We start from the raw sequence: 237,775 nt of genomic DNA, 5'->3' as shown, positions 1-237,775 counted from the left end.
AACATCTCATGCCAGATTTGAAAACTCTCTATGTCCAAATGGGGACAGGTGACAAGTGGTGTTTGTCACGGGTATAATAAATGGAAGTACATCTATTTATGGCAAGAGAGTGCACCTTTAATACTTTTGTCTTGTGGATCTCAAACTTTTCAGTAGCATGAACTAGTTAATTCTAATAAAATTTTTCATAATTCAGAAGACAGAAATTTAGGTCAAAAGAACACAGACCAAACATCTCTGTTATCCCTGGAATAACAACTGGAATTTGTTCTCAACGGCAGTACAAGGCATCTCCTACTGCAGAGAGAAGCAAAACTCTTGCAGCAGCTTCCAAAGATAGAAGACAGAGCAACCCAAAAATCACTCCCATTTGTACTCTGGCCTGAGCTGTGCTAGTTCGAATATCAAGAGGTTTTAACAGGTTTTCTGACTTTCCTTTTCCATGTATACTCTGCTGAGGGATTTGCCAGGGCAGAATCTGAGATGATTAATTCTGTTTAAAGTCATGCAGGCAGTTCAGAATTATAGTCAGCTGCCTTTGCCATGCAAACTGCCAGCAGAAAGAAATCACAGAACATTTTTGTAACAAGGATCCATTTGATCAAAAGGGGTCTTAAGACATACTGTTATTCTCCATCAGCCACACCACATATACTCAAATACAAATAAAAGTAAAAAGGCTGAAAACATCCTGAGCTATGGACACTCTGCTGTGTGCCAGCACAAGGAGCCTTTGTTACAGGCAGAACAGTGCTCTCACAATGGAGTTTCTGCTTCCAGCTTCAGTTGCTACACTTCCAGAAAAATTACCCTTCAAAGGAAAACAAGACAAACCCACACACACTTCTAGTGGACACCAGCTCATGACCATGACACTAGTCCCAGGTGTCATCAGGTATGACAGTGGCCATCCTGTGCAGTGCCCTGTGGGCCTGCCATACACCTTCACTCCTGCTCCACTTGCCACTAGACACAGGGAGATGTTGCTGGGCACAGCCTTGCAGCAGGCAGGCTGGAAACCTCCACATGGACTTACTTACTCTGCTGCCTTGCCTGTAACAAATCCATGCAACAGATAGACAATTGTTTTACCTGAAACACAAAAAATAATGTGAGTAGTTGTATAAACAAGCACTATCATAGATTCACAGAATTGTCAGGGTTGGAAGGGACCTCAAGGATCATCTAGTTCTAACCCTACTGCCATAGGCAGGGACCCCACCACCACTATTCAATGTAAGTGGCTAGAGACGTAACTTGCAGACTACTGCAATTCATAGATGGTATTTATAATAAATAAGAAAATAACTGTAAGCAGTGAGATTAGTGGAGTCTGGTATTGAAGAATTGTAAATAGTAACTGGAGAATGTTTTCTCTGTGGGCCTTTATGATCATAACAAGATGGTATCATTGTATTCATGGGTAAGCAGCAGAGATGTCTACTACTGTAACACCTTATGTATTTACCATACAGCCAGATTCATGTTGGCAAAACAGTGGGAAAAGACCCTTCTATGTTGATAAACAGCATCAGGAGGGTGGGAAGTGGAAGTCACAGAAGAATATAAGCATTGACTGCACTTTCAAAACATCACAGAAACAAGCAAAGGACCTGCTACAGTACTCAATGTCAGCTGCCATTCACTGCCTTTGGAAGGCAGCTATATTCACCTGCTATCAGCATAAACATTTAAAATGTCCTTTTAGACATAAATTCTGGTTTTTAAGTCTGGACTAAGAAGTGATTGTTTGTTCTGAATCAACTAGCAACAAAGCCTTAAATGGTGCTCATAACAGAATCTGAAATCTGAGCCACAAATAGTTCAGATGTGTGACTGAGTGTGACTGGCATTCTGTGTAGGAAGAGCCTAGCACATTTTGAGTGATCTATGATTTATTAGATTCAGACTTACCAAAGGTTATATAAAACAATATTATAAATAGTTGTCTCATCCTGGCAATAATTTTGAAGTTCTTCCATTAAATTAAAAAAAAAAGTCTTTGTTTTTTGAAGGTCTGCATGAGTGACATGCCTGTAATGAGAGACAGCAGTATGTATCTGCAAGATCCTGAAGATAGGGAGGTTTGTGTCCTTTTTTTTTTTTTTTTTCCCCCTCATATGCTTCTTAATGCTCAGGTAGAAACAATAAAGCATACTCCAATTTCATCATATCCTTCCAAGTATTATAGGCTGTTGGATTGCATGTCCTGCAGCAAACTCTACACTGACTTTTATTACTTTAATTACTTTTTATTTTCTATAAAATACAATCTTCATGGCTCCCTTTTCCTTCTGACTGAGGAAATAAGGGCTTTCTTGTAAAAAAAAGTAAATAAATAAAAGAGAAGCCTAAAGGCTGCATTGCCTGACTACCTACCCGAGAAATGTTTAATAAGAACTAAAGCTATCTGTGGTCAGTATCCTGCTGCCCAGATTTCTTTAACATGAACATGGTTTCCTCTTCATCTTATGAAGGAGAAATGGTTTCTGGCTGAGCCTCCATAATACAGAGAGAATGCCTTCCTGTCTACACAAGGGATCAGTCTTGCTGGATCTGACCTAAGTCTTATGTACAAGTCAAAAGGTACACAGCAGCAGAAGGAGGATGAGCATATCTCAGGTAACATTTTGTGGCTGCAGGAGAAAAAGATGAGAACCAACTCCTCTGTCATGTTCTGTGCTTATACACTGAGCAGGTCTAATGGGATATCTACATCATACTGTATCTCCTGATGTCTGAACCTCATCAGAGATTACTGCTGTGGTGTTTGCTGAAGATGAGTAACTGTACTTCCCATACTAGTTATCACTAGTGTCACAGGTATAACAGCTCTGAAAAAAAACATGACTCTGAAATGCTAGCTATAGAAGTAACAGAGAGTGCTGATAGTGACATTCTGCATGACTCCTGTACAAAGCACCTTATGTTCTGCTGGAACCATATTTGCAGCCCCATGCTACTTCCTTCTGGTTGCTCCAAAAATGTTTCTAATTTTTCTAATAAGACTTTATTACTTAATGTCTTCCTGTACCTTGTGCACTCTTTGATTGTGGAGTTTATTAGCATTAGCCTGTAGAAGAAGCTACATTCAGTACCACCACAATTTTTGTTTACATTAGATTTGCATTTAATTTCCAGCTTCAGAATAAACTATTAGCAAAATGTGAACAGCAAAAAGGACGTTAGATTATAATATATGTCAGAGGTCAGCACCCTGTGCTGTATCTGGTACTTCATTTAGTAAAGGGAAAGACAAAGACAGCTTTACGCTTTTTGTGCATATTCCCCATATTGTGTGATTCTAGGTTCTAGCCTAGTTCTGACCACGGGGCATTAATGAGCCTGTTCTTGAGAAAAAACTTCTGTAGTTTTCTTCTCAGAGTTAGAAAGGTCATCCTTTGATAAGAGAATAAATTGAAAAGACTTTCCTAATAACTTTTTTTTTCTCCATGTCTAAATAGTAAGTCTTTCTATTGAAGACCAAGAACTGGTCAGTTATGAATTTAAAGTACATTCTCTCTATAGGACCCTCTCCTCATATGGCTTGAATTTCTAACTTTACAAACAGTAGCTGGTTCCCAGGGTATATACTAACAGTAATCACAGTCATTGCTAGCAACTTTGAATTGAAAGAGGATAAGAAATATGAGCTATTTTTAGAGGCAATAAGCCAGAGCTCTTCACTCTCAGAGAAAAGCCATTTTTAGGAGTAAGTGGCTGAGCTGGTTGAAATTCATCACTGTGGATGCCAGTCTGTGGATGCCCTTAAAGATTCCTGACTTTATAGTTTATTATATTTATTAAGCATTTAGTAGCTTTAAATGGTAAACTTTGGTGTAGAAGAGTGTTTATTTTATAGAGATTTAGTGTTACTTGGTGTTCAGTTATTCAATATTCAGTGGTCACCCTGCATGTCAGAAATTCTCTTCAAGAAAGAGAAAATGTCATGGCTAAAAATACAACTATTTTCCCAAAGAAAGAAATTATACCTGTAATTATAAAGTAAATAATTTTGAAATGTATAGAGGTAATTTCTCATTGTTTTGTCAAAACTGTTGTGTACAAACTTTACTGAATTTTGAGGTAGTCTCATGTATAATTGTTTAACTTAAAATATCTTTGAAGTCTTAGAAAGGACAGGATTTTCAAACAGATCCAAAACCCTAGGGTCCTAATCATAGGACGTTTTTGTAATCCACAGAGGTGTTTTAAAATCTCATTCATTGGTCCTAATTTTGTTGTTTTTCACAGTTCACAAGTAGTCTGTACACCTTTTCCTATAGCACTTTTCTACACACATACTTCAGAATTTTTGGGCAATCAGGCTGTGATAGTGACCTTATTCACAGAGGTCACTCACATTACAAATAGGTTGTTAAAGTTATTCAGACCACCTTAAGAATAAGGTACTATTTAAATGCAATATGAATAATATAGACAATGGAGATTGGAGTCAATACAGCTGACCAATATGATTGAGTATTGTTCCTTTATTGTTCCAGTATTGCAGGCCTATGGTGCGAGTATAGCACAGCAAAGTAAAGCATAGAAGTAGAAGGGAAAGGAAAGGTAGAAGTGCGTAGCAAGGGAACTTCTACAACTTATATAAACTTGGAGTGCCTTGTTGGCATGGCTTCATTGGTTCCCTATGAGTGACCACACATCGCATTATTATAGATTATTGGTCCAACTACTAATGACACTTGAGGTTTGTTGATGCAGGTGCATGTCCTGTTGTCCCAAGATAACTTTCTGTGTTTGTAGCTACCAGTGTCCTGTTTTAGTTACACGCTGCAGGCACAGCACTATTTTTCTACACTGCTAGCTGGCTCTACACTTATGGTGAGCATGGCCTACCACCATGTCAGGCTCTAGGCCTGCACTGCCAGATTGCTCACACTGCTCGTCACTGGCATTGCCACAGAATAATACTGTCTAAACCAAAGTGCTGATAAATTTCTAGCCTGAGGCAAGGGTTCCCTGAGCTTTTAATCTTTCCAGTATGTGGTGTTATACAACTGAAATTTGGATGTATGCGTTGAGTACTGAATTAGGTACTTGGTACTTTGTCTTCTAGTACATTAATACAATTTCCCAACAGGTTATACTGAGAGGAAAATAGGGCAGCTATGAACAGCACTGCAGAGCAACTTTTACTTAATAAGGTAATACTGAACAACTTTCATAAACACAAATATTGCTGAACAAAATGCTATCATGCACTGGGGGTTACTGGATGTAACAAAATCTGAATATTTATATTTCTATATGTAACAAATAAATAAAGCCCCTTCTCTTGTAGACTCAGCAAATTTTACTTCAGTCTTGCTAAAGATCACTAAAACTCATACTCTTCCCATGAGCCAGTAAGCATGCTGAAAACCCAGTAGATTATGAATTAAGCAAATACAGATAAAAGGAAAGGAGTATCAGGAAGTACAATCAGCAACAGCTCAAGCATGTGTGCAACCTCACTTTTAGAGCATGGCAGGGGAGAAAACATTTCTCTACTTACACTAGGTAAGAAACTTAGTCCTTTTGGCTGATTTCTTCTACTGTAATAAATATTGATGAGTACTTTATTGCTTCAATAACCTTTCTTGAAATGGTAATAAAGGTATTTAAGTCTACTTGGCATTCAGATCTTAAAGTTTAGTTATTTCTTAATATTTAAGTGGTTTGGTTTCAGAGAGGCAGGATTTGGGTGGACTCTGCAGTCCAGTGCAGGGTATGCAGCAGCCAACTCAAAACTATCATGACAGCCTGTCTATACCTATCCACCAAATCCTACTGGTCAGTCTATGTGGGTTTTAGGTCCTTTTAAGGTGAGCTCTTTGAGTTGCTATGTTTGTTCTCAGACTATACAGAAAAGGAACAGGTATTTGCAACATCACGTGCTTGCATCTTTCGGAAAAACTGTGGCAGTTCTATTACTTTTCAGGTTTTTAAAATTTGTATTTTGAGCTGGAGGAGAAAGCAGAATTTCTGCTAGTGAAATGAATATCAGAGGCTAGAGTTTTCCGAGATTTTTCAAATCTTTGATTTAACTGAATCAGAATTAAATTTGTAATGTTGACATAATTGAAACAACACTAAATGCAGAGCTGTGAGATTTTTGTGCTTTAGCATTTCACAAGGACTCTGCTAGTTTCACGTGATTTTGTAAAATAATTTGTTTTCATTCTTTTCCATAATTGGTGGTGGCTCTCTCTCCTACTGTATCCATAAAACATAACTGTATCCATAAAACAGTGTATCCTATAGCTGTAATCAGCAGCTGGAACCAGACTAGTGTTTGCCTTTTTATTGTAAAAGCAAATATTTTGCTTATAATTTGCTGCCCTATATTATGAATGCCTGTTTGGTAAGAATTTGGAATAAAATAAGGTTAAAAATTCTACAGAAAGCTAGAATTCTCAGGACTGGCAAGAAACGTTTGAGTTTTCTATATTTTGACATTGCAGCAAATTGTCCTAATGAATCTCCCTACTTAAAATTCATGAGCATACTAAGCATGTGCAGTCAGCAGTAGCATGCTTTTAAATCTTCCTTAGGCCCAGTCTGTTTTCATCGGCTTCTGTACCAACAAGGCCATCTGTTAACCCTTCGCGGAAATGTGTCCTTGTGCTCATTGGTTATTGTCACCAGCTGAAGTGTGAACTCTTTTCCTATAGCTCCCTCAACATCCTCACTAGCTTAAGGGAAGTCCTTTTCTGAGCTCCAGACTTCCTGGCCTGTTTAGAGTTTATCACTTAAATGTTGTGCTGTAATGGAAGTAAACAGCCTTCTCAGCTTTGCCTTCAGTTTACAGTAAAAGCTTTGTTATGTATTTCTCTGGTTTAGTTTCCACCCTGCTCTAAGTGTGTTTTGAGTTTAGCTCAAAGTTCTCTCACTGTGCCATGCTGCTGTCTGGCTGTGCCTCTGTCACCTGAAAGGTGGCATGTGTATGTCTCCATCCTCCCACCTACAGGCAGGCTGCAGGCTCTCCTCTGTAGCTGCCCATCTCAGGCCAGAGTTTGATAAACTCTAACTTCAACCTTGGATATCTCTGTTCTATAAAGTAGACATTAGAGGACAGACACAAGATGCTCTTAACAAAGCTGTTACCTCCTAGAGCCGGATGCAGCCCAGACCATAACTGAAAATGAACAGCATTTCTTTGCTTTTTGCAGAGAGCAGGACACAGATGCCAGTTTTAAACATTAGCAGAAGCTCAACAGCAGCAAAACAAAACAGAAAGCAAACAAACCCCCAAAAAGTCCTTCTGTTGTACTTGGTGAATACAACATTGTATTTGGGCTTAATCCAGATTATGTTTCAGAATGTTCACCCTTGAGTAGATTTCAAGTTTTTCCATTCTGCATATTCAGTATTATGCTTGATTTTTATCGGTGCCCACCATGCATTATTTTTCAATCACATTTTTAGGCTTCCCTAGCAGAGGATGCCTTCAAACATCACAAATGAACTAGAGTATCCTGAATACTGAGCCACTATACAATCTTTTGAAAAGATAATCTGTATTTCTAATTTCAGGTTTAAATGCAGAAGGAAAGATTTTTGTCTTTTGCTTTGCAAAAAACTCTTTAAGACTCTCCATTTAAGGAATCAAAAATTAATTTTCCAAAGTGTGCAAATTGTTTACTGTTTGTTGAAGTAAAGGGATCATACTAAATATGTTATTCTAATTTTTATGTATTATGTTATTAACAATAAATGCTGGCAACAATAATTTTAATATATATAGAAGGTATAACAAGGTTATATCCAATCATAAGGAAACTAAACAACCTAATAAGAGCATGATTACTTTTACTTTATTAAATCGATAAATAAGCTCAACTTATTGGTAATGGAAACAGGTTGCATGCAATTATTTTGCAAACAATTATAATATAGGAATTGTACTTCCTTTTTTTATTCTATTTACACATAAAAGAACATGCTTTCACTTGCCAATGAATTTTACATCTATTTTACAGGGAAGGGAAATTAGTTCACAGTGTTTTTGAAACATTAGATGTTTGTAAGTTATTCCAGTGAAAATTCACTTTATTTTTATTGATCTAGAGGTTTTCTGTCACTCAGAAAAAGAAGGAGGCTGCAAAAATATTAGCATAGAAGGAAAGAGAAACAGCAGTTTTGGTCACATTATTTATGAGCTCTGAAATAAGCTAAGCTTGATGTTGGCCAAACTTTAATTTTAGTATTTTTTAAAAGTTGCTATAAATGACAGTACTGTGGAAGCATCATGTAGATTTTGATTGCTTGGGTTTTGTTTTGTTTTGTTTTTTGTTTGATTTGGTTTTTAAAGAAGAATAAAGAATAAGTAGCTTTACAGTGGGAAAGCTGCAGTGGTAGAATCTCATGCACAGGAGAGAGGGTGAACTAATCAGCTTCATGTTGTATGCTCAGCTCCCTGATAGAGCAGCCACGTGATAATCCTTTCCTGCGCAGTACAGGAAGATAGCACTTTCAATATGGACCTCAATATGAGAAGTATAATGAAAATTCAGAGCCTGGCACTGATAATTAGGAAGCTAGAGGGACTGATTAATGAGGAAATGGCATTGATTAAAATTTGCATTTAGAGCAGTTTCTCAGAGAGCATCACAACTGCTGTACTAGTGTTAGACCAGCATTTTCAAAAGCAAGCACTAATGGGTTGCTGTAGTCCCCTGGCCTCCGGTAGTCAGCAGATTTTCTGAGCAGGTGTTTAACAAAGCCAAAGCCTGCTTGTGGTGGTTTTTGGCTATGCTTTTAAAATGTAGCTGCAGCACCCTTGTGCTAAATACTCCATGAGGAAGTGGTGGGGATATAGCTGAAGCAATAGGCACATTACTTTTGTGAAAACACTCAGCCAGCCACTTCCCTTTGTTTACAGCCAGGTGCTCCTGATTTAAACAGCTCAAAGGCATGCCAGACAGGAGTGAAGGGTCCTTGTAATTGTATAGTCACTACTGGTGATCCAGCAGTGGAACCTCTAATAAGAAAACAAAACAAAATAAAACTAGCTTTCTGCCATTTCTTTCACCAAAACCTCATTACAAAAAAAAAAAAACAAAATACAACCCACACAAAAAAAACCAAACCCACAACCCTAAATATGAATGGCACAACAATAGATGAAAACATGCAGAAAGAAGTGGGTTTTGAGAGGTTTGAGTGAAACCGGAGGATATTGCAATTCAAAGAGCAGTTGCATCAGCCACTGGCTGCAGAATCACATTCACTACTAAAGACACATGACAACCGAAAAGAGTAATATTGTGGAAAGGGGAGATACAGGTATGTAATTAAAGATAAATCCATATCCTCAAAATGAGGAGTGAAAGCCACTGAGAACTTTCCATGATTTTAACAAAAACTATTGAAAAGACAAAATTATCTACAAAAAGAATGAACTTGAGAAGGACCTGAAGATCTGTAGTCAGAGACATCTGAGAGTCCTAATAGTGTCACAGTAATACTGTATATGTTAATTAACCACCAGAACATTAAAAAAAAGGGGGGGGGGGGGGGGGAGGGAACAATAATTCATTTAGGGGACAGCCAGGCTTCTGACAGATTTATGCTGTACAAGTCATGCTCCCTTGGTTTCTCCTAGGATATCCTTATTTCCTTCCCCTGCCAATAAATACCTCCAATTCCTCCTGTTCCTACTCTTGTCTACTACCCTTGCAGTAGAAATGTTAAGACTAGGGTAAATAGAACACGAGTGGGAGTGCCTGGAACAAGGAGCATGAGAGAACATAAGTACCCACGTGCTGATGGCAGCCAGATCATCAGGATCCCATCGGATCTATGTGCAACTTCTAAGCATACCCAAGTTAAGAGACAAAGGAGAGTGAGTATAACCTGATGACTCATAGAGATGGGACAGGATGGAGAGGCTGACAACTGTCAGCTCCTACAGGGTGTATAAAAAGCATATTCAAAATCAGCACATAGAGCTCATTGAGAAGAATGTGGAAAGTGCTGAAAAACTCAGCATGCTAATCAGCTTAGCTAACAGAAGCAAGGAAATACTTGATATCCGCTACAAAAATAGAAAGGGATTATAGAGCCTTTACTTTGTTTTTCACTGCTTATTCCGTGAAGCAAGTAATTTGTGGTAGTGGAAATGAAGACGTTGCAAAGCATTATGAAGTAACCTTGGAGAAAAGGAGCTCAGCCTCAGCACACAAGTAGTCCTTTGCAGTGGGATGGGTCTTCACATTTTGATGTAGGACCAGAGGCAGCTGTGACTAAGGCATGAGCATATATATCATGACATGGACCACACATCAAGAATTTGTGCTGCTACTGCTGGGGAATATGCATTGCTTTTATTTTGAAATAGATTCATATATGTCACTGCTCTAGTGAAATACATACTTCAATAATAATTTTCAAATCTCTCAGGTTCTCATCATTTAACCATTGTTAATTATTTAGCAATTATGCTGATGAAAGGTTAAAAATGATCACAGAGGCACTTGTTCAGTCAGGAAAAGACGAAATGGTTTAAAATTAAATCCATGCAGTTGGTGCTTAATGTTAATGACATACTATTTTCATATTATTTGAAGTAACAGATGATTACTTAGAAACTTTGACATTGGAAAACAGGCAAGAAAAGTATAGTGATCTAAATAACAGACAGGTGTTCTCTGCTGTGAGATCACAGAATCACAGAAACATTCAGGTTGGGAAAAGCCCTCAGGATCATCAAGTCTAACTGATAACCCTACTCTAGAAGGTTCATCCCTAAACCATATCCCCAAGCACCACAAGCAAAGGACCTTTAAACCCATGAAGGGTTGGTGACTCAACCACCTCCCTGGGCAGCACGTTCCAATGCTTTACCACTCTTTCTGTGAAAAACTTTTTCCTAATGTCCAGTCTAAACCTACCCAATCACAGTTTGAGGCTGTTCCCTCTTGTTCTATCACTAATTATCTGTGAGAAGAGACCAGCACCAGACTCTTCACAGCGTCCTTTCAGGTAGTTGTGGACAGCAATGGTTTCCCCTCAGCCTCCTCTGTTTCAAGCTAAGCAGCCCCGGGCCCTTCAGTTGCTCTTCGTGGTAGAGGCATTTACAAAAATACAGCTTTACAAACTACTATCTTGATGACAACTGAAAACCAAAATGTGAGATTTATGTGTCAGTGTCCAAATATGAAGTAGGCAGAGACTACAGATAGGAGTGCTTAAACTTTACCTTTCTAAGAAAGAACAAGGTATGTTTGCACGTATTACTAATACAGTACAGTCATAAATATTGAAATGAAAAATAAAAGTTAAGCAAATCAGTTTAAAACCATACCTGAACTATCAGTACCTTTTGCTAAGCTGTATTTTTTCCTTCAATTCTTCAAAATGCAGCATGAAGAACTTTACGATGTCTGAGTGTCCTATCAGCCATTTCAGACTGCAAAAATAATAATGCAATCTATTTAATTTCTCCCACAAGCAATTACTGGTATCCAGAGTAGGCACAGGAACCTATATTTCATGCTTTCTTCCCTTATTTAAAGGAAACTTGAAAGAAATGAGATGAACTTCATGCCTCAAAATTAGACTCTAGAGCATTTCTGAGAAAGAGCTAAAAAGCATCTCAAAGCTGCCAGAGGTTCCTATGAAGAATATTCTGCCAAGCACCCATATTTAGATTGAGGAAGAGATATTATGTGTACCTTTATCAATGGAATAAGAATAGAATAGAATAGAATAGAATAGAATAGAATAGAATAGAATAGAATAGAATAGAATAGAATAGAATAGAATAGAATAGAATAGAATAGAATGGAACCAGATAGAATGAACCAGATTGGAAAAGACCTCCAAGATCACCCAATACCATCTAATCAACTAAACCATGGCACCAAGTGCTTCATCCAGTCTCTTCTTAAACACTTCCAGTGATGGTGACTCCTTGCAATGCCTGACTCCACAGGGAGGCAGGACAAATGCAGCATGCTCACACAAATTGATCTCAGGTTGTCAATCATTTGACGTTTTTCTGGTGCCTGATTCTAGATGCTATAAAGGTCTCACTGAAAGATGAGCTACTCTTTTGAGTATGGCAGAGGCATTTAACATAATGCTGTGTGCTGTAAACAACTGCAAGGCAACTGATGACTCTATATTTCTTATGAATAGATAGAGCACATATTCAGGCTATAATAAAAGGAGAGGTATCAGCACATATGATTTAAATATGAAAAAATGTGAAAATTCAGCGATGCCCTGCAGTAAGTGGAAGTACTTGGCAGCATATGGAACTGCTCACAGTTTTACAAGTATTTATTATGGCTAAATATTCAAATATTAGCTGCAAAATATTTCAGGAAATATTAAATTTATGAAGATAGGGGAATAGAACTATTCTGTCAGGCTCTTACTGACAGCAAAAAGGGCTGGGTTCAAACTTCAGGAGTTTCTAATAAACACCAGTGTAACTATATAACCTGACTGAAACTCAGAAATATGAAACTGAGATAATTATTCCCACTTGTAGATAGCAGATGATCTCAAATATTAGAACAGTATTTCAGTGAACAGGGTAACAGGGAGATAGGGTAGTACATAATACATAACCATTCCTCTCCAGAAGTACAAGTATATAATATATAAACCTTCTCTTTCAGCTCTTGTACTGGATTCTGTGGCTGTTCTCTCATTCAATAATAACAACTCAATCTTGCAGGTTGTGGCTAACAGGCTGAGGGATGTGTTGCTGGCACCACCCTGTATCCCATGTCAATCCTGGTCAGCAGGGGGAGTCGTGCTAAAATTCAAATAATCTTGGAGTAAATAAAGTCGAACCCAAATGGCCGGTGATTTGGGTTTACTAGATTGGACCGAAGCAGAAGGAAAATGGGAGGAAAAAGGAGAGGAAAAATTAGAGAGAGAGAGAAAGAGCTATCACCACCCTTGGTTGCCACGAGGTCCCATGGGCATAGTTCACATTCTTCGTGGCCCATGTGTATTCCAGCAGCATCTTCTGTGGTAGATGCAACAGAAGTTGTGGTCCTTTTACACCCTTTTTGGCAGGGGGAGGAGGTCTCTCCAAGTCACAAAGGGAGGTGTGCAAGAGTGAGGTGTGCACAGAGGGCTGTCTTGGCCTTTCGGTGGCGCTGCTACAATGGTTTTAAAGAGGGAATTCCTGCCACCGCAGAAATTCTCTTTTCATTGTCAAACCATCTGTCCAGTGAGCAGCCATATTCCAGAGCTATTAAGGCTACCACCCTGTCCATTTAAGACCAGGTATTGTCACACCTTGTTTGAGACACTGGAGTCATTAAGGGTTATTATCTCTACCCTGCCACATGCATTGTTTTGAGACAACAGAGGCATTAGCTTACCACAGTTGCCTACACTGCTGAGGAGCAAGGCCTCCAGCTCCTGAAGCGCCATGGGTCCAAAGCTGGTCATCATTAGCCTCTAGCCACTTACCTTGACTGTCCCGTGGTCCCAAAGTGCCTTTGCAGGTCCAGGCTCATGTGAATTATCACTGCAGCTCTGCTGATGGCACTTGCTCCTCCGTGCCCTCTGCTCCCAGCAACAGTAAAACACACAGGATTGTACACACAGGGTCTTTGCTACTCAAAGGAGACCTATGAAATAGACTTCCTATCCCACCTTGTCAGTCTATGACTTTTTCCCGCTGAATCACTTTTATGTGAGCTCATCTGCCGATATGTATGTTTAGTACCGCAGCTGCACAACTGCACTCACAATGTGATAGATCTGCTTATTACAAAAACAAGTGTCTCACCTGTAACACTGGCAGCAAACTGTATCTCAGAGCTGCCCCTTTGCTCCTCTTCTGCCATCAGATGTCAACAGAGGCCTCTTCTATTGAGAGGGTGGCTCTTCCCTTCAGGCCACAGGCATCAGGATTGCAGTTGTCTAAAAGAGAAAATTGTAGCCGCTCTTGCCGATTCTTTCTTGAAACAGCAAAAGAAGAGTGAAAATAAAGGTCTTCACTGAAACTTTATGCGAACACAAATTGTGGTGTAGATTAAGAAGTCGGTTTGGTCCTAGCAGTAGGTGGAGCTTATCATTACATTTCATTGCTTTTAATAGACTCTTTCTGCTGCATTTGTATGATCAGGGCCGTTCCGTTTAAGCTGAATTGTGTGTGTGTATTCTTCTGTGATTTAGAACATTCAGGACATCAGGGCATATATATGAACTGAACCATACTGCTTTGTTTTTCTTTTTTTCCCCAGTTGTTGCACTGGCCAAACAATGATCTGCTGCTGTTTCCAAGGCATCTATTCTCATTTCAAGAGGACAACTATGTTAGACACCCCAAAGTTCTTCAAAGTTCTGATATTTAAGTTCCTGTGCTGCTTCTCACAGTGTTCATCAACTGTGAATGCATCCATTTTGAGTGTCAGTAAGACCAAGGTCTTACTGACACTCAAAAATAGTCACTCATTTTAATTTTAGAAACCATTCCCCCTTGTGGGTTTAAAAAAAATGTGGCATGTTTTTTTGGGGGTTTGAGATATGACATCTCTAGAGTGGGAGCAATTATGTGTTATCTGGGAGATGTTCTATATTCATGATGTCTTGTAATAAGCACTGTTCTGGAAGCATCTAAAGCACGTACAAGTGCAACAGTATCTAGTGAGGTTCTTACATTATGGAATTTATCTAGATAAACCTGTGGTAGAAGTAATCTTACAAACTCCACACCAGCAGTACCTTCTGAGAGGCTCCAAGGGTGAGATAACATACTCCATTTATAACAGCATAGAAAGGAATGAGCTCATATTTCAAGGAAAATATAACCTTTTCTAGTCAAGTCACACCCTTTTTGGAGCTTTCTTAATTTAACCTAACTTGATGTCCATGTCTCTCTGAAGGTCCCCAAACCTCCCAGATTTGCACTGCTGGAAAGCAGGAGACCATCAAGGCAGTCAGTAATGCACTCCTCTTACCCAGACCCTCATGCTCCTCCTAACTAGATTAGAGAAGATGTAATAGTATCCTCTCAGCCCCAAATTACTTTCTAAATACAAACTGCTGGTCAGCAATGTGCAAAAGGTGATAAGTGTTGGCTTTTAAACTATTTTTGTTTCCCCACACTATTCTAACATTTTCTACTTGTCTCATAACATACAAAGGTTGGCAGTCTTCACAGTATTAATACTGGTCTAAACCATTTCAAATGCCCACAGGACTTCAGTTACTGTCCTTGCACTTCTGCAGTGATTAATGCTTTTGAAAACAGAGTCACACTGGTATGGCTGGGGCTGACATGCACATATCTATTTGTCTGGAGACAGCTGTAACCAAAGGCAGAAGCAGAATCACCAATGCTCTGCTGACTGCAGTCCCCAATCAGTGACAAAACTATCACAAGCTATACAATATAACATAGGGTTGAGAGCTGGCAACTGGTACTGCTAGCAATGAAATGCCTCTGTGCAAATCTGATTTTGGAGAATTCTGGAATATTTGAGTTTTGTGTTTTAAAACACCTCCTTGATATTGACATAATAAAAATCTGAAAGATAATTTGTTGGAAGCAGTTATTTGTATTGCTCCTTCTTTACCATCTATCTTTCTGCATTGGCCTCACATACATCTCATTGCTCAGATGGAAATTCATTTTCAGGTTGTTGAGAGGCCAAGTTCACTGAAATATTTTGAATTCACATATGCAAACACAGAAAATTCCAATTAGATTCCTTAGCTGTAACTGATAAATTATTACCACATTGATTAGGTTTTAAGGATGAACTCCTGATAAGCACAAGAAGTCCTCCTGAACATCTCTTCTACCACTTACCATTTGCTTGTAGTCTCCCTACAGCGTTCACAAATTGTCTGGCAAGTGCATTTCTGCAAACACATTTGCTTGTGGAATGACAGCCACAAGCAATTCAGATAACACTCAATTAGCAGGAGACTGCAAATAATGTGCTTGTCAGACACCTCCCAGTCCCACTCCCATTCTCTGAGTGTTCAGGCCAGGGAATATGGTTTTTCCTCCTGCGATTTGCATTTTCATTTGCTAAGTGTATTACAATGTCCTATTTATCTTGGACTGCAGCATGAAGATCTTTGTGCATCTTATTCCCTCCAGGAATTTATCAGGCAAGTATTTCCCCACGGCACCTCTTCGCTAAACAAAGACAAAAGATGCGTCCAATGCAAAAAAGTAGAGACTGTCCTCAGAGAAAGCCAAAATTCTTCTGAAGAATAATTAATTCAACGGAATGCCATTGCGTGTATGAACATGTGTTAGCAAGAAATAAAAGCTTCATATCATATAAGCTCTCTCTTAGCTGATTAGAATAACTGAAAAAAACCCCAAACAAACAAACAACCAGTTCAGTGTATTTCCGGGTTCTCATATACCTTTCATTCAGGCCCTACCCATAATTTCTGGGACCACTAAATTTATTCCCTAAGAGCCCTTAAAAATTACTCCCTACTTCTAAACACTGGATTCTTGGGGAGCTGAAGAGAGACATTTCTATTATCAGAGAACCACAGATTCAGTCTGAACACTGCCCTTAAGATAGTATTAGAAATAGTTCATTATTTTGCTTACTCACTTACTGGAAAGAGCATGCAGCAGGTATAGATGTTTGTAGTACCAAGAGTTCACAGACAGGCTTCAGACCCTTGGAAACACTGCCTGACCCTGTCCTTCAGTTTAGCCGACAGTGGCCATTTAAGCTTTGTTTAGTTCTGTAAACTCATGAACCTAATCCAAAATTGATATCACTCTCTTCAGCTTCTGGCAGAACCTTTGCTTTATTGAGCTGAACTGTACATTAAGTTCAGCTTTGCTATCCAGATCAGCTTTTAATTCACTTCCTGTTATGGTGGCTCAGTAGCATCAATGGGGAAATGCTGACTAGAAGGTTGATGCGAATTAAGCTTTTTGGGGGCTGACTTTTCCCTGTGTGCCAGTAACTAAAAGCAGAGAGTACTTTATTCTTTGTGGTTTTACCCAATCAGGAGTTCTGGGTAAATAGTTTATGCAGATGGGTTAGCTCTCTGCCCATTATTCTCCCTTTCACCAAGAGATGAGATTCCTCAAGATTTAAGGCATGGGGCTTAAATGATGTTTTATGAAATAATATTTTTCTGTTTGAGAATAATACACATCAGAAGGAAAAACAAGAAAAAATAAATAAATTACAGGAACTAAGATTCCCACAGCTGCATTCAAGTATTTTTAAAAATCTCATTACCCCTCCAGACTTACCACAATGTTGATGATACTGTGCAGAGGTGCAAAGTCCTTCAGTTGAATCATTCTGCTATCAGATGCTGTATGCTGTATGAAAATAAAGAAGTTTCTGTTGATTCAAGGTCAGGCAAGTTCCATCAATACTTATCTCGTACTGACTACTCCAGAAAGTGCCTCCAGGATTTAAACTGCTCTAATAAGTTCCATTTGAGTGCATTCTGCTCACTCTCCTCAAGCATATATATGTGCTTATGATGTTGAGAAAAAGCTCGAATTGTCAAAATCAAGTAACTATGAAGAGCCTATTTTGAAGCCAAGATAACCAGGACACAGGGTCCCTGAGAACAGAGAGCTCTAATTACTCTCTAAGTCAATTATTGTTGGCATCAGCTGTGGGCATTGCTTTTATAAGGTTTGGGTAGAAACTCTAGCGGTGATCACAGACATATTGATAAAAACAACCTAAAGTGGTTTAAACCAATATGAAAACCTACACCTCCCAGTCAAAGAAGCCCCCTACCCAAATAAGCCCCTTCCTCTCTCTGCACAGGGAGTGAATCTAAAAGTAGCTGTATCTTTAAGATGAAGCAAGAAGGAAACTAACCAGTGGCCAGTAAGTTAGCCTTTCATTAGGTGTAGCTAGTACATTTTACTGTATAAATATCTGCATGGAGTTACCACACAGCACCTTTTTCTGTGCAGAACTGGAACAGAACAAGTATCTTCACTCTGTGTGTTGACAAGTCTTTTCACACCATAGAAGAACCCAGATTTGGGACAATCTTTACTTTTCCTTTGCTTCAGCATTCCTACAAGACATGAGCCTGCTTCCTCAGTATCCTCCCCACTTTGGTCAAGAAGTAGAATCAGCTATGGTATCCTGGGTGGATAAAAACATACTGTCATCCCCACAGATTTGCATGCACTAGCAGTGTGCCAATGAAGAGAATTCTCCACATTTCTTTCACAAAAAAAAAAAAAAAAAAAAAAAAGTGATTCTGGTGATTCTGCTTAGTGTCCTTCTGTGTCACTTGATATTTTTTTGCCACCCTTATTTTTTCAATCCATTCTGGACTCTGGAGTTTCTTTCCTCAACATAAACCATGAGCTTTTAGTTGCAAGTGTTTCTTAAGCCCACTCATTCTAGGAATTTTGTGCCAGGGCACCAAGTCTTTTCTCAGCTGCTATGCTGCATACATTCTCTTTCCCACTTTACAAAAATACTGAGATTACTAGTTGCTTTGTCCAATCTTTAACTTTCCAACCCACTAACTCTGTAATAAAAAATATTTGAGAATCAGCTAAATGGAATCCAGAAGCAGGGTATATTTGATTAGGGCTGGCACTATGCAAATACAGCTGCCCTCATTCTGGACCACATCCAGACTGAGTCAAGTGGATTTACAGGCCCAGTTCAGCCTGATGATGTTTGTCCCATATTGTTTTGCACAATATATAGACATATCCTCCCTCACCTAGGCAGTACTGCAACTATAGCTGTGCATTATAGCCCTTTATTTGGACAGTAGACTCTTTTCCCTGCTCTACTTCCAGAGCTGCTCTTCTGTCATCTCAGTACAGTAGCTATCTTCATTTTCCCGTACTTTTAAAATCTGGACTGACTGTTATATCCAGGAGCATTCCCTTCAGGAAACTCCCAGCCTAGGTTCCTGGTCTTTGTTCTCTTCCTGCACAGGGTGAGTGCTGCATGGCATGGGACAGTTGGTGCCTCTTCCAATGGCAGCTGCATAGATCCTACTGGGTTGACTGCTGCCTGGTTCTTACTCTACTGTCAGCAATAGGGAATGATTTTTCTTAGAAATATTCTTCACTGAATTTATTAAAAATATTGAGTACCATTAGCTATTAGTCATGGCAGAAAGATGTACTTATGCATGGACCTGAGCCATAGAAATTAAGTAGGAATATGAGTTGCCCACTTAGCAGATTTATCATAACAGGAGCAATTTAATCCCTCTTAAGCAAAACTGGATTTAAGCCAGTTTAGCTAATACACAAAAGACTCTGTAGCTAATTAGCAGGTCTTTGTAGTATCCAGACCCAAATAAATATTAATGTGATGTCTTAAAGAATGAGCTTTATGTTGCTGAATCATACATTTATTAAGACAAGATTTGACCTTTTTAGAAATAACATGAGCAAACTTCACTCTCTGCAAACGTAGGCAAAACCCAATTTCCTGCAAGCCTAAAATGATTCAAATGCAACATCCTACACTTAATGGACACATTTCATTAAACTGAATACAAAACCCAAAGCAAACTGAACCCTCCTAACCTAGCTGCAATAAATTAAATATCCACAATATCCACATCTTGAAAATATATTAGTTTTGAATAACGTCAACAATTGCATCTCTTCTGTTCTTCCTGCAGTAAGAGGAATATATATATATATATAATTACTGATAAAAATCTACATGAAAATCCTGCTGTGGGTATAAAGTCAAACACACCCAAATGAGTAAATACTAAAATGAAATCTATCAGCAGAACAATTATGCACTGTCACATACGCATTCTGCTGGTTTCCTCCTAAATTAATGATCAATAGGATTTTAATTCTTACACTTGACACCCAACAGCACAGTTCTCTTACACAGAGGAGCAACAGATCATAGGGATACTATTAGCCCTCACATGGACCAGTCAGTAAACAGCCTCATACCACTCCATCTGCCTAACTGTGATGTGAAACTGGGTAGAACATGCTTGGTGTGGAGATTCCTGACTTTCAAGAGCCCAAGGGCATCTGCAGTGCTCCAAGAAATTAATTCAGAAAGGACAACTGTGTCAGTACAATAACATACACACTACCTGTGAGAAACTGTGCAAATTAATCAGGAGTCTTAATTTTGTGACAATAGCCATCAACATTATGTTCCCATAAAACCTTTAAAGCTGTGGAGTACTGTACTGGAAAAACCAAAGGGAGACTTGGCAGACTTCATGGACAAAAATAAAATATTTTGGCCTGCAATAAGACCCATGATGTACTTAAAACTGTTTACAGAAACTGAGAAAAATCAGAGTCCATTATCTTGCAGCTTCTGGCCTACCTTTATTTTTTTTTTTTTTTTTTGTTGGCATGAGTATGCAGTGAAAGAAATCTCTCCCACCTCTGCTGCAGCCAGGTGTGACAAGAATGCCTGCATGTCATATCTGATGTACGTATAAATCTCTGGGGAGAGGAGTGTTGACTGGCACTTCCAAAATAATCCATTCGAAAATAATCCCCTCCTCACAAAAACTTTCTATCAGATGATATAATGCATACATAGCTGTGATAATAAAAGGCATCTTTGATGAGTACATCATTCATTTCAATACCATGTTTATTTTACTTAAAGTTCTTTTACTTAAAAAGTGAAGGCCCCCATAGTAATCAGATATGCCTACTGCACATCAACAATGATACTGCTATTGTTACTTAGCAACCAGTAAAATGTTTCTATCCTGACAGAATTAAAAATAATAATAATAAAAAAAATCATGTAAAGGAATAAAAACTTTGGAAGCTGAGTTGAATAATAATAATAAAAAGGAAATACAACACTAACATTCAACATGCATAATAACATGGAGTTGTCTTTGCTGTGTGCAACAGCAGCTGTCGGACAGCATTAAGTCAACTTCTGCCATCAAAACCAACGATCAGTCCTAATTTGAATTTCCCTACCATTTAGGTGTATTGTCTACCATCCTATGACTTTACCTTCTTCTCTGTTTCATATTACAGGCAGAAAGAGGCAAAAAAAAAGAAAAAAAAAAAAAAGATTATGTTGACTTAAAGATTCTGTAGGTGAGCACTATCATTTGCACAGAGAAGAAAATGCAACCTCAGAGGAATTCACAGGGAGCAAACTTCTGCTCCTTGTATTCAGCAAAAGTAACCACAAATGTTTTGGGACCTTCTGCAGGATGAGAAACTTAGCTGCTACAGAAGAAAGCAGAGAGACACATCTGTGCCCTTCCATCCTAGCTGGGCAGTGGGCTTCTTGCACACTTAAAATCTGCTCAAATGGATGGAGAAGGCCTCTCCTTCCTCACTGCTCCCTACTAGCTCAGATATCAGTTAGAACTTTGAAAAATTACTTTTAAAAGGTGAAAATTTAATGTACATTCTGCCATGAAGCAAATGTAATGAAAATTCTATACTTCAACAAATCAAATATAACTTTTTGGCCCAACTTTTATGAATTAGGAAAGAACAAGTCATATTCTGAAGAAAATTACATACTTAATTACTGAAAGTAATGATGGTATGAATAAGCACTTAGATTCCCAGCAGGAATTAATTACATTTCTGGTAGTTTGAAAAATTTAGTATGGTTATTTTCTGTATAGGACAGCAGTGTTTCATCAGGATGCCATAATATTGTGTCCCTCATTTTTGGGACACATTACTTCTGGGCTTGGAGAGGGTAGTCCTTGAATTTTAACCAGCTTTCTTGGGTCCTTTCCAACCCAAATAATTCTATGATTCTGTGAATACATATTACTTTCCACAGCATTAAGAGTCTTACAGTACACCAGAGACCAACATTCACTTCTGTACTTAATTATTATATTGTTTTTATGTTACATTTCAGCAAACATACTGGCAGTAACAATTTAGTGAGCATTTTCTATGGAATCAAATGAATCAAATTTTCTAAAGAAGCATTTTCTTTAATGTTTTTCACTGAAATATTCTTTTGCCAATAAAATCCATGAAATTTACTGGGCTTTGAATTCACATTTGTTTGCAGGTTAGAATATTTCAGGACAAAATAGCCATCATAGGATGTCTTTTAATTTATTTGTATTTGTTATCCCTGTGCTTCTACAGCAAATATTCCATGGTACAATTGAAAGAAATTTGTGTATGTGTAGTGTTTAAAGTTTCTCAAGGGGATCACTTCCCTTTTAAAACACAATAGATATGGCTATATGAGTAATGCTGGTTTCAGGAGACCCAGAAAGACTTAGTATCATAGTATCAGTCAGGGTTGGAAGGGACCACAAGGATCATCTAGTTCCTTTGTGAAGGACATGGGGACATCATTAAGAGAGGATGAAGTACTAGAGCCACTTCTTTGTCTTAACTGCTATGTGAGGCAACTGATCTGAAGGACACTTATTTTGCAGGGTATGATTTCTTCTTCTTTTGTTTCCAAGTGTTCTGAAGTAAGGAAATATTTCATTGTGGCTGATGATGAGCAGTGTAAGAACTGGCTTCATCTCAGCTCTATACAACCAGTCCGATTTGCCTGTTCTTTCACACTCAGCAGAAGGAACCCTTTCTACTAAGAAGTATCCAGCATCAATGTCTGCTTGCTGATCTTGTCCCAGTCTGTCACTGCCAAAAGAGACTCTCATTGACTTTGGACTTCAAAAATTGCATGAAACCTCATGTTTCCATGAGGTGGAAAGTTCTGATTTACAGTAAGCAGAGGAGTGGAAGAGAGCTGCAAAAACTTAAATGAACATATGAGCATTTTAAGAGGCTTAAGAGTATCAATGCATACCCATCTTTTTATTCAATCTTTTGAACACTGTAGGCATTGTCACTGTGGCAGCATAGGTCTGAAAGGCTGTCCTCATGTTCTCTATAGCAATGGCAAACATGAAAGTAGTACTGTCAGACTGAACAGGGCAGGCTGAGTCCTTCACAATAGGCACAGCAGCTGAGAGATGATATTAGTGGTAATTTTAGTCCCATACAAGCCTCTAGATGCTTGAGAAATAGATCTTTCTTATGGTTGCATCTTTATTCATATCCCACACTTTCTATCCTTCCTACATAATCATATGAAGTTTTTTAACAGAATTTCTGCTTTCCCTCTTGTTACTTGCAGCTGTGTCAATGTTTTATGTAAATCCTGGAAGGCCTGAGATTCAATAAAATAGAAATAAGCTTTCATTCAAACAGGTAAATAAAGTACCAGCATTCTAGAGGGAACCCAGTGTTCTCCCTGGAATGTTGATGCACAGAGTGTGGTTTGAGTTCCAGGATGGTATTCAGCCAGTCATGTTTAAAGCCATGACTACCTACAGCTGGTTTTCCTTCATCCCTTTGAAGAGAGAAGTTCATTATTTGCATCTATATGCCTCACACCAAACCTTTAATTAAGGGATGGATGTCTTTTCCCCTTCAGTGATTCATCATGTTAGTGAGACTTAAAGAGCACATAACTCAGAGAACAGCTAAGCAGACCGACCTCTGTCAACAGAAAGGGATGAAAATGACCTTCAAAATAGCAGACCAGATTCATAATTACTTATGGCTGTGCTGAGGTGGCTATGCCACATGGCAGAGAATGTAGGACAATGTCTGGGTCCTCCTTTACTGAACAGGGCAGGTGGAGCGACCATCTGTACTAACTCCTGCTTATTAGGAATGCTGTTGCTTGTGAACCTGGCAACCTCTGATAATGGTCAGAATTGCAGGATAGCAGGAAAGTAAACTGAGCAGTGAGACTTCTACTGAGGTAATCGGGCCTCTCTGCAAAAATAGTCACTATTGGACTGTCAGGAGGAAGACAGATCTTCAGGCCTACCACCTACACAAACATCTGTAGGCAAGTAGCAGCCAAAGCTAATTTCTAGACTGGCTTCAAAACAGTCTCCCTCAGTCAAGCCAATCTATTTTTGGGCTGTTTACTTCTGAAGCCAAAAAGGCAAGATAATCAAAAGATATTCCAGGCTGGTAAATGCAAGTCACCAATTAAATGTACAAAAATGCAGCATATACATTCAACAGGAATGATGTGATTCCACCTTCATCAAATCAAGAAAAGGGAAGCTGCATGCAAATTATCACAATGAGAGATGTGCCCAAACAGTTTGACTTGGACCAAAACCTGGACAATAACTGAAGTGGGACTATTTCCCAAGAACCAGCATAAGGACATTTAAGGAGTATTAGCAGATGTCTTGTTTTATTTCTAACCAGCCCCAACTACACTTCAATACAGAAGAGTCTACAGGAACAGATTTTCCCTATGGCACAGAGGCTCAAGCAAGTGTCACAGAATCACAGAATCACCAAGGTTGGAAGAGACCTCAAAGATCATCAAGTCCAACCTGTCACCACAGACCTCATGATTAAACCATGGCACCAAGTGCCACATCCAGTCCCCTCTTGAACACCTCCAGGGATGGTGACTCCACCACCTCCCTGGGCAGCCCATTCCAATGGTGAATGACTCTCTCAGTGAAGAACTTTCTCCTCACCCCAAGCCTAAACTTCCCCTGGCACAGCTTGAGACTTTGTCCTCTTGTTCTGGTACTGGCTGCCTGGGAGAAGACACCAACCCCCTCCTGGCTACAACCACCCTTCAGGTAGTTGTAGAGGGCAATGAGGTCTCCCCTGAGCCTCCTCTTCTCCAAGCTAAACAATCCCAGCTCCCTCAGCCACTCCTCATAGGGCTTGTGCTCAAGGCCTCTCACCAGCCTTGTTGCCCTTCTCTGGACACGTTCAAGTGTCTCAATGTCCTTCTTAAACTGAGGGTCCCAGAACTGGACACAGTACTCAAGGTGTGGCCTAAGCAGTGCTGAGTACAGGAGCACAATGACTTCTCTGCTCCTGCTGGCCACACTGTTCTTTATGCAGGCCAGGTTGCCATTGGCCTTCTTGGCCACCTGGGCACACTGCCGGCCACAGAAATGCCTATTTTAAGTTTCAGTTTGCAAAAATTCTTTAGGACAACAGTCACTGCTTCCTCCTTATGTTGAGCTGGCACCAAACCAGACAAGTAAATATTCATGATGAAATAACAAGTCAACAAAGTCCCGCTTTTTAACCTTTGGTAGTAAATATGTTGCTCATTTTCAGTCTGATCACAATTAGAGTGAATAATACACTGTTATTTTATTCTCCTCAGGCCCAAGTGATAACTTTTTTGCTTTCCTGCAGCAGTGCCACAAGGTAAAAAGCATAAAAAGCAAGCTGACAACATATCACTGCTGTCTATGAAAGACACTACGCTGATCAAACTGTGATTCTGCCACAGGCAATGTGCCTGGGTGAAATATTAGAGATCTCATTTCAGTTCAGTACAAAGAAGCACAACTCATTCAACTACTCAACAAATATACATTATACAAAAGAACAAGCTCTACCTTGCTTAGATAAGATGCATCTTTAGAAGTAATAATGTTCTTGATGGAAAATTATGCCGCTCTGGTACCTCTAAATGAGGAGTCAATTGGAAAAGTGTCAAGGGAACAACAGAGATCTAGTCTTTGTAAAATGAGTTATTTGGATCAGTCTGACTGTGAAGTTTAATCCTAATCTTGAAAGGTGAAAGTGCCTCTTCAGAAGTGGAAAAATGAAATGGTAAATGCTAAAAATGGTTGTCCATTTCAGAGCAAGCAAAAAAGATCTTGTGACAAGTGAGTTAGGATTCACAAGGAGGGCATGACATTGCAGGTACAATTCTTTACTATTTTGTATCTTATAAAGCACAGTGCTAGAAAGCTTGGTGAGAAGGCTTTGTAAGCAAGTGAAAATAAGGTGCTGAGTCAGACAAAAAAAAAAAATCTATCCAGGCTGAAGATCATCAAGAGTCCTGTGTGTTAAAGTAACCTGAACAATAATGGAAAAAGACAAGGAGTGAATGACAGCTCAGAGGCACAAAAGTCAACTCAGTGAAAACAATGATAAGATGTGATTACTTCAGAAGCTGTAGCAAGGGCACTTATCACCAAAACCTGGGTGGGCAAGAGTAGGCAGATCTTTCATGTGGAAGAAAGATGTGATCTTGGTACAGCAGTTACATAGAGCGCAATTTCTATTAATTTCCATCCAGAGCCCCAAAAATAGTTTCTCACATCAATTTATTTGTCAAATGCCTAAGCTGTAGACTTTCTGTAGCAAGCTTACCTTTTCTGTGCACAAACAGTAATGAGCAGAGTAGAGGACTGATTGCTGACTACGATCACTTGAAATACGAATACTAGTATTAGATGGTGGTGGGGAAACTGAGAAGTGATCTAGTGTGGCATATAAAAGCTGATAATGGGTGCTTGAGCTTCACACAGTTTTGCTTTCCCAATGCTATGTCAAAAGTAAAAGTAAGAAATCTTGCTAGGCTGACATCGAAAACATTTTCAAGCATTTTCTTATATTGTTTGTGCTTAACTTAAGAAACAACATTTTTCTTTAAGATTGATTCATGTCAGTACATGCAAAGTACCTTAGGAGAGAGGCTGAAATGCTTTGTTATGGACACACAAAGACATCTTCTTACATAAAAGCATTTTGCCTGTAATCATTGCCCATGGAGCAACTTGTAGAGCTGGAGTAAGGTTAGGTTCTGATAGCCAGATATGAATATGTCCCTTCAGAGTTAAATTGAATGAAAAATATGCACCTGAGGTTTCAAAAAAATGAAATGTCAGGCACAAGATGTTTTTAATTGATTCAACTCCTTTTGCCTAGCACAATGATTTTCACTGTGACTGCGACAGAGCCAGTATTTTACAAAGTGCAGCTGACTTTAGGAAATCCTTTGGTTTGCAGCCAGGTGGGTATTCTGCTGAACCCCATGGTCATCTTAGAACTCTGCCAACTCCAGTAGCTACTCTTCTAGTGTCAGTTACTCTAAGCTTTTTTGTTGATATTCAAGGGAGGGTTAGTAAGTCCCCTGAGTTCAAGACAGCATTTTTGGTCAATGCAAGAACTGCGTAACATATATTTATTTTCTTTGCAAGACTGACACTTACAAGGTCTTCATTCAATTGAGTGGACTGATGATTTAAGCCTTCCATAGTGGATGAATCATAAGTCCTGAAATCCAGCTCAGTTTTAGTTTTACTATTATGACAGGCCTCTGCACTGAACAATCTATAAATCAAAGAATCTGACCGACAATACATCATAAATATATATTTCCCAATTTATGTTTCCCTATCCATCAGACAGACCTGGGACTGAGGCTGAAAAATGTATTTGCGACAATCCCTTCTAGCAGCTGCAAAATGAGCAATGGGGACATCTTGGGGTCTTTATTAATTTAGAGGTAGAGGGAAAGTGGGACTCCTTCTCTTAAAACTGTACCCTAGTGGCTTTCCTTAAACATTTCACAACATGAGCTAAGCAGCTGTTCTTGTCCTCTCTAGGGACAAAATAAAGATGACTTTTGTTATCTGTGTAACTTCTGTTTCAGTTAACAAGCTGTTCCTCTAAGTGAAGAGCTGCCCTCTGTGGTCAGTGTCTGTATCCCTGCATCAATTCTATGCTACTAGCTACATGGCAGGAAAATAAACAGAAAGGCTGAAAGAGGTTGATGGCCCTGGCAAACTGTTTGGCTGGGTAAAGCACTTCACAGCTGTTCATATTAACTCAGGTACTGTGAAGTCTTGAATTGTTGGGATTAAATGCATCGTCTAGCAAGAAGGACACAAGCCCTTCTTGTTCCGTGAACAGTTTGTTATACTTCAGTATCTTTCAAGCTGGAGCCTTCTGGCAAAAACGCAGCAAATATTTTACTCGGTGCTCTCATTTTCTATTTTTTGATGCAGTGTATTTTTAACAGCACTAATTATTGTTTGGCACTTGAAGTGTCCTCTATGAGTCAGGCTAAAAGTTAATATGCCCTAAATAATAATGGAGAAGCAGCCAATTAATAAAAATGCTGCAAAGCATTCTGCAATGCAACCATACCAGCAGCTGATATAGGATTTTGATGTAATTACTGGGCTAAGATGTCAAATAATTGAACAAACCTACAAATCAATGAACTGTGAACATACAGATGATTTAAACCTTGAATGGCAAGGGATCCTAAGATATCAGTCAACACATTGCTGTGAGTAGCTTTTGCAAAAGTTTGCTGAGAGGTGGTGAAATCTCCTCTATTGTATTTTTAAGAACAAAGCCTAGGCAGTCTATGCCAATGCTTACTCGCCCAAACTGTGAGAATTTTTTTCATAATGTCTAACTTGAATCTTCTTTCCTTGAATTTAAGGTGGTTGTTCCGTCTGCTCATTCAACATGAGAAACAAGCTATTTTGTTCTTTCCTGCTGCAGCCACACTTATGTACAAGCACATGTTGCATAGGGTCTGGTGAGGACTGCACCCTTCCCTTACATAGTACTGCATAAACTGCTGGTCTTACAGCTGCTGCAGTGAGCAGCAACAGGTCTGAATGGGGGCTGCATGACTTCTAGGGCTGTGAACAGCTAGCGCAACTCTGAGGGCTGATGTGTCTTTGCATATCCTATTTCTGCTATTGAAGCCAAGAAAACGGCTCTCATTTACCTTGTAAAAGAGGTCACTAAATTCCAGGATTGCTGTCACTGAGTCTTGATAAGGTATTTGCCTCGTATATCTCTTCTTTAAATTGGAAATGGATACTTAATTATCTCTTACTTGCATGAACAAATAACTAAATCTTGCTTTAGGCAGTGCTTAAATACAGACTTCACTTGCATGAAAACATTGATATTTTAATTCATCACTGTTTCCCCCCACCCCCCCTTTTTTTGTTTGTTTGTTGTTTGACCTATTTAAAACACATTGGAAGAACTGATATATTATTCAACCTGCAGGGGAGGAAGGGCTACCAAAAAGCCTCAAACTGGGGTTTTAAATTTGGGATATTGTCCCAGCAGTAGACATGTTATGGAAAGGTTGCTGGAGGAAGGAAATTTTTTAGTTTCCTGCTCGCTATCTTTTTTAGCTTAGAGTCCTGAAACTGAAGTATTTACTGATCTCTAATGGTGATATTGCAAAGGGAAAATGAGGATAATCTGATAGGAAAATGAGGCTCTGTGTGTCATTGTGTGCAAATTGTTAATACTGATACCTTCAGGTAATTGACTAGTCCTGAAGTTTTCAGAGATTGAAAACCAAGAGAAGATCAACTATTTAATTTCACTTGTTCTCTACAAATTATAAATTATTAGACTTTTAAGATTAATCTCAAACTGGTAAATCAGATGTGCCCTCCAAAATAATTGTAGCAGGCTAAATGCAGCCCCAGTGCTCCCATTATGTGGCACACAGTAGGAGATCCACATCTCCCTATCTATGCCATCTATTAGCAGCCATCACATGGGGACTGGAAACTAAACTGAAGCTGCTTGGGTGATTTCAGGGCTACTTCCATAAAGCAAATGGAACATAGCACACAAGCACATGACACACAACAGCTGAAAAACAAGGTGCCTAAAACTTTCTTAGTGAAAGAAATTGCTGAGTGAGATAGGGTAGAGATCTGAGGTATTTTCCAGGTCTGTAACAGTGGTGAAAAGCTTTTCTCAGGAACTCACCTGCAAGCTACTGGAGGAGTATGTTTGAGAATGAAACATACCAAAAATCACTAAACCCTTCCCTCAGGGAAAGGGCTTTCTCAGGGCTTTTATCTTGGAACAGAGATACTGGCATTTCACTTTAATAGCTTCATAGATCCAGTTTGCCAATAAGATAAATAAATAGCTAACATGCCCAACAGCCTATTGACAGTTCACGGAAGACACCTGTAGAGGATTATGGCTTTTTCTCCTGCTGATGTGGCCGGTCCCAGACAGTACTGGGTGGGGAGCACTGCTCAACAAATTCACCTGATGAATGTTTGTCTGGAACATGATATTTATTAACCTGAAGCTTGCATTCCTGGTTACTTCACATGAATGGTGGAAGTCACTTGAATGATATACAAGGAGATAACCTTACTGAACTAATTAATCTTATCCTATTGCTGTTTATAGCTGTTTTTAAATAGACAGTAACTGATCCCTTAGAGCCCATTATACCTCCTCTGTAGAGAGCACTTTGTAAAGATATGGAATACATTTCTCAGAGCTGGTTGTGCTTCTTAAAATAATACTGTAAGCTTCTCCATTTCATTCGCAACATTATTTTCCACTTCTTGCTGTCAGCCTCTAGTTCAAATTATGTTCCCCCTAGATCTCATTTTCCTTTAGTTTCAGTAGCGCTGGTTTCACTCATATGTGCCTTCTATTTCTGGCACATTATTCCAGTTTAGCCACTAGGTGTCACCAAAACGCACACCCTCACCGTGGCTCTCTGCTTACCGAAAGATTTGGGAATTCTAGAGGTAAAACAAACAAACAAATTTTTTCATTAGCTGCCAATAAATTGACATTTCTGATTTCCCCATACCTTTCCCTGTTTAGCCAGACTTTTGTATTACAGCAACAAGGTGCAAACAGCACGCTCCAAATGTTTGCACTGCAGGTGGTTGATATCAGCTTATCTTTGGATTCATTGACAGCTATTCTAAAGTCTGCCTGGATTTACAGTGCTTATCAGCATGCTTGGGAAAAGTATTTCTCCTTGCACCTTTCCTAGCTTTTCAACAAGCCATTAGAGCTCCCAATTACATAACATTTACAAGATGGGGGGAGGGGGGAAGGCACTAATTGAAAAGGCATCAGATAGGACATACCCATTTATTCCAGGTTTTCACTTTGAAAGCATTTAACACCCACTCCCATCCCTGGCAGAACGTGAAGAAATTTCTTTTTCAAAGTAAATATCTTCCATCCCTTCATCTCCAAATTTTCACTTTTTCAACAAAAATGTTAAAAGATTTTTCTACATATCACAGTCAAACTGCCCATTTCTGTATGCTGCCACTTGTCCAGCTCTCTACATTCATTTACTGCATACAAGTTTTCAGCTTTTTATAAATCATCTGAACTAGGAGCTTGAATATATTAGAGGTGCTTATCAGGGCTATTAATCAGATCCCTGATAAAAAAAAACACAAACATTATCTGTCAAGTGAAGAAATTTGTATAGACAGCCAGGCACCATAGGACTTGTATAAGGGAAAGCAAACCTGATCAAAGGTGTGCCAAGGCAGGACAACCACTGACACACCCTGTGGACTGTGCCATGCTGGCACCATCCTGCAGCCAGCCACTGCCTGCTCTGCTGAGCTGGTTTCAGCCAAATGCAGGGAGAGATTTACCCCTTCATTTTTTTAAATATCACTTCTTAGCAAATTACAGAGAGCATTTTTTACTGTTTTCAGTTAAAAAAAAAAAAAAAAAACAGATCAGTATCACCAAAGCTCCAGTACCTTTCAGAAAAGCAGATCAGCTCCAATACACAAAGACATTAATGTATTTTCAGGTTGGTCATTTTGTTTCAGCTCACAGAAGCCAAAACGTTTTAATTGATTTATCATTCCTGCAAGACCTAGGGTTTTTTTGAGTTTTACCTTTTGAGGTGGTTTAGCTGAACTGGATGCTACTTGATACCTTTTAGCTCAGGATTGGCTGGAACAGAATCCTTCTGGAATCCAAGGGAGATGATCCAATGTCTTCAATACACAGTTATTCTTAGGTGAGGCAGACAGGAGAGCCTCCTTCACTCAATTTCTTTGGGGATAGAAAGAAAACTGGTTAAAAAAGGATAAGGAGAGTCTTAGTCTAGAAACCCTCTACTTCTTTCTGCACCTGTGATGCCTAGAATCAGTACAGAGGAGGGAAGCACACCAGGGATGAAGATCCTCGGGTTTGTTTCAAGTACATACAGAAGTCTGAAACTCTGGTCTGTGCCTTTTCCTTGTGTGAGATGGCTACTTACCTGAAACTCAGGCTTCACAGGATTCCATAAACTGAACTTACTGTTAAATATAACCCTTAGATTTCACACAGGACGAGTTGTTATTAATATCCCATTTGTCTGACCTAGATTCAGACTGTAGATGTAGACTATGAAATGCCATGTTTAAATTTAACTTCTAAAGAAAAAATAATTAAATTGAAAAATCAATCACTTGGCAATTTCACATTCAGTTCATTTAAGGTCAGATGGTTGCTGTCTCAGAAAAGCTAAGTTATACTAGTTTAAGTTTTGTTAATGGACCAAGTTCAGAAGTGACGTGAAAATAGGCGTAATTACATACTGGCTAATGAGTATAATTGGCCTATAGCATACATATTACACCTTCTTTGGCTCACTTATTAGTTGGACTCAAGGCGACAAAGGGCAGGAATTGCCACCAGGGGTTCTGGGAGATTCAAAAGGTCATGGCTGAAGTGGACAAGTATAGGCTTCCTTCCTGCACAGGCAGGCACTCAAGGCCAGGACTTGGCAGAAGGCTAACAGATTGCTTCCAAAGGGTATTTCTTCTGCTACACAGGAGTCACTGTGTTAGATGTTATCTGTTGTAGGTGACTGACTTACAGTCCATTTGGCACCATTTCAACTATTCTTCACCTTTGTAATATTCTGAATCTAGACAAAACCCTAATCCAGCATGAAACCTGACATGTTAAACTTGTTTCAAATTTTAGTCCTCATCAGTCATCAACTCTGAGTTATGTTTTGAATTTCTATAGAAAATTTATAATAATCCAGCTGGAGTTCTTTGGCCTTACATCTGACTTGTTCTCCAGCTGGAGATGCTTTGGGCTTCCCTCTTCCCCCGTCCCCCCGCCAACTGTGATAATTTAATTCACGGGAACATTTCAACAGATTTTTGTAGCACTGAGAAGTTTAAAGATTATTGTAGCACTGAGAAGTATAAAGATTTTCTAACTGCATCATGATATATGCATCTCCATTGTTTAAAGACTTTAGCCTAATGTAGTTTGGCGCAAGATTAAGAGACAAAATTCCAGATTTAAAGATTTGTATCTTTGGGGCTTTCTAAAATTATTTTTATTTTATGGGGTCTAATTAAGTACAAAATTATTTGCCTATAAAAAAGGATTACTAGTATATTAATTGTAGCATGAAAAAAATTGGTTAACATTAACTTTTTTATGTGTCTCTTGTATATCTTTTAATATGTCTTTAAAAGTAATATGTCTTTAAGTGAAATATATCTATAGTATTCAATAATTTCATTGTATACTATATTTTTAAGTGCCTTGTTAGGTCCTGTGGCAAACAATTTTACTGACTTGTAATACTAAAGTCTTAAGTAATCAAATTATTTTAGGGAAGTAGTTTGGAAGGTACTTTAGAAAAGTATCTTTTCCTTTAAAGGATGTATTTCTGGTTAGTCTGTGTTTTTAGGAAAGCAATGTCGGCACAGTTGGCTCTCCTAATAAAATCATTCTTTGTGGCTGAGGCATATGGAACATACTTCAAAAAGGGCCTTGGTAGATTTGGTTTTAGAGACATACAGAACTTAAAGCTGTACTTCTAAAAAGAAAAAAAAAAAAAGGGGGGGGGGGGGGGGAAAGAAGCTATTTGCGAGTTTAACTGTGATCATCTTAGAAAAACAGCAGCTGGCCATAAGAAAATCCATCTTATCTGCATTACTTCACTCTGAGATGCAATGTAAATCATAGTATCATAGTATTAGTCAGGGTTGGAAGGGACCACAAGGATCATCTAGTTCCAACCCCCTGCCATGGGCAGGAACACCCCACACTACATCAGCCTGGCCAGAGCCTCATCCAGCCTGGGCTTAAACACCTCCAGGGACAGGGCCTCAACCACCTCCCTGGACAACCCATTCCAGGGCTTCACCACTCTGATGGTGAAGAACCTCCTCCTCACATCCAGGCTTCTGGGATTTCCTGCATGAACAGTGGTCAAAAAAGTTAGGCTTGATTTTCAGGTACCTCAGTGCTACCTGCACCCAGACAGGAAAGCTACAGCATCCAATATAAAAAGCAAAAATACCTAGTCCCTACTCAACACATAGCTTAGAGTTCCACTTTTATTCCTAAGGTCTTGCATTTCAAGGAAACACGAAGCATCAGAAACAACCAGAGATTATTATTTTTCATTTGCATATCCTCTAATATAAAGATCCTTGGTTTTGCTTTTCAACAGGCATTCCTACATGAGGGGCACAGCTGGCGAGACAGCTGCAGCAAGGTTGACTTCATGGAGGTTCCTGCAAGGATTCCGCTCAACAGAGACTTACAGATTTTAGCAGTTGTTCCCTGTTTCCTTCATTCCTGGCTCAGTGAGGAAAAAGGAAACTCCTTACATGAAATTCCTTTATGCTGAACTTCTATGGCACTTTTACCCACTGTATTCTTTTCTTCAAACAGGAGATTAAGCAAAGGAGGACAAAATATGGAACTGAGCTGTGTACCTCAGTCACTGGGATTCTTGTCACAGCCAAGATTGTATCTCCAAGTACAGATAGTACACAGATCAATAAAAGTAGGGAAGGAATCTTTGAAAATACAATTAATTACAAATCCAAGTTCTATCTCATTAAAAAGCTGGAGGATTTCTTTTAAATTAGCTGTATTTTGAGAATATTAAAGATTATTTTAAGTACATTTAAAGATATTTAAAAGAAAGAACTAATAAGCACAATCAATTAAAAAAAACAACAACCAAAACTACAACTAAAACCCCAAACAAACAACAACAAAAAAATTTCCCCCAAAAACCTTCTTTGCAAATTGGACTATTTCTAGTATAAACCTGCATTTAGCTCTTTCAGGTGTGAGAAGCACTATGGAGTTTTCCTTAGAGTCCTAGTATGAACACACTGTGGGAAATTCAGAAATACTTGGCATCAGCTCTCAATTCCTTTACATTGCTTACAGAGATATTTTTTATAGTACATATTTAACATCTATACTTTCAACCAGTGTCAAGAAGAAATATGTTTGTGCTGGGGAGTTGTAGTGTTCGGTTTTTGATTCCTTTATCTAAATTTAGAGACTCTGGTTAGAGTCTTCTTTTTCCAAGACTTAACTCTGAAAATAGTGTTCCAATACAGCAGAAACATTTTGTTTGTTTAGTTGTTTTAATGTTGCTAGAAACAAGAAGATCCTTCCCAGAAAATAGAGTGAAAAAAAAAATCCTAACAGTGGTACACACAGACAAAATATCACATCTTCTTAACAGTGCACAAGTAAGATGAGTTGGGCTTGTCTACTGTAATGAGGTTTGTCATATAAAAATAATTTTGAAAACTGGACTTTTGTGTTTACAGTACCTGTGCATACTTCTTAGAGATCAGCTTACAAACAGCTTGAGGTCCTCTACCATGAAAAGGCAGCCCTACCTGTGGGCTTGCTGCAGAGTTACAAGCTGCAGGGTATGTGCCAGAGGTCAGAGGAGACAAGAAGGTTTCCAAAATTTACGACCAGAGCACTTGGCAGATTGAAGAGAATGGCATCACCCCTTCTTCATTTCCATTATAAGGGAAAGCAAAGAACAGCAGTGTGATCTCTATTTTATTTTCTTAGCTCCTGCTTTTAATAATAGATGATGGGCAAGAGGCTAATTTCCCATTAGCATAGGGGCCTAACTGCCTGTTTCACAGACTATTTTGATTCAATCCTGGTAGACCTGCCCATGTTTTCCCCTCTTCTAAGAATCACTAGCTGTTTTCAAGGTCCTGATGTTTCTTTTCATCAACAGGCAATATAGAAACCTCCCTTTGTCTCAACTGTGTGTGAAAAAGGCACTCACAGAATTGAAAATTTTCTTATATTAAATGAAAGCAGGTCAGTGATCTGTTAAAATGCATCGTTGTGTGAACTGCTTATTGAAAGCATGCAGCTAAGCTTTGAGAAAAGGTGGGAGCAATCACTGCCTATCAGCCTTCCAAATACCAAACTACCAACCAAACCAAAACTTGATGATTTTCATCTTCTTCTCTGTCATGATAAGACAATACCTTTAACAATGTGGTGAAATAAATTCTAAAATGAAAGAGGATGATTGTAAATTTTAAAAAATTTATTTATTTTTATCTTCTTAGCAGAAACCTTGTTTGCTGTCTGAGGTCCACTTCTACTGAGCTTATCCTCTGGAAAACTCCTACGTGTATTTTGGAAGAATCACATACTTAGAGATGCGATCAAGGCAGGAATAAATTTTCCACATAGGATGTTTTAAATACTGTTTGATCATGTCAATATACTCTTGAGAGGACTGCTGTTTGTAAAGCACAAATGCTGTATTTGAATTCTATATTGTAGTCACTTCAGTGTTATTCCTGCTTCCTATTGAAGCATAGGAGCAGTTACTCCATTCAAACACTGTCATCAATACACTTGGTATTTCTATTAGCAGTGGAAGACAGCATCCAAAGATCAAATATATTAAGCCTCACGAACAGGTTTCAAGTCAGACTAAGAAAATGAAACAAACAAACAAAAAAACCCCAAAGCAACGAAAGGAATTTCTTCTTTATGCCCATATTAATATGTTGAGAAGCCAACATTTTGTCAATGATCTCAAGTTCTCAATCACTGCATCCTGAGGAACAACATGCAATAGCATTTTGTGTTTCTTTCCTATGCCAAGGTCAGACAATGCCAATGGATCAGGATGAGAGATGTCCTTTCACATAAAAAAGAGAATTTTGTTTGGTGCTTATCAACATTTTTATTGAAATATTGGAAATATCTGACAAGTTCTATTAAAGTTCATTATAAATGTTCTACATTATAACAGAAGTATGGAGCTTAATGTCTGCTTTAGAGTAAACACATGCAATGAGGATATGAAAAGAAAGAAGAAAATCATCACCATCAAGTTCCTTCTTTGCATTCTGGTAACTCTTTGACTTGGAACACTTGCCATTTCCAGAGATGTTGACAGTAACGTAAATGTGCCTTGTGGAAAAATGAATGAAACTTCTGAATTTACTGCACATTGTAGCTTTTTAAAGTCACACAATCAAATCCGGTAGTTAAAATTGTAGCCCCAGAGGAAAAAACCCCAAACACCACAACAAAAAACACAAACAAAAAAACCAACAACCCAACCAACCAAAAAACCCGAAAGGTTTTACTGTACAAATTTATTTTATAGGTGATCAAGCTATGACACACCAAAAGAGAGTTGCCAGTAAAATGAGTTAGAGTGGCCAGGTGAAGTTCCTTGCACTAAGTAGACTCCTCTCCTTAATGGCTCACTTCATAAGATATATCAAGCATCTCTGTCCCAGGGAAGGAGCGAAACATCAGCTCAAGGCATTCTGGAGGATTAATGTTTCAAGGCATGGAGAAGGATTACTATAGCCCTGGACTGAGGGGCAAATAGATGACAGGAGACAGATCTTGTATCCCTTTTATGAATGTCAGATATTCAGCAGCAAAGGAAATTAAAAATCAGTACACATTATAAGGTGTATTGTGTACCCTCCCAGGCTGTAGATATGCTGCAAATGGTGCTGTTCTGCGGAGTGGGTGGACTGTGGTCAGAAGAGGAGCACACCTCTATGTGGCCCCATCAGAAGTTACACAGACAAGAAAAAACAAGGATGGAGCCAGTGTGTTTGCTATCATATAAACCAAACTCTCATTAATCCCTTCACTCTGTTTGGCAGTGAGCAGGCTCACACTATTCGACCGTGTTGCGCCTCAGAGCAGCTCCAGTGAAGTCAAGCAGTGAAGAGCCATTTTTCATTCAAGCGCTGCAGAAAATGTCAGAGAACATTTTAAAATTCAAATTGCATGTGAAAACCTGATTTGGCACAGTTGAACATGAAAATTAGTTTTGAATTAAGCTACCACCTGCTTTCCTGAGGAGATAATATATCCCAAAAAGGAAGTGTTTGCAGGCATCACTGACCCTCTAAGGCAAGCATCATATCTGCCAGAAAATGTGCTTAGCACAGTGGAGGCTGACAGAGCTTAGACATATAAAATGAGAAGGGTAATGGTTATGTTGTCCTCTATCCGTAGACTTTCTTATGTGCTAAAATCTGACATCACAAAATCTGCCAGTTGTACTCTCTCTGTAGGTGTTGTGGTGTGGGTTCTTTGCTTTTTAATGGGTAGAAGGTAGGCTTTTGTTGCCACAAGTGAGCTTTAGGGAAGACATTGAAGGTGAACTGTTTGGTCACTGTATAGTTTAGGGAGCTGCTTTCAAGTTCAGGGGCAAAATTGAAAAATCTCACCAGCACTTGCTACAAAATTAAGGCAAACTTCACTCAGGAGATAGAGGAGAGACCTGACAGCTTGTTACTAGAACTGATACTTGAAAGGCTGATAGAGGGCTGCAAAAACAAGTGGCATGGTTTGATGTGGTCAAGGAAGGAGCTAGTGAGAAGATCAAAGAATCAGCTGATAATAATCAGAAGGCAAGGCAAGATGATGCTGCAATAGGTTCAGACAAGAGATGTTGAGAGCTTAGTTGGCAGAAATTGATCCCTAACCAGTGGCAAAACCCTCCCTCTTACAGCTGGAGGAGAATAAGTGTCTAAATGAAAAAGAAACTTGGGTGGATAGCTCGGGGGAGAAAGCTTAATCAAAAACTACATAGAATTGTCTGGTTGGAAAAGACCTTAAAGATTATTGAGTCCAACCCTGCACACAACTGATACACCATGTCCCTAAGTTCTTCATCCAAATGTCTTTAAAACACCTTCACAGATGATGACTCCCCCACTTCCCTGGGCAGCCTATTACAGTGTCCAATGATCTTTTTGGTGAAGAATTTTTTCCTAATATCCAATGTAAACCTTCCCTGGTGCAACTTGAGTCCATTTCCTTTCATCATATCACTTGCTACCTAGGATGCAGGTGTTGCCTGCATTTTGTGGCTTTGAGTCTGCCTGTTCCTCCCCTGACTCCGATAGGGAAAGCAGCCCTTTCCTCTAGGGCAGCTTAGGCCTTCTGTACAAGAGGTTTCTAAGTGGTTCCTGAACAACAACAACAAAAATACTGTTCAAATGCCTAGAGCTACCCAGACTCCTATAATGGGACTGATCTGATTCTGTCCCTTCACACAACACATTCAAATGTATTATGCTGATGAAATACATTTTACTATTGCATTCTTCAGTTCTATATAAGTCTTTAACATCCCCTTATGTCTCAAGGAATGAGACAAATAGTGGAAGGACTATTGACTGTATGAGTCCTGAAAAATTGTTGCCAAGGCATGAAGTCCACCTTTCAGTTTTGTTCCATTTTCACTTGGCTTGCACAATAAGCACAATATTTAGCCTACTTTTATTTCAAGGAGAGAAAGGAGTAATTTTGTTTGCACAATTGTATAGAACAGAATTTGGTTTCAGAGAGAAAAATGTTGTGTAGTGGATTTATTTCTGACAGCACATCTGTGGATCTGTGGATTTTGTTGGCCAGTTCTCCAGACACAGAAATGTCTCCACCTAAATTAACCCTACTTCTGAGAGCAGGGGCCCTTTTGGCAGTCAGCATCTTATCTGCATGAAGCAGTGGATGATCAAGTTCAGCCAGCAGTAGCCTTACTGTCTATTGACAGAGTACTTTATTCCTATTATAATTCACCTTCTTGATGCTGCTTTAATAGATCACCAACATTTCCATTAAACAGTCCATAATACTTGTCTAAAATGTATCACCAATTTTTGCACTGATCTTTTCTTTTGAAGTCATAGAGCTATGCAATCCAAAACCCAAACAGTCTATTGCTCTAAAACACATGTGCCCAGAGAGAAATGGAGAATAGGCATCGGCTCTGGTCCTTGATGAACTGATAGAAGTTGCTTTCCTGCGAATGCAGGATATGAACAAGATTGGTGAGTAGTTATTCAGCCACTGAATTGGTCTTCTCTTGGACTTGTTCCAATTTGTCAAAATCTCTCTTGTATCAGAGGCCCGAGACTGGACACGTTACCGCAGGTGCTGCTCCCGAAGTGCTGAACAGAGTCTGAGCTCAGTCCCTCGCCTGCTGGCCGCGGCTCTGTAAGGCAGCACAGTATTCACTTAGCGCTGCTGCCACAAGGGCGCACTGCTGGCTTGCCTGAAATTTGTCCACATGTATGTCCCCTCGCTCAGCCTGGGCCCCTTCCTGCAAAGCCATTTTCTAGCGAGCAGGCCCGCTCTGCAGTATCGCACCGGGTGGCTCATTCCCAGATGCTGGACTTGGTCTTTGAAGCCCATGAAGTTGCTGTCAAGTGATGTCTCCATCTGGCTGAGGTGCCTCCCAAAGGCAACCTTACTCTGCAGCATATTGCCTGGAATAGCAGCCCCTGATGTGGGATTAAAGCCTGCACACTTGCCAAGTGCTCTCCACCCCATTGTACAGGGCATTGGTGAGACCATTATGTACTACCAATCCAAGGAACACCATTCAAGCACCTGTCACAGATGGCAAATGGCTGCCCAAGGCTTGCAGCTCCGTGGCCCAGACATTCCTGCAGCCAACCTGTAGCTACCCAATCTATCCCTGCTGCTCCCATTTCCATGCCAGAGTTCTGTGAGAGACATTTTCAAAAGCCTGACAGAAGTCAATATTAAGAGAACCCACTGCGCCCTCTTCTTCTCACACACATTTCATCACAGAAAGCATTCAGAATGCTCAGGCATGCCTTTTGTAAACCAATTATGTTGGCCAATCCCAACCACAGTATCACACAGTATCACAGTATCACCCAGGTTGGAAAGGACCCCGAGGATCATCGAGTCCAACCTGACACCGCAGACCCCATGACTAGACCATGGCACCAAGTGCCACGTCCAATCTCCCCTTGAACGCCTCCAGGGTCGATGACTCAACCACCTCCCTGGGCAACCCATTCCAATGCCGAATGACTCGCTCGGTGAAGAACTTCCTCCTCACCTCGAGTCTGAACCTCCCCTGGCGCAGCTTGAGACTGTGTCCCCTTGTTCTGGTGCTGGTTGCCTGGGAGAAGAGGCCAACTCCCTCCTGGCTACAACCACCCTTCAGGTAGTTGTAGAGGGCAATAAGGTCACCCCTGAGCCTCCTCTTCTCCAGGCTAAACAATCCCAGCTCCCTCAGCCTCTCCTCATAGGGCTTGTGTTCAAGGCCTCTCACCAGCCTTGTTGCCCTTCTCTGGACACGCTCAAGTGTCTCAATGTCCTTCTTAAACTGAGGAGCCCAGAACTGGACACAGTACTCAAGGTGCGGCCTAACCAGAGCAGAGTACAGGGGCACTATGACCTCCCTGCTCCTGCTGGCCACACTATTCCTAATGCAGGCCAGAATGCTATTGGCCCTCCTGGCCACCTGAGCACACTGCTGGCTCATATTCAGGTGGCTGTCGATCAGCACACCCAGGTCCCTCTCTGTCTGGGAGCTCTCCAGCCACTCCGACCCCAGCCTATAGCTCTGCATGGGATTGCCATAGCCAAAGTGCAGCACTCGGCACTTGGACTTGTTGAAAGCCATCCCATTGGACTCTGCCCATCTTTCCAGTCGGTCGAGGTCCCTCTGCAGAGCCTTTCTACCCTCTAATTGACTAACATCTGCCCCTAACTTTGTGTCATCTGCAAACTTGCTGATGACTGACTCTACCCCTTCATCCAGATCATCAACGAATATGTTGAAGAGGACAGGGCCCAGCACTGATCCCTGGGGGACACCACTGGTGACTGGCCTCCAGCTGGATGCGGCACCGTTCACGACCACTCTCTGGGCCCGGCCCTCCAGCCAGTTCCTAACCCAGCACAGAGTGTAGTGGTCCAAGCCACGGGCTGACAGCTTAGTCAGCAGTTTGCTGTGGGGGACGGTGTCAAAGGCCTTGCTGAAGTCCAGGTAGACCACATCCACAGGCCTCCCCACATCCACCAGGCGGGTCACCTGATCATAGAAAGAGATCAGGTTGGAGAGGCAGGATCTGCCCTTCCTGAATCCATGTTGGCTGGACCTGAGCCCTTGGCCATCCTTCAGGTCACCTACTTGTTTTCATGGCCCAGATCCTCTTGCTTACAATTTTTGAAGACAATCATAAAATTGTCTCACTAGGGACATCCTTCAACTGCAGCCTTTCAAAGGCAACAAGCTTAATTTGGCCTCCTGCACTTCTGGTTCTTGTCAGGAATTAGTTCTTGCCATTCAGTATCTAACACAGTACTCTATAAATATAAATAAATATGAGTAAGAAACTAAACCAAATAGAAACATTTCTAAATCAGAGTCACTTGAATGCAAACCCATTATAACATCTAAGAATTCTAGATACTTATATATATATATATATATATATATATATATATATATTTTTACCTGAAAGGCTGTTCATTCCAAGAAACACTTGAGGATGTCCCTTGAAACAAAAATGGAAAGAAAAATAAATGGTTAAAAAAATACTAGCCACAGTACAAAAATCATGACCACTGTGACCAAAATGTGACAGCTGTGGAGATTTACTGTGCAAGCAAGCATGAACAAATATTATAGTATCTTCATTTATTCAAGGTGACACGTTCAAAAGATATACAGTGAGACTCACTGAATTATTGCCAGATACATGAAGGTAGCAAAATACTTCCAGCAGAGCTTAAGACAGCCATGTTCCCTTTCTCCAGACAAACGTGACAAATATTTTTTGCAAAATTTTTCTGAGTATAAAATTTATAGTCCACAGAGTAAGGGACTCAAATAATATTTACTTTTAAATGAAATAATCTCTTTCTTACCAAAGACATTTGTTAGTTTATAGTAGATTGAATCCAGCTCCTATCATAGGAGTTCAAGTGGTGATACGGACAAGGCAATGTGTGTTCCAACTTCTGTCTTCTTCCTTCTGCTATCTTACCAAAATTGGAGGGAAAGATTTTACTACCATTTTGACCTGCAGAAATGAGAGGCACACATACTGGTATACTACAGTGGTTATAGAAGAGCTTATTTCTATTATTTTTTCTTAATATATAGACTACTGGACCATGCATATTCAATATATTTATTCAAAATGGTAATTTAATTGCAAATATTATATTTCAGTACTAGTTCTTATAACATATCCATTAATTTCATAGCTAGCTGTCTGTAATGCTATTATATCTCTGAAGAAAACATTCTAGCATATCCAAAAAAGCAGCTGATAGCCTTTGTGCAAATGTGGTATCAATTTTTCCTTCTCACTTAGAGCTCATTTCTAAAACGTGAGATCCCAGCAGGCATAATGAGAGAGTTTGCCACTTACTGCGTAATTATAATCCAAAGAGACCTGCTTCCAGTCTCAGGTATGCTCCAGGTGGTTTTAAAGTTAATCCTTAATCTCCATTAAAGATGGCATAACCATTGTAGCATTTTGGTGGTGCAATAATAAAACCATAACCACTCACCTAGCTCTGCTCCTTCTTCCGCTCAATCTTGGATATAGTGAGTGTTTATCAGTCTTATTGCAGACCACCCCAATAAAGGCAGTAACAGGATGCATTGGTTTAAGATGACTGGCCCTACTAGAAGGGAGGAGGGATAACACTATCCCTTCTCCCCCCAACCAGTGGCACAGTGACAGCTAGATTGTATATTCTATGCCATGCTTACTGCATGATGGGGAGGGTTTGGCCAGGGCTTATGGGACTTGAAATACATTCCATAGCTTGTGGGGTTTACTGTTTTGGGGTTTTGTGGCTTTGGGGCAGGGATGCAGCCTTTTTGTTGTTCTTATTTCAGTTTTCATGGTTCAAATTCTGACGGTCTGCTGCATATGCTGGTCCCAGCCTCCAACACCCCTCCCTGCATCAGTGCTGGAGGAAGGAGCAGGGGTGCTTGTGAGAGTAGGCTGTATTGACTCAGGACACAGAATGTGGCTAGGAAAAGACATTAAAATACAAGGGAAGTAAACACAAGTTCTGCAGTTGTATTTTACTGCTACTCTAATGCTTTGTCTGCTCCTGAAGACTCCTTCAGCTAAATTTGTTTGTTCCTGTTTTTTTGTTGCTGTTGTTTTTCTGTACCAACCAATAAACACAAGAAGCATGTATATTTTTCATATTATTTTATTGAAAAGGTACATTTAAAAAAATACACAGACATCTTACTGTTATGGATTGCAGATAAAGGTGCTCTAAAATTTAATTCTATTTCTTTTTTTCCTTTCTTGTACCTGTTGTCTCCATTGTCACATAATGACTTCATTCCAAGTACTGCATATTGATATCACCTTTATAAAAGGGTTGGGGAGGTAAGAAGATAGGTAGGGCATTACTGCAATATATTCAGTAAACGGAGAATACAGTCAATTATAAATATATTATGTTCTGTACATTATTGCATTAGGGAGCCACAACATTATGCAGCATCATTACAAGGAAACTAGTTAGAAATGAAGAAAAAAGGTTGTTTACATACAAATACATGGATCCATTGCCTTCTGGAACAATGCACATGAGCTGTGGCAATGTGCAATTGAAAAGCGTTTTTTCTCTTTAAACATTGCTTAGCAACACCATTGAAGAAACAACAAAAATAAGTTAAATCAAAGTAGCAAACAAGTAGTAATCTTAAGTATATGTTATATGGCTTTCTATTTTAATTTCTCTAAATAAAGTGTGACACAAAAGAAGTAATTTAAAGCTTCAGCGCTGCGTTGCTTTCAAACATTTGCACAGAAACTAAAAATATTAAAATCAGACCTGTGATACATCTTTAGTACTACACAAGATACACCAGTACTGGGGCCTAGGACAGTACACAAACCCTGTCAACAGGAGCACACTGGGAAAAAAAAAAACAAGAACACCATTCATTTTTGAGATGTTATCCACAGTCAAGCATTTGGTTTATCTACCTTTTTCTTCACATTGGATTATATCCCATTGGTTTTCAGAGATGTATATACATAAGTGTTGAGCAAGGAAGACCCTAGTTTTCAAGTCTGTCAGGAAAATATTTTACGTTCCTTGATTCCAAGGTGCATCATACACATGGAAAATAAAAGTAAACCAACAGATGCATGAATCCTTAATGGTCTAAATTTTATGAGCAATTAAGTTTTTATCAAATCATTATTTGGATTTAAAAAAGACAGACAGAGATTCTGAGAAGGAGGGTTGTTTAGACTCCAAAATGCAGTACAGCCAATGATGAATTTTATGGTCAAGGTGTCACCTTGGATGGCGTTTCCAAAGAGAAAGACATTTTAAAATCTCAACCTATTTCCTGCTTTTCCTTTAACCTTTCTACTGGCCATAGTTATCTCTTTTTTACATCGATAAATTAATACGGTGCAAAAAGTATGGAGGCAGGTGTTGCCCGGATGGGACCGTGGCCTGGCCTGAGGAGAGCTGGTGGTATTGCAGGTGCCTGGAACAAGGAGGCAGAGGGACGGGGAGGAAGGGACAGAGCCGATGACACAGCTGCAGCCGCAGCAAGAGGAGATGAAAGGAAAGCAGGTGCCAGTGGCTTAATCATGTCCTTCTGGAATGCAAGCTTGGCCTGGAATACAACACACAAAAAAGTAACGTGAGGGAAAAAAATGAACCCTGACAAAGGCACACTGTTGTTTCCCATAGAAGTCTCATGTCAACTGCTCAGAAATTTTACCTGCATTGTCATCTTACTCCCAAGGCAATTAAAGCAACCCAATCATATATTTAAAGATACATAAACCCCTTGAGTGTAGAGGCAGTCACACTAATATTTAGAAGGAAGCATAATTTGCAAGTGAACAACATTAAATTATACAAATCCTAACTGTGGAAGAAATAATAAAGAAACATGATTAAGACTTCAATGTCACAAGTCAATTTTTCCACTTGCAAAAGAGTTGTAGAAAAATAGAGCTGTCAAGATAGAGAACTAGTACAGTCAGCTCTTTACCTACCGAGACAGAACTCCTCTTTTAAAAATAAAAATATGTTTTAAGATTAATACCATAAAGAATTCTTTCTGAAAGAATTATTACTCAGTTTATGATCTACAATTGCTGGTGCTTGTGGAGTGTGGTGAAGGCACATTATGCTCAGATACTGAATCTTGTCCCAGCATGTGGACAAATTCCCCCTCCTCCAGGAGGAAGACAAAAGCCAAGGCATTAGCCAGGCCAGCACGCACCCAGCACATGCAGTGCTCGTGCTGACACCAAGTATGGGCATAATTCTAGCTTCATGCTTTCTATAGGCTGAAGCCAGTTGTTTATGAGAGTGCCCACTGGTCAAGCCCAGCCTCAAGGAATCTATAAGTATCACCCCAGTTGGTAAACAAATTGCCCCCTCTTTTACTTTGTCTCTGTGCTTGCTCGAGAGAGCAACTGTCGAGCTGCAGCCTTTGCCATTGAGCTTATTGTTGTTAGCTTCTGTTATACATGCACGCATACTGGAAGCCTCTGCATCGTGAGCAGCATAGAGGGAGGACCTTAGCGACGCTGAGGAACCCAGCGTCGCTACAGTCACTCGTACCAACTGGGAGTGCCCACTGTGCCACCGGAGGACTGGACTGACCCCCGAGGGTCAGATCTGCCCAGTTTCCGGGGAGAAGTCCGCGTATGCCTAGCCCCGCCATAGCGGGAGAGGAGCCACCACGTGTGCCGCTCTGAGCCCTGTGAACTTCAGGGAGACTAAGGCATTGTTCGTGCCTATACTGCACCGAACCCAGGGCCACTCCGAGAGTCCCACTGTTCCTTTAAGCTCAGTAAACGAGAACCCGCCGCCTAACGCAGCCGCATTCTCTCCCCGAGGCTGTTTGCATCAGCCCCGAGAATCGCCGTGGTTGAGCCGACCCCGTAGCTTTGCCTGCTGCCGCGTCATCTGAGCCCGCCTACCGGCGACCGTCACCCCGCCCATCGTGCGAGCCAACTCGGGGCCGACCCCACGGGCCGACCCCGACTAGGACCGATCCCTGTTGTCCAGAGGGAATTGACCCAGTCCTGAAGGGAACCTGCTTCCGTGCTAAGCCCAGGTTCCACTGTTCCCTCTTCCCTGTTGTGAAGAGAGGAGACAGTAACCCAACGCCGCCGTCCCAACTCGACTAAGAACCAGTCCAGTGGCAACCGTCTGCAAGGACCCCCACCTTGCTACAAACAACAGCTACAGAATACCGTCCACGTGCTTTCCATCCATTAGCACTCAGTTCAAAGTATCCGCGTCTAGCAGAGTAACCGCTGACGCATAGAAAGATTGTAATATTGCTGTGTATGGCCAGAAGCCGCCCGCGTCCCGCCGAGTCGCCATCTAGTGGCCAAGCGGCGGAACCGCACCCTTCGTTATGTAAATATAGAAAGGGTCTATAGATAGTTCAGTTAAGTTCTAATCATAACACTAAGCCACTTGTGGAATGTATTTCACGAACATGTATATAAGTTGGTGATTCATCGGTTATTAATAGTTTGATAATTAATAAAAATAATATTTTCATAATTCCTATTTCATATTCATAAATTTAATAACCTCTTCACCACATAGTGAAAAAAAGCTAAGCAGACAGACATACACTACAGTCTCACTGAAAACTAATTGCACTAGAATCACATGTTTGTGGGAGCAAAGATATTCACATCTTCTCTTTATCGGTAGAGGTCTCTATGCAATAGATTATAAAATGATATATTACACAAGTGAAGAAGATGACTGTGTGCAGAACCTATTGAATGTGGAGACTTAGAGAAAGCCTGCAGCATTTTCATACATTCACAAAGACATATGAATATTTCAGGTTTTAAAGCCTTCTCACATGCCTACTGTACTTTTGTGCACACACATTTGCATCTCTCTCTAACCAATGAATTGTTTTTGTGCATAAGTGGCATGCACTTTTCCCTAACGAATGAAATACAGGCTGAGTCATGAGCACATAAACATACAATCTGTGCTGTGCTAGAGCCAGCCTGAACTCCAGCTGCAGATGAATGGCAGAACTAGCTTGGAGAATTCCTGGAAATGCAGGTGGGTGTGAAAGGGGAATGGCTGGGGCCATGAAGGCAGAAGAGGTGTTTTAAAAACTAGTGACAGACACAGCCTGAGCATGCAGATAGGAAATCAATTCTCCTAAACCCAAGAACTCTTTTGCACCAACAGAGTACATTCACACAGCACTGTGTTTTGCTGTATGCAGAGAACAAACCTTAGTATTTTTGCATCTTTTGTCCTTTTCCCTGACTGCATTCATCATAACTGAGAGTTATCTCAGATGCCCAGAACAGGCAGATATTGCAGTCTTCAAGAAGTGCACTGGCCCAGCAGTGCAAACATCTTTCCACAGGGCACACAGTTAATTCTTCATTCCACTGATTATTCCTTTCTTCCTAGCAGTAAATAACACTCACAGTGCTGTCTGCATGCCTTTGACTGGGCAGACAGAATACATAACTATCTCCAAATCTGATCCCCATGCAGGCTCAGCCTGTGGGGCTGAAACACTGCAAAAGCATCAGGTCTGTCACGTTCCTGTCTCAGTGCAGTGGAAGACCCCAAGGTCACAAATTCACATAGACAGCAATGAGAAATAAAAATACTTACTGCTAAAATACTTGGGCTGCGCTGCAGTTTGTTGTAAGGGCTATATTTAGGTTTCATAGGCTTCCCTGCAACTCTGTCCTTATGCCTTCGGCTGGAAATGTGCTGAAATAAATATCCTCACATTTAATTAGCTGTTTAAACATTCCTCAGTTTTGAGTTTGAAAATGATTTATCAGTAAGATATGCCTAAGCTCCTGTTTGTAAGATAAACTAGGTTCTTTAGAGAGAGCAAAGATGAGTTTTGCTAAATCAAATTTGAAGCATATCAAATAGAGAATCAGAAACTAATCAAATACAGTGAATTCTGTGATCCGAGACAGGCTCTGCAATTTATTGGTATTTTGGTTAGTATTTCCCTTTCCCACTTGAGGAGCTTTGAACCAGGCAGAGCTGTAATCACTAGGTCATAGGGATATTCAGAAGTAGGAGGTAAATTTCAGTCTTGCTGATGCTGTTCAACTGTATAAATAATTTAGTATTAGCAGAAGGAAGAACCAGTACCCAGGGATATGTCTGTACCACACAAGTTAATACTATCTTAGAGATAACTAAAAAAACAGGGGAGGAGAGGACACATCCACACTGCACAGCACCATCCAGTTAGATATTCCCACTTGGGCATCAGAAACAACATATCTCTATTGGCACAGCTCTGAACCCATTGCTAATTGGCTCAGATAGAGCAGAGCTGCATGTTCATACAGCTACACTGTTAACAATAAAGTTGCTCCACACAATTCAGACAAATCTATAGTATTACCCTCCTGCTAATTGTCTTAAACCAAGAGATCAAGTCACATTCTCCTCACATGGTATTAAAAATTAGCTCAGCAAACTGAAACAGCATCAAAAGAGGAATTCAGGAAACCTCAAACCAGAATTTCTTCCATTTGGGAGACCAAAGTTTGAAACTCTCTCCTGAGCTACAGCAAACTTTTAAAAGATCTGCTGTGTTGTTTATTGATACTGACATCTTGTCTACCTCTGCTTTACAGCTCTGAAGCCCATTTTTTCCCAGACAAAACAATTATGTGAACCTGACCTATGGTGAAGTATTAAGAAACAGTTGTGGGATGACAGGACAGAAATACTAAGTTCACTTTTGGCCAAAACATTACAATATTGCAATACAACTAAAACCAGCAAAGAAGCCTCAGATACATGCAAGCTACCTGTTTGAGCTGAATCTCTGAATTAACATGGACATCACAGATTTCACAATGAAACGTCTTGTTCTGCAGTCCTGAGCCTTTACTACCATTCTGCACCTTCAGCCGGGATCCAGGCCTAGGGTAAGACTTGATGGGGCCTGCACCATTTCGTGCCTCAACCATGGTCTTGTGCTTGGAGCCTAATGGGAAAGGAGTCACAGGTGAGTGAATGATCAGCAACATATAACCATGTCCATTAGCCTTAGACTTTTTGTAAGACATTTCTTTCCAAAAGTTGCCACAGACGGGGATTAATGATGACACTAGTTTTGTTCAGCATAGGTCCTACTTCCTTAATCTAAAGGGAAGCCAGACAATGGAAGAAATGTTTGTACAAAAAGGGAACAACAGGCATTCTGGACCACTGCCTCTCAATTTGAGGGCTGTGTGTGGCTAAGGGGTTTGCTGTCTGTTCTTCTACTATTCACCAGCATATAGTCGGTGAATCACAAAAAAGGGCGTTAGCCAGGAACCACAGCAATCACTTAAAACCTGCCTATGAGTAGTAATACAGCAAGTATCCCCTGATTTGGAAGAAATGGCTGCATTTTGGCCATTTCAGGAATGGATTATAGCTGTTAAAAACAGCTTTGATGGTTTGTTAATAAGATTTACATCACCAGCGCATCACAAAGCAGCCAGACCACATTACGGATTGCTGCTTGTGGCCTTTTCATAGTTTCATTCAGGGTTGGAAGGGACCACAAGGATCATCTAGTTCCAACCCCCCTGCCATGGGCAGGGACACCCCACACTAGATCAGGCTGGCCAGAGCCTCATCCAGCCTGCTCTTAAACACCCCCAGGGACGGGGCCTCGACCACCTCCCTGGACAACCCATTCCAGGGTCTCACCACTCTCATGGTGAAGAACCTCCTCCTCACATCTAGCCTGAATCTCCCCACCTCCAGCTTCATTCCATTCCCCCTAGTCCTATCACTACCTGAGATCCTGAGAAGTCCTTCCCCAGCCTTCCTGTAGGCCCCCTTCAGATACTGGAAGGCCACAATTAGGTCACCTCGGAGCCTTCTCTTCTCCAGACTGAACAACCCCAACTCCTTCAGTCTGTCCTCATAGGAGAGGTGCTCCAGCCCTCTGATCATCCTCGTGGCCCTTCTCTGGACACGTTCCAGCACCTCCACATCCCTCTTGTAATAGGGGCTCCAGAACTGGACACAGTACTCCAGGTGGGGTCTCACCAGGGCTGAGTAGAGGGGGAGGATCACCTCCCTCGACCTGCTGGCCACACTTCTCCTGATGCAGCCCAGGATCCGATTGGCTTTGCGGGCTGCAAGTGCACACTGAGAGCTCATGTTGAGCTTTTTGTCCACCAGCACCCCCAAGTCTCTCTCCTCAGGGCTACTTTCCAGCCAGTCACTGCCCAGCCTGTATTTGTGCCTGGGATTGCCTCGACCCAGATGCAGGACCCTGCACTTGCTCTTATTGATCTTCATGAGGTTGGCTTGTGCCCACCTCTCCAGCCTGTCAAGGTCCCTCTGGATGGCCTCCCTTCCCTCCAGCATGTCTGCTGCACCACACAGCTTGGTGTCATCAGCAAACTTGCTGAGGGTGCACTCAATGCCACTGTCCATGTCGCCCACAAAGATGTTGAACAAGGTCCCAGGACTGATCCCTGAGGGACTCCGCTTGTCACTGGCCTCCACTGGGACATGGAGCCATTGACAGCCACTCTTTGGGTGCGGCCATCAAGCCAGTTCCTTATCCATCTAGTGGTCCACCCATCAAACCCATGTGTCACCAGTTTGGAGACCAGGATGTGGTGCGGGACAGTGTCGAAGGCCTTGCTCACGTCCAGGTAAATGACATCAGTTGCTCGCCCTTCATCTATTAATTTTGTCACCTGCTCATAGAAGGCAACCAGGTTGGTCAGGCAGGATTTGCCCTTGGCAAAGCCATGCTGACTGTTCCAAATCACCTCTTCACTATTCTTCTGAGCGAGTAGTGACTCCAGGAGGATCTGCTCCATGATCTTTCCAGGCACAGAGGTGAGACTGACTGGCCTGTAGTTCCCTGGTTCCTCCTTCTTGCCCTTTTTGAAGATGGGGGCAATGTTTCCCCTTTTCCAGTCCGTGGGGACTTCACCAGATTGCCATGACTTTTGAAATATAATAGAGAGGGGTTCAGCAACCTCCTCTGCCAGTTCTCTCAGTACCCGTGGGGTGGAAGCCGCTTCTATTTGCCTATGGAGGGCCTCATCTGCTTGGATCTGCTGGTCAGGTGGCCTGTAGGAGACCCCCACAGTAATATCTCCTTCCCCTGTCCTGCCTTTAATTTTAACCCATACGCTCTCAACTAGCTCATCATCCCTCCCCAGTTGGAGCTCCACTGATTCCAACTGGCTATTGACATAAAGGGCAACACCTCCTCCTCTCCTTCCCTGCCTATCCTTCCTAAAGAGTTTATACCCATCTATCCCTACATTCCAGTCATGGGATTCATCCCACCAAGTTTCAGTAACAGCCACTATGTCGTGGCATCCCAGCAGCACAGTGGCCCTTAACTCATCCTGTTTGTTGCCCAAGCTGTGTGGATTCGCATAGAAGCACTTCAGCTGGGCTGGCCCTGTCCTCCTCTTGTGCCAAATCCCCTCGGTTTCCACAGAATGTCCTGGTGGATCATTTGTGGCTTGCCTCAGGGCAGCAAGTTTAGAGCCCTTACCAGCTCTCCTTCTCTACTGCTGGTGAGCTGCCCCTCTGTTTGTCACCAGCCAGCAGGAGACTATTAACACCTTCCCCCTTCAAATGTAGTTTAAAGCCCTATCAATGAGCCCTGCCAATTCCTGCCCCAGGATTCTTATCCCCATCTGGGACAAGTGTGTCCCATAAGTTGTTTTCATCTCAGGTGCCTTGAAAACCAATGCATGATTGTGGAACCCAAAGCCCTGTTGATGGCACCAGCCCCTGAGCCATGAATTGATCTGTCGGCCCTTCCTCAGTGTTTCCTCATCCATTGCTGACATTAGAGGGATGGCAGAGAACACGACTTGAGCCCCTGATCCCTTTAGCATTTGCCCTAAGGTTCTGAAGTCTTTTTTAATAGATTGTGAGCCTCTCATTGTTACATCGTCACTGCCCACCTGAAAGACCAGCAGTGGGTAGTAGTCTGAAGGACTCACGAGGTTGGGAATTCTATCTACAATGTCTTTTACTTGGGCACCAGGGAGGCAGCTGACCTCTCTATGAAATGGCTCTGCTCTGCATATTGGGCCCTCTGTTCCCCTCAGTAGGGAGTCTCCCATGACGATGACCCTACGAGGTTTCTTTTCTGGGTAAGTTTTGATGGCTGGCCTGAGGCAACCTGTCATTGGTGCAGCTTCTGACCTTCTTGAGTCCGCGACCTTACCAATGACCTGTTCCTCCTGCAGAGCCTCATACCTGTTCTGTAACTGCACTGGAGGCAGCGTGCTGCTCACAGGAGCAGACTTCCTTTGTTTGCATTTCTTCCGTCGGGCAGAGACCTGTTCCCATTGGCCCTGCTCATGTGGGTTACTACAGGGAGGTTGAGAGTCTTGCTGCTGGGAAGGTGTCAAACTCCCTGTTCCACTAAGTGTTACCCCCTGTTCTGGTTTCTGGTTTAAAGGGAGCATATCTAATCTGCAGTAATCAAAATATTCTAAGAACATCTAGGAAGCCCATCCTAAAATTATCATAAATATTAAACCACAAAAATTACTAAAAGTTGTGCCAGCAAAAAAACAGACACAAGAAATAGTGAGATGAAATATGAAAGAGATCTAAAACTGACATTTTAGAAAGTAAGTACTGTCACAGAAACCACTGTAATCATACTATTATCCTCACTATGGAGGTATTATGGAAACCGATTAGGTAATATGAACTGTAGGGATTTTGTCAGCTAAAAGCTTATGGAGTGCATGAAGGTCAGTTCAAAAACATTTACAGATAGCTTTAATAAAATATCAAATACCACACACGAGATTGCCAAACTTTTTTTAACTTGCCATTGTAAATTTTAACTGAAAGACTCTTCAGTGGAGTGTGACCACCACAGTATTGGAAAAACAGCTTATTACAGTGAATTTAAAAAATAATAACACCCAATTTCATGATATGCATACTTACCTGTATTGTGGGCTTCTAGTTGTGAGAGGGAATTCACAGCCACTTTGCATAATGAACAGTAAAGTAGTTTTTTGGCTTTTTCCTCTTCTGACTCAGAAACTGTGTTAGAGGATCCATTTGTGCTCTTGGAGGATGAAGCAGGTGTTACAGCTGCCACTGTGGCCACTCCAGGTTTGGGAAGAAAAGAACCCACTTCTGTACTGGACTGTTGATTTGCACTATTGGGTTTTGCTTTTCCTCTATCTTCTAAAAGAAGCAAAATATGTATGTCACAATATGCTGCACATAATAAGTAAATCAATCATACAGTAATAGTCCTGTGATTTTAGTGAACCTAACAGGGGCCTAATTCATCTAGTTTTATGCAGGACAGCAGCATCCTGAAAAAAACTAGTTAAAATCCTATGACAAAATGGTCAGAATTTGACAAAACAGGTGATTTTTAACTTGTTTTTAAGATTAGTAGTGAATATCATTGACTTCATCCAATTCATGGCAGCTGCTATTGCTGTCATGCTGCAGGTTTGGCCACCTGAAAGGAACAAAACAAAGCACCAAAGCAGCCAGAGTTAAGGACTGGAGAGAGGTCAGAAACATGTGAGGCTTTGCACTGGGATTTACAAATATATTTCTGAAAAGCAATGTATTTGGGTTAGGAATAGCTCAAGTTTCTCATAGTCACTAAGTGGATGCTGAAAGGCTCCAGCATTGTCACAACACATGATATTCCTCATTTTAGTTACTGAGAACTATGGCATTATAACACACATGTGAACACAGCTGCTAATATTTTTAGGTTTTTCCAAGAACAATACCTTATGCACGTGGAGATCAGATGGCTCTGATGTGCATGCAGTGTGTTACTATATTCACAAACATGAGTCAGTCATGTGTTCTCTTGTGAGACAGGCAGGTATTACTTCATTTTCCAGACAGTGATCACAAGGCAAGAGATTCAATGTTCCAGCTGTGCCTAGAGTGGAACTTTGTGCCAGACCTGGTACTCAGATACTTCTTTCCTGTAAGCTGTCTACAAGAGCTTATTGCATTTTAAGCTATTCAATTGTAGTCCTTGTGACCACAAGCCATACTAATTGCTGTCAGTAAGACAAGCTTACCTAAAAAGAACATGGGGTAGGAAGTGGATGGTACAATGGTATGAGCAACTCTAACAAAACAGACATAAGAAATTACTCCACAAATGACCTGTTGTCACTCTGAACAAGAATAAAATTTTACCATCTAACCAAGTACACTATCAACATAAAAGCAACTTCTTAAAAGCAGCTTATATACCATTTGAATTTTATGGCAGCCTTAAATAGTGTTGAATTGATCTGAAAAACTAGGTTCTATTTTGAGCACTTGCACTTTATGTTTACAGCCACCATCACTCTGCATAGCAGGCCGACGCTGTTCTACCAAGAATTTGGAAAACAGGATTGTAACTCCTACAACAAACACTTGAGAGTGCATAACAATGAACAGGCATCCTGAAACTGAAACCCACATTTGGTGGCATATTTCCTAGAAGTGCATTGCAGTGCAACAATTTCAGGATGTTAAAAACCAGGAGAAAGTAAATCCCAATAAAAGAATTATTATTTTAAAAATAGCAATAAAAATACATTGAGATTAGATTATGTGAACTGTATTAAACATTGAAAAATCAAGCACAAAGACTTCTATTAGAACCAAATTATTGACAAAACTGATTTCTGAAGGTATTTTGATTGATAAAGTATGACCAAAAAAATTGATGGCAAATCACTGTTCATAAACTAGTAAATATTTATGTTTCTATAATATTAAGTTACATCTGCAAAGTTCTAGAACACATTATATAACCTATGAGTCTTCACAATATACATTGTTTTAATAATCAGCATTTTCCAACATTCTGAATTAATGACTTTTCAGTAGGGAAAGTTCTCAGAGGTGATAATATCTACAAAGGAAACATGCTGAACTGCTGCCATTTGTGAATTTACGTTACAGGAAAGCAGACTTGTTATTCTATGCAGTATTCTATCAGACTGCAAAAGGTCTAACACCAGCATATATGTGAACCTGAGTTCAATACAGGAAGGCTCCTCAGTATTTTGCATTTCAGGTCTTACAAGAATTATGCATCTGCACAACTCCAAGCTGTATGTTACTCTAGTTTGGGGGCTTTTAATGTTGCTTCTCATGCATTTCTTTTAATGCACACATAAAGATTTGATGCTTTTGAAACACTTGCTGGAGACAGAAATCACCTCCTGTGAGAAAACGAGCTGGAGAGGGCCGACCAGCAGGAATGCCAGCTGATGTGTGCCAGGGCGCACCCCTGGCCTGAGAGACTGCCTCATGCAGCAAGTATACTGCTCACACTACTGCCTGCAGCTCCTGACCTCGCTGCTCAAACTGACTGCAATAAGAGGGAGAGCAGATTTTTATTTCCGTGTTTTGCTATCAAGCATCTGTGGAGTGAGATCCTGAGCAATGGAGTAAGAACCATTTTGCACAAACCACCAATGCCATCATAGAGTGATGATCTTCCACTGCTCAATTTAACAGATGACTGAAAAATGGCAGATTCCATTTCTCACTCTTCCTCAGACACCAGTTGATTTAATACATAATTTTAAAAAATAATCCCAAAATTGACTGTGTTTTTATTATGAATCATATAAAGCAAGTCTAGAGTATGTAGTTTGTAACAAACTAAGAAGAAAACTTTTAGAAAACTAGAGAGAAGTTACCAGCATCCAGCTGGGCTCAATTCTGCCAGTATTGCAGCTTTTGGAAACAACCTCAGTTCACAACATAATTCCATCATTTGGAAAGCTTCCTGACACAAATAAGCTCTTCATCCACGGCAATGTATAAGGAGAGACATACGCCCCTCTATGAATTAATGTTTCCTTCCACTACTCTCAATGCTTAATGCAGAACATCTTCAAAGATCATAATTGTAAGGTTATTATACAGTTTAACTCCCACAGAAAGTACACAGAGCTAAGTGCATATTTGTCACTGCAGTGGGGCCAGAACTGGGTTTTCTTGGCTTCTAAAATCAGAAAATTGCACTTCTCCAAATGGGCTTTTGATAACAGCTTATTGTTTTCAATCCACAGAATTCAAAACACCATTAGTTATAGTTTTATGTTCAAGACAGAAATGCCAAATGTTCAACTGTGCAAAGCACAGAAAATGCAAATCACATGTACATACAAAGCACAAAGCAGATCACTCTTTAATTTGTACTTGTAGCACAGAGCTAACAAATAAAAACTCCATGCAGAAATCAGAAATGTAACTGTTAATATGCCTGCATGCATATACAGACTTCCAAACGGCAATCACTAGATAAAATACATGTGGATGGTTAGATGCAGCTGCAGGACTGCAGTCCTCTTGTTATTTCTTAAGGCAAGTCTTACTGAGAATAGGCTTGAATTTGCTCCTGGGATGAACCCATGGAGCCCAACAGAGCCAGACAGGGGCCAAAAAAGTTCTCGAGTGAGTTCATGTTGCCCAGGACTAGGGACACACCGTCCTCTGCTGCATAGCTCAGAAGGGCACAGCTGGAAGCAGAAGACCATGGAGGTATCAACCTCCTCCCAGAAAGCTGTATCTGCTTCACCTGAATCAGGGTCAGGCTGCAATGCTCACACTCTAACTCATGGGCAAGAAGCTCATTTAAAATCTAACCCATACTGTTGCACTGTACCCACTATGCTCTTTTTCCATATAGAAAGGCCATATTTCATCTGTGTTAAACTCCTGTCTTTAAATTAAATCTCCCTTTTCCTGAAGACTCCTAGGAAGTAAATCAATAGTTCATTTCAAGTTCTTACTGCAGCCTGAATTTATTTTGAAATAGAGCCCAAGGAAAAAATAAAGCAAGCTAATTAAATATTGCTTTGGGCTCAGTACTATCAATGCTCTTGTTGCCTACTTACATTGTTTCAATTCTGCTTTGAAGTTGATTTCACATATTCCTGTTTGCTCTATGTTTGTGTCAGCACCATGTTAAAATTCAAGATTTATTTCATTAGTACTGCCTCATTTCAACTGTACATACCAAAGTCAGGACAGAGCACAATATTGCATCTGACAGGTTAAAATCTAACAGGTTCTAGCTTCCAAATGAAGTGATTTACTGACATTTGCAGGCCATGTGGTTCTCACTGTAGATGCTGTGACATAATCTATAGGACCTACCCATTAATGGTGGAATCCCCATCCAGCTAAGTGAATGGGGTTTTGTCCTAGCTCAAAATAGGGCCAAAAAATTACCATAACACTTCTCTCTCATGCTCAACCTGTATCTCTTCAGTTGTTGTTCTTTCCTGGTGAACAATTAGGTGTGAGCCCTGCCCCAGGTCATAGCCCAGAGATTAATGCAATCCATGCAGAAAGTGAAAAGAATGCATTTTTTAAATCCCCCTAACCATTCCATTTGATTATAATCCAGTATGGATTATAAAGTATATTTAAGACTCCACTTACTTTATTCTGTGATTTGTGGGAAGATTTGTGAAATATATAACACATATATATTTTTATATTATATATTTTTTTTTTATATATATATATTTGCACATTATACATTTGTATAATGTGCAGCTGAATGTTCAGCCCAGCTGAAGTGCTTCTATGCGAATGCACACAGCTTGGGCAACAAACAGGATGAGTTAAGGGCCACTGTGCTGCTGGGATGCCACGACATAGTGGCTGTTACTGAAACTTGGTGGGATGAATCCCATGATTGGAATGTAGGGATAGATGGGTATCACAGTATCACAGTGATAAGTATAAGCTCTTTAGGAAGGATAGGCAGGGAAGGAGAGGAGGAGATGTTGCCCTCTATGTCAATAGCCAGTTGGAATCAGTGGAGCTCCACCTGGGGAGGGATGATGAGCTGGTTGAGAGTGTATGGGTTAAAACTAAAGGCAAGACAGGGGAAGGAGATATTACTGTGTGCAGAACCAAGCAGATGAGGCCCTCCACAGGCAAATAGAAGTGGCTTCCAGGTCACAACCCCTGGTCCTCATGGGTGATTTCAACCACCCTGACATCTGCTGAAGGGACAACACAGCAAGGCACCAACAATCCAGGATGTTCCTGGACTGCATAGAAGACAACTTCCTCCTCCAAATGGTAGAGGAACCAACAAGAAATGGTGCTATGCTGGACCTTGTTCTCACCAACAGGGAAGGGCTGGTAACCAATGTGAGGCTCAGAGACAGCCCTGGCTGCAGTGACCATGAAGCAATTGAATTTAATATCCTCAGGGCAATCAGGAGGAAGTATTCCAAGCTCACGACCCTAGACTTTAGGCGTGCAGATTTTGATCGCTTCAGGGATCTGATAGCCAACATGTTGTGGGACAAAGCCCTGGAGGGAAAAGGGACCCAGGACAGCTGGTCAGTATTCAAGGACCACCTCCTCTGTGTCCAGGAGCTATGTATACCAACACAGAGAAAAGCAGGTAAGAATGCCAGGAGGCCTGCCTGGATGAGCAAGGAGCTACTGGACACACTGTTACTTAAAAAGAAACTCTACAGGAAGTGGAGAGAAGGACAGCTAGAACAGGGGGTGTATAAGGAAGCTGCCCGAGCAGCAAGAGACCTGGTTAGGAAAGCCAAAGCAGAGTTTGAATTGAATCTAGCCAGGGAGGTTAAAGGGAACACTAAGAACTTCTACAGGTATATTAATGGGATGAAGACGACTAGGGAAGGTGTGGGCCCCCTCAGAAAGGAAACTGGTGAAATGGTCACAAGTGATGAGGAAAAGGCTGAGGTACTCAATAACTTCTTTACCTCAGTCTTCACTGCAAGGGCCTCTAGCCACACTCCTGATGTTATGGAAGTCAAAGCCAGGGACGGGGAGGAAGAACTGCCCATTGTAAGTGCAGATCAGGTTCGTGATCACCTGAAGAACCTGAAAGTGTTCTAGTCCATGGGACCCAATGGGTTACACCCACGGGTACTGAGAGAACTGGCAGAGGAGGTTGCTAAACCCCTCTCTATTACATTTCAAAAGTCATGGCAGTCTGGTGAAGTCCCCACAGACTGGAAAAGGGGAAACATTGCCCCCATCTTCAAAAAGGGTAAGAAGGAGGAACCAGGGAACTACAGGCCAGTCAGTCTCACCTCTGTGCCTGGAAAGATCATGGAGCAGATCCTCCTGGAGTCACTACTTGCTCAGAAGAATAGTGAAGAGGTGATTGGGAACAGTCAGCATGGCTTTGCCAAGGGCAAATCCTGCCTGACCAACCTGGTTGCCTTCTATGAGCAGGTGACAAAATTAATAGATGAGGGGCGAGCAACTGATGTCATTTACCTGGACCTGAGCAAGGCCTTCGACACTGTCCCGCACCACATCCTGGTCTCCAAACTGGTGACACATGGGTTTGATGGGTGGACCACTAGATGGATAAGGAACTGGCTTGATGGCCACACCCAAAGAGTGGCTGTCAATGGCTCCATGTCCCAGTGGAGGCCAGTGACAAGCGGAGTCCCTCAGGGATCAGTCCTGGGACCTGTCTTGTTCAACATCTTTGTGGGTGCCATGGACAGTGGCATTGAGTGCACCCTCAGCAAGTTTGCTGATGACACCAAGTTGTGTGGTGCAGCAGACACGCTGGAGGGAAGGGAGGCCATCCAGAGGGACCTTGACAGGCTGGAGAGGTGGGCACAAGCCAACCTCATGAAGTTCAATAAGAGCAAGTGCAGGGTCCTGCATCTGGGTCGAGGCAATCCCAGGCACAAATACAGGCTGGGCAGTGACTGGCTGGAAAGCAGCCCTGAGGAGAGAGACTTGGGGGTGCTGGTGGACAAGAAGCTCAACATGAGCTCTCAGTGTGCACTTGCAGCCCGCAAAGCCAATCAGATCCTGGGCTGCATCAGGAGAAGTGTGGCCAGCAGGTCGAGGGAGGTGATCCTCCCCCTCTACTCAGCCCTGGTGAGACCCCACCTGGAGTACTGTGTCCAGTTCTGGAGCCCCTATTACAAGAGGGATATGGAGGTGCTGGAGCGTGTCCAGAGAAGGACCATGAGGATGATCAGAGGGCTGGAGCACCTCTCCTATGAGGACAGACTGAAGGAGTTGGGGCTGTTCAGTCTGGAGAAGAGAAGGCTCCAAGGTGACCTAATTGTGGCCTTCCAGTATCTGAAGGGGGCCTGCAGGAAGGCTGGGCAGGGACTTCTCAGGATCTCAGGTAGTGATAGGACTAGGGGGAATGGAATGAAGCTGGAGGTGGGGAGATTCAGGCTGGATGTGAAGAGGAGGTTCTTCACCATGACAGTGGTGAAGCACTGGAATGGGTTGTCCAGGGAGGTGGTTGAGGCCCTGTCCCTGGAGGTGTTTAAGAGCAGGCTGGATGAGGCTCTGTCCATCCTGATCTAGTGTGGGGTGTCCCTGCCCATGGCAGGGGGGTTGGAAGTAGAGGATCCTTGTGGTCCCTTCCAACCGTGACTGATACTATGACAGTACTACTATGGTATTGTAAAATGGTCTCTCTTACCATACTCAAATGTGCCTATAGGTATTGCTTTCTACAGCTAGGATATGTTATTATTTTTCTGAGTGAGAGCAATGGTTTTGGTGTAGAAGTTCTAATTTATATCTTGTGATGAAAGCATCCATTCTATTTTCAATAGAAAAGCCTGTAAAATAAGGTCTTTAATTTAAAATTGTGATTCTTAATAAAAATAATACCAATAAAAATTCTAAAACGTATGTATGTATCTAGAAACTGAAATGATAAAGATTTTTTATATCAATAATACTCATAGCTACTTATATCCTACAACATGTCTGTTTGCACAGATTTTATCACTGAAGATACACAAAGCATAAATTCGCAATAAACATCTGTTTCACAATAACTTGCTCAAACAGCAATTGAAATTAAAAGATTATCCAAGGTAAAGATGATACACGTGATACACTCGCAGGAGCACTTTCCAACACATATGCAAAAAGCTTTTGGATATGGAGCTCTGCTGTGATTTTAATAACCCTTGCAAAAGTGTACTTTTACATTTTCTGCCTGTATGTAATAAATAACTGTGATCTTAATGTGACACTAACAGAGGAAATATTATTTCAGTTACTGAAAAAATACATTTTGTGTGTGTGTGTGTTTGCTTGTGCATGTGGTAAGATCTACAGCTTTACATCTGCCTGCTCTTCTCTGCCAGAAACTGGGACTGTTACCAACAACTTGTGCCAAAGGCTGAGCACATGGACAGACAAGGATCTCAGGACAGAGAACAGCCTCCCAGAGCAGTGCTGGCTGTGATGGAGGTGGCTTCTCACTGGGAAGAGATGATGCTATCCTTACAGCCACCCACTGCCAGGTGTCAGCTTTGCACCTTTCCTTGTGCCAGATTCTTTCCTGCAACCCCAGCTGCAGGCACAGAACAGTTGCTATACACAAAATACTCAAAAACATAAAGGTGGCACAGCCATTGCAATATGTCCACTGCTGCTCTAGACAATCCTACACTGAAGCTCTTTGGAGACATTTGTTCGTTTTCTGTCCTAGAAATGGAGATTTGTTTTTATAGTTCTTTCACTTGCTTGCACAACAGAACATATTGCCAGCTTGGAAAAGAGCATAAAGGAAAAACTATTTCTGGCAGTATAGATATTTATTATTCTCCTTCATAAAGATAAGAAAATAGCAAATGCTTGTGTGCCTCCTGTTCTTGGGAAACCTAAAGGAAAGAGCCATATCATTTCCAGTGCAATTTCCAGCCTAAGCCAACATTAGGAGAAACAAAGTCATATACTGCGTAACTTGATCACTGCATGGTTATCAAGGCTACGCAGCCACTGAGTGGAACAGATGCATGGTTAGGTACAAATCCTTTTGTGCAACTGGCTGTGTTTACAGTGGTATGTTACAATAACTTATCACTAATGAAAGAAAACTGTTTAAAAACATAGACAGCTTAATGACCCTGAACACCTTCCAGTAATTTCTGACTATGACACTTCCTATGGTAACTAAAACCAAAAGCGACTTCTGAAATGGTTTATGTTTTATTTACGGGTTACTAGAAATGTTGTGCAAAGGTTGTCTTATGATAGCCTTGAATTCACGTAAGTTGAATCACAGTGAACTAATAGTAGTTTGAAGTGCTGATTTTGGAGAGTAAGTGAAACTTTGAGGTAAAGCAACCATACATCCCCAAGCCAGAAGAGCTATACTAAGTGACGTAGATTTTCGGTTTCTCCCTATAATTTCAGCAGCTCCAAATATGCCAATGAATATAGAGCTACATTAAACAATCTTTGCAGCATACAGCAATTACAGAATGGGAAGAGGAAATCAATCAGATTGTCAAGGTACTGTATAAATGCTCTTTCCCTGACTGACTGTGTAGCAAAGGTAAAATCAGTTGCATTAATTACAGCCATACACACGCCAAGAAATTTTGCTGAAAAGCTTATCATTGTAGCTAAGTTGGCATAAATAAAGAAAAAATTTTAAATGTGTTTATCAAAAAATTCTCACTTAAAAATTGATGCGTTGGATGCTTAGCACATCTGACATAGAACTAAGTGACACATTTCGCACTATACCTTTTTCTTCCTACACTATTTCATAAAATATGCTTATTGACAATGCTGAAAAGAGGCAAGTCAGCTGATATTACTAAAATCTATCATCTGTCCTTGTTGTTGTAATTTTTCTGCACACAGAACCCTAACGTGACCCCCACATAAACCCATTTTCAGTTTAAGAGAGAAGAACACAGCTGCCTATAGACAGGAATAAAGTCACAAAAGAGACAGCAACCAGCCACCAACACAGGCACCAGTGTGGTATGCAAATTTCTCACAGAGTTTTTTTCCATCACAGAGCAAGAAATTTTCAGAGATGAGAGTAACAGAAGTAAATTTGGCAGCTGTTTGCAGGAATGTCTTTGCAAATAGAATCACAAAAAGTGGGAAGTTGTTTGGGAAGCTGGTTGCAATGGCTGATGGGTAGTAAGGGCAAGTCAGCATCTTGAAAGTATGTTACAGAAGACATGAAAAGGTATGGAGATCTTTGAAAGTGAAGGGCATGAAGAATTTGGAGAGAGAAGAATCAGTAGCTTTAACTGCATCACAGAAACATTTTAACAAGTGTGCAGCATTTACAAACATGAAAGCAAAGAGATCACAGCCAAAGAGGTTACAAGTCTGGCTAAAAGTAATTAAGGGACATGTTAAGAAACCATGACAAAATAAAGTCATGTTAGGGAAAGCTTACATAGCCATACTAGACTTGAAGGTCTGCCTAAGCAAATCCTGGGTTATACACTGGGACATAAGCCTGATGCAGCTAGAGAGGACCCACAAGTCATCATATGGGAAACAATAGTTGCTGTATATTTCTTGACCCTGAAATATGATATGGAGGGATAAAAGTCAATAACCAAAGTAATAGAAGGATGAGAAGGGCCTCCCTTAATATATTAGCAGAAAAGCTACTGAATAGAAAGGCAGACAGCAGCTCCAGTAGGAAAATCAAGTTTCAAAACATGTGTGTCAGAAAATCCTATCTTCTTCTGGCTCACACCGATATAAAAGAATAAGGAACACACACAATTAATTATCATTTTTATGAAGAAAAAGATTAACACTATGAGTAATACATGTTATAAAGCCAATAACAGGAATGCAGTTAAGTCACCAATACTCACAATCCTAACAGCATTTGCAAGCACTCTCCTGCATCTCAGCGTCACTCAAAAACCTCACCAACAAAGAGCATTAGATTATTTCTTGACACTCATTAAGGCAGTTATCTAACTCTGATAAGGGATTTCAAAATGTTTTTTGGTTTATCACCACATTTGCTGAATAATGAGACTCTAAAGGCTGTCAGACAAATACCTATATTCTCACCAGTTGTGCAGTCTACTGAGAAATCAGGCTGAAAAACCCGTAGGGCTCTGTTCTAGAAAAATTCCACTGCAAACCTACATGCAAATCAGACAGCGCAGTGTATCTATTAACCCTTGGACTACCCTTAGTTTTGTAAAATCTCTTTCTTGTACTTCAGGCCTGTCTGAAAAACAGTTAGGTTTTATATAATGGAAGGTTGTTACATGAAATAAATCTGCTTGACACATTCTAAAGAAAACCAATTTTGTTTCTATACAAAGATGAGAAGCAAATGGAGGCTATAAAGCTTTTCATCTCAAACACAAATGTGCACTGAAATAAGCTACAACATATTTTCCCAAGATACTGAAGCTACATCAGGAAATGTCTAGATGGCCCTGCAATACTGAGTGAACTCTGTAGCTAGACTGATTATTTGATTAACTGCATCACTACTCTCCAACAGACTAAGCTGAAGTACCTTTTGCATTTCAGGAATATTGCTTGTTCAGCTACGGTACTACAGTGATGTTGATACTTAATTTCTTAGCTATTTTATTTCTGATTTGGTAGGTGAAAGACTCCAGGGACTTTTCTTACAAAGAAATCTGTCAGTTTTTCAGAGTACAAAAATATTTGCAAGTGATTAAAGATGCAATGTTACAAAGGTTTGTTTTTGAAATTTTGGATGGGTTTAGTTTTTATGAAAGCAGAATGGTTAAGAATTAGAAAATATTCAGAAGCATACACAGCCACAAATACTTTTGCTTTTGATTCAGGATCTCTTAACAATCCTGCATCAAAACTAACTCATCAACGTCCTGGTCTCACAGTTGCCTGCTATTCCCTAGCAACATGTATTTTTCCTTGCATTGATGCTACAAAACCAAAGATGAGTAAAAAGAACACCTACCTAAAAAAGCCCCAAATCAAACCACATTATTGAACATATGGAAATCGCTGTAGACCAGTGTGAATTATCAGAGGTCTAGGTCTTTTCCTTTACTTGAATATTTGCTGAGAAATACAGAATTAAGTCACCAGCAAGAAGGTTTTCTTCAATCCTATGTGTATGATTTCCGGGGGGGGGGGGGGGGCGGGGGGGGGGGGGAAGGGGTAAAAAATCTAGAACATTTATCTCATTGAGTGGCAAAACCAAAACATCCTGAAGGAAGGGCATTTGGCCTGGCCTGTTCTTTAACATTTGGAGATAAAATTCATTAAAAACCTGAGAGAAAAGGAAGAATTTTAAGTGATATTTTACAGAACTTTTAACTTTGGCACAACTGGACACAGACAAAACTTCATTCAGCTACCAACTGTATGAGTAATCACCAGCTTTCTGCTATTTATTCTCTGATTATATGAGAAAATGAAATGTCTGGCATCAAATGAATGGCCTTACTTCTTCAGCAATATATTTATTTAATAAGCTTTATGAAAGTATTAGGTACAGACAAAGCTATTCCTCCTGGGCTTGTTAAAAAACTGACAAACCAGCAGCTGTCTTTTTGGGGAATTTTCTATTTTAATGCATTTAAAGGTCTAACTTCAGATTTGTGTAAATAAAGAGAACTTCCACTGATTTGAATTTCTTAGTCATCTAAAAACAACCCCTGGGCTTGGTTCATGAATTAATATTTTCTTAGGCCAATAATGCTGTAATTCATCATCAAAATAATCATCTTAAAGTGATAGAAGGGGATATTTTATTTCTCTCATTTCCAATTTCTACAAAATCTCATTATATAACCCTCACTTTTTAGGATACTTATGGATAATCTTCCTAATGGAAAATCACAAAGCAGATGAGTGAAACTGGTATTTGTTTCAACTCTGTTTGACAGTTACTTTCTCCCTTCTCCATTTCCTTACCTGAAGACTCAAGAAGGACTCTTTCTTGTAATAGTATGTTACATAGTCATAGAATGCTTTGGGTTGGAACAGACCTTTGAAGAACATCTAATCCACCCCCTGCCCACCTCACACTATCAGAAGATGCTCTGCTAAAAAAATAAAATAAATGTTCCCATCTTTCTTATGGGCCACTTTTATGAATAGGAAGGGTTTAACAAGGTTTCCCTGGAGCGTTCTCTTCTCCAGATGAACAATCCCAACTTTCAGCCTTTCTTCGTAAGAGAGGTCTTACAATTCTGATAATTTTATCCCATCTGGAACCACTACAACAGGTCCATGTCTGCCTTGTGCTGAAGACTACACAGCTGAACAGAGCATTCCAGGTGAGGTCTTACTGGAGCCAAGTAGAGGTATGGAATCATCTCCCTCATCTGGCTGGCCATTCACCTACTGATGAAGCTCAGGATGTGATTTGTTTTTTAGGCTGTGAGCACACACTGTCATCTTATGATCAACTTTTCATCCACCGGTACTCCCAAGACCTTCTACACAGGGCTACTCTAAATCCCTTCATCCTTTTTCTTGTATTGATATTGGGGATTGCCCCAAGCCTTTGGAAGGACCATTATTGTAAAAACAATGATGAATAAAGAATTGTGTGGTACATAATAGTTCTGGTAGTTCCCTCTCTCCGGTATTATATCCTCTACTGGAATATACAGACATACATTTTCTAGTAATTTTTATTATGGCATACTAATCTTACTACCATTCAATTCTGGTCATCATCCTATTGAAAAAAAATCTTTGGATATTCAATGGGTACATCATTAGCAGAGCAAACAAACAAAGTAGATGCCTGACTACAACATATAAAAGAGGATCTGAAAGATTTGATGTAAATAAATGGATTCTTTCAATGACCACATACATCTAGCTAAAAAACAACCTAGTAGCTGAGAGCATCCCTGGCTCTGCTCCCACCATTCAGCAGCATTAGTAAAGCAAATCTTTCTTGGCCCAATGCCTATCTTACCTCTCCCCTAAGTAAGAAAAAAAAAAAACCTTTGCATAATTTAAAGAATGACAATTTAAAAAAATAAGCAATGAAATTCTAGATTTTAGACCCGGAACAAGTAAAAGTAATAGAGGTACACAGTTTTAATGGTACGGGACACATGAATGCCGAGGCACAGGGCGCAGCACCCAAATATAGTCTTACTTTGGCTTACAATACATTTCTGATGCAGAGGTTCTGCATAAATTACTGCAGAAGAAAACTTTTTTTTCCCCAAAAAACAAATCCTATTTCTCATATCTCTGATTGATATAATAACTGAAGAAAGAAAAGACTGACCTTTTCAAATTTGAACAGGAATTGCAACAGCTCATCAGTGTAATTGTGTCAGCCACAGAGTTTATTTTTCAGTTAATGGCACCTATAATCAGCTTTCAGTAAAAGAGCAGAATTTGATATGTGCTAGTTAGTGTTATTATAGACAGGGCAAAGAAACGTCTGAAGGCTGCCAGCATTTTATCAACACCAAAAAGTGCAGAACAACTGCTCTTCCATTGTGGTTGTACAGCATATATGGAAAAATGAGGCTTGAATATACACTTATTAAAAGTATGAACAGCAAGAGTGACAGGAAAGAAAGCATTTCAAGATGTAACCTATCATAATGACTTAATGGACTTTGATTTGTTAATTACTGTTTTGGCTAACCTTTTGTCCTAAGAGCATAAACCAAACAGCAACTTTCTGAGACAGCCATTGAAATAACCCACCATAAAATGCCCAGAAGCTATTTACTGCTAAATCAAATACAGACATTTAATGTCCGACTGGCAGTATATTTTACTGCTAATATAATATAATGCTGCTAATATAATGTTCATGCAAATACGTGCATCATGCTTGCAACACTGTATCTGGGATGAATTTATGAATTAATTTAATATTAATTCTGCTCTGCATTATCCACTATAAAAGCACTGTGGTCAATCAGCAAGTTCTGTACTATGCCTTAACCTCCATTTTCAGGGCAGTTTCAACAGGCAGCAATACTCTGACCCTCAGATGAAATATTGAATGAAAAGAGAACAAAACTTCCCAGACTGAGAGCGTTTAATGAAAAAAAAATCCTTGAAATGACCCTCCTTGTTGGCTGAATATGATTGAATTTACTACTTATCTGACCATAATGTAATGCTTTTATATTATAGAAATGTGCCTGTGTTTAGCAGGCACTATCTGAACACACATAAATGGATGCACAATTATTTTATAGAGTATGACTTCAGCAGCATTGTTTATGCCAGCATAAATGCAAAGAACTGAAAAGGCTCATCAGTACCTTTTGATGGAGGCCAGACATAACAACAAAGTTTTTTGAGGGGCATAAGACAGAAACTCTAAATATGGCTCACTGGCCTTGGGGGACAGCAAGCCAAACACTTCCTTGTTATATTCCTTTCCTAAAGCCTCTCTCTCTCTCTCCCTGCCCCACCTCCAAAATTCAACTGTCACAATAAATTTTGAGGACCTGGGCAAAATATAAAAAATAAATGCCCTAAAAACACCCTAAACTTTGAGGTTCCTGTTATGATATCTGTATAACAAATAACCTAGAATTCCTCAGAAGAATTCAGCTGTGGAGGCTGTGTGTCTCTACTTCCTAGCTATCTCTGAAGGGTTATCTTCAAAAAGTTTATTTGAGCTATGTAAACAAGCCATTCCTTTAACGTGAGTGGAAAACAAGGTGACAAATGAGAATAAATGTTATGGTGAACAGAGATTTTATCAAGAAAACTGGTATCATTTTTAGGATTACTCCAAGCATGGAGAAGCATACGGAAAAGCTTAGCATTTAAACACTGGCAGAAAGATTTTTAAAATAAGACATGAAAACAATATGACTAAGGGAGTGTCCTGATGGAGGACTTGCAAAATGCAAACTGATCCGTCTCTTGGGACATTACACCTCATTGGTAGCTGATGAATAAACAGCATTGGTAATTGGGACGCTGGAGAAATCCAACTCATCATCTTCCCAAGTAAATGTGGTTCAACATGCTGCACTCTACTTCAGGAACATAACGAAAAAATAGAGTTTTGTTGTCAATGCACCCACAGAAAGCTCTTGATGAACTGAACCCCCCCAGACAAGACATCACCATCAACTATTCTGTCTAATGAAGTTTGGAGTTTCCTGTCCTATCTAACAGCCCAACTAATTACCATATGCCTACATGACATCAAGTAGCATTTATTAGGTCCATCAACATGCCTAGGCTGTTTCAAAATGTGAACTAGCCAATTTGGTGTCAGACACTGTACTGCACTCTAAGATGACAATGCTCCTCAGATCAACCTCCAGCCAGTTTTAATTATACATCTGTAGTGACTGGAATAACTCTTACAAAGCCTGATTAGGATTGAGAAGCTGGCAAACAGCTTTCCAGTTGCATCCCTTTCCTGCTGTACTTGCCATACACATCAGTTCAGTATAGGATTGCTCATGTGCTGGAATATCATCACCATGATCCTGTGAATGGCTTGTTGAGCTGCCCTGAGACACAGCTACAGAATAGAGCAGTAAGAGGTGTCAAGATTTTAAACACGGTCTAGGTAGGCCTAGCTTGGTGCATAAGATTGCCTATTGCTGTTGTAGCTCAACAGAAAGGAGTTTTCATAGTGCATCCAAAGGGTTTCTCTACACCCACTAAATTTCAAGTAGCAGAGCCTTCTGCTCTCATTTGTACGAGGACTGAACTTGAAATGCCCGTACCTATCATTTCACAAACAGCTCTTCCTAGCACAAAGGAAACAGTGCGCATACTGAATGAATCAAAAGCAGAAAAAAAATATTAACTGGTCTTACTTTTATAAGCTGAAACATGATTTTGACTGTTTCGAGTAGTTTAAACAGTTGTATTTACTTCCTGACTTTTATATCAAAGCAAATAGCAAAGAAGGTGATACTACATCATCTGTCTGCTCCATTTTGAACTAATTGTTTTGATTTAGAAGTATGTTCAAAGAGCTCTCTCTGATTGATGTTTCAAGCCAGATATTATATACATTCCTAAAGGACTCGTCACTGTAAGCATCTAGACTATGCTAGCCTGGGATCACAGACACTGTCTTCTATTGCATTCCCAGCTATATTTAAAACACATTCTAAATACTCTGCACTCCTATGTACTGGTTGCTACCTCTGCCCTTTTCTAAAGCAAAGCCATACATTGTAAGGATCTCAAATGTGGGATGAAGATGTTTGGTGTGATGGTAATGATCCACAGGAAGACCCTGACCCTATACCAAAACTAGTACAAGTTCAACCATTATTTTAAGACTGAAATTGTGGATGAGGGGGATAGGAAATACATAACATCTGCTGGTTGCCTACTGAGCATAAAAATGAATTGTGCTATTGATGACTGATTGTTTAAAGTTAGGCTAACATCACTTACCTTAGGATAAGATGGTCTCAGAAAGAGGAATTAGTAAAGTTATGCTAATATTGTCTACCTAAAGATAAGAGTGTACTGAGATAAGTGGTTTGTGGGTAGCCTTTATCAAGGATGAAAGGCCAGAGATTCCCAAAACACTGGACCTGAATTCTTGACCTCATTATAGTGCAAAAAAACACATCTCCTAGATAAAGAAGCCCCTTACCCCAATAAAACCCTTTACCCTCTGTGTAGTGAATTTAAAGGCAGCTGTAGCTTTAAGATGAACCAAGAAAGAAACTAAGCAATGTGGGCAGCTCCAGTGAAGAGAATAATAAATGGCCACCAAGGCAGAAGCAAATTTATCAGAAGCAGCCTATTAGACCTACAGTTGGGCAACCCACAGTAGATGCTTTCTCCTGGATAACAAGTACTGTATTTCAGACTATCAGCAACTTCAGCAAATTCTCCTGTTTCATTTAGTAACACAACACTGACAGAACAGAAAAAGACTCAAGTAGCTCTGCTGCAATTCGTGTTACTGATCTTCCTCAGATTACTAATATGGAAAGAAAAAAAGCACCAATGAGCTGTGGAAGTCAGGAAATATCCATGCCATGAGGCTTCACCTCATTTCTGTAGTCGTTTTCCTGTTTGAGCAACATTGTCTTATTCAGAAAGGAAAAACTAAAAAAGGTTTCTTGTGCTTCAGCTAAATACAATCACCTCAGATTTGCCCCTCCAGCCACATCCATTATTATTGTTTTATGAACAACACTCACACTTTATCAGAGTAAATTTCACAAGTTTAAAAACACAAAAAACAAAGTAGATTTTGGTATACAGGGACACCACATTTCACAGATGTGAAAAGCACTTTGATAATATCAACACCAATTAATTCTGTACCAGAAGCATAGTAAATTAGAAAACACAAGTCACAGATCACTATCATGCAACCAGAGCCTCTCATACAAACACCAAAAAAGGAGAAAATAAAGAATGTATAGAACAAAAACTTTTCATTGACCTGATTTGTCAGAGATGTTGGCTGTGACTGGCGTGGTGCAGCAGCTTGTGTTAGCCTTTGCGCTGTCCTTGGAAGAACCAACTTTGGGTTTATTTTTCGTTGCCTCTAGTGCTTTGACCTTCTTGGCATGTTTACTTCCTTTGTAGTGGGCCTCGGCCTGGCTCTACAAAGGAGAACAAATCAGGCTCACTTTTTTCTGTACTTCTGTATAACATAACGGATGACAAGGCAGAAAAGTGACACTTTCAATAACAGGCACCATATTATATGACCTAGAAAATTTTAGTAGCTTTATATTAACAGCTTTCCCAGATGTAAGTTCTTATATATCCAAAAGACAGGATTTTAATGAATGGTACATGTTATCAGTATCTTTGAAAAAGAGGCTTCGAGGTTACATAAAATTCTTACTCCTAAAATAACTCTGTGCTTCCATGGTGCTTAAAAATTTAAAGCACTATACAAATGTAAACACATTCAGTTGAGAAAGATGCTATTCAACTTTCAGATACTGACCTTACTCTCTACTGCTTTTAGTTAAAAGAGGTACCATGATGTGGCTTCAAATAATCAATTTTTCCTTCTGTTTCAGCTAGAACAAAAGTATTTTCATCACCATACTAACAGCAATTGAAACAGGAATTAATGACATTATAATTTTGTTATCAAATCAAGGAAGAAGGGTTAAAATAAAGAAACACAAAATGTGTAAATTTCAGGAGTTCCAAGTAAAATATGGAAAAATAAATGCTCATCAGATTTGATTGTTTTATAAATTGCCTTAATAATTTTTTTTGGAACCTGAACAACGGAGAGGAACTTGGATAAAGTGCTTTATATATAATGTACTCTTCTTGGTCTGTCCAAACAGTACAGCAGAAATATGTACAGAAATACGTACTGAGATGTAATGTTTACTTCATCTTTGTCTTAAAATGAGCTTCAGAGGCTAGATCAGTGTTTATGAAGTTGCACAGCTAAAGTCAGACAAATAAATGCCTATTTTTTTGCAGTGATTTTGAGTCCCTATTATTGTTGCTGAGTCTACCTAACTAGCTGCCCTGACAAATCAGGTCACTATGTTAGGTGCAAAACTAAGATGCTACCTGCATAATACAAAGCCCATAGCTTTGAAATGTCACTTAATGGTTTTTTTCCTTTTTTTTCCTTCTTAGGAAATTTATTTACCAAAAAAATGAGTAAGAAACATAATTTTATACAAAATAAAGTCTATTTTCCTATCATTATGCTATTCAGCAATAGCTTTGCATTATTAGCATTTACAAATAAAATTAAAACAAGTATTTAAGATATAGGACTTGGTGCCTCTATTGAAGGTTACATATTAACTATAGAAAGTTAATATTGTAGTTTATTTCAAAGTAAAACACTCAAGAGAAAGCATGCTTCATGTAACCAGATGACCACACCTTGGCACCTGGCATATAGAAACATCAGTGCAAGTAAACTTTCAATATGTTCATGCAAAAACTCATTCTCTCTCTTAATCGAGTAGGATTATTTTATTTAGTTCACTGAGTCAAATGAAGCTAGCCATAAAACAAGTCACATGCTGTTTATAAAGAGCAACTAAAACATGTAAGACATTAGAATTCTATAAAGAATATTGCCATAACATGGAAAATAGTTTTAAGATCATCAGAAATATGCATTATAATACAGACACAGCATGTAATAAAAGTTTTGTCATAGCATAAGTGAAGAGTAGTCTAAAGAGTAGAAACAGCTGGACCAGACAGGAGAATAGACAGTATGTTAGAGCCCTCACAAAAATTGTGCACTGCTAAAACTGATGGAGATCTGCCACTAAAATAGGAATGGTTTGTATATACTGAAGCTTCTTAACTGATTATACACCCTGTGAAACACAGTGATTTCCACCTCAAAAGGACACTGTATGTGACATATTGTGGCTGCATCTTTTCTATTATGAGAGATTTCAGTAAACAAGCATTCAATTAGAAAAGCTGCCAGATGAGTTTTACTTTGAGCTCCTTTGAAATGGAGATTATTTATTAAAAAATTCTTTTCAAAACCAGTAAAGAGTCAAGTCATCAATTGCTTTTAAACTATTTCTTGATTTTAAAACCTTTGAAATATTAATACATGTACAAACACAATATAGAGATTATAAAGAAACAACTAAACAGCTATACCACTACTACTACATGCACTACTTAAAGGGACACTTGTCAACTTCTGTGTTGGACCTCTTCAGTTCTGCATGTGGGTAGAGAAGCAAAGATCCGTTCACTGTTATGTCAATGGGCTTCACACAGGCACAGGAGTTTCACCCTGTCTCGCTCCACCCTTGCTGTTTTGTTCATTTCTCTTAAGGTTGCTGTTGCAATGTGATGAACTAGAATGAGTGTTCAGTAAAATTAAATAAACTATCCACACATTATGGTGTACAAAAAAAGCAAAGCCAAAAATTGAGAGGTATATATAGCCTTTCTATTCCAATACTTTTAATCTTAAATAATAGGAAGCACGAGATTTTCTACTCAATCATTCTCAAGTTGATGATGTCCCTTTAAATATTTGAACTCTATGCTCTGCGCATATGTGTACTGTTGATAGGATCATATGCTGCCTGAGGCCAAAGCTATAACATGAGACATAAGTGCACTCAAGAGAAAGACTTAGCAAGTCAATTCCTTGATAATAAGCCTTTCTGCTGATATTTGCAATAATAATGCCTGCAATATCAGTAATAACCTACTACAGTCTTTGATTCCCTTCATTCAATCCCCATGTAGTGTACATGAGACCTGTTGAGAACAAACAAGCCCAGGCAGAATTAAAATTAGGATTTTCATAAACACAAGCAAAGCCTCATTGAAACATGTTGAACGGACTCATTTTGATTGAAGTTTTGTAATTATTATAACATTTTACTATCAAATTCATTGTTGTACATTAGATGTACATAGCAATACCTTTTGGCCTTATAAGCAGAGGTAGTGAAAACACCAGCCTTTTGCAAAACTGAACAACTTTGAGGAAAAAAAGAATTGTCTGGTCTTGATTTCAAAGTAGCTAGGCGTGGGGAAAAGTCTATCTTTGGCAAACTCTTTGACCGCTTCAGTCTGTCAGTGAGGTATACACCATTTATTTCTACACTAAATTTATTTATTTTCAACTTCCAGTGGGTGGATTTTGTTAAACTTTTGATTTTTAAGATCTTTCAACTATTCTCTCTTTTGTGAGTAGAAACACAGATAACATTTTCAAAATGAAGTTAGAGGAGTATTTTCTAACTCTTTCGATACACCTGGTGTTGCGAGTTTGCTTATAATCCTCTGTGGGATAAATCATTTGATTTGATTGCCTATTGGTAACTGAAATGCAGCATCAAAATGGAACCGTGTTCTGCGTAACCATGTTGCAAAGAACACTGGAGCTTTCTGGAGTCATGGCTATGTGAATCTGAAGTGGGAACATAAATTCTGATTGTTACTGATATTAATTATTCTGGTTATTAATGTTCTGATCTTTACTAACCCTAGTTTTATAATGTTTATGCAAGTACCACACTAATAGCAAATGTATTTGCTCCAAGTTCCATTTTAAATTGTTTCTGACACAAACACAGCAGTAAGCTCTGTAGACACAAGGTTTAAAAGTCACATGTATAAAAGAAAGATAATTTAACAGTTTTAACCTAAAACCCCAATAAAGTATAAAATGAAATTAAGAGTAACTATTTTTTGGGATGCAATATTTTAAATAGATACTGAACACACTTTCTGGATGTCATTAACATTAACTAAAGTAAGCAAAATGAAGTCATGTAAATTCCATATGACCAAAACAACATTTGAGAAAGTTTATGTTAGGAAAAGCCAAAATAAAGATATGTAACCTAAAGAAATTCTGTGCACTCATGTTTTCTGATGCTTTTTAATTGCATAATAACTTATTCCAGTGTACAGGGCTGCATTTAGTGTAGGTATTAACCAGTTCCATGTACCACAAATCAGTTTTATTAGAATATTTTTTTTATTTACAAAAAAAAAAAGAAGTTTAATTTATTGCTTAAATAGTCATAATTAAATGTCACCAGTGAACTTGGACATTTTCAAATGAAGCACTAATTTAGGGAAGACACTCTTTGAAAAACTGCAATAAGAAAATATTTTGTATGAAATAACTTCCTATCTAAAGAAAAACCCAATTTCCTCTTAGTTCTAAAACTGATAACGGTCTACCAGCTTCACATGCACACACTGAAACATTTTAAAGCGGAATCACCCTACTTGTTATAAAGTACAGAAAGTTGTCAAGCACTGGCTAGTAAGATATAATGAACAGGAAAAGCTTTAAGCTGCTGTAAATGTGACATTAGATACCGGAATGCAAAAAAAAACAACAAACAGCTTTGTACTGACAGGCCAGATTCTGCAAAAGCTTAAATGCATTTGCCTAGCATTACCCTTTGATCAACATATCTTTTGAAAACCATACATGTAAATCTTTGGAAGATCATGGCTTAGTGAAAAACTGCATTTTAAATCCAGTTGCAAATAATTAAGAATGTAACTGACAAATAAATATGCCCTTTTCTCCCATTGTTTTTATAAATTTGTAGACCTTAAAATGGTGCCAGGATGCTTCTCCTCTCTTTAAACAACCTAGATTTTTAGTTTTATTCATAGTCTTTAAGTAGTGAATAAAAAAATCCCAACCAACTAAACCTTATGATTTTTAAGAAAGCCTTATATGCTATAAGGAAGGATGACTTGGCTGTAACAAAGGACAAGTTTTTTCTCTCTTCAAAAGATATTTGAGACACACAAGTGATATAAATGTTACATTTGATTAAAATCCAAAGGTAATTGCTACTTTCAACTCCAAGTTATTAAGATTGAAATCTAAGTATCAGGATCTTAAACTGTACAACTACATACAATGTTAGTCTTACATACTAGATTGTATCTAATAAAACAACAATAAAAAACATCCTCTATACATAAATGTGTTTTTTAATAGAAATATTATATTATTACAAGCATATTATACTGCATAAAATACCTTCAGTAGCTTTATTTTTTATAAAATCTAGGTGCATATATACATATATATAGAGAGAGAGAACACCAGGAAACATTCAGATCATCCAGATACATAGATAGTGGTATTACCTTTAAGAAATTTTTGAAATTCAGGTAAGACTGCAGTACAAAAGATTACAGAAAATTATCCCTGTCAGGAGCAATGACTGACAGTGTATTTGAAATCAGCACTATTCATTTTGACAGTTCACAAGTGACTGAATTCTAGAATCTATTTGCTGTGTGAATGACTAATTAACTGAATTTATTAACCTACCAGATCCCTTCAATGACAATCTGATTCAGGTTTGACTAAGCCTAACAGTTCAGGATGTATGCACATGCAACGAAGATTTTTTTTTTGTTTAGATTTATTCAGGATTAGCTGAAGTAGCCCTTCAATAGGTCTTCAAGGAAATAAGACCATTGGGCCCTCAACACTTGGAGGGCTGAGCCTAGAGGGTGGTGGTGAGTGGTGCCACATCGAGCTGGCAGCCAGTCACTAGTGGTGTCCCCCAGGGATCAGTGCTGGGCCCCATCCTGTCCAATATCTTTACTGAAAGAGGATTAAGTCCATCATCAGTAAATTTGCAGATGACACCAAGCTGGGGGCAGGTGTTGATCTGTTAGAGGGTCAGAGAGCTCTGCAGAGGGACCTTGACAGGTTGGACAGATGGGCAGAGTCCAAGTGACATGAGATTTAACACAACTAAGTGCTGGGTTCTACACAATGGCCACAACAACCCCATGCAGTGCTACAGGCTGGGGGCAGAGTGGCTGGAGAGCGGCTACAGGCAGAAAGGGACCTGGGGGTACTGGTTGATAGTAGGCTGAACATGAGGCAGCAGTGTGCCCAGGTGGCCAAGAAGGCCAATGGCATCCTGGCCTGCATCAGGAATAGTGTGGCCAGCAGGAGCAGGGAGGTCATTCTGCCCCTCTATTCAGCACTGGCTAGGCCACACCTTGACTACTGTGTCCAGTTCTGGGCCCTTCAATTTAAGATATCGAAGGATACTGAGACACTTGAAAGAGTCTAGAGAAGGGCAATGAGACTGGTGAGAGGCCTCGAGCACAAGCCCTGTGAGGAGAGGCTGATGGAGCTGGGGTTGCTTAGCCTGGAGAAGAGGAGGCTCAGGGGAGACCTTATTTCCATCTACCACTAACTGAAGTTAGATGTGGAGGTGCTAGAACGTGTCCAGAGAAGGGCCACAGGGATGATCAGAGGGCTGGAGCACCTCTCCTATGAGGACAGACTGAAGGAGTTGGAGCTGTTCAGTCTGCAGAAGAGAAGGCTCCGAGGTGACCTAATTGTGGCCTTCCAGTATCTGAAGGGGGCCTACAGGAAGGCTGGGGAAGGACTTCTCAGGATCTCAGGTAGTGATAGGACTAGGGGGAATGGAATGAAGCTGGAGGTGGGGAGATTCAGGCTAGATGTGAGGAGGAGGTTCTTCACCATGAGAGTGGTGAAACCCTGGAATGGGTTGTCCAGGGAGGTGGTTGAGGCCCCGTCCCTGGGGGTGTTTAAGAGCAGGCTGGATGAGGTTCTGGCCAGCCTGATCTAGTATGGGGTGTCCCTGCCCATGGCAGGGGGGTTGGAACTAGATGATCCTTGTGGTCCCTTCCAACCCTGAATGAAACTATGACACTATGAAGGGAGGTTGTTGCCAGGTGTGGGTTGGTCTCTTCTCCCAGGCAACCTGTCACAGAACAAGAGGACACAGCCTCAAGCTGCACCAGGGGAGGTTTAAGCTGGATATTAGAAATAAATTGTTCACAGAAAGAGTGATTGGTCATTGGAATGGGCTGCCCGGGGAGGTAGTGGAGTCACTATCACTGAAAATGTTTAAGAGACTGGATGCGGCACTTAGTGCCATGGTTTAGTTGATTCGATAGTGTTGGGTGATAGGTTGGACTCGATGGTCTCGAAGGTCTTTTACAACCTGGTTAATTCTGTATTCTGCATAACTGCTGCCTCACTTATGCTGAATATTTGAATCTGCCACCATGTTATCCAGGCTGACAATTAAGGTATAAGATTAATTGTATTTCATCAGGAAGGAGAAATACAGAAATAAAGGGACACATTGAATTATCCACATGCAAAACCCAGGTTCATGACTTAAGCTCTGTAATACTAGGTGAGTGCCTTAACTAAACAGAACTTACCATGGTACACACATATCCTATTCTCCCTTTCTATTGGATCTTTTTAAAGCAAGAATTCTGCCCTGGATGGGAAGTCTTCTCAACAGCAATTTTATCCCCAATGCTATATTCACATAGATTCAATATAATGGTAGTCTCCAATGAAAAATATTTGTTGAAAAGACCACAAAAGCTTCTCTAGTAACAGTTTAATTACATAGGCTGGAAGACTTAACAGATATGTAATCATCCTGAAAACTTCTTTTCTGCTCTGGAATATCTGCAAAGCTAATTCTTTCCTGCATATCTTATTTTTTTTTTTCCTTCATAATATTAAGATAAAATACAAATAAATCTAACTTGTCCTACATGTAGTTGTAACATACACTGTAGAAAGACTATATCTGAACATCTGTATACCTGCCCACTTCTGTGCATTAAGTTGGTTCCAGTTCAAGTGGACATATAATAAATACAGAATTTTATAATTATTTCAGAATAGAATAGACCAGGTTGGAAGAGATCTTTGACATCATCAAGTCCAACCTATCATCTAACACTGTCTAATCAACTAAACCACAGCACCAAGCACCCCATCCAGTCTCTTTCTAAACACCTCCAGTGATGGTGACTCCACCACCTCCCTGGGCAGCCCATTCCAATGGCCAATACTTACAACATCCGCATAATATTCAGGTCTTTCTCCTAAATTATCAATATCTTGAGTTGCTAAGCTTATTTTGAAATCAATAGAACTTGTGTCTGAAAGATACAAATAATGACTAAGTAGTTCTGGAAGATAAGTAAGAATATGCTTGTAAAAGCATGGATCTAAGCAATGCCATGACTTCCACAGTTCCTGATAAATACAGAACTCCATTGCAGCTATATAGTAACAAGTACCAAAAAAAATAAATCATTGGTTTTACAGGTAAAGCTCTTACTGAGGAAGAAGCTAGGGCTAACCATAATTGCATTATACGAGGCAGTAAGGAGAAATGGTTTGATGAAGGGTGCAGGGTCCCTATGACAGCTCTCCTGACATGGGGGTGATGGCAGTGGTCTTATTACAGAGGGCATCTAATTGTGCAAGACTGGAAGAACACCAAGGTATTTACACCAATAATGTATTGTCATTTTAATTCACAGCAGGTCTTAAACTGCAAAGCTCCCTTTCTTAAGACAGTGAGAGGTCTACCAAATGTTTGAACATGTAGCTTACCGGTTAAAACTACATTGTAAGAGTATGCATATTTATGAAAAGACTACATAAATGCAGAAGAATTTATACTGGAATCATAACTCTAATAAAAATTACATGAAGTGAAAAATTAGGAGGAGGTGTTGAAAAATTTAGTTTTATCTCATTTGATGTTAATGATAGATGTAATAGAAGAAATTTGCAATACTGAGGTGTTCATACTTTTATTATACCAAAGCTATGCATTGTGTTTCAGTTCTGTTTTCAACAGATTTCTAAAATCAAATTGCTCTGAATGGTAAGGTAGATTACCTTTGAAAAGGACATAGAAAAATATAAAAGTTGTGAAGATCAGCTATGTCACAAGAAGTCAACCCATTTTTTAAATGTCTAAGCAAACTTAGTTAAAAGCTCTGTTAAATAGCTGTTATTTGAAAAGAACTTTCAGCACATTATAACCCTGTACCCTATAATCATGCAATATTTCTGTCATGTTGGAGCTAACAACTTTCATCATTTTGTCAGTTCTGTCTACAAAATAGAAAATTACCTTCATAAGTTCCTAAGATTTATGCTTTTAATTATGTCTTATCTGCTTCACTACCTTCCATATCCAAAGAATCAATATAAATAGTCTTATTTATAGGGAAAATGTAAACTATTTGACAAAAGACAATGACAGTTCTGTAGATTTTTATTTGATGCTATTGATTATTTTGCGTGTTATCTTTTTTGACAGCATGAATGATTCATTCAAATTTGCAAGCTTAACATTTGATAATACTTGTCTAAACTTCAAAAATATGCCTTCTGTTTTGATTTTTTTTTAAAGATGGTCACTACCATCACATAATTTTTATTAACTGTAAATGCATTCAACAATAATATGACCTTCATCATCTCTTCATGTTCTGCTGTAATGTCTGCCATTTCTGATCTGCCTACAAGGTGCTTTTACTTGATTTCCACGTCTTGGCTGGTGACACCAGAACGCACAATCAACTTACAGTCATTGCTCACAGAGCAACACACTCCACAAACATAAGTTTATTTCAATCTAATGATATCCTATCAACTAGATCGTACCTACCAGGCTGTATCACAATCAAAGACCTTTCTGCAAGAAACAATAAGTGTGCAGAGGGAAGCAGGGATTTCTTTTAGATGTGATCAACAGATGATGAACTCTATTCTTAAAGCAAAACCCAAACACTACCAAACAAAAAGAATTGATAAAACCCTATGTGAACTGCTGGCATAACATAATTGTGTTTGAAGCACAGACAGATCTGATGCTGACGAAAGGAACTGGAGCAGGACTGTCACTGTATAATACCTAAGCTCCAAAAACTCTGTGGACTACCAAAAAAACCCCCAACCAACACCACAAACATAACAAAACACCAACCAACAAACCAGACACCACCACCCCCCCAAAAAATCCCAACAAAACACAAAACAAAGAGGGAGAAGATCAAAGAAAAGTTACTTGAACATAAGGTGATGATTCATAGATGTGGAGGAAAAAAAGTCAGTTCTGCAGAATCCAAACAGGTATTCTTACAACTCTTTTTTCTCTTATGTCTGCATTCTACAGTGTCAGACATTGTAACAGAATATAACAGACATCTCATTGACAGTCTGGCCAAAGCTCCACAGCTGCTAGAGGGACACTTTGCCACACAGCAGCTGCAGGAGATGCTGCACATTCATCTGGTGGCCAGACAGAATAAGAAAGGACAAGCCAAGAGCAGGCAGTGAAGGATTCTAATGTTGGACAGAAATCAGCCATTTTCCCCCTTGCTCTATTGCTACTGGACCCTCTTACAGGGGCATAAGGATTTAGCAAACTGAAGCTGCCTCTTATTGCTGCTAGAATGTCTGTAATACAAATAATGAATATCAACAAGCCAGACCTATATAATAATGTGAAAACTTATTCAGCAAATCTTATCTGTACTCCACATAGATATACCATGGGTTTGGAAGGAATCCTAGAATTCTTAAAAGGAAAAAATATTTTATCCAAGGCTAAACTGAATCTTTCTCAGCAGATCTTGCTTCCTCTTGGTGGAATGCAGTTACATGCCTTGCTCTGGTGGTCTTTGAACAAGCATAAAGTCTGACTCACTATCACAATCTGTTCCAAGAAGAGGGTTCTTCCTCTACTGCTGCGTGGTCTCTGGTAGTAGCAAATGTAATGGAGATATTTATTACTTTTTTTTTTTTCTGAGCTGGATGGTTACAGAACACCGTAGCTTGAACTTTACTGACACACTAATTGCTGGACCAGTATACATACTGTTTCATCACCATGTATAAATGAAAAGATAAAATAGTGTCAATAGATAATTTGATACTAAGATGAAACATCTGTATTTATTCTAATATATTGGAGCAAATCCAACTGTAACTATTAATGGATGGTGTTACTTTGTTGTTGTTTATTTTTTAAAGAATATTTTCCCAGCAAAAATAAGGTCCCCTGCATACAAGAATAAAGTATAAGCAGGCTAAAGTAATACCCCACTTACTATTCTGATTAATTAGTCTCATCAGATACCAATCCTCATAATGCTATCCTTCCCAAATTGAAATTTCCAACATAATTTAACAGCAGCTGAATCCTGGTATCTACCATCATTAAAAATTGTTTGAGGGCAAAGTTCTTTCTCTGTTCCTTCCTCATTCTTTTATCATGTTGTGTCCCTTAAATTGTTGCTTATAATCTTGAGGTCAGTTAATTTTCTTGTATTTCTTTTAACACTATTTCTTCATTAAATCCTGCTTTGCAAAGCTAATCAGTGGGAATTCAGCCTAGAAACAGGCACCTAGTATATTTTGAGATGCTCTTAAGTGTCCTGCCTGACCTTCAGCTGCAGGTCCTCTGCCAGGTCAGTAAGATGGGTGTGCATGCCCCAGATGCTTAGGAAGCTTGGAAAACAAAACACTTAGGTTTAGGCACTCAGTTCCAGACTAAGTACCAGCTAGGGCTTCATAACTGCATAATGTGAAAAATATTGTTGAAGCACCCTCAGTGATCACTGTTGTCAGGTCAATACTGCTATTATAGATAAAATTCCCATTCAACAACCTTATAGTACAAACTATTATAACAATTGTAATTTGCTGTTACTTCACAAAGGTGACTGTATTTTTTTGTTTCTCAAGTCTTTGAGTGATCTCTTCTGTACTTGGCAAAACTTAGAAAAGGTGTTCAAGATGCTTCTCTAATAGTTCATTACAAAAACCCCACAACTTCCAAATTGACCAAACTGTGGCTAATGAATTCTAGAAAGTAACAGATTACAATGCCGAATGTCTGAGTATGAGTCACACCCCATAATTTCTCTGTTAATAAACAGATCAGGCTAAAATTAGACCAAATGTAGAGTCTTCATATTGTACTTTAAAAACTTGCTTTGTACTTTTAAACAGTGTTTTAAAATTACAGGAGACTAGGAGATCCTGAAAAATTCAGAGTTCAGGAAACAACCTACTTGAAACTTTCCTTCCATCCCTGATATCAGATTTTCTCTTCCAGCAGATAGCTGCAGATCTGTCTCTAAATCTAATGGCAAAACTCTCTCACCAAAGCAAAACCTGGAAATACACTAGCAGAGGAAAATAGAAACCTTTGCCATTTACAGTATTAATTTATTGGAAGATTTGACAACCATAGATTGACTGGTCTGAATCTTTTGGTCTATTGAGCCAGACCAGAGGGTATCCACAGGGTAAGGAAAACACTGCCGGCAACAACAATTTTCTTCTCACAGATAAATATCCATTGGTTACTCATGTCGCAGATAAAGCAGTACTAGAATCAGGTCAGAATCTTCAAACAGCATGCAATTAAACTTCAGTTATGAATATAAAAATAAGAAAAATATTTAACAGCTTACTTCTGTCATTTTTATTTCATTTGCTTGCATAATTTAGGTCAATCGAAGTTCAAAGGAACAAAATGCCCATCAACAAGGAGTACATCAGCCTTGCAGAGCCAATAAAAACTGCAAATGTGAAGTGGCTGTACTACAAATCTAATTCTGTAATGTATTATGCTCAAGCTTTTAATGCAGGTTGTCACAGTTTGATGCCATCTGAAAGGCTCTCCATACATTCTCAGGATGTTACATTGGTGGCTATGATTCACTGAGATTCAACAGTTACAAGGTTCACAAGTATCTGATTTCCTTTCCCCAAATCCACACACAGAATGGATTGTAAAGACCATTCCACCCTCTAAGCATAATTTCACACTGTAACAAGGAAAATAAAGAAGAATATAAGCTAAGTTCAAATTTTTATTTCTGTGTAGGAGTTCTTAATAAACGAAGAAAGAACTAGGAGACTCTGCAGAACTTAGTCAAAAGGATGTTATCACTACCAAAGTGAAATTACAATGCAGAGAAATATCTGAATAAAGTAAGTTCTCACTCAAGTGAAAAAAACCCAACACACACTCAGATAAATATCTTCTAAGGTGAATAGACTGAACCTGGAGGGAAGATTTAAAATCTTATGTAAGTTACCCAGGAAAAGCTGAATAATCCCATGAAAAAATAGCTAGCTTCTAAAATAGAAGTGCTATATTACGAAAACCCATTCTCCAAGTATTCCTGTATGTTGTGATTATGAAATATTTATGAAACACATATTTAAGTATTTTTTGGTACTAAAAGAACCTTAGCACATTCTAAAATCAAATTTCTAGTTTGTTTTTGAAAGTCCTGGTAAAGTAAATTTCTGTAGAAAGTAAGGATCTGAATTTATCACTAACAGTGACATACTCATGATGCTTCATCTTTTCTTACAACCATCCATCACAAAAGGACAATGATATATTCCAGTAACTAGAACTGAGCATATTGATCACATTTAGAAAGGAGCATATCACTGTATGAATACACCTGCCCCAGAAGAAGAAACAAAGCTATAATCCATCATGCTTTTGTGATGGCACTATTGAAAGCAGAATACAATATGCACTTTTTGTTCTACATTGTGAGTAAGTCTAGCTAGGAAAAATTGCTTGGTTGGCAGATATACAAAATATCATATTTCAGCTTTTATTTCTTTATGTTTATTTTGAGCCAATAGATTGTCATGCTGTCTGTGTGCCTGAAGTGCTGTTTTTTCACCTGAATGTCAGTGCAGACAAAGTGAGCAACTCCTCTAGTGACAGGCCCATCATCAGAGGGACCTTGACCTCAGCAGAGGAAAGAGTTCCCTCCCTTGTGCTGAAGTAATGTCATAAGCAAAAATCTCTCTGGATCTGGATCTTAACAACTGTATTTGTTCCTTGTTTAAATCAGTAAAAGGAGGTACTTGAACCAAATATGAGAGCAGAAAGATTTTTCTCACCTTAAAGAAGAAAGACAAGTAAACTAAATTTTAAGTAACCATTTTTAGTATCAGTTATCTAAATAGATATTCCCACTTCAAAGGAAGTTTAATAAGCTTGCCAAAAGAGACAGATTTAGACATCAATTTGAATGTAAGACAGCACTGCTTCAAAACTCTTACCAGCCTAGCTAAGAAAGCCAAACTGGGAAAATCACTTTACAAGACACTTTTCAAAGTGAGATGAGAGAGGCAGAGAAAATCAGAGTAATAGGCATAGGTGCCTTACTGAAAATCTTTAGGAGAACCGAGTACTCAAAGGCTTTCAGGTGGTGTCTGCAAACTATTTCTTACAATGAAAATATAACAGCAAAATATGTAATATTAACACATCACTTAAGAATTTGTTCTTAGACTCGAGATAAAATATCTGAGGTGTTTTTTTTCTTAGCTTAATGACACTCTCAACTAGTCTCCAAGAACACATATATATTTTTGAATTGTCAAAGGTTATCATTTTCTTAGGCATAGGGCTTTTTTTTAAAAGTCTTTAATCTTCAGGAAAATCATTAATTTGATATATATTTAAAATATATTAGTCAATGTACTCTTATGCAATATGTATGGTTTTTTAATTACATCTCAGAAAATAGTTTCCTTGAAATTTATCGTATTCCAAAAGACAGCTAGAAGTAAATGCACAGATTTATTCTAAATGAAAGTTACAGGAAGAGTGACTTTATTAAGAAATCTAAAAACATATTGTCAGCTGGAATGTATGAACAACAGAAAAAAGGCATTTCATCTGGAAGAATCATAAGGGTTGGAAAAGACCTCCAAGGTCATCAAGTCCAACTGCTAACCTAACATTGCCAAAAGAAGAGTGAGTGTGACATGGAGAACTTACAGGGAAGCTTTTCTGTCTGCTTCCCTGCCTTTACTTAAAAAAAAAAAAGAACATGTAAATATTTTTGCAGCATGTCTTGAAGGTTACTGGACTGTCAAATGGGATATTGTCAATGGATGATACTGTGCCAGATCCAGATACTTCTATGGGCTTCCACCTCTAAGCAAACAAAACAGCTCATCAGGCTAAGATTGCAGGCAGAACTGGAATGATTTGTTTGGGGGAAAAAAGGTTTAGATTAATTGATTAATTATACTGAATGTCAAAAAAAAATTAAAACAGCCAATACTTACATCAGAATTAAATCGAAGCTGGCAGACGTTACAGGAAATGACTTGCTTCTTCTTTGGGGGAATAGACACTCCAAATGTATGGTTTATGACTGCTTTTTGCACAGGATCCATCTGGAGAACAAACAATCCATTTACAACTTTTCAGGGCAATACAGTACAGAAGAAAATGAAAAATAGCATTTTCTACTAGAAGCTTTTTCTTTTGTTTTTAGATAAACAGGAAGAAATAGAATTTCAGCCCTCATAATAGTTATATTTAACACAGGTTAGGGAATTGGTAACATGTCAGAGCTTAAGAAGAAAGGGCAACTCCATTGTTGCTGTCAATCTCCCCCAACTCTGCACATCCTTGTGCTGCAGGGCCCCACTGTTGTATCTGGAGTGCAAAAAGCCTCCTGGACAGCTTACCCAATCACCTGCTGACTCAACAGATACATTCCATGTATTCTATTACAAGAAACAACTTTTTCCTCTTAACAAATCACTCTTGTTTTTCTCTGTTTTTCTGATCAGAGATATACATTAGCACTTATTTGTAAATATTCTGTCCCAGGGACCTCTTTGTAAGAGGCTGGTTCTATTCCATTAGAAACATCTGTTCCTGTGGAAAAAGGTCACAATCATCAAACTTTGTGCATAATGGATTAATGACAGATCCCATGGGAAGGCTAAGTTCAGAGGAGCACAGAGAGTGTTTGCACGAGGAAAGGATACTGAAGTTAACCACATTTAAGAAAACATTTTATCACTATGAAAAATGTGAGATAAGTGAAGCACTGAATATATCACTCCTACATTTGACTGAGTTTTTCAGAAACCAGGAACTAACTCCATCTTTGCTAAATACCAGTACTCCTGTTGGTCAGCAGTTTAGAATAGCCTCAAGATTGTACAGAGTTCTGCTATTAACACTGCAGGAGCTGGGGAATGGCACTGAATGTTAAGGAAACAGTTTATAACTGCTACTGCCTTGAGGCCTCAATTAAGCATAATACATAATTTTTCCTGATGTGTCATGGATACAGATTGAAATTAATTTCCTAACTCAAAAAGATCTGAACATTTTTCTAGTTCAAATAAAAGAGAATATCTGGTCTGATCTCACAGCTCTGAGCTGTAGGATAGACCAGATGACATTTGAGATCCCTTTCAACTTGAATTATCCTATGAGCATCTGTGCATGTATGGTCCTCCACCCTTATTTAAGATCAGAAATGGATTCTTAGGAGGATAGGGCAAAAATTGGCCTCTGTGAGAAAATATTAAGTGCTCATTTCCCAACCTTGTTTTTAAATCAGCTCAGGAGAAAGAAGTTCAATTTGCTATATTTTTGTGAAGCTTGCTTTGAAGTCACTGTGATATTTTTGCTACTTTACAGTGCTATCTGAAGAAACCAAATAAATCTGTTTAATCTTGGGTGGTACATGTCACGACTTTGACACTTAAGTGACTTACAAAAAGAAAAGTAAAATTTACAGATTCATTAGTTTAAGAATTGTAACAGTAAATTAGCTGCTTCCATGCTTTCTAAACCTGAGGATAAAGACTGTAATTTTATATTAGTACTCATTTAGGTTTCCAGAGAAACCTGCATTAACAAGTATTTTCTTTGGATATATGCACATGTGCAAATAGACAAATTCAGGAAAAAACATACTGCCTCATTTCTGCCTAGAAAGACATTCTTGGATAATCTATTACCTTATATTAAACACTTACAATTTTTTTGGACTATGGCTACATAGGCTTCTTGCTACATTCCTTCTAAACCATAGGCATGATTTTGTAAATGCCATTGCTAACAAATTTTCTGGAAAGACAATGTAATTTTTATCAGTTTTTGCCATTAAATACAGCATTTCATTGCTACAGAGATACAATATTAATATAATTACAAAAGTTAAAAACATCTTGCCTAGAATGAATTATTGAATTATTAAATGCCACAGTATTGTTACAATGAATGTGATAAAGTCTAAAAACCCCATAAAATATATATCTTTATTTCCTGTTTCCTGTGTTTCTAGAACAGAGTGACAGTCCAAAGTTTAAAAGCTTAAAATGTAACAACAGACAATAAAAATCTGCTCCTAACATGTATCATTTATTGCATCGCTCTGCATATCAAAATTCTACATGCAGACAAAATGGTTTCTGAGCATCTGTTTTATAATAGATGTATGCCAGTCACCGTGCATTATTACATTTATGATATGTATTAAAAGACTGCCATATCACTAGGGAACAGTTTTGATTATTTTTTTTTTACCTTAAAGGGAAGATAGGTTTTGTTTTTCAATCTTAGCTACTAATTTTTAGATCAGGTAATCCAGAACAAAAGAGTAATGCTGAAAAGTACCTCGACCATTTGAAGTATCTGAGACTGTGAAAAGGAACAGCAAGAATACCCAATAGAGTCTGAAGTCCAGTTTAAAAAAATAAAAAGGGAAAAAGCAGCAGCGACCAATGATTCTTTGGTGCATTCCAGATAACCATCCACAGCGCTAGCATTGGGCAATGCCGTTCAAAGCCATACAAGGCAGACTGCACACAAAGCCCCAGTTTCAAACAGATGTAACAGCACAAGGATAAAATCTGCACAAATAATACAGCTCACATTGTCTCTACGAAGTACCACTCAGGATCCCCAAGGGAATGGTTAAATTATCCTTCCCAAACAGGAGCCCCGCCTGTAGTCTGGTCATCATTAGAATTCAAGAAGTGCAACATTAACAATTAATGGGTTTTAAATATAGCAGAAACTGGAGTGGATTACAGCGCGATGGAAAAATGAAATAGCGTCTCTACTTAGAAGATGAATGCTGCAGGGTAAACTGATCTCAGATCACTACACAAAGTTACCCCCTTCATTTCAGGGAGGGAGGGAGGGAGGGAGTAGGAAAAAGGGAGAGAGTAATATGTTGCGGTATATATTCAGAAATGATGGAACATGCTTTGCCCAGTGAGGAGCACCAGTATTTAAAAAAACAGTTCTATTAAAAAAAACAAAACAAAAATCAGAGGCTAACAGTTACCATAAATGCAAATAAAAACCTGCATTCTGCTGTTTATGATACAGGAGGAATTAATACAACAATTCACAGTGTTTTGGTAGACATAACTAAATTTAACAACCTTTTATCATTGTTCTCCTATTTCAAAAGGGTTAATTAAAAGTTACATTTTAAAATGTCTTTCCAACAAATTAGAAGATGGTATCTCTATGCAACAGGTCTCCTTAAAACCACCCAAACTATCAAAGTGAGCAAGGATTAACAGAATCTGGACAGATTTCAGCAGTAATCTACTACTACCACTACTTGAATGTGTCCAGAGAAGGGCAACAAGACTGGTGAGAGGCCTTGAGCACAAGTCCTATGAGGAGAGGCTGAGGGAGCTGGGATTGTTTAGCCTGGAGAAGAGGAGGCTCAGGGGTGACCTCATTGCCCTCTACAACTACATAAAAGGTGGTTGTAGCCAGGAAGGGGTTGGTCTCTTCTCTCTAGCAGCCAGCACCAGAACAAGGGGACACAGTCTCAAGCTGGGCCAGGGGAAGTTTAGGCTTGAGGTGAGGAGAAAGTTTTTCACGGAGAGAGTTGTTAGTCATTGGAATGTGCTGCCCGGGGAGGTGGTGGAGTCATCGTCCCTGGAGGTGTTCAAGAGGGGACTGGACGTGGATCTTGGTGCCGTGGTTTAGTCATGAGGTCTGTGGTGACCTCTACCACATCCCAAGTTCACTGTTGCTCAGTCATTCTTTGCATGGAACCACAGGAGCCACATACAATACTCAGGGTGGACCAGTACTGAACTCTGAGCTGATGTGATGGAATCACTATTATAAAGCTGAGATCTCAGTCTCAGCTGTTAATGGCCAACTCACAGCATGTTACTTTATACGTGTAACTATTGTGTGTGCATTATTTTACATTTATCTAGATGGAACTTCACCAACTGCATGTTTGGCTGCTTAGTCTCATTAAGGTCTTTTACAATGTGCTGGTCTTTCTTTGGGTCACTCTTTGTACTCACTGTCGTTGTGAACTTTCATTAGCAAACTTTCTCAGCTCACTCAATCCGCAAATATCTTTCTGGCATGTCAGGATCCTCTTATACTCTTCTTATGGAGGTTTTTATTCATTTGCCTGGCAAATATATGTCACCCAAAAGATTATGTACTCCATGGAATGTGTTTTAAAAACTTGCATCACATCTTCTACCTTTCAGTCTTTAGATACAAAAGTAGTTTTATATGAGCTGTTACACATTATCATCAGTAATCCAACAATTTCATCCTTGAATTCTCTTGCAATTCTTTCTACGAAAACTCCACAGGCCCATGTCATGGTACTACAGATTCTTCTGGGACCTTCTGAGATCTGGACCAGACTACTACCAGACATCAAAACAGGCCTAAGGAGGAAATTAAAACCAAACCAAACTAAAACCACCAAAACCCCAAAAGCATCAGGAGAACTCCTTCAGTGAAACTGGAGTACTGGTTAATTTACAAGATCCCTTTACATACAGCTGATAGTACAAACATCAAATCGTGAGCCTTAAATAAATTGCATGGATCCTGTCAAGAGGTAAGCTGTTGCAAACAGAAAGGTTAGGTATCAAATCTAAGCCTTTCGTTTAAATGAGGAGACACTACACTGCTAAAGCTGGATTTTTTTGTGATGCTGGAAATCCAGAATATTTGGTATTAGGTTTTGATCAGCTGCAATCTCCAGTTTAAAAGCTTGGATAAATCCAGATGCTTACCTGGGTTGAAGCTTCTGGTACTTGCATAGTATCTGGGACTACATTACTGGTTACACATCTGAGCTAGGGCTAGTGCACTGGTTTACATTCACATTCTCTATCTAACGACCCAATTTCTAAGCTTTCATTCTTTTCTTGATCTGCTTATCTATTGAAATACGTTAAGGAAGTGTCACACGTGCTATTGCTACCACTCCAAACAAAAACCTATATCCAAAAGCTCTTTTTCTCCTAACAGCAGCATAACCTTACATCTGAAAAAGGTTTAAAACTGTTACTGGGAATGTATGTCCTTGGTTCAGATACTTCTCATAATAATGTAACTCTTGGTTCAATTCTAGAGTTGACTGCTAGATGAGCATTTGTAACTAGAATATTGCTAAGTGGGTATAAGAGATTTAACTGAGTATCACTTAACCACAGGGCATTAAGAGGCTTCTGGAAAAACGCTAAGAGTGGCTCTACAGCATACTGTGTTCTTTCATTTAGATAAAGCAAAATTTAAACCATATGTGGAATGAACTGAAAATATAAGCCACTGTTTCCCTCTGGCAATCAAAGGGACATATAACTTACCAGTGTCAGAGCAGCATCTAAACTAAGCTCTCCTTATTTGTGTAACATTATGATGATGACAAGGTAGGAAGGTGAACAGCAACAAACATGCTGTAGATTAGATCTTTTCAACATCCTTTTAGATGACAAGGCCTGCATGAACTCCTCCTGCATTTGAGTTCCAGTTGTCAGGAAAGCTGAGCACACTGCCACTGTGGAGAATGACCATATGCTGAAGTTTATCACAAATTCTGCCATATGTACACAGCCTCCTACCATAACTGTACATATTATGATGACTAAAAGAGTGGCAGAAGTAAATACACATACTCAATAGAGCACATATTTAAAATGCCCAGCATAAAATCAGAAACATTAACATTGTGATGCAACACTTGGCACACTTTGCCAATACAAACTAGCAACAATCTGTTCTTTCCACATTTGTGTTGCTTTTGTCCCATACGGAACATATTTCTCATTTGGTTAATGCTAAATGGAATTTACTATTCAAATCAATGCTATACTATTATACAACTCTTTGCTTATTTTGCATCACTAGGAACACCTGAGTCAGTTCTACCTGAATAATAAGGTTATAGTTATGTGGTTCTTAGGAACAAGGTGAACTTAGAAGTGTCAGGTTTATAGTTGGGCTCTGTGACCTTAAGGGTTTTTTCCAACCTAAATGATAAGATTTTTTATTTTTATTGTTTTTGTAGTAATGCCTGTCAATGCTCCCTCAATATTGTGCTTTCTTGACTAGCACAGAGCATGTCCCCACAGAGATGTGTCCCTGTATGCTGAGCCTGCAGTTCTATAAACACCACCTCCCCACACCTCTAGCTTAAGGCTCTTCACAACGTGTCGGAGTTTGAAAAAACCAAGCTGATGTAAATGGCCAATAACCAAATCAGGGGAGACCAAATGTGCAAATGTTTAATCAGAATAGAAAGAATAATTTATAAGATTATGGAGTTTTTGACCATAATCATGTGGTCTGAGGGTTGCTTTAATCACATTTTGTTGTTTAAAAGGCTCTCTTAATGCACATTTGCACAGAGCATGAAATGTGATCTCATTGAAAAGCTGCAACAAGTCCATGTCGTCTTCTTCTTTTTTTTTTTTTTTTTTGAATTCTGAGTAGATGTGCAGAAAGTCATAAGCATCGACTAAGAATTCAGACCAGAGGGACTAATATCTCCCTTCCCTTCCACATGGCTCCTAAATTACAACACTGCACTCTGAAGACAAATCTCTCTGAACGCAACTTCTCGCTGCATTTGTCTCGTCTTCTTGATCAATTTGGCAGCAACTTCCAGCCTCCCTGAGATAGCTGTGACCTCCACACACTGCTAGTAGTCAGCAAAATCAGCCTGAAGGTATTTTAAAATGAAACATAAATTTCGCTGTAATTCACTTGCCAACACGTCAGATATTGAAGCTATGCATGAAGAGTTGTTAAAATAACAGTGAGTACTTGAAAAATTAAAAAGGAAAGAGGCATCTTTGGAGTTCACATTTCTACTTCATTTTTAGTACACGACAACCAAAAGGGCATCCAGAGGTAGGAACAACCTTAAAAAAGTGAAATATTAACAAATCAGCTTCTCCATTTTTCTTTTACAGATTAAGTTTCAGCTAATTTTACTTTGTCAAGTTCCACGTGAATTCTGTTAGCAGAGTTGCAGGGCTGGAGTTCTGGATTTAGGAGACAAATTTTCTGTATTTGGTCATGAGCAATTAGGCTTCCCTCCCTACTCTTTTATGTCCAGTCCTGTGGCATAATGCAGAGCCACTGGGTATGCTACCCTCTTGTATGTTCCCCCTTTTAAAGTACAGCTTAGATAGAAAAATAAAGAATTATTCTCTCTGAGTGACTTTATTCACAATCACACAGAATACTGAAAGCAATATCTGCAGCAATTTACAGATTTGCTTTAGGTTGGAAGGAGCCATTAGATTTGATTTCCTGAAAAATTCACAACACAGTTTCATTCAGTGGAGAGTTTTGGCCTTTCCTACTATGAAGTCTGATAGTCTGCAAACAGAGCCTAAATTTTGGGGAAAAAACTCTCAACAGCTTGACCTAAAACTTCCAGCTAAGTTAATTTACATTGTAGGGAAGCAATGCTTACCATATCTGCTATAAACCACACAATCTAGTTGTGTTTCTCTACTACACGTCACCCTAATCCAGGCAGCCATACTCTGCATTCAGGTCAGCTCTTAACCTTCTCTCTGAGAAATCAAGTTCATTAAGCCTCTCATTTATAAAAACCTTGAATTTTTAACTCCTTTTCAGATTCTGAATATACCATCGAAACACTGGAATTAAAAGAATGATATGCTTTGTCTTTACCTACTTAATTACATCCTTTTTGTTTTAACAAGAATTGAATTAATATTATTTCCTCAGCATTAAGTTGGGAAACACAGTGTAATTCTTGACTGATATGCCCATTTACCCATCTTGTGTGCTAGAACAAATAAGTTCACCATCGCATGTCCTTCTTTATCTTTGGATGTGTTCTGACCCAGCCTAGGAGAGGAAGCTGGCTGAAACAGGACCAAATAGGAATCTTATGTTGAAGAAGACAATGCTTTCAGTAGAATTTTAACTTAGAAAGTATAATTTGCAAGACTTTGTCAGCCCAAGCAAAGCAGACCAAGGATGAACCCCAGCCTTCTGGACTAGAAGAGCTTTGTTTCTCCTAAACCAAGTCCAGACTGAAAAACATTCTGTACTGTCCAACTGAAATAAAAATCAGGGATTTGCTAACCTTTTGTTCTTCTGTCCTCTTCTGTCTTTGCAATTCTCTGGCTTAAATCAAGAAACTGATGACAAAAAGGTAAGTAACTATAATGTCTTCCTACCCTTCTTTTCTCCCTTAATAATGTGACATGATTAAGCTGAGAGATCAAATTAGAATTTGAGGAAACAACTTTTAATTATTTTTTACTATAATTTTTTCACCACTGAAAAAATTTCCTCTGCCCTTCTTCCCTTTATCCATGGATATATTTATTTCATGCAGGAATTTTTTTCTGGTTTAGTAAATCATAATTACAAAAGCCTTAGAAAAAGTGTTCTGCTAAAATTTCTGGTTTAGAAATTGTTGCATAAAAGATTTAAAATTAATATTTGATTCCTGTAGAAATATTTAACCCAAAGAAAGAAAGAATTGGTGAGCCATCACAGAAAATAAATAAATAAATTAAAAGAACCATTCTGAATCTAGTCTTAGTTTCTTATAAAGCTTATTCTCAAGTGAGGATATAAATACATAAAAGGATTGTGCTTGCAATGTGAACACCAACAATGGATTTAACCTCTATGGCTGAAAAAATGTCAAATTTTCTGCTCCAGACTAGTCTGGATATTTTTGTAGGTAAAATAAAGAAACAGAAAGCTGCAGAAAGTGTTTTGGGATAAAAGAGAATTCCTCCCCCAGGTATGTGGGAAATGAAGAAAAAATAAAGTATCTGAGTTGTTTGTTTGGTTGGTTTTTTTTTTACACTACTAAATTGAAACAGCAATCAGTAGCTTCTCTTTTAATCCATCCAGATTACTACTCTACCATAACAGAATTATAGAATTACAGAAACATTCAGGTTGGAAAAGACCCTGAGGATCACCAAGACCAACAGGCAACCCTACTCTGCAAAGTTCACCCCCTAAACCATATCCCCAGGCACCACATCCAAACTACCTTTAAACACACGCAGGGTTGGTGATTCAACCACCTACCTGGGCAGCACATTCCAATGCCTGACGACTTTTTTTTTTTTCCCCCTAATGTCCCAGCTGTAGATTGAGGCCATCCCCTTTTGTTCTATCACTTATTACCTTTGGGAAGAGACCAGCACCAGCCTCTCCACAAAGTCCTTTCAGATAGTTTTAAGGAGCGATGAGCCTCCTCTTTGGCTTTGTGTCTCACAAGTTCAACTATATATGAGCCACTTCGCTCAAGCCTTATGTTATTCATTTGTAAAATGGGGATTAAAATATTTGCAATCTCACAAAAAGGCTAGAAGGCCTAAATAACATGTTTACAACTCTACAAAATTACCTGATGGAAGATGCTACTTAACTGCTATTTAAGACTGCTACTATTCAGAACACTCTGCTGTGTTCAGCTGAACAAAAAGCACTACCAAAAAACATCATCTTGCCTGCAGATACAGCAAAAAATAAAAACATACTACAGTTTGAAGCTTGCTGAAAATCAAACCAATTACATAATCTGAGAGCAAAGCTCTTCTTGTAACATTACCTATTACCACCTGAGAGTCAAATAATAAGAATAGGTAAAATAATATGAAAAACTACATTTCAGTAGAAACCTGCCAAAGCCATCAAGTCTAGCGTTTGTAGGCAGAAAAGCTGCTGAAATAACACATAGGGTAAACAGGATTCCAAATTTTGCTTTCATCTTTGAGACAGTCCCTAGATATGAGCCTTTTCTTCTTGAGGGTCAGCTCTAAGTTTTACTGACAGTTTTCTTGCTCCCAGAATGTTCCAGAACATCAATATTACAAAGATGAATGGTATCACTTTAAGTACATTTGAATTTTCACTATACCTCTGAACTGTGCAAAGAGAGGTTAGGGACAAATTTCAGGGCCTTGATTAATTCTGTGAACAGGAAAGAATAAAGAGAAAAGAAATGTAGCCTTCTGAAATGACTTAGTGTCATTACCTTTCACTCATTGAAAATTCAAATCTAAAAAGAAGATAAATTACATGTGTACATATACATTTGAATATAAATATGTGCAATGGCTGAATATAACCAAGCAGCAAATCAGAACCAGAAATGTAAAACTATCCTAGCTGACAGTTGTCATCCATAGTATGTAAGGAATAACAGGCTCTTTACATTTAAAAATCAATGATGATGTTTCTAGTCTGGGTTTGGGTTGGTTGGTTGTTGTTTTTTTAAAAGCTTCTGATTAAAAAGTGCTGCATTCAGATATGAATCTCTAAGGGAATATTCCAGTTCTAGTTACACCTGTAATAAAACCTAGTGTAGCACTGAAGCCTTCTGGTTTTGCAGTGTAGTTTTGTGTTTTGTTTTCTTTAAATCTAAGTAAATGAGACAAAGCAAAATAGAAAACTGCCTCTTCTAATAAATGCACAAGGAAGAAATGCAATTCCCTTTCCCTCATGTTAACTGTGAGAGCAGACAGATGGAACATAGTGAAGACAGTCTGAAAGACACAGATCTTGAGATCAGCCTTACTCATCAGACACATGGAAAATAAAATTTCTCTAATGTTGCTCTGAAATTTGGCTCAGGACAAGACTTAGTTAGAAACTAGAAAAACCTTCAGAAGCACAGTAGTGCAGCATGTGTCTCATGTGCCTTAAACTATGATTTTACAACTGCAGGCTTTGAGGGGAGACATTTTGCTCACAATGTATTTGTAAAACATTATTCATCAGTCTAATGCCTAAAATATTTATGGTTCTACCCCTTCACCCAGTTTCCTTGTGTCATGAACATATTACTAAACTGTTAAGAAAGCAATTCAATGAAGATGAAGGCTTCTTAGCTTTGCCCTATGCTGATCAGTAAAAGAAATAAATACTGCTGACATCTTAGAGACTAACGCCAAGCTTTCTGTAAAAACAGATTAAACACACAGCCAAGGAATGTATTTCCTGCATACAACTCAGCAAATGGTAGGATTTCTATGCAGAAACTGTATTTCTATGAAAGAATTAGGCTGATGGCCTAATTAGTTATATGCACAATAACAGACGTATTGCAGCAATTTAGGATCCAGTTTTCAGGAGTGTGGATACTGAGCTCCTATATATCAAGAGGCAAAGGCTTCCACACCTGGTGACTTTTGTTTCTTACCAGTGCATGTCAATGTATTTTCTCCTTAGAGACAAGGTTTCCTATCTGAGTGATGACCTGAACTGAGAGAAGGCAGATAATGCATCCAGTTCTTCTTAAAGAAAATACAAAGCAACAGGAAACAGAATAGAATAGAATAGAATAGAATAGAATAGAATAGAATAGAATAGAATAGAATAGAATAGAATAGAATAGAATAGAATAGAATAGAATAGAATAGAATAGAATAGAATAGAATAGACCAGACCAGACCAGACCAGACCAGGTTGGAAAAACCCTTCGAGATCATCAAGTCCGCCTATCACCCAACTCCATTTTATCAACTAAACAATAATTAATGTTTGAAGAGATTCTCCCTGAAAGCCAGCCTGTTTTTTTTTCCCCTCCTTCCTGAGAATAATATGAATTAAAGGCTAGAAACCAGGAAGAAAAATACTTATTTAGGCTTACCAATTTAACAAATAGTTGGTCTTTGAAGAGATTTCTGACAGGAATTAAGGAACTGCATCTTTATATTAAACTATCACAAATTGTAAAATCTGTCAAAGACTGACAACTCCCTGCTTTTGGCAGCATTAAAAAAAAAAAAAAAAAAAAAAAACCCTTTCTCCCCTCCTTCCCCCCCCCATATTGAGCTCCTTACATCTTACCAGGTGTTTGCTTCAAGCTCAATCTTTTTTGAAAGCTTCAGGTGAAATGGCTCAAGTGTTTCGTGGGAAAATATACCACCTTGAGCAATTTTCAGGGCCTCCAAAGTCTAAGAAGAATTTTTCCAAAAACTGCTACCACAGTTGAAAGAGGTCTCTCCTGGTGTTGCATCAAAGCCATAGAAAGACAAGAAGGAATTCCTGGATTGGCGCAAAAAATGTAAGGACACGCACAAAAATAAGGGATTACAGGAGACTGAAAAGAAGAAGGGCTCTGTAGCCAGGTACTGTGAGAGGAAAGAGTCAGAGAAGAAATCAAAGACTAGTCACAGAGCAGAGGTCTGTGCTGGCCTTATTTGCGCTTTGCTGTGTGATTCCTGAACCTCTGCTTTCCTCATCTCTAAGTATCTGGGGAAAAAAAACACCAACTATTATTCTCTTTTATTCCATTTATAAAAGGTAACAGGCTGATTCCTCATGTAGTTTGGATGATTCTGCTATGATTTGGAAAACACAAACTATTTTATCCATAATAACTAAAAGTGAAATAGGAATGTTTCAAAGTGTTCAATGCAGGAATAGAAAGCAAACATAAAATGCTTTGACTATAAAAAGAGTATAAAATGTCCATAAAAAAAAAAAATTGTTGCCATTTCTTCAGGAACAAAAAAAACCAAACTCCAAAACCAAACAAAAAAAAAAATCCAACACAAAAAACACAACAAACCCCCCCAAACATACCCCACCACTCCCAACAAGAAAACCCTAAATGAAATATGATCTGCCCCACAAAACGCCTCTCCTTCTTATGTCAATTGCTTAGATTTCCTTCCTATGCTGTTAACTAGTGTAAAGTATAGTTCTTACAAAACTTCACCTGCTCACTGGAGCAGAAGGTTTCAGAGAGAGCACAGCAGAGCAAGTCACTTCCCTCCAAGCACTTCATGAAAGAGGAAATCAGAGCACATGGACTGATTGCTTAGATACAGGGGACCATAGATAAGAACTTGGCAGCATCCAGTTGGCTGCATCTGCAATTTGTTCCACTTGTGTGCAGTCCTGGGCTCCAGAGCATACTTTGGCATTGCAGCAGGGCATTAAGTGGCTGAATTCTGACCCTGTTAAGGAAAGAGAAAGCTCCTGACCTGTGGTGCTGTTAGAAATGCAGGAGAGGAAGTTGGCACACAGTGGCAAGTGAAGCTGGCAATATGAGTGCCTTGTGCTCTTATCTACAGACCTGCCCTTCTGCCTTAGCTGATTACTGGACACTTCAAATGAGAACTAGATAGGTGGCAAATAAAAATGAGAGGCATAATTGAAAATGCAGAAGAAGAAAAAGCAAATTAGTCTCTCACAGTAGTTGTCTTGGGGGAAGGCCAAGGATACTTTGTCCAGGCAGGGCTAATGCTGGAGAAGAGCCAGATTTCTAAGTTACTAGTCAGCTCCTCTTTTCCTTCCTCTACCCCACTCCAGCTGGCTCACTTTCACTGTCAGGCATAAAATACTTCTGGTTCACTTTAAAAGGGAACTGAGGTAACTAATATAAAGAATCAGCATAAACTTACTTGAAGACAAATAGATAATGAAGCAATAACTAGGTCACATTAACCCCTGTGTCCTCTAAATTATGAAGGTATGAATCAGGTATTTAGAAACCAATCATAGGCTAGTTAGGTGGAAAATATTTCACTACTGTTAAAGTTACAAGAGGTGCTATAATCTTTGATTACCCCTGAGGCCATAAACTCAGAAAGAAGCATATGATTACTTCGTACGATGAAAGAATCTGAGAAGTTGCTGATACTGCTTTTGTGGAGACTGACGGGTCACTGATTGTACCACTTCAACTAAATTTGAATCAGGTAGCACTGTTCTCACTTTGGGACAAGGCAGAAAGCATCAGAGTTTTGAGATTATTTTTTTTTAGGAGTATACATTCTTTATAAGGAGATATTTACATTAAAAGCACAATAGGGACCACAGTAATATTAGCTTTGATTTCCCTCTGACTTTATGCACTTGACTTTGAAGTGTTACAGATCTTTAAATGTAATCAATATGCAAGATGTTACATGTTAAGAAATCATTAGAGTCATTTTAGCATACTAAAAAAGATCTCAGCTTAAACAATGCCTGTTCATACAATTTCTGTTCCAAACTGGAAGTACCAATTTGGGAAGTTCCTATAATGCTGCCTCCCATTCTGCTATAAAGAGGAACTTTTCAAGTAATTCCAGCCAAGAATTTAATTCAAGCTATGCATTTCAGACAGAGGGTATGAGCAACTGATCAGGTGACCCATCTGGATGATGTGGGGAGGCCTGTGGATGTGGTCTACCTGGACTTCAGCAAGGCCTTTGATACCGTCCCCCACAGTAAATGCTGCCTAAGCTGTCAGCTCGAGGCTTGGACCACAACACTCTGTGCTGGGTTAGGAACTGACTGGAGGGCTGAGCCCAGAGTGTGGTGGTGAACGGTGCCACATCCAGCTGGCGGCCAGTCACCAGTGGCATCCCCCAGGGATCAGTGCTGGGCCCCATCCTCTTTAACATCTTCATTGATGATCTGGACGAGGGGATTGAGTCAGTCATCAGCAAATTTGCAGATGACACCAAGTTAGAGGGACCTCGACTGACTGGACAGATGGGTGGAGTCTAACAGGATGTCATTTAACAAGTCCAAGTGCCGGGTGCTGCACTTTGGCCACGGCAACCTCATGCAGAGCTACAGGCTGGGGTCAGAGTGGCTGGAGAGCTGCCAAACAGAGAGAGACCTGGGGGTGCTGATCGACAGCCACCTGAACATGAGCCAGCAGTGTGCCCAGGTGGCCAAGAGGGCCAATGGCAACCTGGCCTGCATTAAGAATAGTGTGGCCAGCAGGAGCAGAGAAGTCATTGTGCCCCTGTACTCTGCATTGGTTAGGCCACACCTTGAGTCCTGTGTCCAGTTCTGGGCCCCTCAGTTTAAGAAGGACATTGAGACACTTGAATGTGTCCAGAGATGGGCAACAAGGCTGGTGAGAGGCCTTGAGCACAAGCCCTATGAGGAGAGGCTGAGGGAGCTGGGGTTGCTTAGCCTGGAGAAGAGGAGGCTCAGGGGTGACCTCATTGCCCTCTACAACTACCTGAAGGGTGGTTGTAGCCAGGAGGGGGTTGGTCTCTTCTCCCAGGCAACCAGCACCAGAACAAGGGGACACAGTCTCAAGCTGCGCCAGGGGAAGTTCAGGCTTGAGGTGAGGAGAAAGTTCTTCACCGAGAGAGTCATTCGTCATTGGAATGGGCTGCCTGGGGAGGTGGTGGAGTCACCATCCCTGGAGGTGTTCAAGAGGAGATTGGACGTGGCACTTGGTGCCATGGTCTAGTCATGGGGTCTGTGGTGACAGGTTGGACTCGATGATCCTCGAGGTCTCTTTCAACCTTAGTGATACTGTGATCTGAGCAAGAGCTTTCAGAAGTTGATGCCAGGACAAATATGATATGATGCTGCAGTAATTATGAGATAGAGTTTGTCCTTCTGTGCAGCGGGGTCATGATCATGCCAGTTCTCTTCTGACAAAACTATTTGCTGGTGCTGTGAAAAGACCAAGGAAGAAGAGAGGACCTATTCTGCAATACCTCTTTGCTTGGAATCCTTCATTCTGCCCTTAGGAGATCCCTTTCTGGCTGATCTGTTGAAACAAAAAGGTATCCTTACTGAGAAACAAAGTCAAGTATCCAAGAAGTTAGTGCAATCACTCCCCACTTAATTTTTCCTCTATAATACACAAGTTATAAGGAAAAAGGACAAATTTAATTGGGGCACAAATTAAGTACTGTTCATACCTCCACAGCATTTTTAGAACTATAAATGTTTTTCAGAGAAACAGAAGACAGGCATTTTTAACTCACACAATTCTGTCAAGAAAATAGGATATACTTGGGGTAGGCATTTCTTTTTAAAAAATAAGGGTCTGCTCAGTGCTTCATTTGAATGTACCCCACATGGAGAGAAGCAAGTGATCAGAACACTTTCACAAATGAAATGGGAACGCTGATGTTTCATCTGGAGCATCACAGATGTTTTAAAAATTGAAGATGTCAGATTTAACTATATAAGAAAAGGCTTACCCTAGATTTTATATGTATTTCCATAAATAAGAGAAATTCTTTTGGAAACACTGTAGGTGGTGTTCCTTTAAACATGTTTGTAGTTCTTATTTTTCACCTTGGTTTTCCTGCTCTAGTAGTTACTGTAACAAGCTCCTATGCAGAAACTTTTTTTTTTTCCAGGCCACTGAATTTTATTTAGAAACCACCTCCTGGCAAGGTTGAGAAAAGATTTTCTACATCTGTCACTGAAAATGAACAGGTGCATCCAAAGTGGTTTTCTCTTGAGACCACATTTCTTTTCACTACCTTCACTGAACACATGCAAGCATGAAGAGCAGCCCTGGCACACACTGCTGGGTCCCCTTAGTCCTATTGAAAGGAAAGATTGAGCGCTGCACACTAGAGGTTTCACTGTCTGCAGTCCTTGACAATTCCACTTGTGAGTGAAGTACCTAGATTTCCTGAATGATCCATAAGGGAAATTATAGCTTTGTGGGGCAGGGTGGAGGGAAGGACAAAAACTCTTCCAATAGTCTGTTCCTGATCAAGATGAAAAACAAAGGCACTTTGGATGACATGTACCAGTCAACTGGATCTCGCTTCTATTCACTCAAACTTATCTTCTGGAAAAAAAGGCTTTTTGTAAACTTTTACATACTTCCCCCCACCACTACACAGTGAAAAAGAAAAAGAACCAAACACAGACGTACAACTTTACATTTGCAAAGGTTATGCTAAGTTAGAAAGAAAGCTGCTGTTCACTCTGCCTGTCAGGAGATAACCATGAACGATTTAGTTTTCCAATGAGCTTTACAGTCCATTGTAAAAGATTGTTAGGGAAAATCAATACCCGCAAGACAAATGGCAAAGTCTGTGAATCAGATATAGAGTAGTACTGAAGTGTTCCTCAAAAAACAGAGCCTGAACGTGGTGCTTGTGGTGCAGAGCAGCATGATTTTATATAACTATCATGAGTTCCAAGAGAGGAAGTAGACTGATCCTGCAATATGTGCTGATTACCCCAGTAATCTTTTTCAATAAAACCTGTAGAAATTTTGAGAGAAATGACAACTGTGAAGGACAAACAATTTGGGAATTAGACAACATTAGGAAGGTAACCCAGATAAATGTAAGGTAGTGTACATAGGCAAAAACAGTGTAAACACTCAAATTAATCTGTTTCTAAAAGCTACTGCAACTCAGAAATAATATTACCAGTAAACAAATAATGTTGGCTGACTCTACAACTACAGCATCCCTCAAGAAAAGGCTCTCTGAGTCTTATGCACAGTTCTTCGAAAAAGTTCACCTATAAAACCAGTGCAACTGGAAAGCAGATAAATCAGTAACAAATAACATTCCCGAATGTATCAGAAAGAGGTTGGAAAATTAATATGACTTGCTTGATGCCTACAAGGTGAGAATGACACTTTTTTTTTCCCTTAAAATTGTATTGAGGTTTAGTCTTACACTTTGACATGCCTGAAGTTTTAAGAATCTTTTTTAGCACACATGCACATTCATGTACCCTCCCAATCTATACACATGCACACCCCCATACCTTTTTCATAAACACATAATAATCACACATTTTGCAGTGAATTGGCATGATTTGTGGCTTATGCTGCAGCACAAGGCCTGTCAGCAAGATATATTTGCAAGTCATGAAAAAACCCCACAATTCTCTGGCTGTTTTAACTTCAAATAGAAGTGAATTTGTGAAAGGAAACTCTTGGCACCGGTTCAGCTGATCACTGTCTGGTGGTGACACTGCTTCCCATTTCACCTCCCCCACAACTCCAGTGACAAGTGTGATGCTGTACAGTTCAGGCAACGGTCACATAAGAAACAGATCATCCTCACTTACTTGGCAGAAGTGACCCAGAGCAGTTTCCTTCCTGTTGCTATTAGCTTACTGCTTGACTCATTCCATGCTGAATAACCTCTACACATGAAAATGTGAGTGGCAACATGTGAAAGATTGGTTTTGCTGTATCTAATGCATTTAATATAATTAAAGAAATGATAACATGTAATACCAAAAACGTATTTTGATAACATTCAGAATCACTTTATAAGCTGAACTACAGAAGCGGGTATTTTTGTTATTGCTGTCCCAATAAACATGGAGAACGACAGGAGCACTGAGCATTACTGTGACAACTTTTAAAAAAACAACAAAAACCCAAACAAAAAACACCAAGAGGCTTTAACACAAAAGTATCAGATTCACACTTTTCATGTTGCATGGTCATGCAATTTTAGACTTCATTGTTATTATACAGGATTAACAAAATTCTCCAGTTGCTTCACTGGCTGTTAATAGACTTAGCTTGATTTAGTGGAGGATCTAGGTCTGACCTGTTACACCTTTTTTTCCATTAGCTTTTGATTTTTCCTCTTTTATAGCACATGGAAATGCACAGGACCAGGCAAATGTTCAGAAATCATTCTATCGCTTGTCAAATCTCTATCATGGCTTTTTCTTTTTCTCCAGTCTGTGAACACCACCCTAACAGACCAAGTTAAAAACCCATCAACCTCATTCACAGTGAGAAGGCTGGGTACCACTCCAAGCCTTCCAAACAAGGGATCAGCAACCATCACAGCACAGTCCAAAAAGGCTCTCTAGATATGTGTCAGTGATGTATTGTTTTAAGGCAGCTTCAGTACCGGATGTGTAAAGCATACACTGGCTCAAAGCATACACTGCAACTAAATATGGAAACACTTTTACTTACTGTGTTAAAATTTGGGAAGAATCCAACAGCAGAGCTGCTGTCCATGGGGAAGGACATAAAGGGTTTGATATCCAGGGAAGGCTGCATCATCAAGGTAGGTGTGCGCACAAGGGTGGGAAGTGTAGTAGTGCCTGCCAAGAGCAAACAAAACCAGGAATTCATAGTATTCTCCTTTTTACATCACACACAGTATAGCTGACAGCTGCCAAGAAAAAAATAATACAGGGAGGTAATAAAGTGGCTCTGCACGAATTGATATCATTAAAAGAAATCCATTTCCACATGTTACAGATGAGGCAGAGCACTTCCCTATGGCCATGGACACTCAGATGCTGAAAAGGAGACATATGGTATGTAAATCACATTGGCAGGTAGAATAAATCGTTTCTAAAGACGAAAAGATTCTTCTGTGCCAAAAAGGCCAGGATGGGCACCATGAAATTCAGATATTTTGCAGTTCACGTAGTACAGCCAACACATACAAGCTAAAATTCTGAGGTTTGTTTCCAAAGAGTGAGCTCCATGGTTTTTTCCCCTCTTCTGACCTGACAGTATCTATCAGGTGCTTCAAAACCACCCTTTCACCTAACATTAAAAAAAAATGCCTCCTGTTTTACAGTACAAGGCATATGTTAGAAAACAGCCAATAATTAAATAATCAGCAAGCACATAAACAAACACAACTCTACATGCAATGCAAAGTAGCATTTTCTTAATTGGAGCCCAGACCTTTTTCTCCAGGCAAAAGCCTTCCAGAAATCTACATGCTGAAATACTTTCTGTAGACATCTGAGAATCACTCCCCAACAAGACCCCAAATGGGAGGACACAAATGTCCAAATATGCCACTTTAACTAGCTATCTACCCTATCCACATAATAGTATGCCTGGTAGATAGCTTCCAGCTATGCCTGTGGGAGTATTCTTTTTCATTAAATCATACAAAACTGGTTTAAAATAAAATTGCCCTCACTGAATTATGAAAAAAAAAAATAAAAATTCTCTGTTTCTCCTTCCTGGGTTTAGCAAATAATTCAACACTGAATGGAGCAAGCACTGGAACACGTTTCCCACAAGTCTAAAGGAGATTGAGTCACTCTGCCTCTCCTATCTCTGCCAGAATTTCCCCATAATTACCTTCTCCCACTCACTGGTGGCCAGCACATCAGGCAGGAGCTTAACAGTCCTCTCAGGAGTTTCTCTAGTCTCAAGCACAGCTGACACAATACCTCAGCTTTTACACATAGAAGTCATCTGAGCTTTTAAAACCAGTCAGGAATAAGGGCGGGGGGAGGGGAGGGGGTGGGGAGGAGGGGGGAGGGAGGAAGGAATGGGGCAAAAAAAAAAAGGGAATGTAAACAGGTAATTTTCCCTCTCTTCTCCCATCAAATCAAATCATTCACATCTACTTGCAAGATCCCAGGCAATTCACATGGGCTGCCTGAGCACCAGTCTTCCATTAAGGGATCTCCCTTTCTCCCTGCAAAGGACAGACAAAATTAAAAGCAGAGCAGAAATTTTCTCCCTTTTAATCTAATCATCCTGCCTCCAATTTTGAACCCATCTTACAGTATCCAAGAGGAAAGCTGAGCTCTTATGCCAGATGGGGCTGCACGAATTTTTTGAGATGACCAAACACTTATAACTAGCCCTGAGCTCACATTTTGTAGATTCTGGAGAGACAGTCATTTTGATCATAGCTGCAGCACAGCAAACGTTGTATTATGGTCTAGCAGATGAATAGCAGGCTATGATCTATTCTCTGTTTCTCTACAGGAAAAGTGTGATGATTACACAAAACCAGGTCATTGACAAATACAGAGGGAGAACTGCTTGAACACTATCCCAGCTGAGCTGCACAACTGGAAAAGAAAAATATGCTTTTGTAAAAGTAAGGTTTGTTTCTCATAAGCCCATGAAACTCATGGACAGTTGCACTTAATTAACTGTAAGTAAGCTTATACAAATGGAATCACAAAAGTCAAAAAGTTAAAGGCTAACCTGTCTATAGATTCTTTCTCAAAAAAATCAATAGGAAAACAGTGTATCAGAGGATTTATCCAAAGAAAATATTTTCAACTGAAAAAAAAAAAAAAGGGTGATTATTTCTTCTACAAGTGTAGATATACATAATTTAGATTTCAGAGTTGTATTCAAACATCAGCTATCTTCTATTCAATCGCTTAAAGCCCAGAGTGCCATCATCAATCTAACTTTGGCAAGTTGTTCTTTGAAGTCCTTACGCAATTAAAGATCCATGAAGTTAAAAAAGAGTTGTCCTCTCTTCACATACACATACTTCAGTGAAAACTATGTTTGCATATTTTAACTACATTTTCAAGAAAATTTGTAACAGAGTAGAGTTAAACTGTGACTGACATTTACAATCAGACTTAAACTAGGTTTCTGTCTTTAACATGGTATAGAAAGTATTCTGCATAAAAGTTTTAAAAAAATAAAACCCCCAGCATCCTCCTGCAAACAATGCAATCATCTTTGTACTCCTTGGCTGAGTACAGATCACTTCATGCAACAAAGACATTGGTAAGTGGCCACCAGTCTTGCAGCCCATGGTGTTTTGGCTGCCAGAGTAATATATAACCAGTAGACTACAATATATTTGGAGTCCATACAGAACAGAAAACATGCACACCTACCAGACTAATAAGAGGAGACATTAACAAGTTTTTCAGTTTATTACTTCTACTATTGCCAAATACCAGTGACCCTGTTTGACTGAAGCTTGATTTTCAGATTCACCTTTGAAATCCTCTGGAAGAATGATCTAATAAAAGATGACTGAAACTACAGGTAGAAGAATTTCAGGACAAAATCATCAAATCAAACAGAACAGAACACAATTTTACACTGGCATTGCTTCAAAAGGTCAAACAGATCCTCATCACCACTCCATCAAATCTGTATGCAGAACTGAACTAAGCAGGAATATGGGCGCAAGAAAGATGTAGCTGACAAGCTTCATTATCTTCATAAATTTAACAGATGCTTACCATTTAATTAACATTTTACTGACAACTTACCATGTCAAACATAGATTGTTTAAAATTACATGTAAATATTTTGCATAAATATAACTGATTTTTCTTGTAAATGCACTTGCTCATTTCAGCTTCATGATTTTAAAACAACACATTACCTTCAAAGCTTCAATTTCGACTCCTACAGCAAGTGTTACCTATGTACTGAAGATGCAAGCAGCAGATAAACTTTGCCAAAAGGCACAGATGTTCACTGGCCCTTTCTACCCTCCTCTAAAAGGAGGAAAATAGGTTTTCATCTCAGTAGATGATCCAAAATGTGTAAATTTGTCAAAAGTTTTACTTCCTTCTACATATATTGATCTTAAAAAAGAGTCCCTATGTAACAGGACCTGTTCCTCTTTAGCCATGTACACATGGCTTCATACAGATTGCAATGCACCAGAACACTGATGTTTTTGAAAAGATATGAAAGGTTGCAATCTTTACTCAAATTTGATCACCCTCTAACAACAAGAAGATGACACCTAATTAATAGATTGAGTAGTGAAAATGGGGGGGTTTGGGGGTGCAATTAGGAGGTCTTGTATTGGACACTCCTGCTGCAACATGGGGACTCAAATAGGCTCTGCCAACAACTCGAAAATACCCTTCTGTGGCTTCACATAAACTGTAGAAGACAAGATTGGCAATATCTCAACTTTGGCAGAGACAATCACAGAAAACCTTGGCCATGGTTAACATTCACTACTTGTATATGAGCACTATCCACTTCAGTCAAATCTAAGCACACAAATTATCCTCCTGAAGAATTATTTGTGAAAGTATTATTACTATGATTTTCTCCTTAAATGTTCTTTATTACTGAAAAACACACACAAAAGGTGTTATGTCTGCACATTAATTCCTCTGCTTTGGGTCAATAATAGACCACCACATGAAAACCTCAAATCCATCACAAAACTTACCTAAAATACATTTTGTAAGCAATTTTGGCATACTTAAAGAAAGTAATTACTTTTCAGACTTGAAAGCATGCTCTTCATTATAGAGAGCTACAGAGAAATCTAAAGCCATACTCAAGTCTTTCTCCTTTTTCTGTTACCTGAAGATGTTAGTGCAATGTTTTAATCCTACAGTTCAAGAATGCAATCCACAGCCAGCACTGATTGGGCCACACCTTGAGTAGTGTGGCCAGTTCTGGGCCCCTCAACTTAAGAAGGATATTGAGACACTTGAATGGGTCCAGAGAAGGACAACAAGGCTTGTGAGAGGTCTTGAGCACAAGCCCTATGAGGAGAGGCTGAGGGAGCTGGGGTTGTTTAGCCTGGAGAAAAGGAAGCTCAGGGGAGACCTTACTGCTCTCTACAACTACCTGAAGGGAGGTTGTAGACAGGTGGGGGTTGGACTCTTTTCCCAGGCAACCAGCAACAGAACAAGAGGACACAGTCTCAAGCTGCACCAGGGGAAGTTTAGGCTTGAGGTAAGGAGAAAGTTCTTCACAGAAAGAGTTATTGGCCATTGGAACAAGCTGCCCAGGGAGGTGGTGGAGTCAATGTCCCTAGAGGTGTTAAAAAAAGGATTGGATGTGGCACTTGACGCCATGGTTTAGTTAGTTGTGAGATGTTGGGTGATAGGTTGGACTTGATTATCACTGAGGTCTTTTCCAACCTTATTGATTCTATGATTCTATGAAGTGCAGTGGAAGAGTAACCAAAGTGAAATCAGGACTGAATAAAAACATGCAGCTGACAAATTTCTGCAAACTGAACGATCTATATCCACCTTATATTGCACGTGGTTGCCTTTGTTTTAACTTGTGCCATGGACAACATTTGGTAAAACTTCAAAGAGACTTTAAGTTGTTCACACCCACCACTAAAGATGCACTGCTATGAGGAAACTTTATTTTCCACACCTATGCTGAGTAGTCTCATCTGGCCAATATAACTGATAGGATGGGATATTTCTGAGCTTTCTCGTCCTTTAACATTTTCAGTGCAGTGTTTTTCAGACACTGCTTAAACCAACAGTATCCCTTCAAAAATGGATGACAAGTTATCCCTTTCCCTTTGCCCATGTTGGCTGAATTTTAGCCTTTGACCACACTGCACCGCCACTCTGCTTTACATCTTACACTGTCATCTTCATTTATAGCATTTTCCTTCAGAGCTCCAGAAGAGATAAAATGAAGCAGGATATATATAAAATAGCCCCCTGGAGAGATTCCGAGATAATTCAGCATGTATTCATCTGTAAGATTTTTCCAGGACCCTACTTTTTCAGTAGTTTATTATTTTGACAGTGGAAGCTTTCAACATATTCAGAAATATTTACTTCAGCATGCAGCTCAAAAAGTAGTTTTATAAACAGGTTAGAGCCAGAGGTAGTACCTAGGCTTTCATACTGAATAAAAATCTGTTCATCTCTATTGCCTATGCCTTGTAAAAAACATTTAAAAAAAAACCCAAACAACAAACTCATCACCAACAGAAAAACTCAACTTGCACAAGGCTTTCCTATACCTGCTTAATTTGCAGCTTTATGGGAAGACTGATAGAATGAAATTATGTTAATGAAAACTCCCATCTAACCACAGAAATGCACAACCACCAAAAAAAAAAAACCAAATAGCAGCTTTCTTCCCTTGTCTCTGATGCCTCCATTGCCCTAGATCTGCCTTTCCCCATAAATGACAGGTAAAAGAAATCAGTCAATTGCAACAACATTTTGTAGTTCAGGTATTTATAAGATATTACCCCCTGAGATATTTCCTAATACTTGATATAAATATTAGTCTCTTTTTCCTTCTATGATCAGTTTACATGGTTCAGAAACGTACTACTTTTGTTAAGTTACAACTATACATGGGTATTATCGCTAAGATAAACAATAATTGCTAAAAACAAGTTAAGGGCAAGTCAAATAATTCTGAGTTACTGAACAACAGCTGGTATATCAAAATGCTTAAGGAAAAACCTATTGTAGAAGTAGTCCATTAATAATATTCATAGAGGCAAATCCTAAAACATTCTCTTCTCAAATAAACAGTAATGTGAATAAATACAGCATTTTAGTAGATTTTTTTTCCCCAGGATTCACTCAGCAGAACAAGCATTGCTTCCCTATAATATGGTAGTATGATAAATGAGTCTTAAGATACCCATAGGGATTATAGTCTGTCAAAAGTAAAGTAGTCAAGGAGAAATAAGACCATTACTTCAACAGATTTTTCCCAAATGGCAAATTAACATGATCCTAAGAGATCTCTCACTATCTGGGCATCTTATTTTTAAAATAACTTGAAGCAGAAGCCTCACATATATGAGACATGGCACAGTCCCCAGCTGAACTGTGGGAACAATAGGAAACACGTTAAGAACTTCTCTGCCCCCAGGGTACCATACAAACTCAAGCACTAATGAATGAGGATGCAGGTCCTTCGGGAGCTGATATGATTATCTTCAGAGTTACTGATACACATGCATCTTTAAACACTTGGAGAGTACCCTGAATTCGTATCTCTTAAACGTTATTCAGGTATCAATGGAGCACTTAGACCTTTCATCAACTTATTAGTGGATTTAAAATGCACAAATCATACACATCCACCCACATTTGGCAACTAAAATTGGGTAAGTACTCAAAAAGGGTTTGCCCTTTTTTTTTTCCCCTCCTCAGAAGCCAAAGGAATGGAAACAAGAACTGGTGCAGAGCTTATGGATACTCAATGGCAGTAAGTAAGAACCACTCTGCACAGCACATGACAAGAGTTAAGAAAGCACCTGTTCACATCGAGCCTTCCACAGGAACACATGGAGAACATATGATATATCAAATAATTTGCACTCCATTCTGAGTCTTTTTTGCAGCAAATGTTTCAGCAACCCCAGAGACCTGATGCAACTTCAGTGCAACATACAAATTTTGTCAATATTGAACACTTAAGGTCTTCATGCTGAGGAATGATTTATCTGAAAAACACGCCAAACTATGAAAATAACTCTCTCCCTACAAAGTAAAGCATGATTTCCTGTATGCTGGAACATTAAGTTAGTATGTCCATTACTATCCATCTTGAAATAAGTGTTCTATGAAGGTGTGCTAACAGAAATACGTATTACAGAATACAGAATTAACCAGCTTGGAAAAGATCTTCGAGACCATCGAGCCCAACCTATCACCCAACACTATCTAATCAACTGAACCATGGCACTAAGTTCCTCATCCAGTCTCTTTTTAAACACTTCCAGTAACGACGACTCCACCACCTCCCTGGGCAGCCCATTCCAATGGCAAATCCCTCTTTCTGTGAAGAATTTCTTCCTGACATCCAGCCTAAACCTCCCCTGGTGCAACTTGAGACTGTGTCCTCTTGTTCTGTCACAGGTAGTCTGGGAGAAGAGACCAACTCCCACTTTCAGGTAGTTGTAGACAGCAATAAGGTCTCCCCTGAGCCTCCTCCAGCCTAAGCAACCCCAGCTCCCTCAGCCGTCCCTCATAGGGTTTGTGCTTCAAACCCCTCACCAGCTTTGTTGCCCTTCTCTGGATGCATTCTAGCAACTCAACATCTTTCTTAAATTGAGGAGCCCAGAACTGGACACAGTATTCAAGGTGTGGCCTAACAAGTGCTGAGTACAGGGGCATAATTGTTTTGTATAATATCAGATCACAGAATCACAGAATTGTCAGGGTTGAAAGGGACCTCAAAGATAACCAGTTCCAACGCCCCTGTCATGGGCACCTCACACTAGGTCAGGTTTCTCAGAACCCCATCCAGCCTTGTCTTAAAAACTTCCAGGGATAAGGCTTCCACCACCTCCAGTGTCCCACCACCCTCATGTGAAGTTACCATGAAATGAGGTATGTCTACATTTAAAGCACATGTAGGATTCCACCAAGAGGTCAATACCAAAAATTAATTGAAATTTAGTGCTGCTGAAACAAATGGAAGCTCCAGCATTTAATCAGTCTCAAAAAAAACAAAACAAAAAAAAAGGTCAATCATTACTTATTTAGCTAGTATTAATTATATATTGCTCATTTATTATCATGAATAAAGCTGCATATTGCATGTATTTCACATAAGAATACTAAAAATAATAACATAAATGTACTTATACTTGCATATAAGCAGATTTTTGTTAGATCAGACCATTCCTCATTGAAGCACTAGGGCTGACTCAAAACCTTAGGGGTGAATTGGAACTACTTCAGCTTCCCCGGATTGTTAATATTCTTCCATTTAATTATTTTCCTACTACTGGAGAGAGTCCTACTAGGGCTATGAGGATGATTAAGCAAACAGAACATCTCTCTTAAAAGAAAAGGCTGAGAGAACTGGGGCTATTTAGCCTGTAGAAGCCAAGGCTGAGAGGGGATCTGATCAGTATTTATAAATACATTATGGGTGGGTATCAAGAATAAAGTGCAAGTCTCTTTTCATTAGTGTCCAATGATAGGATGAGGGGCAATGGATGCAAATTGGAACACAGGCAGTTCAGCCTCAACATGAGGAAAAACTTCTTTACTGGGAGGGTGATGGTGGACTGGAATAAGCTACCCAGAGAGCCTGCGGAGTCTCCATCTAAAGACTTTCAAAGCATGCTGAGCTGAGATGATATGCTGTGAGCCTATCCTAGGTGATCCAGCTTTGGGAGGTAGGCTGGACTCTACGATCTCCAGAGGTCCCTTCCAACCCCTATCATTCTGTGATTTTCCATCTCCAATGTCTTCTGATTGAAGGTTGTTCATTAAAAAAAATAAAAATAATAAAATGGTGGACTACAGATCATAAACATTTTGCACATACTTGATATGAAGGCAACCATGGAAAAGTTCATATTGAAAAAACTCTATTATAATAATACTAATATTTAAAAGAATTGTGCACCACATTTAGTATATCAAAGTCATGGAGAACAAACAATGCTGTTTACCTGGTGACAGGCAGGGTAGAGGCATAACAATAGGAAACCATAATGTCAGTATTTTCGAGACAAATATAACAAAATATTAACCAAGAAAAAATCTCATTCTCCTTGCAGCTGTACACTATTTCTAATAGTTTGCAATAACAGCAGGAATCCCCATAGGTTTGGTATATAAGATACTATAACAGATGGAGCAGGAAGAGAAGTCCAAGAATCAGAACTGGAACAGATTATCTTGCATTCTCTTTAAATAATTGTGTTACAATTGTCTAATCATAACATTTGGAACCATCCCGTCCCTCTCTGGCTTTCAGAACGTGACCCACATTCCTGTCCTCTTTCTCCTTTAGCCACCACTCTTATATTCTTACAGCTGAGGAAGGACTTGCACAGCTGCACAAGATACAACCAAAATTTTACAGCAATTGTGCTACACTCTCCCACACATTTTCAGCAGGATTTATATTCCCAAGGAAAGTGAATTCCAGAATGCCTATACTAGTTTTAAAGCATGTTTGTTAGCACTGGCTCCTTGTCAAGTATAAGTAATTAAATAAATAATGGAACATCCTTCACTATATTTAGAAGAAACATGCTGGCTGCAGTACAACTGCAATTTGCTACTGTCTATAGATAGTATGGAAGTATTTGTCATTAGCTTCTCAAAAGAGCTAATTGTGTAGACTTCTAAAGCAACCGAGACAATTTGTTTGACTGGAAAGCAGTGGCATGTTACGGCTTAAAACCATCAAGCTCAGTAAGTTGGATTTATTCTAATCAAACAGTGACAACAATTAGTAAATGCAATGCTCCTGCCTGAATTAAAGTCAGCTTTCCAGTCTCTCCCAATTTTCTTTCCTCGGAAGCTCCTGGCTTGCTCAAAGCTCTCCCTCTGGTATCCTCTTCCTCAGTGAGCAGCTCTGCCCTTGCCTGTTTTTATCTGCTTTTAGGAAACACTGCTTTGGAGTTGTTTTTACTTTGAAGTTTTCAAAGTATGACGGAAAAAAAAATAAGAAGAAAAATAGTTGTCTTTTTCAGCTGTCTATTCTCTTGCCATCTGCACTGACTGAGTTCTTTCTGAATTCCTTAGGATCCTTTTTCTGTTGAGAAACCAGCTCCCCTCAACCCCTGCCTTTTCCAGACTCCCAATCCAGAAGTGCAGTGAGAGACAGCATTTGTTTGCCTTTCTGCTGCTACCTTTAACTAAAACATGACATCACCACATGCCAACTGAAGGCATAGTCTTGACCAGAGCACGGTGCAACTTCTATGCCAGTCACTGGAGTTTTCCATGCAGTCTCCATCCTTAGGTGCTGGGCATTGATCCTATGATTGTCCCAGGATGAATCACACCACTTCCTTCCCTCTTTGTTCAGGACTTTGATTTAACACCATGTTTCATTACAAATTGAAGCTTTCCTACTTAGGAACAGAAGAAGAAAAGAAAAAACAAAACAAAACAAATACAAACAAAACACACAAAAAAACCTCAACCCAATTTACACTACCTTAAAAGTTTCATAATTTGGGGAATGGGATTTGGCCACAGTTATCTTTTTGGAGAATCTGTTGTCACTTCACCTCCCATATGACCTGACATGTGCCAAAATCCAATTCTTATCCTGAATTCTGTCACTACTGAGTTCACCATCTAACCCCCAGTGAGCCTCAACACACACTTTCAGTAGGTACTGAGTTGCCATCCACTAAAGCCAAACAAGTCTATCACTGAGAATGCTGCTGGGTCACTGTCTCATTATTAGTTGGTCAAAACCATTATGCCTTAACTTTAAATTTGGGGAATTTGAATCTTCTAGTTGGCTTCCTGCTCCTTACTCCACTTCAACAGTCTGACACACCACCTTAGCAAGACTATGCACAAAGGTAATAGGGGTCTAGACCCATATGCATCCTCTCAGATGTGTCTAACCGTTTAACTACAGTAAGGAATTTCCGACTCTCTTAGAAATCATCATAGCTCAGAGAATTTCCTGCCTCATTTGCTTCCACCACATATTATGCCATCACCTCTAGAATTGCCCTAGCTACCTGAGTTGCTTCTGGTTTTCTTTGCATAAGTTCTTCTATTGGTATTGCTCCCTAAAAATCCTTTAGATAAAAGGTTGCAATAACAGCTAATCTAGGTTGCTGAAAGTGGCACATTGAAACTACCTGCAATGGATTCCAAGATCTCTGCTGAATGAAATTGAGTTTTTCTTTCAACAACAATTTTCCTTTTTTCACAACTTGCAAAAAGAAGTTTGAACACCCAGTCCACTTCCATTCTATCCAAAAGGTCACAATTTCAGTCATTAGCTCCTTAGGTGCAACCACCTTCATAGCTAGGTACATGCTTTTAGAAGAACCACCATCTTGATGTTGAGAAGAAACAATGAGACTGGTAGATTTAAAAACCATCAGATAGTCTATATTCCACGTCGAATTTAACTGCTCTGCCACAACACAGAGCACAAAGCATACAAGCATCCATTCAGAAGTGGTCAAACATGCAAAGATAGTGGGCAAATTTCCCACACGTGCAGTTTAAGTTCAAGTGATATAATCCTTTTTCTATGATTGGTTTAGTGAAGAATTTCCTAGATAGCTTAGAAGTAGTTAAAAACAAACAAACAAACAAAAACCCACCCAAAGAAACAAAAATAATAAACCCCAACCAAACCAACAAAAAAAAAAAAAAAAAGATGAAAAAAGCCTATTTCATAATTTCCTAGTTAATATGACAGAAGGTAAAGCTCCTCCTTCCCAAACTTCTCTAATTCTTCCTTGTGCTCTATCTGCTGCCTCTAACTAAAGCAACAAGAACATCTTCATAGGATTTCCTGGAGGAATTAAAATTTCTCCTGATCAGATGCCATACTGCATCTCCTTTTTGGAGCCCCCACTCATAAACACTACAGCAAGGGACAAGCCAGAGCTTTGTTTCTCAGTCTTTAGAAGTTATCAGTGCACCCTGCTGTACTGTACCTGGAAACACAAAAAGCAGAGACCTTACCCCAAGGAAGAAAAGAGCCAATCTGAGCACTGCTTATCAGTGTCTTACAGTATTCAGAAACTGTAGAGGGTTTGGCTATGACCACACAACCACAAATCATTTTAGCAAAGCAAAAGCACAATAAAACACAGACTAAATAGCTCTATAGAGGCTTCCCGCTGTTAATCAATACCATGATGCTTACCTTTGTCCCCAAGGTTACAAATCCACCTCCTCTGCAGCATTTAAACATAGACACAGCGTAAGACTCAGAAACAATCCATTCATTTCAAAATGGTGCTTTTGTGATGTTGGGTGCTACAAGACAAGGGGCAGCCAGCAAGCCTGAACAAATCTGAGCTGTTGTAATTGTTTGCTTGGTTTTAATTACCCTTGAGAAGAATGTTTGCAACTTGACTCCAGAGGCTGGGTGGCCTGTTATTGACATCACCTGATCAAATATAACCTAAAAGCGTAGTAAACTCCATTTTGGCGGCATTTTCCCTGGTACTCTTTTTAGAATTAAACTTGCAGGGATTACTAACTAGCCGATTGCTATAGAACTGCATATTAAATATCTTCTAGAAAGAAAAAAAAAAAAAAATATGTGTCTGCTTGAATTTTTTTATAAATTCATAAAAGGAGACCTTGGAGCACAGGATTACAGACAGTGTTGGGTCATGACACTCATAAGATCAAAGTCCACAAATCCTGGCTCTCCTGAACATTGCTTTACATACTCTCAAAATCAGGACTGATGAATAAGTAAGAATTTGAAAATTAATAAAACTGTAAGATATGCTATGTACCCTCTATTACATATGGAGGAATGAAGGCAAGAGATTTCAAATTAACAGATCTGCTAGCACAGCTCACCACACTCATGAACTTATTGAACATTAATTAAACACTGGTATCTGACTAGAAACCTTATTCTGCTTTTGGATGCAACAGTGCACTAGCCCTGCCAAGGCTGGACCATAAAGACTTTTTTGATGCTGTTAACGCTTTCAAAGACTGCATGACATGAACTTGAGTAACCTTATCCTCAGCTACACTGAGAGAAATCAAAAGAAAAAAGCAGTATATAACAGAATGTTGCTGTTAAAATTAAACTGAGATTGGACCAAACTAGATAATTTTGTAACAAAACATCAAACTGACTTTTAATAGGGCTTCAGCTAGCATAAACCTTTCAAAAAAAGAGGCCTCTCTCATTTAAAGAGACTAATTAATATCACTTTACTATGATTTAATACATTAAATAAATCTAATTAAAGATTAGATCAAATTAATCAAATGCTACACTGAAAACAAAGATAAATAAATAGAAGGTGAGAGTGGATGTAAGAAAAGCATGAAAGCATTTTAATGAAACATGCCAGGCAGCCATCATCTACTTTACATGACCACTCTGGGATCAGGCTGGGAAGCTTCCCCACTCCTGGCTTCCTTACAGTCTCCTTGAGCCAACTCAGGGAGTCAGACCAATTGGAAACAAACTGGCAACAAATCAACAAAAGAGAAATTTGCTTTCAACCAGACCAGTGAGCTGGTGGAACTGAATGCCAAGTCATGAAACAGTACTGATATGAGGGCAGCTGATGCTTGTCAATCTCATCAAGGCTCCCCAGAACTAGACCTCATCTTTCTGGCAGTGTAACAGAAAGATTTCATTCCTGTCCACTATGTTTCTGGTTGTATCTCCCAGGATGGTATCTCTTAGTTGATAACATGGCAGTGCTAACTTGTGTGCAGCTTGTGATACACAGCAATACTTCCCCACAGTCTCGAGCACTGAATCCTGTTTATGTGCAGCAGTGGTTATCACTCAGCTCCCATTTTCCTTCTGGCATAATTAATATGTCCCTTTATTCAAACAAATATAATATATTGGTTCTAAACTCAGTCTGATCTGTACTCTCTTTTTAAAATAGTGTGACCCTGTAAGGAAATCCTAGTGCCGTGGGACTTCGTCTTCTCTTCACAAGTGTTAAGAGCTGGTATTTCTTCCCATGCAAGTATCCTTTCATCACATTAGTCAGTGTTTTAAAGATTCTAGGTTCACTGAGACAATCTGACTTGTTCTTACAGCTCCTTATCACTTATACTGACAACTGTCACCTTAACACAATCAATCTTTCTAATGAAAAATCATGCAAAATTGGTACCGTGCAACCCAAAATTTTGGCTTCCTCTGACATTCACAGGATACCAACTCACCTTTTCCTTTGGCATTCTGAAGGTATTGTAAGTGCACTTACAGAAAGACTTCTTAGAGTTTGATGCATATTTCAGTTCCATTTTATTTATTAATTTTGTCCTACACTTTCAAGTTGTTTTTGTTTTCTTGGTCATCCTTAGTAATTCAATCTACTTTCCAGTTCTTGTGCTTGAGTCCATAAACAGTCTATAGTTGAGCCAAATTACCTTTGCTATCTTTCCTTTACCACAGGATAATTTGTCATCATGTTCTTGTTAGAGGCTCTTAAAGAGAAAACTTCCAAATCCTTGCAGTATGCTTGGTAAGAGAAATATCCTGATAAGGACATCTTAAAATCCAATCAACTCAATCTTTTTTAAATTTACTTCATCTACTGCTTGTTTGGTGTACTACAAGGTAGTAGCATTTTGCTGCATATCTTAAAAATCAGGCAAGATGGCTATTCTGTTACTATTTCTCATAAGGAGGAACTTCCTCTCACTTTTAATAAATACCTTTTGTCCTGTCTTAAAAATTAGTATGTCACTCTGATTTTAAATGCAATAATCAATACTTTATATTTAGTATCCTAAATGCCTATCATTCTGCACCCTAGGTCCTGCTTTCTATGCTTAAACTCCCAATCACTGGGCTTCAAATTAACATTTAAACATTTTTCGTAATTCTCTTGAGTGCCATGCACACTTAACCTCACTTCATACTCAGCAATTGATAAGACTGATTGAAAAGCAATATGTGTTGTTTACAGAAAACATAAAGTTTAAAATGTGGGTTTGTATCTCTAAGCTTTTCAAAACTTAACAGTGAGAGATAGAACTGCACAATTTAAAGAAATTCAGTTCTATTTATACCAGGTGGGAGGAACTGACAAAAGGCACTAAGAAAGGAAAACACTGTTATTACAAAGCCAAGTCTCCCTCCCTCTCAGAGCTAGTCACTGCAACAGGGAGATTGAAAACCCTGAAATACAACCCAGATTTGGAGAGAGAGAATTATTCATGTAAGTTTGAAGCCACAGATTAAGGCATTTTATTATAAGAGAATACTTTTAGAGACAGAGAAGTCTTAAGAAGACTGTATCTATAATATACACCCAAGTTTCCTTTTAAATTGCCTGTATTTGCAAAACTGAGGGATGCAAGACTGGAAGTACAATGTGTGATATACAAAACTCCAGCAAATGGTCCCAAACTTGCTTGTGCTACACTGGTGAAAATCTGTCATCATACCTTTTCAGACCACAGAATCACTAGGCTTAGCAGCAGTACAAGTGTGAAATCTGGTCAATTAACTTCAGCAGGAGGAGCTCTGTATAGAAACAACAGCTGCCAGGTCAGACACTACGGCTGGCCGTTTCTCAATGCAAAGCAATAGCAAGAGGAGGTACCATGGTATTTGTTAGCACAGCTTCAGATCATTGATACTTTATAAACAGAAACTGCTACATGCTCCTTCTTGTATAATAGTTCTGTACTGCTGCACAGAGAAACCCCGTGAAGAAAGATGTGTATGAACACCAAAAGGAAAGAGGCAATCAATTACGACATTACACAGATAGTATTTGCAGTGGTAGAACCACAGTGAACAAATTATGCAGAATGACTTGCAGTCCGGAGGCAGGATCAAGCTTAACCACTCCTCTACTATCATATATTCTAGACTACACACTGCAGTTCTCACTCCTTTTCTGTGCAAATGTCCTGACATGACCTTGCATAAATAGTCACTACAGTAGCACATGACATTTGTCAAAATAAGTTTTCAAAGATGGAGATAAAAGATTGGCTCCTTAGTGAAGATCAAGGCTTATATGTTCCTATGGATGGTCATGGTTTCACAGTCACACATGCATTCCCCAGTGGGTTTCAAATACGCTGTATATTTCTGCAATAGATGGAACCTTTCAGAGCTAAACTATGCTCCAGAATATGCTGACTGCCATATAACCTAAGGACTCTTACCAAGTCCCTAATCCAGGAGCCGAAGCTCCTTAAGCTGGTAATTAAGTAGGCAGGTCTGAATTTGTGTTTTATAATTCAGTCACCTAGAGAAGGAGCCCACATCTTTAACATCTTCCTCCACCTCCACTGGTGGTTAACTATGCCCTTGGAATTTCCATGTCATTTTTTCAGAATTTTTAAAACTGCTATGGAAGGGAGAAGAAAAGGAAAAAGAGGGAGAAAGGGGTGGGGGGAAAAGGAGGGAGAAAGGGGAGGAGGAAAGAAGGGGCGAGGCGGGGGGAAAGGAGGGAGAAAGGGGGAAAGCCAGAGTCACTCCAGTCTTCAAAAAGGGTTAGGAGTACACCTAAGCCATGAACAGCCAGTTTCTCCAGGAGGATGCTCTAGGAAACAATGTCAAATGCTTTACTGAAGTCTAGGTAAACATCCACAGCCTTTCCTTCATCCAGTAAGAAGGTTACCTTGGCTTGGAAGGAGATCAGGTTCATCAGCAGGACCTGCTCTTCATGAACCCATGCTGACTGGACCTGATCACATGGTTGTCCTGTATAGTATATGCCTACCAGAAAAGAAGATCAGTAAACTGAAATTACATTAACTCACTCCTTGATCAGGAAGAGGCATGATGGCTTTAGCTGCTTCCAAAGAGGGGAGGTGTGGGGTGTGTGGGAATCCTTAGGTTTTTGTTTTTTTAAAGTGTAGTCAGAGTCAAGAATAGCAGAAGAAAGAATTAATGCACTATTAATCCGCTTGCTGGTAGCAAAATGTTCACATTAGAGATAAAAATATACGTAAAATATTCTAAATTCACCACTTCCAAATGTGATATGTATTAAGGTCTGGGTTTTTTTAATATGTGATCCACTTCAGCACAAGTCTTGCAAAGAGATTTTCTCTCACAATTTTCTGCCAACACAGAAATTTAGACTTCTAAACATCTTTTTCTCAGGGCATGAACATCAAACATCTCCTTCTAAACACTTCTGAAAGTTACACAAAAAAGAGTCATGCAAAGTGAAATTTAATCTTCAGATGTCTTTTCTGTTATACAAGAACAGAAATGAATGGCATATCCTCTAAACACTTTATGGAATGCACATTTCTAATAGACTACCATGACTGATACCTTAATTAAAAAAAAAAAAAAACAAACAACAAAACAAACAAAAAAAATCCCAAGAATAAAACAAGAAGATAGGTTTGTCTTTAGACAACACTGAAGCCAGAACAGAGAAGAGCCATAAACATTTCCTTCTTCCCAGATCTAACAACATTGTTTGCAACAATGAACTCTAAAAGATACATCATTCTACAACAAAAAAATGGAATAAATTTCCAACATTGACTAAGAAGTAGTCATCTTACCTGCAGAACACTAGGTATCCATGCAGAAGAATAGGAAAAAAAAATAGACTTAAGATGGGAATTAGGAAAAAAAAATAAAACCACAAGAGCAGATAGATTCCAGTGTAGTAAAATTTAGAAAACTTCAACTGTTTTTGAGATTGGAAACCTCTCTACCTAGATTAACAGAGGTTTGGTCAAGATGAGACTTTCCTAGTATTTTTATTTATGTATGTGTATATCTAAACAAAAGAGCAGGGAAAAACTGTAAATCAATCTAAGACCACCTGGTCTTTATATGTTGGGCTAGATATAGATTATAGATTGATAAATCAATCCATCAGATAGCACTGCTGAGTTAAAATAAGAGTTAGAAAAAGACCTATAGAAAATAAAAGTACCTGGGCATTCTGTCTGAAAGGTTTTATTAAAGATGACCCTTGTCATGCAGTGAAAAGAAAAAAGAAGCATAACAAGTAAGAACATTTTATGTTTCCAAATAATATTTGAGTTGGAAGAATGAGAGTTTAACCTGCCAGAGTAGCAATTAAACTGAAGGTGAAAAAAGCTCAGCTCCCTCTTCTGCATAAAACCATCATGCATGAAGCCCAATAAGCTGGCTATAGCACGAGGAACAAAGCTGAAAGTATCGGTGTATCCCTTAGATGAAGCAAGGACATCAGTCTCTATTTGATAAATCTTGTTGTGTTGAGCAGCAGATACCTTTTAACTTGAAAACAACTTACAAATTGAAAAGAGACTGAGGAAAAGCGATGTAAGAAACAAGCTCTTGGAAGTCTACAAAACTCAAAGGTTAAATGCGGACACCCTAGGAACAACACATGACAGATGTAGAGGTAAGAGGTGGGGAAAGGGTATTTTAAAGACTTCTGAAGTAACGAATTCTGAAAGGTTTGGAGAATAGAGAAAACTGACATAAAAGGATCTAACTGAGAAAAATAGGTCTGAACATCAGTGAAATCTTGACACCAAGATTATTCTGAGTGATATTTAATGCTCATGACGGCAGCCTTTTTGAGCTGAACCAGACTGTGGGAAAAAATATCTCCAATGAGAATCTGGGAATCTCAACTCCACATGCATTTGTATAAAGGCTTACTAAAAAGGTGCTGTATGTACTAGAGAAGCAATCCCACATCGACAAACAGAGGACTGGATGACCAGCAGTGAGTACTATGACTGCAGTCTGATAAAGACAAACTGCAATAAGGTATTTATAGTCGGTATCAAACTTTTCTTTTATGAAGTTCAAACATGGCCTTGCTGGATTTCAAGGGGGCTATGTCTTTTAGAAATAGTTTTATTATTGGTCAAAAGAACACTAAAACAAAAGTTAACAGGAGAAAATAAAAGCATAAACATATGCTAAAAGCTAACATCAATGATGTCCCCAATGCAGTGTATTTTATAATGTCCATTCTACAGCACAAAAATGGGTCCTTCCTCCACAATCAAGGTTGTCAAAAGCTTAACATCATAACATGGAAATATATAGAAGTATTTATATATTTATTTGTATAGAGAAATATAAAGCTTTGACTTAAGAGACAAGAGCACTTATTTCTGTTTGAAATTTGCATTTCAATTTTTCCAGGTTACTTGCATATTTTATTTTTTTTTGCATTAGAAATGCAGAGAACAATAGAAGCACTTACAGAATCACTCTGATAGGAATTATGTACCAGTTCCTGTGGACTAACAAAGCAGAAGAACTTTTAACATTTACTCTTCTGACAAATCTAGTTGTTGACAACATTTTCGTAGTGCTTAATACAGTAGCAATTGCAAATTCTGGGAAAAGAAAGTTACTAAGATTCCCTCTCATTTGGCAAATGGAATTTTCCACTTCCTATAAAGTCTATTTTTGCTAAAGGAACTTGTACAGAGTTGTGCTATGACTGCACATGAAATGGAAAGTTCCACAGCTGTAATGAGACTGGGAACTTTTGTTCATGGAACACTTTTTTTACTATTAAACAAATGCATCATAGTCAATAGCAGCATTGTTTATCTTTGTCATAAATATAAGATTTATGATTTTATTTCTCAGTATAAGTTGTATCTGATTTAAAATTGTTATCTTCCATAATGCATTTCTGGTAAGTTTCATGACAAAACACCCCAAGCACAGCTGCTATTTGCCACAACCCCTACACCTACCATAACAGTTTGCTTGCATGCAACCCTCCACAAGCTGAATAGGCTAAAAGCAAAAACAGCTTTCATTTATAGATATTAGGATTCATGCAAGTTGCAACAAAGATATCTATATATCAAATAACTTAATTTTTATGGTGACAGCAACCTTCAGTCATTAGTTCTAGATACATAAAAGCATTCTGATTAAAAGCTGATCACTGAATCTTGAGTCAACTAATCTATCCACATGAGATCAAACAAGATCTTAAGCCTTAAATCTGTGTGACAGTTAAACTCCACATAATTTGAAAATCTCTTTACTATAAATATCACCCAGAACAGAGGGAAAAGAAGTAAAGGTATATAAAAAATGGCAGGAGAAGGGATTACTGCTGCATGGAATTTGGTGCATTTTCTGTGCACATATGTAGCTCAAAAAATCACATCTTTGAAAGAGATTTGAGTGAATGGCAAAGAGGTGTTCACTAGAAATTAGAAAAATCCATTCTATGACTCATTTAAAAGAGCGGTCAGCAAAATTAGATGATACTTGCAGAGTAAATAGCAAATAATTACAAGTGTCAAGATCTTGCTCATAGTCTGGAACTTGAGACAAAAAAACAGAGGAAAATAATTAGATGGTAGTTATTTGTTACGCAGACTAATTGATAGAGTTATAACAGCTACTTGGGCATTTTAAAGTTCATCCTTCAACAGCAACTAGATATTTAGAGATCTATTCTAATACAGTGAGAACAATACAGACATATGAGACATCTTTCCTGGAAATTCTGGGATCCCATTCCTCTAAATTTTGCTTACACTGCAAAAGGTACAGTTACAAAAGTATAAATATATATTTGCTTTGAAAAAAATGCCATTGGTGATAAATCACAGCAAAAAAAACTTGTATACAACTTCCAGTTTTCAGAAGAGCTTATAAGACTGGACTTAGGGACAATAATAGCTTTGCTGGTAGGTTGAGCAACTCAGGGAATCAGTGAGATTCACCACACAAAATTCACCAGAAGGGAAGTATGCCCCACAAGATTCAAGCAAAAGGAGTAAGACTGATATGAGATATAAAATTTCACTGTAAAACAAGGTACAAATTCAAGCCTCAAGGGATGCTGACACTGCTTGGCTTCAGACCAGCCTGGAGTTACCTGGTGGTCTTCAGTGTCATAGGAAACTATGACAGATGCACAGTCACATTTGGCACTATTACATATGGAACTGTCCTTCTCAGGAAAGCAAACAGGTGCAAAAAAGACTCCACCATTATGTTTTAACTACTCTGTGAAAAGAAGCCTATCAGTCTCAAGAGCTGCTGTTGTCCCATCCCATAAGAACAAAATTCATTACATGAAGCAACCTGGCAACTACTGCCCTACACTTCCAAGTGACCCATACCAATTAATATCCTCAAGCATGTTTGCCCAAGTTTATTTCACTTTCATTTAGATTTCCATCATTATATCTCACTTCTTTTACTGCTTTATGGTTATTGAATATATCTGATGAATGAGCAGGTGATGACTCTTTATTCTGATGTCCACCCTTCAAAAAATCCCAGTAAAAAATTACAGAAGTCTTGACATTTGTGAATTTCCCTGCAATGCCTTTCAGCTGACAGCCAAGCATATCCAAACAGGTTTCTTAGTTGCTTGTCCTGGCACCACACCAATGGGCTGAACAGGTAAAAATATTCAAGATGATTTATTCTTCCCCATCTGACTGGTATCTCCTCTCTTCACCATATGCCTACTATTGCCTTGAGCTCCCATCCTCACCCCATCCATGGTAGTTTGCTGTCCCAAGAGCCTGCTCTTGCAGGCCATTCCACTTTTCATCATTGCAGCTTAACACAAAAGTTCAAACACTCATCTGGAAGAGACTACTTGTAAAGAACCTTCATCAGTGCTAACTTACAAAGACAACTTCCTGAAGTGGTCTATATGGGTACCTGTTTGTATAAGCTTAAAAAATATATATGAGAAAATATCCAAGGCAAAAATTTTACTAGTTCATTGAAAGTAGCCCTGCAGTTTTCACAGGCAAGTTACAGAGCTGTTAACATCAAGCAGTAAATAACTTGAAACAACTCTCTTTTGAAACCTGCAGTTCCAGTCTTCACCACAGTAGTGGCTGTATCACTCCCTAAAGGACATCTGGTCTCAAACCATACAGCAGAAGAAGCTGTAAGTAAACAAACAATTTCTGTAACACCTCATCAAGTTTTAAGTTGCCACACAACAAGATGGCATATGATCAGATGAAGACTATGGAGGTTAGAGTTTCAGTTGAATTAACAGTTTTCAGAAAATCTAATATAATTTCAAACAGACAAAAAGTTGTTTTAATTACTTGAATAATTTGGGTTTATTACGGACATTTGGAACCAAAAGACTGCTCAGAAAGCTTTTGTACCTGAGAGAAATTAAAATAAATATGGAAATCAAGTGTCCAGCAGGTCTAGCGTGGTTCTCCTTCCCCTCAGGTGTGAGACCACACCTGGAATATTGTATCCAGTTTTGGACAACAGTTAAGGGAGACAGCGATCTACTGGAAAGTCCAGCAGAGACCTATGAGGGTGACTGGGGGACGTGAATATCTCTCCTGTGAAGAAAAACTGAGACCTGGGGCTGTTTAATCTTGAGAGGATGTGGTGTGTTGAAAATTTCCCCCAACATTAAATTTGCCAGACCAGATCAGTTGGAATCAAATTTTACACCCAATAGTGATTTGTTTACATTTTACTACTTTCTGCTCAAGATCTGTAAAAAATTTTTAAAGGCATAGCCTAAAACTACCGCAGACGAGAGGGCTGAAGGGGGATCTTATTAACCTCTATAAATATCTGACAAGTGGGTGTCAAGATGAAGGTGCCAGTCTCTTTTTGGTAGTGCCCAGTGATAGGACAAGGAACTATGGGTACAAGCTGGAACACAGGAGGTTCCACCTCGACATGAGGAGAAATGTCTTTATAGTGAGGGTAAAAAAAGCACTGGAACAGACTGCCCAGAGAGGTTATGGAGTCTCCTCTGGAGACTCCAAAACCCAGCTGGATGCATTCCTGTGCATCCTGCCCTAGATGATCCTGTTTTGGCAGGGATGCTGCAGTTAACTTCTAGAGGTCCCTTCCAGCCCCTAACTTTCTGCATTTCATAGTGTGAAAAAACTAAAATATTTGCATAAAACAAAACAAAGTACACTCATGTTGTCTTGATTTAGGATTGATACAAACAGGCAGAGTCATAAGCAGCTAAGGACCACATGAGAATCTGTCCACTCTTCTCTGAAGTCTAAAACAGACATCAGATGGTATCTCATGCTGTTGTCATTGAACAAACCTGATCTGTTTGGATACATTAAAAGAGGGTATGTGTGATGCTGCCAAGTCAGACACTGAAGAACAACAGCTCACAATCTCCATCCTCCATCTTTCTCATTGAAAAGGATTTGATAGCAGGTTAAATAGCCATAGAATCATAGAATCAATAAGGTCAAAAAAGACCTCAAAGATCATCAAGTCCAACCTGTCACCACAGACCTCATGACAACTAAACCATGGCACCAAGTGCCACGTCCAGTCCTCTCTTGAGCACCTCCAGGGTGGTGACTCCGCCACCTCCCTGGGCAGCACATTCCAATGGCTACAACTCTCGCGGTGAAGAACTTTCTCCTCACCTCAAGCCTAAACTTCCCCTGGTGCAGCTTGAGACTGTGTCCTCTTGTTCTGGTGCTGATTTCCAGGGAGAAGAGACCAACCTCCTCCTGGCTACAACCACCCTTGAGGTAGTTGTAGAGAGCAGTAAGGTCTGCCCTGAGCCTGCTTTTCTCCAGGCTAAACAATCCCAGCTCCCTCAGCCTCTCCTCATAGGGCTTGTGCTCAAGGCCTCTCACCAGCCTCATTGCCCTTCCCTGGACACGTTCAAGAGTCTCAATGTCCTTCTTAAACTGAGGGGCCCAGAACTGGACACAGGACTCAAGGTGTGACCTAAGCAGTGCTGAGTACAGGGTCACAATGACTTCCCTGCTCCTGCTGGCCACACTATTTCTGATGCAGACCAGGATGCCATTTGCCTTCTTAGCCACCTGGGTGCACTGCTGGCTCATGTTCAGCCAGTTGTCAACTAGTACCCCCAGGTCCCTTTCTGCCTGGCCACTCTCCAGCCACTCTGATCCCAGCCTGTAGCGCTGCATGGGGTTGCCATGGCCAAAGTGCAGCACCCGGCACTTGGACTTGTTGAATGACATCCCATTGGACTCTGCCCATCTGTCCAGCCTGTCAAGGTTCCTCTGCAGAGCCCTTCTACCCTCTAACAGATCAACACATACTAGCAACTTGGTGTCATCTACAAATTTACTGATGACTGACTCAATCCCCTCATCCAGATCATCAATAAAGATATTGAACAGGATGGGGCCAAGTACTGACCCCTGGGGGACACCACTAGTGACTGGCCGCCAGCTGGATGTGGCGCCATTCACCACCACTCACTCTCTGGGCTTGGCTCTCCAGCCGGTTCCTAACCCAGTGCACAGAGTGCTGCTGTCCAAGCCATGGGCTGACAGCTTGGCCAGGAGTTTGCTGTGGGGAATAGCATCAAAGGCCTTGCTGAAGTCCAGGTAGACTACATCCACAGCCTTCCCCACATCCACCAGGCAGGTCACCTGATCATAAAAGGAGATCAGGTTGGAGAGGCAGGACCTGCCCTTCCTAAATCCACGTTGGCTGGGCCTGATCCCTTGGGCACTGTTCAAGCGCGCAGTGATTGCCCCCAAGATGATCTGCTCCATAATCTTTCCTGGCACTGAGCTAAGGCTGACATGCCTGTAGTTTGCAGGTTCCTCCATCTGGCCCTTCTTGTGGATGGGCATCACATTGGCTAGTTTCCAGCCATCTGGGACCTCTCCAGTGAGCCAGGATTGGTGGAATATGATGGAGAGAGGTTTGGCCAGCTCATCTGCCAGCTCTCTCAGCACCCTAGTCAAGAACCCTTGATTTAAGAAATGAGGTGACACCTTTACAAAATACAGAGCACTAGTGTGATACATTAACTGGAGAAAGTAGTTAAATTAGCTCAAACTCAGCTAATTTAATATTCCAAAAGGTGTCTGGGTACATACTGCTTGACAGCATGCATACATGCATTTTAAGAGGCAGAATTCCCCCAGTACATCCAGCACCAATAGTTCAAAGAGATTTGTCAACTATCAGGCACAAATTATTTAAGATGATACTGTTTTATTTTCATTCACTCATTTGTCACTACTTTTAAGAATGGATTTCCTTATGCCTCAACAACATAAAAACTCCTTTGCATCCTGTCCTTCCTGCTTTGACATTAAGCATCCTTTTTTGAAATTGCTCTCCTCTCATAGCTGGTTTCCAGCGCTAGTCTCAGCAGCATTCAGTCCAATTTTCTCAAGGCTTTTTCCCCATGAACGATTTTCAATTTTACATGTCAGTAAAATATCCAAACCCTCACTACCACGGGGGTTAAGATCAAAACCTGGTGATAATTCCTCCCAATTCCCTTTTATTTTATTATTTGTAAGAAAAGCATTGCCTTCTTAACATGCTTCCTTTTTCAGATCAACACTGAAGCTAGAGGAGAACTTGAAGCCTTATCCCTTTTAGGAATTAACCCCACTTTTCTAACATGGCATTTGTTCTGTGCTCCATCAACAATCTGGGAAGAAAACTTGAGCTTCTCTCCAGGTGGCATATATCATATAGACAAGGAGTACATCTCTTTTCATGCAACTCATTCCAGTAGAGAAAGTAAACCACAGTTTCCTATTGAGTTTTAAAATGCTACTTCATGTATAATATATAAGATCTGTTAGTTACATCAGCTTTACTTTTTCTGGTATGTTTTCTGCTTTAAAATGTTGCATGCAATACTTCAGACACTGGTTCAGTATCTATTACTGTCTGTAAGTGACCCTGAACTAGCATCCATTTTGCTGCTATCAACAATCACTTGAGCATTACAGATTTTTTTGGCTGACAATATAACCTACTGCTTTGTTGTTACATTTAAAGTTGCCATGGAGACAAAAGAACAGCTGAATAGCAATCTTAATGCTTGAGAAAGGCTTGTTCCTTAGTAATAGGATGCTACTTGCCAGTATGGAGTCTTGGGGTTTAATGGAAGTTATTATAAATAGTAACTTCTGAATCAAAGCCTTCCTCAAAAAATATCCCAAAAGACAAGAAAAGAGATCTATGTTTCCTTCTGCCCACCCTAGTTCCACTGGTAACAAAAGCAGAGGAGACTTACCATACAGTCTTGTGGCACAAGAGATTAGCACAGAAGTTCCCTCTAGCTCCATATCCCGAAGGACATAACAGCTGCTTAGCCAAAAAGCTTACCTTATTTTCTCTCCATGTAGGTTGCAAATGACATCAAAATGGAAAGGAACAGGGAAGTTCCATATTTCATCTTCCTTACCAACTCAGGTAAAGTGTTGCTCCATCCACAGAAACTAGGAAAAAATCAAGGATCCTCTCCTTGATTTTTTCCTTGTAGCCATACAGATCTGCTTTTTCTCTAGCTCAAACCTTCCTACACAATGTGTAGACACTCAGACTAACAGCTGAATCCCACTGCCTGCTGCTCATAATCCATTAACTCACACTACAATCCAACTTGCAACTGACCGGAATGGAGGACGCCCAGCCCAGCCCAGCCCTGGGCTGCTTGGAACCTTTCAGATTCCAGTTCCAGGTGATTAATTCCTTCCATCTCACTGCAGCTACTGCTCCCCAATGTACAGTAAACATGGGATCAAAATTAGTATCACCTAAAGAGTTTTCTAAAATCCTGTTCATGGAAGTCAGAGAATTTCTGAAGATCATTATAAATAGTAGGCTATCCCTGGTTTGGTATAGTGGATGAGAGTCTTGTCCGCAAAGCCAACCGTTAGACAAAGCAAGCAGCTGTCAGGGACAGCTACAGGAATATTTTCCTATACAAGAGACTTATCTTCACCCTCCACTTGACACTGTTGCACTTCTCCCAACACCTCAGTGGCAGTAAGGACACAAAACTTATTCCTAGAGGTTGCTGCCTGATCCTTCTCTATCAGTAGATGCAACTTCAGCCCATTGATTTCCTGCCCCATGAGCTGATCCTAACTTTCCCATTGCCATAAGGAATAGGATAATACAGTAAGGAGTAAATATTCTAGCAAGGCAATGAGTGGTAGGAAATAAGGCACAAGAAGAGGAGGAAGACCAAGATAAAAATGGTTATTCCTGCTCCTCACCAGACCACTCCCTGCTGAAAAATTCCTGCATGCCCTTTCCCAGTCACTGAATTGTCTCTGCCCTCTTTGCCTTTGTTCCTCACATCCCCGACATCCCATTTGTGGGTCCTCTTACCTCTATAGAAACCTCTTGCAAACCCACAGCTTTCAACAACCCGCCCTCTGTGCCAAAACAGATTTTGTTGACACTTCAAAAGGAACACTTCACACTGAGGATCTTTTACTCATGCTGGACAAAATCTGCTTTTGCTAAGAAGCCTTGAATTGACTTTGGAGCTCACAGAAGCAAAATTATTAAATGTTAACATATGAAAGGACAAGCAGGCTGTGTGACAGTGGAGGTCTGTTTTCTAGCTTGGAAATTTCCAGCTGAGTAAGAACATTCTACTGATAAGCTGAAATTAAACACACAGATTGATCCTAGTTTTACAAATTCTCTGATCTACAGCAAAGGTGATTAAAGTGTAAATAAAATTATGGAAGAACACTACTTTTTTGTTCTTTTGAGCAAATAGCTTTCTATTACTTGAGAGAGGAGAGAGACTGAAGAAATAAGTTTTTATTACAGATATTTAATTCAGCATCTCAGTGCCCATAAGCCTCTTGCCCTCTCTCAGGAGTTTCATTATTCTAACCTCAGTTCTGCCTCAGCCACTCCTGCTCTAGACTTGCTCAATTACAGAGATTGCACAGCTTAAGTCAGTTGCCTGGGCAGGTGCCCAGCAAGACAGGAACTTGTTCCAAAACAAGTTGCATGGTTTAGTTGGTTGGGTGGTGTCGAATGATAGGTTGGACATGATGATCTTGAAGGTCTCTTCCAACCTGGTCTATTCTATTCTAAAAAGGCAAAATGTTCTCCTCTTACAGCATGTTATTCAGAAACATCAACAACCCATGACAGGGTGTAGTGGGTTTGGCTGAGCTGGAGTTAATTCTCAAAGCATCCTTCTAGTGCTGTGTTTTGCAGTACTGTAACATTATCAGTGTTTTGGCTGCTGCTGAACAAGCATCCAGGCTCTGTTTTTCCAACACTACCCTGCCCCAAGAGTACACTGAAGGGCAGGCAAGATCTTGGGAGGAGAAACAGCTGAGCCAACTGACCCAATCTGGCCAAAGGGGTATTCCATGCCATATCAACTCAGATACAAGAACGAAGCAAAAGAAGGAAGTACTGTGGCTATTTGTCCATGGCGTTTGTCCTCAAGCGGAACCAGTACATGTTGAAAGTCCTGCTACCCAAGACCGCAGCACTGTCTACTGAGGGGAAGTGGAGAATAACATCTCTTCACTTTCACTTCTGTGTGTGGTCTTTTGCTTCTGCCAATTATTATTATTAAATGGCTTCTGTCATGTAATTGGCTTCTCATATTTTCCCCTCTCTGCTGTCCAGCTAAGAAGGGGAGTGATAGAGCAGCTTTGGTGGGTATTTGGCCCCCAGCCAGTGCCAAACTGCCACACAGGGGTGCTTGACAACAGCATGCAACCCCTATGTTGAAAGAGCACCCACCAGGGCTAGCAGAGAGACTTGGGCATCATCACACCAAAACTGCAGTAGATGCTGGTTTCTTCAACTACAGAGAGAAAAATGCAGTCTGGCACATTATTTCTGACAGGTTGCCAAACCCAATTCCACACCTCTGTAAAAGGATGAAGGCAAAAGATAAATCTGCTAACAAAATTATGACATTTCTGACATCCTTGTGCCTCCACAGTCAAGCTCGAATGGAAGGGAAAGAAGTCCACGCACCATGAAATTAGCTAAAACTCAAAGGGAAAAGAAAAACAGCCTCAGCTCAGTCCCACTAGCTTTTTTTTATCAAACATGTTTGGAATTGTTCCCACCTTGGGAGAGAAAAACCTTCTCTGAAACACAGTTTAAAGATATGTGTGACAGGGAAGGAAATAAAAGGCTTCAACTGAAAAAGGTTATATGGAAAGACCATTTTATAGGAGGAAGACCTCTGGAAAAGACTGATCAATGAAAACAAAATTTCCAGATGGAACTCAAAAGGAAATAAAGCAAGAAACTGATAACTCCTAGATGAAGTTGTACTGGAAGATTAACATATATTCAGAAAGTATGAGGAATATGAAAGGGTATGCATTTCAAACTTAAGCTCATACAAGTTCCTTATGAGAGATGTTATACTAGCATCCACGTGAAGTCTAGCTTAATTCATTTAATGACAGCTGAGAAAAACCCAGCCACAGATGTCCCTCACACTAAGTATGGGTCTTTCTTCCACACAACAACTAGATTTAAAAAAAAATGAAAAAAAAAAAAATCAGGTTTGCTTAGGATTTAATTTCCTATATTTCCATTCTAAATATCCTAAAGAAGTACAATACCTAAATATATTGGAGGGTGAAGTAGCATACTCAGGCTACTCAAGTTCAAAGGAATACATGAATTTAAGATGAAGAGTAAATAGAGGTCAAACATGTAAAGTTTTAGGAAGGATCCAGTCAAATTATGAAAATGAAGAATTATAAGGAAACTGGCAAAGACACCCATAGATAATCTAGTAAATTCTAGCATTAAATAAAATAAACCTACAGACTTACCTGTTATCATGCTGGTTTGCCTTAGTACTTTCTTGTTGTGCCTTAGTCTGTGAGATGAGAGATTCCTTGGTGTTAAAGCAAGATGCAGGAAGCCTTTCCCTTAAGATGTTTGGAAGAAAGAAGCTACACTGATGGGCAGAGCAAGAAGCTCTGGGCAGAGCATGGTAAATCCATTACAGCCAACATGCCATGTCCTTGCAACATCTCAAATTAGGAAACCTTTGTTACCCTTCCAATAAATCCCTCTTTCATCCTTTTGCTTCTTGTGGTTGGAACAATCATTCCAGATGCAAGTTAATAGGAGTCAGTATCAGGTACTTCATTATGTATGTTCATGTTTCCTTAGTAAATTAATCCTTAGGGTATCAGGGTTCTAAAACTCTGATGAAAGGTCTTCAAATTCCCCTTGGATTTGTATTCATAATTGACAGTATTATATAATTTTTAAGTACCGAATGAGTCACAACCAGATATTAAATACTGACTTCGTAGCGACCTTGTTATGCTTCTTAATATTCTTACACTTTCCTCGCTCTAAGGGTCTAGGATTTCAATCCCTGAAATTTGGATTTACAAGAAGCAATTCCTCTCTGTCAAGTAGAAGTCTTTCCTTTGTTTAATTTTAAAAAGCAAAGACAGTGCTGAGATGCTCATTTGTGTTAGACTTGCATAACTACATCTCAAAGTACTTCTCAGACAGCTGTAACAGAAAGATTTCCCAAATCTTACAACTAGCCCTCCAACTACAAACCAAATAAATCCCTAGGTTTATGGATTCAGCATCTTAAACATATCTGAATGGATCTTGTCTATTTTGACCTAATATTAGAAAGTTTTTAGCATTTGCTTTGTGGTTTGTTTTCCTGCAGTAACCTCACCCACTCAGTCCACAAAAGCTGATCTTTTAATTCAAAGAACTATTCAGATCCCAGTGATGTCTCTTTGAAGCATCAAGACTAGGTTCTTAAGTAGCACTACAGTATAGTAAGCCTTTACTTTTAACTCAATTGGATTCCTGAAGAGGAAGAAAAAGATATATTTAGTAGCTTTTGTTTGCTTATTTGTTTTGCTATTATTCAGATGTAATAGGATCCCATCCATTTCATTATCTGATACTATTTCTCAAAGGCTAAACCTGGACAGGGACTCAAAGAGTAAAATGATCATGTTCATAATGTCCCAAAAGCAGACAGCTAAACCAGTAAACTGATACCACTTACAGCTGCTAGAAGCAAGCATTTGGCTTGATGACATTTCATGTAATCTAAAAAATGTTTCAAAGCATCGCATGTATGTAGAGTATGCCACTAAAATTTACCAAGGTTACTGGACACAAAAGAACTGCAATAACCAAATGGTGGAATCCTGAAAGTCATCTTTATGTACCCAGTGACCAGGTAGGAACCACTGGCTAACACCACTGCAGGGAAAGCACCACTCAAAAGGTATCTATGAGCTGACTAGTTACATACATTTTTGCAATATTTTATTGTGGTTAAGACCCTTAAACACAATGATAGAATGACATTCCTACTGCTATTACTAGGACCAATTTAAAAGGAAATTAGTGTCAGCATCCCTCACTGCCCCAAAAATGTTTCTGACATTAGTGTAAATGTAGAATGTCCCTTAGTTTGCTACAGTATAATTAGTAATGATTGAACAGAAGAAACTAATGATATTCCATGGCTTAATATTGGGAAAAGAAGTGTCCAAAACAAGCTATCCAAAAAGCAACAGGAGGGTGTCCCATGGGAATGGCAGGAAAGGCAATTATCTCTAGGCCTTCAAAAGGAAGATCAGAAAATAAAAAAACTAGTGACTGCATCTTATTTTCATGTTTCAATAACAGTTTCTCTTCTGTTCCAACTGCATTTTTAATATTAAAAATGTATGAAATGTATTTTAGTGGTGATAGTGACCATAATTTTAAAATTAAAGAGCATAAAGTCATAAAACAATCATGTAATATCAAACATACTACTGAGTATGTGCAGTGAAAAGCTGATTGATTTTGTTCAATAGCTGGAATTCTGCTTAAATGGAAACCACACATCACACCTCATGGACTCTTTCACAGTCAAGATGCAGAACCAAAATGAAAATGCCTCTCCTTTTAAGAGTTTACTTACATTTCCTCTAAATTGCACAAAGACCAGATTTTGTGGATTGCTGCAGATATTTCTATTCTCACTTATACTCTTGTCCATTAGATTAATTTCACCATCCTCCGAGGATTCACACGAGTGAAAAATAAAGACTGAGCAGCCAGCCACAAGACACTTTGACCTGAAGCATATGCCCCATGGCAGACTGACTTGCAGTGCATTATGCAATTGATAGGCAGAGGAGATGCTGATAAGCTTTTTGTTTTGAAGTGTGTCAGAAATATAATACACCACTTCAGAGGCCAACCCTTCACTCCCTTGCAGCGAGAACCAAAATTTCCAACAAAACCAGAATGATAAGCTAACAATTTAAGGGTGAAGAACACCACTCAGAGAATCTTGTAAAACCGGGTCACTCAGCTTTATAGCTCAGCACATACCATAAGCTATAAGAACATGGTGCAAGAGAGATATATACCCTAATCCTTCACCTGCAAGTATTCTTTGTATCTTTTACTGGCTGAACAGCTACCCTTTCAGTGCCATAAAAATCACACAACCATAGAAATTACTTTTTCCAGTTAAACTGTAGGATTGAATCTATCCTTATTCCACAATCTTTTCAAAAGCTTTAAACACTTTGAATTACTCTCTTTTCATGCCTATAGTGCCCTTAGTTTCCTATAGTTCTAAGCAAGACTGGATTAAAGTCTCTCTCTTCCCACTATGAGTGATATCCCTGCTCTGATCTTGACTGTCCCCTCTGTACTTTTTTTCTTCTATAATCTTCTGCTGTAATGCTCTCCCTTCCTGCTCTGATGTCTCTTCCTCCCTTCAGTTTCAAAACAGCACATTAGAAATAAAATGGCTGCAAGTATTTTGCACACAAAATTTTCCTTCTTGCCCTCAGCCACTGACTGACATTTGCCCATCACCCAAACCTTACAAAAATTTATCTCCCAAGTGGCCTTTCTTCCCAGGCATTCTAACTAACAAATCCTCCACTTACAGAGAAGCATTTTTACCAAATTATCTGTAGTTCTAGAGTTTTGGGACTACCAGGGAGAAAATAAACAGGCTTTTACATTAAACTAAATTAAGCTTCTTGGTTTTGCAAAAACATGGGGGGAGAGCACGCAGGGATTTAGGAAGAGCTTTAGCTATGGACATTACCTTTCAGAATGGATTCAGAAATTCCTATGAGGTTTTTTGCATTTAGTGCAAATCTGATGAGCTATGCAGTATACACAAGGATGTCCAAATTAAGATCTTTGAAATATTACTAGCTCTTTAGGACTTGCATCCTTTCTCTCTGTAAGTGAGTTAGTTCTGAAAGTTTGTAAGTGAATATCCTGCAGCTAGATTTATATTCACCCCTCAAAAGGGACAAAAATTCTGGTTCCTATTCAGCCATGTTTTTTGACAATTTATTCACATGTGAAGTACTTTGATTCTCTATCAGAGACAACCTCACCCACCCAGAAGAAAGGGTTGTGTTTTGGTTCTGCTGTGCTTCTACCCATCATTTCAGGAAGCCTGCACTAACTTCTCAAAGAACATTTCATAACTATTTTTAGACCTGTTGTTGACATTTAAGTTTTGAAGTTTCAGCTGTGACACCAAAACATCGTGACAGACATTAATATAGGATGTCTCAAACCACTAAAGAGCAGTTGTTAATATCAACAAACTGATTAATTTTTAGGTAGGCGACAAAGTGCATGAATCAACCTAAGGATAGCCCCAGAAGCTACTGTCAAACACAGTCTCTAACCTACCTGATCTTCTTAAATCCAATCTTAAAAAAGAGAGGATAAAATTTGGTTTTAGAAGCAAAGAAACTCCAGATTATTTTCAAGCACTTTAAAGGTGGAATGCCAGAATAGCACTTTAGACACTGTAGCTACTTTTCTGGGGTTAGGAATTAGCTGCCCTTTCTGAATTCCAGTTTGGCATCTAACCTTAAAATATTTGCTACCAAAGGAAAAAAAAAAACAATCTCTTTACAACAGACATCTCCTCCAGGGGCATGGGAATAGGCAGGACTTTCTCTTGACCATTCTCACTTTTTGCAGGTAGCACATGAGATTAGCCCTCATTCCTACCTACAGAATTTAGGGGACAAAAAAAAACATTTTTCTGAGTCCACACAAGGACATTGGAAAAGAGAGGAACCAAGAGATTTAGCTTCCTCTAATAAGGTCATGGATTCAGTAACTTCATGCTTGAACTGAAAATTGTCAGCTTTTATTGTCAGATAGTATTATTAGTCTTGCAGATCAAACAATAACAAGAAATAATGAGTATACTGTTCCCTGTCTCTTCTCTTTCTGGTTGCACTGAGGTCAGTTATGTTCTTGCTTCCCTTTACCTATCTGCCCACAATGAGGCAGAACTTCTTAATGGCACACAGGACAAAGAGAAATAAATGTCACAGCAAAGAATTACAGGAAGAAGTAAATAATAGAGAAAGAAGCTTTTTATCTATGCCAAAGTAAGCTATATCAGGATCAAATTTTTTCTCCTCAAATAATCTTCTTTAAAAGTCTCAAGAAAATGCTACTGAAAGACTGATCAAACTCCCAAAGATTAAAGAAGGGAAATCTGTTCCAAATATAACACGTTTCTAAGCAAACCCTTGTTTTAATTGCACATGTCCATATCTCAGCCAACAAGGTTCTGCAGAATTCAAGCCAAACCCATCCCCAACCGTACACATCCAACTCATAAGAAAGTTGTTGTTCAAATAGCTCCTACCTTCTTTTACCAGTTAAACCAAGTTTTCTAGGAAAGAGTACTGCTTGTCTCTATGATCATTGCCCTATTGATTACTGTGTAAATATTAGGCTTCCTGCTTGGGGAGAAACTACTGCAAAGTTTCTTTCACTCCTGTTTACATGCTTCAAACTTGTGCATGGTTTGGAACAAGGAAGTTTATGTAATGGTCCCAGAAAGTGCAGTACATCATGGCTCGTTTTAAATCAGGTATGAGTACATGACACAGATGAATTCACAAAACACTCCTTTCAACTGAAATTTGAGTAGTAACTCTTTTTTCCCCTGAAGGTTTAAGCAACTTTAAGAGATTAAATGATTGTATTTTCCTGGGGATTTTTTTAAAGCAGTACTGGATGGAAGAGTTTAAGATTAATCTTTCCTGAATTGATTCAACTACAAATACACCATCAACTGTAAGGATATTTAAATAAGTCATTCCAGAAGACCTCAATGTTCTCTACAGCAATAGAATACAATGATTTTAAACTTTGCTCAAAGTGTTTTAGCATTATAGCACCAAAAACCATCTTTTCCCCAAAGACCAAATTTTCAAGTACTGAACAATCCCAAACAAATAATCTGTTTGCAAAATGAAGAAACCTGTACATGCATCAGGGATATTCACCTACCTAAAAATGAACTTATGATACAAATTTTATTTGTGGTCTGCCCATTACCAATGCCCATCACTGAAATTCTTGTTTTTATCTCTCCTGCAGAGAAAGTTTAAAAATTAGTGTTATTAGGAAATATCATTGACAGTGGAGTACTTCTGTACTCCTGGATTACCTTTTTGCCAGACGGCTCTCACAAGTTCAGACATCCCCTTTCCAGTACTTTTTCTGACACACATAGCTGCCTTTTGCCCCTGTGACTCAGAGCCCTTTGTCTGCTTCCTCACTGCCTGCAGCATCAGTAGTAGTCACTGTCACAAGCAACAATGGTTAGGCATTTTTCCTCATCTGGCTACATTTGTGTTAATCTGCTTTTGCCAAAATTCATACCATCTTTGGTTCACAAACTTCCAAAATTTACTGGGTTTCCCCTCCAAAGAAATCTCTCTCAGCTTAAGAGAGCTGCAAGGTCTGCATAAAGCAGCTTTAACGAGTTAAAACTTGGTTTTGCTTGGTTGGGTTTGGGTTTTTGTGGGTTTGGTTGTTGACATTTTTCATACTACTGTTTTAATCACTGTCTGTCCTCAAAATGCTTGACACCAATTTCTAGACCCTTGCTTCCCTCTTTCAGCTTGCAAGATATTTTTCCAGTGTCAGCTTGGCTTTGCCATCCAGAGGCCAAGAGCAGCAGACAGACCATGCCTAGTAATGCCTATGACTTGTCTCCCAGGAGTAAAAAACAGCCCGAGTTTTGGTCTGACTGCACTGTCCAGCAGCTGTTTGCTGTGAACAACATAAAGCAGCCTGGGCCAGTCTATGAGCTGTCAGATGAGCCACACTGAAAACAACAAAGATAATTGTGAATCTAGACACTACCATGAAAATGGTAGCAAAGGGAATTATGACTAGTGATGTTTAACTAAGCACCCTGATGGCAACACAGAAGATTTGGACAGCTCCAAGCTCAGAAGGAGTTAATACATTTATAAATCCAGGATGCTGAAATCACATAAATGACCAACAGGGAAAACTCAAAGGCTAGATCTCTTGGACTTCTCTCTGTTAAAACCTTTCACAACATGTATTTCATCACAACACAGCAAATTATTATCATGACTGTGTCTGAACATTAAAAAACAACAAAGATCTACAAAAATCAGAGAACCTCTCTCTACCACAAAGAATTAAAAAATACGGTCATCAAACAAAACGTAGCATAATGTCACAGGGACATATGAAGAGAAAGAGAGCAAGGAATAAATGCTTATGAAATAGCTGTAGTCTTGAAGTACCTACAAACACGAAATCTGATTTTCTAAAATCTGAGCAATTTACTAAATTAAGCTAAATATTGCACTAATCCTAAATAATGCCCAATAGAAACATCTCCCTAGGCCATTTTAACACCTTTAGAAAGTTAAAATAAGGTGATAGTAACCAAAAATTATGGTCACTGGATGTATATTGTTTTCAGTTAAAAAGAGAGTTAAAAGAATTAATTTTAAAAGCAATGGAATGCTATGAAATGTAATTTGCCACAGCCTAAGGACTATCATACTTACACATAGTACAGTGGATTTTACAACACTGAATTCACAGCAAATAAGCATTCTACAAGTATTTATTTCAACATCTGACATTTCTCCAGTGAAGGTTGCCTTTTATGGAAAAAAATAACAAAAAAAAAACCAAAACCCAACCTCAAAACCAAATTTTACTACAAGAGAATAATCTAACTATAAACAGGACTTCTAGGACTGAAGGAGAGAATTTATGGTTTTGGTCTACCAAGGCATGTGAAAAAAAAATTCTGAATGCATGATGCACATTTTCAACATTGTAGATAAGCTGTACAGTACAATCTGCAATATATTAACATTCCAAAAGCTTAATAATTTGAAGTTGTTCTTTAAAACACACATGAAAACATCCTCTATTTCAAATGCTAATACTATTTATGGTTATTGAAACTATTATATAATATTAGTCAACAGGACTCAGCGGCATAATGCTAAAAGGAAATTAAAGACACAATAATCAAGGATTACATTTTCACAGTGAACCATCAGCATGATAACAAATAAGAAACAAATTAATTTTAATATTTAAGCAACATATTCCTCCTATGGGCTTACTAACAAGAATTTTCATTTATAGGCTTCCTTCAGAAAATGTCACGATTACCATCTGAACAGGAGGGAAAAAAGGATAAAGTTCAAATGCTGATTTTGGCATTTGTATTTCTCTGACGAGGTTTACATAAAGATAAAAAGTATCTAAAAAAACAGAGATCATAGGCATCTGCAGTACAAACATTTTCTAATTCAACTAGTCCATTCCTACAGCACAACGAATGAGTACTGCTTTCACTAATGGATTCCTATTAAACAAAAATCAGCAAAACAGTGCATGTATTTTTCCTTTCACACAGCTGGAGCAGGCATACAGCATTCCATTATAGAGCGAGTTAAAAGACAGATTTCAACCTCCACATGGAATTACTTACCTAAAAGCATGTTTCTCATCTACAGTTAGTTCTACAAAATAGCAAGTTCTGCACAATAGATCTAGCAAAGGGAACGTTCTCACAAGCTCCTTTTTGACTTGGTGCAAGTTTTGAGCAGGGCTTGAACCTGAGCTGCTGAGAAATATGCTCTGCCCCATAAAGCTGCTGGAACACTACTTCACTCTCATTGGTGAATGATACCTCTTCAGACTACGTAGAAGTGATGCAGAGACAGGTGGCAGCTGGTGCCACTTTAATTTGAGGCAATAAAACCATAAAAGAAAAAAAAAAATAAAATCACATCACAAAAAAATTTAAAGTTTGTATACTTCAATATATCTGCCCTGTAACTGTTTTTTAATGAGTTGCCTAACTTTAGCAAAGAGAGAATGTCCCTACAAAACTGCTTGGTATAGTGTTTACCAAGGAAAATCTAAATTCAAGTTTAACAAAGGCAAATGGCCTTTCTTTAGTGTCTGATTACATCACAACTGAACGATCTCCTCCAATAGAAAAGATTTCCACTAAAGAAATACCAGCAAGGAGCTGGGTATTTTTTTTCTGTGTGTGAGTTTTTTTAGTTGGTTGTTTTTGTTTGGGGTTTTTTGTTTGTTTGTTTTTATTTCAAACTTCACCTAGAATAAAAGCATTTAGAATGCTGCTGCTAGCATGGCAGTAGCTAGCTACTGTTCACTAAAATTCACCACAGACTGTTTTTCACAATTAAAGTTAACATCTGCTATGATGAGAAACACCACACAACCTTCTTCGAATTATAAAAGGAAACAGCACATCATCTGAAAGCTGTGATTCAAATAATAAATTTGTAATGGAAAGAAGTACCCACGCCTTGCATCCCCTCACTTTGCGATGTGCTCTAAGTCCACACACAAAAATAAAAAGAAAAAAAAATCCAAGGGTTTATCATCTGATGCAATTTGTAGTCACAGTAATGTTAGATAACTCCTCCTGGAGAAACTGAAGATTATTGAAGAAACCCCGTCTATAACCCTTCCACTCAAGTGTTTTGCCTTAAGTGTACAGATTTAAGATTTACTTGATTTCCTCATTTGTTTTTTTCCAAAAGTGAAGGGATACAAGGAGGGGTACAAGAGAACTTCGAAGGGCAAACTACTTGGAACAAACTTCCACATTGTCTAGAATTACTAGACAAAATATTTTTCACTGGGTTAATTTTGTACCCAGTTCCTCACAAAATATGTTGTTCCAGTGATGATGCACTTCATCAGGGTGTGACTTTTTGGTCATTCAAAACAGCACACAGGAAACTTCAGTTTAATCTTATTTTCTTCTACAACCTCCTACTCTTTCTACTTAAAGATGGATTACTTTGATATTTACCTGCCAACTTGACTTGGCAGCATGGATTTTGCTACATGTCCTGAAATATTTGGTATTCTTGCTACAAGTATCTTCCTTTGAAAAAAAAAAATAAAGAAAGAAAAAGGGTGGGGGGAGGGGGCATTTCTAGCAGAAATGATCACAGAAGTAAACAGAGGGAAAAAAATGAATCAGCTTTGACATAAAAAGGCAAATAAAAAATGAAACAAAATTAAAAATAAACCCCTCTGATTTTTAAGTAAATCATGGGATCTCGGAAAATGTGACTCATTCTTATTGCACACTTGGGGTTGGCAGCACCAAAGTTCTATGAAACTTTATGTGGGTTTTTGTAGACACTGATGACTTAAGAAGTTGACGAGTATTTCCAAGTAAATACTACATTCTCTCATTCTGACAATAATACTAGTACTTGTATTTTCTGTGATGCCTAAAGGATTTATTTATTTTCTATTTTAAATTTCACTACTAAGTGCAGAAAAGTCTCACACGTTCCATAAGCATGCAGCATGTTTATGCATTAGAGCAAGACAAAATGGCAGGGACTGTATCTCCCTCTGAACTGACAGGCATGCTTCCCTCACTTGTTCCACTTGTTCAATGACTTAATGTCTCTTTTTTGGCCATGTTTGATAGTTGCTTGCTAAAGCCATTACAATACATTAGCATGGTCAGGTTTAACCATGTAGCTGTTTTTTATGCACCGTACCTCTCTCTCTTCTATTTCTCTCTCTCAACAGCCTGCAGCAACCGCTCTCACAGAAGATCAGCCTGTATTTGCAGAAGGTGGTCTTAGGACTCAGTAATCACAGTTTTGTATTGTAGCCCACTGTTTAGCTCCAGAACACAAATAGTCACTGTTTTTACTACAGGTTTGCTGTACTTTTTCTCAAGGTTGTATCTTTAGTGCACCACATACTAGACTCATACAGAAGGACTACAGAAGTTTTACCAAAAGGGCGACCTAGGAAACATGGGTGATAGCTACTCCATCTGATAGTAACATAAAAGTTAAGAAAAAGACAAAGTTAGCAGTAGTTAAGTTTTAGCCTCATTCTTATTATACTACCCATCCCAATTCTTATTCTTCAACTTTGCTGATCAACTATTTTCACATACATATTTTAAGCAGTAGAATGCAACTGATAAAATCTCAGCTAAAATTACTATCATGGAGATCTTAACAAATTTATGCTAATACATGGAATATCACATTAATGAAATACAAGCACTCTCCAGAGACATTGACTTCAAACAATTACTAGTATGTGTCGGGGGGGAAGCACCTTTGTTCAAGAAAACCAACTATTCTACCTCTTGTAATAAAGGATTCACAACAGTAATCCAGTAGGTAGTACCAAAGCACCTTTATTTTGCTTCTAAAATTCAAGGTATGAATCAACACAAAGGCAAGGTAAATTTGTCAGGAAGCCTTGTCAAACATGCTGGCCACACTTGAGTGGTATTTTAATCCAATGCATTTAATACAATTCCTAAGAATCATCCCAGTTTGAAGGAGGAAAACAGAAGTCAGAAGTGAGGTACAATAACCTGATCCTACTGTACAGGCATGCTGGAACAACGAGAAGTCAAGCACATGTCTGGCGGCTAACAGTTAAACTGCTTTCTCACTAGATAAAATTCACATGACACAACAAACTCCCAAGGCTTTCTCAAAAGAGAATATTGAATCAAAGGTATTCAGTCATTTGCTTCTTTTTCCCACATCAGGTTAATTACAGTGAGTTGTTCTACATGCAGACACAGAATCAAAGTTAAGGCAAGCATCGTATTCTCTAGAACTCTCAAATCATTATCCCTAACAAGACATGCATATCTACTCACACATAAATCACAGCTTTTCCTCTTCCTGTCATACAGAGCACTGGAACCAGCCCTCACTAGAAGTTTTGCTCTAGGAGGATTTAGAAAAACAACATTTAATTCTGCCCCAGTTTATGGGTAGCATGTATTTCTCACAATAAAGACATACACAAAACACATATGAAAGAGTTATGGAAAACTACCAGCTCACACTGTGTATCTTGTTACTTGTGCTTACATGAAGTAAATTCTGCCTATTGCTACTCGTCTGTGTCACAAAGATGCGCTGAACTTGCACATGTACATTCATATGTGCCTATACACCCCTTTAAAACTAGCACCCTGTACTCTGTTGCATGCTAAATGAAATATTAAAATGGCATTCCTGTTTCAGTTACAATACTCAGGAAAATGAAAAATCATTACATTCCAGCTGCTTAAATCTTAGGGTTATGCTTTGATATGACATACCATTATGAGAGATGACCTACAGTGCACCCTCAGATTACCTTTAACAACTCCTTCTAGGACAAAGGTGACATAAATATATTCACCTATATATTACCATAAGTACATAGTGCCATTTTAATTCCATCTTCAAACAGGGACCTTCATTGACAAATTCTTAAGTCTTTCTCCAGCCTCACCTGAGTCCAACAGGTATTCAGCCCTCAAGGCTCTAACAATTTTGATGAGACTATCAAAGGCATGTCATTCCAGTCATAAATGCACAGTAAAACCTATTTTTGTTCGAGTCATTGATCACCAGTGCTCCAACTCACTTGGTAGTTTGACTCAAGAATTTGTCATTATAAGGCCCAGATGACAGCAAGTATTTTAGGAGCCATCCCAGAAAGTAATTATTTCATTGCAGTTGGAAAAAAGATAATGACAAACTTATTTTCTGCTTTGGGTCTTGTACTCCCAAGCACTGGAAAATAGGACGTTTCCTATCAGTGTATCAACCACCTTTAACCCTTCTTCTTTATGATGAGCACTCAGATTCTGAAAGACTCATTCCTTTTAAGTTCTCAGAGTCTGTTGGTGTTGCAATACTGTATAACCATTGGATAAATTTAGAATTAAAAAAATGGTATATTTGGAAATGACAAAACTTCAGTAGTCATATGTATCTGTTCCCCAAATTTTGCTTCCATAATCCAAATACATATACATTCATCATAATATTAATGATAAAAAGTTGCTAAATAATGTGAATGGCAGGGAATAACAGAGCTTTAGCATCTGAAAGTTAGTCTAAAAAAAGTCTATAAAGCATCCATTGGTTATTTTCAAATAAATACATTGCAGTAAGGCTGAGAGGTATGAAATGACTTCAGGCTCCACAGTACTAACAGCTCTATGGGCACAAGTTAAGAAAGAATTACTGACCTAAGAGATTACAGCTCAAGAAAGCAACACCAAAAAGAAATATTTGGCATCAAGTTTTATGTATAATGAATTACAGCATCTGTAACTTTCCCTGAGTGAAACAGAAAGTATGTGGTATGTCCTGCTGTATAATAATTGTGTTCTACGCATGTTCTATTCTCACACTTTTTTTTAGTTCAGACATCTTTACTAGAGCTGGAAATCAGTTATCCAATTACAACAGGTAAATCTCAGTGACGTTTCTCCTGGAACACAACAAGCTTTTGTAGAAAGAACCCCCCCCCCCCCCCCCCCCAGACCAAACAAATTGCACAAAGGGTGAACAATCCAATGCCATCTGCAAAGCACTCTTTCACTGAGAAAAAAGCAAGCAACACTAATGTTGCAGATCTCAAATTGTGGTGCAAAGAATTCGATGATCAGGCTGGGCAAGTCTTTGTGCTTGAACAGAAGCACTTTAAGGAAAGGGAGAAGGAAAAAGGAGCAGGGGACAGGGATTGAAATTGCTGAAAGAACTTTCTACAGCATGGGGAGGAGAAGCATACTGTGGCATATATTATTACCAATAAGAGTTCCTGTGTGAATTCTCAGGAAAAGTGCTGGACTTAGCTACCATGAACACCTTGAAATAAACTGTTTTAACTACCTTGAAAGTCACCACTTTGGCCCCAGAAATATGAAAATACATTAAAGGATGAGAGAGAGGAGACAATTTTTTTTTTTTTTAAATCAGCATGCATCATTCTGTTGTTGAGGTAATAGACTTTACCAAACCTAGCATCAATTCATGTGACACAGAGCAGAGTAGATCACAGTCACAGAAATGTTAGAATCATGATAAAAAATGAGAAAGACATTTGCACTGACATGAAAAAGTTTAAGACAGCCTCCTAAGCCTTAGTTTAATATGAAAATATATTCAGATCTTTCCAATGACTCTAAGAGCCTTAGAGATTAGTAAACAAAACAAACCAACAAGAACCAAACCAACCAACCAACAACGTACCTAATGTTTGCAAGGAATAATATGCCAAAAAATTTGAACATAGGCAGAAAATACTAAGACAGATTTTTGAGAGAACGAAGCTGTAAGAAACTAACACCACATTCAGTTATACTATAATATGGACTGACAGCTCAGCTGCATTAATCTCCTGGTTTAAGGATCATTTCATAAACATTATTAACTTGTCCTTTTCTTTCTCCCTGGTGTATTTCACTACAAAATTTTCAATTAGAAACAGCAGCATAGCAAAGAGAAAAGTCATTGCAGTGATTTGTTTCATTAACAGTTTAAAGGAAATAATGACACACTGATCAATACAAAGTTGATCAGCTGAAAGCATTTTTTGGCAGAATAGACCTTTTTAAAAATAATGCTCAGAGCTGATGACAGCATTAAGCCACTGACGTCCTCACACATGGGCTATCAATGGCCTCAAACTACCTCCTGAAGTATGACTGCTGGATTTTGAAAAGAATAATATCCTGATGGAAGAAAAAACAGAAAAATAAATGAACCCATGTCAAGAAACACCATCTTTGACTCAAGCTCGCTCACTGTGGGATTTTATTGGCATACTTACCTGAGATATTAGTATTTCTTTCTTTTCAGATTTAAACTTTTTTTTTTTTTTTTTCCCCTGAATGTAAATTCTCATTAAATGGCAGGGCACAACAGAAGGTTTCTACAGATTAAAATACTTCTGACAAAACACAGGGCTGGAAGGCTTCACAGTATAGTCCTAAACAGTGTTCCAACAGGACTGAAGTGTGACACAGTGCAATTCTTTCAGCATTCATGTGAATCCAGAGTTGTAAAACTGATGCTGAGGAAAGTCTCCTGCCTTCAGGAACTGAGTTGCTTAAATGGCACAATCTAAGAAACACAATTTTTACCCATATGCTGTAAATAGGAGGCAAGATCTCTGTTCTTCCGTGGACTATGTATTGCCTCCAGTCTTCTCTCACACAGCGTCTTCAAGTTGAAAAGGAATTGCACATACCCCAGACTCCCTTCCCTTCAATCCTTTGACTCTGTTTGCCAGCTTTATTGCTTTCCATTATTTTGGTCTTTCTATCTACCTTTTCTCCACTTAATTCCCACTCTTATGATGATACTGACCTCTGTTCCTTTGTCTTTTCTTCTTGCACACCGAATTCTTTACCCCTCTGGTGCTAGTAGAGTTAGCAGCTCTTTTATTTCCTCGGTTTGCACAGTGGCTCATACTGGAGCCTCTGTTACAGTATTTTTGTATTTCTGCAATACATCAGATCAATGGCACCTGCTTCAGAACCAGCTGGAAAGAAAGCACACTCTTGCATCAGCAGAGATACACTGTAGATCACAGGAAGGGAGAGGGCTGTAAAGAATGGAGCCGCTGAGCACACAAGAGTCCATGTCAGGGTTATTTCGGACATGGAAGACACAATGTGAGAATATGACCAAGGGCTCTGCACTGCACAGGGGGATCCATCTTGGGATCAGGCAGTTGAATTCCAGTGTACTAGGGCACAGTCTGTTGTAATAAATTCTCTCTGAAGCAGATGGATGTGTGTTACTCTACAAAGATACCAGTCTCTCAAAGCATGGTGACAAGTAGTAGCTCATTTTTATTTCAGCCTTATGTGTGAAAGCTAATTAAACTGCTTAACTGACACAAGACACAGAGTTAATTTTTCTTGGCAGCCAGCCTTCGCTTCTACAAAGTCACTGAATTCTGTGCTTGAGCTTTGCAGAGATGGCATCTGTACAGACATGTCAGAACCAGAAGCAGATTTACGCCTGCTAAAATCCATCCCAAAAGTTTTGCAGGTTCACGCATGTACACAGTTGTTTGAATGTTTCTGAGACTTGGTAAGTATTTATATCTACTATGAATACAAGCATATGCTCCAAAGGCTCTATATGAACAAGTGCAAGATACAATAGGTTTCCTGAAAATTTCCAGGGTTTGGATGGAAAAAGAGAAACAACCATTGCCTCCCTGACTTCAGGAACAGCACTGCCGCAGTGGCTTTGCTGTCATTCCTCCATCAAGGAGGCTGTTGAGAGGCCTTGAGCACAAGCCCTACGAGGAGAGGCTGAGGGAGCCTGGAGAAAGGGAGGCTCAGGGGAGACCTTACTGCTCTCTACAACTGCCTCAAGGGTGGTTGTAGCCAGGAGGAGGTTGGTCTCTTCTCCCAGGCAATCAGCACCAGAACAAGAGGACACAGTCTCAAGCTGCACCAGGGGAAGTTTAGGCTCGAGGTGAGGAGAAAGTTCTTCACAGAGAGAGTTGTTAGCTGTTTGAATGAGCTGCCCAGGGAGGTGGTGGAGTCACCATCCCTGGAGGTGCTCAAGAGGTGACTGGACATGGCACTTGGTGCCATGGTTTAGTAGTCATGAGGTCTGTGGTGATAGGTTGGACTTGATGATCTTTGAGGTCTTTTTTGACCTTATTGATTCTATGATTTCCACATAACATTCCACCAGTTTGCTCTGTAGCTTTCCAAGCTAACACATACTGTACACAATTCATGTGATGCTTGTACATGTTGCTACATCTCAAAAATCACAGTAACATCTCAGAGTGATTACTTCACTTGAAATGTTATCTCTGGATCCAATTATATTCAATAAACTTTCCTCAGAGAATGGTATTTACAGTGTATACATGACATTCTCTTTTTCCAATCTGGATAAAACACTAATCACACAATTTTAACCTCTAAGCTTCTTATTTGATACCTTAGCTGCCTTGTATCACATACGTTTATGTATTTCCTCCAGAGTATCTGAGATGTACTAGTTTTGTCCCTTTGGGATAACTTGCTCACATTGGACATCCCTTCTTTAACAGGGTATTCAGTCAGCTAATGCAAGCTCTCTGGAGACATTTAAAGCACTCAAAACATTAAGCAAGGTCATTCTAGCCACCTATTATAATTTTTGAAGGGACTTAATTAATCATAGATTGAACTAATTTGAATTTGTGCAATCAGAATGGCATGGATTGTCACCAATTTTCTTGAAACAAATCTGTTTCTTTCACCAGATTGATAGCACTGCAGTCTGCCACATTTTTTTGAGAAGTACCAACATACTGCAATGCGTGACAGAATGCAGATTTATGCCCATAAACACACAATTGAGATTTTAATTGTCATACAGAAAACAGATAAGCATCACAGCATACATTTGTGTTTTCTTTTTTAACACAACAGGCATGCTTAGGCTTGCTTTTTTTTTTCCCCCCCCAAAAAAATCTCAAATTAGGTTATTTCCATAGCATTATCTATAAAAAATATCAGGAATTTAACGGCATTTGACTAATCTTTTCCTAATCCGGTGATGGTTCCTGAGAGCTATTTCATTATTATCCGCCACTCAACCTAGTTTCCTAAAGCACTGAGCCTCTGAAACTACACAGAAGCCTAAAGAATTTGCAGATAGTGTCCTTGGAAAACTAGACCAGCTCTCTTTCTGGGACTTGCAATCCTTCAGTTTCACCTTTGTTTAAGTCTCAAATACCCTTAAAAGGAATCACAACTCAGTCTCTCTTTAAATGAATGGTACTGAACCACAACAACTGCAATTACACCTGCTCATACAGGTGTTTACTAATAATAATATAGGTAAGACCTACTAACATGGATGAGGTGTATATCTGTCCTTCTGTCCTGATACTGTAAGACAGATTTTGTTTAACAAATCAGTTTGCTAGAGAAGCTTTATGTGTTGCCACACAATGAAACACAAATAATAAACATTCAGAAGCAGATGAACTAAAACCAGCTGAATGAGATGGACTCTATAGTACATCCAGTATGTCCTCCAGGTACAGAACATTTAAGTACCTAATAGCACTGAAATAGACTTTAAGGGAAATCAGAGATAAGTTAACTTTGTCTTTTAAGCATACAATGGATTTTCGGAACTCTTTCCTTGAAAAAGCACTCTGCATAAATCAAAATTTCAGTCTTGTCACCAGCTCCCTATCTTTCCCAAAGCACTAATTTATTCCCAAGTCCCTCACTTTCTCCACTCATGTGTGGGCTCAGGAAAAAAGTGATGGAGATCACTCACTATTTCCCAGTTTTTTAAAATTGCAATAGTTGTATTCTTAGATAGAAAGCCTAAAGTTTAAAGAAGCAAGCTTTAGTTGACTTGAGCAGAGGATTCACTTTTTGTGAATGAGTCAGTTTTTGAAATCTGTCAAAGTTGACAGGTGCAGAACTGTACCAAACACCTTAAAAAGGTAAGTTACATCATGATTATCAATATATTTAAAATAACACTAAGCTAACATCTATGTCTCTAGTAACAGATTATATAACAAATTGATTACATAATTATTAAATTATATAATAGCCTTCCCTACCAAAAGAAGCCAACACCTCAAAACACCCCAACAAAACACACAAAACAGAACCTAAAAAAAAACCCAACAAAAATAAAACCAATTTAATAAATAAAACAAACACACACACACAAACAAATATATGAGCAAATTCCCATATTGTTCTTACGGACTTCTCCAAATATTCTTGAGTCAGCTTCAAGCATTTGATGAGATCACAGCTGAGAACAATGCTTTTACATCCAAACCCAGTCCTCAAAATGCCAATCTGTTACTGCACCAAGATCTAGGTGCTAGTGAAACTGAGATTGTGGGACCTGTTAAAATCCCTACCAAGCAGCAGATGGAGCCAGAAGAGAGGGATATTTAAGCCCTTTTGTTCACTTGTCTTCACATTTTACTTCAAGTCAGGCTAGTGAAGAAGTTAAGCATGCTTTAGTGAATGAATTTGAGGTAGAAAAGCCACCTGCTTCCTGTTTGCCCAAACATTGACTGGTGTAGCAACTACCTGTAACTTAGCCCTGCTATTCTGTGATCTGCACTACTGTGCGACATCTCCAGGTCACTCCCTCTTTGAGTTTTCCTCAGAGATAAACTTGAGAAACAGTAAAACTGAGGAAAATCTGGACTTCTACAGGAAACAAGGAACGTGACACATACAATAAATTAGTTATTAATTTGGCATCTTAAATCACTAAAATTATGTTGTGTATGAGAAGAATAACTGCTTCAGAAAGTAGAGTTTTCAGGATGTTAATTTCCAAAGCCAAAAGGAAAGAAGATAACTCACAGAAAAGAAAAACCTGCGTATAATTAATTCAGCCACTACAAGCCAAGAACTTTGCACCCTACAAAACCAGTCAGAAGAATACAGACCAATATTAGTATATTGCCCCCAAGTATATTCTTTCATCAATGGGTTAATCTGCACAGGGCAGCCATTCTCAAACATACCACAAGAAAGAGGTAGATACCTCCTGGACCTAGAAAAGGATTTTTGCAGAATTTTTTTGCCCTTTTTGGAAATAAATTGGATCTGCAGCAAAACAATCATTTCCCATCAATATAAATATACATGAAATATTAGGAACAATAGAGCTGTGAAATATTACTATTTCCATACTAAGAAGAAATACATTCAGTATTTTTTTTCTTGGACATATCTGAATTGAGTCACACAAGCACTGCTCTGTCTTCCCTTCCCAAATGGCTCACATTCATTTGTAATAGACAGCACTGCTGGCCCCTAAGAAAAGAAAAACTGACTAATGAGACAAATGGTGCTTCTGCACCAGAGACAGATTTGGATCTAGACTGAAACTTGAGATGCAAAGAAAAGCCAGAGCAGCTTTGTCTCAATCCTCTATATAACCTTTTATTTTCATATGGGAAGGCTGACTAAAAACATAACTACCTCGAAACTAGCACTGAAATACATCATCTTGCAACTTTACATCTGCTTTTTAAGGGAGACTGATATCCTAGTCTTTTCTTACAGAGAAATGGACATCTTCTACCACTAAGAACCCACATATAAAGAACAGAATAAATTAGAAACCATGTCTGACATTACTGATTGTGAATCCAAACACAGAGAACATTGTGTAACAGGTACTGGACATTTCAGCCACCTTCTAGATCTCAGTATGAAATAAAAATATGTTTAATTGTAATGAAGATTAACCTTGGATCAACAGAGGCTCTACAAGCAGAAACACAGATGTGGTCATCCCACTCTACTCAGTGATTTTTGGCTGTACCTGGAGTACTGTGTACAGTACACAAATCAAGAAAGATGTGAACTGACAGGACTCTGAAGATGATCAAAGGGCTAGAGAACCTAGCCTGTAAGATGTAGCTCCAGACAACTTGCAGATCATTATGAGAAATGCATAATTTAACATAGATTAACTACATTTCAGTCTTGTCAGTATTATATAAACAATGTTTTCACTGATTCTATGTCCATGCAAATTAAAATACATATTACATATTTAAAGAAAGAACAAAATCTCAAGAGCATGTTTTTCAGCAGTACACTTTCTCCTTGACTGCAGACATAAAGGTCTGCCCTGCAAAAACTCTTTAGTTGAGTTTAGAAACCATTAACTCAAACTATAAGGTCATCAAGATAAGGGTAAAATCAATAGGATTGTCCTTCTGGGTTTTTTGCAGATATGGCTAATAAGTCTCTACAGCACATTCTTCTCCACACATACTCAAATATTTACTCTGGCTGCAATTTAACTTATGGTTTATTTTGTAAGATGCCAGTACAGTTTTGTCTGTAGCACCATTTCTTGCATCTGGTGGGACTGCATGGCTGTCAGGCCTTGCTCAGTATATACAACTCCTCAATCATGTCTGGGTAATGTACAGCTTGCTGAAGAGAATGGGAAAATAATGCTCAAATAATGGAAGACAGCATCTGGATATTATAGTTATGATCACCATTATAAAACAGAATGAAAATATATATGAGGTTTGATATTACATCATTAAATACAAGTGCAGAAATTGGAATCTCTGGAAACGCAGCCTGTGATGACCTGCCTGAACAAACCTGCTGCACAGCTTGAAGGAGAGGCTGGACTCCAGGTGCCACCAAAACTTGTGTGCATGAGCTAGTGATGGAAAAGCTCTCAACAGATAATGATGAGCACTATCACAGCTTGTTTACATGTTGAATAGTAACTTTAATAACCCTTTGCAGAACAGTCTACCCACCTTACCAATCCTTCTGCCATTAACGTGAGCATCAACTCATTTGTTTATCACAAGCAGATCACACTTTATACCACTCCTGACACTGGAAACTTCTAATGATTACCTGGTTAGCCACTATAAATCTTCTAAGGGATTGTTTTTTAAAAAACTGTCACCTCCCTAGCTAGGGAGATGGCTCATGAGGGGATCAGGGTTAAAAAGCAACAACACTACAGATCTGAGCAATATAAACATCAGATATTTTCTACAAAATCTCTTTTATTTTGGCAGGTAACCATGTCCCTTCCTTCTGTCTGTGATCCCATGCTTCCTGAGCCTGTAAAGCAGGTAATCAGTATTGGCTTGTGCTCTCTACCACTGGGGAGCCTACCACAACACAACCCTGACTGCCAAAATGCAAAAAGGACACACAACATTTTTACCAGGATATTGAAGTTGTCATGAATCGAAGATGCCAAAAGTAAGAATTAGGGAGAGGGGTGGTGGAAAAAGATAAAAGTATAATAGATATAAATAACTTTGTATTATTTAACTCAAAGTAGGCATGAGGTCTTGGGTGACAGGTTGCATTTGATGATCTTTGAGGTCTTTTCCAAGCTTGTTGGTTCTATGATTCTATTCTATAATAGCCCATAACCTCTAGTAATAGAGTGCTTGGGCTTATGTGTGTAAGTAAAACAACTGAAAAAAATGTGTTACATAAAGTGTACTAATTATCTTTGGAAATTCAAATGGAAACGTAGTAAAATGCATATGAATAAACTAATGTTTTATTTATACAGGAATACATATAAAGTGATAAAAGCCACATTCGAAACACACTTGGGCACCCTGAAATAGTATAAAAAGATTATGTTTTCAAAATTTATTTCAAAATTCAGATATTAGCTCTGATTCAGAGTTGTGCATGTATTACACATGCTGGCTAGGAAAAATGGAAAACTTACAATTTCTGAAACTCTCAGTTATAGAGTTGTAAATATGGTAAATTAATAAAAATATTCTATTAATATTTGTACCTCAGACATGATAATTAAGTAGATTAATATTACGTGGAACCTTTTAGGTCTCCTTTCATTACTCTGGATTAATGTGTTCTAAATTTTTTTAGGAATAAGAGCAAAGAAAGTTTCTAAATTCTATGTAATTCTAATCAGCTACATATCAACTACATAAATCTTACAGAATTAATGAGTTAAATTTCAGTAACATGATCATAAATTGTGCAAACATTGCCCCCCAAAATGTGTACCTAGTATTGTAAGTGTTTAAAGCCTTATGAAGGTTCAAAGGAAGGGTGGGGGAAAAAGCTGTTACTCTAAGACAGGTATGTGAATGTTATATATTGAGTAAAGGGGATTACTAGGAAATATTCTATAAAGTGTGCAAATACAGTTTCTCACACAGTAGGTAGATTTTGGTCCAGTGACAAAATAAGCATCTGGCAATATTGCATGTTTCACAGCAATTCAGAGCAGACCTAACACTTATTTCAGTATAAGGTAAAGTGAAGTTCCATTCTTTCTTTTGAAATTATTCAATGCAGTAAGACTGGATACAGTTAAAAAAAATAAATCTTCAGGTTTATAAGATAACTGGGTGATAAAACTTGACTTTATCACCTAATTTCAAACATTGTACGTACCTAAAGAAGAGATAAAATACCATCTGAATTTGAGCAGTACTGCCAATGTATTTGAACACATTAATAAAAGCTTTACAAAGTTTTAAAGATCCACAATATTCTGTGCTGTTGTAGAAATTAAATCTTCTGATTTAGCCTTTATTTAAATAACTTCAGTCAATGAAAATAGTCTAGAAGCTAATTAAAAATAATTTTCCATCAACTGAGTGATTAGAGCTTAATCATATCAATATCTCTTCATAGAGCTTTTAATGGCATCATGTTTCAATAAATCACATCAGAGCCTTGTTTAAAAACACATAAGGAGTCTATCAAAGCAGTAAACCCATAGAACTGCACACAAACCAAGAGAATTAGCTGACTGATGTGGGTGCAACAATATGAACAAAGTTACAGTATCACAGCACCACAGTATAACTAAGGTTGAAAGAGACCTCGAGGATCATTGAGTCCAACCTATCAACACAGACCTCATGACTAGACCATGGCACCAAGTGCCACGTCCAATCCCCTCTTGAATGCCTCCAGGGACGGTGACTCCACCACCTCCCTGGGCAGCCCATTCCAAAGACGAACTACTCGCTTGGTGAAGAACTTCCTCCTCACCTCGAGTCTAAACCTTCCCTGGTGCAGCTTGAGACTGTGTCCCCTTGTTCTGGTGCTGGTTGCCTGGGAGAAGAGACCAACCCCTTCCTGGCTACAACCACCTTTCAGGTAGTTGTAGAGGGCAATGAGGTCACCCCTGAGCCTCTTCTTCTCCAGGCTAATCAATCCCAGCTCCCTCAGCCTCTCCTCATAGGGCTTGTGCTCAAAGCCTCTCACCAGTCTCATTGCCCTTCTCTAGACTCATTCAAGTGTTTCTACATCCTTCTTAAACTGAGGGGCCCAGAACTGGACACAGTACTCAAGGTGTACAGGGGCACAATGACTTCCCTGCTCCTGCTGGCCACACTATTCCTAATGCAGGCCAGGATGCCATTGACCTTCTTGGCCACCTGGGCACACTGCTGGCTCATGTTCAGGTGGCTGTCGATCAGTACCCCCAGGTCCCTTTCTGCCTGGCCACTGTCCAGCCACTCTGATCCCAGCCTGTAGCTCTGCATATGATTGCTGTGGCCAAAGTACAGCACTCAGCCATTCCATTGGATTCTGCCCATCTGTCCAGTCGGTCGAGGTCCCTCTGCAGAGCCTTTCTACCCTCTAACTGACTAACTGCTCCTAACTTGGTGTCATCTGCAAACTTGCTGATGACTGACTCAACCCCCTCATCCAGATCATCAATGAAGACGTTAAAGAGGACGGGGCCCAGCACTGATCCCTGGGTGACGCCACTGGTGACTGGCCACCAGCTGGATGTGGCGCCATTCACCACCACTCTCTGGGCTCGGCCCTCCAGCCAGTTCCTAACCCAGCACAGAGTGTTGGGTTACACCAATTCCAAGCAGTCCAGATTGAACACAACAAGTTTTCCACATCTTACTGAGGATTTGCCTGTAAGAGCTGGATTACCAGACTTCACTCAAAACCTGCATTATTGTTGGACCTTGTTCTGACATGCAACCTCAGTGGTACCCAGTACTAGTGCGGAGGCTTCAGCGTTCAGGACATTGTACTAATTTTACTGCCTTTCAATCACTGAAGACAAACATGTTTAATCACAAATCTTCAAAAACAGTTACTTAACTTAAAAGTTAGGCTCTCAAGTGCTCTGTTGGATTGGAAATCAACACCTTGCTAGATTAAGTCCTTGCTGAAACCCAAATGTATTCTTCTTTGTTTTACCATTAATCTGTTATGCATTGAACAAGCTATCATACAATTTTGCCTTGAATTTTCATGGCCTCCCTAATTTTAATATCCATATTGCTGACATGAATCTTCAAGAGGTTTTCAGTGAATACATTTTTTATCCCAACAGTAATCTGAAGTATAGTTTTTAGGGGGAAGAAAAACCACAATAAACAACAACCAAAAAACTGCACTGCATGTTAACAGATGGATAAAGAACCTTATTACCATGCAAGAGAAACAGTCTTTTAAACACAGAGTGTAAGCCAGCATGCCCTGTGATATCACATTTATCTAGTAAGATTATCATATTAGTAGTTACCATAGTCTATCACAAATCAATACAGATAGCAGCTCAAAAGTCAAGACTCGATTCAACCACAAAGTATGATTTCAATTTAGACAGGTTTCTGCCAATTTAATATTCATGCACTAACAGAGATTAATGTTTTCCACATCTGTTTGAAGCCAGTCCAACCTGGCTAAAGCAGAAGTTTCAAGCTCTTCAGCATCTTGAATGGGGAAACCAGGAACACATTTCTGGAGTGGAAACTGTTTCAGGATTACTGGATAAACCAAGTGCTGCACAGAAATCCTCTGAGAAGTGTGCTCAGTAAAAAGGAGCTTGACAACATAAAACTGTACAAATCTCTCAGAAATCTCAGAGACTGAAATGCAGAATTCCAGATTTGAGACACTTGGATTTGCAACCCTACATCAGATAGAATTTAGAAACTAATTATGACAGTCAACATAATCTAACATTTGTTCTTGTGTAAAAGCTTAGCTCTTTGCAATATTTTTATATGATAAACATGGATTGATTCAGTTTGGATTTCATGAAGTGGCAACTTTATCACAGGTACACTGGAAGATTTTACCACACATTTAATTTTACAAGCGTTAATTCTCCTTTGATCAGTTGTTAAGTTGAGAAGATAATTGAGGGAGAGTTATGGAAGGCATCCAGAGAAGGGCAACAAAGTTGGTGAGGGGTTTGGAATACAAGCCCTATGAGGGGAGACTGAGGGAGCTGGAGTTGCTTAGCCTGGAGAAGAGGAGGCTCAGGGAGACCTTATTGCTCTCTACAGCTACCTTAAGGGAAGTTGTAGACAGGCAGAGGTTGGTCTCTTCTCCCAGGCAAACAGCACCAGAACAAGAGGACACAGTCTCAAGCTGCACCAGGGGAGATTTAGGCTGGAGGTTAGGAGGAAGTTCTACACAAAGAGAGTGATTGCTCATTGGAATGGGCTGCCCGGGGAAGTGGTGGAGTCACCCACCATCATTGGAGGTGTTCAGGAGGAGACTTGATATGGTACTTGGTTGCATGGTTTAGTTGATTAGTTGGGTTGGATAATAGGTTGGACATGATGATCTTGAAGGTCCCTTCCAACCTGCTTTATTCTATTCTATTCTGGAGGCAATCAATCAGGACAAGTCCAAAATACAAACAATCTATGTAAACAACAGCAGCTCAACTTCATAATAAACACAGAATGGTGGCACTCTCTATAAATGGTCTAATTACCAGCAGTGTCACCACAGTCTGGTAATCATATGCATGTCCTTAAACAGCCATTGGTGGCCTAAGCTTAAAATGCCAGTAAAAGCATTTCAGGAATAGATGGCAACACCTGCCATGGAAGTAAATCAGCCTACCTAGCTTCTGTTTTCAGCAATACAGACCTTAAATGCTACATTAGAAAAGACACACACAAAACAACGCAGTATGTTAAAATACATATTCAAAGCAAACAGTCTAGACAGAAAGTTCCACTCATGGCAGTGGACAGAGGTGCATGTTTTACTTGGCAGCATGGGAAAAACAGACTGATCTATAGACAGGCCATTTCACATGAGGCGAGAAGCCATGCAATCTCATGAAGAGATTTGAAAAAGCATTTATCTAACATATTAAACACAAAGGCAGTCACTGTCCTTACAAATGCAGCTGAAGATCATCTTAGTCCTTCAGACTATAAAAGCACTACTGAAGTGCTCAGCAATATCTACTTTCTCAGATGAAGTCATCTTTGTTCACAAGGAATACTGTCTAGAAGCAGTTTTCCATACAAGTCTGAACCTCCTGCAAGATTCTGACAACCACAGTCAAATCGCCATTCTCAACTGACAGAAGTGGAAGTGATTTCAATAGCTGATAGGGACCATAAAGATTACTAGGCTGAAAAAAAATCCCACCACCAAACCACAACTCAACTTCAATGCCACAAGCACAAGACACACTCAAATTTGTTATACCTAAATCACCCTTACATCACACAAATGTCACAGAATCACAGAACATTAGGGGTTGGAAAGGAACTTGAAATATCATCTAGTCCAACCCCCCTGCCAGAGTGCAATCACCTAGAGCAGGTCATACAGGAAACTTTCTATCCCTTTATACATTTGCTTCATAAAAATTTCCTTGCGTTTTCTTCCTATGCAAAGAAGAACTACACACACACACACGAAATGCTCACAATATCTCAAAGTAATTCTAAGGGCATTTGGTACGACAGTGATGAGGAGGATGCAAAGTCATTTACACAACATATCATAAATTTTATGCACATCTGTTTAGCTTACATGTCAATGACTGAAAAGTAACTAGCAACTACCAACTTCTCAGTTGGTAAACAAAATAGTAGTTTTATTTATGGTTGCAACAGAAAATTGCAAAAAAAAAAAAAATCTGGTTAATTTTGAGGGTACCCTAGAGAAACATTATTCAAATTAATCAAAGACCCAAACTTCTAACTTTCCGAGTAATTCCAGATGTACCTCCAGAATACTTTATGTTGATGTTACACAAAGTTTGTCATAATTTTGAATGGCTGTAATTAAGATGTCACAATATTTTATGAAAGACATTTATGTATTGCACATCTCTCAGTGACTTCAACTAGTATGTCTTTTTCACTCTTGATAGATTCTGTAGCCCTGTAACAGGAAGTAAACTGAAATAAGAACTTATATAATTTATGCTTTCATGAAACCACACAACTCCAGATTAATTGCAATTCACTGAAATCATCTATCACTGCTTAGATGACTAGTATAGCACTTCTCCACTCACTTTAGTTTTGTACTCTGAAAGTACTGTTAGTTATTTTTTAGTTCTATATGTGTGTATATTACAGAGGAGCATACGTATTCCTATAAAGGACTGTAAATTAAAATACTACTGATTTACCCCTTTAAACAAAAGACTAATAATCAAACCATTCCGGGAAAACAAATCATGCTTCAACAACAGATTAGATAATTTCTTCATCCTTGAAATCCCAGTTATGAGACTGATCCCAGTTATGGAACTGATTTAAGGCCTAAAACTCCATGCAGAACTTGATTTTTTTAAATCTTTCAGTTCTATAATTGTGTATTCTCTTAATCTGAATATGTCCTTGGGATACGTTCTTGCATTCAGGTATTTCCTTGTGTTACATTCACATACTTTAAGTGGTTTCACTTTCAGACATTGCTTATGACTTACTTCCCTTTTCTGTTTTTCTCATTATTGGAACACTAAAATGCATTTTAGGAGTTTCCTGTGATATAGTCCTTACCACCTGCTATAAATACAGCAGTGTTTTTCTTTATCTCTGCCATTTCTATATGATCTACTCATCTGACATTTGAAAGAACTGTTTTCTTCTAACTGATCAGACCTTATTTTCTTTTGGCATATGAGATTTATTACCTGTGAAATATTTTATTGCACTATTTACTGCCTTCAGCATCCCATTCTGGGAAAGCAGGCAGGCACCCCTAAAGACAACAATGTTAATGACTCCAGCTGATGTTCCTACTTTTCCAGCCAATGGAAATGTGAGCCCTGTTCCTGCAAGCAACACGTTTCCTGAAGCACTGCCGCAGCTCACTCCAAATGCTCACTACCTGGAGCGAAGCCTACCAAAGGAAAAGCAGTCATTATTATTTTCCATAAGCAGAGCTATTTAACATAAAACCAGGTAAGTCATGAGAACACAAAAACACCCTAAAGCTTATTCTGTCCAAGGAAGTAGATTAAGACAAAGATAGTTCAATAATGGTAAAATAAAAATCAGAATCAGTGTATTTCTGTAAAACCTTTCATTTAAGGATCTCCAAGTAATTTAAAGCCATTAAGTTAGATTTTTCCATGTGTATTCAGTTCTGGGCTCACCAGTTCAAGAGAGACAGGGATCTACTGGAGAATCCAACAAGGAGCTACAAGGATGACTAAGGGACTTGAACATCTCTCCTATGAAGACAGACTGAGAGAACTGGGGCTGTTTATTCTGGAGAAGTGAAGGCTGAGAGCGGATCTTATTAATGTCACAGAATCACAAAATTGGCAGGGTTGGAAGGGACCCCAAGGATTGTCTAGTTCCAAACCCCCTGCCATGGTGAGAGATACTTTCCACTAGATCAGGTTGCCCAGAGCCCCATCCAGCCTGGAATTTAAAACTTCCAGAGATGGGGCTTCCATTACCTCCCTGGGCAACCTGTTCCAGTGTCTCAGCACTCTTATGATAAAACTTCTTCCAAACATCTAATCTAACCTACACTCCTCTAGCTTGGGTCTACTCCCCGATGTCCTATCACTACCTGACACCCTAAAAAGTTCCTCACCAGCTTTCTTGTAGGCCCCCTTAAGATATTGGAAGGCCACAATTAGGTCTCTTCAGAGCCTTCTCTTCTCCAAACTGAACAACCCCCATTCTCCCAGTCTGTCCTCATAGGAGAGGAGCTCCAGCCATGTCCTCATGGCCTTTCTCTGGACAGTTTATAGCACATCCATATCTTTCTTGCACTAGGGGTTCCAGAACTGGACACAGTACTCCAGGTGGGGGTCTCACAAGAGCAGTAGAGAGGGGTAGAATCAACTCCCTTGACCTGCTGGCTATGCTTCTCTTGATGCAGCCCAGATGACATTGGCTTTCTAGGCTGCAAGTGCATACGAGTGGCTCATGTTGAGCTTCTCATCCATCAGCACCCCTAAGTCCTTTTCTTCAGGGCTGCTCTCAAGCCAGTCCCTGCCCAGCCTATGTTGGTGCCTGGGATTGCCCTGACCCAGATGCAGGACTTTGCACTTTGTCCTGTTGAACCTCATGAGGTTGTCGTGGGTCCACCTCTCCAGCCAGTTAACCAAGACTGGTCCCAATACTGATCCTTGAGGGAACTCCACTTAGACATGGACCCATTGACAGCCACATATCTATAAACATTTGAGGCATAGGTGTCAAGATGGAGGTGGTGGTCTCTTTTCGGTCATGTCCAGCAAGAAGACAGGGAACATGCTGGTATAAGCTGAAACACAGGAAGTTCTACCTCAACATAAGAGAAACATCTTTACTGTGAGGGTGACAGAGCACTGGAACAGGCTGCCCAGGAAGACGGGGAGTCTCTTTCTCTGTAACTTCCAAAACCCACTTGAATGCATTCCTGTGTGGCCTGCCATAGGTGATCCTGATTTGTCAGGGAGGCTGGACTAGATAACCTCTCAAGATCCCTTTCAGCCCTAACATTCTATGATTGTGTCCTTTTTTAGTTTTGTTCATGCAGCACTGAAAAATGAATGTGTAAGCTTTTTGCTCACAAATTTGACATGCATAAAGCCAAATTTTTTTTACAATCAATGTTTTGGAAATGGTTTAGTTGCACATTTCAGAAAACACTTTCACAAAGCTACATTTCCTTCACCCATCATCGTGAAACTGTCCATTCAATTATCAAACCAGCTACTGAAAAAGAATTCATGCAAGAGATACTCATGACTAGGAAATTCAATTTCCCCCTTAAGCATGGAGAAATAGCTGCCAAACTTGAAACAAAATATCCTGCTACTATGTAGCAATTACTGTGCCATACTGATGCCCTGAGTAGTCCTGTCAGCAGTCATTCCAAATTCCTTGACAGTTTCTCAGATGCTTCAACTCTATTTATCAGTGATACATTGTCCAAATATTTAACACTATCCCAACACCTCCAGACCAACAATTAGTTTAACAGAATTTCACAGATGAAAAGGATGAACAAGCAGCATACAAGGACACTGACTACAGTGAGCAGCTTACAAACACAAGTCAAACCCCTCCAATTCTACTGAAATATAACAGAAGTTTAAGACTCAACAAACATAACACTCATTTAACACTAAGGACCTGAAATTGGATTGATAAAAAACAGGGCTTGTGCCTTGTCTCTAACCTTAATTCATACTTCCTTTTCAAAAGCAGATGCCCTCACATCTGAGATTTACTTGCAAAGCATAGAAAGAAACTGCTAGCAGTCTGCATATAAAAAAAAAAACTATCAAAAATGTTCTAGCTGTATCATTAACATATGAGATACACTGTGTTCAGTCCATTCAAGGAAAAACAAACAAAAAAACCCTCAAAATCCAACCCTGCCAAGCCAAAGACCGTCCTACAGGAACACACAAATTTATTATGCAGCACGACAGATCACATCTTCAGGAAGCCCTTCCACTTATTCTTGTTAATACATTACCTATTTTTCTACTATGATATAATAAAAGTGTTACCAGAACAAACATTCACTTTCTTGAGTAACATGAAGAAAATACTTTGACTTTAGCAGAGTGATTTTTCACTAGGTAATTATCTTCCAATTTATTCTACTGTCTTCTTGTGTTATATTTTGAAGTAGATTCTAAAATTTGGGGCAAAAGTCTTTCCCGTGATTCTGTACAAATCTAACATAATAAAATTGTGTATCTTCAGACACATGCAACACAAATCACCATTCAGTTAATTAATATAACATAAAAGACAACAAGCTCTGAGCAAAACACCCTTCATTTACAAAGATGATCAGGACTAGTCCTAGGCCATGACAATGCTGATGATTTGTTTTACAAATACCAAAAAATCATAGTGCAATCTAAAACTGTGTTTAAAAGGCATTTTTGGGTTTTTTTTTTTTATTTGTTTTTTTTTTGCTATAAGTCTATCCTGAACAATTAGATGATTTTTTTCATCCTGAAATCAAGACATGCAGTACCTATGTATTTAACATTCCCCTGTTGGACATTCATTGGCAGGTAGCTATTTTACATGATAATTCATTATATCTTTTTTTTTTTTTTTCCCCCTTTCCAAAGGCATTTTATTAAGCTCTTCAATTCTTATTAAAATTTTCATGCCCTACAGTGAGGCTGACAACAGTGTAGATTTGACAACCAGAAGCAGAGTAATCTAGCAAGAAATTACTATGCAAATGTGTCTGGGAGAAGATAACATTAATAAATATTTGCTGATGGGTCTTTTGCTCCAGTAAATGGCACATTTGTAATAAAAACTTAACCATAGTTGCATCCAAAGATCAGAAGTCTCAGATGTACATGTGGCTGATGGAAGACAAAAGAGGAAAAACACTTCCATATGTTGTCATTTTAGAGGAATCAAGGCAAGCTCACTACCTTAAATGAAAATACTTTCCTTCCAACTTCTCACATTCTATAAATGTTTCATTCACCAAAAAAAAAAAATCACCACCAACCCAACAATCAAACAAACAAACAAAAAAACCAACCAGCAAACCTTTAATACATTTCAAGCTTAATTCTGCAGCTGAAAGAACATAAGTTACAGGAAAGCACATCACATTTTTACTGTTGAGAAATATCAGTTATAAACTCTGACACTGAAAGAAAAGGAGAGAAAATACTACCACTGTGTGACTACATAAAATTTCAATTTAGACTACAAGAGTGTAAAAAGATGTTTCAGAAAAACCAGTAACCTCTCGAAGTAACTTCTTAGGTAGAGGAAGGGTTTAGACAGCAGTAAAACGAAAAAAAAAACCACAGAAATTCAAGAGTGACCAACCTTCACAGACATCAGTGATGTACAGCAGAGCAGAACTCTACTTATGTTTTAGTTTTCCACTTCAGCTACTGCTACAAAACAACTTCCTTTTTAATTCAAACTCTACTGTTTTTTTCAGTTGCCACTTTTTTTTTCTTTTGCTTTACTCATGGACAGCACTCTTAAAATCCTACATACAGATACACATACGGATTAAAGGTCATCCTGACACGAAAGTGAGAAGAGCTTAGATAAAAGTCAAGCTTGTGAGTGGTACAGAAATTGTAGAAATAAACGCGAAGCAACACTTAAATTTATAGAGCATTTTCACTCCCTCTTCTGTGGGATAAAGTTTAGTATGAGAAAAAAAAAAGCCATATTTTGGCAGCACAGTCTTTGGAGTCAGAAATCCTGAATACTGCCTCACAAGGTATTAGAGAGTCACAGGCTTAAAAGCAAGCCTGTTAACAGTGACATCTTGTCAAGCACTTCGTACAACTAAACTAAGCATTTTACCTTAAGTAAAACAGGAAGGAATCAGTCATCTAAATAAATCTGAATGCTTACACAGTGCTTCCACACTTAACCACAAAATACAGAAAGGCAGTTTTGTGCATTGATGGATATAAATGCTGAGGACATGTTCCAAAGGAGATAAAGACATCCCTAGGACAGCAGTCTGAATATAACACTCTATGATACTGTCTCTAATCAATTCCAATGAAGTGGGAAAAAGACAATGACTAATGAGCACACCTGTCAAGTACTAGTACCAGTGGACCAAGAAAAGATAAACAACAATGTTATTTACATGGTTAGATTACAGGTATTCTTACTTTCAGAATTTCAGGTAGACCTGTTAGAAAACATCTGCCAAGTAGATCATATATACAGTGCCTTTACAAGTTGGCTAGGAAATAGGGAGAAGATTTCATATTCCCTGTTTTCTGCCTCTTCACTGAAAGTATGCTTTAGATAATAGTCTTTGAAAACAATGCCCAGAAAAATAGGTGAGATGAATCCTCGGTGGTATCAGGAAGTGGAAAGAGAACTGCTTCACAGCTGCCTGTCACTATTTAACATACAGTTTTGGAAGCAGAGGTCAGCCACTACAGAAGAGAAAACAAGCAGAGCATACCATAAGCGAGGGATACAATGTGGAAATTGTGTCCTTTCACAAGCTCTCAGCAAGAAAATTGTGATCCTGCCAGCTAAAAATTAACTGGAGAAGAGGAAAAGGCAGTAAAAGTCCTGAAAAATCTTGAGATGTATTGGTATCATGTTCCTAACTTTGTGCTAATAAAGACAGCTTTATGAACTCAGTTCTGGGTGAAACAGTATTTGTTACCAGTAAGAATATGTTGCGCAGATTGTAAAAACTAGGACCCGACAGCCTACTAGTGTGGAGGCAAAGTTGTCATCCTGATTCATTGGGAAGTCACTGAGACCATTGATGCGAACCACGATAATAAAAGGAAAAAAGTAATATATGTTCTTTTCAGATGTTACATGATCTGTGCTTGTAATTGCACACTTAATACAGTGCTGGACTTTAAATCAAGCTTCCTTGCTATTTTAAAAGAGGAATGTTCCTAATAATAGGACGACTTTAATAACAGGGAAGAAAAGGCACCTCATAATTAGAAAATTCAAATTGGCAAGATGCGGTTCGTAACTGCAGAGGTAAAGAGTTATTTAAACAATTCAAGAGTTTAACAAGTAAATTCATCACATTCTGGAGTCCTTAAATTGAACTGGGATGTGTCTCTAAATAATCTTTTCTGGTTCAATTGCAGATTTATTGGACTTAATAGCAACCCCTGGCACATTAGGAAAGGCAATTTCTTCTGCTGAAGGAATTAACGTTTGAGATTATTTTGTCTGGTGCTGTACAGAAGATAAAGCTTGGTGATTCCTTTGGTCCTCAGAGTCTACAAGCCTCAGCGGATGCACTGATTCCAATTTTGTTTATACCAGAAGAGTCAGGCTAGACCATACATGGCTTACAAATTGTTGACTTTCAAATTTGTTGACTTTCAAATTTCTTGATAACAAGTTCACTTTGATTAGCATAACAAGAAGATTTTTCTCATTATTTTCAGTTAATTGGCAGATGTCCCTTCAGACTTCACTCTGGCAGCAGACTGTTCCACACCACAATAGCATGGTCATGTTCTATTAATGTTCAACAACAAAATCAAAGGGGAGGGAAAAATAAGACTATTTCTACAAGACTGGTTCCTTAAAGAGCCTTCCACCATGTGTCTGCACTGGTACTGCTTGTAACAGCTATGTAACATCTGAAACCTTGAGTTTGCAACACAATTTCTACTGACCTTAGAACTCTATTAAAGGCATGCAATAAACAACATGCTTGTGCAATAGATGTCCTAGAAAATAATACAGTGAGTAAGGAGATTTCAATTTCAGGATAAGTGTATTTATGGTAGCATATCAGTTCTATTGCAGATTAGCACCACTTGACAACCTACTACAAGCTGCTATTTTGACATACATTAGTGTATATCATTTCCAGCTACAAACGCTGGACTACACAAGAAAAAAAAAAAATGGCGTTTTTTCTTTCTTTTTCTTTTTTTTTACATGCTCCCTATCTTGTGCATGGGTACCTTATCTAAATTTTCTAAACTCCTAACTTTTTTTCCAGGGTTTTCCTTTCTTTTGCCACAAAGGGTTTGCCATTGGAAAACAAGGCACATCTCTTTCAAAGAGGGTCTGGATCAACTCATATGTGCATAGTGTGCACCTGTCAGTTCTGAGAATGATATAACCCCTAGTACAGGATGGGTGAGACAGAGCAGTCAAATAGCCTGCTAATCAGCAGCCAGCAGAAGGAACACATTCCTGCCATGCACTCTCTAGTTACTCAATTAATGCATGAAAATTTATTATTAGGATTCTTATCTTAGTTATTTAAAGCAGGTAAAGTAACTTCAATGTACTGCATCAACTTTGCAGAGAGAAGACTTGAAGCAGCCAGGGTTGTGTGCTCACTATCTATCAAAGCAACCCCAAGTTTTCAAATAAGGAAAACAGTACAAAGTAGAAATACTTTAAAAGTATAGACAGCTTTATTTGCTCAATTCACCTACTGGCTTCGTAGTCTGGATAACCACAACAAACATTTCGGAAGCGAAACTGTAAAAAAAGATGAAAAATGACTGCATTTAATTTAAGACAGTATGTGGCTGTTATTCCATCAGGTCCCAAGTATTTAAGCAAAATACAAGCATATCATGATTGTAAACATACTCTGTCTTTGCCAGGGTAGATCTCCAGTGCAATAATTTGCAACAGACAGGATCATTACACGCTAAAATTCACTCCTTCCTTCTGCCATTAGAGTCTTGATAAAAAAATGTGATTGAAATGTAAAACTTCAATTTCGTATAGGTCTTTAAAATTTCAGTGATACTTCATATTCAATAAATTAACAGCCCTTCAAATTTATTTCTTGCATATAAAAGACCTCCACCCAAAGAAACCTACATCAACAACTGAAGAACTCAACAAAGCTTCTCTTCAAAAGAGGGTTCAGTAAAAGTGGCTGAAGTTTTACTTGAAACAATAGTAATAATTATTTAGAAGGCTATTTTTACCCTTTTTTAATTTTGTTTTATTTAATAACATGCCTATTATGCATTAACAGACTTCTGAGAAACAGTTTGATATATGAAATTGTGTTTCTAAACAGATGAAAATATGAAGCACATCATTGCATCACAGGATGGTAGGGGTTAGAAGGGACCTTCATAGATCATTAAATCCAACTCCCCTGCCAGAGTAGGACCATAGAATCCACCACAGGTGGCACAGAAACACATCCAGATATGTATTGAAAATCATATTGATTCAAATAATAGTCTCTTCCTATAAAAACATAAAGCAACATAAAAACTTTAAAAATTAAAATGTTTGTGCATTTCTTCAGACTTCTTCTGATTAATTGTGCACTTCCTCAAAACAAGTATGTGCCATGAGGTTTCCCACATGTAAAAAAATGTTTTATAAAACCCAAACCCCCCAAAATACACCACAGAATTCACAGTCTCATTTGCCTCTTCAGCTGTGATCAACTTCACTTCCAGTTTCCAAGACCAAATAATGGGGGCAAAACACTGGAATGCTTCAGCATCGCCCTGCATTCTGGGGCACAGTACTGCAGCACTGCACATCTCTCAATAGGATCACTTTCTGCAGGCAGGGAAGCAAGAGAAGTGACCAAACTAGCATCCAGAACACCAAAAGCAGAACAAAACCAAAACAAATTAAAAATAATCAAAATCCTGCATACATCATCTCAAGTAGCACTTCTTTGGACCTAGCCTTAAAACTTCATTAATTTTCATCTTTATTTAATGTAACTGCTTTTAAAGGGGAATTTTCAATGGCCAGAAGTTGTATTTTCTTCTGCTCCAGTTCAAACTCCTGTTCATGAACAATACTCACCAACCTGTGAACACTTACACAAATGTTTAACCTCAGGTGCATGATTAATCACCACTAAAGTCAGATAAAGTGCATGTGTGAGAGTAGTTGGCCTTGAGAAGTCTGGAACATTCTGACTTCAGCCACATTGCTGTTTCATTTTATCCTTCAGGATGAAGCAATGCCTTCTTCTCTCTCAATTTTAATTTGCTTCTTGAGTTCATTGGTATATCACACCAAATTTCTAACCCAATTCTCTCCCTCTTCACCACCAAGCCCATTAACACCTTTCCAACTAGTGAGCATATGTATGGAAGAGTGAGAGGAGAAGCTACAGGTTTAGGTTGCAGAGTGCTTTCAGAGCATGGAAATCCGTGGTAGCTTTTATGCATTCTTGCAATAACTCATTCTGTTTGTCCCATTTCTCAGAAAATTCCAGTAAACTTGGGCTGGATCAAAGAATAAATATCATGTTATGAACAACATGAGAGTTGTGTATAAAAGCTTGTCAAACTGAAAAACGTTTAAGAATCCATTTATAAATTAAAAATTACAATTATATAGCTATACTTAGCAAATCCCATGTGAAATCATACCAGTTCAAGGATTTTTTTCCCTCCATAATTATGTAATGGTTTGGATACACATTGAAAACTAATCTAAAAGTTAGGCTTTTCTCATTTTTACTTCTTTGCCAGTGAGTACCCTGATACATTTATGAGGCAACAGGCTGTTTCTGCCTCTTAACTGAATAATTGTTAGTGACCAATATGAAACAATTCAAGCACTGAAGCCGATTATTTGCAACAAAAATCTTCTAAAACCTAGGAATTCATAAAGTATTTAAAGTAAATAGCTTCATCACTCAGATATTCATGGGTATTTCCTTACAAAGCATTATCAGATTACAGACTTAATTCATCAGCTGCTGGTAAATTATTAGTATATTGATCTGGATTTTAAGCTTCATTAATTGTCCAGTTGAGAAACATCACCTCCAGAAAGATACCGATGGCACAGGTACCATGCAGTAATGGTAAGTTCCAGAGTAGAAGTCTAATATACAATTAGAAGAACAGGGTCAATTCAGATTGGTTTTTTTCCCCAGTAAAGATAATACAAAATAAGTTGTAAATTAAAGCAAAGTAATTTGTCTTGTTCATTTTGAGGAAGGAGCAAAGGAGAAGGAAGAAAAAAAAAAAAAAAGGAGATATTTTTGCATCAGAAGAGAAATACATGTTAGAGAGGAGAAAATATTAAAATGAGCAAGCATTTGACAGTATTTTCACTTGTTTCTGCCAGATTTTTCCTTGCTTCTGTCAATACTTATCAACAAAAATCTGGTACTACACCATTTTATGAGGATTCTTTAAAATCATGTCTACAAAAAATTTGAGGATGTTTACATAATGATTTAATCTCCTGCAAATGAACTTCTGGTGTTTCGGCTTCGGTTTTTATCTCAAAGTCTGGGCCCTGCTCACCAGCCAAAGTGACTCAAAAGCTTGAATGTTATTTTCAGAAGTAACCTGGGTACACAGGTGCCAAGTGCTATTTATGTTTTCTTAAAAAGAGGTCACTACAGTGATCACTTAATAGAGAGGATGGATTTTTACTATTCTGAATCTTTACTGGAGGCATAACAGGCTTCAACAGTACCATGAACAAAGCTGGCAACAATACATTAATTGCAATTCCTAAAAATAACCTTCCATTCTTTCCAACTAGTCTGCTTTCTCTTGATGAAGTGATTTCTGTGACTCTTTATCCAGATGTGCCACTCTAAAGCCTAGAGAACTTCCTCACCTCTCTATTCTCCCCATGTTCCATTTAAGCATGTTTTGCTGATTAAAAAGCCCCTCCTTTTCTGTTCACATTTAAATACTCAGTCCCAGAACTATGGTTTCCTTCTACTTATACTAATAAAAAACTTTTCAAGATGTCACAACTGCAACACCCTAGAGGGAATGAGAGGAGATTGCATGTATGTTGAAAGTTCTAATCCAGTCTGGGCAGAAAGACAGAAGACATTAGGGATTTCCTTCACAGAGTTCTTCCCTCCTCTTCCTCTCTCTGCTCCACCTATGAAGAATCGTAAAGAAAGAAAATGGAGACCCCTGGGTGGAAGTCACAAACTTTCCGGCAACATGTTCTGACATTTAATTATGTCATTATAGAATACTTGGAGAGCAAAAAGGAAAGCAGCATACTAGAGACCTGCTCTCTTTCTCTTCTTGCCCAGTAGAAGTATAAACATTACTCAATACAAAAGAATCAAACAAAAGAACAAACCAACCAACCAAAAAACACACACCAAAAACCCAACAGAAACAAACAAAACCCCAAAACACACATCCCAAAAACCTCTAAAGTCTCCTGACCCAGAAACATCCTTTAATGACCTGAACACACATGATCTGAATACATATCTCATAGATCATCCAGAAGCAGCCACATACACTAACAAGTGGTATTACCACTTGTTACCATATCGTAGCACAAAATCTTGCCCAGTTAAAATTCGGACACTTTCACAAGCTGCCCACCAAGTTATTGTCTGAGTTTTCACAGTCATATTCTTTCCCTCATTTAGCTCCTATAACACACTACATGCATTTGAATATCTTGGTCCTTAAAGAAGCTGTACTTCTCTATTCACAGAGTATTAAAAAGACTTTCTCATCTCCTCCCGAGATCTACACTGCTCAATCACAGACCAGGGTAAGTCTTGGACCTACTAAAGTCCACTTGCCATAACTGATAACATCAATACAAAAACCAGTTGTACAGATCAAAATGTAACCTGGCTTCTCCACTTCCAAAAAAAACCCCACAAAACCAACCAACCAACCAACACAACCCACATAAAAACCCCCATTAGTTCATTTTTCCTTCAAGGACAAGTTACAAGCTTGTTACAAGTTATCATAATTTCTGATAGTGGGGAATATTACTGTGTTTCAAACCTAATATCTAACCGCTCAGAACACAACAGAAAGCATATGAGAGAGAACACACAAGTTCTTGGCTGAACATTCTGAGTGAGACCTTCAGAACACCTCTGATTCTTTAGCCTATAGGGAGGAAAAAACACGTTAAGTCCAGCTTCAGCATTAGGGCTTTGACAAGGCTTCCACATTAAACTGGAATTCTCAGCTTGCTCAGATCCTCAGAAATCATCAGTGACCTGAAGATTTCCATTAAGAGGTTGGGTAGATTTGACTCCTACAATCAAGTGATAACATGGAATGGTTTACAACTCCATACCCCTTCCCCAATATTTTTTTCCTTCCAGTTAATGCTATCCTCCTCTTCAGAATCTCCTTTTAACTAACCTTGCAGTAGGGAAGCTGCTACTGCCCAAATTGTCTCAAACTGCGTAAGGCCACCATACATTAATAGTGATGTTGTCTAAAGAAGAAATTAAAATTATGACGCCATGCAATAACTGCCAATCTGATGTAGAAATGGCTCTTGAAAAAGTAGAACTCCCTACTAGGAAAAGAAGTATTGTCTAGCGTAACAAGCATGCCAGATCTTACTTCTCACTTCACCAATGTGAAACAGTGGAGGGGTGGGGGGAATATGCAGCAATAAAAACACTTGGAAGAGGATGCAAGATCTTTGAAGCTGAAAGCTCCTTACAAACAACAACTTCTTGGAACAAAGAACTAGCCAGCTTGAAATGTGACAAGCTTGTATTCACAGCCATAAAAAGCACACATAAAAAGAATCTCAAAAATAATAAAAGGAGAAGGAAAGGCATTCTAGCTCAAGCATTTAAAGACATAAACAAGCTTTACATGTCAGTGTAGTGACAGGTCACACATTGTTTTCCAAATATTTGTAATAATTTCTACCTGGCAGCCTTCAAACACTGTTTGACAAATAGCAAGCAAATTTATTCTAAGGTCCTAAAATGAGCCCCCCCAAAAATGTTTTAAGCTGCCTAAAGTTCAAGCTGTCAGTCTGCATCTGTTTTGTGGCTACAGGACAATCAAGACAATGAGGCTTTGAGAAATGAGCTTTGTTGAAGTGATACTCTGCTGCACTTTCCAAGCCTCTTGGACAAAAAACAGTAGTCTTCATATCTTCTTCTCCTCTTCGTCCTCCATGATGATGGAATAATAAAAAAACTAAACAAAAAACAAAACAAAACAAAGGGTACACTATCTTCCTTCTTCTTAAGTAAGCTTCTAGAACCTATGTTTTCCAGCTGCTTATTTCTCAAGAAGAAGTATCTGTAACTGCATCATGAAATAACTTTGAAAGTTACTAGTTGTGCTCCCTTGGGCTCCCGTGTTACTAGAATTGTGCCATCTGACTCTGCCAAACCTGCACGCAGATTCCCATTTGTGAGGTGCTGCAGTCCATTGCACACAAACTATAACCTTTTGGAGTTTATAAGGACTAAAGCAAATTGTGTTTTCTGACCAGCTAATTTGCTCTATTCCTTTCATGATGCTGGGAATAGTAAAAGAGTAAAGAACTTAAGAATAAAAAAACCATGACCAATTCCAGAGCCCAGTACATCTTCGGCACAAAATGCAGTGTCAAATTCGGCCACTTGAAGACAGAACTGAGCAAAGCAGCAAATACTGTAACATCAAAAATGCTTATTGCAGGATCAAATCAGAATTAGCAAGCAACACAATAGTACCTAATATAGAAGACAGATTAAGATAAACTGGACTGAGTAACCCAAGCAAAGCCTAGCAGTGCACAATATTAACCACCTTAATCTTTGACTAAGGATAGATGCTAGCAAGGGAACAGTTAGCAATCTGGCAGAGTTAGAATGCCCTCCTTCAAGAATGATTTTTAAAAAAGTGGCAAAAACGTAGGTTTTACAAAGGTAACTTTACTAAGAACTTTTTTGGACTCCTGTGCATTGCCAAAGAGCAAAGTTAGCAGTGTGTTCTAAAGTTGCTGTCTGAAAACAAAGTCTCTACTGAATATTTAGGGTATTTCATGTACATTTTACCAGCATGTTTTCTCCTTGATCATTAAATAAGCACTCAGAGACTATTAGTAGAGGGATAGTGATTCACCATGTCATAAAAAAAGTGCAAAGTGATTACAAAACTGTTCATAGTGTAAGAAGGTGACAATGAATTTAATAACTATGTCATGAATGACAAACATGCTTATAAATGTCATCTGAAAGACTACAACAAAATAGCTCTGAAATGCTAACATAAATGTGAGCAATTTAGGTAATTGGGGAGAATTTTCCTTTTATTAGGGTTTTCCTATGATCCCAATCACAAACTGAATTTTTGTTGGTTTGGTTTACTTTTTGTTTGCTCTTTGGTTGGGGTCTTTTTTTTGGGGGTGGGTGGGAGAGGTGTTGTTTTGGGCAGGGGTTGCTGTTTTGGGGTTTATTTGGTTGGTTTTATCTCCAAGGAACACCTTAGCAGATGCTATCAGCTTTGACAGAACACCAAAATTCTAGCACTGAACCATAAATTGACCATTACCATAAAAAGAACTGCTAAATGAGAAACCATGTGCTCAGTATAAAACTAATTTCATGCTTTCAAAAGCACACAGTGGCTTCTAGCAAGATAGTGGCCCTGGGACTTGCAAAGACAGATTGGCTAATACAAATGGTGTGTGCTCCTGATGCAGTCTGCTTAGCCAAGCTTTACATGTACTGGCAGTAAATGGAAATTCTCGAATCTTCTGTCAAACAAATACACACTTATCTATAACTTTAAAGCTGAAAGCTATAAAACAGCTGTCTCATAAATATATTTAGCAGGAAAATGCATGAGCTGTCCTAGTTCCTCATAAAAAAAGAGCCCACAGCAGTCTTTTACATAGTAAGCATAGTCATTTCTATAGCAAGCAAGAAAAACGTTTTAATTTTTTTTTTTAGTATCTTTCCTTCTTTTATTAAAAAAAAATAATCACTATTAGCAAATGCAAATATAATCATAGTAGGTCTCACCACAAGTGAAATATATTATAACAGCAATGCTTAAAAGTAATTAAGTTGAACTATTTTTTTGTGTTCTTCTCTAGGAGAAATTCTCAATAAAGATTTTTTTTTTTTTTTTTTTAACCACACAGGTACAAAGTCTATTTAGTTTACGATAATGCTTCTTCTGAGCTTGAAGATTTATTACTAGAACTTCACAGGCTACCTTTAGCACACTATCTGTTCCCTTAGATAAAACTTACTGCACTAAATCTCCAATTTAACTGGTTAGGGAAAAGTGGTAGTAATTTTATACCCTTCTCAAAGCAAGCTGTCAGTGCAAATGAATTACTGGAAGCTACCCTGGGCATGACAGATCATAACTTTTAATATTAACAATGACAGACATATGCAAGATGTCAAATCCAGTACACAATTTAATTCTTTACTTTTTTAGTTTATCTGAAGAATCCGATAGCTCTTGTGTTTCACATATCATTGTAACTACATTTTGAGATTTAACAAGGCAGAAAGCAAGCTCTGGTAAGAGATATTTAGTCACACCGCTAATTAGCTTCTTTCTGTAACAATAATACAGCATTACTGACATGTTCCAAAAACATTTAAAATGCATAGGAAGTCACCTACTGGAAAGATGCCCTCTGCAAACAGCAAGCAAGTAAAAGCAGCTTGCCACATATTTAGACTTACTTTTAATACTGAAATGAGAAGAAAAATATGCATTACATCCCTTGCCAATTCCTTATCCTTTCCACTGGAATAACTAAAACACAAATGACATGCACACAGAAATAATGCCTAACATATAAGCATCCACTCAGTATGATATCATAAAGCAATTCAGTGAAGTTCAATAATAAAAATCATGCTCACCTCTACTGGGAAGTCCACTCCACATTATGGCAATATTATTTAAACAGCTTAAACAGCAACCAAGTTACATAAACAAAACTTCCAGTATGTGACCAATATGATCTACGGTGCTACAGAGACTTGGCTCCAGCCCTGATCATCTGTGTGACAGTACACTGTTATACCAGTGCAGCCTCAAACCTTCCCAGATGCTGGCTTATTGCATTGCTCATTGAAAATCCTTCACACGCTGGCAACATTTTAGGGAAGGACAAGCACACTCTGAGTCATTTGTAAAGAAAGCAAAGCAATTTCAGTTCTGTATCTTCATGCGTACCGAAACACAGAGCACTGTCAAAGTAGAAGTCTGAGGTGAATTTATGCTGAGAAACAAGCAACCCAAGCCTTCATTATCAATGCATGGAATCAGCTACAGCGATCAAATTCAAACAAATCATTAAAAAAAGGGATGATTATGAAAGGCTCTACAGATTCAGCTCCAAATCACACAGAATGAAGAATCGTCTCTCTAGACTGTGTCAATGTTAAAAATAGCTCTGTCTTTTCTACAATGAGCACGAGACAGAGGAGAATCAGTAGCCTGTATTCTGATGAGGTTGATTATTGGGGGGAAAAAAAATCTAGTAATAAAAATTAATGATTCCTTACAGCTCTTCTAAATAAGATTAATTTAGAATTATGCAAATGAACAAATAAGTACTTTTTAACCACATAACAGACAAAGTCTACTACATACAAACAGAAGCATTAGTATTTAGATGAAAGATTTTACAATACTGACCCAGCAAAAATCTGTACAGAATCAACAACTACAAGTATGATATTATATGACCAACACCTTCATCTTTCAAACCCAGTAATTTTTAATTACTTACTATGAAAAATCTCTATGGCTTATTAAATTCATGCTCTTCCTACTCCCACACAGACTTCCCACTATGTAAATCTTTTTGTCTTTTAAGGTACTTTGTACATTTTTCTTTCCCAAAAAAGGTAAGAGGGCATGTGTCGCTGTGTGGACTCACACCCACAGAGATAAACAGGTTAATAAGAATCAGATGTAATCATTACTAGGTTAAGTTTGCATAGAAACAGAAAAACACAGGAGCTTTTATTATAATACCTGTACGGTTATCCAAACAGACTACTGCGTCACAAAACAGCTATGAAATATATTTTGGCAGGACTTTTGATTACATATGAGGACACTTAACCCAGAAAGAGTATCTGAATAATTTCGGAAGACAAAAGCCAATAAACAAATTTGTCTTTATTATTTTTTCAGTCATTTTAATACTGAAATCACTACTGGGAATGCACACTGAATAAAAATGGTGACTCTGCATTTATAGATTCCTTTTCATCTCAGCTGTCTACTCAAAGGTGGGGTTTTCTTCTTTTCCATTAGGGAATTTTTGAATGTTTTGTGCTAATGCATCTTGACAACTACTTAAAAATAACCAACCTTAATGAAATAACTTTCCTTTTTATCTTTTTTTCTTGAATACTAGCAGTATACAAACCATCCACTTATTTTTATGAATTTTACCAATACTTTCACAGAGCAAACAGAACAAATTACAGTAGATACAGTTTGAACTTCTTTGCAAAGACAACACCATCTTTAGTGTTAGCTGTCCCCAATATCAAATCTCATCATCAATATTTTGTAAGGAGCACGAAGTGCACTGAAGCAGTATAATAGATCCCCTTAATTTCAGAGCAATTTATCATAACTACTGTGAAAGAAACATAGCAATCACTTATCATAAATACATTTCATACTATAAGAAAAATGTTAACTTATGTAGCATTTCAGTTGTGGAAGTTACTCAAATGATGGAAAGAATGTGGAACCATATACTAAATGCCATCTTGTTCAAAAGACCGCTGAATAAGAGAAGTCGTCAACATACCCTGTAGTGAGAAGTGGCATAGTAACAGTTTCTCAACAGCTCACTAATCTAAGTTATAACTCTTTAAAAATTACTATTATACTGGATAAAGGTGATAGTTTTGGGGTTTAGCAAAAATATTTCATTTTCTACCAAAAAAAAAAAAAAAAGAGTGGCAAAACAGGATAGCAAAATAGGGAGCAACTTCTTTCACACAGAGGACAGGTGGAGAAAGCCCTAGGGTGTTACTCCACTTTGTGCCCTTGCAGCAGCAGTGTTTTTCAAAGTGCCTTCCAAATGGCTGGGCTGTAGGCAGCAGATGCAGAAGCAGAAAAAGCACTGACCTACAAGTCTTAAAAAAGGTTTGGGCACAATACAAGAAAGAGTAAGCTCACAGTGCTTTCTACTATCCTCCTCTCCTCTGTAGTATTACACATCAATTCTATAGCTATCTATGCACGCACTTAGTAAGACTCGGCTCACAAACTTTGAAGTGGTGACCTCTACAAGTTCAAAAAAGGTTTGTGCATAACACGAGAAAAAGTACAGTGCTTTCTACTGTTCCCCTCTTGTCTATAGTCTTACATGTCAGTTGTATAGCTATGTGTGTATGCATTTAGAACCACACAGCTCACTCACTGTTTTGGGTACTGCTTACAGTTCCTTTGAGTACACAGCAGAATGATTCCTAAATATCTTCTGTAATAGAAGCAAGGTTATCCTTGCTTATCTTTAGAAAAATGAGACAAACTGATAAGGAATTCGAGAATCTTGCTTGAAGAGGGCAAAAATTCTGTTCTCCATTAAGTTGGCATGAAGCAGCTTTAGATGGCAATGAAGCTACTTGCCAGACAGCTAGTCTCGGCCCAGCTAAGGATTCAAACCTACATACAAAGACCTCTATTTAGGATGAGATTCTTCTGACAATTGAAAACCAAGGGAAAACTCTAGTAACATCTGCAGCTTCATTCTGCTATAACAGATCTTTGTTTAATCCTGCACTGACCTAGTCAACTGGCAAGGTAACTTCTTTGCAGTTTCATTAAAAAAAAAAAAAGAAAAAAAAAAAAGAAAAAAAAAAGTCTTCCTCCAAGGCCCCAGGGCAAAGGTGGGTATGTGGATTTAAGGCTAGCTGGAATATTTTTAGAGTAATTTCTCAATGTCTACTAAGAGTCACTGTAAGTCTTTGAGAGAAAAATCAAATGATTAATTAATGCTTAATCAAAATTAGATGTTAAAGAAGGTTCTTGTCACTATTCACACTTCCTTACTTCAGACATTTGGTGAAATAATATGCAAGTTACCTATAGATCCTTATAGCTATATAGCTATAGTCCATAGATCCTTTGAAAGATAATTCTGAGGATGTTGTGAGCTTCCTTGTTTCCATTAACTGGAAGGGTTGCCTACTTAATAGACATTATTCCAGCTTCCAATAATATGACATCACACAAGGAGATAAAACAGTTGTAATCTTCGTTTCCAAAAGTGAAGAAAATCTGCCTTCTCCATAGTCCTTTGCTCCTCTCCCATTTCCAAGGCTGCTGTTTTACTTTCTTCCTTGCACTACCATTACCAGGCCTTTCTTGTGACCTAAGTCCTGAACACAACAGAAGTCTAGTTGTTTATGTTAGCGTGGTTGCAAAAGGCAATCACGAGATTCCCTACGAGATAGCACCCCAAGCACAGGTAATGGGAAATTGTGGCACAAAATTGGTCTCAGCCCCAAAGTAGATGTGGGGGAAACATAACGAGGTGACCCACAAAGCTGGCCACAGAATATATGAGCAAACAATCCGGTATCTATAGATAGCTCGCTTTTTTTTAAAAAAACAAACAAACAAACAAACAAAACAAAAACAACAACTATGTCTTAGGGAAAGGAGGGCCGCAGAACATCCCGGCACCCGGCAAAACCCCCGGCGGCGGCTCGCCCGCTCAATGCCCGGGCTGCAGCACCACCTCGTGGAAACTCTGTCAGCCCGCAGACAACCCCAACCTCGGCTGCCTCAGATCCTATCCTCGCCTAGCTTTATTTTCTCAGCACGCAACTCATTAGTTATCTGTTAGCAGATAAAGAGGTAAACAATATTTAATTAGCCAGGTCTGTACCATATTTTCAATCCCGGTGCCATCCCCTTTGAAGCGCAGATGCTTTAGCCCTTGCTTTCAAGGTCGCAGGAGGGATTATGGGTACCCCAAATAGCTGTGACCTGACCCACAGTTATCACTGCTGCAGGGGTCCAGTACATGCTGCTGAAAATCTTTTAAAAGGCTCATTCCAAAATACATTTCCCCAAAGCTGCAAGAAAATACCCTTTATTTTCCTGTTTATAGGAAATAACTGAAATAATTTCCAATTCAATCTGCAGAAGCAAATACATGCTTTCTTGTTTGCTTGAGACTTCCTTCTGGCAGAAGCCTGGCTATGTGTCAGATAGGCCTGGCACAAAGGTAGGTAGGGATGGCCCCTGTGAATGGCATCAGTGACAAACTTCACCCTTAGCTGCATTAAGATGGAGAATGTGTACAACTGGTAATGAACAACAACTAATGTAAGCAAAAATGAAAAATAGTTTTCTTCACACACACAATTTTTAACACCAATCTAAAGAAAACGAGGAGTTCAATATGATGGATTAAATCACCAAAGCCTTCCTGTTTAGCAATTTTCTAGATTCAATCAATATAAAGAAAAGCAGCTGTTACACTTAATTTTAGGTGCAATCTTTCTTGAAGTACAGGTGCAATAGCAAAAATGGCTTCTAGATTTCAGTAATTGTGTGGGGCAAGCAAAATTTTAATAAAAGGGACTACAGAAACAGAGTAGGCCTTTTAGAAAAATATGTTCCTAAATACACTTTGAAATTCTATAGCAATCATACTCATGGAGAAATAAATTTAAAGTTCTCTCTAAAAAGATACATAGACTTTAAATACACAAAACTCCCTCTTCTACACATCATGGAGTAGTACTGCCAAGAAACACACTTCCACAGTTATCAAATCTTAGCAAAGTTTTCAAGTGGTACAAGGAGCATTACCTAGTACTGAAAGTTGCAAACAACAAACAGAGGGTACAGTTGTAAAATACCATGGAGGTCAACAATTAAAAGGATACTTTATAACAACTTGAGGCTGTCTATCACAGAGAGGATCTCAGGAAAGGATGAATATGAAAATGTGTCTGACAACTCCTTTATATTCATCCCCATTTGAAAGAAAGTCCACCAAGAGCCAAGAAGGCTGGAGGCATTGACGGTGCACAAATGAGTTCTGTCACACAGGATCAAGAAGAGCTCTGGCAGGTCTCTAATCCTGGTTTCTGTACTGTCAGAGAATATTTACACTCATCTATATTTTACAGCCACCTTATTTTCCCCCAGGAATATTATTAATTTCACATTCATCTTCTGATGACAGAGGAAAACTCCAACAAGGGATTAGCAGGAAACTTTCAAAAATATTCCAGAGTTGTGCTGAGCCGTTCATTAGAGGGGTATGTAGTTGTAACAATTAAGAGTGAGAATGGCTATTTATTTCCTTCACACATGGAATAAAGTCTGTTCACTGGTGAGGTGAGATGAATATAATTTCTTCTACCATCTGCACAATTAATTCTGTTTACAATGTTAGCCAAATAAATGGGAAAGGCAGACTCCCATTACAAGAGGTAATAACACTCCAGAGGACATGGATTAAAACTGAGCCTGGATAATGTTAATTTATAAAAAAATTAATTGATACTTATTTTTGGAAAGTGTTCCTTGAGAACTACATTGCAATAAGTCTTGGTCTCCTACTGGCCTTTAAGCAGTGTATTAAATTGTCTGCACAAGTATAATAATAAACTGTGTATGCAATGCATTTCTTTAACTGCTATGAAACAAACACCCCCCACCTGTCAGAATAGAATGTCTGTTTCAACATGCACTGGATAGACCAGCATATCTAGTAAATAACTAGGGTACACTGTAACACAGAGAACAGTGAACAAAGCACAATCAAGCATGGCTCTTAAGTGCTAAACTGTATAGTAACTCCAAAGCACATGACCCAGCAAATGTAGAACACCCTTATCAGAGTAGTCTTTGAGCAATAGTGTCAGAGATGTCATCCCCAGGAATGACAGCAAACCTCAGATACAGGAGTCCAGCTAACAAGAAACAATGGAAAATATATATACTGCTAACATTTTACATGTTTTTATCATTATATAGAAGAACTGAAATTAAATGAGAATGCCTCATAGATATTCAGCTGTTTTAAGAAGGCACAGGTGATATTCAATAGGAATTAAATCTTTTGGACCAAAGGCCTTATCCAAGTGACAACATCACTCTGCTTGGTTCTAAACCAAACAAAACAATGTCACTGACTTAAAAAAAGGAAAATTCAGTTAACAAGGAAAAAAGCCAAACAAACAAAAACGCCACCAAAGCAAAACAACAAGAGCTAAACTCTTTAATATAGTTTGACTATTTCTACACAAATAAAAATATCTCTAATAAAATTAATACCATTTGTTTAGTGAATGAGATCTGTTATTTTATCAATACCAAGTGGTAAGAAGCAGCAATTTTTTCTTCTTCTAAACCATAAACTATTTCTTCTTCTAATCCATTTAACCTCTAGCACTTTATTATCTCAGACCTACAAAGGATGACTTGCTGTACTTGCTTAAGATGTAAAGAAAACCTTTTAGGATCATCTTTGGCCATTTTTACTCTACAGAATTGCTGCTAAATTTTCTTTAGCAAAAGAAACAGAAGGAAGAAAGAAAGTATCAACAACAACTATCAAAAAGCAAAGCATCCTTAAACTGCTCTAACAAATTCTCTTCAATGCTGTTGAAACATCACAGAAGGATAATCCTGCAGCAAAATCCCTTAGACTACACCAGGAGCCCATAAAAAAAGGAAGGAGTCACAACATCCTTACCCTCACAGTCATACAAGACCCAACCTATTTGTTCAATATGTTTACTTTCTTATATGTGGAGAGAATTAAGGAAACACTGCCTTTTTTTCAGAAAATCTATAAGCCAGATCTAACTATGAAATAATAATGATTAAAAAAAACCAAAAAACACCACACCACAACAAACAATACCAAAACCACAACACAAAAGAAAAATGCATTATGTGTTTCTTACCTTTACATTATACATGTAAATCACCTCTTGCCCAAGCATCTGGGACCTTTAATTTGCCCAGTAAGTAAAAAGTATTATATTAAATTACTTCTCACTTGAATGGAGATAGTTAAAATCCAGACCACTGAAAAGGCCAAGCCTGTAAATTCCAGCTCTCTTTTCCAGCTCTGCCTTTCTCACCACTACCTATTTCTCCTGCACACATAACATCCTTCCAAAACAAAAGCAGAAGTCAAAATGAATGACTATCCAAAGCCACAACAGCCACTTTTAAATAGACCGTATCTCAACTAAACAAGTCCCAACTCCATCACTAATCAGGCATTAATACAATATTGCTTCAATACAAGTTGGTTTTACAGGAAAGAGAGAGACCTGTAATTTTGAATATGGCAAGATATTATTAATTGTTAGTCTTAATATATATTAAATTTAATGATTATGTTGGGTGGGGAAGATGGAGCATAAGAGATTCCTTAGATCTCAACCAAAATCCAACATCTGATATTAATCATGTACCTGTGCTTGTAGTTGCAAACAAAGTGCCAGTAGCTGTACTTGTAGGGAGCTTTCCATTATTTAGCTGCTTCACTCTTTTCAGGTGAGACTTGCCATTGTAATGAACTTGAGCTTGTGCTGCAGAGTTCAGTTGTATATTGCACACTTCACAGAAAGAAAACAGTATCTTCTTTTTTTCTTTGCTTAATTGATAGTCCTGTCTGTCGTTCCTCAATCCTTTTTCTTCAAAGCCCTGTAGAACAGCTGGTTGATTCATAATCCCATCTTCAAAGACGTCTTCAGGACTTAATGGACGCTTCATACCTACAATGCAGACAAAATTGTTGTTAGAAGCCAACTAATAGCACTTACTACAAAATACCCATTTTGCATTTTACAATCCTACACAGTATAAACCAAAGACCAGTTCCAACAAGTAAAGTTCCAAACTGCAAAGGTGTCACTTTACAGGAAAAAATGCACATTTATGAGGCACTAGAGCTCAGAAATAACAAGTTGGCAATAAATCAGTCTGCACACAGCGATAACTCACAATAACTCATTATTGTGTTTCCAAGCTCTCTATTTTAAAGCATGTTTATTATTGCGTCTCTAGCAGAGGTTAAGATTACCGATGACCATAGCAGTACCCACTGCTCCAAATGCAATTATTCAACAAAAAAGGATGCCGACAGGAGATGCTACAGAAACACTGGAAGACAGTAGACTGTTCAAGTGAGACTAATGATTAGTTTCCGCTTTTACATACACCCAAATCCTCAGCCTTCACACAAGTATTAAAGTGTTGTCTAATTAGTCTTCAATGCCTTCACTATTAAAACTATTATGCGGAAGAATGCCAGCTAGAAGACAGTCTCATAAGAGCTACATGAATACACAGTAATGGACAGTCCCTAGACAACAATCCAAGAGCCTGAAATGTGCATACCTGTCCCTAAAGAATAAAAATTGTATATGGCAGGGGGAGGGATATGTGCAAGTGTGTATTTCATTTAAAGTATGCTGCTAAACCAATACAGAAGAAGGGAGGGCTCTCTATAAAAGGAGTAATGATCTAGGGTAACTCAAACAGAAAATACTTCCTTTTTCCTGACTAAAAAAACTTGGTGTTTACACTTTATTCTTTGCCATCACCTCCTAATTATCTGGGTCAGCTGAAGTCAGGCTCATGGAGCTGTGCAGAAGAGCTCTTTCCAGACAAGAACGCACCTATATTTGGCTTTGAGAAGGAAAGTGGCTTCAAATACAAAGTCCCTTTTTCAGCTCAAGAGCCACAGCAGCTTGATCTTTGTCACATCTACCACTCTGACAGATAGGGGGAAGAGAGAGAGCACACCAACACACACAAAACCTCCAAAAGCAGTCATAGCAATCCTCCCAAAACAGTGTAGTATATGCAAGTAATACTAGAATAATCCTCTCATTATCCAGTCATGTGTATTACCAGGAGAAAATCTGTTTGGTTCTTTGGCACAGGTATGTAAGTGGCAATGAGCTTCATAAAAAGGTTAAGTACTCATTTATATGGTGGGATGAAGTATTTAATCATGTTCCTAACTCTAGACCATGCTTAAAATCTTAATACTTGTACACTTTCCTTCTCAAGCATGACCAAGTGTTTTAAATGGAGTTCACAGTCATATTTCATATAGCTGACAGTTCTGTCATCAAATTCACAAAAATTGTAGAGAGTACAATATGATCTACACCACATCAAATACTGAAACAAAAATAATTACTGAAAGTAACTGCAGGGTCTAGGTACCTAATGACTTTTAAAACCATAATAATAGTAGTGATCCTAAAAAGCCAGGCTAGGCACTGTCACACTAAATCATTTAAGTATCAGATTTCAAGGCAAGCAACCAAGATCCTCAACTCAGCTGATCTTAGATGACATCTTCACCTGAAAATTTAATCTGCTTAGAGCTTTGGTATTTATAACTTTCCAATGTATATTCAAAATGATAAAAAACTTCCCATACCCCGCTTTGTTGTCTGCAAATTTTTGTAACAACAACACTGTTACAGTTTTTGTTCCTTGAAGTAAATGGGTTTGAAACAAATGTATTGTCATATCACGTTGTTTTAGAGGCTATAAATATACAAATGTAGTTCTTTAATAATGAAATAGTTAATAGTTTAAAAATACTAGCTTGTCAGAAACATCATAAGTTTGATTGCAGAAAGCAAATAATTCAAAATATAATGAAATAATTATTTCAATAATCTGCAAGATCTTAATGAAACTCAGTTGATTTAGATATTTAAAAGTGCTGAGGCAAACATCTGCATTAGGAAGCTGCGTGGTCTAAAAGGCAAACTGATGAAGCAGATAGCTGCTGCTAATTACCTGTAACAGCACCAGAACCTTTCAAAGAGGGTTTATTTTGGAAAGCACTGGGGTGGTACTGCATTAGCCCATTACCACTGCAGGAAGAAATACATAGACTCCTGGACTGCATGCTTTGGTTTACTGTCATTCAAATTAACAAAACCTTTCAGCTGGTAAAGTCCAAGATTACTGAAATATGAACAGAGGCAGGGTTAACTGGGAAAATCAGAACAGTTGCATCAAAAGTGCATTCCTGATGTGACGAAATATGTTTTAAATATGGACACACCCAGAAAGAACAACTAAGTGTGGCAAGGACACAAATGCCACACACCTTAAAGCAGCATTCCAACTGCTAGTATATAGAAAATTACCTTCAGACAAAAAGAAACCACTGTCCAAATTTCAACTTTGTTTTTTACAAACTCACTTTTACTACAAAGTACTTTCTTAGTTGCATTAATAGAGGACAAATGAGTCTTCAAATCAATCTCTGGCTACTAATTTAAGAATTAAAAACCGCAAGCTGAAATTTAAAAATAACCTTGATTCCCTAAAGCTCTGCGACTAAATTAAAAGGTGACCTGATTATAAGCAGCACTGACCTTCCAACAGCTGCTGGCAGCCACAGATGCAAAGCCCTTCTGAAAAAATACCTGCATTAAGTATCTTAAACTTTAGCTTTAGGAGGGTTTTCAGCAGCATACTCTGACCAGTAGGACCCTAGAGAGGACCTGTACATACAGACAGAGACTGTACCATGCTAGCCTTCAGGAGTTAGTCTGTTCCTACACAGCAGTCCCAGCCTTTGTCTTCCCAGGATTTGAGAGACCTGAAAATTTGGTACAGCACATTATCTGTGTTTAAAACATCTTCCCAGTCCCTTCTAAGGCGTTTAAGATGAAAATGTTGGTGGTAAACATCCACCAAGATTTTACAGTACATACATCTTTCACACAATAATACAGCTTCTACCATAACTGAAATGTGCTAAATCTTGTGATGTACATGTTTGTTCAAAACACAAAGTTATTACATGAAAGGTTCCATTTGTCTTCAAAATTCAGTTTCCTCTTTCTTCTTGAAAGTTAGGGCTGGAAAACCACACATATAAAAATCTCTGCTGAAATGTCCTGGCTCTAGAATATAAAGAAAAAGTACAACTCTGTATTGAGTTCATGTTAAGAATTCCACCATGAATGCAATAGCTTTCTAAAGAAAAGTTACTAGTTACAAAATATATCTGAATGCTTTACACTTTGATGCGAGAAATTTGCATACACACGTTAAATTGTAATAAAAAAAACCAAAACCAACCAATCAGAACCAAACCAAACTCCAAACAAACAAAACAAAACAAAGACTTGAGCATTCTTCCTATTCTCTACATTTTCCAGTCACTCAAATTTATGCAAGCAAGCATCTGGCAAATGTCTTTTTCCTTTAAAAAAGAGCTTTTCACTGCAGACAGATTTTGAAGAGTTCTGGATGGTAGTTATTCTCACTCACCCTGAGTCAGATATGAAATGGGGCCATTTCGTTCCTCAGGCTTACACATAGCTCAGTAACATTACCATGTAACAACAGCAGCACTTGAAACTACAGTCAGTGAGCTGAGAATAAAGAGAAGTTACATGATCATTATATTCTGCAAAGTAAAAAAAAAAAAAAAAAAAAAGAGACTAATAGTTATAGATGGGATTGAGAAGTATTTAAAAGTAGGTTTAAGACTAAAACCAATAATGACTTCATGAAAAAGGGAAAAGTATGGAAATAAGGGGAAAATACAACAGAGCAATCCTGCAAGCTCCCACCTTTGTATGCACGGTATAAGCCAGTCTCAGCAGCAGTTGATACATAACAATATCCACAAATTACAATGTCTCATATAAAAAGGACATGATTCTGTGAATCACACTTGGAGAGACAGACACATTACAAAGGTAGTGTTATATCACTGCAATTGTATTTCCTCAACGACTTAAGAAGACTAGACACTATTAAATATTGAACTGTGAAAATGTGAAAACAAGGCAAAAAACAAGACACAGACAGGAAACAAAGTAAAGCATCCAAGTATATTAGAAAACATACAGCTGAAATGGCCCAGAATAATCCAGATATGTAAAGGGATCATAGGCAATTTTCACAGGGACTTGAAGGTCTGGTCCTTTCTCTTGCAAAACTAAGTTCTGATTCAAGCCAGTTATATTCATTTTCACTCTGTCCAAAATCATAAAAAGCTGAATGCAAGTATAAGGGATTTTCAAGTATTTGCAATAAGCTTTTACCAAACTAATTAAGTTGTCCTCCCATCACATTTCCTCTCCAGTACTCAGAACTAATCTATCCAAATAGATTCTGCAACCAATACTGGAGCACGAATGAATTAGTGATTTATGACACCACATTCAATTTCTTAGGTGTCATAGGATACCCTGTTAGGATTTCTGAAACCACATCTTCTCAGCCTCTTTCAGCTAGTAAAGAAATCTAAGCATGGACATCCTTTATACTTGAAGCTCAAGGCAATTAGACTTTCAATTTAGCTAATTCACTTTTAAACAGAGCTGTGCTTTCAGAGGAGATACAAAAAAAGTATTATATAAGTCATTGCTGTAGGTGAGAATGTGCAAATCTTAATTCAAAGGAAATAAGCTTTGGTTATCCTATGAATTAGTGATGGTTACATGAAGCATTCTTTTCCCGATCACTGTTCTAAACTTTTGCAATGCCCACTCCTAATTAGTTGATACTTCAAAGAACCACTATGCTGGAAATGTAATTCGACTGACATCCCTCTGTGGATCTGTGCCAGGTAAGCAAAACCAGAAAATGTATTTCAACTACCTGCATATGGGCAAAGACTAAGTTCTGCTTTAGCCTTTAGAAATAGTGAAATGAGTTACAGAAGATACAGGGACAAATTAAAAAAAAAAAAAAAAAAAAAAAAAAAAAAAAAAAAAAAAAGATGGCTTTCTACATTGCTGCCTTTCCAAAAAAGTTCAGAGACAACTGGGGAAAGGGGGTAAGAGGAGAAGAAAACAAAAGAGACCTTTAAGGCTGATCCTTGTGCTGTATACTTCCTAAGCACCTCCTATGGTGAAAAACCATCTATGCAGATGGACCAGAGAAGGCTGTATGCATGCCTTAAGTGCTCTGACTTGAAGTGGAGCAATCAGGATTCCATAGTTCCTCATCTCTGCCATAAAACACGAAGGGGGAAAGGGGCAAAAGGGGGAGTGGGGAAAAGGGGGAAAGGAAGCAGAAGAAAGAAAACAACCAGTGTGAATGCCTCCAAAGCATTATTTAAAAGAAAGCTGCTTTTGAGAAGTCTTAGGACCTTTCTTATATTTTTAGATAGTATTTCCCAAACACAGATAAACTATCAAGAGGCATATGGTTTGCACCATCTGGGCAACAAGTTCTACTGGGATACTGTGGTGAACAGCATATGTATAGTGCCTTGTGTGCAGTATCCTACAGTGTTAAAAAAGCACTAGAGACTATTTTGAAGCCAACCTTGAAAAATTCCCCATATGTTTAAGGGACCAGTTTTCTTTCAGAGATTGTTCCTCTTTCAGTACAAATCAAAACAGAAAACTGCCATGTTTAATCTTCATGTTGTGAAATTCCTCAAGGAGGCATCATATTCTGCAGTGTTTCCACATGTCAAACCATTTATTAACCATCCATATGCATCTGATCAGCTCTTACTTAGTTCTTTCCTCTCTGCTCACAAAGCACACAGAATATTTTAATTCAAAGTTACAGTAAAAACTGGATGGTTCAGGAAAGTAAAAACACATCTATGCTTTCAGATCTTGTTGTAATAGGACATGGGGTAATGCTTTTAAAGTATAAGAGGTAGATTTAAACTAGATAAAAAGAAAAATAATATTTTAAATTTTCTTACAGTGAGGGTGGTGAAACTCTGGCACAGGTTGCCCAGAGAGGTGCTAGACACCCCACCCCTGGAAACATTCAAGGTCAGGCTGGACAGGGCTCTGAGCAACCAGATCTAGTTAAAGATGCTGCTGCTCACTGAAGGGGGGTTGGACTACATGGCTTTTAAATGTCCCTTCCAACCCAAAACGTTCTATGATTGTATGAATTATGGCATACTGACCAAACTGGGTTAAGTAAATTTTTAGCTTGTTTTGATGCTGGTTTATCAAGTCAAAAAGGAATAGGAAGCCAGCTATTCCTGTTCATGAAAAGTTTTGAATGGTGTAGTATGACAAATGGCTGAAAGCCTCTTCACTAACACATTTTACAGTACTTAACATTTGAATGAGTTTCTCTTTAAACTACAAAAACAGATGGTTGTTTCACAACACAAACATTAGCTGTTCAGTACAAGGTAATTCAGAAAACTGAAAACATTCAACTAGCTAGTACAGCATTTTGCTTTGTTTTACCAGCATCAAAATCATCCACCTTAAGAAAACCTGAAGTTACACCTACTACACTAGATTGTAAACTCAGCTAAAATTGGAGCAAATGAAAAATCGCTCTTCACTTAGATTATCAGGGGTTGTGGCTGTATGTGCTCATAGTTCTGGCTAGCTTTAATTATAAGGTTGATCCTTCCCTCTTTAGCCCCTGTACTTAGGATTTCTGGTGTTCTTAAGAATAACAGATTTACACATTGACTATTTGACAAAGAGATATATCCTTACCTGACGTAACACACCTGGCTCCTAACAAAAAAGTTAATCAGGTTTGGTGTCCACACAGATACCTTGGATTCTCTTAGAATTTTATCATCCCCTACCATGTATGTAAGTCTATCAGAGACAACAGATCTGCCAGGAGAATGTTATTTGGCTCCTTTAGCTTTCTCCATCAAGAAGTCTGTTATGTAAATCCATACAACATTCCTGATAACCACACCACCAAACCCTAGTGTGTAGTCTGTGTATCTTAGTGTCCTCAACAACAAAAAACATCCACAACATACAAGACATCATCTACTATCAGTATTGGGTCATAATTACATACAATTTCATCCAGGAACCCTAGTTTTCTGTCAAAGACTTAAACCCAAAATATTCTGTATTTCTAAACAACACCCAGGAAGGAGGGGGAAAACCCAATCCAGCAAACACAAAAAAACCCACAAAAATATAAGCAAACTTCAATTACTTTTGTTAAATGAATTCAGAATTAAAACCTGTCACATGCCAAAATGCCAGTCAGCAAAAAAAGTAATAATTTAAAAAATAGGTGGGTTGCTTTCAAGAGGGGAAATATGTGAAAAGTGCAAGATTAAAAATTTTTTAAAACATCTCTTTCAAGTGGAAATGTACGTAGTGACTTTTCTTAAGCATATTCCCAATTATGCCCACTTTCACAACCTGCTTCCTTGAGACTAGGGAACTATCAATTACAAATTTAATAAAATAGATTTAATTGTATTGTCTCTAAGATAATTTTCTATGACCATTTCCTAAATATCTAGATGTCTACAGAATTACTAGATTTGTTTTTTTTCACTTGCATCTTTCAAAGTATTGTATCAAAATATTTTAAATCGAAGGACTCCCCTTGTGTTCCTCCCTAATAAAAAAAAAAAAACACCAAATAACATTAAAAAATTAAATAGATGCACCTTCATAAGATTTTACAACTGAAAAGAGATGAAAACAAGCTTATAAAAGGAAATTAAAATTATGCAGAAGGTACAGACTGAACCTGCCTACAGCAGTAAAAAGACCTCAAAATAACTGAAGCTTTTTTAAGGAACAAATTAATTCTGTATATTTTAGAATCATCTCTTAAAACATAAAATAGCCTAATACCCACTGTAAAGCAAATGGCTTTTAACTAATTGGAGAACTGATACAAGATGTAAGGTACTTCTAGTAAAGTATCTATTTTAATTATAAAAAAGTTTTAGGCATGAACTTGCACGAATAAAGATCAAAACTCTCAGACATAGCAGGAGATTCCCACAGAGTATTTGTACCTGGCTGTTGCTTTATCTTTCTTCAGCATAACTACATTTGAGGACCAACTAAAGCTTTGGTCTCAGGAAGAAAAAACAATTTCCTACCTTTCTTAAAAATATTGAGAATTCACCTGATTATAAAAGGAAGCCACTACAGAAAGCTATGCATGGTAGACAGTCATCTTACTCATATAGGTCAAGTCTGACAATGTGAGGAGCTGTATCTAAATTGTACTGGAAATCCTTAATTCAGGATAAAGCTTGGTAATGATGCAAAAGAGCTCTTGGACACAAGAGCAAGAACTTTGGGGACTGTGGGGAAAATAATAGCTGGGCATGAAAAAAGATCAAGCTATGTTCAGAAGTAGTGTGAGATTGAGACACATTAGCTTGCCTGACAACACTAAGAAGATGAAGAAAACCTGCTCAAAACTGCAAGAATGATCAGTCATAGTGAACATCAATCCTAAAGTGCTCCTGAAAAGATGGTCCCAGTTTAGTCATCTGTAAGAGACTCACTGTCCATGTAAATTATTGACTCTCTTTTGGAACTGACAAAAATATTGAAAGAAATGTTCCCTTATAGTACGAAGGTAAATGGACCTAACATATATTTTGTCTTATTAGCTACTTAAGATTTATGATCCAGTTATAAGATAATTATCCAACTGGTAGTGACCATAAAATCAGACCACAAAACCAGGGAAGTGGATCATCTAATCTGAAGTCACCTGCAAAACCAGACCAGGTTGAAGTTAGCATGTCAGGAATGTAACCCTTCACTTCTTGTTTTCCTTGTTTAAAAGGAATCATGGCTAAGCATCCTTTTTTCGCTGATACTGAACATGGAGAGTCCTCTGACAGAGGATATGGCCACTCCCTAATCCCTCCTGCCCATCCACAGACTTACACAGATATCTCCTAAACCTGAGCAGCCAACCACTTCAGGCTTTGAGCACCTGACACTCTTTTGCTGTTTTTGCTGACATCTCACACTGATCCATAAACAGCACATGCATGTGCTGCCATGCTGCAGATAATCCATTCTGATCTGTCCCCAGGAGTCTGTTAGTGTGAGTGCATTTGTTCATACAAATTGGACAAACACTCTTCATGTCTTTGCATTCCAGCCCATGCAGCCCAACTATTGCATTGATCTTATTTGGGCTGGATATCTGTTTGGACGCAACTCTAAAATTTACATTTTCATTCTAACCTGAAAGGTAGTACTTGAATTAAGAATTCATGTGAGGTTTTGTTTGATTTTCTTCCCTTTTATTATCCATTTGAATAAAATCCATATTATTTGTATATCATATTTAAGAAGAAAAAAAAAAAAAACAGTCAAATATACTCAGATAGTATAGTCCTCCTACCTCAAAATCTTCATACCAAAGAACCATTGGTGATTCCAATAGCACTATACTGCATAATCACTTAAAGCCCTGTATTCTTCTAGATATTCTGCACCAAGTATCCTGAAGGTGCTAAAAAAAGAATAATCAAGTTAGCTATTTGAAACATTAAATTAGATACCATTCATTAAACTTTCACTTCATACCCATTTCAGCACACACACAGACCAGCTAAGTGTGAATAAAACATGCTTTAACACAAACCAAACCAGATGTCTTTAACTGCAGTATAAAGCAAACAGCATGATGCACAGATTTCTTCCCTTCAAAGGTGCTTGTACTTGAATTGACCCCGAGCATCCTATGGGACCACCTTTTCTATCTAAAATACTCTACATAAAGAACCTGTTACATGAATGAGGAATGACCCTTCCAAGCAAAACTGGTCTCAACAGCATTTCTTAAAGCACTTAAGTCTGGAACAGCAGCTTAGTACACACAGGCAGGGATGGAGAAGATAAAGGAAACTGTCAGTGGGTATCCTTATGGTTCACATTTCTCTCTATGCATCTACTACCCATGGGAAAGTGGAAGTAGTAGGGCCAGATATGCATTTCCACTCCTGCATCTGGAACAAAACTCTGGTGTGTTCTTCTACAAGACGCTTTACACTCGTATGCCCAAATTGTCCTCTCCCTTCACCTATCAACTCAGACTACACTGTGAAAGCAAGGGCAAAACTCATAGCTAGCATTTGTGCTTGTTATCAGCTTCAGGAGTGATTTGATACAAGGCATCTGAACATGACCTCCGACACAATAGCTATGAAACAGAAGATTCCTTTTTTAGTACAAAAACACAAAGAAAGATTAAGGTCAGCCAAAATAGGGGTCATTCAAGTCATCATCAAAATGAACAAACTACGGATATGGAAGAATCACCTCATATCCACCCGTATTAGAGAGATGGACTTGAGTCGCGTAACTCATCTTTTGCCGACTTCTACACAAAGTGAGCTTCTCATAGTGTTGACTGCATACCAACTGCCATGTTAACAAGCAGTGTCTTCCTTCGGACATTTACAAACATCAGAATGCTTATTCATGACAGTCCCACATATCATCTGCCATCCCAGATGGTGACTGGTGGGATGCTGATTTTGTCCTAAGGCAGTTACCACCCACGAAGATAGTATATGCGGGGCTAAACAAAAAGCATGTGCCATCTGCTGTCAAGTTTAGAAGACTTTTTGAAATCTACTAGGTTAGCTTATTTTAGATCAGACAGGTCTGGAGGCTATAGCTCTCTAATTGTCCAATAAAAGAAGGGTAAGTTACACTGTTACAGACATGCAGTAAATCAGGAACAAGTTAAAATATCCTGCTGGCTCACCCTTAACACCATGAAGGAAGCAAAGTTTTCTCACTGTGATCGGTAACAAAAAGGACATACAGCCCACAAACTCAGAGGGAACCAGAGAGAACCTGAGGCCAGGAAGCAAAATAAAATTCTACAGAACTTTGAGATTTCTTGGCTTAAAGAAATTTTAGAAATTTCATTTCTTGCTGACAGGATGATTTTTCTGTCTCCCTTTCATCTCTCTACTGCTATCATTTTGACAGCTGTTCTCCATCTTATGATTTCTTGCACAGCCCTGCTCTTTTCCTACCTCCATATCTCCATACATTCTTCTTGTGATCCTTCTCACGTGCTGTCATACTATACATACACAGAGGAAAGAAAAGTCAATTAAAAAGCATAGCTAGTGTGACATCTTCTGCCTGCCTCACAAACAGCATAAAATTCCTCTTGCTTCATCTGTCATACCCATTTATGGACGATTAACAGATAATGCAACAATTCCCCCAATCTGGTGCCAGTAAGCACTCAAACTATGTACCCATTCTTCTTAAATGATAGAATTAAATCTCTTTTTGTATATTGGTAAAGCTCTAATGCCAGCAGAGAAAACAGAAAACAATTCACCTGTGTGTTTTTCTGAACATTTTAAAACCAGCTACACTAAGACCTTTCACAGGGTGTTTACCCTTTTGCAAGTGTAAAGGTTACATTACTGTCTGTACACATGAAAAAAAAAAAAAGTATTGCCTAAACTCATCCCTTAAGAAGTGGAATTTAAAAATACAAAAAACAAAAATCCAAATTGCCTTTAAATCTTTAACATCAGAAAAACAAGACACAAAGGAGAGAGACTGTGAAGGTTGTACTACACAGTAACTAGAGATGCGGGCTTCAAAGGCCTCAAGGAGCAGACACAGTGGGTAAACACGCAAACTCCCCTAGTGCTACAGCCTTTGCCAACATGGCTGCATCAGCAGAGACCCTCCTGGAAGCCTTGCAGCAGATGCCGAAAGGAAGATACATCCAATCAGCACGGGTGCATCATCTCCTCTAGCATTCATACCATGAGGAGCTGAGACAGGGCAGAAGAACAGAATACACCAGTCACCTCCAAATGACAGCTCAGCTTTTAAGAAAAGGTAGGGACTATCTAAAGAAAGAAAATCTGGAGAAGTGCACACAAAGCAAAGGATTTGTCATTCTCCTCCCACACAAGGAACCAGAGGCAATGAGGGGCAAAAGGTAGAGTTCCTCCATACTCCTTAACAAAAGGTGTCCTTACTCTTCTTTAAATGAATGACAGCAACTGTCGGTTGCTTTAAATCATCCCAGGTTACTTCTCTACTACAGAGACTACAAATACCACTTCAGCTGTCTGCAGAACACATGGTTTTATTAAATGACCATGTAATCAGAAATGTAATTAAAATTCGATGTGACAGAGTTATTTAACACAAAAAGATCTGACAAATAAAATTACATCAGTTAGTCTCATACTGCCATCCTGAACAGAACACTATTCTGGAATCTCCTCAGAAATACAAACACCTTTCATTCCATAAACATGAATCTGAAGTCTTCATGCGTACTGTTACAATAAACATTAACCCAGCATTTTTCAAAGGGATAAACCTCTGGTGAAGGCAGCCACACTGAAAATTGGATGTTAATCCCCTCTGAATAAATATAACTCCCAGAAAGATGGAAGTGGGAGCAGAATATGGTTGGGTTTGGTTTTTTTTTTACACTTGAAAATGCTGAGGTGCACAACAAGAAGCTTTTAATTTAGTATTTACAGCTGAAGTTACCCTTCAGAAGCTCATTTTACTGTCATGAGATATTTCTTTTCACAGTCTCCTGTGCTCAAGTTATACTTTGCTGAATACCTGATAACTGAACACAGTTTCTGCTAAGTTTTAAACACAAATATTACCTTAAAAGATGTAGTGGATTGACTATGTCTCCTCTACTGACATCACAAATATGACATTTTGAAACTAATTTATCAGTCTGATTTTCTTTTGGCTTATGACACTCCACTCATCAGGGTTGCTAGGTCTCAGAATGATATCTTACAGTATTACCCATTTTTCTCAAGTTTGGCTCGTGCAGGCATAAAAATCTCTAAGAACTCCTAGCTTTTTAATCCTTCCAGAGATGACTGAAAAAATGAACCCTAAAGGCTCAAGAACTAGAATAGAATTAAAGATAAACCAAATTCTATTTTCTTCTAGGACCTGACAAGATTTTTGAATGTTCAGAGCTGACAATATTTCTGGTAGCTAGGCAGGAGTGTTGATGTTCCTTCAGCCATGCACTAGAGCAAGTCCTGTACTGCTGATATTCTTTGTCACTGTAAGAAACACAAGACTTGAAAAAAACAAAACCAAAACCAACACCCCCAATAACAAACAAACAAACAAAAAAACCCACCAACTTTCAAGTCCTGGAGTACCTCAACCAGGACAAAGTTCCAACAATCAGGCATGTATTTGGTCACAAAAAGTTTTCCAGCTGCTTGTTCTGAGGCGACGTTCATTTAAAATTCCTCTTTCCCTGGTGTATGCAGCCCATAAATGCATCAGAAGGCAAATGTTTCCTCTTTCTCCATGCTCTCACAATCTCACCCTTCTCTCAGGCCCTAATTTCCAAGACTTAGGAAGTCTCCCCATTAAAAACTTGTAAGTTCTGCTTTTCCTCAACCAGAATGCTTTTTCTCAGCATTCATTGCAATCTGAGCTCATCACAAGCAGTAATCAAATCAGTTTCCTGAACTCCAGATGGGGAGTCAGCAGTTTTGCAATCACAATGTTCATGCTTCCTTAAAAAAAAAAAAAACAAAAAAAAAAAAAAACCCAGGAAGGTTAGGCATCACTAGTTCATTTAACAGAATACTTATAAACAATACATAAATTAGGGTATTTTTTATTTATATAATTGTATGTCATTAGGCATAGGAAAGCATCAAGAGTTCTCAGCTGTTCTAAGTTGTTAGCTTACACAAAATGACCAATTCAATCAGTAACCAAGCTGTCAATCTAATGCCACTTTATTGTTTTTAAATATTTATCAGCCCATAGCTAAGACATGAAAAAAAGGATGTCCAGTTCAACTGTCAGCAGAAACAGAGTGTCATCTCCCACAGAAAACCACACATGAAAGCAACTAGATTTCAGAGATCCCACAAGACATCCTCACAAAGGAATGAATATTAAGGACATAGTTTCAGAAAAATTTTGAAATATATACAGCTGCAAGCTTTACAATTATATTTTCCATTTCCCCTTGGAAAACCTTGTTTTGTAGCCAGTTTACTCTAGAACATAATCAACTTAGTCAAAATGTTATTTCTGAAATTGCATAGTCATTAAATTCACCATGAGCACCCATTCAGCATTGTCAAACAAGTACTGCAAATAGAAGGACAAGATCCATACCTATTTACACTTGCTATAGCATTAGGTGTACCTACATCAAAAGGACAAAACACAAGTTAGGTACTAATGACCCTATTGCTCTCAAAACCATGTGTTGGTACAGTACACAGACTGCTTGTACCATGAGAGCATTTTTCATCTAGATTATCTGAATAAATCCTGAATAGCTATAGAGGAATAACTTAATCATGAACATTTTCTAGATATGAAGACAGGTAAGATAAAACAGTATAAAGAACCTTAACTCTTTTTCCTGCTCTGCTAGTGCTGTAAATAATTTAGGACCACTTCATCTGTTCACTTGTGGACCTTCCCAAACCAAATAGATGGACCAGGGAACCATAAAGTTAAACTATTTTTCTTCTGTAGTCATTAATCCAATTCCTTCAATGAATATGCATGTATCAGGGTACGCATAATTTGGGGGTGGAATTAAAGACAGAACCTGAAACTTGGCCAAGTTCTTATTGCAAGAACCACCACAAAAAAGCAGAATAGCATCAGTACTGAAGTAGTTAATTAATACAGCTTGTGTAATTTTTCATTTCACATCCTAAACAATGTTACATTGTACTCTTAAAAAGTTGCCACTTCTCAGAATATCATAAATTCATTGTTACCTGATGCAATTTCCATTTTTAAAATACATATACACCCTCTGAAATAAAGCAAAAACTACACTCCAAAACTCATGATGTATTATCAGTGATAAGCATTTACTTGCCATTCCTCTGCCCTGGCATCAGTAACCATGGAATACCAGTTATTCCGGGTTTTTGGTTGGTTGGTTTTGGTGTGTTTTTTTGTTTTGTGGTGGTTTTTTTGTTTGTTGTTGTTTTTGTTTGTAAACACAAATGGACCTCCAAGCCTGCTGATAAAAGACATGAAGAAGGAAGAACATCCACTGATTTTCTTAAACCAAATCACACTAACAATTTGTCCTTGCATGCTGCAGAACTCTGAAATAAACACACTGCAATATCTCAAATGTACATAAAAACCACAGTGAACTCATTTACAGAAAAAAAAAATAGACATCTAATCAAAGAAAGCTGTATGGAACAACTATATTCTACACAAGAATAAGGAATTACACTTCAAAATTAATTCTTGTGCAAGAGAAATAGCTGGAAACAAATAAAACCAGGGTTCTAAAACTGCCAGAGAGGGAACTCATTTGGGATCTGCAGCTGTCCTGCTTTAGAGATTTGGATTAAAATCCATCATTATCTTTCAGTTAATACTCTTTCATCGACCAATCAGCAGTCATATGGTGTTTACCAACCCTGGTCACTTAACCCACTTGAATGGCCTTTGTGCTATAATTTGTACTTCAATACAATCAGATTACTTCTAATCTAAATGATTTGCGTCCTTTATGGGACAGATAAACACTAATCCCAAGGTTTCTAAAACATAACAAGCCTAAATGATGCCCGCACTGCATCCATTGTTTGCTTTCTGTAATAGAATATTTCATTCAAATTGGGAAATATTTTCATCTGATCATACCAACTCTGCCCTTTAGATACTCATTCCAAATTTTTTATATGGACAAAAAAGGGAAGATTTATCAACAAACAACACCACTCATACATACAGAATTAGTAGCAAATAATCGATATACTAATACTTAGGCACTATGTTTTGATAAAACTATTTCATGGGAAAAAAAAATACTTTCTCCTTAAAACATCTTAATATGCCTCATTCAACAAGCAGTTAAAATGTGGCAATGGCCCACTGCTCCCAGTTCTCAATTTAAAAAGTCCACTTTTTCAGAATGGTTTTCTAAGGATTCAGTACTAAAGTGTCCTCAATCGCTCATGTTCCTCAGTTAATCTTGGTGACACTTGGAAGAAATCACACTAGAGTGCAAGTCTGACATCCAATTACACTGAACAGTAATACGCTTAGGCTCTGATCTCATAAATGCTTCTGCAGAGGTAGATCACTGAGCATGCAAAAATCTCCCTAGAAAAGAAGGGACCCACAGATGAAAAATATATTTGTATGATTGGATCTAGGTCCATCAATGTATGTGTGCCTTGAAAAACACTGGAGACAGGAACAACTGAATAATTCATTAAGAGCCTCATGGTGACACAAAGTTTGCAAACACCTTTGTACATTAAGACATCATCACTGTTACCCTATTATATTCACATATTCACAAACACCTGTATTTCTTACCTAAAAAAAAGTGTAACTAAAATTCCAACTCCCTACACAATTCACCATTTTGTAAATTATAACTGGTCATCTCACATTACACCAGGATGAGGTTATGCAGAACTGGATAAAACATTCCCAAATGAAAATTAAGACAAATCTAAACATTGTAACTTCCAATGTCTCTGCACATGTGCTTGTATTTCATATCAAGTAAAACGCTCTGATGATCTAAACTAGAAAGTCCATTTTCTTAGAGTATCCTCATTCACATGCAGAGCCACTGTCAGTAGGTGACCTCAGCCTACCTCGTACTAATGAGCAAGCTAACACACGCACACAGAGAATCAGGAACCACCACTATTGCCAAAAGCCTGGTTTACAACTGAGACACAAGCCTGACACATGAAACTTTAAAAAGCCTCCATCCTGATTCAAGAGGAGGCAGATCATCTTTTACAGCAGCACAAAGGGCACAAGGAGGATTGCACTATAAAATTTGCCATTCTGGCATCAAGCACTTCCAGGATTACTCAGGGCAGCACGTATACTCCTTTTCTCTACTCTGAAAATAGCTCTTTTCATGTTACTTTGGGTAAATCCCTATTACATGTTACAAAACAGCCTCCTTGGAAGGTCTGGCAGAAATTACAGCTTGTTTGAGATGTCCCTGAAATTGCAATGATCTCAGAAGTGACAGAAAAGCTTCTAGAATTAACTTCTGGACTCACAAGCTATCACATTACCAAATACAGTGTTTAAGAAGACTGAGCTACCTTTCCAAGAGCAGAAACCTTTGCTTTTCACTAATTTCTCAAACTCTAAGAAGCCTCAGAAGGTTGTACAGCTGCTTGAATACTGTGTTTCTGTTATCTAAATTGCAATCACGATGTGTTCACAAACTGCAATTGTAAAATGGTAAGTTACAGTTTCTCTTCAATTGAGATTTAAAAGAATGAGGAGAGTCCAATGAAAAAAATAAAATAAACATAAAACAAAAGGATAGACCTACCTACAGATCTCTCAGGACAGACCACAAGTCTCAGATGAAAGTCAAAGGCTTTAGCCTTTGTTGCTCCGAAGAGATGGGACTGCAGACAAAATAAGGAATGGACACTTCCTGGAATAGGTAGGAAATGCGTATAGGTGACAACAAATTCCGAATTAAATATAGGTGTGCTTGTGTTCCACAAAGATGCTAGAAACGGCTGCACCTGCAATGCTACTGCACTGTTGGCAGAAGGGTGATAATTCTTGAACTTAAACTATGCAGCTGCACAGGAAAATAAAAAAGACCTTTCATTGCAACTCCTGGATTTTGGATGGCTCCCCATAGCAATTACTGAAAGCAGCTGCCCCAAATACTAAATTATAGTGGCAGATCAAACCAAGGCTAGACTCAGTTCATTTCTGTGATCTTCCTTATTATTTTCCCCTTCACAATCCAGAAGACATGTTTAGACTTAAACTATTAACACTTCAGGATTAACTGATTTGAGTTCACAGTATCGCAGTCAGAACCACCATATAAAAGACATTGTAAAGACAAATATTCTAAAACTAACAGAAACTTAACTAGAGAGAATTCAGGTGTAAGAGTAATACGAAGCCAAAATTTACCTGTTTCTTTTTAAAAGTTACTTAAGTAACCAACACAGCAATTTGAAAAATCCCCAAACCCTCCCCAAAACTCCTTAGCTAACAAAACCACTTGGTCTTTCTAAGAGTTTTTCACCCTGCTATTGGAATAAATCATGCTAGAATACCGTTTCTCTTGTATTTGGTTAGATCTAGATTCCAAGTAGTTTAATAAAGCTGTTTCACATAAGCTTGAGCAAGAAAGATTACATCTGCATTTGTGTTCTTACTTACTATTTTTATACTTTACAGAAAGGCCATGTTCCCTCCTTCCTCCAACAAATTGTGTATGTGACGAGGAAGCAACCGTAAGTAAGAGCAACACAGACTTTTACATCCTTGCCATAATAAATGAGGAGATACTACAGCTGCTTTCTTCTCCAGCACACTAGTCACCTAGACAGTGGAAATCATTATACAACTGGAAGTGTGAACCCATTCCAGCGTTTTACTTCATTAAGTCATGTATCATATTTACACAGGAGTCATGGAGCTATAAATCATATGAGACACAATGAGAGCTAGGCATTCAGCTCAGCATATAATTTTGCATTGTTGCATATCAGAGAGCTCTAAAATTTGCCATATTTTGTACATAATATTGTCAAATGTTAAAAATAATTTCAAGCACATAGGTATTTTTTTCTAAGAGGTGGACATTACTATCTCAAAGACATCAATATTTAATTTCCTACCATAGAAGCCCTATGAAACCATGACTCTGCCTTTTTTACTGACAGACTTACCTCTGCCTTGCACACTCCTGTTACAGTGCAGTCTTGTGAAGTCTCTGAATAGTCAATTTTTATTGTCTTATTTTCAAATTTGAACAAACTCTTATGCTTCTGAAGGCAGAAATTCACAACCCAAGAAATCTCTGCATGCACTAAGGCAAAGTATCAATCAATGAAATGCACCTAAATCTAGCAGTTAAATTTAAGTGTAAGCACTTCAGGCTGTTTGCAGTATTCTTTTGCCTGTAAGGTATGGCTGATACCAGATTTCTCAGTTGATGTAATCATGTGGTAAAAGATATTCTTTGAAGGGTTAGAGGTAAATCTGATGCAGACATATTTTCTGAAATATATATATATCTCATAACCCAGGAGGTGTTTAAGTAAACACAATATTATTATAACACCTACAGAATCTGTTTGTAGGTGAGAAAACTGTTATATCAAAGCCACATTAAAAATACAGCATGAGGCTGATACTCTGACTCCAAGAACTTCTCTAAAGGATTTTTACATAGATACCGATGTTTTGGTTTTATTCTTTCTTCATCTACTAAAGCAATTTATCACATGCAATTAATTAATCTCAGAGTCATTATTAACTATATATGTTTTAAAACCTATATATCTATCCATCTCAATAATGTGTAACTGCAAGGAATAGTCAAGTGCTTCTATGACAGTTTTATACTCCATTTTTGTAACTGGTTTCCTACTAAATACTTTAAAACAAAAAAAGGAATTAAATGTTTATCCACTTCCAATATATACACACACATTTGATAACTAAGCTTTAAAAATAAAGAACATTCCTCTTAATCTACTGAAGGTTTAAAAAAAAAAAAGTATGTGCAATTCCTAATTTTGTAGGGATTTCTTCTCTATGCTTGACTGACTGGAAGGGCAGCTCAGAACATTTTTACTAAAAGCAGAACAGCATCCATCTGAAGATTCATATTTTACTTGGCAGCCCATGTATCCCAGTGACTCACTGGTCAGCCTTTTAATTCATGCAGCAAGGCTGTAATCAGGAAGGAGAACATGGATCAGATCGACAACTAGGTCACCAAGCCAACATAGAGGTCAAGAAATTTGAAAAGCCAGTCACTAGTGGTGTGCCCCAAGGATCAATGCTGGGCCCCATCCTCTTTAACATCTTTATTGATGATCTGGATGAGGGGATTGAGTCCGTCATCAGTAAATTTGCAGACAACATCAAGCTGGGGGCAGGAGTTGATCTGCTGGAGGGTAGAGAGGCTTTGCAGAGAGACCTCAACAGGCTGGACAGATGGGCAGAATCCAACAGCATGAGATTTAACACATCCAAGTGCCAGGTTCTACACATTGGCCACAACGACCCCAGGCAGTGCTACAGGCTGGGGTCAGAGTGGCCAGGTAGAGAGGGAGCTAGGGGTACTGGTCGATGGTAGGCTGAACATGAGCCTGCAGTGTGCCCAGGTGGCCAAGAGGGCCAATGGCATCCTGGCCTGCATCAATAACAGTGTGGCCAGCAGGAGCAGGGAGGTCATTCTGCCCCTGTACACTGCACTGGTTAGGCCACACCTCGAGTACTGTGTCCAGTTCTGGGCCCCTCAGTTTAGGAAGGATGCTGACTTGCTGGACCGAGTCCAAAGAAGGGCAATGAAATTAGTGAGGGGTTTGGCACACAAGCCCTATGAGGAAAGACTGAGGAAGCTGGGATTGCTTAGCCTGGAGAGGAGGAGACTCAGGGGTGACCTTATTGCTCTCTACAACTACCTGAAGGGAGGTTGTAGACAGGCGGATGTTGGTCTCTTCTCCCACGCAGCCAGTACCAGAACAAGAGGACAGAGTCTCAGGCTGCACCAGGGGAGGTTTAGGCTGGATGTTAGGAAGAAGTTCTATACAAAGAGAGTGATTGCCCATTGGAATGGGCTGCCCGAGGAGGTGGTGGAGTCACCATCATTGGAGGTGTTCAGGAGGAGACTTGATGGGGTGCTTGGTGCCATGGTTTAGTTGTTTAGGTGGGTTGGATTGGTTGGTAGGTTGGAAACGATGATCTTGAAGGTCTCTTCCAACCTGGTTTATTCTATTCTATTCTATACAACTGTTGAAGGAAAGGCTGCGTGACAGGAGGTACAAGAAGCAGTCTTGGACAATGATCAGGAGCAGCAGTGATGAGCGGCAGGAGCCAGGCCAGGCTGCCTGCAGTAAGCCCACAAACCCGCAGCTCACTGTCCTGCAACCTTCAAATCTGAAGGATTCCAAGCAATCTCAAGGTAAATTTTCATGTTTGCACTCATTAAGAAGCATTTGCAGGTATTCTGATAAGTGAATTAAGTTCTGCCTACAGCTTTTTGGAAAAACATGAAATACCAATCCTAGCAACAAGTATTCTAGAGAGATTCTGACAATGTTTAAAAACCCACTGAAACCCAGTTCTGAAAACTAGCCTATGTAGATATGCAAGCTGAAATGATCCTTTTGAACTACATAAAATACTTAACTTCTGTGGCCCAAATCCAGCTACTTCAGCCTTACAAGTAATTCTAAAGTATATCTGGTTTTTTTTTGCAACAAATCATTAACATGAAAGGAATTTGAGAGTTCTCGTAAGACGGAAGACACAGCATGGCAGTAACAACAACAAACAAAAGGAACAAATTCCAAATATATACATCAAAAAGACATAATCAGAAACATTCAAAACTCTGATGCAGTACCACACAATGTGATCTCAAACTCTGTAAAAACAAGAGCCACTCCATACAAAACATGTTAGTATTACAAACATATTTAAGGGCAACGAGGCTGGTGGAGGGCCGTGAGCACAAGGTCTACAAGAATCGTCTGAGGGAGCTGAGGTTGTTCAGTCTGGAGAAGAGGAAGCTGAAGGGAGACCTCATCACTCTACAACTCCCTGAAAGGAGGTTGGAGCATGGAGGGGGCCAGCCTCTTCTCCTTGGTGTTGGGCGACAGGACTAAAGAAAATGGTTTCAAGCTGTGCCAGGGGAGGTTCAGGCTGGTTGCTAGGAAATATTTCTTGACAGAGAGGTTTTTCAAATATTGGAATGATCTGCCCAGGGCAATGGTGGACTCACCATCCTTGGAGATATTTAAGCAGCATGTGGACCTGGTGCTTAGGGACATGACTTAGGATTGACCCTAAACTGGGTCGAAGATTGGACTGGGAGGACTTTGAGGTCTCTTCCAACCAGATGTTTTCTGTTATTTTGTAGTAGTGTACAAAAGCAAGTCTGCCAAGATTCCTGTACTCAGCATGAAACATGCTGTTGACTGAGCACCCCATGACAGTCCCCATAGTTATCACGACCACCTGATAGAATAACCCTCTGTTCAACTGTGTACAGCACAGGAGGCAGTTGCAGTTCTGCACAAAAACTACAAACTCCACATACTCCTATCAGCCATAGACTCCTTGCAGCCCTTCTGTTCCATGTCACCTGCAGTTTAAAGCCAGTTAAAAACCAACCAAACCAACAAACCAAAACAAAAACATTCACCAAATCAGATTAGTATAAATCTTTTCCTCTGAACAAGAAGGATGTTTTCCTATTCTTGCTCACAATCAAGATGTCCAATTTAGAATAGAATAGAATAAACCAGGTTGGAAGAGACCTTCAAGATCATCGCGTCCAACCTATCATCCAACACCACCTAATCAACTAACCCATGTAACCAAGCACCCTGTCAAGTCTCCTCCTGAACACCTCCAGTGACGGCGACTCCACCACCTCCCCGGGCAGTCCATTCCAATGGGCAATCACTCACTCTGTGTAAAACTTCCTCCTGACCTCCAGCCTGAACTTCCCCTGGCGCAGCCTGAGACTGTGTCCTCTTGTTCTGGTACTGGCTGCCTGGGAGAAGAGACCAACCTCTGCCTGTTTACAACCCCCCTTCAGGTAGTTGTAGAGAGCAATAAGGTCACCCCGAGTCTCCGCCTCTCCAGGCTAAGCAGCCCCAGCTCCCTCAGTCTCTCCTCATAGGGCTTGTGTTCCAAGCCCCTCACTAACTTCGTTGCCCTTCTCTGGACTCGTTCCAGCAAGTCAACATCCTTCCTAAACTGAGGGGCCCAGAACTGGACACAGTACTCGAGGTGTGGCCTAACCAGTGCAGTGTACAGGGGCAGAATGACCTCCCTGCTCCTGCTGGCCACACTGTTCTTAATGCAGGCCAGGATGCCATTGGCCCTCCTGGCCACCTGGGCACACTGCAGGCTCATGTTCAGCCTACCATCAACCAGCACCCCCAGGTCACTCTCTGCCTGGCTGCTCTCCAGCCACTCTGACCCCAGCCTGTAGCACTGCATGGGGTTGTTGTGGCCAATGTGCAGAACCCAGCACTTGGATGTGTTAAATCTCATGCCGTTGGTCTCTGCCCATCTGCCCAGCCTGTCGAGGTCTCTCTGCAAAGCCTCTCTACCCTCTAGCAGATCAACTCTTGCCCCCAGCTTGGTGTCATCAGCAAATTTACTGATGATAGACTCAATCCCCTCATCCAGATCATCAATAAAGATGTTAAAGAGGATGGGGCCCAGCACTGATCCCTGGGGGACTCCACTACTGACTGGCCGCCAGCTGGATGTGACACCATTCACCACCACTCTCTGGGTTCGGCCATCCAGCCAGTTCCTAACCCAGCTCAGAGTGCTGCTGTCCAAGCCATGGGCTGACAGCTTGGCCAGCAGTTTGCTATGGGGGACAGTGTCAAAAGCCTTGCTGAAGTCCAGGTAAACTACATCCACAGGCCTCCCCACATCCACCAGGTGGGTCACCTGCTCGTAGAAGGAGATCAGGTTGGTCAGGCAGGACCTGCCCTTCCTAAATCCATGTTGGCTGAGCCTGATCCCTTGGCCATCCTCTAAGCGCTGTGTTAATGCACTCAGGATGACCTGTTCCATGATCTTGCCTGGCACTGAGGTCAGGCTGACAGGCCTATAATTCCCTGGCTCATCCAACCGGCCCTTCTTGTGGATGGGCACCACGTTGGCCAGCTTCCAGTCCTCTGGGACATCTCCAGTGAGCCAGGACTGCTGAAAAATGATGGAGAGCGGCTTGGCCAGCTCCTCTGACAGCTCCCTCAGCACCCTAGGATGGATCCCATCTGGTCCCATGGACTTGTGGGGATCCAGGCGGCTGAGCAGATCACCAACTACCCCTTTTTGGAACAGTGGGAAACTATGCTGCTCCCTGGCTCCTTCTGCCAGCTCTGCAGGCCAGCTGTCTGGAAGACATTCTGTCCTGCTAGTAAAAATTGAGGCAAAGAAGGTGTTAAGTATCTCTGCCTTTTCCTCATCCCTTATCACAACATTTCCCTCCATGTCCACCAAGGTGTGGAGGTTGTCTCTGCCCTTCCTCTTGCTATTAATGTATTTATAGAAGGACTTTTTGTTGTCCTTCACAGCAGAGGCCAGACTAAGCTCCAAGTGCGCTTTTGCCTCCCTAATTTTCTTCCTGCAAGACCTAGCAACATCTTGAATTTTTTCACGGGTTGCCTCCCCTCTCTTCCAAAGGTGATACACCCTCTTTTTTTCCCTTAGTTCCATTAAAAGTTCTTTAACCATCCAGGCTGGCCGTCTGCCCCGGCGGCTCATCTTCCAGCACATTGGCACAGCCTGTCCCTGAGCCTTCAACAGTTCTTCCTTGAAGTAGGTCCAGCTCTCCTGGACCCCTTTGTTTTTAAGGGCTTTATCCCAAGGAACCCTGTGAATTAGTTCCTTGAGTAGCCTGAAGTCCGCCCTCCGGAAATCCGGAGTGGAGGTCTTCTTGCTACCCCTCTTAGCTTGACCAAATAATGAGAATTCAATTATCTCGTGGTCACTGGCCCCTAAACACCCTCCGACCACCACATCACCCACCAGCCCTTCCCTATTGGTGAAGAGGAGGTCAAGCATAGCCTTGCCCCTGGTAGGCTCTCGCAGCACCTGGGATAAGAAGCTGTCCTCCATGCATTCTAAGAACCTCCTAGATTGCCACTTCTCTGCTACGTTAAGATCCCAGCAGATATCAGGCAAGTTGAAGTCACCCATGACAACAAGGTCAGGCGATCTTGAGACAGCCTTAAGCTGCCTATAGAATGACTCATCAACATCCTCCTCCTGGTTGGGTGGTCTATAACAGACTCCAACCAGGATGTCAGCCCTGTTGGCCTTCCCTCTAATTCTTACCCACAGGCACTCAACCCGATCGTCCCTAATCTCCGTCTCAATGGCATCTAGTGCCTCCCTGATGTACAGGGCCACCCCTCCACCCCTTCTTCCTTGCCTGTCTCTCCTGAAGAGCCTGTAGCCATCAATTGCAGCGCTCCAGTTATGTGAGTTGTCCCACCATGTCTCTGTGATGGCAACTACATCATAACTTTCCTGCTGCAGCAAGGCTTCCAGCTCCTCTTGTTTGTTGCCCATGCTTTGTGCATTAGTGTACATGCACTTCATCTGGGCTGCTGGTTTCACCTCTGGTTCTGGCTTATCACCCCCAGACCCCAGCCTGGGGGGACTGGTTTCAACCCCTTCCCCCTTCAAAACTAGTTTAAAGCCCTATCTATGAGACCTGCCAATTCCCTCCCTAGAATCTTTTTCCCTTTGAGGGATAGGCCATTCTCGTACACTCTGATCTTACCCCTCCTCTGGGATAGATGTGCTCCATCTGTTGCCAGCTGGCCTGGTGCAGCAGAAAGTTTTTCAAGATCGAAAAACCAAAAATTCTTTAGCCTGCACCAGCCTCTAAGCCACTTGTTGACTTCAGCTGCTGACCTGTTCCTTATGATATTCCCGCTTGCAACTAAGGGTATAGACGAAAAAATTATTTGTGCACCTGATCCCTCAACCAGATCTCCCAGGGCCCTGAAGTCATCTTTGATAGCCCTGGGAGTTCTGGTTGCAACATCATCATTCCCTAACTGCATAACTATCAAGGGATAATAGTCAGAGGGCTGCACCATACCAGGCAGTCTTCTGGTAACATCTCCAACCATGGCTCCTGGAAGGCAACAAACCTCCCTGTGAGTAGGGTCTGGCCGACATATGGGGCCCTCTGTTCCCCTCAGGAGGGAATCGCCAATAACAATTACCCTCCTTTACAGATGGAAAAGAAAATTCAACTATTTTTTAAAAAAAAACTACAATATAGTAACTTGATCAACATTCTAATTGACACTTAAGAAAGCAAGGTGAAAAACTTCTGAGAGCTACAAATAATGCACAAAAGAGATTCATGGGGTTCTGTCAAAGGCTTTCCCAGCTCCTTTAAAATACAACAACGAACAGCCACCAAGTTATATGCAGAAATATCGGTTAATGCAAATTCACAAGAGTTAAAAACAAGCATCACAGCATTATTCTTTCATCTGCTTCTCACTTTCTCCTCCCCATGCTGAGTTACAATATCAGTTGTAATTATGAAGGGGACAACTTAAACTCATCAAATTTACATCCTTAACATATGGCATTGCAACATAGTTGACAACATAATCAAATTATAAAGCTGACAATATGAACAAATTTTTACATTAGTTCTGTCAATATTTTTTACTCCTGATCATCAGCGCAGCTTTCTCTGATGCTTGCTGAAGTTTCAAAAGCTCCGTTTTCTGGTTTCTTCGGCTATTTTGGTACTGTTCTTGAGATGACAAGACTAACCTACATGCCAAGGAAAGACAGTAGAATTGGACTTGAAATATTTTCAAACCTGTTTGAAAAAGAAAGAAAATGCCAGCGTAGGAGTGTCACTTGATCTAGAGCATCTATCACTTTCCTGAAATTAAAAACATGTTCCAAGTATGCTGGAATTAATCTTATTCAAACATGTATTAGTAAAGCTGCAGCAGTATTAGATACTTCTAAAAAAGTTATTTCCATAGTCATAAGTTATTCCATAGATTTTCAGGTAACATATTAATTTTGAGCAGTTTAATGCTATATAGAATAAGGCAACAGCACCAAACATCCCTACCATGTTAGAGCACTTCATATTTTTCATATTACCTATGGGACAAGGAGAGATATAACTGCATTTTGGCTGCCCAAAACTGTCTATAATAAGGTTCTGCTGCTTCTGATGTAACCTGGTTAAAAGGATGTGCTGAATTTCTCAAAAATACAATCTAAAGATACCTGAGCGAAAACCAGTGAAACTCAAAGGACAGAAAGTCTCTAATGCTGCTCCACATAGTAGTATGGAGTTAATTTCTTCTGTCATCCCATAAGCTTCAGAATCCAGGCTCCAGATCTAAACAATTGAAGAGTACTGATGAAGAGATTTATGGATTGTACAGCTTGCCTTTTTTTTTTAAGAAAAATGCTAATCACAGAATATTAGGGGTTGGAAGAGACCTCCAGAGATCGAGTCCAACGCCCCTGCTAAAGCAGGATCACCTAGGGCAGTCTGAGCAGGAATGCATCCAGGTTGGTTTTGAAAGTCTCCAGGGAAGATGACTTCAGAATCTCTCTGGGCAGCCTGTTCCAGTGCTCAGACACCCCAACCATAAAGAAATGTCTGTGTGTTGAAGTGGAACCTCCTGTTTTCTAGCTTGTACCCTCTCTTCATTGTCCTATCACTGGGCACCACCAAAAAGAGACTAACACCTTCATCTTGACACCCACCCCTCAGATATTTATAGACATCAATAAGATTCCCTCTCCTCCTTCTCTTCTAAAGAGTAAACATCCCCAGGTCTCTCAGTCTCCCTTCATAGGAAATATGTTCTAGTCCTCTAATCATCCTTGTAGCTCTCCACTGAACTCTTTCCAGCAGATCCTTCTCTCTCTCTCAAACTGGGGAACCCAACAGTGGACACAGTATTCCAGGTGTGGTCTCACCAGGGCAGAGCAGAGGGGGAGGGGAACCTCCTTAGACCACTTTTCTTAATGCATTCCAGGATGCTGCTACAATACTTTGTTTTCCCTCTCCTCACAGACTCCAGACAAATCAAGACAATCAATGTAAGTCCTAAGAACAGCTGTCTCTTGGAAAAAAACCCTACCTCTTGCAGTTTTCTTCTTTTCATCCAGCTTCTACAGTACAAGAGGTAGGGTTTTTTCCAAGAGAATCTTTATTCTCTCAAGGCCAAGGCACTTGAATGCTGCAGTGCAGAATCTGCTTGTATCTTGAACTATACCACAGAGCTGCTAGTAATGGTAGGCAAGTTGCTTAAATCACTCCTTACATAGTCACTAACTATGCAGGGCATTTCTGGGACTCTAACTTGATAACTGCAAGCTCTAACTTACAGAAGTGCCATTGACAGCAAAAGAAACTCTGCTGCGAACACATGCTACATCATTCTAAGTGTTCACATACCTGTCCCCAAAGTTCAGACTGAACACCTAACATTGCTGAAGACTTATCTCTGTGCTGGAGCTCCCCCTTTGTCAGGAGAAGGCTATTAATTTATGTCATGGAAGTGCTGCAAAAAATCAATGTTATTTTTTTTGTTACTGTTTGTGAAGTACGCAGCCACTATGGGCTGTGCACTAATGAAAAGTCCACATTCTCAAAATAATGCTCAACTAAAAAGCTAGAAACTAATATATTCAGGAAGAGTCATTTGTCAGTAAGCATACATTACATATCCTCTGCACAAAGCCTGGTGAGATACCCACAAAAAAATCCCAGAAATGACTCATGATTATACCTACCAGCAGGCTCAATTAAGGGTGCACACAAGACACTTCCTGGCATTTTGTAATTTTCAAATAGTTAACTCTGCAACTTTTAAGTTGTCTTAATGTTATTTGATGTCTATAATATAGGTATTCTTGTTTCTCTGATTAACAGGGAACAAGATAAGCATCAAACATGGTATTGACTATGTACAGGCCCCACCATCTATCAACTGTCTACACAATCTACATCTACACAGCTGTCTGGCATAGACTGCACCTGCATTGCAGATAACAGACCACAGAAACGGATAAAGGCAGAATCTTGTCCTGTAGAGCTTTTACACTTATTTATAAGGGCTTTTCTTAATTAGCAATGTAAATAATGTAATTTTTAAAGGATGAAGTGCATCTAGGCACTTAAATGCATTTGCAGTTCCAGGTCAAAGGTTCACCACCCAATTATTAGCAGGTGGCCAAAGGAAGAAAGATTATGTAATATTTTTTATCATATGCAGTCATGCAACAATAGAGACTAGCTACTCCTCTGCTAGCTTGTATTATCATTTCCATTATGAAATCTCATTAGGATGTTCCTATATCTTCTTTAGAAGTCTTGCTGCACAGGGCAGAGTAAGAACATTGAGAATGTTCACTTAATAACTTACCAAGCTCATCTTCTGTGGATATACCTTGATAATGTGCCTCTTTGGTCAACTATTATTTTTTCCTTAGCTTAGGAAAACAAGCTCTTTATTTAAGCTCAAAAGTATAATAGAGACAAATAAACATGGTAAAGTGTAAATCAAGTTACGTTACAAATCACATTACACATTCCCCCCCTTCCCATTTTGAGGCATACTGTACTAATGCTGCCTGTCAATCACTGATTCTTAAACTAACATTTTCAATTATAACAAATTGTAATAGGACTAAAGAGGCCTAGTCTGCTGTATTTAAGTGGGATATACTGAGAAGTGTTGAATTCAAACACAGCAGCACTAGCTGCTAAACAAAATCTCCTACCATATATTTAACTTTTTGATACCTGCACCAGCATATACAGAGAGGACAACGTGGTCTACAGCCATAATCACTTATGCTACCAACTCATTAGACCTTTCAAGCTTAGTAATGGTGTGTAGTGTTAAAGACTTGATAGGTGGCATCCTCTGCAGGGAATCAGTACTGCTGCAGTCACCATCAAGTAAACCAATTATGAATCACACTGCATGAGAAGACGCTGGTTGTAGAACAGCAGAATTTTGGCTTCCATGATGCACTACAAGCCTCAGAAATCATAAAAATACCCTGGCACATATGAAAACAAAACAGCATGGTTTCAGTTACTGTCCTGACCTTAAACTGTATCATTTCAGTCAGGTACAGAAATGTTCTCCAGTGCCTGTAGTAAGTAGTTACAGTTTTGCTTTATACACAATCTTCTTTTATACACCAGACTTATGTTAATCTTATAAAGATCATGTCCACTGCCATACAGATGCAAATAATGGGGTGAACATCATTGTATTATCACAGAGCAGACTGGCTTTGAGGTTTGCACTTTTTAAAGGTGTCCTTGCGGGGGCACACATCTCCCAGGATGATTCAGTAGATTACCCTACTTCACATGCAGAATATGTGACTTAGCTGCAAGTGTTCCCCAAGTCCTCCACTGGCATGTCTTCACCAAACAGTTTGCCATCAGAAAGCAAGAGTAATGTCCAGTATTTTGCAGAACTATATTTTACCAATACCACAACTCACCATAGTGTCACACAGCAAAATCACCAGAAAAGATCTAGAAAACTGCATAATCACGCAGAATCTGCTTTCTGCCACAGAAGTGAATTCCACCTATTTGTATTCTGTTTATGCAGACATTGTGTTCAGCGCAGACTCAGAAAATGTTAAAATCTATGAAGCTCTTAGAGAAGGTTATGTAACTGAAAAAAATTTAGGTATATAAAGTGAGGCAAAAAGGACTTTGTATCAAAAGCTTCTACTGTTTAGCTAAATCTTCCCTTGAATTCTTTATCATAAATGTTTAACACCCAATAAAAGTTGATGCCAATAAACAAAGTGTTATTGGCTAATTTCACTGGGGAATGAAGTGTTGGAAATGTTTTCAAAACAGATGAACTTGCTCATATCCAAATAATCATCAACAATGCAAACACCTCAGTTCTAATGTGCCGTGATATGTATTAGCACTACCTGTCATTACAAGATCTGTCTGGCAGCTCAACAGCAGCAATATTGATAAGCAAAGGACTGGAACTGCACTGATACAGTTAGATTGGTTTACAAGGCTTCTATTTTTACAAGCCTTGGCAGCTCAGGTTCTCCAATGAATTTTTAACATGTCAATTAATACGTTTATAGAAAGCAATGTCGGCTTTAGCTAATATATAAGAAAAATCACAGTTGCATGCAAAGTGTACAATACACATGTTAAGTTTCTATGCTTTACATTTGACAAATTCAAAAGAATTATTGAAGACAAGACAACACTTGTCTAGAAATGAAACAATAAAAATGCAGAAGTTAACGGGCATGATTCATCACCCTTGGAAACATTCATTCGACTTAAAGAAATGTGATGTATTACAGGGTGTAAGAAAAATAGGCTTTCATTTTGGCAGAGTAAGACCCTGCCTTCAAAAAAGCATACCTAGTATGTTGTTTTTACTATTAATGCCATAAAATAGCCCATGCTTACTTAATATATGCTTCCACTGAGTGTAACTGTATTAGAATTAGAATATCAGGTACCATTCTGCAGGACTTTCTTCAACAACCAGGAATGGCATCAAATGACTGCACTGTACAGATACAAATTTTTCGTCATGATTCCCCAGTTTCTCTACGCACTCCATAAAATCACAAAATGGACTAATTTTGTGGACACAAATGGACTAATGAAGAGTATTTTCTCAGATCCTTAGGACACAAATTGCTACAAAGTTTTAGATATTTTGGTTTAAAAATATTGTCACATTAAATAATGAAAACCGTAAACTTCCTATAGTAAGACTATGCACGTTCTGTGAGACTGCAATAAAAAGGGAAGTCAAACCTTTGAAAAGAAGCTGTACATTTTGCACTTATAGGCAAAATAACAAGAGAATATAGCCCTTCAACTAACATCTGAACCACATCTGCAAAATTAGGTGAGCAATGCATCAGGTGAAAAAAAAAATAAAAATCAACCTATGAAGATAAAGGAATATTACAGTCACAGGAAAGTGAAGTTCCTGCAATTCCTTCAACTCTGTGCATTTATCAGTTTGAGGACAAAGCATGCAAGTGCAATCTATGAATTTAGGTAAAATTCCTTTTAACTGGGATATTATGGCATTTAACATCTGCTGCTACCTTCACTGCATCAGAGGTAACAGAGGATCCCATCAGATATGATAGTCACACTTGTATCTTGATAGGTGACAACATATTAAGTACTACAGTTTTGTGAATCAAATGCAAAAGTTACAGGACCTGTGACAAGCTGTCACTTAAGAAATTTCAATGGCTTTAAGGGGTATAATGAAGTGATAGTACCCTTTCCAAAAGCAAGCTATTCAGACAGCAAAGTCATCTTCTGTTCCTATTAACTACAGATGACCTACACTTTGCAGCGTGTTTCAGTACACTAGAGAGAACCCACACTTCAGTTACGTACTTTGTTACGTTCCAACACAGCTTGACAAACGTTTCAGGATTTGAAAGTACCACAGCTGTACCATATGTTCATTTTTAAAATAACACTAATGCCTCATTTCATAAACTCTAGAGCAAATATTCTCAAACTACAGTCCCTTGTGAAAACCTGAAGACTGCATTGACGGTTAAGCACCTGTTATCTTCTATGCAGCAATCCTCTGCTGTTTGAAATCCTAGAGCTAATTAACTAACAAGCCTACATTCCCCCAAAAGATTATCTTCCCCAAGGTTCTTCCTTGCTTTTACACTGCATTATCCCTGAGCAACTACATTTGTGTAGTAAGATACCCTCTCAATTAAAACAGCTTAAAAAAAAAAATATCCAAAAGGCAGGGGGAGGGGAAGGGAGGAAAAAAAAAAAATTGCAGATAGTTGAGAGCAGTTGGTGAAGAGACTGATGCTGGTGGAAGTACATTCATGCCTGGCAAGACAGTGCCCAGGGCAGATGGAGCACAGCATGATGGAGGACAGCTCCCACTAGTGTAGAAAGAAGCGAGACAGTACAATCTCTTGATACCAGCTAGTTTGTGTTAATACTTCTAATTTTAAAGAAGCACCCATTATATTAGTCATTGGAGAAGAAACAAAACAGGAACTTGGTAAATGAGTGAAAATACAACGTAATAGGAAATTTCTTACAACGTTATGGATTATTTAATCAACAGAAAAATAAGTTAGTAACATGACTAATTTCAAAACTCTCAATTTATCTTCTGCCTTCAGGTTTCACACAATCGTATCAATCCCTGCTCACTGTAAAAGCGCAAGGAACAGAAAACCCATCTGGTGAAACCATGCATCCACAGAGAAGCATCTGAGGAATCCGAAAGAAGAAAAGTCCCACTCTCTCCTTTTAAGAAAACTACTGACCTGGTGAGTTGGAACAAGTAGCAAAACTGCTTACTTGGAAATGGAGAAGCAGCATAACCCACTCATACCCACCTAGAGTCACTTCTAAACTACGCAGAGAGACATATTTTTCTCCTTTTCAGAAAGAAAGTAACAAGGCAAGGGACAGCTGTGTCCACTGGTGAGGATAACGCTTCCCTGAGAGGCAAAACCTTCAAAGAGCAGCTCTTCCCTACAGTCACCAGCCTGGGCGCCTCCCCAGTGACCTGCCATTACCTCTCATTGTGGACTTGCAGTAGCAACGCTTCATCTGCATCTACTGCAACAGCACAGATGCCTCCCCATCAACTTAAATTTTTTACACTATCGCTTCATATTACATTTTATTCAGATAAGAGAGCTTAAAGGTTCTTGACAGTAACAGTGAATTTGTTTTGCGCCTCATTATTACACTTTGTGAAAGACATCAGTGAAGTAGCAGCAAAGACTACAGAAAATAAAACCATTTTCCTCCTATCACCAGTAGTTAGCTGACATGAAATATGCACTTTGAGGACTTGTTTAAACTTTTGCATGCCCACAGTGCCACACTTCTCTGACTCATCCATATAAAGGCTTTTCCATTCAAGCAGAACAATAAAGATCTAGTGCCCATATTAAATAAATAAATAAAAAAATAAAAGGCTCCATGAAAATAATCCCCTTATTTGTTTAGGGACAAAAAGCAAACAGGAAAACAAACGTGAGCATTCATACATGAATACTCCGGCAATTCCTCAAAACAAGGAAATTTCCTGTTTGTACCCACAGAAAATACAACCTTGTACCCACCTCTCCTTTATGCGCTTTGAAATACAGTGTCACTAGGACTTTAACATGTTAAGTATGCCACCACCATATCCAGGCTTGTGATAAAGAAGCTTGCGAAGCTAAGCACTTACACTTACCGTGGGCAATTAGCTCATCAAGGGTGCCGCTTTCATGGAGGTTAATTCCTCCTTTGCGGAAGAAATTTACCTTTCCCAAAGCCGTCGTGATTTATGAAACAAGAAAGCCATTCTATGCTCAAGCAACTGTTTGGTTTTTCAGAAAAGTCACTCAGTATGCAAGGAAAAGAGAGCTCCGATAGCCTTGAGCCCAAGAAAGGAACCCTCGTACCTTTACGAGGTGAGAAAATTTGTTATGCAAATCTCATCCACCTCTGAAGACCCTGACCTATTTAGAGGCGCGCCTGGAAAAAAAATGTAGTTGCGAGAGATGCCGGCAAACCCCCTCCTCCCGGGCAGGCGGAAACGCCGGGGATGCCAGCTCCGCCGCCGCCTGCTACCTGCGGCTCTGCTCCTCGCCGCTCGCCCCATTCCGCGATGGCAAAGTTTGGTTCGGGCTTGACCGGGGAGCTCCAGCTGCACCCCGAGACCGGGCTGGGTGTCCCCAGTGCACTGACTCCTCGCCCCAACTCATCCTCACCCCAAGCCGCGCTGTGACATTGAGCAAGGTCCCTGCCGGCACCTGCCGAGCCCCGGGGCATCGCCCGCCCCTTACCTCAGCTGCTGGCGAGAGAGGAAGGCAGCAGTCAGCGCGGGACTGGCTGGCTGGCTGGCCGGCGGGCGGGCTGCCGGGCAAGCACAGCAGCCCCGCTCCGGCCGGACCAAAGGGAACGAGTCCCAACTCCACCGGACCCCAGCGGCTCGTCCGCTGCCGCCGTCCCGGCGCATGCGTCCGCCCGGCCCCCCCGTCCCTCCCCGCCGCCCCGCCTCGACGGGCTCAGGTGGGGTGCGCACGGGCCGGGGATTGTCTGCGGCGGCGGACCCTGCGCGCTCGCGCCAGGGGAGGCGGTTGGCACCTGTGGCCGCGTCAGGTCTCGGCCGAGAGGAGGGATGCGCCCTCGTTCGCTGTGAGAGGCGAGTAGACAGTTCCCGGGCACCGCGTCTGGGTGCCTCCTGTACCGCCCCAAGTTGTGAGCGCTGCCCCCGCGGTCGTTCGCACCGGCGAGGCGGAGGCACGGCCGTGCAGCGGTGCCACCGGGAACCTCTAAGTGAGGGATAAAGAAAGCCCCTCTGGTGGAAGCAGCCCCCTCTAGCCCAGAGGTGAGCGATCGCACTTACCTCAGTAGTTTCTGATTCCCCTGAGACGCTTCGTCCCAGAAGCAACAGCTTTAAAAAAAAATAAAAATAAAATAAAAATAGAGAAGAGAGAGAAAACCCACCCCTGCTATTCTTGCCCCCTTTCAGTTCCTAGAGGGCAGGAGTTTCTCTGTTTAAATTTAGGAAGCAAAATCTTCTACTGAAATTCACAAACCCTTGACAGCCCACTGTGAGTGGTACAAAACAATCAGCATTACAGATAAGCCCTGTTTTCTACGGTTACACTAGAAAACATCAGTCTTCATAAGTGTACTTGACAGAAAAAATAATGTTATAAATAGAGACATCCATACAAACTTAAGTATAAACATTTTTATGGGGTCAGTAAGAATTCGAATATCCCTCCTGCGGAATATGATGTAAAGAGGGGAAATCCAAACTTAATTTGTTTTTCTGCAGGAAGGAAAACAAGAATGCTTAACTTTGGAGTAACCTTTTTGCTGTACTTTTAATGTTTTAGAGAAAAGCAGAGCTTCTTAATACTATGAAGAAGCATCATATTTTGTTTACAGTTTTATGTTTAATATAATTTCTGACAGCAAATTATCACAGTTTGAATTAATCATTCTGTGAAAATATGAATGCAGCCCTTCTTTGGGTGCTTTACACACCATGAACTTCTCCTGCAGAAGAACCCCAAACTCGGAAGCACCACCAAGTTTTATTGAAAGATTTGGTGATGTCTCCTACCAAGAAAGAAAAGCTGCAAAGTGGACACATTTCTTTTTTTTCTCCAGAAATTCTGAGTTTGTCTGAGTCTGTTGTGCCAAAATAGAAACATAGTAGGAAGAATTCACTACTAGAACTGGGAACATTGGACTAGTGGTAGAGGAATTTGTGAGTGTACACAATCCCTTCAGCAATTCTGCTCACACATATGCAAAATAACTTAAAAAATCCAGGCTGGCAGGATTTGGTGTCAATCAGACACCAAGCTGATTATCTTGAAAAGGAACGTTGATGTATGATCACACATTAGCAATATACAACATTTCCATATTTGATTGTCTTTTATCTATCTTTTAGCCCTTTTGAAGACAAACTCGATGTAATCTAGAACAACAGTCTCCAAAATATGTTCAGAAATCATGAAATACTAATGTAGGCTGGGAAAAAAAACCCACCACAACAATTTTCATATCCAACTGTTAAGTCCTATTGTAAAGAACTAAGAATATTATGTTCGTGTAGTATTATTTTTCTAATATAAGCAGCTGCTGTAGTTGCCATAGAGATGTTATTCAATTTCAGATTGAAAGGTGGTCTACAATGGCCATTCACCATATTTGCTGTTAAGATGAAAATGTTTAAGAACCCCTGTGAATACTATAACATTCTTCAGAGCAGAAACATTTCTGTTCAGTAGGCTTGTGAATTACTTTTTACAAAAAGACAGACATTTCAGTGAAAGCTAAACATCAGCCTCCTACAGAGAGATGTAATAACAGATAGATAATTGTATATGGGTTTGAATACTTTATGTGAAAGTATACCTTGGATGTGTCATTGGCAGGACTATTCTCATCAAAACCAGCAACATTTAACCCATAACTGTAGACATATTTATAAAGCATTTCAGTTGAGTCTTCCACTGTGCAATCTACCATGCCAGATTCCTGCTCCCTATAAATACTACTCCCTAGAGTACAGTATAGGTGGGAAAACTGGAAAACTCAGATGCCCTGTGATCTCAATTCTGAGTGTCACATTTAATCTCTGTCAAACACTGAAAGCACACTAGAAGTTGTGAAATGACAGAATTGTTGTACAATTCATACTTCGGAGTTGAGAAATACCAAAATAGCTAAAGACGTGGTGTGTGCAACAGCAAGACCATTTAACCTAGGAGAACTTACAAGGTGGTAAGTGGTCTGTAAACTCAGAAATCTCACAGAAAGAGAGGCTGCTACTAGCTGAATTTCCACTGAAACCTGCATAAGGCAATCTATAAAAGCAGGTATAGGTAGCATTCTATCCCGAGTAAAGCAAGAATATGCAGAGGAAGAAGATATGCTGAATATGAATGAGAATTGCATTTTATCATTATAATCTGTTCAGAACTTTATATCTGGCTCTACCAAAATAAACTTAGATGCTTTTGAATTTTTAAACCATCCATCATTAAGAATAGATTTAATGTGATGCAAGTTTGTTACTGAAAGGAGTAGAATCCTACAGAGTGGTGCATGCAAGTAGACCCATAAACAGTTAGAGAAATCCCAAGAGCTGGGAAGCATTTCCTGCCAAAGAGAACAGTAATATTAAATCTAGATGACATTTTATGTGAGATTATGAGAAGAGGTTACCAGTGGAACATTTCAAGCAAACCTCACAGGTGTGATTTACTCTGTAAGAGACATAGAAATCTAAGTAACTTTTTTCTGAACCTTTTCACCCATTTTTATGGTCTTTAAAATTCAAGTCTAATAACAGATTTCTAATAAAACACAGCTAAATATCTAACCACTTACTTACTGCATGGAAAAAGTATGGTAAAGAAAGTCAGAAGAAAACCACTCTGACAGTCTTCCATACTTGAATCCATGTCCTTTTCCCTAATGAAACTGAGATTTGCCTGGTATTTTCTCACTATATTACTTCAGAAGACTTTCTAAGAGTTTTTCCCACTGGCATTCAGTTCCTCGTTTGTTGCCTGTGTGAGTTTGTTTTTATTGGGGTTTTGGTTGCATTTGGTTGTCTTTTTGTTGTTGTTCTTGTTTGTTTGTTTTTAATAAAGGATTTATTTAGAGTTGTTTCTTGATCAAGTATATTTTTAAAGGCTTTTGAAACATCACTGATTTACTTATTCAGTTTAAAATTCACATCTATAGATGCACATCTTGAGTTTTGCTAAGGGAAACTGATATTTTATAACCAGATATCTTATATGCCAGTGCATTTTTTCATATCTTCCCTGTAACTGCCTCTGGGAAGACAATCCCAGATTTAGTAGATTTCCATCTGCTTCCCCTGTGAAAACAGACAAAGCAACTACTTAGTCACTGCTATTTGTGAGCCAATCTATCTTTGTTTTTTTTTTTTAGGTAGGGCAATGATTTATTTTGGTGTTCTTTTTTACCTCTCATGGAGTCCTTGTTACTTGGGATCCTTTTTGCAATTTGCTATTAACTTTTTACATTTTTTTCTTTTTTTTCCTCCCTCCACTGAGTCCCAGTTTCCTGGTGTTTTTAAAGTGTGCTTAGGTGTCCCACTTGTCTTCCTAACTTCCCCCTTTTTAAACCTGTGTCTTCTAGTTATAGCTAGAATGCTCAGTATCTGATGACCTTTGCTTGCAGAGGGTGCAGTAAAATTATCTGTATAATTCAAAATTATTTGGTAAGGGTTTTTTATATTAATATACTTTACAAAGTATCTGCCAACCATTCTGTCTTACACAACTACACTATTTGTACTGTGTGACAGGTGACTTAATTGCCATAATACTGTTTCTATTTCCTGATTGCGTGTTGAGTAAAATTATATAGATTTAGACGTTAAGATTTTTTTTTGGCATAAGGAATTATTACATGTCCATGTTGTGCTTAGAAAACCACATCTATGAGAGATGATCAGGGTTGTATATGCACATTCAATATAAATAATAAATAAACCCCAGAATAATCAGATCATCTTCACAAATCTGTTATCACTTATATGCTCACAATTATTTCCAAAATTATTTGTGAACAAATGTTTGTGTTTTATACTTAGTAAAAGCAATATTAAAATTACAAATCAACAATGCATATTTTGTTTGAATGAAATATTTGCATCTGTACTTCATTACCTTACTGGCTATGTTAAATATTTTTCATCTCTTTGCCGGATATTTTTCCTCTAATAAACAAACAATAAAATATAATCTGAAGAAAAATATCTGGCATCTTTCCAAGCACTGAAAAGTAGCTAAACCGTTCCTTTCAATCACAATCTGTTCTAAGAACAAGGCCTCACTGATACATATTAAGACTATTCAATGTTATCCTGTCCTTTGGGAGTATCAGCTTCACAGATAAGATGGAGGCCCATTCCTCTGCATAACTGAGTACTATGGATGCTGGAAACACTACAGATTTTGTCATTTGGAAACTAAATAATGCCGACACAAGAAAAAAAAAAAAATCTGTGCAAACTAGATTTTTTAAAATTCTAATTCAGTTCAAGGAGCAAGATAATTTATAGACAGAGAAGAACAGTTAGTTAAAGAAAGTATACTAGTAATATAGGACTTGAGAAGTTGAAAACTGCCAGAGGGAATATCTGAAAATCTCCTAGTAAAGTACCCAGGTAGGCTAGCCAGATGGCACACTATTTGTTTTTACTACTTCATTTAAAATAGAAACAAACTGTTCTTCAGCTGAAAACCAAAGCCAATTAGAATATTTCTTTCCCTCAGTATTCCTAGACCAGCATCCATTAAAAATCACCAGGGGTTTCCAGATAAGAACTAAGCAGATTCACTTCTAAAGTAGAGGTGAAAGATCAGAGTCACCTCCTGAGTTCCCATCTGTTTTTAAAAAATAATACTACCTGCACAGCATAGGAAGGAGATGGAAAACTGAACCAAACCAAGGATGACATATGTTTATATATGGAAAATGTTTTCTGTTAACACATGAACAGTGCAAAACCCCACTATGATTCCAGGAAAATATAAATTGAAAAGATAATCTTTTGGCTAAGGGATGGTCTCTTCTCTGAGAGATCTGCCACTTCAAGATTTTCAAACAAGCCAAGCATTTGCAGCATAACTTTGCCCTGATGGAAAGTATGAAATATAAAAACCAGTGTAGATGCTAGTAGTTTAGATTACATGGGAAACTAGTAATTTTCTGTCTTGGGATGTGGATTGAAAAAGGTACCAATGATAAGAGCAATATTTTATTCTTTACATAGCCAAGGCTTACACTGGAGCAGTTAATGTGGGGTAAAATAAGAAGGGTGGTGGTGAAAGATAGACTCATTTATTTACAATAACCACAAGATCTTCTCTCAACAAAGAGAATAAAAGAAAGCATTATGAAAATGCATTGCAAATCTTGATTGCTTGAATTAACATTAGTCAGCATGAAATCTCAATGCATCATTCATAATTATAAAAGAAATAATAGTTCTTATAATTAATCCCCAGGGAGAATTGCTTTAGTGACAAGAACAACAAGATTTGGCTCTAGCTGCAGCTCTGTCTTCATCTTAGCCAAGACTACCAGTGCAAAATTGACAACACAGGTGATACTACTTAGCTACTGAACTGAAGTAGTATAGCATGCCACACAGCTATTGGGTGCTTTATGTTGGAATTACAGCAAATTCCAATATAGGAAGGCTATTGCTATACCAGAATATATGTATACACATCAGCTCTACCCCTATAAAGATCCACACAAAAAGCTTGTAGCATTATCTGTGTCACTAGATTTTGCTATTATTTCTGAAAATTTGATTACTGGTTTGTTGGTTTATTTTTTCCCCCCACTAGCAAGCAAACTGCGTATTAAGACTTCTCTCTCATATAGAAACTTTTCCATATTATTTTTTCCCCCCCTCATATTCTTGGTGGTGGTGGATTCTTTGTGATGTGAGTTTGGTTTTGTTGTGGTTTTGTTTGTTTAGGGTTTTTTTTGGTCAAAAGACAGCTGTCTCAGAAAGATACAGGGGAAAAAACCCAAAACTACATGGAATAGTTACATCCTTATAAAATCTGAACAGAGACCAGCTTTAAGAATATTTAAAGGTCAAGCTACAGCTATGCTTGTTTAATTTCAGGAGAAATGTAGGGAATGTCATTAATAGGGTGGATGGCTCTTAGACACACTAATCAGTCTACAGGCCACAGTGATTGAACACTTGCAAGATCATGCTTGTGCCTTAAGAACACTAGAAAGAAAAACAAAAGGTGAACAAGAACAGGATTTAGATTATTCTGATTTCCTACTTTCATAGTTGCTTTGTTTTATTTTTAATGCCTCCATGCATGTATTATTTGAATTCCAGAAAGTTATTTCTACTTAACCAGTAGAAGGGGTGGATATATTATGTGGGCATACTATTTTTTAAATACTTATGTTGAGACTGGATTACACTATAGTTTAAAGAATAATATTGTGGTTACTGAATTTTAGTTGGCAGGTAATAGAGTGAAATAACTTTGGAAAATGTTTTAAACACTAATTTTAATATGTAGCCTTGTCGTTACATTGTATATTTTTAAAACCCCAACACAGTGTGTAATTAAATAGCTATTTACTAAACACATGACCCCACAACCTCACAATTTTATAATTAAAATTGTGGAGTCACCATCCCTGGAGGTGTTCAGGAGGAGACGTGATAAGGTGCGTGGTTGCATGGTTTAGTTGATTAGGTGGTGTTGGATGATAGGTTGGACGCGATGATCTTGAAGGTCTCTTCCAACCTGGTTTATTCTATTCTATTCTACTCTATTTGCCACTATGTTTTTCAAACAATTAATCTTTCTCTAGATTATTTTTATGGATCCTGTACATTAAGATTCTAGGAAGAGATTAATTCTGGTAGAACAGACATTGTATCACTTGATTTTCTCAGAGTTTACAATTCAGCTGGAAAAAAAAAGAAATATTTCCCCCAGTACCTTTCTGTTCATTTGTTTACTTGCTCATTCTGTAGAAAAAAAGACAGCAACGGACACAGCTTAATTATATGCTGAACAGATCAAAAGCTGCCTCCTTATGATTACACAGTTCCAAAAAACAGAACAGTCACCAAGATAGTATCCACCAACCAAATTACATCTGATGTAACCTCAGAGAAGTGAATCAAACTTCATGGGTAAGGTAAAAGCTGTGCTACTGTGAGATTTGCCTTCTCTCTCTGAGGAAGCTTGTGCACAAAAACAGCAACAAAACCAAAACAGAACAAAAAACCCCAAACAAACAAAAAGGCATAGCTTCAGTGCTGTCTAAAGCAAAAGCAGAATGGGAAGCTATTGTTTAGATTACAGCTGCAAAAATCCAGGCGGGGAGCCACACCTGGTTTTGTACTGGTGAATTTCTTACTATATCAAGCTCCTCAGATAACACTAACATTGTTGGAGCAGAGGAATGTTACTCTCTATGAAACTCTATCACTGTACAAGATACAGGGCTTAGCCAGCCTTGTGGGTAGGGGTCTCTGCAGGCCACACAGACCTAAGGCCCTGGTTTGTAACACCTGCCAGGCATCCTGCTTCTTCAGAACTAGCAAAAATGCATCACAACATTTCTATTTCACCAAACCTCTGTCAGCTGTTGACCAAGTGTCTCTCCTGGGTGTTGTGAGTCCCAGTGACAGGCTGTAAGATAATACAGCAACACTCTCAGGGATAATGATAAAACACAGGGATCTCTGGGGGCTTTTCAAGGTCTGTTATAGGTTTCAGAGAATGTGGGGGTTTTGGCACTAGATTTAATACCTGTGCCAAAAAGCAGCAATAAAATTCTCCCTGAACTCTTCCCACATCTGTTTGATGGACAGTCCAAGGGGAACACTAATGAACAGTCTGCTTTTCACATGGATAAGAGAATGCTTCAGTGTGCAGATACACATTTACCTACAAAAGAATAAATGCAGTTTATATATTAGGGAGGTTTTATCTAAGTTGGTCCACCCTGTAATTATGCTAAGAAATTAATTGAATGGAATTGGAATAACTCAAGGTAAATGAGCTATTAACCAACAGGATATTTTACTAAATGATTCATGTGAACTTTCTTATGTGTGCTCTTTCCCTCTTCACTCTCACTTCACTGTAAAACTGAAATGAATGACTAAGTTGATCAGAACAGCAGCAATCATGGCTGCAGCAGTGTTCAACAGAAGTGACAACCAACCTTTCTTACACTAAACAATCCAGATATATTAAAGTATTTATCTATTTTACACTTGCACAACATGGGACAGTGGGAAAGAATCAACCAAAACACTGTGTAGTCTCATTTTCTTTAAACAAGAAGCAACCATAGAAATTAATTAATTCATTCTGGGATCACACTGAGAGGAAGACAAAGTGATGCTCTGCTCAGATCTACACCTACGCAAAGTCCCTCTCTATCACAATTTTTAGCTCATTAGGGACAACTTTTCATATTTCTTTTCCCAGTAGGCACAGGAAATCAAGTCTTTAGAAAATATGTGACAGTCTGGCAACTTCATGGTGCAGACAGGCTGTTGTGTCTCAGCAAACGAATTGATAATTCTGTCTACTGCCAGACATCATCCCACAAAACAGTACAATCCCCACTAATTCCCACTGGAGATTAAAACCTTCACGATAGCAAATGTAGCAGGAAGACAGGCTTCCTCTTAACAGCCTGCATTTATTTTTTTCCTCACAGTAGAATGAAATATACTAAATGGGCAAGAAAAAAGATATTTTTCTCAAGAGCTATTTGCAGCTGGCTTGGTGGCTGCCTGTCAGCAGCCTTTGTTGTCCAGGCCAGCACTGGCTCTCCCAGCCAAAAGGTCAGAGTCATACTTCACTCTCAGCTGATGAAAGCAAGCAGAGTTGCTGTGTGAACCAGGTGACCCCTTCTGATTGAATAACAAAAAATCCCCATTGTCTCTACAGAATTTTGGTATGACACAAAACATTTAAATTATTTTTCTTCTGTCTTATCTACTTCTACATGTAAAACTTATATCAGCTGGTATATCTCCTCTTTCCTCTTGAAATCAGGCTGTATTTTGAGAAAGGGTGGTAGATAGATCTCTCTTGCAATTATGAACATGTCTTTCCCAATTTCTGCCCCAAATACTTAACTTTCATATGTGGTTAGTGTGTGTAGTATTTTGCTGTTTTGTGTTGTAAACTACAACTGTGTTTAAGACCAATCATTAAGATTAGGACCTAGAAATAATAGAAAGCAGGATGAGAGAACTTGGTAAGGAGAAGACAATCTGGGAAGATGAATTCAGTCCTGGCTGTCAAGCACTGGCATGGACTGTATCCATGAAGAGAGTGTGTGTAACCTAAACAGAGACTGTTGTATGCAACGTTGTCTACAATAATGGAGTTTACAGACTGTTTCCTGTTCCTGTATAAGCTTGTTTCAGTCACCTTGGGGGTTCCTTCATGCTGTCCTTAGAGTTATACCAAGTAGGATCTGAGAAGGACTTACTGCCATGGCTTAGTGTTGAGCTCCAGCACCAGGCTGTTTCTGGGACACGGTCCTCCCCCCAAAAGTCTGCTTTCCTTGGCTGCTAGCCAGGCCCCTCATCCTGCCATCATTTCAGGTGGCTGGAGGGCACAGAGAAAGCCTCGTTAAGCACTTCACTATAAAGGAAAGCAGAAAATAAGCAAAGGATATGTGGCAGTGTTGTCCTCAGCTTCCACACAAGCCTTTTTGCACGTGACATTCTCCCTGTGCTACGTGCCAGGCTGCTCCATCTCTGTGTCTGGGGTAACACATGGACTGACAGTGGATTAATAAATCCAGAGGGACTAATGCTGTGTTCACACTTCCTCCTGCTTTCAGTACCTGCTGTAGCTAGTCAGGGACAGAGCAGCTCTGTAATGTCTGCTTGTGATTGAACTTAGTAGTTCAAGGGATTTAAAAGATTTATTTCACTGCTTTTTTAGCTCCTTGGCATGAAGCAAGTGAAATTCCAGTTATTCCTGAAGTAGTTTCAAACAAAGTTGCTCAGCTACTTGAAGGCACAACAAAGGAAGGGATTTTTCACACCCAGTCTCTTTATTTTACTCATTTAAACACCTTTCCTCTTAAATACTTTTTTTTCATGTATTTGAACTTAACATCCTTTAATTATCCCCTTGCAAAGATTTTAATCTTGTCTTCAACCATTTGATCTTTTAATTCAAGCTGTCAGTTGTGAAAATTGTATCAAAGGTCTTTAGGGGAATTATTGACCATTTTCAGTTACATGATAAATGTTCAGTAAAAATTAAAAGTATTAACTTAAATATAATTAAAATTATAGGAACCACCAAAAGATATAGGAGGGAACCTACCTGGAATAATTTCATTTATCTGTACTTTCAAAAAGCCTTTAATAAGTCCTGTGGAAGAGGCTATTAAAGAAAGCAACCAGTTATGAAGTAAGAGATCAGGAATTTGAAGCATAGTGTTAGAATATGAAGTTTAAAAAGATATGCTTGATATTCTGCATGACAATAGGTAAACAATGATACAGTCCCAAAAGAACATTCTAATGTTCTGTAGTACTGTTACTTGCGAAAAAAAAAAAAAAAAAAAGCAAGAACTTAAAAGAACTTGAAGTAGTTGAAAGCACAACACAATGACAGCTGAAAGTCATTGTTGACATGAAAATGTTAATGAACTTTACAGGTAATCGTGCAAATTATTCATACAAGTCTGGTGTACCAATTGTGTAAGAAAGACCAGAGAATAACTGCTGTGTCTCCCTGATCACTCTTCAGTAGCTATCAAGAAGGAAACATACAGACTGTTCCAAAGCACAAGAAAAAGCACAAAGCTAATATGGAAAATACAGAATCGTACTGAAAATTAGTGGCATGATGCCATCAAGTAGGATGCTGTGTTTGGCAGTCCCAGGATATGGAGCAGAATCACAAAGTGAGAGAGAAAGGAAAGAGAATAAAAACTATTAGAGGCTGTGAAGGCTTTCCTACTGAAGTGAAGCTCTGAAGAAATGTTTCTAGAAAAGATAAACAGAAAAGCCTTAGCCCCAGACACTGGAATAATAAATGTTATATGGAAGAGAAAACGAGCACTTCTTGTGCTATCTCATAGCAGGACAGACATCCAGTGAGAATGAAAACAACACCTTTAAAACAGATTACAGCCTTTTTATTTTAATGTTGTAGATGATTCCACGATAACAGTCTGCAAGAATTATGGTATCCTCTTCTGAAACACTGACTGACAAAGAACTAAATATTTCACATGTAATTCAGAATGATCAGGTGTAGCAGAAAGCTTATTAAGAAAATAAAAAGAGCCTTCTGGAGACATGAGTTTTCCCCTCCTTGCCTTTAATGTCTTTTTTTAAATAGAGGTTATAATGGTTCACACAGAAAAAGGAGAGACTGAAGTTATTAGGAACAGTGAAGAAGAGGAAGTTAAAGCTAATGCTAGGGTTAAAGTGCAAATTAAACCTGCCATTCAAAATGAGAATTTAACAACTGTCATTCAACTAAGCTGGAAACTTGCTCTCCCTCAAACAGGAGAGCAATTGATCTGTGCTACACAGATCATTAAAACCATTGGTCTTCATGCTGCATTTTCTTTATAAGCTGCAGTGAAACTACAATTATGGAAATAAAGGCTTCCTATAAATACCATCAAACAGAGAAAATTTTTGATTACACATGCATCCAAAATAAGGCAGACCTTGAGACTTGGGTAGAAACCCTGTGCACTAAACCCAATCATTGCTCCTTACCACACTGGTAATCACAGTCATCCAGATCACGGGATGCACCACCCATCTTCCCTGGTATGCTGCAGGCAATCTGATCTTGACACATATTCTGTTCCACTTAAGTTTCAACTTCAGTCACTCCTGGAAAAGAAAGTGTAATTGCATGTATATAAAACATCAGAATGTGATATACAATAATGTCTACATTTAGCCCATACCTGGAGCTAAACTACAGAATCACCCAATGTCCACACCCCAGCTGAGAAAGGAGATTCAGAAAAGACGACCCACAGGTTGAAATGAAAATTAGTTTAATGAAACAGCAAAAATAATACCAATGCAAATATAAGGCATACAAAGTTTTATTCAGCCCACTGAATGTACAGTGGTCACATTAAGGCAGTCATTAGGAGCAGGATAGTAAGCAAACCCCTCCAGAGCAGAGATAGGGAGAAGCAGGAGGAGAAGGAATAAGGTCACAAGGAGCTCAAGCAGAAGCAGCCCTGGCCAACTCCAAACTGCTAACAGTCTGCAGATAATGCCTGGCCTGCTCCTTGGGGAGCTGCATCCTTGGCTCTGCAGGGCATGAGGTGGAGCAGCAAAGGGTAAGACCCAGAGGCAAAATGTGCTGGCTGACCCTTGCCTCCTGTGAGAGGCTGCCCTCAGCGAGTACCAGGTCATGTGGGCTGCAGACTCAGCAGCAACTCTGTGAGATGTTGACCGTTGACCATCAAGTTCCCTTTATGCCCCTGGCTACTGGCACATTTTCTACAGCCCAGCAGTCTGGCCAGGCTGTGGCATGAGCTGACTTCCATACTCACCCATCTCCTCTATTTAAAGGGGAGATGTCTCCAGGGGAGGAGAAGTCTGGAATGCTGCTGTGCCATTCCCAGCACAGTGTACTCCCCTCGGTGTGACAACTGCTGCTGCCTGCTCCATACCACAGCTCTGAGACCACCTGGCACTGAGCCCATTTTAAACTTGAAAGCCAAGATCCTCAGCAGAAGCTCATGGGTAATTAAGGAGAGGAAGCCCCCAAACTGCAGAGGAACAGAGAAACCAACTCTAAAAACCTAAAAACCTTGAGAGGCTGCATCCTTGGAAGTTTTTAAGACCAGGCTGGATGTGGCTCCGAGCAACCTGATCTAGTGTGGGGTGTCCCTGCCCATGGCAGGGGGAGGATGGAACTGGATAATCCATGAACTCCCTTTCAACCCTAACAAGTCTACAGCAAAACCAGACCAAGTAACAATGCTGGTATCTGTGGTCTCATCTTTTCGAGTGCCTGTCATTCATACTATTTCACAAAATCAAGACTTAATATTTTGTACTGCTATCACAGTACAGAGGAAAAGTAATGTTCGGGAGCTAGTCAGATAGTATGGTGAAAAAGCATATTACACAGAGTATAAATAGCTGAAAGTTTACTAGTAAACTATACTAATTCACACATACAACTAATCTTCAGGTCTTGTGTAAAAAGGGAATGAAAATACAAGAGTGGATGCAAGTGTAAGTCTGTATTTATACATATGTAGAAAGCCAAAATACACTTCTCCAATATATTTTGCATCTCTGTAGAGAGCTAAAAATGAACTAGGAAGAAATAATTACTCTGCAGAATGAAACAAAAAAACACCCCAGCTCTCTGTGCACAAGGATGAATTTAAATTTAGCCTGAGGTTCCACAACGAGCATGGAGACTGCTCCCTTCCCTGATATGGTTGAACCAACAAACCCATCCTCACAGCCATAATTACATACCCAGCACGAGAGGAGGAAATGAGGAGCTGTGAAACGCTTACAGATGACATCTCAAAGAACTTCTGTTTCAAACATGTACAGTGATCAAAACAGCCTGATGCACCATGTCTCTCCTACAAAGAGGTATAACAAGGCGGGTTGTTATTTTCTGTTGTTTTTTTCTGTGCAGAGAAGAGAGGCCAGGAATGAACAGAGCGGCAAAGGGATTTTTTTTTTTCCCCAGCTGCATATTTTCAGCTTCCCATTTCAATCATTGAGCAAGTAAGTCACTTGGCTTCGATTTTTTCTTAGGTGCTTTTGTGTTTGACCTCTGGTGACTCATAACAAAGTGTACACGACAAGAAGGGGGCCCTGTGAATCTAATCAAAGAGCCTAGAAGACCAGACATCCAAATCCAACCTCAGGGCCTGAACAAAGGAAGCATATTCATTAAAAGTGTGCATCCCATTCCAGGTAGTCATCACTTCAGCATTCCTTCCCTTATGAGAAGCCACAAGGCTGTCGGCAGCCCAGTAGAGATACGATCTAATATATCAACTTTTCAATTGACTATTTCAACCCCCAAAGTAAAACAACTTTCTGTCCACTGTTAATGTTCCCTGACACTGAAGACTTAGCATAGGCTAACTGACAGAGCAGACTCAGAGAAGGCTACATGAAACCCATCAGTTACTCAAGGCCACTTCTCAAGGTGTGTATATACACACAAGATTTGCAATACAAGATGCCATTTTCAGAAGGAAACAGAGGTGACTATCTCTTTGGTTTTGAGTGGCACGTGGGAGACAAGAAAGGGAGTAGGACAGTTTGAGAGAGCTGTTACGCATTTTCTTGAAGAGGTGTGTTCAAGAGCCCCATCACTAAGGAGCAGTGGTAAGAGGAAGCACGGCATTCTCAGTAAGACTGAAACAGCAAAGTAAGGAAAGAGCTGCTTTCAGCCACTTAACTGGAGCCACTCATGAACTGATGGGATCTTTCTCTTTTCAGTGCAACTCGCCTATGTTATTTTTCCAGAATAAATTTCAAGTTGACTAGTTAGGCACTCAGCTGTTCCTTAGGTGACTGAGAATCAGGGAGAACGTGGAGGAGGACAGGATGAAAGTATTTGGAAAAGCTACTCTTGGTGTAATGAAGCTATTCTCTCCGGCTGCTCTTTATAGCCAACAGAGGCAGTTTCAGTTCATTTCATGCTGCCGAGGTTTTGTTTATGACTTGTAAAGCAGCCACAGAAGGTTAGGCTCACAGGGTTCAAGCCAGCCATTGTGAAAACTCTCAGCATGGATAGCTGCCTAAATCTACTGTTTACCCTGCTTGAAATATTACTAGAGTAATGATACTAGAGTAATGGTGGACAACACCACAATATAGCCAGCTCTGTGTGGTGAGGGATGACAGGGAGGGGACTGTAAGATGCATTTCTCTCCTAGTGGTCTTGCCCAGGTATAGGTGATAAACTGGTTGAACAGGGCACACCTCTCTCCATGAGTATCTGTATGAGCCTTTATGGGTGAAAGACTCAGGTTGATTATGTAATCTGCCAATAAGAAAATACAAACTTAGACAACTCTTCATCTAGATTCAGAAACCTGTAAAAATCTGAGTGCTTCTTCCTAGCAAAGGTGGTGAAAAATAAAAGCAATCAGAAAAAAAATGTTTACAGATGTAAGACTGATCAACCTCCAATTGTCTTGTAACTCACTGTTCCAAGGTAAGGAGGAAAAGGCAAGAAGCATGTGGTATGCTGCTACTTTTTTATTGGAGGTGTGAACACACTGTTCCTTCAGCCATGTTATGCTTTAAAGATTTTATTTTTTTAAAAAATGCATTATGCAAGTGACACATACTAAGTTTTTGGTGTGTATTTTTTAAAATGATGTTTTTCTAAATGGCTAATGCTGTGTATGATAGAGAACAAAGTTCAGAAGTGCTAGAAAATAAACCATAAAAACTGTAATGAGAGCAGAAGAAAATGAGGGAAAGCCTAATAAGAATAAGCATTCTGAGCAACGCACACACGGGCAACACAGGAGCAGCATCTGCAACCGTCTCGATAAAAAAATCCTGTGCCTCTTTCTGTTAAACCAATGGGTATCTCTCTAATTAGGTTAACTACTACTCCAGGGCAAAAAAGGATGCTGAAAATGTCCAGTCTTTTTGGAATGGAGAGGGTTTATCGACACAGACTTGAAAATACAAGACACCTTCAAGTTAAACCAAATTTTAGGTAAGATAGTAAAGAAGAAATTTTTGCACAGCTTTTTAACACACAAAAAGACCACAATCAGAAATTTCACAAGAGATTTCATAGCGGTGACTGAGGCATAAAGTACCTGCAAAACCAATAGTTAATCAGCTGAAAAAAAAGCTGGAGGATCAGCAGTTTTAAAAGGAGAATGCACATTTCAGTTCAGCAATGAAGAAGCAATACCAGACAAGTAGCTAAAACCAATTAGTGCTGCACCTGCTGTGAGAACAGCTGTGACCTCACCTCCTTACCTGCCGTAAGCACCCTGACACTGAAGACAACTTCATTTCATGAGGCTTTGCATCCTCTTTCACACCCTTGCTCTTCCCTTACCCCTTATAAGAAATGTTGCAGCTTATTTTTACCTTCAGGAAAATTTTTCATCCCCACTTTGTTTTAATCAAATTATTGAAAAAGAAAACTGCAAATGGACACATCTTAGTCAAAATGTGAGTTAATGTTCTTAGACTTGTCTGGTTTATGCTTCAGTAAACCATTTTCCCAACAATGCTGAGGTTTTAAGTCACACCCTGCTTCCTTTTTTTAAACTTCCCAGTTTCAGGGAAGAGGCTTGATGATAGTCATGAGTAGACAAGAAAAGAAAATCTCTCAGCCAAATTATAGCTTTGCTGAAAGAAAACATAAGCAGAACATCTCTGAAGTGACCTCAAGTTTTTCCAGCATATAAAGTAATCTTTTTCTCATGCCATTTTAAATCCAATCTATGCTTTACATAGAGCTTTAATTAAAAATGCCCCTTTATTCTGCATTTTGTTTCTTAAATATATATACACACACACACAAATAAAAAGCTTTTAAAAACCCAGCAGCTCACCTAATTGAAGATAAATTGAAGGGCAAGTTTCCCTGCTTTCTGAATGTTACTAGAGTAACTGGAGTCAATTCCATCTGTTAACAGAATATACTCTTCTTCAGATGCTCCAAGAAAATTAGCCTTACGATTTCAACAGTAAAGATGATTCAAAGTACTGTAAGAATGGTGACTGAATATGAGCAAGTGTCTTTTATACTCACAAAACTGTACAAATTTAACAAGAGAGAGGCACTTAAATTGCTACTGAAGCTTGGAGTGTCCAGCCTAGCTCATTTGTATTTTTTTGGTGGCTGACATGTGCTAAGCTATTTTGAAGCACAGGCTGCTTTCAAAAGTTAGTTAACAGCTGTGTTACTAGAACCTTAGATAAATTAGAGAAGACTATTCTCCTGGGTTAAAATAATACACCAACTACATCTAATTACTACTACTAGCAATTTTCAAAATTAATTTTCATTATGTACACGACCTCTTTGCAACATTCATTTAACATGAACATGGCAAACAGAAAAACATTTTTGTAGTTGAGTTCCTGTTCCAATGCAGAATTGTGGAGATAAACTATCTGCAATTTGAAGACTGCAATATTGCTTTAGTAACAACTAAAACTGCTTTAAAAAGC

At 39.0% G+C, this 237,775-nt stretch overlaps 1 protein-coding gene across 9 annotated transcripts; it reads right to left on the bottom strand.

Moving 5' to 3' along the window:
- Positions 1-43,761: 43,761 nt before the first annotated feature.
- On the bottom strand, positions 43,762-220,459 carry ZNF385B (zinc finger protein 385B). 9 transcript variants are annotated; one of them, XM_068138447.1, is made up of 9 exons: positions 219,731-219,795; positions 185,628-185,930; positions 105,434-105,564; positions 86,769-86,879; positions 71,802-71,964; positions 53,585-53,830; positions 49,444-49,622; positions 48,272-48,373; positions 43,762-45,254 (listed from the first exon to the last, which is right to left on the bottom strand). In XM_068138447.1, exons 2-9 carry the CDS (start codon positions 185,926-185,928, stop codon positions 45,036-45,038), a joined length of 1,452 nt encoding a protein of 483 aa, XP_067994548.1. In that variant the 5' UTR covers positions 185,929-185,930; positions 219,731-219,795; the 3' UTR covers positions 43,762-45,035. The 9 variants fall into 9 exon arrangements, with proteins under 9 accessions (XP_067994548.1, XP_067994544.1, XP_067994546.1 ...); XM_068138443.1 differs by lacking the exon at positions 219,731-219,795 and adding an exon at positions 189,472-189,539; XM_068138445.1 differs by lacking the exon at positions 219,731-219,795 and adding an exon at positions 220,326-220,459 and having other exon boundaries at positions 43,766-45,254.
- Positions 220,460-237,775: the final 17,316 nt, after the last annotated feature.

Source organism: Melanerpes formicivorus, unplaced genomic scaffold, assembly GCF_026170545.1.
Source record: "Melanerpes formicivorus ecotype bairdi unplaced genomic scaffold, bMelFor1.0.p_v2 SCAF_5, whole genome shotgun sequence".
NCBI lineage: Eukaryota > Metazoa > Chordata > Aves > Piciformes > Picidae > Melanerpes > Melanerpes formicivorus.
The sequence above is the reverse complement of the archived record's forward strand: the minus strand, read 5'-3'. Positions and strand labels throughout refer to the sequence as shown.

Coding starts and splice junctions, on each gene's coding strand:
- ZNF385B (XM_068138443.1), bottom strand. CDS start 189,520: ATGTGTAAGCCTGAGGAACGAAATGGCCCCATTTCATATCTGACTCAG. Junction 86,880..105,433: donor TCTTCCCAAATTTTAACACA/GTAAGTAAAAGT, acceptor TTTGTTCTCCAG/ATGGATCCTGTGCAAAAAGC. Junction 53,831..71,801: donor CAACATCTCTGACAAATCAG/GTCAATGAAAAG, acceptor TGCTTCTTTTAG/AAGATAGAGGAAAAGCAAAA.